This window comes from Myxine glutinosa, chromosome 8 (assembly GCF_964187855.1).
Source record: "Myxine glutinosa chromosome 8, kmMyxGlut1.1, whole genome shotgun sequence".
Classification (NCBI taxonomy): Eukaryota; Metazoa; Chordata; class Myxini; order Myxiniformes; family Myxinidae; genus Myxine; species Myxine glutinosa.
Genome location: NC_136268.1, coordinates 118691614 through 118979971, shown reverse-complemented (window position 1 = coordinate 118979971; position 288358 = coordinate 118691614). Strand labels below are relative to the sequence as shown.

General features: G+C 44.6%; 5 protein-coding genes across 5 annotated transcripts in view; all 5 read right to left on the bottom strand.

The window, feature by feature from the left end:
• Positions 1-57543: 57543 nt before the first annotated feature.
• LOC144893396 (uncharacterized) lies at positions 57544-74250 on the bottom strand. Its single transcript, XM_078783991.1, has 5 exons — positions 74085-74250; positions 73175-73606; positions 72895-73088; positions 72606-72803; positions 57544-57610 (listed from the first exon to the last, which is right to left on the bottom strand). The coding sequence occupies exons 1-5, from the start codon at positions 74199-74201 to the stop codon at positions 57544-57546; spliced, it is 1008 nt and encodes a 335-aa protein (XP_078640117.1). The 5' UTR covers positions 74202-74250.
• A 69102-nt stretch (positions 74251-143352) lies between these two features.
• LOC137412104 (indolethylamine N-methyltransferase-like) lies at positions 143353-152002 on the bottom strand. The gene is made up of 2 exons (XM_078783712.1): positions 151234-152002; positions 143353-144475 (listed from the first exon to the last, which is right to left on the bottom strand). Exons 1-2 carry the CDS (start codon positions 151375-151377, stop codon positions 143819-143821), a joined length of 801 nt encoding a protein of 266 aa, XP_078639838.1. The 5' UTR covers positions 151378-152002; the 3' UTR covers positions 143353-143818.
• Positions 152003-158744: 6742 nt separating this feature from the next.
• On the bottom strand, positions 158745-166819 carry LOC137412101 (indolethylamine N-methyltransferase). The gene is made up of 2 exons (XM_078783711.1): positions 166599-166819; positions 158745-159869 (listed from the first exon to the last, which is right to left on the bottom strand). The coding sequence occupies exons 1-2, from the start codon at positions 166740-166742 to the stop codon at positions 159213-159215; spliced, it is 801 nt and encodes a 266-aa protein (XP_078639837.1). The 5' UTR covers positions 166743-166819; the 3' UTR covers positions 158745-159212.
• A 12176-nt stretch (positions 166820-178995) lies between these two features.
• LOC137432122 (nicotinamide N-methyltransferase-like) lies at positions 178996-260909 on the bottom strand. The gene is made up of 2 exons (XM_068123843.2): positions 260710-260909; positions 178996-180120 (listed from the first exon to the last, which is right to left on the bottom strand). The coding sequence occupies exons 1-2, from the start codon at positions 260851-260853 to the stop codon at positions 179464-179466; spliced, it is 801 nt and encodes a 266-aa protein (XP_067979944.2). The 5' UTR covers positions 260854-260909; the 3' UTR covers positions 178996-179463.
• A 22781-nt stretch (positions 260910-283690) lies between these two features.
• LOC137433181 (indolethylamine N-methyltransferase-like) overlaps positions 283691-288358 on the bottom strand; it is a 5603-nt gene continuing 935 nt past the window's right edge. Inside the window, exon 2 of the mRNA XM_078783706.1 lies at positions 283691-284100. The gene's annotated coding sequence lies outside the window, so the exon portion shown is untranslated. The remainder of the gene's footprint in view (positions 284101-288358) is intronic.

The following is a 288358-nucleotide window of genomic DNA, read 5'->3' as shown; positions in this document are numbered from 1 at the left end:
TATCCCCGGCCTCCGCTCCAGCAGAGTGATGAAGGCCGGACTGAGATGAAGATTCGAAGCGGATTCGGGAGGTAGATTCATCCTCTATCATGTCTGACCTCACCATATTGTTGGAATCTTTTTTTTTTTGGTCAACCATAAACTAGCAAACCTTCAAACATAAGTGAACATCTAAACAGGAGGCCGTGTTGCTACCTGTAAGAATCAATCCATCTTCAACAAGGTGCAATAGTCAAATGAAACCAACTCTCGCATCAGCTCAATGATAGCCTCTTGCACTCAATTTTATTACACTCACATTGACGGTTCACATACTTTGCGGCAGTGACAGAAAATCCTTATTTGCATAATTTGACTGCTTGCTACCAATCTGGCCGTTATCAGGTTCTGGCTGTTTCGACATCTGATATTTCGAACAGCATGTGAATGAAATTGCCGAGGCCGAGAGGATGAGGCCAATGACACTGAGTAAATGGGATTCATCATGTTTTAAGAGAGTGAGGTTAGCTCAGGATATATACGATTCCTTCCTCGACCGATTGCATATTTAAGACCCAAGAAGAAATGAAGTGTCACGAAGAAACACTCTGCCAATTCACCCACATATTAGGGCAATTTTCAACACAATTTGTTTCATGACGCATATAGTCCTTGTTACAAATAAAACTAGAGAACGGTACTCGTTGGAGGGCAAACCTCTGCCAGGCGGAACATTTTACTTTTTCTTTCCCACTGATGGGCCGGATGTGGATCAGGACTTGAACCAAAATCTAATCGGCTTGTTCTTGTCATCTAACCAACTCATCCACCACGTTTATTCATAAGTCGTCCATAAGTTTTTGAAATATCATGTTATATATCGCTTTTGATGCAATCTCTCAATAGTGAATAATCTACTACAAATGGATGAGGTGTGTGTGTGTGTGTGTGTGTGTGTGTGTGTGTGTGTGTGTATATGTGTGTGTGTGTGTGTGTGTGTGTGTGAGAGCCATGCTTTTTGTGTCCAATAATTGCATATGTCCACTAATTAATTAAGTACCATTGAAATGTACCTTTTAACTCGAGGCTGCTGAAACCCATTTGACCTTTGCAGACCCTTTAAGATCCATAAGACCCCAAAGACCCCTTAATGTTCCAAAGACCCAGAGGACCCAAAAGTCCCTTTGGATCCAAAAGACCCAGATGACCCAAAATACTCCGAAGCCCCAAAAGAAACAGACGACCCGAAAGACCCAGAGGACCCCAAAAAACCCCAAATACCCCGAGAACTCAAAAGTCACAGAAAACCCAAAATACCCAGAGGATCCAAAAGACCTGAACGCCCAAAATACCTCAAAGTTCCCAAGGACCCAAAAGACAAAACACCCCAGACCCAAAAGCCCCAGAGTACCCAAAAGACCCAAAAGGACCCAAAAACCCAGTGGACTCAAAAGACCCAGAGGATCCAAAAGACCCTGACGACCCAAAATACGCCAAAGACCAAGACCCAGATGACACAAAAGACCCAGAGACACCAAAAAGAGTCAGATGATCCAAAAAAAAACAAAATACCCCAAGGATCCAAAAGTCCCAGAGTACCCAAAAGATCCAAAATACGACGAGGAACCAAAAGACAGAGAAGACCCAAAAGACGCCGAGAACCCAAAAGACCCATAAGGCCCCGAGGTCCCAAAATACCATGTCGACTCAAATGACCCTGAGGGCCCAAAAGACCCTGTAGACCCTGTAGACCAAGAGGACCCAAACGACCCCGAGGGTCCAAAAGACCCTATAGACCCTTTAAAACTACCATAAATTGATGAGGTGTGTGTGTTTGTGCACATCTGTGTGTGTTTTTTATGGAGCTATGCTGCAGCTTTCTGATGTGGAGTTTGATACACCAAATTGATCGTCATGGCCTCCTGAATTAATTAGGCTGATTAAACACAAAAAAATTTGAAGAATCCCCATGTTTTAAACGCATGCTATGTTAAGGTGTATAGATCAGCTTAATAAGTCCTTCCATGGCATGGCATTCTAATTACAAAATAGATATAAAAAATAATGATGACAATGTAACAAAGCACATATTAATTAATACTGATAATATTAACAACAATAATAATAGTAGCATAAATTGGAAAGAATAATAACGAATGTATTATGCCCACGTTGGCCTTAGCACATCTGGTATTGGTGAAAGGTAATCTCATGCTCCAGCAGTACTGCAGCCAGGTATGCTACAAGGCGGTGAAGACCAATGAAAATTTGCTGCAACGGACCCACTAGTCACTTAAAACATTTAAATATCCTCGTATCCGGATCCCCATTCGGATCTTAACCCAAATATAATAGATTTGTCCTTGTCACACACCCAGCCTGTCCACAAAGTTTCGTCCGAATCTGTCCATATTTTTTAAAGATATCGTGCTATATATCGATTTTTGCAGTCTTTCAATGGTGAAGAATCAATTTAAAAATTATTGGATGCAGATCCGGATCCAAATCTTCACCAAAATATAATCATTTCATCCTTGTCAAATATCCAGCATCTCCACCAAATTTCGTCCAAATCCTTCAACAATTTTTGAGATATCCTGTTCACAAACAAACAGACAGACAGAGGTGAACACGTAACCATCCTTCATCCACCTTCGGTGGCTTAGGTAAGTTTGGTAATGGTGCTTGGGGCCTGGCAAGACGCACACTCACCTCTGAACTGTCTAGCCTGGGTTCAAATATCTGCCCAGCTAGAAACTGTCATGCTGGTGTTTTTCATGCAGGATAATTCACCAATGTGCATGCCATCACTCCGATGGACGTTATCCTGGTTGTCCCTTCTGCTAGTACTAGTTGGTGGGCCTATAGATTATACAGTTTTCTTCGCAAAGAGGTGAGTTGATGCCGGCAGCCTGAGCAAATTACAAACGACATCGCTGAGTAACTGCTCTGATGGAATGGCAAACCACCCAGTACAACCCTTGCATCAAGAGACCTTTTCGGTAACAACAGTGCTTCATCAAGAACCTCCTCCCTGGTACATTGATAATGACAAATTATGTTTACTTCAAGAAACAGTTTTGTAAACCACGTGCGATGATAGTTTAGAAATCTTTGCATTTCTTTCCCCGCACATTTTTGACATAATTATATTAAACTAATTCTTTGGAGATATTCTGTTCACGCGCACACAGACAGACAAACAGACAGACAGACACAAAAGACCCTGAAGACCCAAAAGATTCCGAGGATCCAAAAGACCCAGATGGCCCCAAAAAATCACATCATTCACACATTCACATAATTATATGAAATATTCACATCATTATATGAAACTAACTCTTTTGAAATATTCTGTTCACACGCACACAGACAGACAGACACAAAAGACCCAGAATGCCCAAAAGACCCAGAGGACCCCAAAAATCACATCATTCACACATTCACATAATTATATGAAATATTCACATCATTATATGAAACTAACTCTTTTGAAATATTCTGTTCACACGCACACAGACAGACAGACACAAAAGACCCAGAATGCCCAAAAGACCCAGAGGACCCCAAAAATCACATCATTCACACATTCACATCATTATATGAAATATTCACATCATTATATGAAATATTCACATCATTATATGAAACTAACTCTTTTGAGATATTCTGTACATGCGCACACAGACAGACAGACACAAAAGACCCAGAATGCCCAAAAGACCCAGAGGACCCAAAAAATCGCATCATTCACATCATTATATGAAATATTCACATCATTGTATGAAATATTCACATCATTGTATGAAACTAACTTTTTTGAGATAACCTGTTCACATACAGATAAACAGACACAAACCTTAGAGTAAGGAACTCCTTTCATTAACACAATTCGTGCATATTGGTAAGCTCTTTGAAAAGTAACGCTTCACACGAACAACAAAGTGCCATTGGATGTAAGTGTGTTTCTCACGAGGAAACACTTTCAGGATTGAGCATCACCAATCCTGGAGAAAACATAAGTGGAAAAGCTTCTGAAATCTACCTACCACTACTACTACTTTATTGGTCCCTATCATTTCCACCTATGTCTTTAACTGACCTGATCCCACCTTTGTGTGGGGTCGGGCAGGGAAAGTTTTTAGGCCAACTCTTTCACAAACCAAATGGTCAGGCCTGAAGCTCGTATGAAGGCTATTTGGGTAGGAATTTGTAATTTGTTCAGCTTGCCAGTGATAGTTCGCCCAATTTTGTGAAAGCCAACATGGTATTTTTAACATCCACCAACAACCAGTGGAAGCAGAGGGTCCTAACAGCCAGTTTTGGAAAGCTCCAGAATCGCCGAGCTGCCAAGCAATTATTTTTTTGGAATTTTAATGATGGATATAGTTATTGAAGGGAAATGCAAGCTCACAATCTTGTTGCCACTGTTGGTTTGGACCAATTTTGTTTCTATGAGCACACTTTTTACGCATTTAGATGAGAATTGCCTGTCTTATACCTTATACTTCTTTGAATAAAACAAATATCGTTGGTTAGCAGAAGATGCATTAAAGGTATTCGTGAGATGGTGGTTGTGTGAATAGCAGTGGTTAAAAGAGCACAGTAAAGGTTTTAAAGCAAAATGAACAACTTAGAGTAAGAACAGAATGGCTTCATCAAATTGTCATATGTGACTCCTTCGTTAGCAGTTGGCATATTCGTGTCACCTTTAAACATGTAGTACACCCGCTCACGACAGGAGCGGCAGGAAGGGTCATGTTATTAACTCTTGTGTGGTACAGTATATAGATTACAGTCGATCTTTGCTCAGTTCCATAAGTAAAATTTGCCTCAGGGATGTCGGTATTCCTCTAAATTCCTTTCAGTTTAGTGTTAAACAGCAGTAGCCACTGTTTAAAGTGCTCCCACGAAAACGGCACAATAAGATATTTATAATATGATTTCATGATTCGTGCATGCGGCACGATAACATATAAAGGTTAACACGGTGTTTCTTTAAGGAGGAAACACACCCCATGGGGAGGGAGGGATATTATTAGTATTAGTTATCTCCACCATCGAAGATGGATGGAGGTTATGTTTTCTCCCCTGTCTGTCTGTCTGTTTGTCTGTCTGTCTGCTGTTTGTTGGGCAATCAACAATATATCTCAAAAGGTTGTGGACAGATTCCGACCGAATTTGGCAGAGGTAGTGTATGTGAGCAGGACGAAATGATTAGATTTTGGTGACGATCCGGATCCAGCTAGTAGAACTTTCTAAGTTATTCTTTACCATTGAGTGATCGGGCTAAAACCGATACATAGCACGATTTCTCAAACAGTTATGGACGGATTTGGACGAAACTTCGTGGACAAGTTGGGTATGTGACAAAGACTAATCAATTCGATTTTGGTAAAGATCTGAATATGGATTTGGATGTGAGAATTATTTAACTTTAAGTGATTCTTCACCATTGAGAGATCGGCCGAAAAGCGATATCTACATTATATTTAAAAATTTTGTGGAATAGTTATGACGAAACTTAAGGGAAGAGTTGGTTAGGCGACAAGAACAAGCCGATTAGATTTTGGTTCAGGTCCGAATCCAGATCCGGCCTATCATTGGGATACAAAACATAAGCCCGTTCAGCCTGGCGGAGGTATGCGCTCTACCGAGTGTCATTCTAGTTTTGTTTTGTAGTAACATTAATATTATGCTTTTATTATTGGAAGCATCTGGGGAAAACGCCATAATAAAGCTGTCTCAACATGGATATACACCTCAACACGCATCCCCATTGGCGAGGAAAACCCCCTTGGGGAGGGGGACAAGTGAAAGCGCTACAACGTTCATTGTCTGACCCTTAGTCCCCCTGTCAAGTTTGGTTGAAATTGGATAAGTAACGACCAAATGTATCACGGTCATAAATCGTCAGACAGACAGACACCAAATTCCATATTTTAGTATGATTTACTGCCTACATAATGTGAGTTGCTGATGCATAACTGTGCTTTCCCTTTTCCCTCCTTCCATGCAAGGACTGGCAATAGACAAGCAAGTAATTTGAAACTTAGTCAGACCACTGGCTCGAGGGCCTACTTTATTCAAGGAAATGGGAGAGGGTTAGAGGAAAAAGTGGAGGGGCTAAGCCAAAAGGAAAAATAAAACAATGCACCATATGTGTTCATTGAATCACCAATCACATAAGTTCATTCACTCTTGACTGGCAAATATACCCAAAGGCTCTTTATTAATAAAATCTTCACTTCCTCTGTTATTCCAGTCGTAACAATCCTATGAGAACTATGTTTATGATCTATCAAAATGCACTTGTGAAAACTTTGGAATGTAATTACCACCACCGGTGCCTCATTACTCTCCACTACCCCCCATCCCAGCACAGTTAATGGTAAAGAACTCGATATTGAAAGGGTTTGCATCATGCTGGGTAAAGTTTCTGGATGTGAAGGACTTGTTCATTAAATATGATTTCTGGTCTCTTTCTCTCTGCCTGCAGGAGTATCATTCCTAGTGCCAAGACATGCTAATCGGGGTGTCTTGAAATTCAGTAAGTGATGACTTTCTCAAAGCTTTGCAACACTGATGCTCAACAGCGAGGCTCAGTGAGCACACACAGGGATTGATTCGGCTTTGTCCCTGATAAATGATTCAAATCTTCATGATTCGTGCATGCGAATGAAAACTTCGACCATTAAAACTCTTACCTTAACAATACGCTGTTTACAAGGATGATGGATTATGGCTTTATGGCTGAGCATTGATTAAGGAGGGTTTTTTTTTAAACAGTTTTGGAGCAGAATGGTTTTGGAGTAAGTTGGGGTAATATCATCTGCATAATTTGACTCCACCCACCACTTTTATAACTTTTGATATACACATGGTAGAAACAAACTGTAAATGACACAAGAAAGCATAATTCATATAGTTTTGTTTATGTGAATGTTGTTATTAATGTTTTTTGTTATTGCTGTTGTTAAATCAACAATTTCCCTGAGTTTCTTGACGAGTTAGCACAGGATCTTCCAAGAATCCTTTTTTGTTCTCGCTCCATAGATTAGCCATCACAGCTGTGCCGAGGAAACGAAAAGCCACATTTTTTTTACATTTACACAAAGGCAGAGATTTGAGGAGACCTCAAAGATTGTTGCCCGTTCCTTGTACGTATCCGAGACAGTTTTATCAAAAGAAAGAAGAGAGGGGGAGGGCGATAAATTACTTTTATTTTCATCTTCCTCTTCGTGTGGTGTATATGATTCGCAATTCATCATCTAAAAGGCTGTGATGAATGTCCCATTAACAATCTCTGCCCCCCCCACCTCCATCACTCACTGTGTATATAACTAGGCTGGTATCTATATTCCGCCTAATTTTATTTTTTCCCCATCGACAACTGTTTTTTTTAGCAATTACACAAAGATTGGTATTCTGGTCAACGAAGCGAATGAACGAATTTATTGTAGTACAGTATACACTGAATACCATACCTTATATTGATAAAAAGTAATATACAAAATAATATGATATACCCTGATATGTTATAATATATGTTTATATATGTGTGTATGTACCAAAAATATTGGCACCCTTGCAGTTCCTTCAAATAACGCACAATTTTCCCTAAAAAGAAGTTGAAATTGACAAACGGATTTTTTCTTTGTTTGTATACAAGATCGAGGCTCGTGTAAGAGCTAACATCAATCACAAAAAACTAGATGGTATTCATAGAATACTTACTCTGCGCAGTCAACTTGGTGTGAGCCAACTCTTCTATTTTTGAACATTTCTTTTTTTTGATCCAATATGGCTGCCAGACCACGTGAGCGATGACGTCATAAATTTATATTCTCTAAATAATTGTTGCATAGATCATGCTCAATAAATTTCAAACTTATCAGACTAAGCGTTGTCCCTGTCGAATTATGACGTCATAATTATGGCACCAATGACGTCATCTTTAACAACACCTATTCCTCATATGGAGTTCTTTACAATGAGCAACGTTTCAATTTTTTAAATGCTGACACGGCACACACTTTACTTTACTGAAATGCAGACACAAATGTTATATTTCCGTCAAAAATCGTCGGAATTTTCCCAAATCTGTTTTGGTCATTTGGTTGTATACCTCATCAATTGACAAATCTGAAATCAGAATTTTATTTGACGTCAAAATGACCCCGTGAGGTCGCTCCATACTTTGCCTGCTCGTCATGTGAAGTGTGATAATTAATTCCATGCCCACTCCAGAAGACTTCTTCACGCAATAACAACTTCTAGCTTCCAGACCGTACATACAATCATCTTGAAATTTTGCACACTTGTTACACTTTATTACCTCTACTATAATATAAAGTTTCACGTCGATCAATGAAGCGGTTCAAGAGTTATAAATTTTTAATTATTTTCGTTTTATTATTTATATCTGCCAAACCACGTCACCTATCGCAAATTCCAAAAGGACGTTTTAGCAGACTGATATGCTGAACACATCTGTGAAGTTTCCCCTCGATAGGATCAAAAATGAGGGGGGAGCTCGGTTTTAAAAGTTTATGCTTAAAAACTTCATAACTCCGAAACCATGTGATGCATGACGTCATGCTCCCTGACGCGTTGTTCATCATGGATATGCGATTCCGCATGCAAAGTTTTGCCTCGATCTGTCCAGTCGTTTTGGAGAAAATTGGATTTTAGTGGTTTTCAGGCTATTCACTCAAAACAATATGGCGGCCGAACCACGTGACCTACGACGTCATTATGATTTTATTTCTGCATCAATTTATACCGATAAGATGCTCAAGAAATTTCATCCTGATCGGATAAGGTTTTTTACCTGTCAAATTATGACATCATAACGGCGGCACCTATGAGGTCATCATTCACATATGTTATTCCACATGGAGAGTTCTTTGCAATGAGACATGTCTCACTTGTTTCTGTGCAGCGGTTTTTGAGATATAGAAGTGCAGTTTTTTGGTTTTTCCAAGATGGCGCCCATACCATGTGACCATACCATGTGTCAAAATATTCACGAAAATATTCTACAGTAGGGGGCCCTCCTATAGTGAAAATTTCATGTCAATCGGACCAACGGTTGCCGAGAAAATTAATTTTTAAAATGCTAACAGGGCACATACTTTACTTTACTGAGAATGCAGACACGCACGTACGTACGTACATACCCGAATGCTTAACCCTGCCTTTCGCTTCACGAGCGCAGGGTAAAAATGGACGTACAAAACATACAATAAAGATAAAGAGAGCGGGAGACAAGATGGGGAGAGAGAGGGAAGCACACAAGCACAACAGCAGAGAACAGGGACATCGGAAGATCTGTGGGAGGGAGAGGGCTTGGGGGGAGGAGGCATGGGAACGTGGGGGAGAGGGGGTGGGAGAGGTATAAAACACATGGACACTGCTAGAACTTCCAGGAAAGAAGTCGGTATTTCAAAAAAAAGTGCACCTGGGGTGAATAAACGGGGGTAGAAGAGATCAAGGTTTTGGATGGGGGAAGATAAGAGATGATGGTGAACAGTTGTTTTAAAGACCTGGAGGGAGGAGTGGGATTGAAGAGAGTGAGGGAGTGTGTTCCAGAGGCGGCAGTAAAGAGGAATGAAGGAGTGAAGGTGAACAGAGAGTCTTGATTTTGGCAATTTCACCAGAAGAGGTTTGCTAGCAGATCTTGTGCGACCTGTAGGAATATTTGGGGGAGAGAACACAGATAGAGCTGGCGGAGCAAGGCCGGAGAGGAGTCGGTAGAAGACAGAAAGACCACTTACCTGCCTGCGGTGTGTGAGAGAAAGGCCGTCGGAGTTAGCTTCATCGAGGGAGATTCCAATGATTCTGAAAGCTTTGGTTTCAACAGCATGAAGACGAGCTATGTGTGAGGCACGAGCACCAACCCAGAGGGGAGAACATTATTCCATGAGCTGTGGATGAAAGCCTTGTGAGGAGCTGAGGTGTGCCAAGGAAGGACTTCGCACGACGGTGGATGCCCAGTCGGCGACTGCCTTTGGAGGCCAGCTTGGAAATGTGGTTTTCCCAGGAAAGATCATGGCAGATAGTGAGACCCAAAAGCTTGAGTGACAGAACTTATTGGAGAGGATTGTTCAGAAAGTAGATGGGAGGGTTGTCCAGTCGGTGTTTTCTGAGAGACATAATAAGAGAGTGAGATTTGTCAGGATTGAAAGACATGTTCCACTGGTTTGACCAGTCTGTGATTTTTTCCAGGTCTGCAGAGAGTGAGGAGGCTGCAGACTGCAGATCTGAGGGATGAGGAATGGATCAGCAGAGAGTAAAGTCATCAGCAAAGAGATAGAGAGGATTTTCAAGAGAGTCAGAGAGATCATTGATGAAGACCAGAAAAAGCACTGGGCCCAGAACACTGCCTTGGAGAACTCCAGCCTGAACAGGAACGGGAGATGAGAGAAAGCCATTCAGGGCCACACGTTGACTATGACCAGAGAGGAAGTCCGCAAGCCATGTGTGGAGATTTCCATGGATACCATAGGAGGAGAGTTTGGTGAGCAGAGCGGGGTGCCAGACCTTATCAAAGGCACGTGATATGTCAAGGGAGACAGCTCTAATTTCCTGTTTGACATTGAGGACCTCCATCCTTTGTTGAGACGGCAGAAGCAGCATGTCCAGAGTAGAGTGACCTCGTCTGAAACCAAATTGATGATCAGAGATCAAGCCATTGGAGAACAGGAAGGATTTGATGTCAGAAACGATGACTCATTCCATGACCTTGCTAATGATTTAGAGCAGGCTGATTGGTGTGTAGTTGCAAGGATCTGTTTTTGCACATTTTTTGTGTAAAGCGGTAATGTTTGCTGATTTCCAAGCAGATGGCAGATGACCTTGAGCAAAAGAGAGGGTGAAGAGAACAGAGAGAGAGGGTGAGATTGAGCGGCAGAGCAGGATTTTAGGACCCGTGGGCTGATGCCGTTTGGTCCACTTGCAGAATCAGGGTCGAGGATTGACAGAGACTTCTCCACCTTGTCAGGAGAGAAGGACACAGAGTCCAGGAGCAGTTGGGTTCGACTGGGTACGGTGGGTACAGAGAGGTACGGGTTTGGGACACAAGATTTTGAGGCAAACACAGAGTTGAGGCGTTCAGCTTTTTCACGTGCGGAGTCAGCTGTGTCGCCGTTTGAGGTAAGGAAGGGGATGGAGGGGGAACAAACACCAGAAAGAGATTTGACCAGACGCCACCAGGATTTGGAGGAGGGAGACAGGTTTGAGAGTTCAGTTTTGAGAGCAGAGAGATGTTGTTTCCTGGCTCTCCTGAGGGTAGACACATACTTGTTCCGAGCTTTGTGAAAGGAACTGAGATTACCTTCAGTTATATTAGCCTTCCAAGAGGTGAAGGCAAGTTGCTTCATGGCAACTGCCTCACCACAAGATTCAGTGTACCATGGACGGGAGGAAGGGTACGACACTACGACAACTGAAGACGAGATGGGATAAATCTGTGCATGAGAGAGAGCAGTTTACTTTGGAAGAATTCCCAGGAAGAGTTGATGTCAGAGGCAGTAGAGATGGGAGACCAGTCCAGATCATTGATGGCTGCTTGAAGGCCGTGCCAGACAGCCTGAGTGAAATTCCAGACTCGTCGGAGGCTCTCTGAGAATGCCCAGAGAGATGTCCACTTTAACAAGGAAATTATCAAAAGAACCGATTGGAGCAGAGGAAGAGCAGCAGACATTTGCAGGGAAGTTAGTCATAACCAAGTCTAGAAGGGAAGATACTCCATTGACTGAGATCCGGGTTGGGAAATTTACAGATTGTGTTCGTCCCAGTGAGTCGCAGAAGTCCTTTGCTGAGGTGCCATGGCTGGTATGAGAGGAACCCACACCCAGCCAGCTGGCATGTTGAGGTCACCTGGCATGTTGAGGACAGTTGAGGTCACCACATATGAGGAAGAGAGAGTTGGGTTGAGTGGATAGAAGTTGGTCCATGTTGTCAGACAGGGAGATGTATATGGAGTCATCACTGTTTGGAGGATGGTACAGAACACATATGAACAAAAGGTGGGAGCTTCGAGGAAGCCGTAGCCAGAGGTACTCCTGGGAGTGGGGTGGAGATAGGGCAGTGCAAGGAGAGTGAGGAAGAGAGTTTTTGATAAAGATAGCAACCCCACCACCAGGACGAGGCTCAGGTCTATCATACCGGAGGAAGGAGTAACCAGGAAGAGATATTGAGGAATCAGAGACATCTTGAAGGAGGAAAGTTTCTGTTAAGCAGATTACGTCTGTTTTGTCAGAAGAAACCTGAATGGAGAGATCAATCAGGTTTGAGCAAAGGCCCCGGTTGTTTGAGGTCCATACCGTTAAGGAAGAGGGAGGGGGAACACCGGGTACAGGATAGAGGAGGGTTGGGGTAGGGTAAGATGAGGGGGGAGAGGGGGATGTAGAGAGAGCTGTTGATAGTGTGTCGGAGATTGCAGAAGGGTTAGAAAGGGAAGGATGAGGACAAATGGTTTGATGGTGATGGGAAGAGGCACAGTGAGGTGTTGTTTGAGGAGGGGAGGGGGGCAAAGAAAAGTCGAATGTTTGAGGAGGTGGAGGTATGTGATGGAAGGGAGAGGAATTGGGGAGGCGGCAGCTTTGAGGATGAGGGGGAAGGGGGGAGAATTGGAGAAAAATAGTAGGGGGTGGGAGATTTGAAGGGGAGCGGTGAGGGGGTAGTTTTAAAGGGGAGGGGTGGCGGGAGTTTTGAAGGGGAGGGGTGAGGGGTAGTTTTGAAAGGGAGGGGTGAGGGGGAAGTTTAGAAGGGGAGGGGAGAGGGGGGAGTTTAGAAGGGGAGGGTGAGGGGGAGTTTAGGAGGGGGGGGGGGTTAGGGGGGAGTTTAGAAAGTGGATGATTTATGAAAAACGAACATTTATGACAAGCAGGGTTTATTGTGATTTTCCAAGTCAGAGATCCGTTTGAAAACGATAGAGGAGGGGTGGAATGAAGGTGAGTTTAGAGTACGTAGAAAGGAATGATTGTAGGAGATTGAATTATTTTTTGAAATGGAATGATTTGAAGAGGAAATTGAAAAAAGCCTTTTAAACAGGAAGAAAAACAGCGTGTTGTAATAAACCATTGAATAAAATACTGCAGGGGAAAGTTTAAACATATTTAAACAAGCCATGAAAAACAACCTGGGAAAAGTCCCTGAAGTAAGGGGGTGGATCAGAGAAAGGAGAAAGGGTTAAATGAGATGAAGGAAACTAGAATTGGAAGGGCGAGGTTCAGCTGGAGATAGAAGGAAGAGGTAGAAGATTAGGAGATAAAGGGGGCGGGGCGAGACAGCAGGAACACATGCCCGAGAGGATAGAAGGAAAAAAATATATATATATATATTTTTGTATTTAAAACGTTAGACAATGGGTAGATGATCGGGGAAGTTAGGGGGAGAAGAGAAAATCTAAGAAATAAGCAATACAGCGAAGGAAAGAAGTTAAATTCACAAAACCAATGGGGGGAGGGATGCCTAGAGAGACCAGGCCGCGCATTCGGTGCGAACAGAAAACGATTAATTACACACAAGTTTGCATGAATTGCAAATCAACACCAACTAGAGAACACACATTAACACATGCACAATAAAATAACGAGTGGAAATTTGACGAACACACGAATGGAAAAATCATTTAACTTTGCTGCCGTGCAGAGGTCGAAATCACTTCCTTGCTTGAGGGACCGGAAACGGAAGTCCAATTTAAAAGGATGTATTAAGTTCAGAATCAAAAACAAAGGTTCTGTCATTTTAACAGTGAAATAATGAATTGTGGAGACCAAATACTTTTGTCAATTTCAACTTATTTTTAGAGAACATTATGAGTTCTTTGAAAGAAGTGCATGGGTGGCAATATTTTTGGTTCGGTAACGACTGTATCAACTGCCAAACAGATTTGTTGTTTCAACTGCCAATCAGAAGCTTACAGAGTGTATAGTACTGTGCATATATGGCAATATAATTTCGAACATATAGTACACTGAATAATGCAATAGGTAATATACATTTTGGTTGGCTTCCACTACACCAGATGGAAGGGTCGTTGTTTGTTTCTCTGTTTACATTTGCATGGAATTTATCGCCATAAGGAGCCATCTATTTAGTCTGTACACAAGCTGTCTAAATGTTTACCCTTATTACTATGCGCCTTATCTTACTCCAATATCTCCTCCCCCAAGCTTCTCCCCTGATCTCTCCTTTCCCAGCCACACTCCCCTGCTATCCTCTCACTCTCCCACGATCCCTCCTTTCTACTCCTTTCTCATTATATATTTTCAATTGAGACCTCTGTGCACACCCTAAACCCACACATGCATTCATATCCAGCACATGGACTACCTACCGTTGCTGTGACTTGCTGAAGTTATCGTCATGAAATAATTATTTTACAAGATATTTTCTATGTACAGTATAACCATGGAAGCATTAAAGTGATGTTAGTTCATTAATAAAGGGTATCGATCCTCTCGTCTCTCGCAGGGAAAATGGCCTTAAAAAATCTTCTCGTCTCAGAGGAGGTAGGCCCAGCATCTATGATGTCATCAACTTTTTGTTTTGATGTCCAAGATGCCTGTCAAGAAAAATAGAAGAAACCAAAGTTTAGTCTCATGATGATAAGGTGGATGAAGAACCACTGGTACCAAGATATCTAAAATACTTGTATCAATCAGGAGCTTACAGAGGATATATTGTACTGCAAGTCCATGATATATGTCCTGGGGAATTGAATCACCGGTTTTCAATTCCCTCCACATCCGCAGCTCAGATTCCATGCTCAGGTGCATGACAAAGCAGCTGAGTTTGGGCTCCAGAGAGATGCCAGTCTCCACCTGCCCTCGGCCCCTTATGCTACATACCTGCACACACCATGTTGTGATGATTGTACAATAAAGTGCATGGCATCCTAAAGGATCCACAAATTACTGTGGCAGAGCAACAACGACAACAACTACTAGAAAATTCATAGAACACCTTACCCACACAGTCTTGAGAAAAAGGACATGGGAAGGGTCTTTTAACTCTTGCTTTCTGTTTTGCTTGGCACCACCATCTTTGTCTGAATGCTGAATCTCACAGTTACTCTGCTCTCAGAGCATGAGACGGTGTAAATAGTTTTCCAAGTACTTCTACGCAAGTTTTGAAAGTGCAAATAAGGTGGTTTGTGTTCGACAGTGTTCAAGTACAAAATTCAATTTTAATAAAATGAAGGTTTTAAAAGCCCGAACAGTGAAGATAGTCACATGTGACTTTCTTCACAAATGGTGTGTTCCGTTAGCAAGCAGCTTGCTTAGTGTGTTCCGTTAGCGAGCAGCTTGCTTGGTGTGTTCCGTTAGCGAGCACCTTGCTTGGTGTGTTCCGTTAGCGAGCAGCTTGCTTGGTGTGTTCCGTTAGCAAGCTGCTTGCTTGGTGTGTTCCGTTAGTAAGCAGCTTGTTATCGCTTGCCAAGCCAGACGTTCCATATCAACCGCTTTGCAAACTGCTCGTCCAGTCACTCGGCAAAGGAGCAAAGCAGCAAAGCAATTTCGTCCAGGCAAACTGAGGTTTGACTTCAAACAAATTGCAACAGAATTATGAAATAAAGAGTACAAACACAGGTACCACTATGGCTATTCAGTTTGTTTTGATGTGGATTGTTATTGCATTAATCAGCAAACATTACCGCATTACACAAAAAATGTGCAAAAACAGAACCTTGCAACTACAGACCAATCAGCCTGCTCCCAATTATCAGCAAAGTCATGGAATCCATCATTGCTTCGGATATCAAATCCTTACTCTTCTCCAATGCCTTGATCTCCGATCATCAATTTGGTTTCAGGCCAGATCATTCTACTCTGGACATGTTGCTCTTGCTGTCTCAACAATGGATGGAGGTCCTCAATGCCAAACAGCAAATCAGAGCTGTCTCCCTTGACATATCGTGTGCCTTCGATACGGTCTGGAACCCAGCTCTGCTCACCAAACTCTCCTCCTGTGGTATCCATGGAAACCTCCACGCATGGCTTGCGGACTTTCTCTCTGGTCGTGGTCAACGTGTGGGCCTGAATGGATTTCTCTCATCTCTCCTACCTGTTCTGGCTGGAGTTCCCCAAGGTAGTGTTCTGGGCCCTGTGATTTTTCTGGTCTTCATCAATGATCCCTCCGACTCTCTGGAAAATCCGTTCTATCTCTTTGCTGGTGACTCCACTCTCTACCGCATAAATATATATATATATATATATATATATATATATATATATATATATATATATATATATATATATATATATATATATATGTAATATATATATATATATATATATATAAATATATATATATATATATGTAATATATATATATACTGTATATATATATATATATATATATATATATATATATATATATATATATATATATATATATATATATATATATATATAATATATATATATATATATATATATATATATATATGTAATATATATATATATATATATATATATATATATATATATATATATATATATATTACATATATATATATATATATATATATATATATATATTACATATATATATATATATATATATATATATATTACATATATATATATATATATATATATATATATTACATATATATATATATATATATATATATATATATATATATATATATATATATATATTACATATATATATATATATATATATATATATATATATATAGTTATGAATTTTGGGGTAGTAATATATAGATTCAGGTAGATCTGTATAGGTAGATGCTCTGATGATCGGGGGTAGAAAGACCCATTTTGATGAACATAAGTCAGGGACCTGTTTAGCCCAGATGTCGGATTAAGCTTGTATATTTGTGGTCATACGAGGATGGCCCTGTTCTGATTATCATAGGGATTATATTAATTCCCCTGTGTGTGAGACCTTGTGATTTATCGTTTGTCCCTTATGGCACCACACATAGACACTAGGCAGGCCCAGAAGCACAACACACACTAATTAAATTCCCCCCCCCCCCCCCCCCACAATAAAACCTAACCGGAACCCAGATGACGCACTTGGGCTGACAACCCCGACTTGGCAGACACACATAGCACAGGCAGGCCGGGAGCCACACCCAGAAGGACTCGCCATTGAGCAGGAGTCGACCAACCAAAGGCCAAATTAAAGAGGGAGCTGTGACTGGTCGCTACAAAGCAAGAAGCTGCTCGCTGATTGGTGAAGTAAGAGCAAGGAAGGAAGTGACACACTGATTGGCCACTGACCGATGGCATGAAAGAGAAGCGACGCGGCCATTGGTGGGGAACTGGGCCAAGTGCGGGTGGCCTGCGGGGGTTGGTGAAAAGGACTGATGATGTCAGGACTCGGTCAATAAAATAACGCTCTTGACGGACATTTTTCCCTCTTGTCCTGGACTTGCTCTCTTGCATTCTCTCCCACGTGCCCCTCACGCCTTCCTCCACCATGGACTCTCTCCTCTTCGTTCCGGACTCTGGTGGAAGCCGGTTGAGCGAGGATGAAGAGTTGGGTTCTCTGTGCGAGCGACGAGCATACGAGCATGGCTGGCTGCTGGAGCGTGATGAGGCAGGGGCGAGCGAGACGTCCGGTGAGGCCTGGAAGCGCGCGAACGAGGCGGACTGAGGCCTACTTCGCGCCAACAACCGGGTGGTTCACGCCAATGCACCGGACAAGCCAACGAACTCCGACGAGACCCCGAGTGGTTGAGCGAAGCCCACACACACACACGACGCTTTATTTTCATTTAAATTCTCCCCTCGTGTGTGCTATAAATCTGGTGTGAGGGATCCCAATTTAGGAATTTAGTTTATCGCGTTTCCTTTGTCCTGGCATTCCATTGTAAATAAATCCTTTTATTATTTTCCCTGTATATTCCAAATCCGTTTCTGTGTGAGTTTATTTTTTGCAGGCTTTGAAGACTGCCCAGAGAGATCGCGTCAGGTAAAAGCTTCCAGCTTCTTCTTATTCTTTCTTCCCCCCGCGTATAGATATAAATCCACTATTGAACCGAACGCCTCGAAGTAACGCTTGATTAGTATTTGCGATTTTCCCGGTCTTCATCGAGGGGAACCACAGGACTGAAGGAACTGCGCTCCAACGCGAGTCGAAAGAATTGACGCGACCAAAGACGGAATTCGTCCGAGTTGCTTTATTGAAACAAAACAGCTCAGGTATTCTGACAAGCCCGTTTATCGGGCAACAATATATATACACATTTATGTCGGGAAGTTTGCCCGGCAAAAGCTATACCGGGCATGCCCGGGTATCAAGGGCGAGCCTTGGAAAGGCGAGTCTGGACCTGCCCGGGCGTGTTTGGCTGCGGCCTGGCAAGTCGAGGCTGGGCGTGCCCGGGCGCTCTGGGCGAACACTTGAAAGGCGATAGCGGGCATGCCCGGACGCTCTGGGCGAGCCTTGAAAAGGCGATAGCGGGCATGCCCGGACGCTCTGGGTGAGCCCTGGAAAGGCGATAGCGGGCATGCCCGGACGCTCTGGGCGAGCCCTGGAAAGGCGATAGCGGGCATGCCCGGACGCTCTGGGCGAGCCCTGGAAAGGCGAGAGCGGGCATGCCCGGGAAAGACGAGACCGGGCGTGCCCGGGAGGTTCGGGCGTGCCCGGGAACAGTGAGTCCGGGCATGCCCGGGAGAGGCGCGTCTGGCCGTGTTCTGGCCGGTGCAAGGCGATTATGTACATCCAGCGGTAACCGCTACACACGCCCCTCCAGAATCGACCTGCACCGGCAGGGTCAATTTAAGGGGGGTCCGGATGACCCGGCCGAAGCGACCCCTGGAGGGTCGTGGGGAGGGGTCTGACGTGGTGGTGGGTGGTCGAGCGGGGGGAACTGTGGACGGGGGGCGGCCTCGCCGCGGAGGAAGGGCCAACCGTGGTGGTCGGTCGACGTCCATGTGCGCCGGTTTGAGGCGGTCCACAGAAATCCGGTCCGGCCGGCCGCCGAAGTCGACGATGAAAGACTTGTCGCCCCGTCGCAAGACCCGGAAGGGCCCGTCGTACGGCGGCCGGAGTGGCCCCCGGTGCACGTCATGACGCACAAAGACGTACTCCGCTGTGCGAAGCGCCGGGGGGACGTAGGACTGGGGGCCACCGTGGCGGGACGTCGGCACGGGGGCAAATCGTCGGGCGGCCTCCTGGAGGTCCGAGCGCTGGCGAGCGGCGGACCAGGGACTGGTAGCGTCAGGCACGAATTCGCCCGGGACGCGGAGTGGCTGGCCGTAGACGAGCTCGGCGGCGGACACCTGGAGGTCTTCCTTGGGGGCCGTGCGAAGGCCCAAAAGGACCCACGGCAGCCGGTCGGCCCAACCGTCGTCCTGAAGGCCGGCCATGAGTGCGGCCTTCATGGAGCGGTGAAACCGCTCGCACAACCCATTGGCTTGGGGGTGGTAGGCCGTGGTGCGGTGCGGCGTGACCCCCAACGAACGGGCGACCGCGCCCCAAAGCTCAGACGTGAACTGTGGGCCGCGGTCGGACGAGATGTCCGCTGGTGCGCCGAAGCGCGCGACCCAGGTGGCGATGAACGCCTGCGCCACGTCGGCGGTGGTGGTGGAGGTGAGGGGCACGGCCTCCGGCCACCTGGTGGTCCTGTCCACCATGGTGAGCAGGTGGGTGAACCCCTGCGAGGGGGGCAGGGGACCCACCAGGTCCACGTGGACATGGTCGAAACGCCGTTCAGGCACGGCGAAAGGTGCCAGCGGGGCCTGGGTGTGGCGGTGGACCTTGGCTCGCTGGCAGGCCGTGCAGGCGTTGGCCCAGTCGCAGATGTTTCGTCGAAGGCCGTGCCAGACGAAACGCGCCGACACCAGCTTCTGAGAAGCTTTCCGGCCCGGGTGAGAAAGGCCGTGGATGGAGGCGAAGATGCGGCGCTGCCAGGAAACGGGCACGATGGGGCGAGGCTGGCCCTGGGAGACATCGCAGAGCAGGACGGTGCCCGCGAAGGGGATGTCGGCCAGGCGGAGGCCCGTGTCCGCCACGCGGAGTGCCTGCACCGAGGCGTCGGTGGTCTGGTCGGCCGCCATGAGCGTGAAGTCCACGCCGAGGTGGACCGCGTTCGCGCTGGCCCGCGAAAGGCAGTCGGCCACGGCGTTGTCTTTGCCGGCGACGTGCTGGATGTCCGTGGTGAACTCCGACACGGCGGAGAGGTGGCGCTGCTGGCGGGCCGACCACGGCTCCGTGACCTTAGCCATTGCGTAGACCAACGGCTTGTGGTCGACGAAAGCCGTGAACGGGCGGCCCTCCAGGAGGTGTCGGAAATGGCGAACGGCCAGGAATAGCCCGAGCAGCTCGCGGTCGAACGTGCTGTAGTTTAACTCGTTCGGCCGGAGTTGCCGGCTGAAAAAAGCGAGTGGCTGCCAAACCCCGTCCACCCATTGCTCATGGACGGCGCCCACCGCGTAGTTGGAGGCGTCCGTAGTGAGGGCGATGGGCGCGTTGAGCACCGGGTGAGCCAGCAGCGTTGCGTCGGCGGGGGTCCGTTTGGCACTGGCGAAGGCCGCGTCCATGGCCGCAGACCAAACAATGTCATGCTTGGCCGGCTTGCCCCGGAGGGCCTCGTAAAGGGGCCGCATGAGCTGAGCAGCGCGGGGCACGAATCGGTGATAAAAATTCACCATGCCGAGGAACTCTTGGAGGGCCTTGATGGAACGGGGACGCGGGAACGTGGTGATGGCCTCGACCTTAGTCGGCAGCGGCACGGCCCCGGTCTTGGTGATGCGGTGGCCCAAAAAGTCAACGGTCGTCGCGCCGAATTGGCATTTGACCGGGTTGACAATTAAGCCGTGCTCGCTGAGGCGACCGAACAGTGTTCGGAGGTGGAGGAGGTGCTCGGCGCGGGACGTGCTGGCGACGAGGATGTCGTCCAGATAGACGAAAAGAAATGGCAGGTCGCGCAGCACGCCGTCCATCAAGCGCTGGAACGCCTGGGCCGCGTTCTTGAGGCCAAACGGCATCCGCAAAAATTCGAACAGGCCGAACGGCGTGATGACGGCCGTCTTTGGGACGTCGGCCGCCCGGACAGGTACCTGGTGGTAGCCCCGTATCAGGTCAATTTTCGAAAAGATGACCCGTCTCGCCAAACGGGCGGAAAAGTCCTGAATATGCGGGATCGGGTACCTGTCGGGGGTGGTAGCGTCATTGAGACGGAGGTAGTCGCCACACGGGCGCCATCCACCCCCCGGCTTTGGCACGATGTGCAGTGGCGAGGCCCACGCGCTATCGGAGCGCCGCACGATGCCGAGGTGCTCCAACGCGTCGAATTCGGCCTTTGCCACGGCGAGCTTGGCTGGGTCGAGGCGGCGGGCCCTGGCATAGACCGGCGGGCCCGTAGTGGGTATGTGGTGCTCGATCCCGTGCCGCACCGTGACGGCCGAAAACGTCGGCCGCGTGAGGGCCGGGAATTCCACGAGCAGGCGAGCGAACTCGTTCGTTGCCGGGAGGGCGCACGCCAGTGCGGTCGGCGCGGAGCTGCTCATTGTGCACGCCAGGGAGCTGAAGGTCTCGGCGTGGACAAGGCGACGTCGTTTGACGTCGACCAGCAGCCCGTGCGCGCAGAGGAAGTCGGCGCCCAGCAAAGCCACGGGGACGCTGGCGGTAACAAAAGTCCATTGAAAGCACTGGCTGCCGAAGCAGAGGGTGACGACGCGTGGGCCGAAAGTGCGTATGGCCGAGCCATTAGCAGCGACCAAAGAGGGGCCACAAACTGCGTCCAGCCTGTCCTGCTCGGAGGCAGGTATGACGCTCAGTTGGGCGCCGGTGTCGCACAGGAAACGCCGTCCAGACGCTTTGTCCCGAATAAACAGCAAGTTGCCCGAGTGGCCGGCGCTCATGGCTGGGAATGAACGCCGGCCCGGCCGTTTCCCGACCTGCCGAAAGTACACGGGGGCCGGCACGTCCGAGCCTTGTGTCCGAACCTGGCGTGGTAATAACACCACGCCCGGTCAGGTGGAGGCCCCGGCCGTCGTGTCGGAAGCGGGCGGTGCGGCGTGGCGGCCGCCAGTTGCACCGGCAGTTCGGCCTCCAACCGCGCAGGGCGCTCGGGCGTCGTGGGCGTCGCCTCGGACGGCGGCGGGCTCCAGGTAACCGCGCCGATGTGCTGGCCCGCCGAGGAGATCTTATCGGCTTCCCTGGCGAGGGCGCGGGAATCCGTGATCAACGTGCCAGCCAGGGCGAGGCGTACCGGGTTAGGCAGCTGACGGAGGAACAGCTCCCGGAACAGGAATGCCGGAGAGTGCTCGCCGAGCAACGAGAGCATATAGTCCATGCGCTCGGACGGGCGCGTGTCGCCGAGCTCGGGCAGGTCAAGCAGGCGCCGTGCGCGTGCTGCCGGTGAGAGGGCGAAAGCGCCGAGGAGGAGCGTCTTCAGCGCGTCGTATTTGTCAGCAGCCGGCGGGTGCTGGAGGAGGCTCAAGGCGCGGGCCGCGGTGGCGGGACCGAGCGCCGCCACAACATGGTGGAAGCGGGTGTCGTCCGCGGTGATGCCTCGCAGGGCGAACTGGGAGTCCGCCTGGGCGAACCAAACAGCCGCGTGAGCCTCCCAGAAGGTAGGCAGTTTAAGCGTCACTGCCGTATCCATGTCGGTAGGTCACCAATGAAGGAACTGCGCTCCAACGCGAGTCGAAAGAATTGACGCGACCAAAGACGGAATTCGTCCGAGTTGCTTTATTGAAACAAAACAGCTCAGGTATTCTGACAAGCCCGTTTATCGGGCAACAATATATATACACATTTATGTCGGGAAGTTTGCCCGGCAAAAGCTATACCGGGCATGCCCGGGTATCAAGGGCGAGCCATGGAAAGGCGAGTCTGGACCTGCCCGGGCGTGTTTGGCTGCGGCCTGGCAAGTCGAGGCTGGGCGTGCCCGGGCGCTCTGGGCGAACACGTGAAAGGCGATAGCGGGCATGCCCGGACGCTCTGGGCGAGCCCTGAAAAGGCGATAGCGGGCATGCCCGGACGCTCTGGGCGAGCCCTGGAAAGGCGATAGCGGGCATGCCCGGACGCTCTGGGCGAGCCCTGGAAAGGCGATTGCGGGCATGCCCGGACGCTCTGGGCGAGCCCTGGAAAGGCGAGAGTGGGCATGCCCGGGAAAGACGAGACCGGGCGTGCCCGGGAGGTTCGGGCGTGCCCGGGAACAGTGAGTCCGGGCATGCCCGGGAGAGGCGCGTCTGGCCGTGTTCTGGCCGGTGCAAGGCGATTATGTACATCCAGCGGTAACCGCTACAGGACAATATATTGTGGTGTTTTGCATCGAAGGTACTACGCTAGAGGGGGCGTGGCCAATAGGCGGAGGAGTTCTGAGTGAAGGACGGAGCATGGGGAGTATGGGAACGCGACGTGCGTCCGATGTTGGATTGAATAAAACAGTTGGATCTTACTGAATTCTTCATTCTTGGAGTAATTTATGACACAACAAACTGGCGACAAGGATGGGATTGAACTTGAATCCACCGACACCCTTTCGGCAAAACCCGGGTGAGCCTTCAATGCCTGTTACGGCCTGGACTCGTGTCTTTGAAAACTACGTGCTGGTGATACAGGAGAATACACTTGCTGATGTGAGAAAGCGTGCACTTTTGATACATTGCTTAGGCACCGAAGGTCAGAGACTCTTCTATACATTAACAGTAGCTGATATAATAGCTGTGAGATTGCACTTGTGGCCTTGAGGATTTTTTTTGTCCCAATAGTAAATGTCGTGGCAAAACGATATAAATTTCGGCAACGTGGTCAGGAAAATGGCAAGTCTACGTCACAATACATTGCTTCATGAAGTGAGATGGTCGTCACATGTGAGTTTGGAGAGCTGGCAAACGAAATGATCCGGGACCAGCTGGTCGAGAAAAGTAATTCACCTCGCATTAGAGAGCAGTTACTGCTAGAAACGGGACTGACATTACAGAAAGCTATAACCATCGCCAGACAGACTGAGTCAGCAATGGCAGAGGCTAAGATCATAGGCCAAGGGGCTGCTAGCACCATACAGGTCATACACCCTGTGCAGACACAGGATCCGCAGAGCAGCAATAGACCCTTTAGACTCGCTGGGAGAGGTATTTCAGATCAGCGATCCCAACTGGCTCAAGGGAAGACGTGTTATAGATGCGGTTCTGTAAAACACACAGCTAATTATGATGGACGCCTAGCAAAGGACGCACAGTGCAACAGCTGCAAAAAGAGAGGACATTTTGCTAAAGTATGCCGGAGCTCAAAACACGTTCACGAAGTGACTGCCGGATGTGAATGTGTTGAGTGTCGACAATAGGGCTCAAGAAGCTGATAAGATAATGTGCACTGTACATGTTACTGCTGCCGGGGGAGAACACATGGGCATCGAACTAATGTTAGATACAGGCTCGGCAGTATCCATACTTCCTGAATCTGTCTACACGCAAGGTTTCAATAATGTGTCACTGACTGAGCCCAAACTTCACCTGGTTAACTACCTGAGAAACCCGATTCCTGTGTATGGTTGCCTGCATGCTGATGTGTCTTTCGAGAATCACTGTGCACCTGCTGGATTCTACCAAGTGCAGAGCGGCACTGCCATTCTGGGCAGAGACCTGATTGCTGCACTCGACATGCAATTGCTGAATGGTAGCATCACTTCTACCACCCAAAACAGGGCAAATCGAACTCCAGTCGCAAATGTTACAGGTGACAGCAAGGAGGACACCCTGGGTAGTGCAAAGGGGTTTATTCATCTCGTTAAAATACGACCCAATTGCGACGCCAGTTAAGCAAAAGCTGCGCCGCTTGCCTTTTTCTGTGAGAGATGCTGTTTCTCAGGAGTTGAAAAAGCTCGTAAATGAATGTAATTGAGCCAATTGAATCTTCATGAGTGGGTTTCACCAATTGTAGTGACAATGAAAAACGGAGGGATTCGCCTGTGTGTGGATTAAGAGAACCAAATAAATCGATGGTGATTGACGGATATCCTCTTCCGCATATGGAGGAGACGTTTGCCGAGCTGCGGGAAGCACACTTTCTCCACACTGGATCTGCAAAGTGCATACCACCAGGTTGTATTGCATGAGCACAGCAGGGACCTCACTGCCTTTATTACGCATGAGGGACTGTTTCGCTACAAAGAATCCCTTACGGGCTTGCTTCAGCACCCAGTTTGTTTCCAGAGGATGATGTCTACCATTTTAAAAAACCAGTCCGGAGCTCGGTGTTACCTCGAGTCCCTAGACGATGTAATCGCTTTTGGAGGGACCCCCGAAGCACATGATAAAAACCTCAGAGAGGTACTACACGTATCGATGCAGCTGGGCTGAAACTGAACCTTTCAAAATGCTACTTCAGACAGAAGGAGTTGTCATTTTAGGACATGTGATGTCACACGCAGGCCTGAAACCTGACCCTGCTCAAGTTGTTGTGGTGTCACAAGCACCCCCACCGAAAGATGTGCAGAGTTTGCACTCTTTTCTCAGACTCACGTCATGATATGTAAAATTCATCCCTAACTAGCATCATTCGTGGAACCTTTGAGAGAATTACTACGGGGACCATCCACCTTATCCTGGTCTAGTCAAGGCACAGCAAAGTTTGACTCAGTTAAAGAACTGATTGTCAGTAGTCCAGCTCTCACTCTTTTTGATCCAGAGCTATACACCCGAGGTGACCAAGAGTAAATGTCATGGCAAAACGATATAAATTCCAATGATTCTGAAAGCTTTGGTTTCAACAGCGTGAAGCCGAGCTAGGTGTGAGGAAGGAGCACCATCCCAGAGGGGAGAACAGTATTCCATTGAGCTGCAGATGAAAGCATTGTATGTGGTGAGGAGCTCAGGTGTGCCAAGGAAGCACTTCGCACGACGGAGGTTGGAGGCCAGCTTGGTAATGTAGTTTTCCCTGGAAAGATCATGGCAGGTAGTGAGACCCAACAAGCTTGAGTGATATATGATATACTACAGTAGTACCCCTGCGTTTGCCCCGGTTGAGGGGTGGTGAGGGGTGGGAGGGTGGAAGGGGTGAGGGGAGAGGGTAGAGGGGGAAGGGGGGGGGAGGGAGGGTAGAAGAGGGGAAGGGGGAGGAAAGAGGGGAAGGAGGGGGGGGAAGAGGATGGAGAGAAGTGGGGAGGGGGGGAGGGGAAAGATGGGGGAGGGGGAGGGGGGAGAGGGGTGGAGAGAGGAAGAGGAGGGGGGGAAGAGGGAAAGGAAGGGGGGAGGGAAGGGAGGAGGGGAGGGGAGGGGGAGAGAAGGGGGGGAGGGAGGGGGGAAGGGGGAGAGGGGAATGGGTTAGAAGGGATGGGGAGGGGGATAATTGGGGAGAAGGGGGGGAGGGGAAGGGAAATGAGGGGAAAGTGTGGAAGGGGAGGGTGAGGGGGGAAGAGGAGGAGGGGGAGGGAGGGGAAGGGGGGAGGCAGGAGAGGAAGGGGGTTCATATATATGCTGGTGGGTGAATGTGGCGTTCATCATGTTTCTGAGTTAAGTGTGATGTCGATCAGGAAGAAGAAGAATCCGTACTACCAAATTTGTACACTTCCGGAATTGTTTGATTTATTTGTATTCAAATGTCTGGTGATTGTTTTGTATTTATTTATGCGAATGTGTACTTGTATATAACTGTCATTAATTTAAAAAGGCTTCGGCACTATCGAGCGTTTTTTTTTAACTCCAAAAAAAAACGATCGTTTTTTGTTCATTTTTTTTTGGCCAAAAACACTCCCAGGCACTCACTGATGAACCTATGACCTCTGAAAGTTTGACGAAGATCCGTTCAGCCATCTCTGAGAAAAATGGCGACACACAGACAGACACACACAGACAGACATCTCTCTGATATCGTAGGTGTGTGTGTGTGTGTGTGTGTGTGTGTGTGTGTGTGTGTGTGTGTGTGTGTGTGTGTGTGTGTGTGTGTGTGTGTGTGCGTGCGTGCGCGCGCGTATCATTCGGTGAGGGCAGCTCATTTGGTACAGTCCCGTGAAAAAGTAAGTACACCCCATGTAAAGTTTTGACATTTTCAACATATTTCAACATACAGCTATTTGATCTTCATTTCAACAATATTGATACATAAAGGTGATATAATATAACAAATATCATGAAACATTTACATTTTGTAGTCCATTGTATAATTTAAATAAACATAAATGCAAATTTCACATGTGGAAAAAGTAAGTACACCCCTACATTTATCACTACTTCAAATACCTAAAATTAGAATCAGGTGCACCAGCTCAGGTGCAAATGATTAGAACCTTGTTAGAGAGGATCTTGGAGGAACCTGTCTTATTTAAACCTCAGACATTTAGTTTGGTTTGCTCTTTGTTGTTGAAGTGTGCGGCGTCACCATGCCTAGATCAAAAGAGCTCTCTGAGGCCTTCAGAAAGAAGGTTATAGATGCCGACGAGTCTGGGAAGGGATTTAAAAAGGTCTCCAAACAATTTGAAATCGATCATTCGACTGTCCGGAAGATCATCTACAAGTGGAGAAAATTCCAAACAACTGCCAACTTGTTCAGGCCAGGCCGCCCCAGCAAGTTCACCCCAAGAGCAGACCGCAAGATGCTGAAAGAAGTCTCTAAGAACCCCAGAATGTCATCACGGGACCTACAGGTAGCTCTTGCCACTGTTGATGTCAAAGTGCACGAGTCTACCATTAGAAAGAGGCTGCACAAATTTGATCTACATGGGATGTGTGGTGTGCCATGAGGAAACCTTTTCTGTCCAGAAAGAACATCAGGGCAAGACTAAAGTTTGCCAATTAACACCGAGGCAAAGACCAGCACTTCTGGAACAATGTGCTCTGGACAGATGAGTCAAATGTAGAGCTATTTGGCCACAGTACCAGAAGACATGTTTGGCGAAAACCAAAGACAGCATTTGACCACAAGAACCTGATACCAACTGTAAAGCATGGTGGTGGAAATATTATGGTTTGGGGCAGCTTTGCTGCATCAGAGCCTGGGCAGCTCACCATCATAGAATCCACTATGAGTTCTTTATTGTACCAGAGGGTGCTTGAGGATAATGTGAGGCCATCTGTTGAAAAGTTGAAGCTCAACTGAAAGTGGATCTTGCAACATGACAATGACCCTAAACATACCAGTAAATCCACCAAGGAATGGCTGAAAAGAAAGAAATGGAGGGTTCTGGAATGGCCAAGTCAAAGCCCGGATATAAATCCCATCGAGATGTTGTGGGGGGATTTGAAACGAGCTGTGCATGCAAGAAACCCCTCAAACATCGCACAGCTGAAAGAATTCTGCAAGGAGGAGTGGGCAAAAATTTCTCCCAGTCGATGTCAGAGACTGGTAGACAGTTATAAGAAACGCCTACTTGAGGTTGTTTCTGCCAAAGGGGGCAATACCACCTATTGGAGCCAAGGGTGTACTTACTTTTTCCACTTGCGAAATTTGCATTTATGTTTATTTAAATTATACAATGGACTACAAAATGTAAATGTTTCATGATATTTGTTGTATTATATCACCTTTATCTATCAATATTGTTGAAATGAAAATGAAATAGCTGTATGTTGAAATATGTTGAAAAAAGTCAAAACTTTACATGGGGTGTACTTACTTTTTCACGTGACTGTATATATTATTGAAATATATACATAGAAGCAATCGAACTCAAACCAAAAATTGCACACCCTTCGCCGATTTGTAATGAACAGGATAGAACTGAAGTTGTCTCAGGGAAGTGTGAGGCAACAATACGAAAAGTTTAAAATACAAAGTTTAAAAGTTTGAAGTTTTGAAGTTCAAGGTTATTGAAAGTTTTCGGCTGAGTTCCCGACACGATAAAATTCCTGCCAATTCATGTATCAAGTCATGGAGCATGTCGTGGGGATAAAATAATCATGCAATGAATGTTTGAGCATGCAACAAATAAATTGCATTTTGACTTATCTCAACCAGGAGTAGGAAATGTTTCAATCGCGGAATATGAATTATGCAAAATCGTTTTTTCGATTGTTATGAAATTTTATTTGTCTGGCTTCAAAAGTACAGTGCGTGAAGCGAGGAAAACTAATTTATATTTATTAGTACAGTTAAGATGCAGCAACTGTGCTGCAAAGAATCACTCATGTGCTAGCTACATTCCTATCACGGGGTCGAGCTCCACCTCGTGAGGATTCAGTTCAATCAGTGCTGTGTTTACTGATTTAAAGATGGACTAACAAAATTGCAGCTAAACTCACAAAAAGGTAACATTAAAAGTTGTAATGGAAAATCATTATCATTATGTATTTCTTTTTCAGCATAATTTGCATCCTTACAAAGGGTCTGCAGAAAGCCCATGACAATGAGGTGAAGAAACGAAATTAAAGGGTTAATCAGTACTAATGGCTGGCATATTAAAAGGTGGATGTTGAATTCTGAAAGACATTATAAAGTTTAAAAAATTAGGTCTATAGGAATGACTGTAGTAGAAAAGGTGATAGCCATAATATACCTGCAGTTATATTATGCAGACATACCTGCAGTTCTACCCGTATTAAATGGTCACAATAGTCTGGTTGAGGGACAAAATGGAGAGAGACTAAGAAGATAAGAGATGTTAGGAAAAATGAGGACTAGGGAAGAACAGAGACAGGAGGTGGACAAGAAGGATGCAGAAGCAAACTCTCAGGAAGGCAAAAGAGGAAAGTTGGAACGAGATGGGGTTGGGGAGAGTTAATGGCGGTATAAAAGATTATGGGTTTGGATTGGGGGGGGGGAGGGAGTGGATTTGATCTGAAATGGTGTTGAACAGCTGGCTTGAAAACTTGGAGGGAAGAATAATATTGAAGATAATGTGGAAGTTGATTCCACAGGTGAGATAAAATAGGAACGGATGCGGAGAGGTGAGAAATGATTCTGGATTTTACGAGTTTGGCCAGTAAGAGGTTGTTGCCAGGCCTTGTGCGCCCTGCAAAAACATTGGAGGGGAATGCGGGGGATTTTTTTTTGTATACAGAGTCAAGGCTCGTGTAAGAGCTAACACATTACACACGATAACATGCAGGGAGTGGGAGACAAGGGAGTGGGAGAGGGGAAAACATACAAGCACAACAACAGTGGAGAACAGAGAGATCAGTAGATCTGTGGAAGGGAGAGGGCTGGTGAGGGGGGTGTAAGTGGTACATGGTAGAAAGCAAATGAACACTACTAGGAATTTCAGTAAAGAAGTTGGAGATTGAAAGAGGTGGATATGGGGTGTTTCAAAAGGGGTACAAAAGATCAAGGTTTTGTATGGGGAAAATAAGAGATGGTGGTGAACAGCTGTTTTAAAGACCTGGAGGGTGGAGTTGCATGAAAAGAGTGAGGGAGTTTGTTCCAGAGGCGGGAAAAAAGAGGAATAAAAGAGTGAAGGTGAGCAGAGAATCTTTATTTTTTGCAGTTTCACGAGAAGAGGGTGGCTGGCAGATCTTGTGTGTCCTGAGAAGAGTCGGAGAGGAGTCAGTAGAAGACAGAAGAAGACAGAAAGCCCACATACCTGCCTGCGGTGTGTGTGTGTGAGAGAGAGAGAGAGACTGACCGAGACCGACGCTCAGAGTCAACTTCATCACGGGAGATTCCAATGATTCTGAAAGCTTTGGTTTCCACAGCGTGAAGACGAGCTAGGTGTGAGGCAGGAGCACCGGCCCAGAGGGGAGAGCAGTTTTCCATTGAGCTGCGTATGAAAGCCTTGTATGTGGTGAGGAGCTCAGGTGTGCCCAGAAAGGACTTCGCATGACGGAGGATGGCCAGATGGCGACTGGCTTTGGAGGCCAGCTTGGAAATTTGGTTTTCCCAGAAAAGAGAAAACTTTTCAGGGAAAACCACATGGAAAACCAGGTTAGCATGGAAAACGCAGAGGATGAAAAACCAGAGAGAATGTGGTAGAAGATAGAGACCACCGACCTGTCTGCAATGTGAAAGTGATTGGCCCATGCATACTCAACTTCAGCACAGATTATTCCAGTGATCTTGAAGGCCTTGGTTTCCATGGCATCAAGCTAAGGTGTGAGGCAGGGACACCAGCCTAAAGGGGAGAGCAGTACTCCATCAACCTATGGATGAAGGCCTTGTAGATGGATAAGAATTCAGGTGTGCCAAGGAAGGACCTTGCATGACGGATGTGTGGAAGTCTTTCAAGACTCCCAGCTGATGGTCAGATCTCATCTGGTATTATTTGTCAAGAGTAGGCGAGTTATCGCCAACCTTCTGACTGAAATTTGTAAAATAGTGTTTGAAGTCCTATGGAGGCAATGGCAACCCATTTAATGTAACCCTTCAGTAACTGTAAATAACACTGTTCCTTTCACATGGAGTATTTAACAATGAATACTGTGTGAATTGTGTTTGCAGTACTTAGTGGTGGGGATAAGGTTTACATTGAAATCTGTGCAAGAGTGAAATACTATATTTTGCAAGATCACCTTGTACCAGACATCTATCCGTCTTGGGAATGAATCTGTTCTGCAAAGGTCATTGACCGCAAATTAGCATTAGGGCAAATGTAAATTTCCCTTAAAGTTTGAAGTTATTGTACTATCTCCTGGAGCGTTTGTCTTGTGACAATATATGTTTAAATTGAGTTCAGCAGAGACTACAATGGCGCCAGAGAGGTGGAGGAGTTGTCTTTGTAATGGATAGACATCGACATACACTACATGGCCAAAAGTATGCAGACACCCCTTCTAATTAGTGGATTCGGCTGTTTCAGCCACACCCATTGCTGACAGGTATATATAATCAAGCACACAGCCATGCAATCTCCATAGACAAACATTGGCAGGCGAATGGGCCGTAGTGAAGAGCTCAGGGACTTTCAACGTGGCACCGTCATAGGATGCCACCTTTCCAACAAATCAGTTCATCAAATTTCTGCCCTGCTAGATCTTCCCCGGTCAACTGTAAGTGCTGTAATTGTGAAGTAGAAACGACTAGGAGCAATAACAGCTCAGCCACGAAGTGGTAGGCCACACAAGCTCACAGAACGGGACCGCCGAGTGCTGCAGCGCATAGCACGTAAATATTGTCTGTCCTCGGTTGCAACACTCACTACCGAGTTCCAACCTGCCTCTGGAAGCAACGTCAGCACAACAACTGTTCGTCATCAGTCTATGATTGAGGAACTACTTAATTTCAAGTGAATTGAATAATTTGAATATTGTAGAACATGAATTTGAACCTAAATCAGAATACGAACCTGCAGTTTAGTTTTGTGATTTGGCTGTAAAGGCTATTTTTGATCTCTTGATTAATCAATTAAACGATTAATTTTATTTAAGGATTCGATTAATGAGTAAAAAAAAATTTTTTAAGTTAGAGATTCGGATGAAATGGTGGTGGTTTATGTATTCTATTAGGCAATTGATTATTTTTTTTTTAATGATTATTATTTCTTTATTTTCATTATTAATCATTTCTTTATTTTCTTTCTTATCTGACCAATATCTCAGGCAACTTTTGAGCGAGGAAGCTGATATTTTGACATGACAATGACCAAGTGATTTGTCTGTAAAGGGTATTTTTGATTTATTGATTAATCAAGAAGTCGATTAATTATGAATTTGAACATGAATTTGAACCTAAATTAGTTAAGGAACATGAATGAATTTGAACCTAAATCAGAATACGAACCTGCAGTTTAGTTTAGTGATTTGGCTGTAAAGGCTATTTTTGATTTCTTTATTAATCAATTAATTATTTAATTATTGGATGAATGACTAAAAAATGTTTTTTAAGTTACAGATTCGGATGAAATGGTGGTGGTTTATGTATTATATTAGGCAATTGATTGATATTTTTAAATGATTATTATTTATTTATTTTCATTATTAATCTTTTTTCTTTTTTTTTTTCTTATCTGGCCAATATCGCAGGCAACTTTTGAGCGAGGAAGCTGGATTGACATGACAATGACAGAATTGGACATGACAACGAGCAAATGATTTGTCTGTAAAGGGTATTTTTGATTTATTGATTAATCAAGAAATCGATTAATTATTTATTAATTAATCGATAAATTCTTTAATTTTTCCGATTAATGACCTATTTAATTAATTTGCAAAAAGTTACAGCTTCGGATGAAGCACAGGTGGTTTAGGTATGCTATTGGCCAATTGATTAAGAAAATATTTTATGATCAGTATTTTTTTATTTTAATTATGCAATTAATCAATGAATTATTGTACACCTCTCCCTCCCAATACAGTCTCTATGCGCTGCATGGCGGTATTGTCGGGTGCCAAAGGCGCCCCGGCATTGTCGCGCTTGAGGATATTTAATTATTTGGCATGGGGGCAGTGTACTTTGAATGTATCTGTACTTGTTTTTGTTTATATATATATATATATATATATATATATATATATATATATATATATATATATATATATATATATATATATTGTTGCGGATATGAGGATTGTGTTTTTTTTTATTGTGCTGTATTGTATACCAATTGTTGTGAATATTGCTTTAGTCTGGACCCTCCTGCCTCCAGTGTTGTATAAAGGTCAAAGGGCGTTCCCGTAATTAGTCCATAAAGCATACACGTCAGCCAATCATAGATTTCCCCCTGGTTGATAGTTATATCTTTATTATGTGTATTAGGGTAAGGCCTTGTCTTCCATTAAGATGACACTCCATTGCACTGCATTAAATAAGAGTAGATCCCCTTCCTTTCACTTTCCCCTTTCATCATTGCCAAGCCTCGATTGCCAATTACATCCCCTCCAAAACCACCATTAAACATGTGCTCGGGTCGGGGAAGAAAGGCGGGTCCCCACCTCGTCATAGAGGGGAGGAGTGAGTCAGCCCCACTCAACCAACCACGAACAAGGGGTTGGACTTGGAGAGGGTGTGGAGAGAAACATCAAGGAGGTTCGCGAAGGTTGAGGGGCGGGGCCTATATAACCCGCCGCGGGACGCTCCCCAAGCAGATGAGCTTTGACAAGAGTACATTGATATCACCCAAGGAAGCTTTGTACACAGCAACGGCTGATCAAGTGGGCCGATGTTTGTTCCTGAGCTGGTGCTTTTCCGAGCAGAGTCCGAGGCTGGCATGTGAGCAAAAGAACATAGAGAACATTAAGGAGATCACCATCCAGGGAAGCACAAAGCCTGCTTTTCGTCGCCTTGCTCGCCAACAGCAGCAACAGCGGCGGCCACAGCAGCAACAACACTCAACAGCAGCTTGGGGCCTGGACGGCGGTTTTGAGCAGGGCCGCGAAGGAACTGCGTCTGCTAAACGCGCCGATCGTGCTGTAGGACCCCTTGGACCTTCCTCTCCCTCCAAGCCATCCACCTCCTGCCTTTCCATCCTTCTTGTGTACGTGAGTTTGTTCTGTTTGTTTTGTCCCTGGGTATTTAATTAAGCCTGTTTAGATAAGCTATTGATTTTCACTGTCTCTAATATCTTCTGTATATTATTTTCTTATCTTTCCTTCTCCTTGGTTATTTTTGGGTGTAAATAGTGTCAGGGAATTGGTTAGGGAGACTCAAGACTCCAATGACCGGACACAGGTTTTACAAAAGGTCTGGTTTATTAACTGGTTGTTCACTTTCATTCCAATACCAAATAACTACCGTTTAACTCAATAGACCAGGTTAACTCTATTCGCATGGTCCTTCTCGTTCGGCCGATGTTCCTCCGCCACTCCCGTCGGGCAGAGGGTCTGATGATGAGTGCTCGTCCGTTCCGTCGGTCAGAGCTCCTGGTGACAAGTCTCCTCGACTCAACGTTTGCACTGGTTTATATTGGACAAACTGGAGTTAATCCCCTGTCCGCTGAATGTTAATCCTTTCTCCGCTAATGCCCCGAGGTCATGCATGCACCGAGTCCTGGCATCAGCTCGCTCCCCTCCTGCTGTGAGTTCCATTTACACAGTAGGAGGGTGCTCTAGCCCAGGGCTGTACAGGAGGTGGACAATGGACTCCCAGCTTTAACAGAGTGAGATACATTTCTAACATTCTTACGACCACCTGCTCGTACCTTGGTTCGTTACTAGTTCCAACCAATGAGTTACACTGAGTTATACTTCCACAATAGAAATAAATTATATTCGTATTTCCAACCTTTTTGTCTTCTTCTTCTTCACATCCGTGTCGCCTTAGTCTTTTCCCTATTGAATATCTGTGGCGCGATCCGGCCAACGTTCGGGGATCGGGTTAATCGGGGTAACTGTTAGGCCGCGGTGCCATCCGCTTGGCAAACCAACATCCTTATCCGCGGGCAGTAACAATTGGTGTCGGGAGCGGGAACGGACCCGAAGCGCGCTTAACGCGCTCAAAATTACGAGCTACTGAAATTTGGTTTGTTTTAAAGAAAAACCCGAATTTTGAAATCGCGCCATGGCTAGTCAAGGCGATCGGATGCCGGTGGGGGAACTAGAGGAGGGGTTAGGAGTAACCCAGGATCAGAGGGAGGAGAACAATGAGGAGGTGGTTGAGGAGGTGTCAGGCACACAAAATGACGCTCTCGCGCACGTGGTTGAAGAGGCAAAAAATGGCGCCTCGCACATGGCGGCGAGAGCCGCGCCCTCTGTACCAACGGTTGAAGACATGCAATCATTTATGGCTGGAATGGAGGCCCTTATGGCCGAGATGAGGGAGCAATTCAAAAATGACTTGGGAAACCAAATTAAAGAAATAACTGAGGGACTGGCGAGGGACAGAGCCGCGCACGAGGTAAAGGAAGCAAAGAGGGACAGACCGCAGGTTGGGCGAGCAGGTCCCAAGGGTGCACGAGGAGGTAACGCGGGTCGAGAAGCGCTGGTTGAGCGAGGTGGAGAAAAGCGCGGGTACAATGACGGGTGTAGAAATCGCGACACGGGGTTTGGGGCAGCCGGCGACCGCTGAGGTAGAGGGGATTTTATTAAAGCCAGCGGTCGTCGAGGTGAACAAAGAAATTATGGGTATAGTTGAAATTGGAGAGACCGGGGACTTAAAAGAGCAACAATCGGAGGAAGGAATGGAAATTGTTCAAAGTCTAAATGCACATCCTGATGCCGTACTTGCTAATCCTTATAAAGATTTGCAGGTTTTGGTGCAGGGAGGAAGAAGAACCCCGAAGGTGAGACGGGCTGCATGTGGTGCCGGGAGATTTTGTAAGAGGATGTTTGGCGACAAAAGAATTTTCGCGCGCTTGAGATCGAGGAAGCATCCGGGCGTTGGGAAAGGGCGTTGTGAGTGGAAATGGCGCGCGTGTGGAAAAAAAGTGTGCGTCAAGGGGTGAGCGTGTTACGAAGCGCGAGTGTGAAACCGAGTGTGAGCGAGAATGCACGTCGGGGTGTACGGAGTGTGACACGGAGAGTGAGTTGGTGATGGCGCAGGTGCGAGAGGGCACATCGGAGCGCGAGTGTGAAACCGAGTGCGAGCGAGAATGCACGTCGGGGTGTACGGAGTGTGACACGGAGAGTGAGTTGGTGATGGCGCAGGTGCGAGAGGGCACATCGGAGCGCGAGTGTGAAACCGAGTGCGAGCGAGAATGCACGTCGGGGTGTACGGAGTGTGACACGGAGTGTGACACGGAGAGTAAGGTGGTGGTGGAACGTGTGCGAGGAAGCACACCTGAGTTGGTCGTGGCGCGGGTGTGGGAGAGCCCATCTGAGCGCGTTAGTGGGTGGATGCAAGGGTGCACACCCATGGTGAGTGGTACGGAGTACGTACCAAGGGACGGTGCACGAGGTGTGTTAAGGGAGTGTGCGAACGGCGAGTGTGCGCGAGAGGTGTGGTGTGTAACAGGGAGTGCGTTGGTGGAATGTACGGACGGCGTTGGAACGCCAGGTTTTGTTAGTGTGAAACGGGTCGCGTATGCAAGTGAAGCATCGACATTGAACGGGGCAGCGTTTAGGGTGACGGATAGCCGATGCGAGCACTCGGGGCGCGGTGTGCTTTGTTGGATGCCAGGCCCGGCGCGGATCGATGCTGCGTCGCTTCTCTTCGAAGCGTCGTTGCCGATTCGGGCTTGGCCCCGCCCCGCACGGTCGAGTCCGGGCCTTGTCGGGCGAGGCGACCGGTCCGGTTCAAGGGCGAGTGGGAGGAGGCGGAACGGTGCCCCCTCGTGGGGACGGGGTTCCGACCGGGCGAGCCTCAGCCATCGGGCCCGGGACCGCAAGGTTCCGAGCCGCGATGATGCGTGGAACCTCGGCCCGAGCATGCCTCCTCCCCAGAGTCGTGAATGCCGGACGGATCCAACTACAGGCGACCAAACCACCCGAATTCATTGCTCGGCTTTGCGAAGCCGAGTTTTAATGATGTGATGACGCACCGAGGCTAGGATATAGCGGACTGTGATGATGATGATACGGATAGTGTTTTTGATCCGAAATTTAGAAAAGTGAATAGAATTGGCAGTAATTGGAAATTTTTGATTGGTTGAAATTTGGACGAGCAAAATTTATAGTGGAAGATACCCGATGTGGTGGGATGGCAACTCTGCCATCTCTCACAGCGGGGGCAAAGGAGCACTAGGTTTATGGGGTTTATGGCAGTGTAAGCTCGCCGAGGGAGGGTTTGGATAATGTGTAGGGACCTAGAAGATGACCTTAGGTAACGTTAAGGTTAGGTAGTGACAATGATACCTGTAGTGGGGACGCAGGTAGATTAGTGTGGATGATAATGACGTGGTATGTGCTTAGTTCAAAGGGAAGACGGGGAGCACTAAGTTAGCAGAGCAACAGGTAGATTAGATGATGCCGTGTGAATGGTTTAAAAGGTGTGATTGCACAGGTGTGCAACTGGACAGGTGGATGGAGCAGTGTATGAGTGAGTGATGGTGATGTGTATTGTGCTGACCAAATGGTCCAGGAAGGAAGGAGGGTGCAGGTGGCACCAGGTGTGATTGCACAGGTGTGCAACAACAGGTGTATGGAGAATGGTCGTGTGAAATACATGGAGTGTGGAATACATGGAGTGTGGAATATATGGAGTATTGGAATGGATGGTCGTGGAGTGAGTATGGTGGAAACTATGGAGTGGAGTGGATGGTGCGAAGGTGTGAATGGGGGAAGGATGGACCCCCATCACGAATACCCGGGGCGGGTAGTATAAGTGTTAGGAAGAGGGTACAGGTAAATTGTGGTTGGATATTGGCATCTGTGGTGCGGGTGAAAGAATGGTATTTGGATGGGTGCATTAGTGTTGTGGAAATGGCTGGGCGTGTAGCCTGTTAGTGTGTGTAGTTGGTTTGGGCACTCCACCACTGTGAGGATGTCGGCCAGGTGAGGCCGCAGGTGGGCTCTGGGAGCCGGTAGAGTTGTTGTGGATGGGGCCCGAGGATCCGGAGGACGGACCCGGGTAGCCCAGTGCCAGAGGGCACCGAGGGGTGACAGAGCCAGGAGGGGCCTTCCCCAGTTAGATAGGTTAGGTAAGGAGCAGGTAAGCTCGGGTGGCAACTACAGTGGTGGAGGTGTGCAGGTGGGTAGACCTGCTGGACGAGCTACACGTCTCAGCCCAGAAATTGTGCAAGGGCACCGGGAGTTGAATCGGGGGAGTGAGACCCCAAATTGAGAAGCACCACAGTTTGGGCAATGGGAATTGGTTTTTAGAACCCATAGTGTAAGATGGCCAAGGGATTGGCAGGGAAAGACCCCGGGTAGTGTAAAGTGTATTAAAGTCATTTAGAAAGTAGTTAGGATTGAAGTCTCCTCGCACCATCTACATCCACTCACCTGTGGTGACGTAACTCCACACCATGCAATGTTTTATTATTTTTATTGTGCAGATGTTTGGATTGTGAGATGCATCATGACGTGGGTGTGACATTGTGCTTGATGTTCCATCTCTTCCTCCTTATGAGGATTGATGATGAATTGGGTGATGGCAAATTTTGGTTAGAGGGATTGTGGGGACGAATTTGGTATAGGGGGAAGATGTGACGGTAGCGACGGATTTGTAAATGTGTAGATTTTTGTAAATATGGGTTAAGGGCAAGGGTAGTGTAGGTGACGGGGGGGGGGGGGGGGGGGCGGGTGACGTACGGTAGGGACGAGCTTTCTCACTTCGCTCTCCGTACGCACTTCACCTTGCATTGCCTTATTGATGTGTACCCTTGTGACCTTAACCCTCGCTCATCTGTCTTCCCCCCTTTTGTCTCCCACATGAGGACCTGAGCGCCACTGGGCTCATGAGGCATGAGCGCATGAGGACCTGAGGGGAGCGTGCGTGAGTCCGCCATTGTGCGCCCGGAACTCCCAGAACCAGCTGTCTGCATCGATGCACCACATTATGGACCACATGTCTGTGGCCGAGCACCACTTATGGACCCCATGGGTTGGGGCATGGCCCCTCTGCTGGAACCGGCCATGAAGGCCCGAAATCTTGCTGGCGGACCTTGGCCACAGGGCACCGATGCCCCACAGGTGAACCATACATAGTCGGCCCCTGTGGGCCATAAATAAATACAAATGGACACGTTGGGTGCAAGTTTTATCACAAATAGGCCGCCAGCAAAGGAAGATGACACACCAGGAAAATAGTAATAGCCAACAGAGGGAGCCGAAGAGCAAGAGACCACCTGCAGGGTTAGGAGTTGTTGTTTTTATTTTTATTGATGAACAATGATGACTGTGCACCGATTGGTGCTTGAGGGTGTGTTGGTGCGTTTCTGTCTCCCCCCCCCCAGAAAGAACAATCACAGGTCCTGGGTTGCGTTTTGTAAATAAAATAGCGTCATTGTAAATAATGCTCCCCACCGTCAATGTATAGTTTGAAGACCATTCCGCAATTCGGTTAGCTGTGGGCGTGAGTCTGTTAGGTAGGGTGCAATGGAGCAGCGGGACATATTTATTTATGTTTTAAAACTGTCGCACTCAGGGTCAGGTTAAAAGTAGAGGGAACTACACCTACGTGTCACACTAAGTTAAAGTTATAGGCCCGGGACATGCCTAAGAGGAGGAGGGGGTGCAGTGTTGCGGATATGAGGATTGTGTTTTTTTTTATTGTGCTGTATTGTATACCAATTGTTGTGAATATTGCTTTAGTCTGGACCCTCCTGCCTCCAGTGTTGTATAAAGGTCAAAGGGCGTTCCCGTAATTAGTCCATAAAGCATACACGTCAGCCAATCATAGATTTCCCCCTGGTTGATAGTTATATCTTTATTATGTGTATTAGGGTAAGGCCTTGTCTTCCATTAAGATGACACTCCATTGCACTGCATTAAATAAGAGTAGATCCCCTTCCTTTCACTTTCCCCTTTCATCATTGCCAAGCCTCGATTGCCAATTACATCCCCTCCAAAACCACCATTAAGCATGTGCTCGGGTCGGGGAAGAAAGGCGAGTCCCCACCTCGTCATAGAGGGGAGGAGTGAGTCAGCCCCACTCAACCAACCACGAACAAGGGGTTGGACTTGGAGAGGGTGTGGAGAGAAACATCAAGGAGGTTCGCGAAGGTTGAGGGGCGGGGCCTATATAACCCGCCGCGGGACGCTCCCCAAGCAGATGAGTTTTGACAAGAGTACATTGAGATCACCCAAGGAAGCTTTGTACACAGCACTTGTGTTGGCAGGAGGTGGATGTTTGTGGCTGATCAAGTGGGCCGATGTTTGTTCCTGAGCTAGTGCTTTTCCGAGCAGAGTCCGAGGCTGGCATGTGAGCAAAAGAACATAGAGAACATTAAGGAGATCACCATCCAGGGAAGCACAAAGCCTGCTATTCGTCGCCTTGCTCGCCAGCAGCAGCAGACACAGCAGCAGCAGCGGCGGCCACAGCAGCAACAACACTCAACAGCAGCTTGCGGCCTGGATGGCGGTTTTGAGCAGGGCCGCGAAGGAACGGCGGCTGCTAAACGCGCCGATCGTGCTGCAGGACCCCTTGGACCTTCCTCTCCCTCCAAGCCATCCACCTCCTGCCTTTCCATCCTTCTTGTGTACGTGAGTTTGTTCTGTTTGTTTTGTCCCTGGGTATTTAATTAAGCCTGTTTAGATAAGCTAGCGATTTTCACTGTGTCTCTAATATCTTCTGTATATTATTTTCTTATCTTTCCTTCTCCTTGGTTATTTTTGGGTGTAAATAGAAATAAATTATATTCGTATTTCCAACCTTTTTGTCTTCTTCTTCTTCACATCCGTGTCGCCTTAGTCTTTTCCCTATTGAATATCTGTGGCGCAATCCGGCCAACGTTCGGGGATAGGGTTAATCGGGGTAACTGTTAGGCCGCGGTGCCATCCGCTCAGCAAACCAACATCCTTATCCGTGGGCCGTAACAATATATATATATATATATATATATATATATATATATATATATATATATATATATATATATATATATAGATATATATATAGATATATATATAGATATATATATAGATATATATATATATATATCCGCACCATGTGTTCAACCATTCTCAGCCAGAATTTCACCAATCTCCCTGTCAAGCTCATCTGCAAAGCAATCTCCTCCCTTTGTTCATCCATCCTCTTTCTATCCACCCTCTTCACTCCCACCGTTCTCCTGACTCAGTTGTTCTTGCTAACCTGCAGCCTCTGTTGTTGTTGTCTCTGTCAGTGCCACCGATCCAGCAGTATTAATACATGAAATTTAAATATTTGGTGTGACCACCTTTTTCATGCAAAACAACAGATATCGGTTTGGAATGCTTTCCTGAAATTTCTGGAGAAATTCCTTTGGTAAGCTTTCCATGCATTCGGCAATGTTTCCCATAATTCATCTTTTGATTTGGGTTATTTTTATGCCTCAGCCGACGAATTCGCCAGAGCATCATATTTTCGGATTGTCGGTCTGGCTGTCCTTCCATCCGTCTGTCCGTGATAGGTTTTCATTCCCATGATAACTTAATCTAAGGGATCTAATGTAAGATTAAGATCTAATCTTAATCTAAGGGTTTAATGCTGAAGGGATCTCAGTCAAACTTGATACAAATATGTATAATGATGCAAATATGAACTGATTAGGTTATGGTGTCAAGAGGTTAAAAGTCAGAGGTCCTTTTAGGTAAAATAAATCTTGTTACCGAGCCAACTTATGAACCAGTGATGGTATTTTGACCATCCTTGGTGTAAGTCTACAGTATGATGCAAATATGAACTGATTAGATTTCTGTTTCAAAGGTCAAAGGTCAGAGGTCATATCAGGTAAAAGTGATACTTGAGAACAGCTGAAGGAATTTAAATCAAACTTGGTACAAGTATTATAATGATGTAATAATGTGGGCGGAGGTATATCGATCGACATCACGACGTTGAAAAGTGTCGTTCTGGGCCATTTTAGTTCCTGTCCAAATAACCCTGAACAGCTAATGTGATAAGTCCAGGACTTTGAGGGTGGAATTATAAAATGAGTTCCTTTGTAAATTTGTTTGTAAATTTTGTTTTTGTTTGTAAATATGTCCTAACGACATTTGCAGTGTGTTTAGGGTCGTTGTCGTGCTGGAAAACAAAGTTGTCGCCAATGAGCCTCCTTCATGACGGCTACCATGGTGGATTAGGATCTGCTTGTACTTGCCAGCATTCACTGTTCCATCAGTTATCACCAATGCCAGCAGCAGAAATACATCCCCAAACCTGGACAGAACCTCGGCCATGCTTCCCAGTGAGATGTAGACACATATTTTTGTGCTTCTCACAATCTTCTTCTGATATACAAACTGCATTCTCATTGTTTAAAAAAAATCAAACTTTGACTCATCACTCCAAAGTACCTTTCCCCACTGATTAGCATCTCAACTGTGAGGTTATTACTAGATGATCTGATGGAGATGTTTCAAGATAAGAAAGGGTACAGAGGGAATAAGTGTGGAAAAGCTTTTCAGCAAAATGGACAGTGATAAGTCCAGTGACCATAGTTTGAGAGTAAAGAAGAGGAGAACTGGAACAGTGATATGGCAGGGGTATTTTACTCTGAGGGTAGCTAATGCTTGGAAGCATCTCCCAGTAGTAGTGCTGGCAGCTGAAATGGCGGAATGGTTTAAACTGGAGTTGGATAGATACATGGAAGCATTTAGGATGGAGGGGTACATGGATATTGGCAGAAATGTGTGGCATTAAGCACCTGATGGCCTCCCCGCCGCATCACCATGGCAAAATTCCTGCTTTAGTCAAGAGGGGGTATTGCATTAGCAACACAGCCATGCCATCAGCCAATTACGCTACCACGCAGCCTTGTGCAATTTAAGAAGAAGAAGAGGAAAAAGAAGACTTTGGCCGTGAAACATTGGGATAACAATTTTTAACTGGGCCGAGATTCAAAGTCAGGCTAAACAGCATATGGGCGAGTGTCCCTACCTCTTGGGTATCGAGGTCATCCTGCCAGTGCAATCAAGTATTGAATAACAAAAAAAAAAAATGGAAAAAATAAAGCAAAAGCAAGTACAGGTGCATTCAAAGTACACCACCCCCATGCCAAATAAATAAATAACATATCTTCCAGTGCATGGCACATAGAGAAGGTATTGGGAGGGACAGGTGTACAATAATTGATTGATTCATTGCATAAATTAAATAACGAAATAATAATCGTAAAATAATTTATTAATAAATTGGCGAAGAGCATACCCAAACCGCCACTGTTTCCACACCCTTAACAGCCAAAACACTTGGTCATTGTTGTGCCAAATATCAGCTTCCTCGCTCAAAAGGTACCTGACGTAATTGCCCAGATGAGAAAGAAAATAAATAAGTGATTAATAATGAAAATAATTAAGTAATAATCATAAAATGATTAATCAATTGGCTAATATCATATCTAAACCACCACCGTTTCATCCGAATCTGTAACTTTTTGAAAATTTATTGACCATGTAATTGATCGGAAAAAAAAAATTAATCGATTAATTGATTTATCAATAAATCAAAAATGAATCAAAAATCCCCCTTTGGTGCTCGGCAATGAAATCATGCAGTGCCTGGAGTTGGAATAGGAAAGGAGCGGTGGACAAAAGCAAAACAGCTTTGTAATGAAGATGAAAAACACAGGTGTTATATAACACTATCTAAAAATATTTGCTTAAATTTGGTATGAGGATGTTAAAGGGTGGGTGATGACAATCCTGCAATTTAATGAAGTTTGTGCAAATGCACTCCCTTGAAAATCGAGTGGGCACGAGGCAGATGTCCCTGCATTAATGAGAATGCAATACATTCCACACATGCAGCACAGAATAATGTCCTTCATGTGAAAAAAGCACCCGTAATAGCCCAACCCATTGAATTTCTTCAACCGTCCTACATAAGAGTGACGAGGGTGCATCGAAGGGGACTCGAGTGTACAGCACTTGAGTGCAAGCAGACAGAACCATGTCAGCCTGACAGGTGTTAAAACCCTGATGCTAACATCACTGAAAGTACACAAAAAGGTGGCAACAAATGTGAAGTGATTCGTGACCATGCCACAACGAACACCGCATGGCAAAGGTGGAACAGGGTCAGACAAGACAGTAAGTAAATAAAATAGTAAGTAATGGCTGTTGAATTGCCAAATTTCAAACCTGTATGATCCTCGACATTTTGTACCGATGATGCTTGACACAGTGTGAATGTCACGACATTACCAGGTGGGATAGGCCCCATCAATCATTTGCTCACTTCCTTTTTTATCATATTTGTTGACAGTGTGAATGGGGCTTGAATTTCAACTGTTGATGAAGGCCTTGAGGAGTATTGTTGGCTAGGCTTGTGGTAAGCCCAAAGTTTAAGCATTGAAGAAACTTGTTTTTGTACCTCATATTAAAAGTGCTAGATGGGCCTGCTAGTTTGATATCAATTCTTTCTTGTTGAAGTATGAGGAGGTATCATGGCAGATTATAACCAACCTGATTGATGGGTAACCAAGCAAAAAGGTATCATGGCTTAGGTTTATCTAACTGTTGTTTTCTGTCCAATTGACTTTTACTTTACTTGACTTAAGGGCCTTGCTGGGGACCCTGCATTGGTACTCCATTGTTGGTCTGACTCCATCCTGTCCAGTCTCTAATAAGGTGAGAGGGGGGGGGGGGGGGAAGATAACGCTGATGTTCACCATCTCCAAGTCATGTTTGAGTAGCCCTCTAATGACACCACACAATCAATTGTGTCAGAAATGGAAGCCTTTTAATATCCAATGGCATGGCTATACTTGAACATGTTTCATGGTGACATGACATCAACGGTATCTCGGTTTTGCTTAGGGCATGCAACTCAACTGTACATCTGATCGGTGTACCCAATACGGCTTTGTCCGGCTTCTAGGGAGCATTGACTGCATCTCGGTAGAACATCCACCTTTACTCCCGTTTTGCCATGTTCGTCGAGCGTAACGGAGACGGAGGATTGCCAGCAAGCGTCTAACCACCGTATGAAGAAATTCACACACACATAATTTCTACATGCTTTTACCTATTGGCGAGAAGTACAAACATTTGTGGTGGAATAATTAGTACTGTACAAATTTCATCCCAAATGACGTTTAAAAAACACACTTCATCATACTAAAACACGCCATTTGTATCTGTCTGTCTGTTGAGTTTTTGACGCCAATACATTCGGTCGTTACTTATCAAATCTCAACCATCCTTGACAGGATGACGAAGGGTTACACAATGAAAGTTGTAGCGCATTCATTTGCCCCCCTCCCCAAAGGGGTTTTCTCCCCCCGAGCGAGTTTCCCCGCTATTGCCGTCCATGGGGTTGCGTGTTGAGGTGCATATAAATGTTAAATTAGCTTTATCGTGGCATATTTCCAACGAAGATTTATTGCGGCGTTTTTCCAAAGACGCTTTTAATAACAAAATTAATGATAATCGCATAGTGTTAATGTTATTACAAAACAATATTAATACTAATAATGTCCCGCTTCCCCAAGGCGTTTTTCCTGCAGTGAAAACGTGTATAAATTACTTATAGTTATAATGGCGTCTCTGTGAGAGCAACGGCTTCTGCAGGAAGTAAAAATATTATACACCACAAACACGTATGCTTAGCTTTTTTAACTGTCGCTAATGCCCTTTACTAGTACCCGACTGCAAAGCCGCAATGAGCCGGCGAGGCCAATGCCTCTTGCCACTATTTTACCCATCACTATGGCATCAGTAGGTTAGGTAGTTGGTAGTAGGTAGGTGTAGTAGGTACCGTACCTAGTTCAAAATGACACCATTTGCATTCTGGATGAGATTAAAATTTATAAAATTTCCTTCTTGATTAATTCGGTGAATTCCATCTCAACTTCGGATATTTCCGGTCGTGAAAAACTATCCCCGACGGACGCGAGATTTCTAAAAAATAATTCTTCGTCAATTTTAGAATATTTGACCCGTTTTCAGCCTCCGAAACGCGGTAAAAAAGCTTTTATGAAATATTTTTTCAAATGCTCGAATCTCATTGGTTCCGATGTTTGGTGACGATTTTCGTTGAAGATAACCAGGCCCGTGCGGGCCGAGGTTGGTCTTAAAGTATTTTAATTACAAATTAGAGGTGCATAAGATTGTGAATCAAAATAAGACGGGTGAAATCAACTCCTATTGAACTTCTTTCAATTTGTTATGCATACTTCCGCATCCGCAAGATGGCGGCCTCCATTGAGCGATTTGGTGCGTCAAAGCTTCTAAATTCTCAAGGGATCCAGCAAAATCTGGCTTTTCAACATAATACGTACGCGTTCATTCATAACACCGGCTTCGCCGGCTATAACACTAAATGAAGAAATTTGGAGGAATCCCGACATCCGTGAAGTAAGGTTTACTTACAGAACTGAGCGAAGATCTACTGCACTCTATATAACCCACTAATGTTGGGTTAATAACATGGCCCTTTTCTGCCGCCACCGTGGCATTTTTCGTAGCGAACTTTTGAAACTCGCTCCTGCTGTTTCATACGAAACTGAAAGGGAGAAGCTTGGGTTGTGCTCTGTTACTAAGCAGCTAGCTAGCGCTTGCCAAGCCAGCCGTTCCTTAACGGTTTTGAATGGAGTGCTTGCTCAAATGCTTAAACCACTTGGCGATTTCTTCACAAGAAACTTGGTAAATGAACACACACCCAATGTTCTTGGGACCCGACCACAGATCGACTGAAATCGATAATACCCCAAAGAGGAATGACCCTTCCTGCCCTCCCGGAGTCTGCGGTTGTACTAGTATAACAGATTGGATAAAATTTGGACCGTGTATGTCCACCTCTAAGGAAGTTCAGTTTTGTGAATGCACCATGAATTTCATGATAGTTGCACTTGTTCAGGTCACAAATTAATATCATGGAAACAAACCCTCCAGTAAAGTTACCGATGTTGTCTCTTGAGTTCATTGATCGAAGTTTCATCCTGATTGGAAGACTCTGGCATATTTTAATCACGCTTTCCGTTCTATTCAATTTGCAACAAAATTCAAAGTTTAACCCTTTGAGTACGGATAGGATTTTTAGGTTCAGGTAATATTGTTGTTAAGATTTTTGTGTGAAATGGAGATGACTTTAGTAAAAGGTAAAAATAAATGTTTGTGAAGGAAAAAGGAAAACGCAGCAAAGATACCGGAAGAAGAGAGATCGATATGGGTAAAGAGAGGAGAAGAGAGAGCTGTGAGTTGCATCGAGGCTGCGAGCGGACTTGTTTTTATATATTGGTCGCGAATGAGTTGAGGCTTCCCGTGAAAGGGATTGCGCGACATCGTCATATATTGCGAGTGCAATTAAACCTGCATCTCAGGTTTTATCACAAAATGTGAGTCATCGTTGGGGAAATCAAGCGCCTCCATTACGGGCCTATACGCCATTTTGTCCTCGAAGAAGAAGAGGCTGTCCACTTGATGCATCTTGTTTTGCCGTTGGGATTTCCATATCGACCTCATCGTGTTGATTGCCGTTGGTTTACCTATCGGCTCAATTCCCATATCGACCTCTCACCCCTTAACTCCTCATCCACAGCCGCGCCAATACCTGCCTATTGTTTGCCGTTCTGCATGACCTCGACCTTCACCCCACGTGGAGATCCGTGCACGGACTTTGGGGAATGTTACATTCCACTCACGGTTGGCGTATCGTGAGTTCATTGCTTTGAGAGCATTGGGGAATGATGGTACCATCATATGTATTGTTCATTTGATGCAAGTGACATTTACATTGTACTTTCTTGAAGAGTGTTATTATTGTGTATGTGAGAGTTCTTAATACAACTACTTGTTTTGTTCTCCAATTGCATTGGTGTGGTTTTACCATGGTTTATTAGAACAAGCAAAATAACAAAACTTTCTGCCGTGTTCGCGCTCCAGACTCTGAGGTGCACCATAACCAGGGTTTGGGGAGGTAATACGTAACAGTACACTGCAGCTATTCTTGAGAAGTACGATGCATTTCTTGCACCATTAATATCGTTAAGAAGTCCTATCATACTATAAGTCTCCCAGGTAATTAAATATATGCTGTGTTATTATGAAGTCAAAATATGCAAGTCTCGAGCCCCAGTAGCGGATTCCCAGGCAGAATATATTAAAAGCAATCTCTCTCTCTCTCTCTCTCTCTCTCTCTCTCCCTCTCCCTCTCCCTCTCTCCCTCTCTCCCTCTCTCTCTCTCTCTCTCTCTCTCCCCCTCTCTCTCTCCCCCTCTCTCTCTCCCCCTCTCTCTCTCCCCCTCTCTCTCTCCCCCTCTCTCTCTCCCCCTCTCTCTCTCTCCCTCTCTCTCTCCCCCTCTCTCTCTCCCCCTCTCTCTCTCCCCCTCTCCCTCTGAGAATAAACGTTATAGCCATCTGCTAATATCGCATAAGGCATTTGATTAATTATTAGTGACAAGACAAAAGGAATGCTTATATGTACATTTCAAAGGATGTATTTCTTTGTTTATCGTGGGTTTTGAATTCATTTTCCCGTTGAACTTGTCCTGATCATGTGAATTGTTTTGCACCAGAAATGGCACCTTCGGGACAATACCTTCCGTAACCTTTACATCAGTGGCGCAACAAATGCGTGAGACTCGACTTCTCATCACAGGGCCACTGTGAGATCGCCATATGTTACGAATTGTTAAACTATTACACGACGCTCCACTTCTAACAATATGGATTCTCAAGGAGGGGAGATACGTCGGTCATGCACTGGGATTCATCTTGATGAGAAAAGACTGTAATGTTGCATTCAACCAAGGCAGGAATATTCTCCAGTGGGATCTTCAGTGGTTATATTGTCAAAAATATAGCCGGCATAAAATGTCCAATTCACTTTGTTTGTGAAATCTCTCTCTCTCTCTCTCTCTCCCTCCCTCTCCCTCTCCCTCTCCCTCTCTTCACACCACAGCCTCTCATCCATCGGACTTAACATCTGCATTGAGACAACAGTTTCATGAGACTGCTGCGATTCGAACCGAGACGAGGGGGCCAATGCAGTAGTGCTCCCTGCTGGCAGTCGTGCTCCAGTCGTCGGACGTAGACGGAGCCGCTTTCTTCAACGTATCGATTTATTGGACTTGAAAGAGCATCAAAAATCGTTCTGCAAAAAAACCCAGTTATTAAGTACTATAACATATTGTTTGATAACTGCGATGACAGTAACGATGAAGAATGGATCATTTTTGCTCATGATGTTTAGAAACCTAAGACAGTGAGATCCCTTTGTGACCTTCCTGTCATCATCGAATTTCAATGAGCTTGGAAAGTGACATCTCCACAGGCCGTGTAATGAAAGGAAGAGCAAATACTAGAGGACTTAGCTTAAGCAAAAATAAATGGGGTCAAGGCAATTTGCTTTCTGTAGACAGCTGACCTCATTGAGGCAACGAACAGATCTCTCCCAGCTCGGATTCCATCTGAGCTAACCTCAAGGCCATGTACTTGCCAAGTAGATTTACGTGTGCCCTTTCAAGCCAATGTGTTTTACCCAAAACTTTCTCGATCGTCCAGGCCTATATCACAGCTTTACCCATGGAGTATATCCATCCAAGAGAGTACTCTCTGAGGATTCTTAACAGGATCAAACTTCAAGCGCGTGTTCCCACGGTGCGGCGTATATCTCGAGGAAGGCCACCATCTTTTGATGAAACCAACAGTGAAGCAGCAAAAAAAAAAAAAATTCAAAATGCACTCGGAAATATTTTGCAACAGCAAGTGGATGCCAGCAAATGGAGCAATGCTACCCCACCACAAACTTAAGGGATGGCATACTCTATGATCGTCCTTTTGACATCCACAGTGACAATTTGTACTCGGATCCAATTGCGTTGGGAATCAAACCTCGGCTATGCTATTCAAAAGTGAGATTTGACCAAAATGTGATGATTAATTTGGCACTCTTATTGTATCGCTGAGGCTCATCTGTGCCGCTGATGCAGGACCCTGTGCATTGGAAAATTAAATTGTATTTGGCTATGGTCCCAGCACAAAATTGCCGACGATACGGCTTTACTATTGTGTTTCGAAACGTGCTCTGTGATGTGTACCCCTCCACAAGGGAATGATATCGAACAGATGGGACAACCCCCTTGAGACCCCCTAAAGGATGCAGGGTTGTTTTTGCAGCATTCTGCCTCGGGAAGCATCGGGATGACAATTTCTAATCATTCTTCGCTTTTTTGTGACTTCCAGGCACAGTGCTTTTGTTACTTGTTTGTGGGGTCTAACAGCAGCCAGGAAAGGTCACACGATGACTTGTCGTTTCAAAGGAGAATTCACTGGGTGGGAATTGGGAAGAGTGCACATCCACATGAAGAGTTGATTTGGCCACCTTTGCGCACTTTCAACTTCTGCTTTGGAAAATTTAACCATTCCGATTGGCTGCCACTTCCCAAGAAAGGCTTGCACTTTGACCCGGCAGTACTACTCCCGGAGCAGGTTTCAGCTCTCGGAGAAGTCATATCAAGCATCAGGTGTTCTAAGCCTTACAGCTCGAGGAGCCCGTAAAATATACTTGCTGTTCGTTGTACAGTTTATGGCATTCATTTCATTAGATCTATTTCAAGATGATGAGGATTTTATCCCTCGTCATAATTTATCAATGACGTAATGATGTTCCAATTTTATTGGTCGGTGGCTTTTATTGACCAGTTTAACAGAGCATCGCGATCGTTGTGCTATATTTTTTACTACTCGTGATTAGCTGTGCTAGTAAACACCAAAAATGGACATTAATGAAGAAATACGTCGCACGGTGAAGCCATGCCAACAATTTTTTTTTATCAGCCCTCTTTCATCTTCATTACGAGCTGGTTGCGTTTTGTTGAGGTAGCATTGAGAGGTTGATCTGTGGGAATTCATGGCAGTGGCGTTCTTTTACCTGGATAAATAAATGATTCTCAATTGAAACTCCGCTGCTATTGCGCTGGCAACCTGTCAGGCTCCTGTTATTGCGGCCGGGACAGCATCATCAATAGTGATTTGCAACGCGAATGAGGGGCGCAGGACAACTCTAAGGAATGCATCATCGGAATTGCCACAAACAGAGCTGGAGTAGATTATCTATTTGAGAATAGGCATCATACGTATTCTGGTGTAATGCGAAACCTCCATCTGAGCCGTGCAATGGATTGCGATCCGCGTGTGCAAAGCACAAGTTCAAAGTTCTGGGTTTGATTCAAACTTTCTGTTGAATTTCATTGCAAACGATGATTCTGGAACAACGGAGATTTATTTTGAAGAGACGTATGTTGATAGTGGGAAATATAAAAGTTACAGGTTTCGTGTCGCTGTGACCTGGAGCGCAATAGTAGGATTATGGACAGATACAGAGACGTGATTCCACAGATCGGAAAAAGAGGGACGGGGAAGGGAATGCTGGTGGAGCAAAAGTGAGTCAGTCCACACTTGAAGATGGACTTGAGCAGACAAGAGAGCAGCAGGTTAAAGCTCCGTGGGGCTCGGATTGGCGGTTGGTCGAGATAGTTGGACGCTCAAGTCCAGTTTTAAGCTGGAAGGGAAAACAATCAAAGTTTTTTTTTGCCCATTCATTTCCGTTGTCTTCTCGCTCTTGACCTCCGCCACCGAAGGAAGGTGCATGGTAGTTACATTTTCACCTCTGTCTGTTTGTCTGTCTGTCTGTTTCTTTGTCTGTTTGTCAACAGGGTATTTCAAAAGAAGAAGAAAAGAACCACCTTTAGGGGCCATTTTCCCCCTAAGAGCAGGGGTTGGCCTTTTTTGGGCACCATGCTCCCCTTTTTGAAGAAATGTTTTATGGCCGGATGCCCTTCCTGCCACCAACCCTGTTAGTCGCCTCTTGCGACACACAGGAATTACCAGTGAACTGGTACTCAATTTGCCGACCTCGGAAGGATGACAGGCTGAGTCAACCCCCCTGGTGTTCATTCAGTGATCGACCGGGATTCTAACCCAGGATCTTAGGATCCCAAGCCAGCACCCTAACTGCTAAGCCAACACCAGGTTCAATCTCAAATCTCAAAAGGTTGTGGACTAATTCGGACGAAATTTGGTGGAGTGGCAAGGACGAAATGATTAGATTTTCTTCAGTGGTTATACGACTGCTTCTGTAGCGTCAAAAATAAAAAGGTCAAATGATTAGATTTTTAAGTGATTCTTCACCATTGAGAGATCGGGTAAAAACAATATGTAGCACGATATCTCAAAAAGTTGTGGATGGATTCGGACAAAATTTGTTGGACAGGTTTGGTTTGTGACAAGTAATAACCGATTCAATTTTGGTGAAGATTCGAATCCAGATCTGCATCTGATAATTTTTTAAGTGATTCTTCACCAGTGAGTTTTAGGGCTAAAACGGGTATATCTCACGATATCTCAAAAAGTTATGGGCGGATTCGGACGAAACTTGGTGGACAGGTTGGGTGTGTGACGAGGACAAATTGATTACATTTTGATGAAGATCCGAATCTTGACCCAGATAGAATCTTTCTTTTTTTAAGTGATTCTTCACCATTGAGATCGGGCAAAAATGATATATAGCACGATATTTCAAAAAGTTATGGACGGATTCGGACGAAAGCTGGTGGACTGAATCCAGGTCTGTTCTATCAGTGGGATATAAAACGTAAACTGTTCAGCCTGGAGGAGGTGTGTGCTCCACAGAGTGTCGTTCTACTTCTCAATTGTTTTGCGCATTCCCCCCTTGCTGGAAGATGCATATGCAGTTACATCTTGAAAGTCGTCCTTAGATTGAGCTCACGGTTTAATTTGAGATCTGCACTTTTAAAATGTATCATTAAATTTACAAACAGCTCACTCACAATGGCGGTTGTGAAATGATCTTGCATTTAATTTGCAGATGTGACACGCTTCTCAAAACTAAAAGACAAGGCACCGCATCTCGCATTTATCGATCAATGCTCCCAACTCCATGAACTTTTCAGCCAATTTATCTGCGGTTATGACTACAGAGAAAGGTCTCCATACTGTATCTCATGCAAAAAGTTACATCGCGGCAGAAATAATTGCGCGGATTTAAAGCCTGTGATTGGCCCACTTGCACTGCGATCACGCAGTTGTGAATTATTTTGTCGTCAACAACGGGATAACTGTCACATTATGAAATATTGTGCGTATATATATATATATATATATGTATATATATATATATATATATAATAGCTTATCATCTGCACATATTTGTATTCCATGTAGGTCATGAGCTTAAAAATGCAACTTTGAGCATAAAAAAATCATTTGTTATTGGCTAATTACCTATGCTTAAGTACATCACGTGGTGTCCAATTGCCAAAAATCCAACTTGCAAACAAATAATGAATAGGGGATTAGGAAATCAAGTATGTTTTGTTACTCGATTTTTTAAGGTTAAATTCTGTGGCAACTAATCAATGTTTCTGCAATGTCTGGAAAAGGGATGGAGGTACAGCATGCTCTTCATTGGATCATTTTTGGAACAACTTGGAACATTGCTCATGGTTTCATTAACCATGCCATGAAGAATGTGCACTTTCTGAAATTGTCATTGCTGAAAATACTGAAGGAAATTGCCCATTAAGGAGTTTGAGAATGCCAGTGGCGTAACGATCTTCAATTCCATGAAGCGTGATGATCCAAAACCATCCATGGCAGTGTTCTGCGGAAAACACTGCATTTGTACATTCCGCCACCGAAGGTTATGTTTTCACCCCTGTCTGTTTGTTTGTCTGTGAGCAGGATATCTTACAAAGTCGTGGATTTATTCGCACGAAACTTGTTAGACAGGTTGGGTGTGTGACAAGAACGAATTGATTGGATTTTGGTGAAGATCTGGATCCGGATACAATTTTTCACCATTGAAAGATATGACCAAAACCGATATATAGCAGGTATTTCAAAAAGTTGTGGACAGATTCAGACAAAACTTGTTGGATGATTTGGGTAGGTGACAAGAACAATCCGATTACATTTTTGTTAAGGAACGGTTGAATATCCGGCCTATCAATGGGATACAAAATGTGAACTGTTCCGGCTGGCGGAGGTATGCCCTCTACCGAGTTCCGTTGTTGTTGTTCCTGAGATGAATTGCCGAAATAACCGATTGGTACACCACAGCCTCTCATCCATCGGACATGACATCTGCATTGCGACAACAGATTCATGAGACTGCTGCGATTCGAAACGAGACGATTTTTCTCAATTCCAAACAGATGTGGTAAACACCATTTTCACCATAATCCACAACGAATGCTTTTCCAGGTGCTCGTTTCTGCAGCAGAAATGTCTGCCACTTGAGCACGACTTTGAGAGGGCAGTGGAGCTGACACCAGTGCCCTCACTAACAGTCCAGAGCCATCGAGCAAATTGAAATTACAAAACTGCTTGAAGACAGATTGTCTGAACAACCATCTGTGACAGGAATATTTGTTTCCCCGAATCGAAGCGATTCACTCACGAGTTATATAAAGAGCGTTTGCGATAACCCTTTCGTTTCCGTTGTCTTCTTGCTCTTTCTCAGTATTTTTTTTTTTAAATGAAGGCTTGGGTTGGATGTACATCTCTCTTTATCCTGAAAAGCAGGTGTTATAGAATGATATTTGTCATGTATATTCATCGACCTGATGTCAGTCCTTCATCTCATTGGTGGCGCAATGTCTACATTGTCACTTTATCTTATTTTATGTTCAATGACAATCAATGAGGGTACGGTACCTAGGTTGTTCATGATTGTACACCGCTCCTTTCCTATGTCATCTCCAGGTGCCGCATGACGTCATTGCCGGGCACTGAAGGGGGCTCGGCAATGACGCACGCTGAAAAGGAGTACTCAGTTTTCACTCTGGTTGTTTGTTTTCTTGTTTTCTTGTTTGTTTTCTTGTTTGTCTGGGCGATATCTCAGCCATCATTTGACCTAGGAAGCTGAAATTTCGGCACAATAGTGAGTAAGTACTTTGTCAAAAACATTATTTTTTGTTTTTTGATTAATCAATTAATTGATGAGTTACTTAAGTATTATCGATTAATTAAGTACTTGTACATTTCCTTTCTCTTCTGGGCATTATCTCAGGCACCTTTTGAGTTAGGAAGATGATATTTGGACATGCCAATTACCAAGTGATTTGGCTACAAAGGCTATTTTAGATTTATTGATTCATCAATTAATCGATTAATTATTTAATTATTCGATTAATGACAAATTTTTTTTTTTAAGTTACAGATTCGGATGAAATGGTGGTGGTTTATGTGTTCTATTAGCCCATTCATTAATTATTTTTTTTTGGGGATTATTATTATTTTTCATTATTAATCATTTATTTATTTTCTTCCTCATCTGGGCAATATCTCAGGCACCTTTTGAGTTAGGAAGCTGATATTTGGACATGACAATGACCAAGTGATTTAGCTGTAAAGGGTATTTTTGATTTATTGATTAATTAATTGATCGATTAATTATTTAATTATTTGATGAATGACTTAATTAATTAATTTCCCCCAAGTTTCAGATTCGGATGAAATGGTAGTGGTTTATGTATTCTATTAACCAATTGATTAACTATTTAATTTTTTAATGATTATTCTTATTATTTTCATTATTAATCATTTATTTATTTTCTTTCTCATCTGGGCAATATCTCAGGCACCTTTTGAGTTAGGAAGCTGATATTTGGACATGACAATGACCAAGTGATTTGGCTGTAAAGGGTATTTTTGATTTATTGATTAATTAATTAATCGATTAATTATTTAATTATTCGATGAATGACTTAATTAATTAATTTTCCCCAAGTTTCAGATTCGGATGAAATGGTAGTGGTTTATGTATTCTATTAACCAATTGATTAACTATTTAATTTTTTAATGATTATTATTTATTTATTTTCATTATTAATCATTTATTTATTTTCTTTTTCATCTGGGCAATATCTCAGGCACCTTTTGAGTTAGGAAGCTGATATTTGGACATGCCAATGACCAAGTGATTTAGCTGTAAAGGCTATTTTAGATTTGTTGATTCATCAATTAATCGATTCATTATTTAATTATTTGATTAATGACTAAAAATTTTTTTTTTTAAGTTACACATTCGGATGAAATGGTGGTGGTTTATGAGTTCTATTAGCCCATTCATTAATTATTATTTTTTTGTGATTATTATTTATTTATTTTCATTATTAATCATTTATTTATTTTCTTTCTCATCTGGGAAATATCTCAGGCACCTTTTGAGCTAGGAAGCTGATATTTGGACATGACAATGGCCAAGTGATTTGGCTTTAAAGGGTATTTTTGATTAATTAATTAATCGATTAATTATTTAATTATTCGATGAATTACTTAATTAATTAATTTTTTCACAGTTACAGATTAGGATGAAATGGTGGTGGTTTATGTATTCTATTAGCCAATTGATTAACTATTTAATTTTTTTAATGATTATTATTTATTTATTTTCATTATTAATCATTTATTTATTTTCTTTCTCATCTGGGCAATATCTCAGGCACCTTTTGAGCTGGGAAGCTAATATTTGGACACTACAGTGACCAATTGATGTGGCTATAAAGGATATTTTTGATTTATTGATTAATCATTTAATCGATTAATTATTTATTGATTAATCAATTAATTATTTAATTTTTTATTAATGAATTATTTAATTAAATTTCTAAAAGATACATCTTCGGATGAATCACTAGTGGTTTAGTTATGCTATTAGCCAATTGATTTAAAAAATATTTTATGATAATCGTTTATTGATTTTAATTATGCAATTAATCAATTATTATTGTACACCTCTCCCTCCCAATGCAGTCTCTATGCGCTGCATGGCGGTGTTGCCACGCTAGATGATGTTATTTATTTATTTGCCATGGGGGTGGTGTACTCTGAATGTATCTGTACTTGTATATTATTTAATTAACATCAAAATTATAAAAGTTTCGGAGAAAAGACATTTGTACAAGTCTGAATGGGAAAGCAGGATGGAATTGAACAGGCAACTCAGTTTCTGTGTGTCGTTGCAATCACGTACCTCTAGGCAATCCATCATCCAGCTAATTCATTAGGCTTGTTATCCAACCAATCAATTTTGCCTTCCTGTCAGCTTCTCTCTGTCGAAGGCCTTGCTCCGTTTGGCTGTTTGCCCTTGAAGATATATCTGCCAATGAGTATTTTCCTAAATTGTGGCCTTGCGTGTAACGTAGTTATTTTATGAGCCTGCCAACTTCATAGTTGGCCGTTAGATGCATCCTATGGAGGCATTTTTAAAGTTTGAGGCTAAATTTCAATGTCTCATTCGATTTTGGTGTCATTTATATACTTCAGCGGTTGCGTTCTCATCTCTGAGCTGTCTGGTCTTGAGTTTGTGGGGAAAATGATATGTTACGTCGCCAATTGGGGGCACTGCATCACATAAAAGAGTGTGACGTCTTTCAGGTGTAATGAATGAATGAATGATCGTTTTTTTTTAAAAGGCCATTTTTCCCCGCTAGAGCAGGGGTTAGCCTTGCGGGCCCCATGACAATCATGGTTCCCTGTTTGAGACAATGTTTATACGGCCAGATGCCCTTCCTGACGCCAACCCTTGGTCGCCTCTTACTGATGCAGGGATACGGTGCACCTATTACTAAACCGGGGTACACACCGGGATCATTCATCCCAGCAAGCTGGTACTCAATTTGCCGACCTCGGAAGGATGACAGGCTGAGTCAACCCCCCTGGCGTTAATTCAGCGATCGACCGGGATTCCGAACCCAGGATCCTAGGTAGCCTATCCCAAGCCAGTAGGTGATAAATGTTGCTTCTGGGACACCTCCGTTTAACATGGGAAATCCCTATCTAATGTCATTTACCCCTTGTCTTTTTCAAAAATCATAAACACCTCTATTTCTCCCTCTATGAACCTATAATCCTTCTCACCTTATGAACCTATGATCCTTCTCGCCTTATGAACCTATGATTTTCTTCCTTTATGAACCTATAATCCTTCTAGCCTTATGAACCTATGATCATTCTCACTTCCATGTAATTTTTACCCTATTCCCCCCACTAGCCCCTTAATGTAGTTCCTTAGACCACTCTACTAATGAGCCTATAAATATATTATCTCTTTCTAACTTTTTTAAGAGTTCCATTCTCCTATAGAACTCATCCCCATCAAGTATATTTATAAAGTATACAGGTTCCTTAACCTTTTGTTGTGAAAGTATAAAGTGGTATGTTTCACGGAGGGTTCTTGTTTGACCTCCACCTCTCCCACATACCATTTTAAAATTATAATATTTATTATCCGATTGATAACCATTAATGTTCTCACTCCACTCTAATATATTTTTCTTCCCACCCTCCATTACCCCACTTAACAAATGAATACGTTTATCCGTCTTGAGAACCTTCTGACCAGTGATTCGCTCAACCTCTTGAATCTGATATTTTTCACATTCGTTATGTTTTCCATTTATATACCAAGGTTGATTACACCTCCACTCTTTAGTCTGGTTGATACTTGGTTCTATCATTTATATAATAGTAAAAAAGGTGGCGGTAGCCCGTTAAAATCCCTAACCCCCCCCCTTTTTAACTTATCACTTATATATATATCTTATCACTTATATATATCTTATCACTTATATATCTTATCACTTATATATCTTATCACTTATATCTTATCACTAATATATCTTATCACTTATATATCTTATCACTTATATACTTATATAACCATAAGGGAGACTATCAATTCCATTTTCTAAAATAAACCTCTTATCATCAAAAGCCCCCAATGCTTTCTTATTCACCTCTTCTGAATATAATTGATGTTTATAACTTCTTATTCCATTAATCTTTCTAAACTCTTCTTTCTTTGTTGTTAAACAGTTATAATAATCCTTAAAGTTTATTGTTTCTTTAATGACATTTTTCTTTACACCTTTTAACTTCTTATCAGTCTTTTCAACGTTATTCACAATGTATTTATAAGCATAAGCCTTCGACCTCAATCCCACAAATTCACTCATAACATTTCCCCCCAATTCATCCTTGAACTTTCCAATCACCTTTTTATTTTTAGAAGAGAACAACTCACTCTCTGGACTGTAATTACTTGTATCATAGATATTAATGTCCTTTTTCATGTCTGAATAAACATCATCAGTATTAATTTTCAAAATAAAACTATCAGTATCCATATACAACAATGACACATTATCCTTATACTTTTATTTTAGATTAATATAAAAGTAATCATACATTAATGACTTTGACAAGTCAAGAATTGATGTTCCAATGTAAATAGGTTTGTCCATTTCAATACTCTCTTTAACCAAATGGATCGCACAAAAGTTCTCAGTAAAGACCTCAGCTCTAGTAAAACTCGGTCTATTAATTAATTTTGATGCTTGTTCCCAAGATGTTGCTAGTTTGATATTTTGTCTTTTCCTCACATTCTCCATGGTCTTACCAAAGACCGCATTATTCATCAATTTATAAAAGTCTTTCTCAAAATCTGTTTTTGACTCTGTTCTTCTTTGTGTATTAAAATCAATGTACCCCTTTAACCAATGACTTTGATTGAACTTTAGAACCCTGTGGATCTTCTCTACTCTTAGACCTTTTGATAAATATTGTCGCAAATTTCTTTGGTGTAGTACATAATTTTTCTTGTTATATAATGTAGTAAGTAATTTTTCTGTTGATTCACCTATATCAAACGATCGTTGATAATCACTCAACCATTCTTTCTTTGGACTTTCTTTCTCACAAGCAAATGGAAGATCTTTATGTTTGATATGAAGTTCTTCAGGATATTTTAAATCAACCTCAAAATAATAACCAACCTTTGAATCATCCAATTCTTTTTGTGTAGAGATACATACATCTTGTAAAACCTTTGTGTAGTCTTTTTCCTTTACCCATCTTAGTTTCCCATAAGGAAGAGCTTGAGACATTGCCCAGCCATACAAGTTGTTTGCGTCATAGTACATCAAGTAAGAACTCTCTTTCGTTGAATCATAATTTGGAAGATATTTGTTATTTGCTTTTGCGTAGCTGCTCGAGCATACTTGTGAAATTCCACCTCTTTTTGCCTTTTCAATCATCAAAAGCATATCGACATCGGTTATCAAATCCAAATCTTGTTTTGTCATTTTCAACATCGCGCTCCAAGCCAATCCAGGTGCTGTGTAGTAGTGAGCAGGATCCAATCCATATCCAGTGCGACAAACAGATCTAAAGGCTTCAAATACATCAGCCAATAAAAGCACATCAGTTTTGAGATACAAATCGTGATACTCACCAAGATTCTTGATGTTATATTTTTCCCAAACATTTTGTGCGTGTACATAATCTTTATCAGATATATGACTGTTGTTTAATTTGTTATCGAAATTTTCTTTTAAAGGAAGTTGTGTTTCATTGAATCTCTCAAATGAGTCCATATAGTCATAGGGGTAAATTCCCTTTTGTGTTAGAAAATCTTTATCTGAAAAATACTCTGAAAGACATGGAAACTCTTTTAGATTTTGAACCAAGTTAGCCAATGGACTTGCCATGAATTTAAATGTATCAAGAAATCTGATATGAGTAATAGGAGATGTGTGAATTGTTTTTGTGAATGAAATGTATTTCTGATCTGTGTTAGGAATTGCTGAAATGTGTCCAGATGTCTTTGAAAGTTCATTAATAAATAGATGCGTATCATAATGAGCGTTGTTATGAAGAAAGACAGGAATGAAAGAGGGGAGTTGATAATTAATATTACAACTTTGATGAGCTGGACCTCTATATTTACCAGTGAGATGACAATGATCTCTAACCTTTAGACCTTCACCAATTTTTTCCTCACAAATATGACAAACATTGTTTTTTCTAAATTCCCTTTTCTGTTCACTCGTCAAGGACATTGGTTTATTAGTTTCTCTCATTATCTTGGTTAATCGGACACAGTCTTTTTCTAGTCGTTTCACAAACTCCTCTGGGGTATTTGAGCCTCTATACTCCTCTAACTTGTTATATTTATCACCAACGGATGATTTGATATAATAACAAAAACCGCAAGGAGTATGTTTTTGATATTTATTTGTGTATGAATCTTTTGGATCTGGAGAAGCAGTATCTATTTTTTCTAGAATACTTTCAAAATCAGCATATATAACAAATGGATGTTTGATCTTTTTATTTTCATCTTTGAATGTGATATTTGAGCCTTCTTTAGGCATATTGATTACCGTTGATTTATGTTCACCACAATAATTTGAATGTTTATCTAATCTTTCTTGTGTATGGAAGAAGTTAAGACAACGCAAACAAATATATATTTTATTTGTTCTTTTACATACTTGTGGTTTTATTAATTTAGCAATATCTTTAATGTATGTATAATGTGAATTTTCCTCTGAATTAAAATATAGAAGATTAATATGAGTTTGTTTACAATTGTCAGAAAGCTTTAAAACCTGAATGCTGTTTGTTTCTGTTAGACCATAAACATTAACTGATAAATTATTTATCTTTTCAAATTTAGGAATATCATTTAAAGCCATCGGAAACTTTAGATCTTTCGTATTTAATGTATTCTCATATTTTTTATAATGAGATACTCTTTCATCATGAAAATGTGGAGGATGTAAGTGTGCTAGAATAGACCAGAGAAAACATTTATTGTCTTTATTTTTGATATTGATAACTGCTTTTCTATTTTTGATAACACTGGGTAAATCAATGTAGGAAGAAGCTTTTAGAGGATCTGATTTAAGAATATGAATGTCTATGTAAATAATTTTTCCTATATTGAAGCCACTTCCTACGATTGAATTATCCACATCTTGCTCTTGTTTTATAAGTTCATCATAGACTCCTGATGTTTTAAAATCTTGATATGAAGATATAAAGTGTGGCTCAGTTCTCATGTATGGTGTATCTATAACTCCTTCGTCCTTTGTCATTTCTAATTTTACTCCCATATAAAATTTAAGTGGTTTCATTTCTTTTAGTGTTTTTTCAATCAACGTTTGAACAGCAGGTTTAACTATTTCTACAGCATCAACTATAGACTCTGGTTCAGGAGGTTTGAAGTTAAAGACTCTTATTTTAATATGTCCTTTGAATGCGCCATCAGAGTTTTTAGTTGTGATAAAATTTGATAAATGTAGAATTGTTTTAAGATGTATTTCGAAGCCTTTCTTGAGGATATTTTTATGACATGCAGAACAGTGTTTTGTTTCCTTCTGAATAGGAGATAGTAGGTGAAGTAGATTAAATGTGTGTTTGTTAGTTTTAAGGTGTCTTTTGTATTGTTTATATTCTTGTTCACAAACGTCGCAATACGTTGCTTTGATCATATTTATTTATATAGTAAAATTATACTTAAAACAAAGTGCCTTTTTTAGAGGCTTTTTTAAAGATGAAACTGTGCTTAAAGTAAAACATCTTTGAGCTTTTCAACTCGTTTTATGTATATAACTTTACTTAAAGTAAAACACCTTTGAGCTTTTCAACTCGTTTTATGTATATAACTTTACTTAAAGTAAAGCGTCTTTGTATTAGCCAGAAAGTTTAGATACTCTAGTTCATCAATTTCAATTTCACTATCTGAGTCATCAATAAAGCTACTCTCATAACTATCATTTGAACACAAACTATTAGTATCATAACTATCTTCAGATCCTAGACTCTCAGTATAATAACTCTCAGAGTATTGACTGTTAATATCACTCATTTACATACCATTAAACTTCCATCAATATCTATATATTTTTTTTCATTAGAACTAATAACCACAATATTTTTTACATTAAATGTTATTTTCAAATAATCTCTAATAATCAGAGTACGGAATGATAGTTCACCACTAATATTCATATTATTAATTTCACCCACATCTTTGGGTCTATTAAAGAATATACAAATGTTTCCTCTAGAATCGTTGATGGTCTTATCATTCATTTTCAAAGCTTCTTTATCAATGACCTTTTCAAGCTTTGAGTAAATTGTTAGTAGTAGTGGAGAAACTTTTGTCAAATTTACTTTAATAGAGTTATTAATTAACATAGCTTGTCCCGTAAATTTAATAAAAGGACACATGTTATTCTCCATTATGGGTTTAATCCAAAAATTTCCATATTTATCTTTGTTCAATTTAACATCTTTGACATATTTTTCTATATCTTCCACCGAAGTAGAGATTGATTGAAATTTGTCTTTTGTGTTTTGAAACATTGTATTTATTAGCTAATAAATTTGCGTTTAGTTTAAGTAAAGTTATATACATAAAACGAGTTGAAAAGCTCAAAGGTGTTTTACTTTAAGCACAGTTTCATCTTTAAAAAAGCCTCTAAAAAAGGCACTTTGTTTTAAGTATAATTTTACTTTATAAATATGATAAATTCTGAAGGATATTTAGAATTTCCAGACTCTCCATATGATAAATTAGAGAATTGTCCGGCTTGTGGTAGAGTGGGGCTTAATACAGAATCAGAAGCATATAAACAATGTATTTTCTGTGATTATCTTCTAATTAATGATAATAAAAAATATAGAAAAATATATAACTCTTTTAAATTAGAACCAAAAATGAATTACTTTACAAGATTAATAAGAGAGATGAATGTTAAGTATTATGGTGATAATACACCATTTCTTACAAGGGAAGAGACTATTTGTATTGAGGAAATGTATAAGGGTTTAATGATATTTATTATTCAAAATAATTTTAATGGAAATGTTAATACAAGATACTATATAAACAAAATAATGGATTATTTTGAAATTAAACCTGAACTCAGGATAAAATATAGAGTTTCTCAAAAAACTCAAAAAAAGTTAGATGACTTGTTTTCCAAATATATAAATGAATGATTTTTTACCTGTTTGGGAAAATAAGATAAAATTTAATAACCATAAAAATCTTCCAAATTCATTGAGATGTCTAATAGTCGGTTCAAGCGGATGTGGAAAAACCTGTTTACTTTTAAAGATGCTCCTTAGTCCTAATTTTTTAGATTATGATAATTTAATAATTTTTACAAAGTCAAGTTTTCAACCTGAGTATCAACTACTCTCACAGGGTTTTAATGCGGGTCTTAAAAAGGAAGACATTATCGGTTTATTTAAACTTCAAAACAAACTAAATGATTATAATATTGATGATATAATACAATTATTTTGTGATACACAGAAATCAAAATCAAAACCAAAACCCATAACTTGTATTCTCAGTGATAATACGGATGATATACCTTCACCTCAAGATTTAGATAAATCAAAAAAGAACCTCGTTATCTTTGATGATTGTGTTAATGAGAGAAACCAAACAGTAATGGATAGCTACTATACAAGAGGGAGACATTCTTCTTGTAATTGTATTTATCTTAGTCAGTCATATTTTCAACTCCCTCGGCGCTCAATAAGAAACAATGCTAATACTTTTATTTTATTTAAGTTAAATTCAATAGATACAAATAATTTTTGGAGAGATAATTGTTCTACATTACGTAGTAAGAAGGAATTTGAAAATAATATGAAACACACGATTGGAAAATATAAATATATTGTTGTGAAACAAGATGAGATACTAAATGATATTTTTCAAAAAAATAAATACAGAAAATGAATACCGAAGAAAGAGTAAGAAAGTTTAAAGAACATCAAGAGTTGGTTTCAAAAGTTGTAAAGCAACAGGAAGACATAAAGAAGAAAAGGAGACAGAAACTAACTGGTGAAGAAGCCTTTGAAAGAAAACAAGAGAAATTTTTTAAACCACTTTTAAAAACTCAACAAACGATTTCACCTACAGTTCCCACGGTAGAATTTACTCCAAAAAAATTTCAAATGCTCAAAGATTTTAGTCAAATGACAGAGCAAGAACTTGGAGAATTAGAATATGATGATGAAGGATTATTTCGGCATCTTGAGAAGGTAAATAAACTTTCCAATTATATTGTAGAAGCTCTTCAAAACAATGAATATTTGAAGGGTTCAAAAACCAGAGCAGGTCTCATTCCAACAGAAGAACCAGCACAGTTCCATCTTGTGAAAGAAAAGTTATTGATATTTAATGATAAATTGGTGTTCTTAAGTTCTGACCAACCAAATGTTGAATTAACCCCAAGATTAATGTTTCTTCTAACAAAAGATGGACATTCTAATTCACCTTATTTTGATGAACCGCTTGATATGGAAAGAGAGGAAGTTAGAGAGTATATTGAGTTGCTAAACGCACTTGATTATGGAGTTTCTGTTGCTGGTAAAAGTAAGAAGAATGAGAAGGAGAAACATATTATTGATGCTTTAAGTAAGCTTGGTTCGGGTGTTAGTTTTCTTCCAAATGACCCATCACAATTAGTTAATAGGTTATTATTGTTGTTAGGTAGTAAGAAGGCTGGAAACAACAATTGTTTTAATGAAGCATCCGCCATTTTAGATCAGTTGATGAATATGAAAATAATTAATAAATGTCAATACAAAGATATTTTATTAGATATTAAATAAGATGAGAAGCACAATTCTTAGTTTTAATTTCACAACGAGTGATTACACAGCTTCATTCCCTTACCCACTACAACTTGACCCCAAAAAAGAATATGAGGCTTCTTTGTTGTCAATGGAGACTTACAATACCCTTTTTAATATCACAGAGAAAAACAACAAGTTTAGTTATAATCCAGGAAGTGGATATAAAACTATAACCGTTTCACCCGGTGCTTACGAGATTTCTCAAATATCTTCAGAAGTCTCTCGCCTTATGAAAGAAAAAGGTGATGAACCAAAAAATATTGTAATAGATATTCAAAAACACACTTCAAAATCAACTATTAAACTTAAAAATAATTATAAAGTTGATTTCACGATTGAAAATTCGTTCAGAGAGCTATTGGGGTTCTCTTCTAAAAAGATTGAAACTAACGGGACGTCTTACAGTGATAATGTCATTCAAATATCCTCCGGTATAAATTCAGTATTAATTCATTGTGATTTGATTGATGGTGCTTATAACGATGGAATAAGAACAAATACAATATTTTCATTCAGCGCATACTCAACCCCGATTGGTTATAAATTTAATATAGAACCAAAAAATCTTGTCTATTTACCTGTGTCAGGAAAAACCATATACAGAGTAAATTTTAGGATAACCGACCAAGATAATCGTATGATATCCTTTAATGATGAAATTATATCCATCAGAATTCACCTACGTGAAGTTTTTCAATAAATAAATAATGGTTATTGTGAGAAAACACGAGTTGGGAAAATATAAAATAATTACAGGGGATGGGATGTTCCTTTCACCATACTATAAGGGTGAAGGTATGTTTCTTGGGAGAGGATACTATAAACCAAAGAGACAACGGGGTGTGGGACATCAATTTAGAAATAAAGGAGATGGGATAATTGATACTCTAATGGGTATTGGTTCAACCATCCTTAAACATAAAGACCTAATTGGTTCAACTGCTTCAGCCGTGGGCTCAGTTGCGGGTGCTATAAAGAGTATAAAAGATGCTCAAAAGGAGTCTCATAAATTACAAGCAATCAAAGAAATTAAAAAAGGTAAAACTCAACTATCTTCACAAGAACGACAAAAAATCATTAAAATACTTGGGTCAGGGTTTCAACGATTTTAATGCTATATAAATACAAGTATGGAAGCGATTGATAGTATCTATGATTTGGATGATACGATTATCATTTCAAACTCTACTAAAAAGGAAGACTTTTAAGGTAAATGCTATAACAGGAACAGACTGGAATTCAAACGGAACAAAAAGTTTTGAAATAAATAATCAACAAACTTACTTGAATATAGCTGATAGTTTCTTGCTGTGTAAATTTCAATTCACTAAGGCTGCGAATAATACTAATGCTACACTCGTAAATGATTTCTTCTGGAAAATGTTTGATAGTGTCCGCCTGTATATTGGAACACAAGAGGTTGAAGCGGTTGATTATGTCTCTGCTATATCTGAAATGATGAAATTTACACTATATTCGTTTAGTGATAGAATGGGTAAGGGAGCTGTTGAAGGTTTTATTCCTGATATGTCAACGGGAACAAATGCTGACCCTGGTTATAGTCAAAGGAAGTCAATGTATAATGATGATACAAAAGCAGAGAATAGTTTTACGGTAGCAGTACCTCTGAAAGGTATATTTGGATTTTGTGATTATGATAAAGTTTTGTATGGGCTTAAAATTAGATTTCAACTACAAAGGAATGATAATGTAAATAGGTTGCTTTTTGGGGATGAAAATGCTTTTGGAGAAAATAATAAATTTGTTATTAATGATTTGTGTTGGTATATCAGTGAATATACTCCTAATCTTAAAACGGAAGAGATGTTAAATAGAAGACTTAACTCAAAGAAACCGCTAAATGTATCATACCTTAAAAGAAGATGTCAACACGTTAAACTGGAACACACTACCTACACTTGGAATTTGGGTGTTCTTGAAGGAAAGCCACGATACCTCTGGCTCATTTTTAAAAAACCAGATGGAGAGGAGGGTACTAATAAGAATAATGCGCTGAGTGATAATGCTAAGGTGAAACAACTTCGGGTTTCTCTTGATGGAACATTTTATCCGCGAGATAGATTGGAAATTGATTGGGAAAAAAATGATTATGCGGAAGCCTACAAGTCCTACCAAAAGGTGTGTGAAAGTAATGGTAATAATGAACCTATTTTGGATATGGTTGCGTTTCAAAAACTTTATACAATCTACGCAATTGACCTGAGTTCTCAAAAGGAAACTATAAAGTCTAATAGAGTGGATACTTCTCTATACATTGAAAGAGGAGAGAATGAAGAAGTTGATGCTTATTGTTTGCTTTTGGAGGAAACAGAATTACAGATTAATACAGATAATGGTGTTATGATTAATATCACATAGGTTTTTTCTCATAAATAAATGGTAGGGGTATATGTTAATCAAATCAATCTTGATAAATTAACATCTTGTATTCAAAATCAAAAGCCTTGTATTATTAATGTTAATACATTTCAAAGAAAAGGAGCAGTAAGAATTGATGTTTTACTCACAAGAGAGCAGGTGAAAACACTAAATGATGCTGGATCACTTAAAATTAAAATGACAAAACCTATGTTAAAGAAATATTCAATAGACGAGTCAAGAGGAGGATTTCTCCCATTTCTAATTCCTTTATTTGCTGGTTTAAGTGCGGCGGGAGCATTGACTGGTGGTATTTCAGCAGCGATAAAAACTGCTAACGAAAGGAAGGCACAACTAAAAGCTCAAAAAGAATTGGAAAGACATAACAAGGAGTTGGAGAAACAAATTAGTGGAAGTGGTGTAATTGTAGATTTTGCTCAAAAACTTGAAAGTCTACCTGATAAAGCTAGATTGTTAGTTGGAGATATGCTTTCCTCTATCGCTCAAGCGGGTGTTAAACTAACTAAACGGGGTAATGGATTGTATCTTTCTCATAAATAAATGGATAAATGGTTTAAACAATTTGGAAAGAATACAACGTCAAATATAGAACTAGCTAAGTATTGTAAAACACTAAAAATTGATAATGTGGTTATTTGTATGAGAGATGAATTAATACATATAAATAAGAATACAAAGAATATTATTATGAATTTAGACACACAGAATGGTTCTCATTGGGTTTGTATTCATAATAGTCAGGATAAATATTATTTTGATAGTTATGGTATGCCACCACCTGTTGAAGTAATACAATTCTTACAGAATGGTGTTTATCAAACATTTCAAGTTCAAGAAATTAATTCTAAATGTTGTGGTCAATTATGTTTATATGTATTATTTCAACTCAACAATAATGAAAATTTTTATGATATCATTTTTAATCTAATATAAATGACTTATGTTGGAAAAGATGGTTCTATCTTTGGAAAATCCTCTCAGGATATTGATTTATCAAATTATTATACAAAGGCACAGGCTGAACGACAAAAATATAGTGTAAGTAAAAATATTAATATGAAGAATACTTATAAATTAATCAATTATCCAAACCCTACAGATGTGAATGACTTAATTAGATTAAGTGATTTATCACAATATATATTTTTAAAGAAAACAGCACGTTTTGTTAAACAAGTAAAATTTACAACCACAACACCTGGTTATACTGACCATACACCTTTCCTCATTGAATTTAACTACCTGCTTACAATTGAATTTTATAAAGAAGGACATTTAGTTAATATGCGAATTAATAAATGGGGGTATGATATGCCTGATTTAGGGTATAATTGGTCTTTTTCAATAAACATAGAAGACCTACATGATTTAAATCAGTCTCGTAAAGAAGAATATTATCCACTTGGTGAAGATAAGGATTTATGTGGAAGTACAATTAGTAAACAACAAATACGTGATTTTAAGAAAAGAAAAATATATGATAGTATAGCGATGGTTCGCATGACAAAGAAGGAAGGTAATGAGATAAGGATAGAAAGCCGAGGAATACAAACCGATTTGGTAGTGGGAAGATGGGGTGGTATTACCTGTCATAATATTAATCTCACATATATTTCTGATACATAAATGGCAGGAAGAAGACTACAAGAGAATTATAATTTTTGTATTCAAGGATACCTACAAGAAAAGGGTGCTCGGTATTACATACCTTATGATTTGGAGCATATACATGGGAATTTTGTCATTAAAAACTGGCCTTATACTGATATTGTTAAACCCACAAATAGAGACTTGTTTAAAATATTAAATAAAAATGAACTTCTCAAAGTTATGAAATATAAAACTCTTTTAGAAATCGTCAACAAATCTTATTGGTATCCTATTATGAGAAAAATAATTATAGATACAAGAATATCTCAAAATCCAGATGAGTATATGTATAATATTCTTTGGGGTTCAAACTCAAGGGTAGCAAGGGATGAGGAAGGAGTTGAAGAAGAGAAGGAGGAAAGAGAGAAAAAGGAGAAGGAGTAAAGGGAGAAAAAGGAGACGGAGGAAAGGGAGAAAAAGGAGAAGGAGGAGAGGGAGAAAAAGGAGAAGGATGAAAGGGAGAAAAAGGAGGAGGAGAAGGAGAAGGAGGAGAGGGAGGAAAGAGAGAGGGTGGAAAAATATAAAAATATGACCATTCCTGAGATTAATGAAAGATTGAAGGTATTACGGCAAATAAATAAATCTCAACGCACTGAAGAGGAAAATAAAGAATTAATGACTCTTACGAACATATTGGTTTTTAAATTTGCTATAATGAATTCAGAGCGCAGATATACAACATATAGTTGATGATGTTGGTGTTATTGACTTTAGTTAGTTTTATTTGTAAATAAATGGAGGAGAGAGTGAAGCCATTTCTAAGGATTCTTTATGTTTTAAAAATCAAGATAGAAATGTATATGTTGAAAACCAAAAAGGTTTTGGCACTATGTAGGACTTTTTCTCATAAATAAATATGAGTTATTGTCTCAAATGTAAAAAGAAAACTAAATCTAAAAATATCTCTTATGTTAAAGCTAAAAATAATAGAGTTTATCAAAAAGGAATATGTCAAGTGTGTGGCTCTAAAAAGTGTCAATTCATCTCTCCTAAAAGTGGAGGAGACATACAAAAGTTTTTGTCAGGTAGCAAATTTACAACAACTGGAATTCCAGGGGAATTACACCTTCCAGGGTATTCTTTCTGTGGCCCAGGAACAAACTTGGATAAAAGATTAGATGAGGCTGACAATCCTAAACTTTGGTCTAAACCTACAAATAGGGTTGATGAAGTGTGTATGAAGCATGATATTGCTTATGGGAAAACCACTACGTTGACTGAAAAACATAAAGCCGACAGAGAAATGTTGTATAATTTGTCTTTGATACAAAATCCAACGTTGAGAGAGAAAGTTGATAGGTTTATTGTGAGAAATTTGATAAATGCTAAATTGAAACTTGGCCTTGGTTATTCACCCTCAAAAAACTATTAGGCTCTCATGATGTCATCAAGACTGAGGAGCTTTTGGCTGATGAATTACATAAACCTATAATCACAAAGTTTAAAAGAAGGAAAGTTTATTCTAAATACACCGACCACATATGGTCCGCTGATTTAATTGAACTAAAAAATGATAAGGGATACAAGTATGCTTTAACCGTTATTGATTTGAGGAGTAGATTTGCTTGGGTTGTTCCTTTGAAAAACAAGAGAGGTTATACTCTGATGTTAGCCTTCCAACAGATATTTAATAAAAGTAAAAGAAAACCAAAGAAACTGTGGACCGATGAGGGAACAGAGTTCTATAACAAAATATTTATGAAATTTCTTAAGGGGGAGGGTATTAAATTATACAGCACCTTTAATGAAGGAAAAGCAGTTGTTATTGAGCGTTTTAATCGTACTTTGAAAGAGAGGCTATATAAAAAATTCACACAACTCGGTTCTCAAAAATGGGTGTATTTAATTCAGGGTATTGTAGATAATTACAATAATACCGTTCATTCATCAACAAAATCAAAACCATCAGAATCATTTACAAAATTAGAATATGAAAAGGAGATTAATTTGAGAAAACCGAAGTTCAAAGTTGGTGATATTGTAAGAATATACAGATGAAAAAGCCATTTTGAGAAAGGTTATACAAAAAAATGGACTAATGAATTATTTAAAATCGTTGATGTAATGGATACAGTCCCTTGGACCTACAAATTATATGATTTAAATGGAGAAGAAATCTTAGGGTCATTTTATTCACAGGAATTACAAAAAACAAAGCTGATAACCCTTGAAAATAATAAATAAATAAAAAAATGTAATGGGGATACGTTTTTAAATCTGTGAACCCCAAACACAGAATCCCACAACTTTTTAGTTGGGGCTTAACTTTTGTGTGTATAACAGGGATACGTTTTTAAATCTGTGAACCCCAAACACAGAATCCCACAACTTTTTAGTTGGGGCTTAACTTTTGTGTGTATCATGGGGATACGTTTTTAAATCTGTGAACCCCAAACACAGAATCCCACAACTTTTTAGTTGGGGCTTAACTTTTGTGTGTGTGTGAGTGGGTCATAATAATGTACAAACCCTAACCCAACCCCCACATTAAAACACCATATTTGTTAGTCAAAACAACTGAATCCATTACATCAACCATTAAAAAAAGTTCTTAACTCCATCTCTTTGTATGACCTTCCAATTCTATTTATCTTTTCCCAACTTTTTTAAAACAATTCAATGATAATATAAGATAAATGAGTCTGTGAGGTTTGACATTCATTCAAAAATTCACCTCACATCCAGAACGCTAACCCAACCCAATCCCTAACCCATCCCCATCCCTTACCCAACCCATCCCTAACCCTCACATTCAAAATCCCAACCCTAACCCAACCCATCCCTAACCCATTAACCCAACCCCATCCCTAACCCTCACATTCAAAATCCCAACCCTAACCCTAGCATAATCTTTTTTTCCTTTTCTTTTTTTAATACGTATTTCAATATTTTTTTTAAATGTTTTTTAATACGTATTTCAATATATATATTTTTCCTCTTCCTCCAATTCTGTCTTTCAAGGCTTTCAAGTTGGAAAAAGTAGAAATGGGAAGAAAGTATTTTCCAGCATCTTCTTCCCCGAACTTTCTTGATATTGCTGAAATACATGTAAAAAATAAATATATTACTTATCTAATATTGAATGAAATAACATATACTTTAATTGATTATTAATCAACTGAACTTACCTTAAATCAAACGTCATTAAAGAAAGAACATTGTTCATTGCTTTAGAATCCAAAGAGCCTCCAAGGTAAAACTCTTTCGTTGGATTATCAAGGTAAAACTCGTTCTCTTGGTCATGGTCTTTAAACAAATCGATCATTTCACCCCAGGTTGTGGCAAAAGTGGTATTTTCATTTTGAATCTCAGATACAATTTCCTGTGAGAGAAAATAACAACGTATTAATTAATTATTTTTTACATTTAATACACAATTATTATATGTATATTAAAATAAAATATTACCTTCATTGATGAGAAATTTGAATCGAGTTTATCAAGGTGAAGGTTTAGCTCCACACAGCTAGAGTCTCCAAAACGAAACCAGTTTTCAAAGTCTCCAAGGTAAAACTCTTTTCCTAATTTTATGAAATTTAGTGAGTCTCCAAGGTAGGCTCCACAGTTAGAACCATCTAGGCAGACCTCATAATTTGTTTTTCCCAAATTTAGTGAGTCTCCAAGGTAGGCTCCACAGTTAGAACCATCTAGGCAGACCTCATAATTTGTTTTTCCCAAATTTAGTGAGTCTCCACGGTATAACTCTTTGGCTGGGTCATCAAGGTAGAACTCGTTCTGTGGGTCTTGGTTGTTCAAAAGGTCTTCAAACAAATCAATCATCATTTCACCCCAGGTTGTGGCAAAAGTGGTATTTTCATTTTGTATCTCAGATACAATTTCCTGTGAGAGAAAATAACAACGTATTAATTTAATACAATATTATTATTTATATAAATCAAGCTCTATGAATATTAAAAGAAACTTTGCTGACTCTTGCACGAGTCTTATCTAAAAAAAAAAAAAAAAAAAAAAAAAAAAAAAATCCCCAAAAAAAAAAAAAAAAAAATACAAAAAAAAAAAATACAAAAAAAAAATACAAAAAAAATAAAATAAATAAATACAAAAAAAAAAAAAAAAAATACAAAAAAAAAATATACAAAAAAAAAACAAATTCCAAAAAAAAAAAAAAAAATCCAAAAAAATATATATATATACAAAAAAAAAAAATACAAAAAAAAAATCCAAAAAAAAAAAAAAAAAAATACAAAAAAAAATATACAAAAAAAAAAAAAAAAAAAAATCCAAAAAAATCCAAAAAAATACAAAAAAAAAAATACAAAAAAAATAAATAAATAAATTAATAAATAAATAAACTTACCTCCATTGATAAGAGGTTCGAGTCCAGTTCATCAATCTGAAGGTTGAGCTCCACACAGGTAGTAGGACTCCAAGGAATGTCAAAGTTATCCAACTCCTTTTCAGCATAGTAGTCCATTCTCAAGTGAAGCAGAAAGTGTGTTTGAAAAGGCCTGTGTGGTTAGTGCCTTTTATAAGAAAGACTGGGTGTGTCATTTCCTGTGGAAATTCCCTTGGGCAAGTGTGGGCAAGTCTGGGCAAGTCTGGGCATGTCTTAACTGGAAATGATGTAATGTCTCAACAGAAAATGATGTAATGTTTCAACAGAAAATGATGTAATGTTTCAACAGAAAATGATGTAATGTTTCAACAGAAAATGATGTAATGTTTCAACAGAAAATGATGTAATGTCTTAACTAAAAATAATGTAATGCTGGAGAGTTTATAAAGTGGGTGGGCTTTAGTAAAACGTGGGCGGGGCCTACCAAAACGGGGCGGGGATTAACAAAAAGTGGGCGGAGCTTAACAAAAAGTGTGCGGAGCTTAGCAAAAAGTGGCGCGGAGCTTAACAAAAAGTGGCGCGGAGCTTAACAAAAAGTGTGTGGCACAGGACCCGAACATAATCAATCATCAATGAACAACAATGATCATTGATAGTAAGAGAAAAAGGCCCATAAGACCAAGGGGGTCAGGAATAGAGGTGTTAAGGGGAAATGAAAAGTGATGGTGAGAGGGAAAATTACATGGAAGTGAGAATGATCATAGGTTCATAAGGCTAGAAGGATTATAGGTTCATAAAGGAAGAAAATCATAGGTTCATAAGGCGAGAAGGATCATAGGTTCATAAGGTGAGAAGGATTATAGGTTCATAGAGGGAGAAATAGAGGTGTTTATGATTTTTGAAAAAGACAAGGGGTAAATGACATTAGATAGGGATTTCCCATGTTAAACGGAGGTGTCCCAGAAGCAACATTTATCACCTACTCAAGCCGGCACCCTAACCGCCAAGCCAACACTAGGTTCAAGCTGTAATGTTTAATCAAAACCCCCTATCCACAATGTAAACGTTTGTCATTTCCATGATGTGTTTCACGAGGGCCTTTGGACCAGTTACCCACTACTCGGTCAGGTAAGTTCATATCGCAAGGCACTCTGGACAACTGACAAAGCTTACCATTTGCGGTGATGTTCCATGGCCTTATATTGAACATCGGAGTTGAACCAAATGCTTCCATGAAATGGAAATACGTTTTTGCAGAAAAAAACCCCATGTGATGTAATTTATGATGTTGTGGCGTACACGAAAGCCCACTGGCGTGGTGACATCATTCCGTGCACCAAGTGGGCGGCGGCCACGCCCCAGGGGTAGGCGTGGCCTCAGGATATACACCGGGCTCGCAGCCCGGAGCGCGCCAGTGCTACAGTGACCTCTTTGGAATAAAGAACTATAAACTTACCGCGTTGTCCGCTTCCTCCTTGGTAGCAAGTCACGCGCGTAGCACCACGTGCTTTATTGGTGACCTCCGACATTCGAGTCAGCCGTCGCTGACTACCCGAAACCGCCGCAACAATGGCTACCAACGCGGTCTCCATCAAGCTCCCCGAATTCTGGGAGTCACAAGCCGAAGTTTGGTTCCTGCAGGCGGAAGCCCAGTTCCGACTTCGAGGCATCACGGTGGACGAGACCATGTACTGCCACGTGGTCGCCGCCCTTGGGCCCGGCACGGCCACCCGCGTCGTATCGGTCCTAAGGGATCCACCTGCCGACGGCAAGTACGAGGCGGTCAAGCGTCTCCTCCTCGCCACGTTCGGCCTTACGGTGGACGCACGGGCCGATCGCCTCTTGGACCTCCCCGAGATCGGGGACACGCGACCGTCGGTCCGTATGGACCATATGCTGGCGCTCATGGGCGACGAAACCCCGAACGCTCTATTCCGGGCGTTGTTTTGACGCCAGCTGCCAGCACGAGTCCGCCTCGCTTTGGCTGGTTCCGCGTTAACGGAACCCCGTGCGCTCGCTGCTGAGGCCGACAAATACTACGCGGCTTTGGATGCGCAGGCGAGTCTTGGCGCGGTTGCCGCTCTCGAGGCTCCCGAGGCTTTCCCCGATGCACCGCACCTCGTGTCCGCCGTCACGCCCCGCCCACCACCATCGCCGCCGCCGCGAAGAAAACCGCGGCCTCCGACGCCGCAGCTGCCCGCCCGGTGTTTCTTCCACGCCAAGTTCGGCCACGAGGCTCAGCAGTGTCGCCCGCTGTGCTCATTCGGCAGGTCGGGAAACGGGCGAGCCGGCGCTCGGTGGCAACGGTGAGCGTCGGCAATTCAAACAGCCTTTTGTACATAACGGACACCTTGTCCGGGCGCCGTTACCTGTGCGATGCGGGAGCGCAGGTGAGTGTCGTTCCTGCCAGTACGTCCGACAAGCACACCACGGGCCGAGGTCCCGCGCTGCTTGCGGCCAATGGTACGTCTATACGCACGTACGGAAAACGCTGTCTCTCCCTGTGGTTCGGAGGTCAGGTTTTCCGTTGGTCGTTCGTTACGGCCGACGTGCCCATGGCACTGCTCGGCGCGGGCTTCTTATGTGCTAATGGATTACTGGTCGATGTAAAGCGCAGAAGGCTTGTCCAGGCTGAGACGTTCAGCTCGCTCGTGTGCGCGCTGCCCGCCTCGTTGAGCAGCTCACAGAGTGGCTCACCGAGCGGCTTGCTGAGCGGGTCCGTTCCGGCCAGGTTCATCTGTACGCTTCCGGCAGCGGACGAATTCGCCCGCCTCCTTGCGGGTTTCCCAGCCCTCACGCGGCCCACCTTCTCGGCGGGGACCGTCAAGCACGGGGTGGAACATCACATCCCCACCGCCGGGCCAACGGTCTACGCCCGGGCACGCCGCCTCGAGCTGACGAAGCTCGCCATAGCTAAAGCGGAGTTCGCTACGCTGGAGCGACTCGGCATCGTGCAGCGCTCCGAGAGCGCGTGGGCGTCCCCGCTCCACATCGTGCCCAAGCCCGGCGGGGGATGGCGACCGTGCGGGGACTACCGGCGCCTCAACGACGCCACCACCCCCGACCGCTACCCCGTCCCCCACATCCAGGACTTCTCCGCCCGGTTGGCGGGGATGTCCTTCTTTTCAAAAGTGGACCTCGTACGCGGCTACCATCAGGTCCCTGTCAGGCCGGAGGACATCCCGAAGACGGCTGTCATCACGCCGTTCGGGCTTTTCGAATTTCTTTGGATGCCCTTCGGTTTGAAAAATGCGGCTCAGGCGTTCCAGCGCCTCATGGACAGCGTCTTGCGCGGCTTGGATTTTTTGTACGTCTACCTGGACGACATCCTCGTCGCCAGCGCGTCCCGCGAAGAGCACCTTCGTCACCTCCGCATGCTCTTCGAACATCTGGGCCAGCACGGCCTGATCGTGAACCCCGCCAAGTGCCGGTTCGGTGTCGCTGAAATCGACTTTTTGGGGCACCGCGTCACCAGGCACAGGGCCGTCCCCCTACCGGCCAAGGTGGAGGCGGTGAAGGGGTTTCCGCGCCCCCGCACGATCAAGGGGCTCCATGAGTTCCTGGGCATGGTAAACTTTTACCATCGGTTCCTGCCCCGCATCGCCCAGCTCCTGCGCCCCTTGCACGAGGCCCTCCGGGGGAAGCCGGGCAAAGGTGACGTTACCTGGACCGAGCAGATGGACGCGGTGTTCTCGGGCGCGAAGCTCACCTTGGCCAACGCCACCATGCTCGCGCACCCGGCGCCCGATGCACCGATCGCACTCACCACCGACGCCTCGGACTACGCGGTGGGCGCGGTGCACGAGCAATGGGTGCATGGAGCTTGGCAACCGCTGGCGTTCTTCAGCCGGCAGCTTCGCCCGCCCGAACGCCGGTACAGTACCTTCGACCGCGAGTTGCTTGGGCTTCACCTGGCGGTCAGGCACTTCCGCCATCTGCTCGAGGGCCGTGCGTTCACGGCCTTCGTCGACCACAAGCCGCTGGTTTTCGCGATGGGCAAGGTCGCCGAGCCGTGGTCGGCCCGGGAACAGCTTCACCTCGCGGCCATGTCCGAGTACACGACGGACATCCGACACGTAACGGGAAAGGACAACTCGGTGGCCGACTGCCTTTGCCGGGCCGTCGCCCACGCAGTCCACCTTGGCATCGACTATGCCCGGATGGCGGTGGACCAGGCCACCGACCCCGGGGTCCAGGCCCTGCGGACCACCGTCATGGGCCTCCGCGTCACCGAGGTGCCCTTCGACGGCGCGGGCACGGCCCTCGTTTGCGACATCTCCCTCGGGCGGCCTCGCCCCATCGTGCCCGCAGGCTGGCAGCGCCAGGTTTTTTACGCCATCCACGGCCTGTCCCACCTGGGCGCGAAGGCCTCCCAGAGGTTGGTCGCCAACAAGTTTGTCTGGCATGGCCTCCGGAAGGCCGTCCGCGGCTGGACCAGGACGTGCCTCGCGTGCCAGCGTGCGAAGGTGCACCGGCACACCCAGGCCCCCTTGGCCCCGTTTACGGTGCCGGAACGTCGGTTCGACCACGTGCACGTGGACCTAGTGGGACCTCTGCCCCCCTCGCGGGGTTTCACCCATGTCCTTAACATGGTGGACCGCACCACCCGGTGGCCAGAGGCCATGCCTTTGGCGGCGGCAGACGTCGCGCAGGCATTCATCGCCACCTGGGTCGCCCGGTTCGGCGCCCCCTCGGACATCTCGTCCGACCGCGGCCCCCAGTTCACCTCGGAGCTCTGGGCCGCGGTCGCACGGGGGCTCGGGGTCCAGCTGCACCGAACCACGGCCTACCACTCGCAGGCCAACGGCCTGTGCGAGCGATTCCACCGCTCGTTGAAGGCCGCGCTCCGGGCCACCCTCCGCGACGGCGGCTGGGTCGACAGGCTCCCCTGGGTCCTGCTGGGCCTCCGGACGGCGCCCAAGGAGGACCTGCGCGCATCCGCGGCGGAGTTGGTCTTTGGACAACCGCTGCGGGTGCCGGGCGAGTTCCTCCCCGACCCCACGGCACCTTGGTCCGCGGCGCAGGAGCGTTCTGCGCTGCAGGAGACCGCCCGGAGGTTCGCCCCGGTGCCAACGGTGCACCACGGGCACCCTCCTACACACGTCGCCCCGGAGCTTCGCACCGCGGAGTACGTCTTCGTGCGGCACGACGCCCACCGGACACCACTGCGGCCCCCGTACGACGGGCCTTTCCGCGTGCTGGAGACCAGGGTGAAACATTTCACCCTGGACATCGGCAGCACTCCTGACCGGGTCTCCATAGACCGCCTCAAGCCGGCCCACCTCGACGTGAACCACTCACCGCCGGTGGCTTGGCCCCCGCGTCGGGGCCGCCCCCCTGCGGTTGGACCCCCGGCACCACCCAGCACCACAGGCACGCCGCCCCCCGGTCTGGCACCCATCCCGGGTACAGCCGGGGGCATCCCACCTGGCATCCCTGCACCCCGGACGCCGCCGGTCGCCAGAGGGCGCTTCGGCCGGGGCATCCGTTTGCCCCGCAAACTGGCCCTCCAGGTGCGCGGGAATTCTGGGGGGGCGCGTGTGGCATACACGAAAGCCCACTAGCGTGGTGACATCATTCCGCGCACCAAGTGGGCGGCGGCCACGTCCGAGGGGTAGGCGTGGCCTCCGGATATACATCGGGCGCGCAGCCCGGAGCGCGCCAGTGCTACAGTGACCTCTTTGGAATAAAGAACTATAAACTTACCGCGTTGTCCGCTTCCTCCTTGGTAGCAAGTCACGCGCGTAGCACCGCGTGCTTTAATGTCAAGAATAATTAATTACATATCCGGAGGCATTATTGCAGCTCAATGGACTTGTTACTGTTACCTTCACACCTTATAATGTCATGAATTGTTAGTACAGTCATATAAATTAAGTCATCCAGCCACTCACCATCTCCTGGAAGCTTGACGCTCTGATCCTGTCAGGTATATCCATTCATTAAAAAGAACGTTCGGCACCTGCTCCTTACCTGAGAATCTAGTGGACTCGTATATTAAATTTACCGGTGCTCGTCTTGGTCCGCTTCCATATTCATCAAACTCACAAAGTGAAATGAGATTATATTTGTGTCTAAATTTCTTATTTGTTTGCCATTCACCACACCTCCATCACATTTGCAATACATATGCTAAATGGTTTCTGAAATTAGAAAATAATATGCCAGAAAATAAGGTACCTTTGGCTAATAAGGCTGAGCATGGAATACTCACTCGTACTACATTTCATAGCTTAAAATATAATGAACGCAGATTTAAGCATCGAGCATGAATAATTCAATTTCTGGTTGTGAGAGAAACAACAGCACAATCTTTTTATCATCTCAAATCGTGTGTAATAATATGCTTATTCTGTTTGTTACTCGGCAAAATTTTATTTTTTATTTTGCAAGGATGTTGATCACTCCGGTTTGTGCGTGTGTTTGTTTGTGTGTGTCTGTCCGCTCACTTATACTTGCCTACAGGTCACATTTTCAAATCGATCTTCACGAAACTTTACTAAATGGTAGAGTTCGTGGTCCGACAAAATCCTATAGATTTTTGGGGTCAAAAGGTTAAAAGGTCAACATAGGCCAACGGTCAACCACTTTTTACCAATTTCTAAAATCCTCAATTTTAATCCGATTAAATTGAAATTTGAATACGATTTACATATCGGCTATCTGAATTCAACCACTAACTATTTTTGAGATCAGCGTAGGCCAAAAGGTCAACAATGGCCAAAGCTCAGCAACAATTTCACATTTCTAAAATCCTCAATTTTCATCCGATTGACTTGGAATTTGACTGTCCTTTTCATATCAGCTAACTGAATTCAACCAACAACTATTTTTGAGATCAGCATAGGCCAAAGGTCAAAATAGGCTAAAGGTCAACCACTTTATTCAAATTTCTAAAAGCCTCAATTTTCATCCGATTGACTTGAAATTTGAATAGGATTTCATTTCAGTAAACTGAATTCAACCAACAACTATTTTTGAGATCAGCATAGGCCAAAAGGTCAAAATAGGCCAAAGGTCAACCACTTTTTTCAAATTTCTAAAAGCCTCAATTTTCATCCGATTGACTTGAAATTTGAATTGGATTTTCATATCAGGTGACTGAATTCAACCACCAACTATTTGTGAGGTCAAAAGGATGCTCTACTGACTGCCATTCTGCTTTGTTCTCTTTTGCCAAGTGTCGCTCTATGAGTGATTTTTCATTTGTTTGTTTCTCTGTCTGTCTATCCGACGATTTACTCTTAAACTACTCGACGAGCGACCATATAACCCAATTCATTATGTCTTTAAAACCCTGACAAATCCCGTACACTTACCCTGTCTCTCCATAAGCACTGTCTGGCAAACCCTTGCATCTAGTTCCGACACAAACAACTTCAAGAGGTTACATTACTAAAACTTTTGGGTTTCACCATCAGCAATGATCTTTCTTGGGCTGACCATATTTCCAAGATTGCCTTCAAAGCCATCCACCGACTGGGCATTCTTTGTCATACAAGATCTTTCCATGGCCAATCTGAAACTTTACCAACCTACAAGGCCTTCGTTCGCAGCTTGATGAAGTACTGTTCTCCCGCTTCGGTTGACACCCCTGCCTCACACCTTTCCCCTATTGATGCCTTGGAAAGCAAGGCCCTCATTATCATTGTGATCTCTCACAACAACGTTGAGTTTCTAGTCCTGTTACTTTGACATCACAGGCAAGTTTACGGAATATTGTATTCCACCACCTATTTTGGTCTTGCCTCCTCTTGGCTCTGTCACAGTAACCCTCTTCTTGTAAACCTCCGAAATTCAATCTCACTGCTCACCTCCTCTCATTTGTTCCTCTTTTCTCTTGCCTGTGGAAATAACTTCCCCAATTTGTTCAGTCCCATTCTTCCCTCCAGGGATTCAAAACACCTGTTCACCACTATCACAGGTAGTTGGTAGTTGGTACCCTTATCCATACTCACAATCTCTTCCCCCACAAATGACCCCATTCCAAATCATTCATTATTTTGTATACAAAGTCAAGACTCATGCAGGAGATAGAATAAAGGGCAATCAGAACTCAGTAGAACAAAAGGAACAACAGAAAGAGATGTGGTAAACACCAACAACATGGCTGAAGGACAAAATAGACAGAGGTGGACAAATATTCAATCCATACTGTCTACCCTAAACACAATAATACTAATTACATGAAATACTTAATGACTTGCCTAAGAATCCCCAAATTGAATAAGTACAAGCATCACAGACAACGATGCAGCTGTAAGTTAACTCACAATTCTCGAGGTGGCAACTTATCTCAAGCAAACAGTTTGTACAATAAACACCAGCGGGTTATAAATGTGTGAACAGTTGTAAGTGAGCACGTTCAAAAGGATCTAGTCCAGAGGGTGTGTACAGGATGACGCTGACAGGCCAGTTGCCTCTTAAAAGTCCTTTGAAGTTGATAGCCTTGCATCACCAAAGTATGGAGAAGAACCCGAGTACACAGATCAAGTTGTGTGAGAGATGTGGAAGATGGGAACTCAAAGCTGTTGAGGACAATGTGCTACTTGAATAAGAGGAGAGATTGGAGGAACGGGCAAGCTGCCTTCTCAACAATGGCAGGTAAATCACTCTATGGCACCAGTGAGGGTATGCAGGTTTTGAAGTCGTCTCTGAGACAACAGCAGTGCAATGTCCAATAAGTAGATTTGACAAGTAGAGGGAGTTCAGCAAATGATACCTCACCGGGTATGATATAAGAAGTGAGGCTTAATATCCACTGACCAACGTACAGCTGGGTGAAGTTGGTCCATCGTGGTCAGGGAATAGGGGAGTTACTGAACCTTTCCAGTGGTGCATTCGGAAGACCCCCGATTCCTCCTTTACTGGGTTGGTCAGTTTTAATATGATTTGCACCACATGAGAATGAGCGCAACAGCTCAGGAGAATGTGTCGCCGTTTCCTTTCTCCCCCTTTGTCTCCTCCATTTCTTCTCCTTCCTTGTTTTTTTTCTTGACGCAAACTGTCGGTGTTTTATTTATCTTCCATAAACTGTCAGTGTTTTATTTATCTTCCATAAACTGTCCGTGTTTTTTTACATCTCGTGTTATTGTCATTGCCGAGGCCACTGAAGCCAGCGTAGGTGTCATTGCGACCCAACAGGACATTCAACAGCCTAAACAACCTTCACCAAAGCATTGTTAAATGAAAATACTGATTAAATGAATATACTGGTCCATAATAATCTTCAAAAAATGAAGGACACACAATTCCGTGAACCATGATTCCACACCAAACAAAGTCACATATAAACTGTGTAAAAGGACATCATGAATATTGCATGGATTAAGTCACTCAAAATCTTCAGCTCTGCTTATTAACATAGACACTTACAGTAAGTGGAAATGTGCTTCATCTGACATAAGGAGGTGTGTGACAATTACGTCATCTTGAAGTTGTTGATAACACCACTGTGAAAATTGAAATCGGTTTGCAGCATTTGTTGGTTGAAGTTGATGGGTAATTTGAACTTTATAGGGATAAAGTTGCAGTTCACATTTCAGAATTTGATGGGTTTGTCTTGTGCCGGTGCCGACTTCATGTGACAAACGACTAATCGCGACCCTCCAAGGACTTGCCTGAATTGCTTGGTGAATTTTGTTAACATTTTTCGGTGTCTGGCGGTTAGTGGCCTTCCTGTAGATTTATATTTATGCTGTATACTGCTTGTTTCACTGAAACTTGGCACTTGTCTGTTTATTACTTTTCTCGATGGTGCATCACAAACATGGAAAGGTGTTTTGAATTATCTTTGTGCCGAAATAGGAGAATATCTATGGAAGAAAAACTGCTCAACCACAATTGGGCCACAATTGTTCACGGGTCCAATTTGCCGTCCCCGAGGATTAATTATTTTTCTTTAATCTCAATTTCATATGATACAACCTAAAATGAAAAAAGCAACAATTTCCTTCATTATCATAGAATTATTCCATCCTGAAATCTGTCCCATTTTTGCCACATCTTGCACATGCTTGTCATTCCAAGAGTTGTCCCACCACACTTCTAATTTTTCAGAAAAAGGTGATTGCAAAATACCATGTGTAGTGTGTACTGTCTCATAATTAATATATCCATCTGGGAAGTATTTCGTTTCTCACACTATTTGTTTTGTTTCAAGTGTTTAGTGAATGAATCAAGTACCAATGATGCGGCTGTGGCAAAAAGCTTCAACACAGAGGATATTGAAACTCCTATTAAATCAATGGTGATACAGAAGAAAACTAGAATGGCACTCGTTACAATCAGGCAGAACAGTTTACAATTTGTATCCCGCTGATCGGCTGGATCTGGATCCGGACCTGGCACTCGTTACAATCAGGCAGAACAGTTTACAATTTGCATCCCGCTGATCGGCTGGATCTGGATCCGGACCTGAACCAAAATCGAATCGGCTTGTTTTTTTTACCTAACCAGCTCGTCTACTTTGTTTCGTCATAAGTCATCCACACTTTTTGAAATATCATGCTATATATTGTTTTTGGTCCCATCTCTCAACGCTGATCAAGAATCACTTTAACATTAACAATCCATCTCATATCCGCATCCAGTTTCGGATCTTCACCAAAATAGAACCAATTTTTCCTTGTCCCACACCCAACCTGTCCACCAGGTTTCGACCGAATCCGTCTACAACCTTTTGTGATATTCTGCTCACCGACAAAAAACAGACAGGGGTGAAAACACAACTCTGTCCTTCGGTGGTGGTGGTGGTGGTGGTGGTAAAGACATGCAGTACTACAGAGTTCATAGAACACGATACCACATGCAGTGTTTAAGTATGTACTTCAATCTTAATAAAATAATAATTTTTAACACGTTGACTGCCGACTGACTACGAGTATACTCGTAGTGCTGGGTGCACTAAATTTTGCTACTGTGAGTATTCTCATTGAAATGATTCCGCTATTGTATTGTAAACAGAATATGCTGTTGTGTCAGATAATGTGAATAATGATCTTTTGGCCATTTGGTTAGCATAAATCGATGTAATAATGATCTTCATTTTCAGTCTCCATCAGAAGTTTTGCCCCTTCATCTGCATTCATAAGTGCCATTTTGAAGGATAATGACGAGTAGCAAAAAAGAAAAAAACACGAAGTACTCTTCGTACCCTTCGTACCCTTCGAAACACGAAGTTTCCCCCCCCCCCCCCCTTCCCACGCCGCCTCCCCCCAAGCCCTCTCCCTCCCACACATCTCCCGATGTCCCTGCTCTCAAATGTTGTGTTTGTGTGCTTCCCCTTCTCGCCCCATCTTGTCTACCGCTCCCCTTTTTATATACTTTGTTTGTCTGTTTGATTTGTTTGTGTGATAAATGTTAGCTCTTTCACGGGCCTCGATTATGTATACAAAAAAAAAGAAAGAAAAGTACTCAGCACACGATCTACCATTAGCAATGACGTAATACTAACGTCAATTCTGTGTGAAAAATAGTCCTTTAAGATAGCTCGTACCTGGCATACGGATTTTAAAATCTTGGCCCACTGCCTCATAAATGAGGGGTTTCCTTCCCCAGCAATGGATACGAAATGAACTTAGATTTGTTCATAGAAGTGTAAAAATTTAAAAAAAATAAAGTACAGTATATGCACATGCATATACACTACTCACAATAAGTTAGGGATATTGTGGGAGTGAGTTTAGTTTTTTTTATAGGGGTCAGGGTTATGGTATTGAAATCAAGATTGCTGTGTTTTTTCACACTAATTAATAACCATAGAATTAGGACCAACAACTTTTTTCAACATAATTAATACACAAAGTCAACCACACCGAAGAACCTGCCAATATCCCTAACTTATTGTGAGTAGTGTACTTGGCTTGCAATGGGGAGTGGTGTGCACTATAAGAGTGGGCAGTCAATGTGTTAAAGATTGTTAAAAAAAAAAAATACGGAAGGTTAACGCTACAGAAGCAGTCTTATACATCACCTTATACACTGTAAAAATATGACATTGAGTCGTATTTTAGGAGATGTACATCGGCATTTTGCAGGTTCTTCTTCATCCCCGATACTGTGTTATCTCACGTGCCACACCCTCTAATGCTATATATCGGTATATTGCATGGTTCTTGGAAGTATTATGAAGGTGATTTGTGTTAAACAGTGTTCAAATATAAGAATTCAATTTATATGGAGGTTTAAAAAGATTTAAAGGCGTATAAATAAAATAATCTGGTTTCCACCACCAATTTCTCCAGCATTTATCACATCACCCGATGTAACATGTTGCATTAGTTATTTGTGCCTGTTGTTTGTGTCCATTATGACATTATTAAAAACAGTACGTTTCCCGTATGGAATGATTTTAAATTTTATTGGACTGCCAGACAGGCAGAGTACAAAAATCGCATTTGTGTCCAAAGGAAGCAGTTCAGTTTGGTATTTTTAATATGAAATAGACAAAGCCTAAAAACGAACCAACCCCGTTAGAATTACCCTTTAGAACAACTCAGATTCACCCTTTAGACCCCTTTAGATCCGCTTAGAATTATCCTTTAGAACCCATTAGAATTACGATTTATAACCCCTTAAAACCCATTATCTTACTATAATTCACCAAATGTCCGTCCGTCTGTCTGTCTGTCTGTTTGTCTGTTCTAAGGTACCGTAAACACTGCTGAACCGATCGCAACGATATTTTGGGTGGGTAATCCTGGGATCTCCAGGAGTAAAAGAGGCTCTTTAGTTTTCCCAATTTCAACTTTGGTCTCCAGCATTCTCAGGTTTGGACTCCCGCATAACATTCGCGTTCGCATAACGTTCATTTTGACGATGTTTTCATTGTGACGATGTTGTTTTCCCGGGTACCGCACAAACGGCTGCACCGATTGCTGCACAGCTGCACCGATCGGACTCTGTGACCTCGGACAAAGACCTTTTATAAGGACATGGACACTCATAATCCCTGCTTGAGAGAATTCCAACCCCCTCGCCGCCATCATGGCCGTCTCTCCAACTTACAATCCCACGAGATATGCAGAAAGGATGACCCAAAACCAGTATAAACATTATGAAACATCATTCGCATATAACCATCGAATGATGTTTTAATGTTTATTTTCTTTACCGATATGAAATATTTACCGATATTAACAGTGATGTGGCTTTTATTGAAATTCTACAAATACTGTTTAGATGTGATTTGATGATTCGCGTGTGATATGATATAACGGATGTTTATATGAATCGTTTAAAATAAAAAAGCCTTTAATTTCTGATATTTTGCCTTTTCATTTGGGCCTCCCAATTGAAGCCCCGCCCATAGGGCGGTACCGTTGCTAGTAATTATTAATTACCCTTTAGAACACCTTAGAATTAACCTTTCGAAGAACTTAGAATCACCCTTTAGAACCAATTAGAATGACCCTTTATAACCCCTTAAACCCCACTATAATTATTAATTACCCTTTAGAACCCCTTCGAATTACCCTTTAGAACCCCTTAGAATTATCCTTTAGAACCCATTAAAATTACCCTTTATAACCCCTTAAACCCCACTATAATTATTAATTACCCTTTAGAAACCCTTTACAATTACCCTTTAGAACCCCTTAGAATTACCCTTTCGAACTACCTTATATAGCCCATAACAATTACCCTGTAGAACATTCTAGAATTACACTGAGAACCCTGTCGAATTAAACACAGTGGATTCAAAAGGTTCTTCTTCTTCATTATTGACGAACGGAATGAAGGAAGGAAGGACATAGCCAAATATTGAAGCAGCTTCACCGTTTAAAAATTATCTCACTATCCCGTATGCGCAAGTGTGGAAAAACGAAAGACTTGTCTTTCTTTTCATGTTCAAAATATTATAACATTCAATTAAAATAAGCTATTTCTTCGATCATAAACTGACAAGACAGACGGACAAACATGATCCAATTGCTTAACCCCGTTTTCGCTTTGTGTGCGTGGGGTTAAACAATTTGTAGATCTTTTCTTTTTTTTAAAGTGATGACCAAATTTTGGTAAATATTCCTAACACTTGTCTGCATGCTTGAGAAGTGTTGAAGAATGAGGATTATTCTTTCTTGAATTAATAACGACTGTGCACAACAGATCACGTTCAGGCAGGCCTTCTACCCTGGACAGATGAGGACAATGATGAGATCGTTGACCACCTTTAGAGGCCATTTTTCCCCGCAGAGCGGGGGTTGGCCTTTTTCGGGCAGCATGGTCCCCTTTTTGAAGCAATGTTTTATGGCCGGATGCCCTTCCTGCCGCCAACCCTGTTAGTCACCTCTTGCGACGCACAGGGAATTACCAGTGAACTGGTACTCAATTTGCCGACTTCAGAAGGATGACAGGCTGAGTCAAGCCCCCTGGTGTTAATTCATCAATTGACTGGGATTCCTAACCCAGGATCCGAGGATCCCAAGCCAGCACCTTAACCGCTAAGCCAACACCAGGCTGATGAGGATATCGTTGCTGCTATATTAATGAACTCCTGCTCCATGATAATTATATTACAGGTCAAGAACTTGCGACAGAGTAGAGAATATGCAAGCCAATGACGGTACAATTTCACGATGAAACCGGGTACAATAATGAATGGTGAAATGGGTACCACACAACCTCGTGAAGGTCGGAAAGTCTCGTGAAGCAGATTTGAAACTTTAAGGACTAAACACCAACAAGAGAGCATCAAGGTTCTTAACATCTTACAACAAAATTTGAATCTTGTTAAATTGAGGAGTTTCCTAGAGTACAACACCAGACCGGCACTTATACCATATGGCGAGGCGTGATCATCTGAGATCTGCGGTGTCCATGAAGCATCCAGGTCTTCCGTACAATGCCACCCTCCATCAGACAGTCCTGCACCATATGTAAAACATGATTTTCCTGACCTGATAGAGGCATGTGAGGGAGGGGTAACTTTGCCTCACCCAGCATATTCATCAGACTGAAGTCCATGTGACTTTGACTTCTTCCATAAAAATAAAAACAAGGTTAGAGGATGTCGCTTTCCGATTGCTGAAGCACAGCCACATCCACTGCACCAAGGTTATTCCAGAAGGAAGACTTCTGTGCTGCAATCAAAAAGTTGGTTCACCACTGGATTAAGTGGATTGAAGAGGATGGAGATTATGTAGAATAATGTGACATGATTAAAGCTCGTCAATGGGGCTATTTGTATTCTGTGGAAGAAACGACATAACTTTTTGGATGACTCATAAACAACCTTAGACAGCATTTGAAAGGTTAATAAGGACAGGAGAGAAAGCCATAAGCATCTCATAATTAGCAATTCGATAGGGTATCGTCATGATTTGTGAACAACACTACCTTTCAAGGAATATGATCAGATGGTATTCCAAAAATGTGATTAGTACAAATTTATGCTGTAGTGTTTATTTTTCTGACTTTTATTTCTGCTTTGCTCTGGGATGTGTGTGTGTGTGTGTGTGTGTGTGTGTGTGTGTGTGTGTGTGTGTGTGTGTGTGTGTGTGTGTGTGTGTGTGTGTGTGTGCCATCTGTTGTTATCTCAATATGCGGGTTTCAGAAGGTATAAGGGAGTCCCATGAAGGTTCGAAGTATCCACCTCCATTTAGGTAAGGGATCATGATTCATGGATCAAGATGTGACGTTTTCTTGTTCTCAAGGTTTTGGTCCGAAGGCTCTTTTCACGATCGTCACTGAGCTCTGGTCTGCTTCCAACTCTAAGTTCGTTTGTAATAATATTCCCAGAGATGGTTTTTAAATTTTCCGCAAGGTTCTTCTTTATCATTTCCATTGCTCCAATTATCACTGGTACAATTTTGGCGATCTTCAGCTTCCAAGATATTTTGAGGTCATATTCTTGAATACCGCATTCTTTCTGCCAAAATCGCTGCATACTGACATCTCAATTTGATTTGATTATTTTGTTAAAATTTCAAAAACAAAAAATTCCACTTTGACATTATGGGGTTTTTGTCATCAATGACAAAAGCAATGGCAATGACATCAATGACATTTTGTCATCAATGACAAAAAATCTCAATTCAATCCATTTTAAATTCAGGCTGTAACACAACAAAATGTGAAAAAGTCAAGGGGTGTGAATACTTTCTGAAGACATTGTACATTCTGGAGATGCATTGATTTTGTCGAATATTTCGAGGATAGTGAGGAGATTTCTTTTTTGATGTCTAGTTTGTTAATTCCCGATTGTAGCCAGTTTACTATTCTGCAGCTGTATTGGAATACTGGTACTGCGTATTTTCTTTTTTTCTTGGAGGAGAGGAATGTTTTTAGGAACAGCCTCGTTCTACGTAGGCATTCGTTGGCAATTGTTTTGTGCATTTGTTTGTGACATTTGGTAGCCTTTTCTCCTCCTCGATATTTTAATGATGCTTCATTTTCTAGCTGCTGTATTGTTGTATTTAAGTCGATTTTTTATGGTGTCCGTTTTTTTTTATTACCTTGTACGGATTTTGCACCATCATCATCACCATTACCACCATATATATATATATATGTATATATATATATATATATATATATATATATATATATATATATATATACAGTTCCTATTGAAAGTCGACAACCCCTTTCAAAAATTTCACCTTTTGCTGCCTTACAGCCTGGAATTAAATTGCATTCAATCAGACTTTTTCCAACTTTATTTTCACATCATAAGCCATAACTTCCAAGTGAAAAACAAATTCTACAAACTTCAAAAAAATTAAAAACTAGAGCAATGCGACTGTGTCACCAATATGCCTCCACATAGTTCCACAACGGGTAGATTCCCTAGTTCACTGTCATAAAAATTAACTATTTTGATTTACATCCTTTCAGCTGTTTTCAAGTATCACATTTTCACCAGCCATGACAGTTTTCACATCAATTGGTGAAGCGGTTTCAGAGAAGGGATTGTTTTTTATATCAGCTTTCAAGCTAATATGGCTGCCATACCACGTGACATATGACCTTTAAAATGTACACTCTGCATATGTATGTGTAGGGGATCACGTTTGTGAAGTTTCGTGTTGATCGGATAAGGTTCGTTTTTCTATCCAGAATGGCTGCCAAACCACGTGACCAACGATATCATCATTTTCAAACTATATGCAACAGTGGTGTTAGATGATATTTGAAAAAATTCGCATTGATAAGGCAAGTGGTTTCTTTTTAAAATTCCAATAATTCCAAGAAAATATTAAATATAACTATTTAATATCCTTCAATCCAATATGGCTGCCACACCATGTGACCAATGATGTTTTCGTGACCATCTTTTAATCGCCATGCCTAGTCAATGACACAAATAAAGTTTCGAGTCAATCGATTTGGGAGAAGATGTTTTTTTAAGGTTTTAGGTTAAATCCAATATGGCTGCCAAACCATGTGACCTATGATGTCAGAAATTAAATATTTCAATACAAATAGGTCATAGATCATGTGCTGCAATTTCAGATTTTTAGGATAAGTAATTCGATTAAAACATTTTTGGCTGATATATCACTTCACCTATGATGTCATCATTATCATGCTTTTATTCCCCATTGGGAGTACTTGATAATGTGCCAAGTTTCATAATTTTCCATTCAGCGGTTTCCAAGAAATATATTTTTAATTATCTGCGTTTAATCCAATATGGCTGCCATACCACCTGACATATGACGTCACAATTATCATAAAAACATTCTGCTTGGGTGTCACTCCTACCCTGAAAGTTTCGTCTCATTTGGACATGTGGTTGCTGAGAAAACCGAGGTTTAGTCCATATGCAAGGACAACTTTAAGGGTCTTTGGGGGTCTTTTGTCTTTTCAGTCTTTTGGGTCTTCAAGGATCTTTGGGTTATTTAGTGTCTTTGGGATGTTTTGTGTCTGTGGGGTCTTTGGGGTGTTTTGTGTCTTCAGGGTCTTTTGGGTCCTCTGGATCCTTTGGGTTTTCGGGGTCTTTAAGGGTTTTCGGGGTCTTTTGGATCTTCAGGGTCTTTTGGTTCTTTTGAGTATTTGGGGTATTTAAGGGTCTTTGGGGTATTTTGGGTCTCCGGGGTATTTTGGATCTTTAAGGGTCTTTCAAGTATTTTGGGGTTTCAGGGTCTTTTGGGTTATCCGGGTCTTTTGGGTTATCTGGGTCTTTTAGGTCTTTGGTGTCTTTTAGGTCTTCATAAACTTTTAGGTATTTTGGGTCTTTAAGTGTCTTTGGGGTCTTTTGGGTCTTCAGGGTATTTTGGTTCTCTTGGGTCTTTAAGGGTTTTGGAGTATTTTGGGTCTTCAGGGACCTTTGGGTCCTCTGGGTCTTTTGGGTCTTCATGGTTTTTTGGTTCTCTTGGGTCTTCGAGGTATTTAAGGGTGTTCAGGGTCTTTTGGGCCATTGGGGTTGTTAAAGGTCTTTGGAATATTTTCAGTCTTTGGAGTCTTTTAGGTCTTCAGGGTCTTTTGGGTCTTTGGGGTATTTTGGGTCTTTGGGGTGCATCTGGGTCTTTAAAGTCTTTTAGGTCTTCGGGTCTTTTCTTTGGGGTATATTAGGTCTTTGGTGTCTTTTGTGTCTTTAGAGTATTTTGGGTCTTCAGGGTATTTTGGGTCCTCTGGGTCTTTTGGGTATTTTGGGTCTTCAGTGTCTTTTGGGTCTTCGGGGTCTTTTGGTTTTCTTGGGTCTTTGGGGTTGGTAAGGGTCTTTGGAATATTTTCAGTCTTTGGGGTATTTTAGGTCTTTGGGTCTTTTTGGGTGTTTGGGGTCAATTGGGTCTTTTCAGTCTTTTAGGTATTTGGGGTATTTTAGGTTTTTGGGGTCTTTAAGGGTCTTTGCAGTCTTTTGTGTCTTTGGGGTCCATTGGGTCTTCAGGGTGTTCTCAGTCTTTTTAGTCTTTGGGGTATTTTGGTTCATCTGGGTCCTTTGGGGCCTCAGAGTCTTTTGTGGTATTTAGAGTCCTTGGGGTATTTAGGGTCCTCGGGGTCTTTTGGGTCCTTGGGGTGTTGAGTGGGGTACTTTAGGTTAAGTATTTCAGGTTACATTTGTGGGTGGAGTCAGGTCAGCTGTCCAACCAATGGGTGAAGAGCAGACATACATTCAAGCACTTGCTGCATTATATATAGATTACGAATAATGTAGAAACAACTTTTCCAAATGAACTTTTTTTATTCATAACTGAGGAGGTAAAACCAAATACTGTTACAGGTTGAAGGAAGCTGACAAAAGTAAATTGTCTTTTCTGTCCAATCAAGGCCAAGGGAAAATAAGGAACATCATGGGTAGTTGTTTACAAGGGAAAATAAGGAACATCATGGGTAGTTGTTTACAAGGGAAAATAAGGAACATCATGGGTAGTTGTTTACAAGGGAAAATAAGGAACATCATGGGTAGTTGTTTACAAGGGAAAATAAGGAACATCATGGGTAGTTGTTTACAAGGGAAAATAAGGAACATCATGGGTAGTTGTTTACAAGGGAAAATAAGGAACATCATGGGTAGTTGTTTACAAGGGAAAATAAGGAACATCATGGGTAGTTGTTTACAAGGGAAAATAAGGAACATCATGGGTAGTTGTTTACAAGGGAAAATAAGGAACATCATGGGTAGTTGTTTACAAGGGAAAATAAGGAACATCATGGGTAGTTGTTTACAAGGGAAAATAAGGAACATCATGGGTAGTTGTTTACAAGGGAAAATAAGGAACATCATGGGTAGTTGTTTACAAGGGAAAAAGAATTGCATTCTGGGTTTGACAGCAGTTGTTATTGTAACTTGCTTGCTGGATTGTGGGCTTGTGGGTTATCATGTAACCTTGTAGCTGATTGGATGAAGATCAGTTTTGGGTCAGAGGTTTGCTGTGCTGCTGGGGAAGATTTGTATGGAGCTTATTGAAGTGGGGCTCACTGGAGTAGGGCAAATGGTGAATTTTTAGACTCTGTTTAAGTAAGGGCTGGGGGAGTCGTTTCTCGGAATTGTGGCCGCCACGTCGGCAGCTCACATCTCATGAGGGGAGTTAACATGCTGGGCTGTTCCTCTCGGCCATTTCCTTTCAATGTATAAATACCACTTGACTCGACGCTTGATTTTTCAGAGAACTGTAGGGGAACGTTGCATATACACATCTTATATGATTACTTTCTCTCCGTGTACGCGTACTTCAATAAATTTCCTTGTTACAGTCTGAAGCGGTTGGTGATGCATTTTGTGGTTTGGGTGGCTCCCACACAGGCAATGTTGTCTCCAAGCGGACTAGTTAACCCCTCCCAGTCCTTTTTGTTCTGTGAAGAGACAACCTTTTATATTTGTCTTGTTTCAATCCAAGGGGCTGATTGTTCTGCTTTTGTTTTCTTTGTGTAGTCCCCACCTCGAGTGGCCTTCTGACTTTGTGACAGGCATCTCATGAAAATATATCCCATTAAAATCCCATTTATCCCATCCCATCCCATCCATCCATATCCCATCCCATTTAAAAAAAAAAAATCTATATATATATATAGAAAGCACCTTCATGGATTGTGGTGAAAACATTGTCTTGAGAAATTCCAAGTTTATGGATATTTTGGCAACCTTAACATGGCAATCCTATGTGATTTAAACCTTGACCTGGGGAGTCGTTTGTGGATTGGTCACTTCTACTGCCTGTTCCAAACTGGGGTTTATCTTCAATGACTCGTATCCACACATAATATCAGCCACACATTTAAGCCCACCTGTACTTTAGTCCGGTGTGCTTTTGCGATTGAGCAGTGTCAGTAGGTAAGTTAGTGACGTGAGTGAGTGAATCTGTAAAAAAATTCAGTCATTATCGCTTGAACCAAACATACGGTTTTGGTGAAACTTGGGCACGAGCTTCATATCTGATGCCTAACGAAGGTGTATGACCGCATCAAAATCTACTTTCATTTAGGGGGACTATAGGGGGAGGAGAGGGTTACATCCTCCACCCTCCTCAAAGCATGTATTATTTGGTCTCTTCTCCCAAACTACACACATGACTTCGATGAAACATGACCACAACCTTCATCACCAGTGATGTAACAAAGTTTACTCATGGCATTAAATAAAAATTCAGGGTCTAAATGGGTTTACGGGGTGTTTGACTCCCCCAAAATAGGTATTCGCTGTCTTCTCTGTTACATCATTTGTGCATCATCCATACCTACCAGTGGTTCCCTGTTTTTACCATGTGAGGCCAAGGGCATTAGCCCTATTTTTCTACTAATTTGTATCTTCGTGTGTTAGTTGGATTGCATTGGAATTGGCCCTCCCCTCGCCGACTCCCTAAGGGGGTACCTTTTCACCGTGGACGAGCCCCTTGTTGGGTATTAAGACAGCTTATTGTGGCGTTTTTCCAAAGCCGCTTCTAATAATAAACGTAATAACAACACGAAAGATAATAGCATAATATTAATGTTATTACAAAACAATATGAATACTAATAATGTCCCCTTTTCACAAGTGGTTTCCTCCTTGGACAAACCATGTTAATCTATATAAAACAGCTTATCATGCCATGTCATGGAAAACGCTTACTGAAAGTAAAAGATATTAGAAACCACAAACGTGTATCATTACCTCTTGAAACAGTCGCTAATGCTGTTTAACACTAAACTTGAAAGAGAAGAAACCCACGGTGTGTTCAGTTACCAAGCACCTAGCTAGCGCTTGCCAAGCTAACTGCTCCTTCTCAACGGTTTTTAATGGAGTGCCTGGTTGAATGCTTAAGCCACTTAATGAGAGCTCTACGAGAAACTTGGTAACTGAACACACTCCTGACGTTCTTGAGGCCCGAGCTTAGATGTACTGTAATCTATATAACCCCAGAGAGGAATGACCCTTCCTGCCGCTCCCTTAGGGAAAAGGTGTACTAGTACAGATAAATACATGTTTATACTGAGGAAAGAAATCTGTGGCTCGATGGGTGCCAATGAATACTTCTTTGATATTTTTGAATGTTCCTCATATCAATCAAATGTTCCTGGGGAAGTGACAGTAGTGATGGCAGCTCCCCCAAGCTCAGTGACAGTGTTAAGTGTTTGTCTTGTCAGTATATCCGTGTGTGTGTGTGTGTGTGTGTGTGTGTGTGTATGTGTGTGTGTGTGTGTAAGTGTGTGTGTGTGTGTGTGTGTAAGTGTGTGTGTATGTGTGTGTATGTGTGTGTGTGTGTGTGTGTGTGTGTGTGTGTGTGTGTGTGTGTGTGTGTGCGCATGTGTGCTTGCGTGCATGTCAGATCTATGATGAACCTTACCCATGCATAAAGAAGTACACTTTTTTTGCTACTGTTTTATGGGCATGACTTCCCTGAAACTTCCCTGAAAATGTCTGCTGCTCTTCTTCTGCTCCAATCAGCTCATCTGATCATGTGCTTGTCAAAGTGGACATCTCTCTGACCATTCTCAGAAAGCCTCCTCAGCGTCGAAGAGTCTGGCATTTCACTCAGGCCAACTGGCACGGTCTTCAAGCAGCCATCAATCATCTGGACTGGTCTCCCATCTCGACCGCCTCTGACATCAACTCATCCTGGAAATTCTTCCAAAGTAAATTGCTCTCTCTCATGCACAGATTTATCCCATCTTGTCTTCAGTTGTCATACCCTTCCTACCGTCCGTGGTACACGGAATCTTGTGGTGAGGCTGTTCCAGAAACAACTTGCCTTCGTCTCCTGGAAAGCAAATCCAACGGAAGGAAATCTCATTTCCTTTCACAAAGCCCAAAACAAGTGTGTGTCCACCCTCAGGAGAGACAGGAAACAATATCTCTCCATTCTCAAGACCGAACTCTCTTATCTGTCTCCCTCTTCCAAATCCTGGTGGCGTCTGGTCAAATCTGTTTCTGGTGTTTGTTCCCCCTCCATCCCCTCCCTTACCTCAAACGGCTACACAGCTGACTCCGCACGTGAAAAAGCTGAATGCCTCGACTCTGTGTTTGCCACAAAATCTTGTGTCCCAAACCCATCCCTCTCTGCACCCACCGTACCCAGTCGTACCCAGCTGCTCCTGGACTCTGTGTCCTTTCCTCCTGACAAGGTGGAAAAGTTTCTGTCAACCCTCGACTCTGATTCTGCAACTGGACCTGACGGCATCAGCCCATGGGTCCTAAAATCCTGTTCTTCCACTCTTTCACTTCCTCTCTCTGTTCTCTTCACCCTCTCTTTTGCTCAAGGTCAACTGCCATCTGCTTGGAAAATAGCCAACATTACCGCTTTACACAAAAAGGTGCAAAAACAGATCCTTGCAAATACAGACCAATCAGCCTTCTCCTAATTATCAGCAAAGTCATGGAATACATCATTGCATCGGATATTAAATCTTTCCTCTGCTCCAATGGCTTGATCTCTGATCATCAATTTGGTTTCAGACCAGGTCACTCTACTCTGGACATGCTGCTTCTGCTGTCTCAACAATGGATGGAGGTCCTCAATGCCAAACAGGAAATTAGAGCTGTCTCCCTTGACATATCACGTGCCTTCGATACGGTGTGGCACCCCGCTCTGCTCACCAATCTCTCCTCCTTTGGTATCCATGAAAATCTCCACGCATGGCTGGCGGACTTCCTCTCTAGTCGCAGTCAATGTGTGGCCCTGAATGGGTTTCTCTCATCTCCTCTTCCTGTTCAGGCTGGAGTTCCCCAAGGCAGTGTTCTGGGCCCTGTGCTTTTTCTGGTCTTCATCAATGATCTCTCTGACTCTCTTGAAAATCCTCTCTATCTCTTTGCTGATGACTCCACTCTCTGCCGCTCCATTCCTCATCCCTCAGATCGGCAGTCTGCAGCCTCCTCACTCTCTGCAGACCTGGACAAAATCACAGACTGGGCAAACAAGTGGAACATGTCTTTCAATCCTGACAAATCTCACACTCTTACGATGTCTCTCCGAAAAGACCGACTGGACAACCCTCCCATCCACTTTCTGAATAATCCTCTCCAAGAATTTCTGTCACTCAAGCTTTTGGGTCTCACTATCTGCCATGATCTTTCCTGGGAAAACCACATTTCAAATCTGGCCTCCAAAGCCAGTCGCCGATTGGTTCGAATCCCATCACTGGTTCACAAGTTATCTCAGTAACAGGTTTTTCACCTAACATGACCTCTCACCTTTGGCCTTTGACCTCGTGACCCCAAAATCGAATCATTTCATCTTTACCTCATTACACATACCTGCACCAAGTTTGACTAAGATCCCTTCAGCCGTTCTCAAGTATCACGGTAACGAAAACCTATCACGGTCGGAAGGACGGATGGACAGCCGGACGGACAACCTGAAAACATAATGCCTCCGGTGACTTCGTCAACGGAGGCATAAAAATACAAAAATTTCAGCTTTTGAAAACAAGACATTTCAGCTTTTAATTTTTAATTAATTTGTAAAATTTCCTAAAAATACATTTTGAAGTGAATGTCAAGAAATCATAACTTTATTCCATCGAGGCATTTCTGCATTTGAGGCACCGCATTTTGTAGCTGTGAACCCAAATTTAAAATGTCCCTGTTATAATTCAAAGCTTCCCCTTATTTGATCTCTTTTCTGTGTTTAACATACATCCGAGGAATGGTGCACACAATGGTGATCCGCCCTGCATGAAACACACAAGGATGACAGTTTACACCCCCCCCCCCAAGCTACACAGCTCAGAGATTCAAACCCAAGCTAGACTAGACAACCTGAGTGTACATACGCACCTCGAGACTATCTGGGCAGCTCTGGAAGAGACCAGCGACTTCCAACGAACTACATGTGGATGTCTTTCCCGTTATATTCGATTCCCTGTTGGAGTAAGTGAAAGTAAAGCATTAGAGAAGCTTTAGAGACTCAATTCCATCTTCAGCATAACTATCGGCACTCTTCAGCTTTTGGGAGATGCTTCGCTCCACTCATGTTGCATCTCCTCTAAAAAATATTGGACCGAACTGATGAAAATTATAGTCGGTCATTTCATCCCTGTTACAACAAAAAAAGTTAGTGTATATTTTCATTCCTATCGTTTTAATTGACATTCTTAGTTTGCGTTAACTAGCAAATAAGCCCCTCTTATTGATGGTTAAATTCCCCCAGAATTATAGACTCTTTAATTCCCCCAGAATTACAGATATAGTTTAATTTCCCCAGAATTACAGATATAGTTTAATTTCCCCAGAAATACAGACTCGTTAATTCCCCCAGAATTACAGATATAGTTTAATTTCCCCAGAATTACAGATATAGTTTAATTTCCTCAGAAATACAGACTCGTTAATTCCCCCAGAATTATAGACTTTAATTGATCCAGAATTATAGACTCTTTAATTCCCCCAGAATTACAGATATAGTTTAATTTCCCCAGAATTACAGATATAGTTTAATTTCCCCAGAAATACAGACTCTTTAATTCCCCCAGAATTAGATATAGTTTAATTTCCCCAGAAATACAGACTTGTTAATTCTCCCAGAATTACAGATATAGTTTAATTTCACCAGAATTACAGATATAGTTTAATTTCCCCAGAAATACAGTCTCGTTAATTCCCCCAGAATTATGGACGTGGTAATTCCCCCAGAATTACAGATATAGTTTAATTTCCCCAGAAATACAGACTCGTTAATTCTCCCAGAATTACAGATATAGTTTAATTTCACCAGAATTACAGATATGGTTTAATTTCCCCAGAAATACAGACTCGTTAATTCTCCCAGAATTACAGATATAGTTTAATTTCACCAGAATTACAGATATAGTTTAATTTCCCCAGAATTACAGATATAGTTTAATTTCCCCAGAAATACAGACTCTTTAATTCCCCCAGAATTAGATATAGTTTAATTTCCCCAGAAATACAGACTTGTTAATTCTCCCAGAATTACAGATATAGTTTAATTTCACCAGAATTACAGATATAGTTTAATTTCCCCAGAAATACAGTCTCGTTAATTCCCCCAGAATTATGGACGTGGTAATTCCCCCAGAATTACAGATATAGTTTAATTTCCCCAGAAATACAGACTTGTTAATTCTCCCAGAATTACAGATATAGTTTAATTTCCCCAGAAATACAGACTTGTTAATTCTCCCAGAATTACAGATATAGTTTAATTTCACCAGAATTACAGATATGGTTTAATTTCCCCAGAAATACAGTCTCGTTAATTCCCCCAGAATTATGGACATGGTAATTCCCCCAGAATTAAAGGCTCTTTCATTCCCCCAGAATTACAGATAGAGTTTAATTTCCCCAGAATTACAGATATAGTTTAATTTCCCCAGAACTACAGACTCGTTAATTCCCCAGAATTATAGACGTGGTAATTCCGCCAGAATTACAGATGGAGTTTAATTTCCCCAGAATTACAGATGGAGTTTAATTTCCCCAGAATTACAGATATAGTTTAATTTCCCCAGAACTACAGACTCGTTAATTCCCCCAGAATTATAGACTTTAATTCCCCCAGAATTACAGATGGAGTTTAATTCCCCCAGAATTACAGATATAGTTTAATTTCCCCAGAACTACAGACTCGTTAATTCCCCCAGAATTATACTTTAATTCCCCCATAATTATAGACTCTTTAATTCCCCCAGAATTACAGATGTAGTTTAATTTCCCCAGAAATACAGACTCGTTAATTCCCCCAGAATTATGGACGTGGTAATTCCCTCAGAATTATCGATTCTTTAATTTCCCCAGAATTACAGATATAGTTTAATTTCCCCAGAAATACAGACTCGTTAATTCCCCCAGAATTATGGACGTGGTAATTCCCTCAGAATTATCGATTCTTTAATTCCCCCAGAATTACAGATATAATTTAATTCCCCCAGATTTACAGATATAGTTTAATTTCCCCAGAAATACTCCAACACGTCGAACTCGGCCTTTGCCACGGCAAGCTTGGCCGGGTCGAGGCGGCGGGCCCTGGCGTAGACCAGTAGGCCCGTAGTGGGTATGTGGTGCTCGATCCCATGCCGCACTGCGACGGCTGAAAACGTCGGCCGCGTGAGGGCCGGGAATTCTGCGAGCAGGCGTGCGAACTCGTTCGCCGTCGGGAGGGCGCACGCCAGTTCGGTTGGCGTGGAGCTGCTCATCGTGCACGCCAGGGAGCTGAAGGTCTCGGCGTTGACAAGGCGACGTCGTTTGACGTCGACCAGCAGCCCGTGCGCGCAGAGGAAGTCGGCGCCCAGCAAAGCCATGGGGACGCAGGCGGTCACAAAGGTCCAATGAAAGCGCTGGCTGCCGAAGCAGAGGGTGACGTCGCGCGGGCCGAAAGTGCGTATGGCCGAGCCATTAGCAGCGACCAAAGAGGGGCCGCAAACGGCGTCCCGCCTGTCCTGCTCCGAGGCGGGTATGACGCTCAGTTGGGCGCCGGTATCACAAAGGAAACGCCGCCCGGACGCTTTGTCCCGAATAAAAAGCAAGTTGCCCGAGTGGCCGGCGCTCATGGCTGGGAATGAACACCGGCCCGGCCTTTTCCCGACTTGCCGAAAGTGCACGGGGGTCGGCACGTCCGAGCCTTGTGTCCGAACCTGGCGTGGTAATAACACCACGCCTGGTCAGGTGGAGGCCCCGGCCATCGTGTCGGAAGCGGTCGGCGTGGCGTGGCAGCCGCCAGTTGCACCGGCAGTTCGGCCTCCAACCGCGCAGGGCGCTCGGGCGTCGTGGGCGTCGCCTCGGACGGCGGCAGGCTCCAGGTAGCCGCGCCGATGTGTTGGCCCGCCGAGGAGATCTTATCGGCTTCCCTGGTGAGGGCGCGGGGATCGGTGATCGACGTGCCAGCCAGGGCGAGGCGTACTGGGTGAGGCAGCTGGCGAAGGAACAGCTCGCGGAACAGAAAATCCGGAGAGTGCTCACCGAGCAACGAGCGCATATAGTCCATGCGCTCGGACGGGCGCGTGTCGCCGAGCTCGGGCAGGTCGAGCAGGCGCCGTGCGCGTGCCGCCGGTGAGAGGGTGAAAGCGTCGAGGAGGAGCGTCTTCAGCGCGTCATACTTGTCAGCAGTCGGCGGGTGCTCGAGGAGGCTCAGGGCGCGGGCCGCGGTGGCGGAACCGAGCGCTGCCACGACATGGTGGAAGCGGGTGTCGTCCGCGGTGATGCCTCGCAGGGCGAACTGGGAGTCTGCCTGGGCGAACCAAACAGCCGCATGAGCCTCCCAGAAGGTAGGCAGTTTAAGAGTCACTGCCGTGTCCATGTCGGTAGGTCACCAGTGAAGGAGCTGCGCTCCAACGCGAGTCGAAAGAATTGACGCGACCAAAGACGGAATTCTTCCGAGTTGCTTTATTGAAACAAAACAGCTCAGGTATTCTCACAAGCCCGTTTATCGGGCAGTAATATATATACACATTTATGCCCGGGCGTTTGCCCGGGAAAACCGAGACCGGGCATGCCCGGGTGTCAAGGGCGAGTCCTGGAAAGGCGAGTCTGGACATGCCCGGGCGTCCTGGACGCGGCCTGGCAAGTCGAGGCTGGGCGTGCCCAGGCGCTCTGGGCGAGCCCTGGAAAGGCGAGAGCGGGCATGCCCGGGAAAGACGAGACCGGGCGTGCCCGGGAGGTTCGGGCGTGCCCGGGAACAGCGAGTCCAGGCATGCCCAGGAGAGGCGCGTCTGGGCCCGTCCGGACGAGCCCGGCGTGGCGATCGCGCCCTGGCCGCGTTCTGGCAGGTGCAAGGCGATTGTGTACATTCAGCGGGAACCGCTACAATAGAGCTTTGATTCTAATGGCTAAACATACATTTTCAAGGGCCCCGAATCCAATGGTAACAAGTTCGATAAGCTAGACATGACCATAGAGCTCCTATGTGGCGGCCATCTTGGATTTTTCAACCTGGCCGCCGTAAAATTGATGTTTCTCAATATCTCAGCTTCTAAACAACATAAAGCTTTGATTCTAACGGCTAAACATACATTTTCAAGGGCCCCGAATCCAATGGTAACAAGTTCGTTAAGCTAGACATGACCATAGAGCTCCTATGTGGCGGCCATCTTGGATTTTTCAAACTGGCCACCGTAAAATTGATGTTTCTCAGGATCTCATCTTCTAAATAAGACGGAGCTTTGATTTTTCTAAATCCCAAAAACAATCCAACGAAATCTAAAATCTGGACATGCTGAACCTGACTGTGTTGACTGTAATGAGAAATACTATTCGGAGCATCACGGAATGCTGACCTGGTGCTTCACCTCCAAGCTGGAGAAGAACTGAGCAAGTTATTCTTTGCCATGGACCGGATCAAATACAAGCGGCTCTGGCCCCGATACATCGCAGACATGTATGACCTAAGAACCAATCACCCTAGGACCTGGGAAGAACTAGGAGCTGGCAATCTATCAGTAACCAAGAATGACATCCCGTTTGTATCCATTGGACCAGATCATGCATGTGAACATCTGAACAAGCTGATGAAGATTCACTCTGGACTGATTGGCATCTCTAACAATGCCAATGCTAGACAGAGATTCTTCATGGTTACACCAGAATTATCACGCCTGTCAAAAGACTTCAAGAGTCAGTTTGGCCTGGAAGGTGACAAGATCACAGAACATCATGACCTTGGTCCAAGTGCAGTCAAGAGGGAGCATGAAGCAATCAACAAGATCAAGGCTGCGATACTGAGTCACGGGAATCCATTTGACACTGAAGGTGACAAGCTGCACAATGTGATAACGAATGCTTACATCCCAGACGAGTATGTACCACAGATCTTGAACATTGATGTCACTGGTCAGAAGTTGTATGAAGACTACGTGTCGGAGCGCATCAATGGAGATGTTAGCCTCTGGGCACCAGTCAAGAAGGAGAACAACAAGATGTTCACGTCTGGGAGCAAGAGAACCACAGTGAAACTCAGAGACAGGACTGTGGATCTGAAGGAGACTAAGGAACTGTACGGAATGCTCATGGTCCTTGCCAAGTCAAACAGAGACGTCAACCAGAAATATGCCATCGGAAATTACGAGTTCACTGTGACACCAAGAGCACTGTTCGCTCAAGATGGGACAATTCTTCCATGCACTGACAAGTCGAAGTTAATTCATCTCCTCGACAAGTTAGCAAGAGCAGAAATTCACCCCGAAGATCAGCAGCAGACACCAGCTGCAAGTGTTCTACAAGAAGATCCAATGGACACAAGAACTATGGCATCCACATCTAGTAAACCTACAAGTCGGAAGATTGCACTGGTGGATGGGATGGTACTTGTGCATAAGCTGACAAAGAAACCAGCCACTGTAGTGAAAGTCAACGATCTGGGTGAATGCTTCAATGACAGACTCATGTCTCTAACAAAAGATTGTGATGAGATCATACTGGTCTTTGACACGTACAAAAACGATTCTCTGAAGAGTGCTACCAGGGCTAAAAGAAGGCAAGGAAAGGATGCAGTACAGTATCAAGTCAGAGATGACACCAACACCAAACACATCCCAATGAGCAGATTCCTTTCTCATGACAAAACAAAGGCTGATCTGACTGACTATCTGGCCGCGAAAACTCTAGAATACAACAGTCACTCATCCAAGTTGATCATCACGTCTGCTTCAGGGCGTACTAGGAGCAACAGTGACCTGCTCTTCAAGGACAACAACCATGAAGAAGCTGACACCCTGTTGATCCACCAGGCCGTGCTGGCATCCCAGCGAAACCCACATGATGCGCAGTTGGTGTTCTTCTCTCCCGACACAGATGTCCTGGTACTAGTCATAGCAAACTATGACCTACTGCTGAGGAATACATCCATTTCCATGGCCTCTGGAATACTTCAAATAGAGCCACTGTGGACAGCTCTAGGGGTCGAAAGAGCAAAGGCGTTGCCAGCCTTTCATGCTTTCACAGGGGCAGACAACACTGGGAGGTTCCCTCGAATAGGCAAAGCAACCTGGCTGCATGTCTACCTCAAAGCAAGTGAAGATGTCATAGACACCGTGCGAATGCTTTCAGATGCAACTGAAGTGACGGAGGACATGTTGTCCACACTAGCTAACTTTGTATGCGCTGCTTACTCTCCAAATGGCATCCACATCGACAGCATCCCCGAACTACGATGGTATCTCTTTTGCAAACACATGGCAGAAAGTGACAGGCTTCCTCCTACTCTTGGAGCTCTCAAGCAGCACATCCTTAGAGTCCATATCCAAGCCAGAGTGTGGGGTCAGGCAAGCATTGCTCAACAGGATCCTCAGCTGAATCCCCTGCAAAACGGCTTTTACAAAGACACGGATGGACAAGTGAAACCAACCACAACTGAGGAGCCTCCAGCCCCCAAGGCCATCATTCAAATGGTTAGATGTCAGTGCAAAACAGACTGTTCTTCATCTAGATGTTCCTGCAGAACAAACAACTTGGCTTGTACAGACCTTTGTCAGTGTGACATCCAGTGCCAAAATGATGAGGACTCTCAAGATGTGATGAACGAAGGCGATGATGAGGATGATGATGACTTTACCCAACGATGAATCAAAGCTCTGTGCTCTTTAGAAGGTGAGTTACATCAGTTTTACGGCGGCCAGTTTGAAAAATCCAAGATGGCCGCCACATAGGAGCTCTATGGTCATGTCTAGCTTATCGAACTTGTTACCATTGGATTCGGGGCCCTTGAAAATGTATGTTTAGCCGTTAGAATCAAAGCTTTATGTTGTTTAGAAGCTGAGATATTGAGAAACATCAAGTTTACGGCGGCCAGTTTGAAAAATCCAAGATGGCCGCCACATAGGAGCTCTATGGTCATGTCTAGCTTATCGAACTTGTTACCATTGGATTCGGGGCCCTTGAAAATGTATGTTTAGCCATTAAAATCAAAGCTTTATGTTGTTTAGAAGCTGAGATATTGAGAAACATCAAGTTTACGGCAGCCAGTTTGAAAAATCCAAGATGGCCGCCACATAGGAGCTCTATGGTCATGTCTAGCTTATCGAACTTGTTACCATTGGATTCGGGGCCCTTGAAAATGTATGTTTAGCCGTTAGAATCAAAGCTCTATGTTATTTAGAAGCTGAGATATTGAGAAAAATTAGTTCTACGGCGGCAATTTTGAAAATACAAGGTGGCCGCCATACAGTAGTCTGTGCAAATAGCATCATTGGTTTTCTGACTGACTATACAATATAGTTTCCAAAAATATATAGTTTTCCAAATCCCCCAAAAATTCCAATGAAATTACATAGTGAACCTGACTATTTCAAGCATAAAGAATTTGAATAAGCAAGCAGACACATCTTTAAACATCATGATCAATCTATAAGAATCTACGAAGTTCCTATGTTTCAAGTATAAAGAATCTGAATAGTGAATAAGCAAGCAGGTCAATCATGATCAATCATAAGAATCTAGTAAAGTACCTAATACCTATATTTACAGACCAGGCACTTTACAAGACTTGACCCTTGCAAAGTCTTGGATCAATTTGTCTAAGTCAATCTCTCTGAGAATGCCACATTCAATATTCATCAAGGCCAGGTGACTGAGCCTATCATGACACATTGTAGTACGGAGTCTGTTCTTGATGAACTTCATTTTCGTGAATGAACGTTCTCCAGAACAGTTTGTGACCATGAGCACCAAGTACATCCGTAGCATTATCTCGACATTTGGAAATGTATCCGCAACTTTTTTGTCCATCAACAGTTTGTAAAGGAAATGTTCTCTCCCTATCTTATCATCTTCGTATTCCAGTAAATGAGTGAGGAAGGCTGCAAACTGCACAAGTTCAACACCAAGTGTTTGATCTAGATCAGCATTATCCCTTTATCCAGCCTGAAAGATTAGCAGCATCAATAGGAACGCTTCCATTGTTACAAATACAGAAAAACTTCCTCCAACGCAGGGGATACATTCTGGGATAACCTCGTGTTGGAGGAATTCACGTTGGAGGAATCATTAAGCGTATGGGGAAATTGGGGATATGTTCCAGGCTCCCAAAAAACTGACCCTAAAACAGCCTTTCTTGCTTTTTTTTTTTTACATGTTTCTTTGTATGGAATGGTGCAGCATTATTAAATATACATTAAAATAAGTGTTAGTATCATAATAGTACTATATAATTGCAAAATAACACCTTATTGTGAGGTTGTTGTTGGAGGTTTTTGGTGATTATTTTCTGGTGGATGGTGTTGAAATGCTGGTGGAAGGGGTTGAAGTGCTGCTTGTAGCTATTGCGATGCTGCGATGGAGGCTCCTGTACGAACGCTGGAACGGATTTTATCTTCGGCCTTCCGTACCGTCCTAATGGTTGATTCATTCACTGCGATCGAACTCGATCTGCGATCGAACGATCTGCGATAAGGGGTGTGATCTGCGATATGCGACTCGAACTGCGATCGAAAATCGAACTGCGATCGCCGATGACGGCATGTGGCGACTCGTATCATCGTATGTATAAATTAAATATTAATTAACCCTTGTCCACACAAGGGGGGTCTTTTTAGCCTTGTATTTAGCCTAAGTACACCTGCCTTGTGTGTACAAGGGTTAAGTAAAGTACAGTACAGTAACAAGGAATAAGAATAATATAAATCTTTGGGAAAACACTAGCCACGATCGTGTAAATGCGAAACACGCCCTCGCGTTGTGGAGGTTTTGACGCATTTAATTCAGCGCGTAAATTGGAAACCGTGTTCGAGGAAGCCACGTTGGAGGAAGTTTTACTGTACATTTTTCCTAACAAAAATTTTTTTTCATGAAATATGTGGAGGCCTCCTGGTTGTGGAGGCCCCTGGGCAACTGCCCAGCTTGCCCATTCCTAAATCCGGCCCAGCGCAGCCGCCGTTCACAATGGTGAACGTGGCGGGAACTCCATGCATGGACTGGACCGCGCCTAACACAGCGGCGGCATTTAAGATGTTTAGGCAGCAATTGGAGCTGTACTTTGAAGTTAGAGGCATTACAGGGAACAACCAGGTGCCACTGATTTTGCTTCAAGTGGGAGAGGAAGGCCTCAAACGGTACAACACATGGACTTTGACAGACGAACAGCGGCAGCAACCCGCACATATTTTCAATTGCTTCCTGGTACTAATGGAACCCTCTGATAACTTCAGGATCTGTCGACTGGAGCTTCGTTACTACAGCCAGAATCTCGGCGAGTCGCTGGATGCCTTTATCAGCCGGTGCAAGCTTCTCTCCCAGAAGTGTGATTTCAGCTCCAAGCAAGAAGGAAGAGGACGACCGCTTGATAGAACAGATCATTGCAAGTACCCAAATGTCCGACTTTCAGAAGGAGCTTCTGACAAAACCTAAGACCTTCACTCTTAATGAGGCCTTGAAACTGGGGCGCACATACGAGGCGTCGGCCACATACATCAAACAGCTGCATACTTTGAGTGATTTTGCTAACAAAGCAACCGACAACGTAAACATCTCCACTGTTGGCCCGAGACTCAGTAAGTGCAAATACTGTGGAACCTCACACCCTCCAACACGTAACCAATGTCCTGCTCACAATGACACATGCAGATTATGTGCTAAACTAAGCCATTGGGCCAAGTTCTGTCTTACGTCCAAGTTTCAACAACCGCGACCCTACCTCTCATCGAATGCCTACAGACACCAAACATTGAGAAGCTTTGGACCTAACAACTATGATCCTACAGGTAATGCTCGCCGGAATGCTTGCTGGAACCCCTGGACATCACATGCTCGTGTTGCTCTTCACAGCACAGACCAAGAAGGTACACCAGACCCTCAAGTTCCAGGACAACACCCATGCGTAAGGTATTCGCGGTTTCCTAACACTTGCAGTGTTCACCATGCCAGTGCACAAGACGAAGCATTGTATGATGCACCTATAATGGAACAGCAACACAGGCGTCAGCACAACACCGATGGCCCTGATGACCTTGTGTCACAGTTTGATTCATTGACTTTTAATTAGATTGATACACCTGGTCAACGTAATAAGGTTTACACAACACTTCATGTCAGTCTATGCAACAGGCCGGGTATCATTTTCATAAGCTGAAGGTGGACACAGGTGCACAAGGAAACACATCGCCCATTCGCACTTTTCGACATATGTTTCCTGAAATGCTGAATTCAAATTATGAACCCTACATTGGATCTCTTCAGACAGCAGAGAGTGTCTTAACTGCATACAATGGAACCTACATCAAGTGTTTTGGCACTGTAGACGTGGCATGCAGTTACAAGGGATCACCGTGGACCAGCACACGTTTTTCTGTTGTGGATGTCAGTGGTCCTGCAGTTCTGGGCCTTCCATCGTGTGAGAATCTACGCGTTGTTACGTTGCATTGTTCAGTGAACACTGAACAGTAACCAACCACTGGTTTACAACAGTGTGAAGGATCTTATGGATGCATACCCACAACAATTTGACCGCATCGGTGAATTTCATACAATGCACAATCTTGTTGTGGACCCAAATATCCCACCGCTGCCACCATGTAAGGTTCTGATGTAGAATAGATCACGAGGCGATGTCAAAGAGAACAATCATTTATTGCAGCACCCGGAATCAGGTTCATGTCGACGACCCCGTACACACACTGCCTGCCCCCTGGCTGGAACTCCACCTTCATACTTCATACACCGCACTCACGAAGCGAACAGTGGGGTTAAGCAATTGCTTCACTTCTTTCTGTCCGTACAGACATCAGTTTATGATCAAGGAACAACTTAATTTCAATTGAATTTTACGTTTTAAACTTGAATCGGAAAACGAACCTGTCGTTTAGCGCAATACTTTGGTGGCTTTGAATTAGTCCAGGTGATGCATGTGCGGAGAGGAGTTAAATCTATTTTTTTACTCTGTCTGTCTGCCTGGTAGTGAAACAAAATTGAAAATCATTCCAAACAGGAAACTTACTGTTTTTAAGGAAATCATAAAGGACACAATCAACAGGCACAAATAACTAATGTAACATGTTAAATAAGGTGGTGTAGAAGACACTGGCATCTACAGCGGTAAACTTCCAGATTTTTTTTCAACAACCTTTAAATCATTATTTTATTTCAAATAAATTGTATATACAGTACTTGTACAATGTAGAACATGAATCACCCTTGACACTTTTAAAACACTTCTGTTTAGCAGTACATGGACATTTTAAATAAGGTGGTGTATAAGACGCCTCAAAGGCACTAAACTTCTGAAATATTTTTTATATGACGTTTAAATCATTATTAACCCCAGTTGGACTTAGGGGGCTTATGGATTTGGTCTCGTCCGTCCGTCCGTGCAACCATATCTCGGAGATGTATGGACCAATTTTGTTCATACTTGGCACAGAGATAACACATGACGGTGTACATGCGCACATAATTTTGTTTCGCAATGCGAGCAAAGATGGCTGACTGTCAGACTGGCGGCCATTTAAGTTGTAAAAAAAATCCGATATTGACCACGTCCTCAACCATTTCTCGGACATGCATTTACCGATCTTGTTCAAACTCTGTATACAGAAAATGAATGATGGGTTACATATGCACGTCATGGTTTTTTCGAGATCAGATCCAAGATGGCCGACTGGCGGCCATTTTGGTTACTTAAACATATCCCCATCCATTTCTCGGACATGCATCGACCGATTTTGTTCAAACTTAGCAAAGACTATACATGAGAGTATACATATGCAAAAAATTTTGTTTTGTCATCCGACCAACGATGGCCGACTGACAGCCTCAGCAAAAATCCTAAAACTATGGTGGGGCTATGACATTTTATGTCTTCTTCTTCTTGTTTTATTTAAATTGAATTATACACTTCAACACTGGGTGGGATAAGGTGTTCTATAAACCCTCTAGTTGCATTAACTTGTGCATTTGTGTCAATCAAGCAGTGTATCAAGTCATTTTTATAGCACAATCCCAAACATGAATAAATGTTATTAGTAAATACTCATCAATTAAAAACTATACACATGTGGTCCCTCGTTTTTCGGCCAGTTCAAAATTGTAATAAATAAAGCTTTCCTTTATATTTTTCCAGTTTCCTTTGCTGACCCAATATATAATGCGTTTGAGCACCCCTCTGGGTGTGCAGGCCCCTGGTTAGAAAGCATTGATCTGCACTTTTTAATTATTATTGCCCATAACCATGATCTATTTACAAAGCATAGTTTCTGTGGAAGCAGTTCCCTTGGCCTAGAACCAAGTCACCGCTTCGTCGCACCTTTTAATGCTCACAGTTATTTGGGAGAGTTTGAATAATGTCAACCAATGGAATTATCACAACACTGACAAATGTGGACAATTTGAAACCTTGCCTATGTTCAAACAAAGCTCTGTTGTTCAACAAATTTAAAACTGGAGAGAAATGTTTGTTATTCTGCCTTTCCTCGTTTGTCCATCCTCCACATAACCTTGTGAACTTGCTTGTTTGTGAACCTGCTGCCCTTTGTAGTTCATCTCCTCCATGACCCTAGACCATTGTGTATAAAACTTTCCAGTGGATTTCCACTCAGATAAGTGGTGCTGGTTCGTGTCCGGCCTGTGGCTGCTTGGCTGCATCATTTCTGGGGGTGCGGCTATTCCGCTGATGCGATGCCCCCATTGCCAGTCAGCTGGTACTCATTATGCCGACCTCGGAAAGATGACAGCCTTAGTCAACCCACCTGGTGTTAATTCAATGGCACAAAAAAAAAGAAAAAGATCAGAGGTCATGTCAGGTAAAAATGTGATAACTTGAGAACAGCTGAATGGATTTAAAGTAAACTTGGTACAAGTATTATAATGATGTAATAATGTGGGCGGAGGCATATCTACGTCGTATCATAGAGGTCTACGTCGTGACGTCCAGGCGTATCGTTATAGTTTGTTTATTGAGTTGAAGTGGATGTGAAATTTCTATATTTTATAACATGGACAATAAATTATCTGGAATCTTATTCTTGAATAATAATAATAATAATAATAATAATAATAATAATAATAATAATAAAGCATCTTTGGATTGGAATTGCATGATTGTCAAAAATGTAAAAATATATATTTTTGTACTTTTGTTATTTTTAGCCCATCCACTACACAACAATATATGGGGTTTTGCACTCACTTCTGTGTGTGTATGTGTGTGTGTGTGTGTGTGTGTGTGTCTGTGTGTGGGTGTGTCTGGCTGTGTGTGTGTGTTTGTGTGTGTGTGTGTGTGTGTGTCTGTCTGTCTGTCTGGGTCTGTCTGTGTGTGGGTGTGTGTCTGTGTCTGGCTGTGTGTCTGGCTGTGTGTGTGTGTGTCTGTCTGGGCCGTAACTTTATTACCATTTCAGCTGTTGTCATCCAATGTTCACCAAAGTTTTATAATGATAATCTATCTATAATTCCAGTAATCTCTGTACGTTTGTTTGTCTGTGACCGCTGTTTCTCGACAACCACGGGTCCGATATACTTTTAACTTGCCAGGTATATTGCTGGGGACCTGAGGATGTGCCTTTTCAAGGTTTCATATTAATCGGACAATTACTTACCGAGCTATGTCCAAAAAACGATTCAACCAATCAGAGAGCAGCGAACTATCGCGTGTGCCGAACGTGGCGGACACACTCTGCCTCGGATGGCACATTTGAGAGCGTATTCATTTATTTCACGTTTGCAAACTATGTTGGCGTTAAACTATGTTTTAAAACTAATAAAAACGAATTTGCGATTCATTCGCTTTCCTGCGCGTTTGTGCACGCGATGGCGATTTCTTTACCAAACTCCGGAAGCCGTTCGCTTTGGACCAAACCATTTCATGTAAATAGAGGGGTAAGGATATAATTTTAGATATAGATATAGTACGGGCAATGCCCTAGTACGGAGAAAGCAAATAAAATTTTTTGTCAAAAGGTTAAAAGTCAGCGTCACATAAAATCATCAATTTACATCCAGCTTACCTGAAATTTCAATTTACCATTTGAGTTTTGTCATCAAATTTTCAACAAAGCTTTATTATGATAATATTGAGAAGGCAAATTAATAATTTGGTCAAAATATAGAGGGCAGCGTCACATAAAATGGTCAATTTTCATCCAATTGACCTGAAATTTAAAGAATTTGCATATTGGGTCACAGAATTGGTTCACCAATCAAAGGCCAGAAGCTGATTCTTTTTTTTAGATGTAAAGCTCGAAGGTCAAAGCTGCATAAAATCATCAATTTTCATTTTGTATTTTTTAATAAACCGTTTTCGTTATTTTGAGCATATGGAAGAAGAAGAAGACGTCTAATTACAAATGGACGCGGATGGGCTTTGCCTTTTCGGATGCTTTCCATTTTTTTGTTTTGTCTTGGAAAGGCTAGAGCAGAATGGAATGTAAAGGGGGAAACACCAACAGCAGAGTAGAAGTGAGAGTGAAAGTGAGATCAGTGGGAGGGGGAGAAGGACACAGCTGGATGAACAAGCTGCACACAAGGTGAATGAGACAAAGAAAGAAGATGAATGGGAAAGCGGGGATGAAACAGAAATGAAACAAACCATCCGACAACTATCAAAAAGGAGAGAGGGTGAGGATGGGTCATAATAACCTGTTTGGGAATGGGGTCATTTGAGGTAGAAGACATGATGAGTATGGATGGGGGATGGTGTGAGGTAGTCGTGAACAGTTGTCTTTAATCCCTGGAGGGAAGAATGGGACTGAACACACTGTGGAAGTTGGTTCCACATGTCAGAGAAAAGAGAGACAAATGCGTGGAGGTGAGCAGTGAGCCTGGATTTTGGGACTTTAACAAGAATGGGGATGCTGGCAGACCGTCTGCACCCTGCAGAAATGTTCTATCATGTCTGAGGCTCATGGATGCTTGTACAAATAATCACAAGCAGGACATCGTACAGTTTACTGGATTTGAACCAATAATCCCAGCATTATGAGTTGTGTGCTCAGATGGGAGTGCTAAGCAAGCCTGCTCAAAAGAATTAAAACAAAACAATTTTGTTTTGACTTGATTGGTAATGTATTTGGATGGGTCCTCATAGTGAGATGCCTCCAAGTTGGGATTTGAGGACAGCAGGCAGTTCAAATTTGCTGAGCCTCATAAACAGAGTCATTACAGTTGGGGAAGCGGTAGACCACACACACACAAACAACACATTTCTATGGAGATGGACAGAGATATCGAGATATTCATCAGTGATTTTGGAGTAGGTGTACAGGAAATAGCAGGGACTATGGGGAAGGGATAGACCCTAACGGTGTTACCAGCACAACCAATGCATCTGTCAAAGCAATACAAAGTAAAACCAGTGGTGAAAAGTTGGGATATTGTTTACTTTCACTGCACCAGCATTATGGAACTTTGCAGTAAATAAGCTTATATTGTTTCCAAGAAGGGAGAAGGACAAACTGGGAGTGAACATGGAAGGGAATTGGTAACGGGTCGGAGGGGGGTTGAGTCGATGAAGGGACAAATAAACAGTAATTGGTCCACTCCAACTTGTTTGAAGAGACAGAATGACCACACCGATCACATGTATAAGAGAGTGTAAGAGGGGAGAATGGAAGAGATTCATCAATGGAAGGATGTAAAAGGTTTGTTTATATGGATAGGCAGAATGGAGAGGGGATGACGAAAGTATGCAACAGAGACAGGAACAAGAAAGGTGAAGGGAAGAGGAAACAACATCTCTCCAAACTTGAGAATTAACTTTCAAACTTGTCTCCCACTCTCTAGAACCTGGTGGCACCTTGTTAAACCTGTTTCTGGTATATGCTCTCCCTCCATTTATTTCACTCACTTAAAATGGCACCACAGCTGACTCCAAAAGTGAGAAGGCCAGATGCCTCAATTCTGTGTTTGCTTCTATATCCCATGACCCCAACCCCTCACTCTCGATACCCATCCTTCCCAGTCATACTCAATTAATCCTGGACTGTCTTTTGCACCTGAGAAATCCCATACACTGACTCTCTCTCTGAAAGGACCATTCCGCAAACACTTCTATCCACGTTTTCAACAACCCTCTCAAAGAAGTTCAGTCACTCAAACTCTTGTGTCTCTCTCTCTGCTATGATCTCTCTTGGGCAAGCCACATTACAAAGTGCGCCTCTAAAGCCAGATGCCAACTGGGTATATTCCATCGTGCAAAGTCCTTCCTTGGCACAGCTGAGCTCCTATCCACCTACAAGGCTTTCAACCGCAGCTTGATGGAGTACTGCTTTCCCCTCCGGGCTGGTGCCCCTGCCTCATGACTTGCTCAGCTTCATGACGTGGGAACCTATTTTTAAGGGGAACCTATCTAAGGCTTTTAATGTCATTGGAATCTCTTGTGATGAATCTGACTCTATGGGCCTATCACGTCGCAATTGCCAACAGGTCAGTGGTCTCTGTCTTCTACTGCCTCTGCCCTCTCCATGCTTCCCACCCTATCCCCCCCTCCCCCAGGTATCTGCAGGACGCATGCGGTGTCAAACCCCTCCTCGTGAAACTGCCTAAATCCAGAACCACTGCTTATGTCACTCATTTTTTAAAATTCTTTTTCCCCACATGTGGAACAAACTTCCCCACTCCCTCCACTCTCGTTCTTCACTACAGGTCTTCAAGACAGCTGATCACCACCATCTCATATCATCCCCAATCCAAACCCATCATCTTTTTTACACCCATTAAGCCACCCACCACACCTCCCAAATGTTGTTTCTGGATCCATCTTGTCCACCCATTGCATTCCCCCCTAACTGTCATTGTTACCTGCATCCCTTATTTTTCTGTCTCCATCGAGTTTCCCCTTCTCCTGCTGTTCCTTTTGTTGTGTTGCATCCTGATCCATTCTATGTTCTAGTTCTTCCACAATTCCCCACTATGTACACAAAAAAAGAACACCTCAGGACAATGATCATGGAACTAATGTGCTTGAGGCAAACGAGATTGTTAATTGGAACTAGAGAGTTCATAGAACACCTTACCCCGTGCTGTCTTGAGAAACGAGGACCTCGATGGGATCTGCAAGCAGAACATTTGATTGGTTGAGATGATGTAAAATGCAGTAATATTTTGTCCAAGTACTGATCAACGGAAGGATTTTGAAAATGGCAAAAGGCGATTTTGTTCACAGTGTTCTAGTATATAATTCAATTGAAATAAATATAAATTTTAAAGATTGTTGAAAAAAACAATTCTGAAGTTTAATACATTTGATACTCCACCTTATTTAACATGTTCCATTGGTTACTCATGCCTGTTGTTTGTGTACCTTGTAACGTCGTTAAAAACACCAAGTTTCCTGTTTGGAATGATTTTTTATTTTGTTTGACTGCAAGACCGGTAGACAGAGTAAAAAATATTATTTCACCCCTCTCTGCGTTTGTGCGATCGGGATGAATTCAGAGCCAAAGTACTGCTAAACTACAGATTCATTTTCCGATTCGTGTTCCAATTTGTGTTAAAAGTATAACATTCAATTGAAATTAAGTTGGCATTCGTAATGATCATAAACATCCACGATCATAAAGTTGACATCCTCGATCATAAACTGACATTCGGAGACAGAAGGACAGACAGATAGACAGAAGTGAACCGATTGCTTAACCCCACTTTGCGCTTTGCATACGCGGGGTAATAAAGGGAAGCAAGAGAAATGTATTTGAGGGAGGGAGTAGAGAGCGGAAAGATGAAGAGTGAGTGTGAGCAGAACAAAGAGCAGCAGAGCAGGTCCCGTGTCCTCCTCTATCGTCCTAATAAACACAAAAACATATCTACAAAGAGATTTCGGACATTGAGTTAGTGATGGGCACAGGATTGTTTTCCAGCTATTTAACGAGCAGAAGAAACATACAGGCACAACTTTTCTGATCGGCAGAACTTCAATTATAGAGGAGTGAAGTGTACATCTTCCACTTGATTGGGACCGGACAAACACCACTCGTTTTGAATTGAACAGATGGAATCTTCTCCCTCAAGGATGGAATGCACCTTTTAGAGACCTCCAAGAGGTGATTTTTATCTCACCTGGAACGAAGTTCAGGGGAGCTTAAGCGATGGCGCGTTGTCCGTCAGTCAGTCAGTCCGTCCGTCAGTCCTTAAACACTTGAAACTTCTTCTCCAAAACAGCTGATGGGATTGCGACCAAATTTGGCACAAATTATATTTGTTGTGTTGTGACTAAAGTTTGTTCACAGCATTAAAATAATCTGGGTCTAAGGGGGTTTACCGGGGTCAAAGTGGATCCAGGTTTGACTCCTTAAAATAGGAATTTCCTTTTTCCTTTGAAACTACACACACTACTTCGATGAAACGTGAGCACAACCATCACCACCCGTGATGTACCAAAGAATATCCACGGCATAAAAAAAAAATCTGCCCCTTTAGGGCCCTACGCAGGGTTGCCCCCCAAAATAGGTATTTGCTTTCTTCTCAGAAACTACACATGTAATTTCGATGAAACTCCACCACAACCTTCACCACCCATGATGTACCAATGTATGTTCAATGCATTCGAAAAATTGTGGTCTTATGAGGTATATGGGTTTGGGGGAGGGAGGGTTTCCCCCCAAAATAGGTATTTTTTTGTTTGTTTGTTTAAAGTCGTATGATTATGTTCGTATGATTCTACATGCTGCCCTGTCTTCTAGCAACCACTGAAATTGGTTTAAAATACCCTTAGTCGGTGCAGTATACTGTTTATTCTACCAGGTGAGCGCCCAGAGGTATTGCCTCTATGTTTCATCGTTATCTCAGGACAAATAACATCTCGAGTTGTGCACACGTACAAAGGTCGCCTATTTTATCACCTAGACCTGGAAAACCGTCGTTCATTGTGACAGATTTTGCTCGCAAGTTAAAACTTTTGTCTATATTGTATTTTCTTTTTGTGTGCAGCCTGGGGCTGCCTGGCTGCATCATTTTTGGGGGCATGGCTGTGCCACTGATGCAATGCCCCCTTCCCAAGTAGCTGCTACTCTTTTTGTTGCCCTTGGAAGGATGACAGGCTGAGTCGCCTAGGCTGGTTTTAATTAGACGGCACGAAGAGGGGATTGAACTCAAGACCCTTGGATCATAAGGCAGCCACCTTAACCGTTAAGGCAACACCAGCCTATTTGTTTCGATAACAATATGTCATTGGTGCTCATCTGTAGAAAAACATGTGCACCCCCAGATCCCCCAGTTATCCAACTTACACATCCTGAAAATACACAAATCCATTTCTGGAAAGTTCAATGTTTTGAGTGCAGCTTTATATTCTCACACAAACGCCGAGATAATCGATGGATCTGATAAGAAGGAATGACTGTTTGAGGGATTATAGAGATATCAGATGCTTTATTTGGCAGGCATTCATCTCTCCATTTTCTCGCGTTAATTTGTTTTTGGAAACACCCCTCTGACCATGCATTTGCTACGGGATAAAGTGTTATCAAAGCAAATCAAAACCTTTTGGTGGTTTCCCATTTTTCATTGCCATTTAATCTCCAAAATCACTTCGCATTCTTTTCCAGAAACTATCTTGTACCAACAATGACATTGATGCAGTTAGCTGTATCCAGCATTTAAGGTCGATGTTAAATGATCTGGCATACAGTAGACTCCATTTTGATAGGAAGCAAAATTCTTGTGGTCCACATCCACAATGCTTTTGTGCTCCCACATTCACAAAACAGAAAAGCCCTCTCCTTATTCAGCGATGCCTTCATATCATGATCGCTCTTTTGTACATCTTTATTGCCAAGCCGGTATTCCTTCAACATTCTATGGTGCAGCCCAGATGTCAAATCGAAGTGAATCTATACGTGACGAATTTTTTTTATCCATCTCATCAGTCTTTTCTTGTTGGATCAAGCCCCTTGTTGAATTTAACTACATTCGCTTGAGCAGGGTTGAGCATATCTAACCTTGTGGTCCTAACAAAGCATGCTCACGACCTCCACTAAACATGTTTCCTATATGTTTATTGGACGTTTAATGGATACGCGATATTTCGAAAACTGTTGAACATTTAGCTTTCATATTGCAGATGACTGTTCCTCATGACCTTATGTCAACCTGATTAGCTCACGGCTGTGATTGGCTGAATTATGTTGCCATGGCAACCATCTGGCAACTTGACTTGTGTGTGCGATATTTAAAAAACCGTTCAAGATTTAGCTTTCACATTACAGATTCCTCAAAGCACCCAAAAGGTAGGGACCGAGAGTATTAGCTCCTTGTTGTAATACGGTTTCTATTTGGGTTGTTTGTTCGTTGCACTCTTTATTTTTCACTGCACTCTTTATTTTGCTTCAAATGCTTGTCATTCAAGCAAACCAATTTATGGTGACCAGATTTTGACAGAGCTGTGTGTTTTTTCGTCTGTCTCTAACTGTTTGTACCCAGAAATGGTTCACTTGGTGATGACTGTTACATGTTCCTCCCCAAACCCCGGTTACGGTGCACCTCAGAGTCTCGAGAGGGAACGCGGCAGAAAGATTTGTTATTTTGAGTGTTCTAATAAACCATGGTAAAACCACACCAAAGCAATTGTAGAACAAAACAAGTAATTGTATTAAGAACTCTCACATACACAATAATAACACTATTGGGCTTCCTGAAAAGTGCTATATAAAATAAATGCATTATTATTATTATTAAAGAAAGTACAATGAAAATATCACTTGCATCAAATGAACAACACATATGATGGTACGATCATTCCCCCAATGGTCTCAAAGCAATAAACTCACGATAAGCCAACATGAGTGGAATGTAACATTCTCCAAAGTCTGTGCACGGATCCCCACGCTGGTTGAAGGTGGAGGTCGTGCAGAACGGAAAAACAACAGGCGGGTATTGGTGCGACTATGGATGAGGAGTTACGAGGTGAGAGGTTGATATGGGAATTGAGCCGCTATGTAAACCAACGGCAATCCACACGATGATGTCGATATGGGAATCCCAATGACAAAACAAGATGCATGAAGCGGACAGGCTCTTCCAGGACAAAATGGCGTATAGTCCTGTAATGGAGGCTTTTGCTCCCTCCAATAATAACTCACACTTGGTGATAAAACCTGAGACGCAGGTTTAATTGCAATCGCAATATAGGACGATGTCGCGGGCATTCCCTTTCACGGGAAGCCTCAACTCATTCGCGATCAATATCAAAAAAGTCCGCTCACAGCCTTGATGCGACTCTATGGCTGTATTTCTCGCTTGGCCATCTCGTCCTCTCTCTGCCCATCTCGATCTCTCTCCTCTTCCGGTTCCTTTGCCGCGTTTTTTCTTTTTCCTCCACAAACATTTATTTTTACCTTTCACTATAGTCATCTCCATTTCACACAAAAATCTTAACAACAATATTACCTGAAACTAAAAATCCTAACAGTATATAATAACAAAGGCGGAAGTGACGGATCCGTAACATGACTTTCCCATCATTTGCTCTTTACTCCCATCACTAATATCCTGAAAAGGTCTAATAATCTGGCTTTTTACTGTTGCATCTGTTTGACACACTCAAAAGTGTGTTTCTGTGCTGTTTATTACAGCTTTATCTAACCATTTTATAGAAATGTCTCAACAAATTGCCATGATGTTGGCTAGAGAGCCAAAAGCACAAACACGAAATACCACGGTGCTCCCATGAAGTGCCTATTCATAATATACAATGGGGATGGTAATTGGAAATCCATGAGATATTTTTCCACGAGATATTTATATTAAGGATTGTTACAGCCATCATATGCCATACCATGTGACCAACCTAATTTTCATGTCAACTTCAGGAAAATAAATATAATTGGATTGACAGGTCTTAAAAAGTGTCCTAACAGTGATTGTCATATGCAATCGTATGACTGATATATGCTGCAGATGGAGAATATTTATAGGAAATTTAAATAATTATGGCTTTGATAGACACAAAATGTAAATTGAATGTTTCTCTATTGTGTCAATTGTGAAAAAAGTACTTTGGATCACAATGCCATTGACTCTGAATGTAGTATCCTCTTGCAGATGGTCATGTCAATAGACAGCCCAGTTGTGGCCAACTCCCAAATCTACTATTGCTTTTGTTCTTACATGAACCAATCAGTGGGAGTAATGTTATCACTATGACAATGAGAGTATTGGGTACCGTATGTAAAGGTGACCTTTCATTACTGTCTAGCACCAAGCCTTACTTTCAAAGCTGTCTGCTAATGGTATTCATGGGCCCCTCCATGAATGGGTATCAAATTTCCTCTGCAAGCAGAAACAAATGGTGTCACTTGATGGGGATTTTGTCTCAGGATCTCAAATTTAGGACCAACCTTATTCTTGGACTACATCTATGCAGAGGCTGGGTATGCGGGTGTCTTCTGATACCTCAGGGAGATGGATGCCCCTGCCTTGCATAATCCCAGGTGACCTGTGGGCAAGGTGCAGTACCTGTCAGCCCCCCTTATCAGGGTAACGGTCCGCAGCCATGCGGTTTAAATGGAAGATGTCTCTGCACATCTGGTGGATGAGAGTCCAGTCCACTCCAACAGCACGGACAGAAGAGGGTGAATTCCCCAACGGCCAGCAGAGAAACGGAGAGGAGTGGCAACCCCCAGTCTATACCACACACTTACCCGTGTGTACCAGCCATATAAAGGCAATGCCATCATTGCCCGAGGAGACTCGACATCATCATGCAGAGGCGGATTAACATTTTTCGGGGCCTTGCGCACAAAAATATTTAGACCCAAAACATCCCCCAAAAACACGAATACATGAAAATGTATTAATACATAGACTCCATTCAATGTTGCAGTGAGTTAATAAAGGATACACTAGGACTCGGTACATCTACTAAGAATAGGACTAGCTGAATGGTAATGAACACACCTCAGCACTTTCATTGATGTGTTAACCAAATTTTTATTACTTGCAAAATCGAAGATTTTTCAAGTATATTGGTGGATGTGCGTTATTCTGTCTGTCTGTTTATCTGTTTGTATTTCAATTGCCTACAGGTCACAATTTCAAACCAATCTTTATGAAACCTCACCAAATCTTAGAGTTGGCCATAAGGAAAAAAAGCCTATTGATTTTGAGGTCAAAAGGTCAGGATAGGCCAACGGTCAACAATTTTGTCGAATTTCTAAAATACTAAATTTTCATCCAATTCACTTGAAATTTGAAGAGGATTTGCATATCAGGGCAATTAATGCAGCCACCAATTATTTTTGACGTCAACATCGGCCAAAAGGTCAACATCGGCCAAAGGACAACAACTTTTTTTTTGCGATTTCGCAAGTGTCGTTCAATGCACGACAGGGAGGGAGTTTGGAGGTTTATTTTTCAAGTATTGTGCTCTGCATGACGTCATTCTTATTTTTTTTACTTGTTTTTTGTATACATAGGCGTGGCTCGTGGAAGAACAAAATGTTTATTGTAGAGCACTCAAGCAAGCACTTCAACAAAACCGTCTAAAAATATGTTAAAATGAGTTTCGGCCACATACAAGTATTGCAGTTCACACTGGAAAACTTGTATGTGGCCGAAACTCGTTTTTACACTTAAAACGAGTGATAACTGGCACATGGCATCTCCCAGGTCAGTCAAACTCGCATGTGTCCGAAGCTCATTTTTACCTTCAGAACGAGTGATAACTGGCACATAGCGTCTCCCAGGAAGGGCAAGCTCGTATGTGGTTGAAACCCTTTTTCTCTAAGAACGAGTGATAACTGGCACATGGCATCTCCCAGGAAGGGCAAACTCGTATATGTCCAAAACTCGTTTTTGCACTGAGAACGAGTGAAAATTAGCACATGACGTCTCCCATGACCAGAAAACATAGTCACTTGAAAAAGTAAGGACACCCCATGTAAAGTTTTGACTTTTTCAACATATTTCAACATACAGCTATTTGATCTTAATTTCAACAAGATTGAGAGAAAAGGTGATATAATATAACAAATATCATGAAACATTTACATTTTGTAGTCCATTGTATAATTTAAATAAACATAAATGCAAATTTCGCATGTGGAAAAAGTAAGTACACCCCAACATTTATCACTACTTCAAATACCTAAAATTAGAATCAGGTGCACCAGCTCAGGTGCAAATGATTAGAACATCGTTAGAGAGGATCTTGGAGGAACCTGTCTTATTTAAACCTCAGAAATGTAGTTTGGTTTGCTCTTTGTTGTTGAAGTGTGCGGCGTCACCATGCCTAGATCATAAGAGCTCTCTGAGGCCTTCAGAAAGAAGGTTATAGATGCCTACGAGTCTGGGAAGGGATTTAAAAAGATCTCCAAACAATTTGAAATCAATCATTCGACTGTCCGGAAGATCATCTACAAGTGGAGAAGATTCCAAACAACTGCCAACTTGTTCAGGCCAGGCCGCCCCAGCAAGTTCAGCCCAAGAGCAGACCGCAAGATGCTGAAAGAAGTCTCTAAGAACCCCAGAATGTCATCAAGGGACCTACAGGTAGCTCTTGCCACTGTTGATGTCAAAGTGCACGAGTCTACCATTAGAAAGAGGCTGCACAAATTTGATCTACATGGGAGGTGTGCCAGGAGGAAACCTTTGCTGTCCAGAAAGAACATCAGGGCAAGACTAAAGTTTGCCAATGAACACCTCCGCAAAGACCAGCACTTCTGGAACAATGTGCTCTGGACAGATGAGTCAAATGTAGAGCTATTTGGCCACAGTACCAGAAGACATGTTTGGCGAAAACCAAAGACAGCATTTGACCACAATAACCTGATACCAACTGTAAAACATGGTGGTGGAAATATTATGGTTTGGGGCAGCTTTGCTGCATCAGGGCTTGGGCAGCTCACCATCATAGAAGCCACTATGAATTCTTCATTGTACCAGAGGGTGCTTGAGGATAATGTGAGGCCATCTGTCGGAAAGTTGAAGCTCAACCGAAGGTGAACCTTGCAACATGACAACGACTCTAAACATACCAGTAAATCCACCAAGGAATGGCTGAAAAGAAATAAATGGAGGGTTCTGGAATGGCCAAGTCAAAGCCCGGACCTAAATTCCATCGAGATGTTGTGGGGGGATTTGAAACGAGCTGTGCATGCAAGAAACCCCTCAAACGTCGCACAGCTGAAAGAATTCTGCATGGAGGAGTGGGAAAAAATTTCTCCCAGTCGATGTCAGAGACTGGTAGATAGTTATAAGAAACGCCTACTTGAGGTTGTTTCTGCCAAAGGGGGCAATACCACCTATTAGAGCCAAGGGTGTACTTACTTTTTCCACACGTGAAATTTGCATTTATGTTTATTTAAATTATTCAATGGACTACAAAATGTAAATGTTTCATGATATTTGTTATATTATATCACTTTTATCTGTCAATATTGTTGAAATGAAGATCAAATAGCTATATGTTGAAATATGTTGAAAAAGTCAAAACTTTACACGGGGTGTACTTACTTTTTCACGTGACTGTATATGCGCCCAAACTCGTATCTGCACTGTGAACCACTGATACCTAGCACATGGCATCTTCCAGGACAGGCAAACTCATATGTGGCCGAAACAGTGTTTTACACTGAGAACGAGTGATAACTGGCACATGGCGTCTTCCAGGATAGGCAAACTTGTATGTGGCGGAAACTCGTTTTTGCACTTAGAAAGAGTGATAACTCGCATATGGCGACCTAATCCCAGGACAGGCAAACTCGTATGTGGTCGAAGCTCGTTTTCACCCTTCAGCCCAAATTGGGCTAAAGGGTATTGTCGTCACGGGCGTCGTCCAGGCGGGCGTCCGGGCGTCCCGGCGTCCGTCAACTTTTGGTTTCCGTCAATTTCAAGGAGAACGGCTAGTCCAATTAAATCCATTTTTGCAGTGTGTTTTGGGGTTGAGTAGAGGAAGGTTCGTTTCGAAAATGGGCGCGCTGCGATTTTCAATATGGCCGCCACGGCAGCCATCTGGGCGTCCATCAACTTTTAGTTTCCGTCAATTTCGAACAGAAAGGCTTGTCCGATTAAATCCATTTTTGCAGTGTGTGTTGGGGTTGAGTCTAGGAAGGTTCCTCTCTAAAATGGGCGCGCTGCGTTTTCCAATATGGCCGCCACGGCAGCCATCTTGAAATTGGTTTCCATCAATTTCGAGCAGAATGGCTTGTCCGATTAAATTCATTTTTGCAGTGTGTGTTGGGTTTGGGTAGGGGAAGGTTTCTTTCGAAAATGGGCGCGCTGCGATTTTCAATATGGCCGCCACGGTAGCCATCTTGAAATTGGTTTCCATCAATTTCGAGCAGAATGGCTTGTCCGATTAAATCCATGTTTGCAGTGTTTGTTGGGTTTGAGTAGAGGATGGGGCCTTTCGAAAATGGGTGTTCAGCGATTTTCAATATGGCCACCACGGCAGCCATCTTGAAATTGGTTTCCGCCAATTTCAAGCAAAACGGCTTGTCATATTAAATCCATTTGTGCAGTGTGTGTTGGGGTTGAGTAGAGGAAGGTTCCTTTCAAAAATGGGCGCTGCGATTTTCAATATGGCCGCCACGGTAGCCATCTTGAAATTGGTTTCCGTCAATTTCAAGCAGAACGGCTTGTCCAATTAAATCCATGTTTGCAGTGTGTATTGGGGTTGAGTGGAGGAAGATTCCTTTCAAAATTGGGCGTGCTGCGATTTTCAATATGGCCGCCACAGCAGCCATCTTGATATTGGTTTCCACCATGCACGGGCTGAGGGGTTACGCCCGCTTTGCGGTGCAATTTATTTCACTTAGAAATAGTGAAAACTGGCACATTGCGTACTCCAGGATAGGCAAACTCATATTTGGCTGAAATACGTTTTTGCACTTACAACAAGTAATAACTTGCGCAATAGCATATCATGGGACGGGCAAACTCGTATGCGACTGAAACTCGTTTTTGCACTGAGAAAGAGTGATAACTGGCACATGGCAACCGAATCCAAGGACAGGAAAGTTCTTCTGTGGCCAAAAGTCGTTTTGTGCTTAGGACAAGGAATAACTGGCACATGGCGTATCACAGGACGGGCAAACTCATAAGTGGTGGAAAATCGTTTTTGCACTTAAAAAGAGTAAAAACTGGACACATGCCCTTTTCCAGTACGGCCAAACTAGTATGCAGCCGAAACTCGTTTTTCCACTTTGAACGATTGATAACTGGTGCATGTCGTCTCCCAGGACGGGCAAACTCGTATATGGCCGAAACTAGTTTTTGCCCGAAGAACGAGTGATAACTGGCACATGGCGTCTCCAAGCATCTATGACCTCTACACTTCCCTGCATCATTCTTTGTACAATTTTGCTGATGACTACTTGTGCATAACAGTGTACCACACTTTTCATTCAGGCTGCAACATCCATTTATGCAAATCTGAAAGAAAAAAAATTAGTGGTCCACTATCTGGAACTTGGCTTTCAACGCAGTCAAAAATCATTATCTTACTCATTTACCTCTGCAACGATTGACTTTCCAACCACCCTCCCTCCAACTCTACCCCACTCTTTCAACCTCCTCCCCTCCCACCTTTCCCAAGTTTACTTCTCTGGCCAAATCTTGGAAGAGTTGAAGTACCTGGAGCGCTGCAGCCCCAATCTTTACCTCCACCACCGAAGGTGGACGGAGGTTGTGTTTTTACTCTTGTTTGTCTGTGATCTGGATATCTCAAAAAGTTATGGACGGATTTGGTTGTTATGGATGGAAACTTGGTGGACAGGTTGGGTCTATGACAAGGACAAATTGGTTCGACTTTGGTGAAGATCTGGATCAGAATCTGGATATGAGGATTTTTTAAGTGATTCTTCACCATTGAGAGATATGGAGAAAACTATCTGCAGTGCCTTCAGAAAGCCCCCCTTGACTCCATCTCGGAGTTCTATGGACAGTTTATTGGACTTTATGGTAGAGTTTCTGTTCTGACATGCACTGTCAGCTGTGGGACCTTATATTGATTGCTTCCGGGTCATTCGCCTAGCAGGCTGAGCTGAGTCGGTCGTCCTGTGTATTTGATCGATTCTGTTGGATTTAGCGTGTGCTGTCTTGTTGTGCTTTGTGTGAATGATTGTGATGGATCCCTGTTTCGTTTCCTGGCTTATGGCGGCATGTGTCTGCCCGTGAGATTTGCAGTACTTTGGTTTTTACTCACCACCAAGTTGAAAATTTCGAACTGTAAATACCCGCCATGTTTTTTCGTTGAGCCTCACGCAGCCCCAGTGTGCGCCTCTCAACAAGACAGTCCTTTTCCACGTCTCGCCCCATCGCCTGCCCCATCGCTCGTCCCACCGCTCGTCCCATCGCCCGGCCCATCGCCCGGCCCATCGCCCGTCCCACCGCTCGTCCCATCGCCCGGCCCATCGCCCGGCACATCGCCCGGCCCATCGCACGCCCTACCTCTGCACGCACCGCTGCATGTACCGAGCTCGACTATTCGCTCTAACTCCTCTATCCCGAGGCCTATTCGCTCCACTCGGCAAAAACTTTTGTCTTTAAACAACACCAGTCGATTGACTCCTGGACTCGTGTCAGGCCTCAGAGAACTTGAAATCGGCGTTGGTCTCCCGAGAAAACGCGCAAAGCGAGGCAGGAGGAGAAAGCAGAGAAAAATACCGATTGTGATTTCTCTTCGTGGCCAGCGACGGCCCGGCCCACATTTTAATAATTCCTGCGAAAAAGTGTCCCCTGTCAACTTCAATAACCTCATCTATCCCTGTAGAACATACACAGCACCAAAACAACACCGTTCTGACCTGTATCTCGCCTTATTCAACGCTCAGTCTGTAAGTAGTCCTGAAAAGCGAACCGAAATTACCTCTTTTATTCAAGATAACGATATCGACGTGTTTTTTCTAACCGAAACTTGGCTCCGACCCAGTGGCGACGAAGCGAGATGTGCTGATCTCACCCCACCTGGATACACTCTGCAGTCATTTCCTCGCTCCTCCAGGGGTGGGGGCATGGCTGTTATTTACAGAGACAACTTCTCTCCCTTTGTCTCCTTCACCACGACTTTTTCGTTCGACCATTCATCCTACGAGCTAGCCCATGTCACCTTCACTCTGTCAGAAAACACTCTTCATTTCTTCCTTCTCTACCGACCTCCACCTAACCGGAAAAACAAGCTTACTGACTCTATGTTCGTGACCCAGCTTCCTAATGTGCTCGACCACTGCAATACTCTTCCTGGCTTTGTCTTGATTCTTGGAGATTTCAACGTCCACTACGACCAACCACAACATCCTCTCACTTCAAAGATCATTGACCTCTTTTCTACTTTTAGTCTGTCTCAGTCTGTCTCCCAACCTACACAGTACACACGTTAAAGGACACATCCTGGATTGGTTAGTGCACAGATGCGATGATCAGTTGGTGCAGTCCACGTCAGTGACCTGTGCTATCACCTCGGACCACTTCTGTGTCACCAGCCACCTGAGTATTGCTGTTCCTCGTCTTCAGCCCGCCTTCATCACTGCCCGCAACATTCGTGCCGTCGACCGTTCCGCCTTTAAAGAGGACCTTCACACCCGTCTCTCTGGCCGTTCCTATGTCACTGCAGAAGACCTCGACTGTTGCCTCCGCACAGCGTTGGACTGTCATGCTCCAGCGACACGGCGCGCCGTTCCCAGACGCAGGAGTACTCCGTGGTTCAGCACAGTCAGTGACGAAGTCAGGGCTGCCAAAAAGGAACGACGACGTGCCGAGAGACAGTGGCTGAAGACTGGCCTCACAGTCCATAAACAGTTGTATAACATAGCTAAAAGACTCGTCATAAAAATCATTCTGAAAGCAAAAACGTCATATATTTCTGATCGGATTACTAGGAGCTCCTCCTGCAAGCAACTGTTCAGCATTACCAACTGCCTGTTTGCCACCAAAAAAAAATCCGTTCTTCCCACTGTATTTCCTCAAAACGAACTACCCCAACGCTTCCTGCATTTCTTTCACAATAAAATTCAGTCAATAAGAAACAATCTTGACAAGCAGTCACTCCTTTCCTTCGATGATGCTGAACACTGCTTTCACGGACGACCTCTTAGTTCATTTACTCCTGTTACTGAGGAAATTGTCAAATGTACAATCCTCAAGTCAAACACAAAAACATGTGATCTTGACCCCCTTCCCACCGATTTGTTTATTGAGTGTTTCGACACCCTCCTCCCATTTATTACTGCAGTTATCAATGATTCTCTGACTACGGGTTCATTTCCGCTTCTCTTTAAACAAGCTCTTGTTAAACCACTTCTTAAAAAGCCCACCCTTGACCTTAATGACATGAAAAATTACCGTCCTATCTCCAACCTGTCTTTCCTGTCAAAGATCACAGAAAGAATTGTGCTATCATAGATGAATGACCATCTAGTTTCAAATAATCTTTTCAATTCTCGCCAGTCAGCATATAGACCAGGCCATAGCACCGAGACCGCTCTCCTAAGAATAAGCAATGATCTTCTGACCTCTCTTGACTGTGGTAAGGTTTCCGTTCTTGCTCTTTTGGACTTGTCTGCCGCCTTTGACACGATTGACCATAGTGTCTTAATTCGTCGTCTTGAAATCACATTTGGTATAACTGGTACTCCCCTTTCTTGGCTGATGTCCTATCTTACTGATAGAGTGCAAACAGTTGTTGTCAATGGCCAGAAATCAGCCCCTTCTCCGCTTTCCTTTGGTGTTCCCCAGGGCTCAGTCCTGGGACCTATCCTCTTTCTTTTGTACACTCAGCCTCTATTTGATCTTGTTGCCAGACATTCAGTTGATCACCACGCCTTTGCGGACGACAATCAGCTGTGCAAAGGAAGCACGATTCAACAAATCGTGCCCACTGTTGAAGTGTTAGAAGGCTGTATTGCCGACGTGAAGGCGTGGATGACCCAAAACAAACTTCAGCTGAACGATGCTAAAACAGAATCTATGATTTTCTATGAGGATTACAAGCTGTAATAACCTTTCTTGGGCTGAAGAATACCAAACTATAACATGGTGTGCCTAACGGTTATGGGGGCTTGCTTAATATCCTTGAGTTCAAGGCCCTGAAAGGCCGTTTAATGAACACCAGGTGGGTAAACTCAGTCTGTCATTCTTCTGAGGTTGGCAAAATGAGTACCAACTAGCTAATAAGGGGGTATTGCATAAGCGGCACAACTGCACCCCCAGAAAATGATGGAGACCAAGCAGCCACTGGCTGCATATGAATAAATAAATAACTACCAAACTGGCTTGCTTCAATATTCTCCACAAAGCTAGGTCCATTTTGAGTCCCTCAGAGCTCATTGCATTTTATAAGGCATTCATCCAATTATCATTGATTGTGGATCCCACAATTTGCAACTGCAATATCATGGACTTTTGTTGCAACTGCTTCCCTCCTTGCTCTCCGGATACTCGAATCCAAGACTCCATGTTATCGTCATCTCTCGGAAGGAAGCTCTCGCCAGGTCTGCTTCTCACCCACCGTACGCAGGCAGGAGTCTCAGTTTTCTATTGTGTCTTTTCTGGCCTTCCTCTCAACCTTCTGGCCTTCCTCTCAACCAGCTCAAGCTTTTGGGTCTCACTATCTGCCATGATCTTTCTTGGGAAAACCACATTTCCAAGCTGGCCTGCAAAGCCAGTCGCTGACTGGGCATCCTCCGTCGTGCGAAGTCCTTCCTAGGCACACCTGAGCTCCTCACCACATACAAGGCTTTCATCCGCAGCTCAATGGAATACTGTTCTCCCCTATGGGCCGGTGCTCCTGCCTCACACCTAGCTCGGCTTCACGCTGTTGAAACCAAAGCTTTCAGAATCATTGGAATCTCCCGCGATGAAGCTATCTCTGAGGGCCTTTCACTCACTCACCGCAGGCAGGTAGGTGGTCTTTCTGTCTTCTACCGACTCCTTTCCGGCCTTGCTCCCCCAGCTCTCTCTGTGCTCTGTCCCCCAAATATTCCTACAGGTCGCACAAGATCTGCCAGCAAGCCTCTGATGGTTAAACTGCCGAAATCTCGGCTCTCTGCTCACCTTCACTCCTTCATTCCTCTTTTCTCCCACCTCTGGAACAAACTCCCACACTCCCTTCAATCCCACTCCTCCCTCCAGGTCTTTAAAACAGCTGTTCACCACCATCTCTTATCTTCCCCCATCCAAAACCTTGATCTTTTCTACCCCCACTAATTCACCCCAGATCCAAAAAAAAAAAAAAAACCCTCTGTCCTCCCATAGTCTGCCTAAGTCCCACGTATTCTCCCAGAAACTCACAATTGGTTACCTCCTCCCCTCCCCCAACTTTAAGCTGAACATTCACCTCCATTCCTTCATTCCTCTCTTCTATTTTCTGTGGAACCAACTCCCCATGTCTGTCTCATCCTCCTCCATCACGTCCTTCAAGAGTGCTGCCCATAATGACCTCTTGCTTTCTCCCATAGCCATTCCTGCTCTCTTATACCCTCTTTTATCCTGCCTTTTTCCTTTCTGCCTCTCATCCACTCTTGTGTGATGTCTTTGTCTCTTTGTTACCCTTTGACCCTCCATCAGTCTGTGAACCTGATGCATTCAGTTGTTTTGCTCTTCCATTCACGTATATTTCTGTATAAGAATTTGTATTTTCATCAAGTCCTCAAACAAAATCAGGGTTGCACTTCAGGCAGAATGCTTAATGTCAATTTATGTTGACAAAATAATTTTGGTTACAGGATAATGCTTCTGGCTCATGAATTTAATATAATTGCTTCCTTTCAATCTTGAGGCAATGAATTTGTGATGAATTCCTTTGTCCAAATTTTCCTGTATAACAAGCTGCTGTATGTTTGAGGTCTTTTTATGGCATAGGCCATAGGGAAAAGCCATCTAGACCAGTGTGTGTATGTATGTATGTATGTATGTATGTATGTATGTATGTATGTACTGTATGTCCCCTCAAACGTATACCAATCAGAGCTGAGGATCTGGTCACATGACAGGGTGATGTGGTTACGTCTAATGTCATTATGGCGGCACGGCGGCTGACTCTCTAAAAACCACCATTTTGATTTATATGCCGTTCATGCCGAACATATCGACGAACCTGTCATATAGCACAATCGCCATGCGTTCCGTGTGATACACAAACAACCCGAATGTTAAAATGATCATCAAATATCGAAAGCATCGCGTTACGTCTCTTCCAACAAAACGTTACGTCTCTTCCAACAAAACGTTACGTACCTAACCATTGTGGTACTATTGCGGTACTATATATAGATTGCAGTAGATCTTCCCTCAGTTCTGTAAGTAAAACTTACCTTATGGATGTCGGGATTCCTCCAAATTTCTTTGTTTTTATGTTATAAACAGCATTAGCGACTGTTTAAAACGCTACACATGTTTGTTTGTGGTTTATAATATTTTGCAAGCCCAGCTATGCTGTTGTTAGACTTCCAGTCTTGTTTTCTAAATTATGCATGTCAAGCAGACTAGATCATTAAATGTCGGTACTGTGTGATACAGGATGTGAAATACCATTGCATGTTGAAGATGCTGGAAACGTTGCTCAATACAATACTTTCAGAGTTTTAGCACATTATAAGGCAAAATGGCTTTTTGTTCTTTGTTATGGTGAATGTATTAGTCGTGATTGAGCAACGTTATAACATTAACATTTTCCATGGAAGGGACTTCAACGCAGAGGAAGAGGCCATAAGGACATCAAAGCATGTGCTAGTGTTACCAACATATGGTTATTTCTGCGTCCTCTATACTTTTGAAAATGCTGAGAGTCAATCAACAAAACAGCACATACAGTCTTCAGAAAGTATTCACACCCCTTTAATTTTTCACATTTTGTTGTGCTACAGCCTGAGTTTAAAATGGGTTAAATTGAGATTTATTTTTTTGTCACCGATGTACACATAATAAATACCACATAATGTCAAAGTGGCATTTCTTTTTTTGAATTTTTTACATATCAAGAAAAATGAAAAGGCTGAAATGTCTCTCGAGTCAATAAGTATCCAACCCCTTTGCCATGACACTCTAAATTGAGCTCAGGTGCATCCAATTTCCTCTGATCATCCTTAAGATGTCTCTATAACTTGATTGGAGTCCAACTGTGGCCAATTCAATTGATTGGACATGATTTAGAAAGAAACACACCTTTCTATATAAGGTCCCACAGTTGACAGTGCATGTCAGAGCAGAAACTCTACCATTAAGTCCAAGGAACTTTCTATAGAACTCCGAGATTGAATCGTGAGGAGGAATAGATCTGGGGAAGGACATAAAACAATTTCTAGAGTGTTGAAAGTTCCCAAGAGCACAGTAAGCTCTGTCATTAGGAAATGGAAAGAATATGGAAATACCCAGACATTTCCTCAAGCTGGCCATCCGACCAAACTGAGCAACCTCGCAAGAAGGACATTGGTCAGGGAGGTGACCAAGAACACAATGACCACTGACAGAACTACAGACTTCCTTGATTGAGATTGGAGAACCTGCCGGAAGGACAACAGTCTCTGCAGCAGTTCACAAATCTAGGCTTTATGGGAGAGTGACCAGACAGAAGCCACTCCTGAGAAAAGGGCACATGACAGAATGCCTCGAGTTTGCAAAAAGGCACGTGAAAGGCTGAGAGCATGAGGGAAAAAATTCCATGGTCTGATGAGACAAAAATGTAACTCTTGAATAAAAAGCGCAACGGCTGGCGAAATCGAGCACAGCTCATCACCCATCTATAACCATCCATACCGTGAAGCATGGTGTTGGCAGCATCATGCTATGGGGATGCTTTTCAGTGCTAGGGACTGGGAGATTTGCAAGGATAGAGAAACATTGAATAGAACCAAATAGAGGCAAATCCTTGAGGAAAATCTGCTTCAGTGTACAAAAAAAATCTTATGCTGCAGCGAAGATTTACGTTCCAACAGGACAATAACCCCAAGCATACAGCTAAATAAACACTGGAATGGCTTCGGAACAAGAATGTGAAAGTCCTTCAGCGGCCCAGCCAAAGCCCAGACTTGAATCCCATTGAGAATCTGTGGAAAGACTTGAACATTGCTGTTCATCGATGCTCCCCATTCAACTTGACAGAGCTTGAGCAAATCTGCTAGGAAGAATGGGAGAAACTCCTCAAATCCAGATGTGCAAAGCTGATACAGACATACCAAGAAGACTCGAAGCTGTAATCACTGTCAAAGTTGCTTCTATGAAGTATTGACTCAAGGAGTTGAACACTATTGTAAATTAGATATATATTTTTCATTTTCAATAAAGTTGTAAAAGTTTCTAAAAACATGTTATCACTTTGTCATTGTGTTGTATGTTGTGTAGATCGGTGTCAAAGTCAAAACGGAATTTAATCTATTTTAAATTCAGGCCACAACAAAATGTGGAAAAGGTAAGGGGTGTGATTATTTTCCGAAGGCACTGTACCATTTATCAAGTCTTTGGCATGGGTTGTTCAACCAGGGTTTGAACTACCAACCTTCCAGACTCAAAGATGACACTCTTAAACCATTACTCCACAGAGTCTGGTTTTTTTGTGGTTTGTTACTCCATTTTGTTATCACTTCGCTGAAATGGCAAATTGGACACGACAAGAATGCCTGTTTGGTGAATACACCACGTGTGAATGCCTAGCCAAAAGGTTACTTGTGTTGAAGTTTAACAACAGGTGCTTGCTTACCTGTTTCAAAGGAGAACGGTAAATAGTCATTGGAGATTAATCTTTGCTCCAATATGCCATTGAGTCAAAGCAAGGGTCATTACATTATAAGTTCTAATTACATTATCTTACTATAATTCACTAAATATCCGTCCATCTGTCTGTCTGTCCGTCCGTTCAAAAGGTACCGCAAAAATTGCTGAACCGATCGTAACGATATTTTTGGGTGGGTAATCCTGGGATCTCCTGGAGTAAAACAGGGTATATTGTTTTTCCAATTTCAGCTTTGGCCGCCAGCATTTTCAGGTTTGGACTCCCGCATAACATTATTTCCCCGGGTGCCGCACAAACGGCTGCACCGAACGCTGCACAGCTGCGCTGCACAACTGCACAGCTGCACATCTGCGCTGCACAGCTGCACCAATCGCTGCACAGCTGCGCTGCATGGCTGCACTGATCGCTGCACAGCTGTGCTGCATGGCTGCACCGATCGCTGCACAGCTGCACCGATCGGACTCGGTGACCTCGGACAAAGACCTTTTATAAGGACATGGGTTGAATCCCTGCTTGAGAGAATGCCAACCCCCTCCCCGCCATCACGGTCGTCTCTCCAACTCACAATCCCACGAGATATGCGGAAAGGACGACCGAAAACCAATTATTTTCTTTTTGATTCATATATATATACATCATTAAAAGTAAATAATGACCTCGGACAAAGTTCAAACGACGTGAGTTTAATCTCTACATGAGAGAATTCCACATAGCTATTTGGGCGGTGTATAAGCTAACAGATCGCTGTCTCCATCGATCTTGCCAAAGCCGTAACACCTATCGGCTCAAAATCCTTTTAACTGTTGACTTGGTAATTTTTACAATGAAGGCAACATTAACAATGTTGTTAAAAGTTTATTTTGTGATTAATTTGTGATTGGAGCTATGTTGTTTGGAATGAAAAAAAGAGAAATCGAATTCAAGTAAATGAGGACATGCCGTGATGGTTTCTACTTTCTAAAAGTGAATTTCGCGGATCGCCATATGCAGATTCGCCACGGACCCACGATCGATGTTTCTATACGTGTGCGTACCCGTTTGTTTGTGAACGGGTACGTTTTTCATGGAAGTCCTTCACAGACTTGCTGCCCATGTCTGACATGCGACTGAGGGTGCTACAGGAATGTGGAATTTATTGGTTTCATGCTTTAGCATTCGCCGTATCTGCATTGCCTGTTTGCTTCTGGCCTCCCACCTGTGCGTAGCACGGGTATCTCACTAGCAATTATAATTACAATTACATTGTAATACATTATAATTAAGTCACACATTACATTATAATAAATGGGGGTTACGGGGTCAATGACTGTAGCAGAGCTCATAGGGATGGGCATGGTAAACACCATGAAGTGACAATGGGTAGTATTCTTGAAAGACTAAAAGGAGAAGCATTGGACTGCAGACATGGGGGAATTGGTTCCACACACAATAACGCAGTAGGATGAAAGTGAGCATGCAGTTGTGACTTATGTAGGGTATCCAAGTGTGGTTTCCGAGAAGAACAGGTGCGATCTGGGGTGAGTGGGTGAAAACGGTGGGGCTGTGGATGGATGGAGGATAGAGGTGTGGAGCGAGAACAAGAAGCGTTGTTAGAATTTGTTCGGTGGAGCTTGTTATGAAATGATTCAAAGGAAAAGAGATTTCCTTTTGGAAAACAAATCAAAGATTGTTCAAATTGAATGGAATGCTCGATTTATGATATTCCGTTGCACTGTTACTGCTGAAATGAATTGCGAAACACACAAAGTATTGCATTTTCTTGAAGTAGCTTACATTGTCACCATGTATAGAAATACAGATACAAGTTATCACTTACAGTTCATCTTGTCATTTGATTTTCTCTGTCACTTTACTGTCCTTCCAGAGGCAACGTGCTTGGTGCACACAGAGGAATTGTTGATTCAGAGAGGATTCCAAGCTCCAAATGCATCCTCAAGCGCGAGAGTTCAAAGGTATGTTTTGCTTTTCTGACCACTGAAAGCCAAGTAGCTGCATTACGGTCTGCTATAAACTATTTCCAGCCATGTGTATCAGTTTTACTATTATGGCCCTAATTTCAGCATTCAATAAATGTGACCTTCCCACAATCAAACATTTACTTTTATCTCCGCTTCACGCAAAGTAGCATTTAACAACGCAAAATTGCACGCAAATTGCTAATGCGCACATGTTTTGCTTTCGTCGAAGTGTGTGACGCCTAATTAAGCATTGCAGAAAATTGTACACTCACACTTAGTTTATATTTGATGTACAACTCAAGGTTATATTATTTGCAGGAGTTGTTAAAGACAATGACAGTGAAGCAACCTTTTTTTTCTTTTTCTTTTTCTGATGACATTATGAAAAGTTTTACACGATTATGAATTGAGCCTCCAGCATGAACGATGTGTAGGCATTACACTAACATGCACTGGGCAATGAATGTCATGACTATTTTGAATTACATTTGGAGCCTCGTCTGTGCATTTCTTCTCTTAGGTGTTGAAATGCCATTCAGTCCCAGGGTTACTGTTAGGGTTAGGACGGTTAGAGGTAAGTCCAAAAGGTTAGGACGGCACACCTGAGTTATTGGGTGCGTTTGCAGAAATTTTTCTGTTTGATCTGTTTGATCTGATCTGATTTGATTTTCTTTCGTCTGTTTGATAAGCCATTGATTTCATTTTCTCTTCTGATTGACAGAGGGGAGACCAATGTACTCACACAATAATTCATTCTCAAGAGTGTTGCTTACCGATCTTTCCGATCTTCAACATGTTACTAGTGGACCTTTTCATTTCTTACCTTACGCCATAATACATACACACACACACACACACACACACACACACACACACACACACACACACACACACACACACACACACACACACACACACACACACACACACACACACGTGTGATTCCTGTCACAGGTTTACAGTACACTCTAGAATATTTCTGGTGCTATGTTTTGGGGCCATCTATGTGTAAAGTATGCAAATTGTTAAACTTTTATATGTGACCCCCTTCCTGCTTTCACCTTTCATGAAGTTTGCTCCTTTCCTCCCTTATTATCTTCCTTCCCCTTCTCTCTCCACCCCTCCTCCCACTCCCCAACTCCATAACAATCACATCCTTTCACTTTATTCTGGAACTTTCCCAATCCTTGCGCGTTGACAATTTCTTTTTCTCAATTATATTTTTCCTCTTCACCCCCCCCCCCCCCTCCCCACCTTCCCCACTCTTTCTTTATAAATAAGATGTAAACAGCACCTTTTCAATCTAATTGTGATGCTTGTGAAGGAGGTGCATAATCTGTCACAACTTAAAATAAATAGTCTGCAAAAAATTTTTTTGGTATCAACCAGGTCATCGGGGGTCTGAAATGGTCTTCGGGTTATAGAGGGTTTAAGAGTCTTAGGGGTCTCAAAGGGTCTTGTGGTTCTAAAGGCTCTAAAGTGTTTTCGGTGGCTTGGGAGGTCTTAGGGGTCCTAATAGTTTCAAGGGTTTTAGGGTCATTGTGGGTGTTCATGGTCCTGAGGGTCTTCATGGTCTTAATTGGTTTCAGGGTTATAAGGTGCAGAAGAGTCTTAGGGTCGTAAATGTCTTAGGGTCCTAAAGGGTCCAATGTAATTAATACACATTCTCACGTTTTGTGCAGACAAACAAGCAAACAAGCAAGTGGACCCAAATGCAATACTCTCACCAGAGGTGAGAGTAAACATTGTATTCCATAGTTCGTCCACATATTCAATCTATTACATACAAAGTTTTTGGAAGTATTGCTTGATTATATATAGTACTGTAGTTGGAAAAGTTAACTCACCTTAAATAAACTCTTTATATATACCCCAGGAATATGAACAATATAATTAGACTTCAGTTTTCAGTTTCTAAGAAACTTTAATGTCAATCATATAAGGAAACGCATCATTTGCTTGGAAAGATGAATGTAAACCCTTTTTTTTTGTTAAAATTTGTCACGGCCGACACATCCTTGAGGATCCAAACGACGCGAAATTTTTATGCATTGATAAAATAAAAACCCGAGACCCCACACTCGTCTATCCAAATATCCACACATACCTCAACTCAAGTAACCACAGCACTGATGAAGGAAACTTGTCAAGGTTCATATACACCAAAAGCCTGTGAGGCCTTTGAGGCCTATGGTGTACATCACACGGAGCAAACAAAATGGCGGCAATTTGATTTGAAGCCCCGACGGGATTGACAGACAGAAAGACAGAAGGGTGCACAGACTGGCAGAAAATATATAGAAAGATACACAAGCAGGTAACCGCAGAACATCCGCACAATGTAAAATGTGACTTCAAGTCCTCTACTCAACTCACCCCCCTCAACAAACCACAAGTGATCAACCCTCCTCAACAAACCACAAGTGATCCAGCACCCCTCCCATATCCCAGGTCCTCGACCTCCCTCTTCCAACCTGAAGGCTTCAAACCCCTCCTCACTCCAAGACCTCAACCCCCTCACCATGACAACCCTCGCCTTAAATAACCATTGGTGTCCATAAATTGATCGATACATAATATCGCGTCACCACAATCACGAGCATGAAGTTGTCTTACTTGGAACCTCCTTATCATTACTCATCACAAACGACTATCTTGGTATTATGTTGCATTTTGTTTAATTACAGTGCTTTAACCACTTTTGGTAAAAGGAAGTATATAAAAGAAAACCCGCTTTTGATTCTTACCGACCTATGTATGTTTATTTACTTCACATAACATATGAATACATGTTCATGCACATGTTAAATACAGTTTGTTGATAAATTACTGTATTTGCACATTATTCGGCCTTGAAAACTCCGGTGAAAAGCAAAAGTTTTTTTTTACTAAAGACCATTATTTTCCTTTCACTGCATTATCAAAACATACCTTCTTTTGGCGGTGTATAATAGACGTGTATAATAGGTGGGTTTTTGAGTAATGGCTTCCTTCTTGCCACCTCACTGTAAAGTCCAGACTTGTGGAGCGCTTGCGATAATGTTGTCACATGCACACAGTGACCCGTCTTTGCGATAAAGGCCTGTAGCTCTTCCAAAGTTGCCATTGGTCATTTGGTGGCCTCTCTAATCAGTCTCCTCCTTCCTTGGTCATCCAGTTTGGAGGGACGGCCTGATCTAGGCAAGGTCTTGCCGGTACCATACGCATTCCACTTCTTAATGATCATCTTGACTGTGCTCCAAGGAATATTCAAGGCCTTTGAAATATTTTTATACCCATCCGCAGATCTGTGCCTTTCCACAACTTTATCCAGGAGGTATTTGAAAGCGCCTTGGTGCTCATGGTTGAGTCTTTGATGTGAAATGCACTAAGCAGCAGAGGAAACCGCCAGGAACAGCTGATTTTATTCTCAAATAATCAGAATCACTATAATTTAACAAAGGTGGAGGCCAATTAATTTGATGTGTGATTTTGAAGGTGAATGGTTACACCTGAGCTAATTTACAATTGCTATTATAAGGGAGGTAGAAACTTATCCAACCAAGATATTCTAGTTTTGTATTTTTAATTAATTTTCTGAAATTTGTAGAATTTGTTTTTCACTTGGAAGTTGTGGGTTACGATGTGTAAATAAAGGTGAAACATATCTGATTTAATGCAATTTAATTCCACGCTAAAAGGCAACAAAAGGTGAAAAATTTGAAAGGGGTGTAGAAATCCTAGTATGTAGTTAGTTTGTCCTCGGAACTAATATTGTTTTGCCAGACTGTGAACGCCGCTCGTTTACGATATATTTGCTGCTTGACGACATTATTATTTTCAATCAGAGCAATCTGGATTTTTCTTATTCATGAAACCAATCGATTCTTCACAAGCCTCCAAAATATTGCTTTTCAAGGCGTGACATTGTTCATGCACCGATCCAGTGGTATTTGGGATATTGCGGAGTTTCTCTCCAAGAGCAGTTCTCAGAAATAAAATATTTTTTTCATCTTTAGGTTTTTCAGTTTTTATTTTCATTCTTGACGTCTTTTGATTTTGCTGTTTAGAGGCAATCTGCATCTGTAATATGGATCTTATTAAATGGTGATCCGTGCAACTGTCATCCGCACCTCACATGACCCTGGTTATCAGGACATGCTGACAGTCTCTGGCTTTGATGATTACATAGTCAATGAGATGGCGATAAATTTGAACGAGGGTGCATCCAGGATGTATTTAATTTACTATTTTGTCTAAATAATGTGTTGGTAATAATAAGTCCATGTTCCACACATTTTGTGAAGAAGAAGTAGACTATCGTCATTTCCTTTTCCTACTCCTTTTCCGATTACGCTCCTCCACAGGGCGCTGTCTTTTCCAATGGTGGCATTAAATTTGGTGGAGAATACACACACATCCATCTCCAAGTCCATCTACCTCCCTCTTTCTCACTTTCTCCTTCTCCTTCCACCTTCTCATTTATATTATCTTCTCTCTTTCTTTCAACAACGGTTGTACCTTTGAATAACCATGCATCTTGGTTATTAGCCGCCATTGGTCTTTGTCTGAAAAGGGAGCTTATGGATTTGGGTCTCGTCCGTCCATCCATCTGTGCGTCCATGCATCTGCAAACATATCTCGGAGATTATGGAGCGATTTTGTTCCTACTTGGCAAAAAGACAATAAATGAAGGTTTACATATGCACATCATTTTGTTTCTCAATGCGATCAAAGGTGTTCGACTGGTGGCCATTTTAGTTGTAAAAAAAACCCGATGTTGAACGTGTCCTCAACCATTTCTCAGACATGCATTTACCGATGTTCAGAACTTTGCACACAGATAGCGAATGATGTCTTACATATGCACGTCATTTATTTTCGAGATCAGATCCAAGATGGCCGACTGGCAGCCATTTTGTTACTTAAAAGTGTCCCCAACCATTTATTGAACATGCATAGTCTGATTTTGTTCAAACTTGGCACAAGCAGAGTACATGATGGCATACACATGCATCTCACATTATTTTGTGATCTGAACAAAGATGGGCGACTAGTAAACTGGCGGCCATATTAGTTGTAAAATAAACCCGATATTTACCATGTCCTCAACCATTTCTCGGACATGCATGACACACGGAAAATGAATGATGGGTTACATATGGACGTCATTGTTATTTGAGATCAGATCCAAGATGGCCGCCTGGTGGCATTTTGTCACTTGTGTCCCCAACATTTTCTCGACATGCATGGACCGATTTTGTTCAAACTTGGCACAAAGATAATACATGAGAGTATACATTTGCAGAAGATTTTGTTTTGTAATGTGACTAAAGATGGCCGACTGACGGTCTTTAACTCGGTCCAGCAAAATTACTAAAACCATGCGGACGATGACATTTTATGGCTCTTTCTTCTTGTTGGATGAGGGTATGTGATAGTCACTTTTGTCATGATAGTATGATGCCATTATTTGACAACATACATGAAGTGCCACAAAAATATGACAAGTAAGATTCTATTAAGTATTTAAATTGTCACATTTTTATTAGCCACTCCAGACATTAGGCTTTGAATTAAATCTAGTGTGTTCAAACTTGTAAACCAAATTTGATTATTTCTTTAACATTTTTTAAAAATAGAAAAGTGTGCTTGCATTGAGAATCAATGACGTAGAAAGCTGTTGTTGTGATAAACCTGTACAAGTTCACGTGACATTACACACTTGCCCTTTATAGTTGTGGTTCCTGATAATGCCCTGTGGAGACGTCCATTGCCTGCATTTGTATGAAATGTCGACATGAGAGCCTTCTTATCACAATAATACCCGGGGCAAGCTAAGGAAAGAGGTTTTAATCTATTTAGCTTTGTGAGGGAGATGTTTTTGAATGTTAGCTATTCCGTGGATTTGTGGTGCCATCAAGTGGCACAAAACCAAGCCACATGTTCACCAGGAAAATACAAAACATGGATAACATGACATTTCGCTCCCGGTTGTAGTTAATTGAGCGATCTTATTTTTAAACGGCATTCTGCTTTTTCCAAATTACAGGAAGGCTTGCAGCAAACAAACTTGGGATCTTCTGCTTATTAATGAGAAATTAATTCCTTTTAATTTGTGTGGTTTTCACACAGCTTCACCGATATTTCGGAACTTTAAGTTTATCGATACCGGGAAAGCTTTGCGAAAACCAAAGGAATTAATAGGAGTTAATTTCTCATTAATAAGCAGAAGATGCTAAGTTTGAACTGCATTTACAATCTATTTGATGGTGAAAAGAAAAGTTGCACTGGAATAAGGCAAGGTTTTTCAAACAACTTTTGGAATGAAAAACACCACTAGGGCCTGTAAAAACTTGTGAAAGACAAAACATTGGTAGTCGATAGCTGCAGGCAAGGTAATAGCGGTGAAGCGTGTATGGATATTTGGTTTTGCACATGTGATATAATTGTACATACACTATACTTGCCACTTTCAGTGAAAAACATAAAATGAAACACAAAATTTTGAATTGTTCTTTTGTCATGCGAAAGACTTAAGTGTGTCAATGATGTGTCTTGATGCTTGGACAATGAATTTTGATGGAATTCAACATTCTTCCAAGAAATGTGGGCATGTGCCCGCTTGTTAGCATCTTCACAATTTCATTTAAAAAAGAATATAATGCATCACTTGAAACGGAAATAAGCTTTAAATATTGACACAGGGACAATGTGAATTAGTACTCCCCAAGTTGCATATTTAGGACTCACATGTTGGAGGTGATGTGTGGAATCGTCTTCCCCAAAGTAAACGACAATGTGCTGTTCGTGAGATTATGATGTATGATCTATGTCGATGGAGTATTTGCACAACACAAGCCTTGCCTTATGTTCGGTCCCCTTCTCGGTTCCGCTCACCATTTCCTTGGTGCTATTTCATGAAGACTCACTTACACAAACGAGACAGATAAATGAATTGATTTCCTTTACTTTCTCTCCTCCTTTATTTTGAAGAACTCATTTCCTATGATGAAGTTTTCTTTTATCACTTTCAGATATTTAACAAGAAAACAGGATTCCGTGCTAGAAATTTCCACGAAAGATCATCGTCCAATAAGTAGGTTTACACACAAACTGCATGAAGTCAATCAATAATCATTTAGCTGAAGGGTGAAATCATGGTAAAGCAAACGAATGTTTAAGTGGCGAAGCTGCTTCAATATCTAGCTATGACTGTCCGTCCATCAAAAATGCAGAAGAAGAACCTTTCGACCACATTGCGTTTAATTCTAAAGGGTTGTAAAGTGTAATTATAGGGGGTTCTAAAGGGTAATTCTAATGAGTTTCGTTCATTTCTAGGCTTGCCCATTTCATATTAGAAAAGCCAAGCTGAACTGCTTCCTTTGACACAGGTGCGATTTTTTTTAAAGCAACAGAAAAAAACCTATTGTTGCTTGAGGGGATTTTTCTGAGCAACAACAAGTAACATTGCAGTGAAATTTGCATAAGCATCTGCAAGCTCAGACCTGCAACACTTTTCATCAACTGTGATGGAGAGACCAGCCTTAATTAATGCTTCCTGCACTGTGGACTCACTGAGCTCCAAACACCAGAAACGCTCGTTTCCAACCTGGTAAAATGTCTTCTCTAAGGTGACTAACATTACCAAATGGCCACCAGCCTTCAGGAGCCCAGCAAGGCGACCCACAGCTTGATGATACATTTCAATATCCAAGCAAGCAGCCTCTAGGCAAAAGGTAGTCAGGATGCAGTCGAATGGAGGATCTATTCCGCACACTGGAGGATCTTGGTTGACGTCACAAGAAAGGACCGATTTAACTTTCCTCCGCAGCCGCTCGGACTTTGACTCACACGTGTCTCCGTTTCCCTCCAGGTCACACACGTACTGAATTATTGGGCTCCAGTTGAAAGCTTCAGGCGAGTCTGCCAGCCAAAGGTGCAACTCATTCCTGTTAACCTCCGTGAAGTCCGACAAGTAGATGTCATCAAAAGCCTCACTTGCAGAGAGTATTTGGTAGATGGTTGGTCCAGACCCCACATCCAGCAAGCGATGGCCGTGCAGATCTGAGTGGCTAAAAACCTGATGCATATAATAAAGACAAGAGACATAAAAGACATGCATTTGCTGTATTGTTGATTTTCAATTAGCATTTGTCACAACCTTTCTTGTCATAAAATTCTTCCAACTGATTCACATGGATGTTCCTTTCATGGAAATAATTTATTTAAATCAGTAGAAAAAAAATTGTTTAATACCAAATCAAGGCTAATGGAAGATTGAGATGACAGGGGAATTAAAGACGATGTAGTTACATCACCCAAAAGTAGCAGCCACTGTACAGTTCCAAACAAAAATATGTGAAGACCACATCAACCACCGTTCTGTCGCATCTGTACAATCCTCATGTCGCATCTGTACAATCCTTTGTGCATTAATGACCATTCACGAGTATATTGGTTGTTTTGGTCTGTTATAAACTGTCTGACCCTTTAGACCTTTTATAACCAATGGCCCTCAAGACTCTAAAACTTCTATGACCCTCAGGAACTTGAAGACACTTTCGGAACCTGAAGACCATATATACCCCCATTAGAACCCTTAGTCCCCCAAGACCACATCGACCTGTTAGACCTTCTGATGAGGGCCTTCTGTAATAATACTTGAAGGTCACTAGTCATAATCAAAACGCCCCTCATTGGTAAACCACCTCAATGCCAATGTTACGTGGTCCCCTCGGTGAATACCTGGTCTCGGTGACCCCCGGACCGTGAGAGGAACTTCGCCAGAAAGTTGTATTATATATGCGCTTTCGCCACGCAATCCATATGAATTCCATCCAAGAGAAAACTGATGTTCAAGGATATATTTCAATGGTAATGACACCATACAATTTCAATGATACAACCACGGAGATTTTCCCCGAGCAATCAATAGCAAACAACCATCCACAATTCCCAATCCACAATCAATCCCCTATATGATTAAGATGGCCATCTTATATATGTGTGTTCACTTCGGTACTCACGACCCCCTTTTGGTCTCTGCTCCTCACAATGTCTCTGGGCCCCTCCTGACCAAGATACTGGTCGGCGTCGCCGCCCTCGGGCGGTTGAACGAACCCCGGGTGGACGTTTTTCCACCGGGCAGGTATCGTACCAGGCACCGTGGCTGCAGCCCCTCGTGGCCACGCGAAGCGGGTACGGTAGAGCAAGCCAAAAGCCCCACGCCGCTTGCAAGGCGCGTTAGGCCCCAACGTGCGACCCGCACGCGTCTGTTTAGACGGGGCCGCGAACGGTGCCAGACGCGGGGTCGATGCACGGCCCCACGTCAACTTGACGTCTCCACCGGGCAGGTACACGTCCCGGTAATTCCTCGCGCCAGACGGGCTTCGGAACGCCGCTTTTCCACGCAGCGCAAGGTCGATCCCACCTTTCGTCGGAGCGGGGCGAGGAAGAAGAATACTCGTCGCTTTTCTTCCTCGTGTCTTTTCTTCTTCCGTTTCCAGTCACTTCCGTTTCCGGACACTTTTTCAGAAGGGCTCCTGACCCTCCAACCACAACAACCCTTAATCTACTACACAGTAATAAGCAACCCTGAATAGTAATTCACATACATTCCCCTAAATATGTAACACTCCCCCCCTTCAAGAAAGAAAGTTTGAACCCAGCGAAAACTTTCTTTGCCGGCCACTTGGATAAACAAACCAGGTAACTCAACCCCCAAATCATCAGTTCCCCTGGGCAACAATTATCACAACTCAAAAATAAAGCCACAAAATTCACAAAACCCCCAGAGATTTTCAAAGGTAATTCACTCGGGACAAAGCACCAGCAACGACATTGTCCCTGCCCTTTACATGTTCAATTTCCCGGTGGACTCCTGCCAAGCCAAACTCCATCTCATGACCCTCTGACTTTGACTGTCAGTTTCTTGTGAATGAAGGTTAAGGGGTTGATCAAAGATCCAAAGTTAAGCAACTCGATAGCACTTTTTCCGGGAGGCCAAGCCGAGTATTCACTACATGGATGCCTTTAGGAACGTGGAGTTCACGGTTAGTCCGTGCATGAAAGTTCACTACATGGACGCCTTTAGGAACGGCGTTCACGGTTAATCCGTGTAGGAATCTTGGCTCGGCGGCTCCGCCGCATTCAGTGCTTCGACTTCTCTAATAATTATGGTGGGAACGCTTGTCCCTGTAGTCCCATGAATAGCGGTCTCCTTCTCGGCCACTACTTTGACAATCCTTCCTTCGGGAGCTGCCGTAACTCAGGGAGCCTCCATAATAATATTGATTGCGGCCACCACCAAAACTACCGCCCAGTTGTACTCTCCTGTAGACCTCTCGACGCCTACGAAATGCCTTCCCTACTGTTATGGTCCGACCCTCCAAATCCTTGCCATTCCAATTCTTCTCTGCCTCTCTGGCGTCTTTTGTGCTTGCAAACGTGACAAAGCCGAACCCTCTTGACTGTTGCATTTCCCTGTCTCTTACCAACTGCACTCCACCAGCGGCCCATATCTGTTGAAGACAGAGGTCAGAACTTCTTCCTCTGTTTTGAAGTTCAGTCCCCCTACAAATAACTTGGCACTTTTGTCGCCATCCCGAGCTGGTGTGGTGTTATTTTCCCTGCTGGGCTCTTTACCAACCCTCAGGTTACCATAAACTTGACCCCCGGCCAAATCATTCCCGATAACCACAGAGACACCCTCTACAGGAAGCGTGGCTTGTAAACCGACGGTGACCGGTCCTGACACCAAATCGGACTCCAAATGGATGACATGAAGTGGAGCACTAACACCACCCCCGATCCCCTGTAAACGAACACTATTCCCCGTTGCCGTCTCCTCGGACCATGGCAAAATGCCTTCAAGCATTAAAGATTGATGTGCCCCTGTGTCCCTCAATATCCTAACTGGTCTCCGGTTAGTCGAGGCTCCATCCCGTGACACAAACCCCTCTGAAATAAATGGTTGGTAACCCTATTGATGGCGATTTCGCACAATGGCCATTGCATTTGGAGTCGTAATAGTCGGACTCCGCTCTGGGTCTTCCCTGTTCATGCGGTAACAACTGGACATCAAGTGTCCCGGTTTCTTGCAAAAAGCGCAAGTAGGCCCAGAGGAAAAACTCGTGGTCTGCCTCGGGCCCCCCGAACTTTAAGTTTGTCTTGGGCCCGCATCCCTCTGATTTCGAACAGGTGGGGTATCATAGTTGTCCCCATAGTCATCTCGAGGCCGCCGCCATGTAAGGTCGTTCTCCGCACCGGGTGTTCCATAACTCCCCTGCTGAAGTCTAGGCGAGGAGTTAGGTTTGTGGACCCCTATTCGGTGGGTTAAGGCATATAATCATCTGCCATGGTGGCTGCGTCCCACAACTTTGGTACTTTCTTTTCCTGCAGGTACACTTTGATGTCCTCGTGGACACACTGCTGGAATTCCTCCACCAGGATCAAGTCACGCAATGTTTCGAAGTCTTTCCCGACTCCTTTTGACTCACACCACCGATCAAACATGTTTTCTTTCACCCTGGCAAACTCCACATGGGTCTCACTCTCCCTCTTCCTGGCATTCCTGAATTTTTGCCTGTAAGCTTCCGGAACCAACTCATAGGCCTTGAGGATGTGCTTCTTCAGTACCTCATAATCTGCACATTGGTCCATTGGTAGCGCCGAATAAATCTCTTGAGCTTTCCCCACCAGCACACTTTGCACGAGTATGGTCCAGGCCTCCTCCGGCCAGTTTAATTGTCGAGCCACTTTCTCAAAGTGTGGAAAAAATTTCGCGACTTCCTTTTCACTGAACGGTGGAACCAGCCTCACATGTCTGCCCACATCCCAGGTTTTCTGGTTAGGTGTCGACCCCGTCAGCCAGGGTGGTGCCTCTCCCCGTTCTCTCATTAACTCCAGCTCCTTGAATTTAATTTCTTGCTGAAGCTCCATGTCACGTTCCTTTAATTCCCTTTCCGCTTTTCTCTCCTCTGCTTCGAGTTCCCTTGCAGCTCTCCTCTCCTCTGCTTCTGCTTTCCTTTCCTCTGTTTTCATCCTTTCTAACCTTTCCTGGAGTTCTCGTTCCACTCTCCTTTCTTCTTCTGCTCTTTCCTTTTCTGCTTTCCTTTTTTCTTCTGCTAACCTTTCCTGGAGTTCTCGTTCCACTCTCCTTTCCTCTGCTTGTTTCTCTTCTCTCCTCTCTTCTGCTTTCCTTTCTTCTTCTTTGATCCGTTCCTGGCTCCGTAATTGCAACTCCAGTTTCCGGAGCTCAACGTCTTCTGGTTCTTCGGGTAGCCACTCCCAGGCTAACTCGTCCCATGTTCCTAATCCCACCATAGATTGTATCACCGTGGCCTGCAACTCTGCCTTCCTCAAATTAGTTCGGACCTCCAAGTTAAAATGTTTGGCCAATTTCAAGAGGTCCGACTTTAGTAACGCTCGGAACTGTGCCTCACTCGGTGTTACCGCAAAGTTCTGTGCCACAAACGCCATGGTGACTATCGTTAACACCTGTTAACCTTCACCCAAGACTTTACCCCAATTTCCCCAAAAATTTTCCAATTAATACTTAATTAATACATTTTAATTAATAAAAATATTATTTTATTATTTTATACAATTTTAGATCCCGGACGAGCCCCCAATTCTGTTACGTGGTCCCCTCGGTGAATACCTGGTCTCGGTGACCCCCGGACCGTGAGAGGAACTTCGCCAGAAAGTTGTATTATATATGCGCTTTCTCCACGCAATCCATATGAATTCCACCCAAGAGAAAACTGATGTTCAAGGATATATTTCAATGGTAATGACACCATACAATTTCAATGATACAACCACGGAGATTTTCCCCGAGCAATCAATAGCAAACAACCATCCACAATTCCCAATCCACAATCAATCCCCTATATGATTAAGATGGCCATCTTATATATGTGTGTTCACTTCGGTACTCACGACCCCCTTTTGGTCTCTGCTCCTCACAATGTCTCTGGGCCCCTCCTGACCAAGATACTGGTCGGCGTCGCCGCCCTCGGGCGGTTGAACGAACCCCGGGTGGACGTTTTTCCACCAGGCAGGTATCGTACCAGGCACCGTGGCTGCAGCCCCTCGTGGCCATGCGAAGCGGGTACGGTAGAGCAAGCCAAAAGCCCCACGCCGCTTGCAAGGCGCGTTAGGCCCCAACGTGCGACCCGCACGCGTCTGTTTAGACGGGGCCGCAAACGGTGCCAGACGCGGGGTCGATGCACGGCCCCACGTCAACTTGATGTCTCCACCGGGCAGGTACACGTCCCGGTAATTCCTCGCGCCAGACGGGCTTCGGAACGCCGCTTTTCCACGCAGCGCAAGGTCGATCCCACCTTTCGTCGGAGCGGGGCGAGGAAGAAGAATACTCGTCGCTTTTCTTCCTCGTGTCTTTTCTTCTTCCGTTTCCGGTCACTTCCGTTTCCGGACACTTTTTCAGAAGGGCTCCTGACCCTCCAACCACAACAACCCTTAATCTACTACACAGTAATAAGCAACCCTGAATAGTAATTCACATACATTCCCCTAAATATGTAACACCAAGCAAAGAGTGAGCAAAGCAGAATTAAATCATTAAATGTATCTTGCTTTTTCAGATCCTGCTCATCATGGATCGTGGCACAGGGAAAACCCCATGTGGCATAGAAAAAGTCCCACATGGCATAGAAAAAGTCCCACATGGCATAGAAAAAGTCCCACATTGCATACAAAAAGTCCCACATGGCATAGAAAAAGTCCCACATGGCATAGAAAAAGTCCCACATGGCATAGAAAAAGTCCCATGTGGCATATAAAAAGTCCCACGTAGCATAGACAAAGTCCCACATGGCATCGAAAAATTCCCACATAGCATATAAAAAGTCCCATGTGGCATATAAAAAGTCCCACGTGCCATAGAAAAAGTCCTATATGGCATAGAAAAAGTCCCACATGGCATAGAAAAAGTCCCACATTGCATACAAAAACTCCCACATGGCATACAAAAAGTCCCACATGGCATAGAAAAAGTCCCACATGGCATAGAAAAAGGCCCACATGGCATAGAAAAAGTCCCATGTGGCATATAAAAAGTCCCACGTAGCATAGACAAAGTCCCACATGGCATCGAAAAATTCCCACACAGCATCGAAAAAGTCCCATGTGGCATATAAAAAGTCCCACGTGCCATAGAGAAAGTCCCACATGGCATCGAAAAAGTCCCACATGGCATAGAAAAAGTCCCATGTGGCATATAAAAAGTCCCACGTGCCATAGAAAAAGTCCCATATGGCAGAGAAAAGTTCCACGTGGCATAGAAAAAAGCAAGTACAAGCAGTGACAAGAACGAGCCGATTAGATTTTGGATCAGGTCCAAATCCAGATCCAGCCTATCAGTGGGATACAAAACGTAAACTTTTCAGCTTGGCTGACGTCATGTGTGTGCTCTACCGAGTGTAGTTGTAGTTGCAGATGTTCAGGTCGATTATGTTAATGCTTAGATTGGGGGTGTCCTGCTCATCATGAGCAGCATATAAGTCAATGGGGTGGTTAATGAACTGGCATTATGAGTCAAATGTCCTAATATATAAGTTTCCATGTACATTTAGTTCACTCTTGGAACAAAACTGACATTTTAAAAGTTGTAAAACCTTAACTTTTTATAAATTGCGAAATAAATCTGAACCAACTCATAGTCAACAAATAGCACGCACACACACACACACACACACACACACACACACACACACACACACACACACACACACACACACACACACACACACACACACACACATATATGTATATATATATATATATATATGCATTCATTGTGTTCAACAAACTCACCTGATGCAGCTTCTTCAGCGCCCAAGGTAGGTAGTTGCCCTCCTGCGGTCTCTCTAGATCTCCAAGATTATTCCTCAAGTATTCCCGAGGTTGGAAGTGCGACTTGTAATCCCCACCTGAAAATGTGCCGCTTTCTTTGGCCATGGTGCTGCCGGGCGCCTCGTAACGTATGCCCGACCTGTCGGATTTGGAACAATTCTTCTTGTTCTTCTTTTTATCTTCAGCTTGTTGTTGTTGTTGCTGTTGCTGATGGTTTCTCCGCCCTATTAATTCTCATGCTGCTGCATTATTTTGCGGTTTGAAACTATCACATTTGTTACGGTCAAATAACTTGACTGTCCTTTAAAACTTTACGATTTATATCTGAGATAAATAATGCTGTAATATTAAATATGCTTAGACAGAAGCAACAACCTAATATACACAGGTCGAGCTACTTTGTACATTAATGACCTGTAGAAGAAGTACCTGTACATTGTACAATAAGTTGCATTTGGCAAATGATTACACCTTACATAAATATAACAAAACAGGTAAAAGTGGACACGTTCAGACGTATCCGAATGATTAGAAAAATACAGAAAAGTTAATAAGTGATCTTTCATTTTGGATACACTTAATGACCTTTGCAATCCTATTTTTTAGCTCACCTGGAACATATAGTTCTTGGGCCCTTATCCGATGGCGAGTAGTCAGTCCGTAAACACTTAATTGCAACTTCTCCGAAACCGCTGATGGGACTGTGACCAAATTTGGCACAAACGATATTTGTTGTGTTGTGACTAAAGCTTGTTCATGGCATTAAAAAAAATCGAGGTCTAAGGGGGTTTACCAGGGGTCAAAGTGGATCCAGGGGTTGCCCCCCAAAATAGGTATTTGCTTTCTTCTCAGAAACTACACAGGTAATTTCGATGAAACTTTACCACAACCTTCCTCACCCCTGATGTATCAATGTTTGTTCACGCTATTAGAAAAATTGGGGTCTAAGGAGGTATACGGGGTTGGGGGTGGGGGGAGGAGGATGTTGCCAAACAAAATTGATTTTTTGTTTGTTTGTTTGTTTAAAGTCTCATGATTATGTTATTCTGATTCTACATGCTGTCCTGTCTTCTAGCAGCCATTAAAATTGGTTTAAAATACCTTGAGTCAGTGCACTATACTGATTATTCTACCAGGTGAGCACCAGGGGTATTGCCCCTCTGCTTAAAATCGCCCTCATGTCTGAAAGAAGCAGTTTGTGTGCAATCCATGCAAGTTATAGCACTTCCAGATGCTAACAACTTTAGAATCCTTCATAATTACCCTTTAGAATCACCCTTTAGAATCACCCTTTAGAATCACCCTTTAGAATTACCCTTTAGAATCACCCTTTAGAATCACCCTTTAGAATCACCCTTTATAATCACCCTTTAGAATCACCCTTTAGAATCACCGTTTAGAATCACCCTTTATAATCACCCTTTATAATCACCCTTTAGAATCACCCTTTAGAATCACCGTTTAGAATCACCCTTTATAATCAGCGTTTAGAATCACCCTTTATAATCACCCTTTATAATCACCCTTTAGAACCACCCTTTATAATCACCCTTTAGAATCACCCTTTAGAATCACACTTTAGAATCACCCTTTATAATCACCCTTTAGAATCACCCTTTATAATCACCCTTTATAATCACCCTTTAGAATTACCCTTTAGAATCACGCTTTATAATCAGCGTTTAGAATCACCCTTTATAATCACCCTTTAGAATCACCCTTTAGAATCACCCTTTAGAATCACCCTTCATAATCATGCTTTAGAATCACCCTTTAGAATCACCTTTTAGAATCACCCTTTAGAATCACCCTTCATAATCATGCTTTAGAATCACCCTTTAGAATCACCTTTTAGAATCACCCTTTAGAATCACCCTTTTGGATCACCCTTTAGAATCACCCTTTATAATCACCCTTTGGAATCACCTGTTGGAATCACCCTTTATAATCACCCTGTAGAATCACCCTTTAGAATCACCCTTCAGAATCACCCTTTATAATCACCCTTTATAATCACCCTTTATAATCACCCTTTAGAATCACCCTTTATAATCACCCTTTAGAATCACCCTTTAGAATCACCCTTTATAATCACCCTTTAGAATCACCCTTTATAATCACCCTGTAGAATCACCCTTTAGAATCACCCTTTAGAATCACCCTTTATAATCACCCTTTATAATCACCCTTTAGAATCACCCTTTAGAATCACCCTTTATAATCACCCTTTAGAATCACCCTTTATAATCACCCTTTAGAATCACCCTTAATAATCACCCTTTAGAATCACCCTTTATAATCACCGTTTAGAATCACCCTTTAGAATCACCCTTTAGAATCACCCTTTAGAATCACCCTTTATAATCACCCTTTAGAATCACCCTTTAGAATCACCCTTTAGAATCACCCTTTAGAATCACCGTTTAGAATCACGTTTTATAATCACACTTTATAATCACCCTTTAGAATCCCCCTTTATAATCACCCTTTATAATCACCCTTTATAATCACCCTTTAGAATCACCCCTTATAATCACCGTTTAGAATCACCCTTTATAATCACCCTTTAGAATCACCGTTTAGAATCACCCTTTATAATCACCGTTTAGAATCACCCTTTATAATCACCCTTTATAATCACCCTTTAGAATCACCGTTTAGAATCACCCTTTATAATCATCCTTTAGAATCACCCTTTAGAATCCCTGTTTAGAATCCCCCTTTATAATCACCCTTCATAATCACCCCTTAGAATCACCCTTTATAAACACCCTTTTGAATCACCCTTTATAATCACCGTTTAGAATCACCCTTTATAATCATGCTTTAGAATCACCCTTCAGAATCACATTTTAGAATCACCCTTTATAATCACCCTTTAGAATCACCCTTTATAATCACCCGTTAGAATCACCCTTTAGAATCACCCTTTAGAATCACCCTTTAGAATCACCCTTTATAATCACCATTTAGAATCACCCTTTATAATCACCCTTTATAATCATGCTTTAGAATCACTCTTTATAATCACCCTTTAGAATCACCCTTTATAATCACCCTTTCTAATCACCCTTTATAATTACCCTTTATACAGACTTGGCATTTAATATGGAATTTTTTTTTTGTGGGGGTGAACTTACTTTTCAAAATGTCTTAGAACCAAAAGTTCATTGGAATTATGATGAAATTATTCTAGATTTTGTTCATGTGACCTTGAAAAGAAACAAAAACCACATTTGACATTTCGAAACAAATAAATTGATCCTTGAAAGTGATGTAAACTGATATCGAACTCAATTCATGGACAGTACTGTGTTAAACCTCTGTACGTTTTCCAGAAGTATCTCTTTATTTTGCACATTAGCCAAAAAATTTTTAAACAAAAACAAAAGTTAAATTACGACTGGGATTACGGACAGTAAAATTACAGTTCAGTACTTCCTGTAACCCCCACGAGCATTCAGGAGAGCACGTACACGTTGAGGCATGCTGTTCACGAGATTTGCCAAGGTTTGGACAGGAATCGCTTGTCATGCAGTTACAATAGCCTGCTGCAATTCACGCACAGAGGTCGGCTGCTGGTCCAAGTGGTCGATTTGACGCGTTAATTCTGCCCACAAGTTCTCTATCGGATTCATATCTGGGGACATGGCAGGCCACTCCATATGCTCGACACCACGGTCAGCAAGAAAGTGTTGGATCATGCGAGCACGATGAGGCCGTGCATTGTCATCTTGGAAGACAAAGTTTCCTCGAAAGGCTGCATGAGCAAATGGAAGCAATGTTTCTTCCAGAATGGCCCTGTACTTGAACTGGTTCAGGTTTCCATTCAGAACAACCAGGTCAGTTTTTCCCCCTGCATGAAAAGCAGCCCAAACGGTCACCCCACCACCTCCAGCTTGGACTCTTGGCACTATACAATCTTTGTTGTAGGCTTCATGCACTTGGCTGCGCACTCGACGCAGCCATCTTGACGATAGACCAGAAATCTAGACTCGTCACTAAAGATCACGTGATTCCATTGTCCTGGCTGCCATTGACGGTGCTCTCTGGCCCACTGCAAACGGCGCTGGCGATGTTGTCTGGTCAGGCGTGGCTTTCTCAGGGGACGCCTGGCACGATAGCCTGCTTGAACCAGTCGTTGGTTGACTAGCCTTCTGGATACAGGCACATTTGTCAGTTGCTGCCACTCAGCCCTAAGCCGATTAGCTGACTTGGTACGGCCATTGCAGACTAACTGGTGCAGCTGGCGATCATCCCTCCTTGTGGTTCTGCGGGGACGTCCTGGCCTCGGTATTGGAGTAGGGACACCCCTCTGAGCATTTCGTTTCAGGATCTTTGACACATGACCTTGAGTGATGCCATACTGCACGCTGTTTCATGCCATAATTTCGTAAAGCCACCACTCCATGACAAACAGCATTGTCGAGTTGACGGACCATCTCCAGAGGAAGCTGCAATAACCTTTGGAGACGTGCAGCAGTTGTTTTCCACGAATACAGAACGCAACAACCCTTGTTTACCCGACTGTGAAGCCAATCATCAAATGCACCTGTCCGTACATTTTGCCACGCCACCTGTGATATAATCCTGTTGTTGACTTCTTGCTGCGACAGACAATCAGTGACATGGTTCTTTTCACAAATAAATCACCAAAGTGTAAAATAAACTCACCAGATTGATATACTGAGTTAAGAAAGTAAACCCAAGTCAAGAAAAAAAAAATATTCCATATTAAATGCCAAGTCTGTATTTAATTCATTATTTTGTCTAAATAATGTGTTGGTAATAATAAGTCCATGTTCCACACATTTTGCGAAGAAGAAGTAGACTATCGTCATTTCCTTTTCCTACTCCTTTTCCGATTACGCTCCTCCACAGGGCGCTGTCTTTTCCAATGGTGGCATTAAAATTGGTGGAGAATACACACACATCCATCTCCAAGTCCATCTACCTCCCTCTTTCTCACTTTCTCCTTCTCCTTCCACCTTCTCATTTATATTATCTTCTCTCTTTCTTTCAACAACGGTTGTACCTTTGAATAACCATGCATCTTGGTTATTAGCCCCCATTGGTCTTAGTCTGAAAAGGGAGCTTATGGATTTGGGTCTCGTCCGTCCATCCATCTGTGCGTCAATGCATCTGCAAACATATCTCGGAGATTATGGAGCGATTTTGTTCCTACTTGGCAAAAAGACAATAAATGAAGGTTTACATATGCACATCATTTTGTTTCTCAATGCGATCAAAGGTGTTCCACTGGTGGCCATTTTAGTTGTAAAAAAAACCCCGATGTTGAACGCGTCCTCAACCATTTCTCAGACATGCATTTACCGATGTTCAAACTTTGCACACAGATAACGAATGATGTCTTACATATGCACGTCATTTATTTTCGAGATCAGATCCAAGATGGCCGACTGGCAGCCATTTTGTTACTTAAAAGTGTCCCCAACCATTTATTGAACATGCATAGTCTGATTTTGTTGAAACTTGGCACAAGCAGAGTACATGATGGCATACACATGCATCTCACATTATTTTGTGATCTGAACAAAGATGGGCGACGAGTAAACTGGCGGCCATATTAGTTGTAAAATAAACCCGATATTTACCATGTCCTCAACCATTTCTCGGACATGCATGACACACGGAAAATGAATGATGGGTTACATATGGACGTCATTGTTATTTGAGATCAGATCCAAGATGGCCGCCTGGTGGCATTTTGTCACTTGTGTCCCCAACATTTTCTCGATATGCATGGACCGATTTTGTTCAAACTTGGCACAAAGATAATACATGAGAGTATACATTTGCAGAAGATTTTGTTTTGTAATGTGACTAAAGATGGCCGACTGACGGTCTTTAACTCGGTACAGCAAAATTACTAAAACCATGCGGACGATGACATTTTATGTCTCTTTCTTCTTGTTGGATGAGGGTATGTGATAGTCACTTTTGTCATGATAGTATGATGCCATTATTTGACAACATACATGAAGTGCCACAAAAATATGACAAGTAAGATTCTATTAAGTATTTAAATTGTCACATTTTTATTAGCCAGTCCAGACATTAGGCTTTGAATTAAATCTAGTGTGTTCAAACTTGCAAACCAAATTTGATTATTTCTTTAACATTTTTTAAAAATAGAAAAGTGTGCTTGCATTGAGAATCAATGACGTAGAAAGCTGTTGTTGTGATAAACCTGTACAAGTTCACGTGACATTACACACTTGCCCTTTATAGTTGTGGTTCCTGATAATGCCCTGTGGAGACGTCCATTGCCTGCATTTGTATGAAATGTCGACATGAGAGCCTTCTTATCACAATAATACCCGGGGCAAGCTAAGGAAAGAGGTTTTAATCTATTTAGCTTTGTGAGGGAGATGTTTTTGAATGTTAGCTATTCCGTGGATTTGTGGTGCCATCAAGTGGCACAAAACCAAACCACATGTTCACCAGGAAAATACAAAACATGGATAACATGACATTTCGCTCCCGGTTGTAGTTAATTGAGCGATCTTATTTTTAAACGGCATTCTGCTTTTTCCAAATTACAGGAAGGCTTGCAGCAAACAAACTTGGGATCTTCTGCTTATTAATGAGAAATTAATTCCTTTTAATTTGTGTGGTTTTCACACAGCTTCACCGATATTTCGGAACTTTAAGTTTATCGATACCGGGAAAGCTTTGCGAAAACCAAAGGAATTAATAGGAGTTAATTTCTCATTAATAAGCAGAAGATGCTAAGTTTGAACTGCATTTACAATCTATTTGATGGTGAAAAGAAAAGTTGCACTGGAATAAGGCAAGGTTTTTCAAACAACTTTTGGAATGAAAAACACCACTAGGGCCTGTAAAAACTTGTGAAAGACAAAACATTGGTAGTCGATAGCTGCAGGCAAGGTAATAGCGGTGAAGCGTGTATGGATATTTGGTTTTGCACATGTGATATAATTGTACATACACTATACTTGCCACTTTCAGTGAAAAACATAAAATGAAACACAAAATTTGGAATTGTTCTTTTGTCATGCGAAAGACTTAAGTGTGTCAATGATGTGTCTTGATGCTTGGACAATGAATTTTGATGGAATTCAACATTCTTCCAAGAAATGTGGGCATGTGCCCGCTTGTTAGCATCTTCACAATTTCATTTAAAAAAGAATATAATGCATCACTTGAAACGGAAATAAGCTTTAAATATTGACACAGGGACAATGTGAATTAGTACTCCCCAAGTTGCATATTTAGGACTCACATGTTGGAGGTGATGTGTGGAATCGTCTTCCCCAAAGTAAACGACAATGTGCTGTTCGTGAGATTATGATGTATGATCTATGTCGATGCAATATTTGCACAACACAAGCCTTGCCTTATGTTCGGTCCCCTTCTCGGTTCCGCTCACCATTTCCTTGGTGCTATTTCATGAAGACTCACTTACACAAACGAGACAGATAAATGAATTGATTTCCTTTACTTTCTCTCCTCCTTTATTTTGAAGAACTCATTTCCTATGATGAAGTTTTCTTTTATCACTTTCAGATATTTAACAAGAAAACAGGATTCCGTGCTAGAAATTTCCACGAAAGATCATCGTCCAATAAGTAGGTTTACACACAAACTGCATGAAGTCAAGCAATAATCATTTAGCTGAAGGGTGAAATCATGGTAAAGCAAACGAATGTTTAAGTGGTGAAGCTGCTTCAATATCTGGCTATGTCTGTCCGTCCATCAAAAATGCAGAAGAAGAACCTTTCGACCACACTGCGTTTAATTCTAAAGGGTTGTAAAGTGTAATTATAGGGGGTTCTAAAGGGTAATTCTAATGAGTTTCGTTCATTTCTAGGCTTGCCCATTTCATATTAGAAAAGCCAAGCTGAACTGCTTCCTTTGACACAGGTGCGATTTTTTTTAAAGCAACAGAAAAAAACCTATTGTTGCTTGAGGGGATTTTTCTGAGCAACAACAAGTAACATTGCAGTGAAATTTGCATAAGCATCTGCAAGCTCAGACCTGCAACACTTTTCATAAACTGTGATGGAGAGACCAGCCTTAATTAATGCTTCCTGCACTGTGGACTCACTGAGCTCCAAACACCAGAAACGCTCGTTTCCAACCTGGTAAAATGTCTTCTCTAAGGTGACTAACATTACCAAATGGCCACCAGCCTTCAGGAGCCCAGCAAGGCGACCCACAGCTTGATTATACATTTCAATATCCAAGCAAGCAGCCTCTAGGCAAAAGGTTGTCAGGATGCAGTCGAATGGAGGATCTATTCCGCACACTGGAGGATCTTGGTTGACGTCACAAAAAAGGACCGATTTAACTTTCCTCCGCAGCCGCTCGGACTTTGACTCACACGTGTCTCCGTTTCCCTCCAGGTCACACACGTACTGAATTATTGGGCTCCAGTTGAAAGCTTCAGGCGAGTCTGCCAGCCAAAGGTGCAACTCATTCCTGTTAACCTCTGTGAAGTCCGACAAGTACATGTCATCAAAAGCCTCACTTGCAGAGAGTATTTGGTAGATGGTTGGTCCAGACCCCACATCCAGCAAGCGATGGCCGTGCAGATCTGAGTGGCTAAAAACCTGATGCATATAATAAAGACAAGAGACATAAAAGACATGCATTTGCTGTATTGTTGATTTTCAATTAGCATTTGTCACAACCTTTCTTGTCATAAAATTCTTCCAACTGATTCACATGGATGTTCCTTTCATGGAAATAATTTTTTTAAATCAGTAGAAAAAAAATTGTTTAATACCAAATCAAGGCTATACTAATGGAAGATTGAGATGACAGGGGAATTAAAGACGATGTAGTTACATCACCCAAAAGTAGCAGCCACTGTACAGTTCCAAACAAAAATATGTGAAGACCACATCAACCACCGTTCTGTCGCATCTGTACAATCCTCATGTCGCATCTGTACAATCCTTTGTGCATTAATGACCATTCACGAGTATATTGGTTGTTTTGGTCTGTTATAAACTGTCTGACCCTTTAGACCTTTTATAACCAATGGCCCTCAAGACTCTAAAACTTCTATGACCCTCAGGAACTTGAAGACACTTTCGGAACCTGAAGACCATATATACCCCCATTAGAACCCTTAGTCCCCCAAGACCACATCGACCTGTTAGACCTTCTGATGAGGGCCTTCTGTAATAATACTTGAAGGTCACTAGTCATAATCAAAACGCCCCTCATTGGTAAACCACCTCAATGCCAATGTTACGTGGTCCCCTCAGTGAATACCTGGTCTCGGTGACCCCCGGACCGTGAGAGGAACTTCGCCAGAAAGTTGTATTATATATGCGCTTTCGCCACGCAATCCATATGAATTCCACCCAAGAGAAAACTGATGTTCAAGGATATATTTCAATGGTAATGACACCATACAATTTCAATGATACAACCACGGAGATTTTCCCCGAGCAATCAATAGCAAACAACCATCCACAATTCCCAATCCACAATCAATCCCCTATATGATTAAGATGGCCATCTTATATATGTGTGTTCACTTCGGTACTCACGACCCCCTTTTGGTCTCTGCTCCTCACAATGTCTCTGGGCCCCTCCTGACCAAGATACTGGTCGGCGTCGCCGCACTCGGGCGGTTGAACGAACCCCGGGTGGACGTTTTTCCACCGGGCAGGTATCGTACCAGGCACCGTGGCTGCAGCCCCTCGTGGCCACGCGAAGCGGGTACGGTAGAGCAAGCCAAAAGCCCCACGCCGCTTGCAAGGCGCGTTAGGCCCCAACGTGCGACCCGCACGCGTCTGTTTAGACGGGGCCGCGAACGGTGCCAGACGCGGGGTCGATGCACGGCCCCACGTCAACTTGACGTCTCCACCGGGCAGGTACACGTCCCGGTAATTCCTCACGCCAGACGGGCTTCGGAACGCCGCTTTTCCACGCAGCGCAAGGTCGATCCCACCTTTCGTCGGAGCGGGGCGAGGAAGAAGAATACTCGTCGCTTTTCTTCCTCGTGTCTTTTCTTCTTCCGTTTCCGGTCACTTCCGTTTCCGGACACTTTTTCAGAAGGGCTCCTGACCCTCCAACCACAACAACCCTTAATCTACTACACAGTAATAAGCAACCCTGAATAGTAATTCACATACATTCCCCTAAATATGTAACACTCCCCCCCTTCAAGAAAGAAAGTTTGAACCCAGCGAAAACTTTCTTTGCCGGCCACTTGGATAAACAAACCAGGTAACTCAACCCCCAAATCATCAGTTCCCCTGGGCAACAATTATCACAACTCAAAAATAAAGCCACAAAATTCACAAAACCCCCAGAGATTTTCAAAGGTAATTCACTCGGGACAAAGCACCAGCAACGACATTGTCCCTGCCCTTTACATGTTCAATTTCCCGGTGGACTCCTGCCAAGCCAAACTCCATCTCATGACCCTCTGACTTTGACTGTCAGTTTCTTGTGAATGAAGGTTAAGGGGTTGATCAAAGATCCAAAGTTAAGCAACTCGATAGCACTTTTTCCGGGAGGCCAAGCCGAGTATTCACTACATGGATGCCTTTAGGAACGTGGAGTTCACGGTTAGTCCGTGCATGAAAGTTCACTACATGGACGCCTTTAGGAACGGCGTTCACGGTTAATCCGTGTAGGAATCTTGGCTCGGCGGCTCCGCCGCATTCAGTGCTTCGACTTCTCTAATAATTATGGTGGGAACGCTTGTCCCTGTAGTCCCATGAATAGCGGTCTCCTTCTCGGCCACTACTTTGACAATCCTTCCTTCGGGAGCTGCCGTAACTCAGGGAGCCTCCATAATAATATTGATTGCGGCCACCACCAAAACTACCGCCCAGTTGTACTCTCCTGTAGACCTCTCGACGCCTACGAAATGCCTTCCCTACTGTTATGGTCCGACCCTCCAAATCCTTGCCATTCCAATTCTTCTCTGCCTCTCTGGCGTCTTTTGTGCTTGCAAACGTGACAAAGCCGAACCCTCTTGACTGTTGCATTTCCCTGTCTCTTACCAACTGCACTTCCACCAGCGGCCCATATCTGTTGAAGACAGAGGTCAGAACTTCTTCCTCTGTTTTGAAGTTCAGTCCCCCTACAAATAACTTGGCACTTTTGTCGCCATCCCGAGCTGGTGTGGTGTTATTTTCCCTGCTGGGCTCTTTACCAACCCTCAGGTTACCATAAACTTGACCCCCGGCCAAATCATTCCCGATAACCACAGAGACACCCTCTACAGGAAGCGTGGCTTGTAAACCGACGGTGACCGGTCCTGACACCAAATCGGACTCCAAATGGATGACATGAAGTGGAGCACTAACACCACCCCCGATCCCCTGTAAACGAACACTATTCCCCGTTGCCGTCTCCTCGGACCATGGCAAAATGCCTTCAAGCATTAAAGATTGATGTGCCCCTGTGTCCCTCAATATCCTAACTGGTCTCCGGTTAGTCGAGGCTCCATCCCGTGACACAAACCCCTCTGAAATAAATGGTTGGTAACCCTATTGATGGCGATTTCGCACAATGGCCATTGCATTTGGAGTCGTAATAGTCGGACTCCGCTCTGGGTCTTCCCTGTTCATGCGGTAACAACTGGACATCAAGTGTCCCGGTTTCTTGCAAAAAGCGCAAGTAGGCCCGGAGGAAAAACTCGTGGTCTGCCTCGCGCCCCCCGAACTATAAGTTTGTCTTGGGCCCGCATCCCTCTGATTTCGAACAGGTGGGGTATCATAGTTGTCCCCATAGTCATCTCGAGGCCGCCGCCATGTAAGGTCGTTCTCCGCACCGGGTGTTCCATAACTCCCCTGCTGAAGTCTAGGCGAGGAGTTAGGTTTGTGGACCCCTATTCGGTGGGTTAAGGCATAATCATCTGCCATGGTGGCTGCGTCCCACAACTTTGGTACTTTCTTTTCCTGCAGGTACACTTTGATGTCCTCGTGGACACACTGCTGGAATTCCTCCACCAGGATCAAGTCACGCAATGTTTCGAAGTCTTTCCCGACTCCTTTTGACTCACACCACCGATCAAACATGTTTTCTTTCACCCTGGCAAACTCCACATGGGTCTCACTCTCCTTCTTCCTGGCATTCCTGAATTTTTGCCTGTAAGCTTCCGGAACCAACTCATAGGCCTTGAGGATGTGCTTCTTCAGTACCTCATAATCTGCACATTGGTCCATTGGTAGCGCCGAATAAATCTCTTGAGCTTTCCCCACCAGCACACTTTGCACGAGTATGGTCCAGGCCTCCTCCGGCCAGTTTAATTGTCGAGCCACTTTCTCAAAGTGTGGAAAAAATTTCGCGACTTCCTTTTCACTGAACGGTGGAACCAGCCTCACATGTCTGCCCACATCCCAGGTTTTCTGGTTAGGTGTCGACCCCGTCAGCCAGGGTGGTGCCTCTCCCCGTTCTCTCATTAACTCCAGCTCCTTGAATTTAATTTCTTGCTGAAGCTCCATGTCACGTTCCTTTAATTCCCTTTCCGCTTTTCTCTCCTCTGCTTCGAGTTCCCTTGCAGCTCTCCTCTCCTCTGCTTCTGCTTTCCTTTCCTCTGTTTTCATCCTTTCTAACCTTTCCTGGAGTTCTCGTTCCACTCTCCTTTCTTCTTCTGCTCTTTCCTTTTCTGCTTTCCTTTTTTCTTCTGCTAACCTTTCCTGGAGTTCTCGTTCCACTCTCCTTTCCTCTGCTTGTTTCTCTTCTCTCCTCTCTTCTGCTTTCCTTTCTTCTTCTTTGATCCGTTCCTGGCTCCGTAATTGCAACTCCAGTTTCCGGAGCTCAACGTCTTCTGGTTCTTCGGGTAGCCACTCCCAGGCTAACTCGTCCCATGTTCCTAATCCCACCATAGATTGTATCACCGTGGCCTGCAACTCTGCCTTCCTCAAATTAGTTCGGACCTCCAAGTTAAAATGTTTGGCCAATTTCAAGAGGTCCGACTTTAGTAACGCTCGGAACTGTGCCTCACTCGGTGTTACCGCAAAGTTCTGTGCCACAAACGCCATGGTGACTATCGTTAACACCTGTTAACCTTCACCCAAGACTTTACCCCAATTTCCCCAAAAAGTTTCCAATTAATACTTAATTAATACATTTTAATTAATAAAAATATTATTTTATTATTTTATACAATTTTAGATCCCGGACGAGCCCCCAATTCTGTTACGTGGTCCCCTCGGTGAATACCTGGTCTCGGTGACCCCCGGACCGTGAGAGGAACTTCGCCAGAAAGTTGTATTATATATGCGCTTTCGCCACGCAATCCATATGAATTCCACCCAAGAGAAAACTGATGTTCAAGGATATATTTCAATGGTAATGACACCATACAATTTCAATGATACAACCACGGAGATTTTCCCCGAGCAATCAATAGCAAACAACCATCCACAATTCCCAATCCACAATCAATCCCCTATATGATTAAGATGGCCATCTTATATATGTGTGTTCACTTCGGTACTCACGACCCCCTTTTGGTCTCTGCTCCTCACAATGTCTCTGGGCCCCTCCTGACCAAGATACTGGTCGGCGTCGCCGCCCTCGGGCGGTTGAACGAACCCTGGGTGGACGTTTTTCCACCGGGCAGGTATCGTACCAGGCACCGTGGCTGCAGCCCCTCGTGGCCACGTGAAGCGGGTACGGTAGAGCAAGCCAAAAGCCCCACGCCGCTTGCAAGGCGCGTTAGGCCCCAACGTGCGACCCGCACGCGTCTGTTTAGACGGGGCCGCAAACGGTGCCAGACGCGGGGTCGATGCACGGCCCCACGTCAACTTGATGTCTCCACCGGGCAGGTACACGTCCCGGTAATTCCTCGCGCCAGACGGGCTTCGGAACGCCGCTTTTCCACGCAGCGCAAGGTCGATCCCACCTTTCGTCGGAGCGGGGCGAGGAAGAAGAATACTCGTCGCTTTTCTTCCTCGTGTCTTTTCTTCTTCCGTTTCCGGTCACTTCCGTTTCCGGACACTTTTTCAGAAGGTCTCCTGACCCTCCAACCACAACAACCCTTAATCTACTACACAGTAATAAGCAACCCTGAATAGTAATTCACATACATTCCCCTAAATATGTAACACCAAGCAAAGAGTGAGCAAAGCAGAATTAAATCATTAAATGTATCTTGCTTTTTCAGATCCTGCTCATCATGGATCGTGGCACAGGGAAAACCCCATGTGGCATAGAAAAAGTCCCACATGGCATAGAAAAAGTCCCACATGGCATAGAAAAAGTCCCACATTGCATACAAAAAGTCCCACATGGCATAGAAAAAGTCCCACATGGCATAGAAAAAGTCCCACATGGCATAGAAAAAGTCCCATGTGGCATATAAAAAGTCCCACGTAGCATAGACAAAGTCCCACATGGCATCGAAAAATTCCCACATAGCATAGAAAAAGTCCCATGTGGCATATAAAAAGTCCCACGTGCCATAGAAAAAGTCCCATATGGCATAGAAAAAGTCCCACATGGCATAGAAAAAGTCCCACATTGCATACAAAAAGTCCCACATGGCATACAAAAAGTCCCACATGGCATAGAAAAAGTCCCACATGGCATAGAAAAAGGCCCACATGGCATAGAAAAAGTCCCATGTGGCATATAAAAAGTCCCACGTAGCATAGACAAAGTCCCACATGGCATCGAAAAATTCCCACACAGCATCGAAAAAGTCCCATGTGGCATATAAAAAGTCCCACGTGCCATAGAGAAAGTCCCACATGGCATCGAAAAAGTCCCACATGGCATAGAAAAAGTCCCATGTGGCATATAAAAAGTCCCACGTGCCATAGAAAAAGTCCCATATGGCAGAGAAAAGTTCCACGTGGCATAGAAAAAAAGCAAGTACAAGCAGTGACAAGAACGAGCCGATTAGATTTTGGATCAGGTCCAAATCCAGATCCAGCCTATCAGTGGGATACAAAACGTAAACTTTTCAGCTTGGCTGACGTCATGTGTGTGCTCTACCGAGTGTAGTTGTAGTTGCAGATGTTCAGGTCGATTATGTTAATGCTTAGATTGGGGGTGTCCTGCTCATCATGAGCAGCATATAAGTCAATGGGGTGGTTAATGAACTGGCATTATGAGTCAAATGTCCTAATATATGTTTCCATGTACATTTAGTTCACTCTTGGAACAAAACTGACATTTTAAAAGTTGTAAAACCTTAACTTTTTATAAATTGCGAAATAAATCTGAACCAACTCATAGTCAACAAATAGCACGCACACACACACACACACACACACACACACACACACACACACACACACGCACACATATATGTATATATATATATATATATATGCATTCATTGTGTTCAACAAACTCACCTGATGCAGCTTCTTCAGCGCCCAAGGTAGGTAGTTGCCCTCCTGCGGTCTCTCTAGATCTCCAAGATTATTCCTCAAGTATTCCCGAGGTTGGAAGTGCGACTTGTAATCCCCACCTGAAAATGTGCCGCTTTCTTTGGCCATGGTGCTGCCGGGCGCCTCGTAACGTATGCCCGACCTGTCGGATTTGGAACAATTCTTCTTGTTCTTCTTTTTATCTTCAGCTTGTTGTTGTTGTTGCTGTTGCTGATGGTTTCTCCGCCCTATTAATTCTCATGCTGCTGCATTATTTTGCGGTTTGAAACTATCACATTTGTTACGGTCAAATAACTTGACTGTCCTTTAAAACTTTACGATTTATATCTGAGATAAATAATGCTGTAATATTAAATATGCTTAGACAGAAGCAACAACCTAATATACACAGGTCGAGCTACTTTGTACATTAATGACCTGTAGAAGAAGTACCTGTACATTGTACAATAAGTTGCATTTGGCAAATGATTACACTTTAAATATATGTTACAAAACAGGTAAAAGTGGACACGTTCAGACGTATCCGAATGATTAGAAAAATACAGAAAAGTTAATAAATGATCTTTCATTTTGGATACACTTAATGACCTTTGCAATCCTATTTTTTAGCTCACCTGGAACATATAGTTCTTGGGCCCTTATCCGATGGCGAGTAGTCAGTCCGTAAACACTTAATTGCAACTTCTCCGAAACCGCTGATGGGACTGTGACCAAATTTGGCACAAACGATATTTGTTGTGTTGTGACTAAAGCTTGTTCATGGCATTAAAAAAAATCGAGGTCTAAGGGGGTTTACCAGGGGTCAAAGTGGATCCAGGGGTTGCCCCCCAAAATAGGTATTTGCTTTCTTCTCAGAAACTACACAGGTAATTTCGATGAAACTTTACCACAACCTTCCTCACCCCTGATGTATCAATGTTTGTTCACGCTATTAGAAAAATTGGGGTCTAAGGAGGTATACGGGGTTGGGGGTGGGGGGAGGAGGATGTTGCCAAACAAAATTGATTTTTTGTTTGTTTGTTTGTTTAAAGTCTCATGATTATGTTATTCTGATTCTACATGCTGTCCTGTCTTCTAGCAGCCATTAAAATTGGTTTAAAATACCTTGAGTCAGTGCACTATACTGATTATTCTACCAGGTGAGCACCAGGGGTATTGCCCCTATGCTTAAAATCGCCCTCATGTCTGAAAGAAGCAGTTTGTGTGCAATCCATGCAAGTTATAGCACTTCCAGATGCTAACAACTTTAGAATCCTTCATAATTACCCTTTAGAATCACCCTTTAGAATCACCCTTTAGAATCACCCTTTAGAATCACCCTTTAGAATCACCCTTTAGAATCACCCTTTAGAATCACCCTTTATAATCACCCTTTAGAATCACCCTTTAGAATCACCGTTTAGAATCACCCTTTATAATCACCCTTTATAATCACCCTTTATAATCACCCTTTAGAATCACCCTTTAGAATCACCGTTTAGAATCACCCTTTATAATCAGCGTTTAGAATCACCCTTTATAATCACCCTTTATAATCACCCTTTAGAACCACCCTTTATAATCACCCTTTAGAATCACCCTTTAGAATCACACTTTAGAATCACCCTTTATAATCACCCTTTAGAATCACCCTTTAGAATCACCCTTTATAATCACCCTTTAGAATCACCCTTTAGAATCACCCTTTAGAATCACCCTTTAGAATCACCCTTTATAATCACCCTTTATAATCACCCTTTAGAATTACCCTTTAGAATCACCCTTTATAATCAGCGTTTAGAATCACCCTTTATAATCACCCTTTAGAATCACCCTTTAGAATCACCCTTTAGAATCACCCTTCATAATCATGCTTTAGAATCACCCTTTAGAATCACCTTTTAGAATCACCCTTTAGAATCACCCTTCATAATCATGCTTTAGAATCACCCTTTAGAATCACCTTTTAGAATCACCCTTTAGAATCACCCTTTAGAATCACCCTTTATAATCACCCTTTGGAATCACCTGTTGGAATCACCCTTTATAATCACCCTGTAGAATCACCCTTTAGAATCACCCTTCAGAATCACCCTTTATAATCACCCTTTAGAATCACCCTTTATAATCACCCTTTAGAATCACCCTTTATAATCACCCTTTAGAATCACCCTTTAGAATCACCCTTTATAATCACCCTTTAGAATCACCCTTTATAATCACCCTGTAGAATCACCCTTTAGAATCACCCTTTAGAATCACCCTTTATAATCACCCTTTATAATCACCCTTTAGAATCACCCTTTAGAATCACCCTTTATAATCACCCTTTAGAATCACCCTTTATAATCACCCTTTAGAATCACCCTTAATAATCACCCTTTAGAATCACCCTTTATAATCACCGTTTAGAATCACCCTTTAGAATCACCCTTTAGAATCACCCTTTAGAATCACCCTTTATAATCACCCTTTAGAATCACCCTTTAGAATCACCCTTTAGAATCACCCTTTAGAATCACCGTTTAGAATCACCTTTTATAATCACACTTTATAATCACCCTTTAGAATCCCCCTTTATAATCACCCTTTATAATCACCCTTTATAATCACCCTTTAGAATCACCCCTTATAATCACCGTTTAGAGTCACCCTTTATAATCACCCTTTAGAATCACCGTTTAGAATCACCCTTTATAATCACCCTTTAGAATCACCGTTTAGAATCACCCTTTATAATCATCCTTTAGAATCACCCTTTAGAATCCCTGTTTAGAATCCCCCTTTATAATCACCCTTCATAATCACCCTTTAGAATCACCCCTTAGAATCACCCTTTATAATCACCCTTTTGAATCACCCTTTATAATCACCGTTTAGAATCACCCTTTATAATCATGCTTTAGAATCACCCTTCAGAATCACATTTTAGAATCACCCTTTATAATCACCCTTTAGAATCACCCTTTATAATCACCCGTTAGAATCACCCTTTAGAATCACCCTTTATAATCACCCTTTATGATCACCCTTTAGAATCACCCTTTAGAATCACCCTTTATAATCACCATTTAGAATCACCCTTTATAATCACCCTTTAGAATCACCCTTTATAATCACCCTTTCTAATCACCCTTTATAATTACCCTTTATGCAGACTTGGCATTTAATATGGAATTTTTTTTTTGTGGGGGTGAACTTACTTTTCAAAATGTCTTAGAACCAAAAGTTCATTGGAATTATGATGAAATTATTCTAGATTTTGTTCATGTGACCTTGAAAAGAAACAAAAACCACATTTGACATTTCGAAACAAATAAATTGATCCTTGAAAGTGATGTAAACTGATATCGAACTCAATTCATGGACAGTACTGTGTTAAACCTCTGTACGTTTTCCAGAAGTATCTCTTTATTTTGCACATTAGCCAAAAAATTTTTAAACAAAAACAAAAGTTAAATTACGACTGGGATTACGGACAGTAAAATTACAGTTCAGTACTTCCTGTAACCCCCACGAGCATTCAGGAGAGCACGTACACGTTGAGGCATGCTGTTCATGAGATTTGCCAAGGTTTGGACAGGAATCGCTTGTCATGCAGTTACAATAGCCTGCTGCAATTCACGCACAGAGGTCGGCTGCTGGTCCAAGTGGTCGATTTGACGCGTTAATTCTGCCCACAAGTTCTCTATCGGATTCATATCTGGGGACATGGCAGGCCACTCCATATGCTCGACACCACGGTCAGCAAGAAAGTGTTGGATCATGCGAGCACGATGAGGCCGTGCATTGTCATCTTGGAAGACAAAGTTTCCTCGAAAGGCTGCACGAGCAAATGGAAGCAATGTTTCTTCCAGAATGGCCCTGTACTTGAACTGGTTCAGGTTTCCATTCAGAACAACCAGGTCAGTTTTTCCCCCTGCATGAAAAGCAGCCCAAACGGTCACCCCACCACCTCCAGCTTGGACTCTTGGCACTATACAATCTTTGTTGTAGGCTTCATGCACTTGGCTGCGCACTCGACGCAGCCATCTTGACGATAGACCAGAAATCTAGACTCGTCACTAAAGATCACGTGATTCCATTGTCCTGGCTGCCATTGACGGTGCTCTCTGGCCCACTGCAAACGGCGCTGGCGATGTTGTCTGGTCAGGCGTGGCTTTCTCAGGGGACGCCTGGCACGATAGCCTGCTTGAACCAGTCGTTGGTTGACTAGCCTTCTGGATACAGGCACATTTGTCAGTTGCTGCCACTCAGCCCTAAGCCGATTAGCTGACTTGGTACGGCCATTGCAGACTAACTGGTGCAGCTGGCGATCATCCCTCCTTGTGGTTCTGCGGGGACGTCCTGGCCTCGGTATTGGAGTAGGGACACCCCTCTGAGCATTTCGTTTCAGGATCTTTGACACATGACCTTGAGTGATGCCATACTGCACGCTGTTTCATGCCATAATTTCGTAAAGCCACCACTCCATGACAAACAGCATTGTCGAGTTGACGGACCATCTCCAGAGGAAGCTGCAATAACCTTTGGAGACGTGCAGCAGTTGTTTTCCACGAATACAGAACGCAACAACCCTTGTTTACCCGACTGTGAAGCCAATCATCAAATGCACCTGTCCGTACATTTTGCCACGCCACCTGTGATATAATCCTGTTGTTGACTTCTTGCTGCGACAGACAATCAGTGACATGGTTCTTTTCACAAATAAATCACCAAAGTGTAAAATAAACTCACCAGATTGATACACTGAGTTAAGAAAGTAAACCCAAGTCAAGAAAAAAAATATATTCCATATTAAATGCCAAGTCTGTATTTAATTTATTATTTTGTCTAAATAATGTGTTGGTAATAATAAGTCCATGTTCCACACATTTTGCGAAGAAGAAGTAGACTATCGTCAATTCCTTTTCCTACTCCTTTTCCGATTACGCTCCTCCACAGGGCGCTGTCTTTTCCAATGGTGGCATTAAAATTGGTGGAGAATACACACACATCCATCTCCAAGTCCATCTACCTCCCTCTTTCTCACTTTCTCCTTCTCCTTCCACCTTCTCATTTATATTATCTTCTCTCTTTCTTTCAACAACGGTTGTACCTTTGAATAACCATGCATCTTGGTTATTAGCCCCCATTGGTCTTAGTCTGAAAAGGGAGCTTATGGATTTGGGTCTCGTCCGTCCATCCATCTGTGCGTCAATGCATCTGCAAACATATCTCGGAGATTATGGAGCGATTTTGTTCCTACTTGGCAAAAAGACAATAAATGAAGGTTTACATATGCACATCATTTTGTTTCTCAATGCGATCAAAGGTGTTCGACTGGTGGCCATTTTAGTTGTAAAAAAAACCCCGATGTTGAACGCGTCCTCAACCATTTCTCAGACATGCATTTACCGATGTTCAAACTTTGCACACAGATAGCGAATGATGTCTTACATATGCACGTCATTTATTTTCCAGATCAGATCCAAGATGGCCGACTGGCAGCCATTTTGTCACTTAAAAGTGTCCCCAACCATTTATTGAACATGCATAGTCTGATTTTGTTCAAACTTGGCACAAGCAGAGTACATGATGGCATACACATGCATCTAACATTATTTTGTGATCTGAACAAAGATGGGCGACTAGTAAACTGGCGGCCATATTAGTTGTAAAATAAACCCGATATTTACCATGTCCTCAACCATTTCTCGGACATGCATGACACACGGAAAATGAATGATGGGTTACATATGGACGTCATTGTTATTTGAGATCAGATCCAAGATGGCCGCCTGGTGGCATTTTGTCACTTGTGTCCCCAACATTTTCTCGACATGCATGGACCGATTTTGTTCAAACTTGTGTTACATATTTAGGTGAATGTATGTAAATTACCATTCAGGTTGCTTATCCGTGTGTATTATATTAAGGGTTGTTGTGATGGGAGGGTCAGGAGCCCTTCGGAACCAGTGGCCGGAAACGGAAGTGGCCGGAAACGGAAGAGGAAAAGACACGAGGAGAGAAAAGGACGGTGCTTCTTCTTCCTCGCCCCGCGACGACGAGAAGGTGGAATCGACCTTACGCTGCGCGGAAAACGCGCCGTTGCGAAACGTCTGGCGAGAGGAGTTACCTGGGCGGTAAATACCTTTTGACACGTCCAGTCACCGTGAGTTCGTGCACGAAACCAAGCGTCCGGGACAGTTTGCCCCGTCTACAAAGACGCGTACGGGTCCGCACGTTGGGCCTCGCTCGCGTCGGAAGCCGCGCTGGGTTTTGCCCCGTCTACAAAGACGCGTACGGGTCCGCACGTTGGGCCTCGCTCGCGTCGGACGCCGCGCTGGGTTTGCCCCGTGGCTTGGCAAGGAGGTGCGCTGCAGCCGCGGCCCCAGTCCGAGACGGCACGTTTAGAGCACGTCCGCCCGGGGCTCGTTCAACCGCCCGTGTGCGGAGAGGAGAGACATTGACCACGGAGGGAGTCAGGAGTGGGGCTCACGTGAGGAATGTATAAGATTAAGATGGCCATCTTAGAGTTTGTGTAGATGAGTTCACCTGGTTGTAATATTGATTGTGCATTGTTGATGGTTGTTGATTGCTCAGTGAATATATTATTGATTATTCCGGATCCTTGGTGTGGGGTTTCTTCTTGACCGGAATTCATATTGATTGCGTTACGAAAGCGTATAAACCATATATCTTTCTGGCGGGGTCCCTCCCACGGTCCGGGGGTCACCAAGACCAGGTAGTTACCGGGAGGACCACGTAACAGAATTGGGGGCTCGTCCAAATTACGATTTGCGGTGTCGCAATTGGGTCTACGTCCGGGATCTAAAAGTGTATAAAATAATAAAATAATAATATTTTTGGTAATTAAAATTTATTAATTAATTATTAATTGGTAATTTTTTTTTTGAGAAATTGGGGAAAGTCTTGGGGTGAAGGTTAACAGGTGTTAACGATAGGCACCATGGCGTTTGTGGCACAGAACTTTGGGGTAACCCCGAGTGAGGCACAGTTCCGAGCATTGCTAAAGTCGGATCTCTTGAAATTGGCCAAACATTTTAACTTGGAGGTCCGAACTAATTTGAGGAAGGCAGAGTTGCAGGCCACGGTGATACAATCTATGGTGGGATTAGGAACATGGGACGAGTTAGCCTGGGAGTGGCTACCCGAAGAACCAGAAGACGTGGAGCTCCGGAAACTGGAGTTGCAATTACGGAGCCAGGAACGGATCAAAGAAGAAGAAAGGAAAGCAGAAAAGGAAAGAGCAGAAGAAGAAAGGAAAGCAGAAAAGGAAAGAGCAGAAGAAGAAAGGAAAGCAGAAAAGGAAAGAGCAGAAGAAGAAAGGAAAGCAGAAAAGGAAAGAGCAGAAGAAGAAAGGAAAGCAGAAAAGGAAAGAGCAGAAGAAGAAAGGAAAGCAGAGGAGAGGAGAGAAGAGAAACAAGCAGAGGAAAGGAGAGTGGAAAGAGAACTCCAGGAAAGAAGAGAAAAGGAACAAGCAGAGGAAAGGAGAGCTGCAAGGGACCTCGAAGCAGAGGAGAGAAAAGCGGAAAGGGAATTAAAGGAACGTGACATGCAGCTTCAGCAAGAAATCAAATTCAAGGAGCTGGAGTTAATGAGAGAACGGGGAGAGGCACCACCCTTGCTGACGGGGTCGACACCTAACCAGAAAACCTGGGATGTGGGCAGACATGTGAGGCTGGTTCCACCGTTCAGTGAAAAAGAAGTCGCGAAATTTTTTCCACACTTTGAGAAAGTGGCTCGACAATTAAACTGGCCGGAGGAGGCATGGACCATACTCGTGCAAAGTGTGCTGGTGGGGAAAGCTCAGGAAATTTATTCGGCGCTACCAATGGACCAATGTGCAGATTATGAGGTACTGAAGAAGCACATCCTCAAAGCCTATGAGTTGGTTCCGGAAGCTTACAGGCAAAAATTCAGGAATGCCAGGAAGAGGGAGAGTGAGACCCATGTGGAGTTTGCCAGAGTGAAAGAAAACATGTTTGATCGGTGGTGTGAGTCAAAAGGAGTCGGGAAAGACTTCGAGACATTGCGGGACTTGATCCTGGTGGAGGAATTCCAGCAGTGTGTCCACGAGGACATCAAAGTGTACCTGCAGGAAAAGAAGGTACCAAAGTTGTGGGACGCAGCCACCATGGCAGATGATTATGCCTTAACCCACCGAATAGGGGTCCACGAACCTAACTCCTCGCCTAGATCTCCGCAGGGGAGGTGGGGAACAGCAGGTGCGGAGAACGACCATACATGGCGGCGGCCTCGAGATGATTATGGGGACAACTATGATACCCCACCGGTTCGAAATCAGAGGGATGCGGGCCCAAGACAAACTTATAGTTCGGGGGGCCCGAGGCAGAGACCGAGTTTTTCCTCCGGGCCTACTTGCGCGTTTTGCAAAAAACCTGGACACTTGATGTCCAGTTGTTACCTCATGAAAAGGGACAACCCAGAGCGGAGTCCGACTATTACAACTCCGAATGCGATGGCTAGCGTAAGAAATCGCCATCAAGAGGGTTACCAACCATTTATTTCCGAGGGGTTTGTGTCACTGGATGGAGCCTCGACTAACCGGAGACCGGTTAGGATATTGAGAGACACAGGGGCCCATCAATCTTTAATGCTTGAAGGCATTTTGCCATGGTCCGAGGAGACGGCAACGGGGGATAGTGTTCGTTTACAGGGGATCGGGGGCGGTGTGAGTGCTCCCCTTCAGGTCATCCAGTTGGAGTCCGATTTGGTGTCAGGACCGGTCACCGTCGGTTTACAAGCCACGTTTCCTGTAGAGGGTGTATCTGTGGTTCTCGGGAATGATTTGGCCGGGGGTCAAGTTTATGGTAACCTGAGGGTTGATAAAGAGCCCAGCAGGGAAAATAACACCACACCAGCTCGGGATGGTGACAAAAGTGCCAAGTTATTTGTAGGGGGACTGAACTTCAAAACAGAGGAAGAAGTTCTGACCTCTGTCTTCAACAGATATGGGCCGCTGGTGGAAGTGCGGTTGGTAAGAGACTGGGAAACGCAACAGTCAAGAGGGTTCGGCTTTGTCACGTTTGCCAGCACAAAAGACGCCAGAGAGGCAGAGAAGAATTGGAATGGCAAGGATTTGGAGGGTCGGACCATAACAGTAGGGAAGGCATTTCGTAGGCGTCGAGAGGTCTACAGGAGAGGACAACTGGGCGGTAGTTTTGGTGGTGGCCGCAGTCAATATTATTATGGAGGCTCCCTGAGTTACGGCCGCTCCCGAAGGAAGAATGGGCAAAGTAGTGGCCGAGAAGAAGACCGGTATTCAGGGGACTACAGGGACCAGTGGTCCCACCCTAATTATTAGGGACGTTCTGAGAAGTTGAAGCACTGAAGGCGGCGGAGCCGCCGAGCCAAGATTCCTACACGCATTAACCGTGAACGCCGTTCCTAAAGGCGTCCATGTAGTGAACTTTCCTGCACGGACTAACCGTGAACTCCACGTTCCTCAAGGCGCCCATGTAGAGAACTTTCCTGCACGGACTAACCGTGAACTCCACGTTCCTCAAGGCGCCCATGTAGAGAACTTTCCTGCACGGACTAACCGTGAACTCCGCGTTCCTAAAGGCATCCATGTAGTGAATACTCGGCTTGGCCTCCCGGAAAAGTGCTATCGAGTGGCTTAACTGGCTTTATTTTTAAGTGATAACTGTGCCCGGGGGGAACTGATAATGTGGGGGGGTTGAGTGATCTGGTTTGTTTCTCCAAATTGGCCGGCAAAGAAAGTTTTCGCTGGGTTCAAACTTTCTTTCTTGAAGGGGGGGAGTGTTACATATTTAGGTGAATGTATGTAAATTACCATTCAGGTTGCTTATCCGTGTGTATTATATTAAGGGTTGTTGTGATGGGAGGGTCAGGAGCCCTTCGGAACCAGTGGCCGGAAACGGAAGTGGCCGGAAACGGAAGAGGAAAAGACACGAGGAGAGAAAAGGACGGTGCTTCTTCTTCCTCGCCCCGCGACGACGAGAAGGTGGAATCGACCTTACGCTGCGCGGAAAACGCGCCGTTGCGAAACGTCTGGCGAGAGGAGTTACCTGGGCGGTAAATACCTTTTGACACGTCCAGTCACCGTGAGTTCGTGCACGAAACCAAGCGTCCGGGACAGTTTGCCCCGTCTACAAAGACGCGTACGGGTCCGCACGTTGGGCCTCGCTCGCGTCGGAAGCCGCGCTGGGTTTTGCCCCGTCTACAAAGACGCGTACGGGTCCGCACGTTGGGCCTCGCTCGCGTCGGACGCCGCGCTGGGTTTGCCCCGTGGCTTGGCAAGGAGGTGCGCTGCAGCCGCGGCCCCAGTCCGAGACGGCACGTTTAGAGCACGTCCGCCCGGGGCTCGTTCAACCGCCCGTGTGCGGAGAGGAGAGACATTGACCACGGAGGGAGTCAGGAGTGGGGCTCACGTGAGGAATGTATAAGATTAAGATGGCCATCTTAGAGTTTGTGTAGATGAGTTCACCTGGTTGTAATATTGATTGTGCATTGTTGATGGTTGTTGATTGCTCAGTGAATATATTATTGATTATTCCGGATCCTTGGTGTGGGGTTTCTTCTTGACCGGAATTCATATTGATTGCGTTACGAAAGCGTATAAACCATATATCTTTCTGGCGGGGTCCCTCCCACGGTCCGGGGGTCACCAAGACCAGGTAGTTACCGGGAGGACCACGTAACACTTGGCACAAAGATAATACATGAGAGTATACATTTGCAGAAGATTTTGTTTTGTAATGTGACTAAAGATGGCCGACTGACGGTCTTTAACTCGGTCCAGCAAAATTACTAAAACCATGCGGACGATGACATTTTTTGTCTCTTTCTTCTTGTTGGATGAGGGTATGTGATAGTCACTTTTGTCATGATAGTATGATGCCATTATTTGACAATATACATGAAGTGCCACAAAAATATGACAAGTAAGATTCTATTAAGTATTTAAATTGTCACATTTTTATTAGCCAGTCCAGACATTAGGCTTTGAATTAAATCTAGTGTGTTCAAACTTGTAAACCAAATTTGATTATTTCTTTAACATTTTTAAAAAATAGAAAAGTGTGCTTGCATTGAGAAACAATGACGTAGAAAGCTGTTGTTGTGATAAACCTGTACAAGTTCACGTGACATTACACACTTGCCCTTTATAGTTGTGGTTCCTGATAATGCCCTGTGGAGACGTCCATTGCCTGCATTTGTATGAAATGTCGACATGAGAGCCTTCTTATCACAATAATACCCGGGGCAAGCTAAGGAAAGAGGTTTTAATCTATTTAGCTTTGTGAGGGAGATGTTTTTGAATGTTAGCTATTCCGTGGATTTGTGGTGCCATCAAGTGGCACAAAACCAAACCACATGTTCACCAGGAAAATACAAAACATGGATAACATGACATTTCGCTCCCGGTTGTAGTTAATTGAGCGATCTTATTTTTAAACGGCATTCTGCTTTTTCCAAATTACAGGAAGGCTTGCAGCAAACAAACTTGGGATCTTCTGCTTATTAATGAGAAATTAATTCCTTTTAATTTGTGTGGTTTTCACACAGCTTCACCGATATTTCGGAACTTTAAGTTTATCGATACCGGGAAAGCTTTGCGAAAACCAAAGGAATTAATAGGAGTTAATTTCTCATTAATAAGCAGAAGATGCTAAGTTTGAACTGCATTTACAATCTATTTGATGGTGAAAAGAAAAGTTGCACTGGAATAAGGCAAGGTTTTTCAAACAACTTTTGGAATGAAAAACACCACTAGGGCCTGTAAAAACTTGTGAAAGACAAAACATTGGTAGTCGATAGCTGCAGGCAAGGTAATAGCGGTGAAGCGTGTATGGATATTTGGTTTTGCACATGTGATATAATTGTACATACACTATACTTGCCACTTTCAGTGAAAAACATAAAATGAAACACAAAATTTGGAATTGTTCTTTTGTCATGCGAAAGACTTAAGTGTGTCAATGATGTGTCTTGATGCTTGGACAATGAATTTTGATGGAATTCAACATTCTTCCAAGAAATGTGGGCATGTGCCCGCTTGTTAGCATCTTCACAATTTCATTTAAAAAAGAATATAATGCATCACTTGAAACGGAAATAAGCTTTAAATATTGACACAGGGACAATGTGAATTAGTACTCCCCAAGTTGCATATTTAGGACTCACATGTTGGAGGTGATGTGTGGAATCGTCTTCCCCAAAGTAAACGACAATGTGCTGTTCGTGAGATTATGATGTATGATCTATGTCGATGCAATATTTGCACAACACAAGCCTTGCCTTATGTTCGGTCCCCTTCTCGGTTCCGCTCACCATTTCCTTGGTGCTATTTCATGAAGACTCACTTACACAAACGAGACAGATAAATGAATTGATTTCCTTTACTTTCTCTCCTCCTTTATTTTGAAGAACTCATTTCCTATGATGAAGTTTTCTTTTATCACTTTCAGATATTTAACAAGAAAACAGGATTCCGTGCCAGAAATTTCCACGAAAGATCATCGTCCAATAAGTAGGTTTACACACAAACTGCATGAAGTCAAGCAATAATCATTTAGCTGAAGGGTGAAATCATGGTTAAGCAAACGAATGTTTAAGTGGCGAAGCTGCTTCAATATCTAGCTATGACTGTCCGTCCATCAAAAATGCAGAAGAAGAACCTTTCGACCACATTGCGTTTAATTCTAAAGGGTTGTAAAGTGTAATTATAGGGGGTTCTAAAGGGTAATTCTAATGAGTTTCGTTCATTTCTAGGTTTGCCCATTTCGTATTAGAAAAGCCAAACTGAACTGCTTCCTTTGACACAGGTGCGATTTTTTTTAATGCAACAGAAAAAACACTATTGTTGCTTGAGGGGATTTTTCTGAGCAACAACAAGTAACATTGCAGTGAAATTTGAAGGAGCATCTGCAAACTCTGACCTGCAACACTTTTCATAAACTGTGATGGAGAGACCAGCCTTAATTAATGCTTCCTGCACTGTGGCCTCACTGAGTGCCAAAGAACAGAAACGTTTGTTTCCAACCTGGTAAAATGTCTTCTCTAAGCTGACTAACATTACCAAATGGCCACCAGCCTTCATGAGCCCAGCAAGGCGACCCACAGCTTGATTATACATTTCAATATCCAAGCAAGCAACCTCTAGGCAAAAGGTTGTCAGGATGCAGTCGAATGGAGGATCTATTCCGCACACTGGAGGATCTTGGTTGACGTCACAAGAAAGGACCGATTTAACTTTCCTCCGCAGCCGCTCGGACTTTGACTCACACGTGTCTCCGTTTCCCTCCATGTCACACACGTACTGAATTATTGGGCTCCAGTTGAAAGCTTCAGGCGAGTCTTCCAGCCAAAGGTGCAACTCATTCCTGTTAACCTCCGTGAAGTCCGACAAGTAGATGTCATCAAAAGCCTCACTTGCAGAGAGTATTTGGTAGATGCTTGGTCCAGACCCCACATCCAGCAAGCGATGGCCGTGCAGATCCGAGTGGCTAAAAACCTGATGCATATAATAAAGACAAGAGACATAAAAGACATGCATTTGCTGTATCCTTGATTTTCAATTAGCATTTGTCACAACCTTTCTTGTCATTAAATTCCTCCAACTGATTCACATGGATGTTTCTTTCATGGAAATTATTTTTTATAAATCAGTCGTAAAAAAAAATGTTTAATACCAAATCAAGGCTAATAGAAGATTGAGATGACAGGGGAATTAAAGACGATGTAGTTACATCAGCCAAAAGTAGCAGCCACTGTACAGTTACAAACAAAAATATGTGAAGACCACATCAACCACCCTTCTGTCGCATCTGTACAATCCTCATGTCGCATCTGTACAATCCTCATGTCGCATCTGTACAATCCTTTGCACATTAATGACCATTCACTAGTATATTGGTTGTTTTGGTCTGTTATAAACTTTCAGACCCTTTAGACCTTTTATAACCCTAAGGCCCTCAAGACTCTAAAACTTCTAAGACCCTCAGGAACTTAAAGACACTTTAGGAACCAAAATAACATATTGTTGCTGTTTTGAGAATAAAGGATGACCCCCCCCCGCCCCCCCTCGTAGGTAGACGCACCACAACATGTAGCCTCGCTGTGGCATAGTTATTTCTTAGTAAATGTAAGGTAGTCTCCTTTCCTGTGTTAGTTTTGCGTTGAGTAGGCCAGTGAGTAGGCCTCAATTATGCTAAAATACCATGTGCTTCGGCCTGAACAATTCTGGCAAGGCCGAAGGGAGGAGCTGCAGGAGGGAGTGGCCGGTAAGCAACGAGCCACCAATCAGAGCTCAAGGGAAGTGGCTCACAACGGCAGCGAGAGGCGGGGCTTGGAACATTCGTGTGACGGGCCATATAAGGGCCTGCCCAAGCCCCCCACGGCAGAACGCACGAGAGGTGAGAATGGGTGAGAGCAAGAACGAGAACGCATCAGAAGGAGAGATGAGGAGTGAAAGTCGCCCAGCCCCTGAACAGGTCAAAGCGCTTGAATTGAACTGTTGTTATAGCCTCGTTGTACACGAATCCCCCGTGCCCTGTGCCCTGTGCTCTGCGGCTGTATAACTCGCGCTTGTGAAGATGACCCGTTCCGGGCCACAGATGCATGATTTCCTCCTGCCTGCATTTTCTCTGCATACGTGCCGTGACCGCCAGAGGGCTATGCTGGGCGAGCTGTCCCGGAGCGACCGACGGCAAGGCGCGTTTGGTGCGTGAACCTGTTCTTCTTCTATTTCCTCGTGGGAGTGAGTGGGCCCTTTGTCTGGGCTTTAAGTTAACATTGTTTAAGTGCCTGCTCTGTGTCTCTGCGGATCATTGTAAATAAATTGTGTTAATCCTTTTATTTGATCGTTCCGTCCTTTCTATCTATTGGCCTAGCATCGTATGAATACAACCGCTCAATCGGGTTCAATAAAAGGTAATGGCACAAGTCACGTGATACGCACATCGCTCGGGCGTACTCGATTAGCGTGGCTTGTGCGAGGTCCGGTTCCCTGTTTACTTAGCAGCGTGGGTCAAAGGTACGTGCGGTGTCGACCCGATACCCTTTTTCACGCTTGCTGTGGAAGTGGCGATTCGGCCTCGTGGACACGAAGACCCAAGGGGAAAAAGGGGTTAAAATCCCCCTTTGTAATGTGGACGGGCTTCGGGAGATCCGCAATAAATTGGTGTCTGGGAGTGGGATAATTGGACCTAGAGTGCGCTTCACGCACTCAAAATTACGAGCGTACAAAATTTAGTTTTAAAATCAAATTTAAATTCGTACGATGGCTGGCCAAAGCGATCAAATGCCGGTGGGAATAATAGATGAAGAACTAACGGCCCAGGACCGGCAGGGACAGTTGGTAGTGGAGGAAGCTGAACAGGGTGCGGCAGTTGGTAAAGAAAATGGCGGCGCCTCGCACGTGGTGGCGGAAGCCGAGCCCGCTGTGCAATCCGGGTTTTACATTGGGATGTCCTCGACTGAATGGAAAGCATACTTTGAGGCGCAAATGAAAGAATTGAGGTGTGGAAACCTGACTGCGAAATCCACCAGGGAAATAAACATATTATGTAGTCCGGCAGCTAAGCTAAATATAGCATAACAATTGTGCATTTTGTGAGGAAAGCACCAAATTTGGCACACTACTAGACCATCATATTATGAAAAGATCTGGATATTGGGCCATCTCAGATTCAGAGATTTGATTTTTGCAAGATTTTTTTTTTCTTTTTTTTGTATACTGAATCGAGGCTCGTGAAAGAGCTGACATTCCAGAACCCCCCATGACATTTACTTCACAAACAAATCAACCAGACAAACAAAATATATAAAAAGAGGGAGCGGAAGACAAGAGAATGGAAAGCACCCAAACACTTGAGAGCACACAACATTTGAGAGCAGGGAGATGTGTGGGAGGGAGAGGGCTCGGGGGGAGGAGGCGTGGGAAGGGGTGGGGGGTTGGGGGGTGGGAGAAATATAAAACACAAGGACACCAAGGACTTCCAGGTCAGAAGTTGGTATTCAAAAAGTGGAATTGGGGTGAAATTATCGGGGATAGAAAAGATCAAGGTTTTGGATGGGGGAAGATAAGAGATGGTGGTGAACAGCTGTTTTAAAGACCTGGAGGGTGGAGTGGGATTGAAGAGAGTGAGGGAGTTTGTTCCAGAGGCGGGAGAAAAGAGGCATGAAGGAGTGGAGGTGAGCAGACAGTCTTGATTTTGGCAGTTTAACCATAAGAGGGTTGCAGGCAGATCTTGTGCGACCTGTAGGAATATTTGCGGGACCGAGCCCAGAGAGAGGTGGGGGGGGGGGGCAAGGCCAGAGAGAGTCGGTAGAAGACGGAAAGACCACCAACCTGCCTGCGGTGAGTGAGCGAAAGGCCCTTGGAGTTAGCTTCATCGCGGGAGATTCCAATGATTCTGAATGCTTTGCTTTCAACAGCGTGAAGACGAGCTAGGTGTGAGGCAGGAGCACCAGCTCAGAGGGGAGAGCAGTATTCCATTGAGCTGCGGATGAAAGCCTTGTATGTGGTGAGGAGCTCAGGTGTGCCAAGGAAGGACTTCGCACGACGGAGGATGCCCAGTCGGCGACTGGCTTTGGAGGCCAGATTTGAAATGTGGTTTTCCCAGGAAAGATCATGGCAGATAGTGAGACCTAAAAGTTTGAGTGACAGAACTTCTTGGAGAGGATTATTCAGAAAGTAGATGGGAGGGTTGTCCAGTCGGTCTTTTCGGAGAGACATTGTAAGAGTGTGAGATTTGTCAGGATTGAAAGACATGTTCCACTTGTTTGCCCAGTCTGTGATTTTGTCCAGGTCTGCAGAGAGTGAGGAGGCTGCAGACTGTCGATCTGAGGGATGAAGAATGGAGCGACAGAGAGTAGAGTCATCAGCAAAGAGATAGAGAGGATTATCAAGAGAGTCGGGGAGATCATTGATGAAGACCAGAAAAAGCACAGGGCCCAGAACACTGCCTTGGGGAACTCCAGCCTGAACAGGAAGAGGAGATGAGAGAAACCCATTCAGCGCCACACGTTGACTACGACTAGAGAGGAAGTCCGCCAGCCATGCGTGGATATTTCCATGGATACCAACAGAGGAGAGTTTGGTGAGCAGGGCGGGGTGCCAGACCGTATCGAAGGTACGTGATATGTCAAGGGAGACAGCTCGAATTTCCTGTTTGGCATTGAGGACCTCCATCCATTGCTGAGAAAGCAGAAGCAGCATGTCGCTGTGCCAGATTTGCCGATTTTGCAGATATGCAAGCTGAGATTGCAACGCCAGGGACGGCCGACTCCTTCCTGCGAGCTGCCCACATCACCCACACAAGAAGAGCTCATCAAATCACTGCAGCGGCACTGCACATCCTGCAACACTGTGCGTATGAACGCCACTGTATGACATATGCTGATGATGCAGAAGACCTGCCTGAGTTCGAAGACTGGTGTCAGCAGAGAGGAGAAGACGTTCCCAAATTTCTGTACTGGGCAACTGTGCTGGAACTAGAGATGTTGGTACTGGTCTACGTGCGTTCTCTTCGGCAGGCTTCATTCACGATGTACCTTGATGCCCTGACGGAACTGGTCCCATGGTTCCATGCCTTAGACCACACACACTATGCCAGGTGAGTCCCTGTTCACCTGAGGGTCATGCTTGCACTCCCAATGAAGCACCCAGATGTAGCCAGATAATTCAGGGCTGGCAACTTCACTGTACAGAAGACGAAGAAGGTGTTCTCTTCGATCCCAATCGAATCGAAATCTTGCAAAAATCAAATCTCTGAATCTGAGATGGCCCAATATCCAGATCTTTTCATAATATGATAGTCTACTAGTGTGTCAAATCTGGTGCTTTCCTCACAAAATGCACAATTGTTATGCTAGGTTGCCCCACTAATGGGCCAAATCTCAAATGAGAAAGGACATGAAAAAGCTGAGGGACGACATCAGGCTCAGGTTGAGCGGGAAGGTCGCGGCGGTACGCGACGAGGTGACCCGGTGTGGGGAATGCATGGGGAGCGAGGTAGAGCAGAGGACATCCAAATTGACGGGGCTATGGGAATAGTGACGCGGTGTGTAGAGGAGCCGACGACCGTCGAATTTGAAAAGAAAATTTTGGGGGCGCCGGTGAAGGTTGGACTGGAAAAAGAAATTTTAAGGGCGCCGACGATCATCGAGGAAAAAGAAATAATTGGAATTAGAAAGATGGTGGTTGAAGAGATGGGAGAAACAGAAAATAAATCACGGGAGAAGGTAATGGAACACGTGCAAAGTTCATGTTTGCATCGTGATGCCATGCTTGCTAACCCCAATAAAAGTTTACAGGTGCTGGCGAAGAAGCCGGGGAAGGAGGTCCCCGAGGTGAGAAATAATGGCGCGAATGTGTTTGGCGTGAACTGGTTCTTGGCGCGCTTGGGAGAGAAGCGAGACCCGGGCGTTCGTGAAGGGGCCATTGTGCGGTGTACGAGGGAGAGTGGTACGGAGTGCGAGGAGCGAGAGTGCGTACCAGAATGCATGGAGAAAGAGTGTGTTAGGGAGTGTGTTACGGAGTGTGTAACGGAAGAGTGTACAATGGAGTGTGCAATGGCCGAGTGTGCACCGGAGTGTGCGAGGGCTGAGTTTGAGAAAGAAAAGTGTGCACCGGAGTGTGTGGAGGAATGCGCACTGGAGTGTGCGAAAGAAGAGTGTGCACCGGAGTGCGAGAGAGTGCACACCGGAGTGTGTGTGGGAGGAGTGTGCACCGGAGTGCGAAGAAGAGTGCACAACGGAGTATGTGGAGGGCACGTGTGTGCCTGGTTGTGTGGTAATGGAGTGTGTGAGGGGCGCGTTTGTGCCTGGGTGTGCATCGACACCAACCGGGGGGGGGGGGGGGAAGAGCTTAGTGGGACGGGTAACGTACGTGAGCCCCCTGTGAGTTGTGTGCTGCAGGGACCAGAGGAGATCCATGCTGCGTCGGCCTCACAGGGACCAGCGTGCACGATTCGTGCCTCCGGCCCCCGCACGGTATGGTTGGTGCCATATGGCGGCAAGGCCGATCGGCCGGGTTCAAGGGGAGGTAGGAGATTTCGGAGCCACGCACCCTATCGGGTGAGGTGCCCGGATGGTGGCCGACTGGGTCACCGTGCGTGGGACCGCGAGGCCCCGTGCAGGGATGGAGTCCTGAACTTGGGCTCATCCATCCCCCCCCCCCCCTTCGATCGAAAATGCCAGACGGACACCACCTACAGGCGACCAACCAACTGCATGGATCGCTCGGCCCTTCGAGGCCAAGCTGTGACAACGAACCTCCTTGAATGGGGGCTCGGAGTGTAGCGAACTGGTGAGAGTAGTGTACCCCACGTGGGGGAATGGTAGTGTGACCATTCTTCACACATGGGGGGCCCATGGGCACTAGTTTAGGGGGATGGCAGTGATAGGCACATGGGGGTGTCAGCAATGGTTGCCTCCATGGGGCACCGAAGCTAGCCGAGGGAGGGCTAGGATAATGTTAGGGAACTAGAAGACCTTAGGGACATGAGATTTAAGTAGTGGCACCTGAACTATAGAGGGGACGTAGAGAGTTTAGGTGGTTGTTAAGAAAAAGGGAGTACATAGTGTAAAGGGAAGACGGGGAAGCACGAGTTTTAGGGGAAAGTAGTTAGGTAGATGATGCTGTGTGTTTGTGGAATTGTGTAGAGATAAATGGAATTGTGTGTGAGAAAAATGGTGTGCCAGATATTTGGTGTGTGAAAGTAGTGGTGTGTGAAATAATTGTTGTGAGAAAAATGGTGTGTGAGATAAAAGGTGTGTAATGATTGGTGAGGAGTGCATGGTGGGAAGGACTGAATGGGGGGGGGGGGGGGGGGGGAGAGTGGAACCCATTCACGAAAGCCCGGGGGGGTAGTGTAAAGCCAGGTAGAGGGCATAGGTAAATTACATGGATATTGACACCTGTGGTGCGGGTAGTAGCACGAAGTGTTTTGGAGGGTGCAGTAGTCAGTGAATGGCTGGACGTGTGGCTTAATTGGTGAGTATAGTTATTGAGGCACTCTGGCACTGGTAGTTTTTCATCCAGGTGAGGCCGTAGGTAGGCTCTGGGAGCCGGTTAGGTTAGAGTTGTGAGTGGGGCCTGAGGATCCCTGGAGAGGACCCAGGTTGCTCAATGCCAAGGTGGGCATCAGGGGGTAAGTGCCAGGGAGGGCCTTCCCCAGTTAGGTAGTCGCGAGGAGCAGGTAAGCTCGGGTGGCGGCTTCAGTGGCGGAGGTGCGCAGGTAGGTAGACCTGCTGGTAGAGCCACACGACCCAGCCCCGAAATTGTGTGAGGGCACAGATTGAAAATCCGTAGGAGTGAGACCCAAATTCAGAGGGCACCACAGTGTGGGCAATGGGGATTCGGGTTCTTAGAACCACATAGTTTAAAGAGGCCGATTGGCAGGGTACAACCCCGGCAGTTTAAATGAGTAAATGTTAGTTGTGTAGTTAGGGTGAGAGATCCCTTCGCACCATCAACCGCCAGACACCGAGGAGGACGAACTCCACACCGAGGCTCTGTAAGCTGTTTGAGCAGTAAGACGCATCATGACGTAAGAGTGACATTGTGTTTGTTCCATCCCTTCCTTATTGGGAGGGATTCGGGGACGAATTTGGTATAGAGGGGGATATGGGAGACAAGACGTAGAGACGGATTGTGAATACAAGGGGGGCTAAGGTAGTGTAGTCAACGGTGGGGGTTACGGACGGGGGGTACGGACGGCTAGGGACGAGTTTGCTCTGCTCACTCTACCACGTCCCTCGCACCGCACCAGGCATGGTGGTGCCTGGTCACCTTGTTTTTCATGTGCCACTGTGTCTTTTTCACTTGCTTGTGCTTTGTCTCTCCTCCCCGTCCCAGGACCATTTTGGAGGCCGAACTGTGCAGCACTTTGCTGCCATGTCCTTTTGCTGCACCTTTGTTCCACCTGTCCAGCCGACCTGTGCAGCATCCCTTCTGCACCTTGATGCCATGTCCTTTTGCTGCACCCTTCTGCACCTTTTGCTGCACCATCTGTGCAGCTGACCTGTGCAGCACTCTTGCTGCCTGGCCTTTTGCTGCACCATTGTCACTTATGGACCACAAGCCTTGTGGCCTTGCGCCTCTGCTGTGCAGCATCTTGCTGCAAAATCATCTTGCACTTCGGACCACTTGTTTGAGTGGCATTAATGCCACGTAGTTGGACCACGTGGGAGTGGCTCTGCCGGCCAAATAAAGGAAATTGTGCGCAATTTTGTTATCGTGTGCTAGGGATAAAGAAGATATGTAAGTTTAGATGGCCCTGATACTTCAAATGGCCTGTATGCCGGTCAGGGCCAGCCGGTTTTGATATATGCACACAGAAGAAGCAAGAAGCAAGATGCAAGATGCAAGCAGCAAGTGCCATTTATGAGTGTTTTGTTGTTTCTCTCCCCTCCAATCTTCTCTTCCAAAAAAGTACAGGTCCTGGGTCATATAATTGTAAATATACGTGATTGTAAATATAAGAATGTGCCCACCGGCTATGTGTCTAGTTTGAAATTCCGAAAATACTCGGGTAGTTGTGGGTGTGAAACTGTTAGGTAGCTGCTCAACGCAATAGGAGGGACATATTTAGTGTTAAAACTGTCGCACACATGGGTCAGAGTAAATACTAGGGCGGACCACACCTATGTGTCACATTTAAACGCAATGGTAATTTTGCATGCCAGGCTCTACCGGTCTTTCCATTGGTGGAGTCGACTCGGGACGAGTCTGGTGAGAGAGGGGTGTAGTGTTGCGGTTTTGAGAATAAAGGATGACCCCCCTCGTAGGTAGATGCACCACATGTAGCCTCGCTGTAGTATAGTTATTTCTTCGTAAATGTAAGGTAGTCTCCTTTCCTGTGTTAGTTTTGCATTGAGTAGGCCAGTGAGTAGGCCTCAATTATGCTGGAATACCATGTGCTTCGGCCTGAACAATTCTGGCAAGGCCGAAGGGAGGAGCTGCAGGAGGGAGTGGCCGGTAAGCAACGAGCCGCCAATCAGAGCTTGAGGGAAGCGGCTCACAACGGCAGCGAGAGGCGGGGCTTGGAACATTAGGGTAAGATCGGGGAGGGGCCATATAAGGTCCTGCCCGAGCCCCCCGCGGCAGAACGCGCGAAAGGTGAGAATGGGTGAGAGCAAGAATGAGAACGCGTCAGAACGAGAGGCGAGGAGTGAAAGTCACCCAGCCCCTGAACAAGTCAAAGCACTTGAATTGAACTGTTGTTATAGCCTCGTTGTACACGAATCCCCCGTGCCTGTGCCCTGCGCTCTGCGGCTGTATAAATCGCGCTTGTGAAGATGACCCGTTCTGGGCCACAGATGCGCGATTTCCTCCTGCCTGCATTTTCCCTGCATATGTGCCGTGACCGCCAGAGGGCTACGCCGGGCGAGCTGTCCCGGAGCGACTGACGGCAAGGCGCGTTTGGCATGCGAACCTGTTCTTCTTCTATTTCCCTGTGTGAGTGAGTGGGCCCTTTGTCTGAGAATAGGTTAACATTGTTTAAGTGCCTGCTCTGTGTCTCTGCGGATCATTGTAAATAAATTGTGTTATTCCTTTTATTTGATCGTACCGTCCTTTCTATCTATTGGCCTAGCATCGTACGAATAGAACCGCTAAATCAGGTTCAATTAAAGGTAACGGCACAAGTCACATGATACGCACACCGCTCGGGCATACTCGATTAGCATGGCTTGTGCGAGGTCCGGTCCCCGTTTTCGTAGCAGCGTGGGTCAAAGGTACGTGTGGCGTCGACCCGATACCGTTTTTCATGCTTGCTGCGGAAGTGGCGATTCAGCCTCGTTGACACGAAGACCCAAGGGGAAAAAGGGGTTTAATCCCCCCTTTGTAACGTGGACGGGCTTCGGGAGATCCGTAACAATATATACCCCATTAGAACCCTTAGTCCCCCAAGACCACATAGACCCTGTTAGGCCTTCTGTATGAGGGCCTTATGTAATAATACTTTTAGATCACTAATCATAATCAAAACGCCCCTCATTGGTAAACCACCTCAATACCAAGCGAAGAGTGTATAAAGCAGAATTAAATCATTAAATGTATCTTGCTTTTTTCAGATCCTGCTCATCATGGATAGTGGCACAGGGAAAACCCCATGTGGCATGGGGAAAAGCTCCACGTGGCATAGAAAACGTCCAACATGGCATAGAAAAAGTCCCACCTGGCATAGACAAAGTTCCACATGGCAGAGAAAAAGTCCCATGTGGCATAGAAAAATACCCATGTAGCATTGAAAAAGTCCCACAGGGCAGAGAAAAAGTACCATGTGGCATAGAAAAAGTCCCACATGGCAGAGAAAAAGTCCCATGTGGCATAGAAAAAGTCCCACGTAGCATAGACAAAGTCCCACATGGCAGAGAAAAGTTCCACGTGGCAGAGAAAACTCCCATATGGCATAGAAAAAGTCCCACATGGCAGAGAAAAAGTCCCATGTGGCAAAGAAAAATACCCATGTAGCATTGAAAAAGTCCCACATGGCATTGAAAAAGTCCCACGTAGCATAGACAAAGTCCCACATGGCAGAGAAAAGTGCCATGTTGCATAGAAAAAGTCCCACATGGCATAGAAAAAGTCCCACATGGCAGAGAAAAGTCCCATGTGGCATAGAAAAAGTCCCACATGGCAGAGAAAAAGTCCCATGTGGCAAAGAAAAAGTCCCACGTAGCATAGACAAAGTCCCACATGGCAGAGAGAAGTCCCATGTGGCATAGAAAAAGTCCCACAAGGCATAGACAAAGTCCCACATGGCATAGACAAAAGTCCCACATGGCAGAGAAAAGTTCCACGTGGCATAGAAAAAGTCTCACATGGCATCGAAAAAGTCTCACATGGCAGAGAAAGGTTCCACGTGAGTGGAAGGAAAATGTTGTCCCTGGACCACCCCTATTTCTCCATGCACTTACATGTAAATTTTTCGCTTACCCTCATATTCCTTCGTTTTCTCTTATCACCTCTATTCCTACCCTTTTGGTCTTTAATGACCTTTTAAACTTTTGGTTCAACTTTTTTAGCAGACCCGTATAATCATAGCAAAAGAAATATCTTCTTTTAAATTCTCTACCAAAACTTTATCTTTTGACTTTAATAAAAGATAATAATAACCTTCTTTACTCCAACCAACATTTAACTATTAATAAACTTAAACAACGATCCTACATATATTTGTTTATGCGTATTGAAATTATTGAAAATATTTGAAATAATTTAATTCTCTTACAACTCTTATCACCATCTAATATATTAACAAAGAAGATGTTTGAGTTTGGTTCTTCATCAAGATATTTTAACTGAGCTAAGATAAAATGGTAAACCTCCCTCAATGTTCTTGTTTGAAACCCCCCAGTGCCACCCACTTTTTGGTAGGCTCTGCCCACTTTTTTGTTAAGCCACGCCCACTTTTTGTTAAGCTCCACCCACTTTTTGGTAAGCCCCACCGACGTTTTGTTAAGCCACGCCCACTTTCGGCTAAGCCCCGCCCATTTTTGGCTAAGCTCCGCTCACTTTTGCTAGGCCCCACCCACTTTGTTAAGTCCCACCCACTTTATAAACTCTCCAGCATTGTATCATTTTCAGTTAAGACATTGCATCATTTCCAGTTAAGACATGCCCAGGGAATTTCCACAGGAAATGACACACACCCAGTCCTTCTTTTAAAAGGCACCTACCACACAGGCTTTTTAAAACACGCTTTCTGTTTCTCTTGAGAATGGACTACTGTGTCGAAATGGAATGGGATAACTTTGCTATTCCTTGGTGTCCTACTACCTGTGTAGAGCTCAACCTTCAGATTGATGAACTGGACTCGAACCTCTTATCAATGGAGGTAAGTTTGTTTATTTATTTATTTAATTTTTTTTTTTTTTTTTTTTTTTTTTTTAGATAAGACTCGTGTAAGAGTTAGCAAAGTTTCTTTTAATATTCATAGAGCTTGATTTATACAAATAAAAATATTGTATTAAATCAATACATTGTTATTTTCTCTCAGGAAATTGTATCTGAGATATGAAATGAAAATACTGCTTTTAACACAACTTGGAATGAAGTTATTTTTTTGTTTGAAGACATTTTGAACAACCAAGACCCACAGAACGAGTTCTACCTTGATGACCCAGCCAAAGAGTTATACCTTGGAGATCCACAAAATCCTGAAAAAGAGTTCTACCATGATGATACTTATTGTGAGATATCAAAACAAAACCCACTGAACAAGTTCTACCTTGATGAGCCAGAATACAAGTTATACATTGGAGACCCAGAAATTTATGAAAATTGGGAATGGGGAGTTCTCCCTGATGGTTCGCAGTTATACTATGTGAGACTTATCACGGAAACCCTAAAAATTGGGAAACTGGAGTTCTCCCTGATGGTCCGCAGTTATATTATGTGAGACTCATCACAGAAACTCTAAAAAATTGGGAAAGGGGAGTTCTCCCTGATGGTCCGCAGTTATACTATGTGAGACTCATCACAGAAACCCCCAAAAATTGGGAAAGGGGAGTTGTCCCTGATGGTCCGCAGTTATACTATGTGAGACTCATCACAGAAACCCCAAAAAATTGGGAAAGGGTAGTTCTCCCTGATGGTCCGCAGTTATACTATGTGAGACTTATCATGGAAACCCCCAATATTTCTGAAAATTGTGGTTCTACCTTGGAGACTTGGAAAGATGATTATATTTTTGGAGACTCGGAATGGGGGTTTTGTTTTGATGACTCACAATGTGATACCTATCTTGGAGGCTCAAGAGGAATGTGATTATACCTTGAGAACTTGGAAAGTTGGTATTATTTTGGAGACTCTACCTGTGGGGTCCATTTTGGAGACTCTTTGGATTCTAAAGCAATGAGCAATGTTCTTTGTTTAATGATGCTTGATTTAAGCAATATCAAGAAAGTTCGAGGAAGAAAATGCTGGAAAATTCTTTCTTCCCATTTCTACTTCTTCAAACTTAAAAGCCTTGAAAGACAGAATTGGAGGGAAGAGGAAAAAAAAAAAAGAAATACGTATTTAAAAAAAGAAAAGGAAAAAAAGATTATTTTAGGATTAGGATTTTGAATGTGAGGGTTAGGGTTGACGTTGGGTTGGGTTGGGGTTGGGGTTGGGTTAGGGTTGGGATTTTGAATGTGAGGGTTAGGGATGGGTTGGGTTAGGGATGGGGTTGGGTTAGGGATGGGGTTGGGTTAGGGATGGGTTGGGTTAGGGTTGGGTTTGGGTTGGGATTTTGAATGTGAGGGTTAGGGATGGGTTGGGTTAGGGTTAGGGTTGGGTTAGGGATGGGGTTGGGGTAGGGTTAGGGTTGGGTTAGGGTTGGGATTTTGAATGTGAGGGTTAGGGATTGGTTGGGTTAGGGTTGGGATTTTGAATGTGAGTGTTAGGGATGGGTTAGGTTAGGGATGGGGTTGAATTAGAGTTTGTATATTATTATGACTCATTCACACACACACACCAACAAACAAAATTGTGTGCAGAAGTTAAGCCCCAACTGAAAAGTTGAGGGATTCTTTGTTTGTGGTTCACAGATCTCAAGAACGTATCCCCATTGCACACATACACAAAAGTTAAGCCCCAACTGAAAAGTTGAGGGATTCTGTGTTTGGGGTTCACAGATCTCAAGAACGTATCCCCATTACACACACTCACAAAAGTTAAGCCCCAACTGAAAAGTTGAGGGATTCTGTGTTTGGGATTCACAGATCTCAAGAAGGTATCCCCATTACTCACACAAACAAAAGTTAAGCCCCAACTGAAAAGTTGAGGGATTCTGTGTTTGGGGTTCACAGATCTTAAGAACGTATCCCCATTACATTTTATTATTTATTTATTATTTTTAATACCACACGCTGGTGTATTGTTTTCATGGGTATTATCTGCTTACTTGTGTTTTTTATAATTCTTGTGAGTAAAATGAACCCAAGATTTCTTCCCCATTCATATCATATAATTTGTTAGTGCAAGGGACTGTATCCATTACATCAACGATTTTAAATAATTCATTAGTCCATCTCTTTGTATAACCTTTCTCAAAATGGCTTTTCCATCTGTATATTCTTACAATATCACAAACTTTGAACTTGGGTTTTCTCAAATTAATCCCCTTTTCATATTCTTATTTTGTAAATGATTCTGACGGTGATTTTGTTGATGATTGAACTGTATTATTGTAATTATCTACAAAATTCTGAATTAAATACACCCACTGTTGAGAACCGAGTTGTGTGAATTTTTTTATAGCCTCTCATTCAAAGTGCGATTAAAACGCTCAATAACAACTGCCTTTCCTTCATTAAAGTGCTGTATAATTTAATACCATCCCCCTTAAGAAATTTCATAAATATTTTGTTATAGATCTCTGTTCCCTCATCAGTCCATAACTTCTTTGGTTTCCTTTTATCCCTATCAAATATGAGCTTAAAGGCTAACATTAAAGTACCATCCTTTTTATTTTTTAAAGGAACAACCAAGGCAAATATACTCCTCAAATCAATAACGGTTAAAGCATATTTGTATCCCCTACCATTATTCAATTCAATTAAATCAGTGGACCAGATGTGGTCGGTGTCTTTGGAATAAACTTTCCTTCTTTTAAACTTTGTGATTATAGGTTTATGCAATTCATCAGCCAAAAGCACCTCAGTCTTGTTGACATCATTAGAGCCGAAAAGTTTTTTGAGGGTGAATAACCAAGACCAAGTTTCAATTTAGCACATGTCATAGTTTTCACAATAAACCTATCAACTTTCTCTCTCAACGTAGGATTTCGTATCAAAGACAAATTATACAACATTTCTCTGTCTGCTTCATGTTTTTCATCCAATGTAGTGGTATTTCCATAAGCAATATCATGCTTCATACACACTTCATCAACCCTATTTGGAGGTTTAGACCAAGGTTTAGGATTGTCAGCCTCATCTAATCTTTTATCCAAGTTTGTTCCTGGACCACAGAAAGAATTCTTAATTACAGAACAGAAAGAACTTAAAGTTACTTAAAGTTACTTAAAAGTTACTTAAAGAACAGAAAGACCATCTTAATTTTTAAAACATAAAGAATCCTTCGGAATGCCTTCACTCTCTCCTCCTTTTATTTACAAATAAAACTAACGAAAGCGAATAACACCAACATCATCAGACATTGACGTCGTTATTATTGATACTAATATTGCCATTATTCTTTTCATTTCTTTATTTTCCTCCTCAGTGCGTTGAGTTTGATTTATTTGCTGTAATACCTTCAATCCTTCATTAATCTCACTGATTTCCATATTTATGTATTTTTCCTCCCTCTCTCTTTCCTCCCTCTCCTCCTCCTCCTTTTTCTCTCTTTCTTCCCTCTACTTTTTCTCTCTTTCTTCCCTCTCCTCCTTCTCCTTTTTCTCCCTTTCCTCCTTCTCCTTTTTCTCCCTTTCCTCCTTCTCCTTTTTCTCCCTTTCCTCCTTCTCCTTTTTCTCCCTTTCCTCCTTCTCCTCCCTCTCTCTCTCTTTCCTCGCTCTCCTTTTTCTCACTCTCTTCCTTCTCTCTTTTCTCTCTTTCCTCCCTCTCTTCTTCAACTCCTTCCTCACCCCTTGCTACCCTTGAGTTTGAGCCCCAAAGAATATTATACATATATTCATCTGGATTTTGAGATATCCTTGCATCTGTAATTATTTTTCTCATAATAGGATACCAATAAGATTTGTTGATGATTTCTAAAAGAGTTTTATATTTCATTACTTTGAGAAGTTAATTTTTATTTAATATCTTAATCAAGTCTCTATTTGTGGGTTTAGCAATATCAGTATAAGGCCAGTTTTTAATTACAAAATTCCCATGTATATGCTCCAAATCATAAGGTATGTAAAACCGAGCACCCTTTTCTTGTAGGTATCCCTGAATACAAAAATTATAATAGCGACAAAAATTATAATTCTCTTGTAGTCTTCTTCCTGCCATTTATGTATCAGAAATATATATGAGATTAATATTATGACAGGTAATACCACCCCATCTTCCCACTACCAAATCGCTTTGTATTCCTCGGCTTTCTATCTTTATCTCATTACCTTCTTTCTTTGTCATGCAAACCGTCGCTATGCTATCATATATATTTTTTTATTTCCAAACTCATGTATTTGTTGTTTGCTAATTGTACTTCCACATAACTCCTTATCCTCACCAAGCAGATAATATTCTTCTTTACGAGACTGATTAAAATCATGTAGGTCTTCTAAGTTTATTGAAAAAAACCAATTATATCCTAAATCAGGCATATCATACCCCCACTTATCTATTCGCATATTAACTATATCTCCTTCTTTATAAAATTCAATTGTAAGCAGATAGTTAAATTTAATGAGGAAAGGTGTATGGTCTGTATAACCAGGTGTTGTGGTTGTAAATTTTACTTGTTCAACAAAACGTGCTTTTTTCTTTTGAAATATATATTGCGATAAATCACTTAATCTCACCAAGTCATTCACGTCAGTAGGACCTGGATAATTGATTAATTTATAAGTATTCTTCATATTAATATTTTTACTTATACTTTTTTTTTGTTGTTCAGCCTGTGCCTTTATATAATAATTTGATAAATCAATATCCTGAGGGGAATCTCCAAGGATAGAACCATCTTTTCCAACATAAGTCATTTATATTAGATTAAAAATGACATCATAAGATTTTTTTATTATTGTTGAGTTGAAATAATACATAAAAAAAATAATTGACCACAACATTTAGAATTAATTTCTTGAACTTGAAATGTTTGATAAACACCATTCTGTAAGAATATTGTATTACACTTCAACAGGTGGTGGCATACAATAACTATCAAAATAATATTTATCCTGACTATTATGAATACAAACCGAATGAGAACCATTCTGTGTGTCTAAATTCATAATAATATTCTTTGTATTCTTGGACAACTTTGTTAATTCATCTCTCATACAAATAACCACATTATCAATTTTTAGTTTTTTACAATATGTAGCAAGTTCGACATTTGATGTTGTATTCTTTCCAAATTGTTTAAACCATTTATCCATTTATTTATGAGAGATACAATCCATTACCCCGTTTAGTTAGTTTAACACCCGCTTGAGCGATAGAGGAAATCATATCTTCAACGAATGATCTCGCTTTATCAGGTAGGCTTTCAAGCTTTTCCGCAAAATCTACAATTACACCACTTCCACTAATTTGTTTCTCCAACTCCTTGTTATGTCTTTCCAATTCTTTTTGACCTTTTAGTTGTGCCTTCCTTTTGTTCGCAGTTTTTACCGCTGCTGAAATACCACCAGTCAATGCTCCCGCCGCACTTAAACCAGCAAATAAAGGAATTAGAAAGGGGAGAAATCCTCCACTCGTTTCCCTTGTTGAATATTTCTTCAACATAGGTTTTGTCATTTTAATTTTAAGTGATCCAGCATCATTTAGTGTTTTCACCTGCTCTCTTGTGAGTAAAACATCAATTCTTACTGCTCCTTTTCTTTGAATTGTATTAACATTAATAATACAGGGCTTTTGATTTTGAATACAAGATGTTAATTTATTAAGATTGATTTGATTAACATATACCCCAGTTGGTTCTTTCCTACTCATTTATTTATGAGGAAAATTCGATGTGATATTAATCACAACACCATTATCTGTATTAATCTGCAATTCTGTTTCTTCCAAAAGCAAACAATATGCATCAACTTCTTCATTCTCTCCTCTTTCAATGTATAGAGAAGTATCCACTCTATTAGACTTTATAGTTTCCTTTTGAGAACTCAAGTCAATTGCGTAGATTGTATAAAGTTTTTGAAACGCAACCATATCCAAAATAGGATCATTATTACCATTGCTTTCACACACCTTTTGGTAAGACTTGTAGGCTTCCGCATAATCATTTTTTTCCCAATCAATTTCCAATCTATCTCGTGGATAAAATGTGCCATCAAGAGAAATCCGAAGTTGTTTCACCTTAGCATTATCACTCAACGCATTTTTCTTATCAGTACCTTCATCTCCATCTGGTTTCTTAAAAATGAGTGATAGGTATCGTGGCTTTCCTTGAAGAACACCTAAATTCCAAGTGTCAGTAGTGTGTTCCAGTTTAACGTGTTGACATCTTCTTTTAAGGTATGATACATTTAGCGGTTTCTTTGAGTTAAGTCTTCTATTTAACATCTCTTCCGTTTTAAGATTAGGAGTATATTCACTAATATACCAACACAAATCATTAATAACAAATTTATTATTGTCGCCAAAAGCATTTTCAGCCCCAAAAAGCAATCTATTTACATTATCATTCGTTTGTAGTTGGAATCTAATTTTAAGACCATACAAAACTTTGTCATAATCACAAAATCCAAATATACCTTTCAGAGGTACTGCTACAGTAAAACTATTCTCTGCTTTTGTTTCATCATTATACATTGCCTTCCTATGACTATAACCAGGGTCTGCATTTGTTCCCGTTGACATATCAGGAATAAAACCTTCAACAGCTCCCTTACCCATTCTATCACTAAACGAATATAGTGTAAATTTTATCATTTCAGATGTAGCAGAGACATAATCTACCGCTTCAACCTCTTGTGTTCCAATATACAGGCAGACACTATCAAACATTTTCCAGAAGAAATCATTTACGAGTGTAGCATTAGTATTATTCGCAGCCTTAGTGAATTTAAATTTACACAGCAAGAAACTATCAGCTATATTCAAGTAAGTTTGTTGATCATTTATTTCAAAACTTTTTGTTCCGTTTGAATTCCAGTCTGTTCCTGTTATAGCATTTACCTTAAAATAGTCTTCCTTTTTAGTGGAGTTTGAAATGATAATTGTATCATCCAAATCATAGATACTATCAATCGCTTCCATACTTGTATTTATATAGCATTAAAATCATTGAAACCCAGACCCAAGTATTTTAATGATTTTTTGTCGTTCTTGTGAAGATAGTTGAGTTTTGCCTTTTTTATTTCTTTGATTGCTTGTAATTTACAAGACTCCTTTTGAGCATCTTTTATACTCTTTATAGCACCCGCTACATTTCACACGGCAGAAGCAGTTGAACCAATTAGGTCTTTATATTTAAGAATGGCCATCATGGCCATCATGGCCATCATGACCTGGCCATCATGCTGCGACGACCAACATGGAAGGCGATGGAAAACGGTATCAACCAAGACATGGGCACCTTGGTAGCCTACCTCCGGAGGTGGCATTTGCAGCTCAGCATTGGTAAGACAGTGTCAGTGGCATACCATCTTAACAACAGAGAAGCAAAAAGGGAACTGGACGTGTTCATTGACAACAAACGCCTGGAGTCTCAGCAAGCCCCAAAGTACCTCGGTGTATGCCTAGATCGGATAAGGTCCTTCAAGCAACATCTAGAAGAAGTTAAGGCCAAGGTGACATCAAGGGTCTCGCTTATCCGACGTCTCGCTGGTACGACCTGGGGAGCCTCTGCCAAGACCCTATGAATATCCACGCAAGCCCTGGTCTTCTCTGCAGCCGAATACTGCGCGCCAGCCTGGAGCAGAAGCCGACACGTGAGAAAGGTTGATGTTGCCATTAACAATGCCCTCCGCATTGTAGCTGGTTGCTTGAAGCCCACCCCAGCATTCCACCTGCCAGTCCTAGCGGGAATCGCCCCGGCCAGCCTCAGACGGGAAGCTGCTACCCTCGCCCTGGCAAGGAATGCCCAGAAACACGACTGGCACATCCTGCACAACACCACAACAATAGTGGCACCTCCAAGCAGACTCAAGTCCAGCCATCCCTACAACAAGGCGGCACAAGAGATGCTCAGTTCTATCCCTGAGGACCTGTCTAGAAGCGCATGGCTGGCGGCATCTTGGAAGCAGGTGTGGGAAACGGCCGGGCCCACACGCATCCACCGCTACATCTGGGACCCAGGAGGTGGTGTCGTAGGAGAAGACCTACCACGCCTGCAATGGACCTTGCTGAACCATCTACGTACGGGGGTCGGCCGCTTCAAATCATCACTGAAGATGTGGGGCCTGGCAGACAGCGCCGCGTGCGAGTGCGGCGAGCCTGTGCAGACTGCCGAACACATAATTACTACAAGCCCCCTATACAGACTACCTTCAGAAGCCGGCCTCTTTGACGTAGGACCAGAGACGAGGGCATGGCTGCACGACATTGAGCTGGCCATCTGATGATACACGAAAGAAGAAGAATACCCATTAAAGTATCAATTATCCCATATCCTTTATTTCTAAATTGATGACCTACACCCTGTTGTCTCTTAGGTTTATAGTATCCTCTACCAAGAAACATACCTTCACCCTTATAGTATGGTGAAAGGAACATCCCATCCCCTGTAATTATTTTATATTTTCCCAACTCGTGTTTTCTCACAATAACCATTATTTATAAATATAAAAAACTTAACGCAGGTGAATTCTGATGGATAAAATTTCATCATTGAAAGAAATCATCCGATTATCTTGATCGGTTATCCTAAAATTTACTCTGTATATGATTTTTCCTGACACAGGTAAATAGACAAGATTTTTTAGTTCCATATTAAATTTATAACCAATCGGGGTTGAGTATGCGCTGAATGAAAATATTGTATTTGTTCTTATTCCATCGTTATAAGCACCATCAATTAAATCACCATTAATTAATACCAAATTTATACCAGAGGATATTTGAATGACATTATCACTGTAAAACGTCCCGTTAGTTTCAATCTTTTTTGAAGAGAAACCCAATAGCTCTCTGAACGAATTTTCAATCGTGAAATCAACTTTATAATTATTTTGAAGTTTAATAGTTGATTTTGAAGTGTATTTTTGAATATCTATTACAATATTTTTTGGTTCATCACCTTGTTCTTTCATAAGGCGAGAGACTTCAGAAGATATTTGAGCAATCTCATAAGCCCCAGGTGGAACTGTAATGGTTTTGTATCCACTCCCTGGATTATAGCTAAACTTGTTGTTTTTATCTGTAATATTAAAAAGGGTATTGTAAGTTTCCATAGACAATAGCGATGCCTCATATTCTTTTGAAAGGCCAAGTTGTAGAGGGTAGGGGAATGAAGCCGTGTGGTCACTCGTTGTGAAATTAAAACTCAGGATTGTGCTTCTCATTCTTATTTAACATGTAATAAAATATCTTTGTATTGGCATTTATTAATTGAAGGATGAAGGATGAAGTTTGATGTTTGAAGTTTGATGAATTTTGATTCATCATTTTGAAGGATGAAGTGGGACAAATCTTTGTGGACCCAGATGGAATTAAAGGAAGATGGAAAAGATATATGGAAATGCTGTTGAATGCAGAGAATGAATGGGATGGCAACATAGAGAGTAACCCAGTTTTAGGACCGGCAGAGAAGATAACTGAGAAGGAAGTTGAGGAAGCGATAAAAGCAATGAAGAGTAGAAAAGCGGGAGGGCCGACGGGAGTTGTGGGAGATATGTTGAAGGCAGCAGGAAGTTGGGGTGTGAAGAGAATGACAGAGATCTGTAATCTGGTGGTGAAAGAAGACTGCATTCCAGTGGATTGGGAACTGCGTGCCCTCGTCCCTCTATACAAGGGGAAAGGCGACCCTCTGGAGTGTGGCTCGTACCGAGCGATAAAGTTATTGGAGCATGGAATGAAGGTATTGGAAAGGGTGTTGGAGAGGAGGATAAGGAAGAAGGTGAAGATCGACGAAATGCAGTTTGGATTTATGCCAAGAAGAGGAACGACAGACGCGCTCTTTATTGTGAGGCAGTTGCAGGAGATGTACATGGAGAAGAGGAAGAAGTTGTTTCTTGGGTTCGTTGATCTGGAGAAAGCATTCGATTGGGTTCCACGTGAAGTATTGACCTGGGCATTGAGGAAGTTAGGAGTGGAGGAATGGTTGATCAGAGTAGTGATGGCAATGTACAAAAGAGTGCGCACTGCTGTAAGGACGAAGGACGGGAACAGTGGTGAGTTTGAGGTGAAGGTGGGAGTGCATCAGGGGTCGGTACTAAGTCCACTACTATTTTTAGCTGTGATGGAGGTGCTGGCTCAGAACGTAAAGGAGGGTTTACCGTGGGAGTTGTTGTATGCAGATGATCTGGTGTTGATTGCGGAAAGTATGGATGGACTGAAGGAAAAGATGAACAAGTGGAAGGAATGTATGGAGACAAAAGGTCTGAAGGTGAATATATGAAAGACGAATGTGATGGCAAGTGGTAAAGCATGTGGTGAGGTGGAAAGAACTGGGAAGTGGCCATGTGCTGTGCGCAGGAAGGATGTCGGAGTGAACTCCATTCAATGTACAATGTGCGCTGAGTGGGTTCATCAAAAATGTAGTTGTCTGAGAGGGTCATTAACCAGTGTGGCAGCTACATTCAAATGTAAGGTGTGCACAGAGGGAGCTGCAGATGGAGGAAATGTTGAGTTGGATCTTGGAGACGGCGTGAAGCTGGAAGGTGTGAAAACATTTTGCAACCTCGGAGACATGCTCAATGGAGAAGGTGGACTCGGCAACGGTTGCAAGAGTGAGTTGTGCATGGAAGAAGTTTCGGGAACTGAGTGGCATGCTGATGAGGAGGGGAGTGTCGTTGAAGCTGAAGGGAAAGGTGTATGCTGCATGTGTGAGAAGTGTTATGATTTATGGGAGCGAGACATGGGTAATGAACGTAGAGCAGCAACGAAGGCTGGAAAGGGTGGAAATGCGAATGGTTCGGTGGATGTGCGGAGTATCGTTGAGAGAGCGGAAGACAAATGATGAATTGCGAAAGATGATGGGAATAGAGCCTGTGATTGATGCTGTTAAGAGGAACAAGTTGAGATGGTTTGGTCATGTGTTGAGGAAGGATGAAAGTGACTGGTTGAGAAGAGCGATGGAAATGAATGTAGATGGAAGTAGAGGACGGGGAAGACCGAGAAAGACTTGGCTGAAGATGGTGGAAGAAGAAATGCGGGCAAGGGGGTTAACAAGGAGAGATGCAGAAAATAGGGCAAAATGGAGAAGATTGTCATGGGGACCACAAGGCTAACCCCCGCTCTAGCAGGGAAAATGGCCTTAAAATGCATGTTGTTGTTGTTGTTTGGCATTTATTAATTATTTTCATATTCATCAACTGATCTAAAATGGCGGATGCTTCATTAAAACAATTGTTGTTTCCAGTCTTCTTACTACCTAACAACAATAATAGCCTATTAACTAATTGTGATGGGTCATTTGGAAGAAAGCTAACACCCAAACCAAGCTTACTTAAATCATCAATAATATGTTTCTCCTTCTCATTTTTCTTACATTTACTAGCAACGGAAGCTCCATAATCAAGTGAGTTTAGTAAATCAATATGTACCTTATCTTCTGCATTTTCCATATCAAGCGGTTCCTAAAAATATTTTGAATTAGTATATCCATCTTTTGTGAGAAGAAATATTAATCTTGGAGTTAATTCAAAATTTGGTTGAGTTAAACTCAAAAACATGAATTCATCATTATGTATCAATACCTTTTCTACAACAAGAATGAATACGGCTTGTTCTTCTGTTGGAATGAGACCTGCTATCGTTTTTGAATTCGTTAAATATTCATTATTTTGAAGAGCCTTCATAACATAATTAGGGGGTTGATTTACCTCCTCAAGTTGCCGAAATAATCCTTCATCATCACATTCTAATTCTCCAAGTTCTTGCTCTGTCATTTGACTAAAATCTTTGAGCATTTGAAGTTTTTTCGGAGTAAATTATATCGTGGGAACTGCAGGTGAAATCATTTGTTGAATTTTTAAAAGTGGTGAAAAAAATTTCTCTTGTTTTCTTTCAAACCTCACTCACTCTTCCCCCTCCTCAAATAACACCTCACTGCGCCTCACCCAATGACCATCAAACCTTTTGTTCGCCCCATTCTTCCCTTTCTCCAAGCTGTTCTGAAATCTCTGACACACCTTCAACAGCTCTCCCTACCTCTTCCTCCTCTTCCACATCATACCCTACGGCTCCCCCCCCCCCCTGTTCTGTATCCGATGCTCCCCCTTCCTCTTCTTTAACGGTATGGACCTCAAACATCCGGGGCCTTCGCTCAAACTTGACTGATCTCTCCATACAGGTTGCTTCTGACAAACCAGACGTGATCTGCTTAACAGAAACTTTCCTCCTTCATGATGTCTCTGATTCCTTGGTATCTCTCCCAGGTTACTCCCTCCTCCGGTATGATAGACCTGAGCCTCGTCCTGGAGGGGGGGGGGGGGGGGGGGGGGTTGCTATCTTTATAAAAAAAACTCTCTTCCTCACTCGCCCTGCACTGCCCTCTCTCCACCTCACCCCCAGGAATACCTTTGGCTACGGCTTCCCCTTCGCTCCCACCTTTTGTTCATATGTGTGTTGTACCGTCCACCAAACAGTGATGACTCCATCTACATCTCGCTGTCTGATAACATGGACCAACTTCTATCTACCCATCCCAACTCTCTCTTCCTCATATGTGGTGATTACAATTGTCACCATGCCAGTTGGCTGGGTGTGGGTACCGCTCTCACCAGCCATGGCTCTTCAGCAAAGGACTTCTGTGACTCACTGGGACTGACACAATCTGTCAATTTCCCGACCCAGATCTCAATCAACGGAGCATCTTCTCTTCTGGACTTGGTTATGACTAACTTCCCTGAAAATGTCTGCTGCTCTTTTTCTGCTCCAATCGGCTCATCTGATCATGTGCTTGTTAAAGTGGACATCTCTCTGACCATTCTCAGAGAGCCTCCTCAGCGTCGACGAGTCTGGCATTTCACTCAGGCCAACTGGCATGGTCTTCAAGCAGCCATCAATCATCTGGACTGGTCTCCCATCTCTACCGCCTCTGACATCAACTCATCCTGGGAATTCTTCCAAAGAAAACTGCTCTCTCTCATGCACAGATTTATCCCATCTCATCTTCAGTTGTCATACCCTTCCTCCCATCCATGGTACACGGAATCTTGTGGTGAGGCTATTGCCCAGAAACAACTTGCTTTCGTCTCCTGGAAAGCAAATCCAATGGAAGGAAATCTCATTTCCTTTCACAAAGCCCGAAACAAGTGTGTGTCCACCCTCAGGAGAGCCAGGAAACAATATCTCTCCGTTCTCAGGACAGAACTCTCTTATCTGTCTCCCTCTTCCAAATCCTGGTGGCATCTGGTCAAATCGGTTTCTGGTGTTTGTTCCCCCTCCATCCCCTCCCTCACCTCAAACGGCTTAACGGCTGACTCCGCACGTGAAAAAGCTGAATGCCTCAACTCTGTGTTTGCCTCTAAATCTTGTGTCCCAAACCCATCCCTCTCTGTACCCATCGTACCCAGTCGTACCCAGCTGCTCCTGGACTCTGTGTCCTTTCCTCCTGACAAGGTGGAAAAGTTTCTGTCAACCCTCGACTCTGATTCTGCAACTGGACCTGACGGCATCAGCCCACGGGTCCTAAAATCTTGTTCTTCCGCTCTTTCACTCCCTCTCTCTGTTCTCTTCACACTCTCTTTTGCTCAAGGTCATCTGCCACCTGCTTGGAAATCTGCCAACATCACCGCTTTGCACAAAAAAGGTGCAAAAACAGATCCCAGCAACTACAGACCAATCAGCCTTCTCTCAATTATCAGTAAAGTCATGGAATCCATCATTGCTTCAGATATGAAATCTTTCCTCTTCTCCAATGGCTTGATCTCTGATCATCAATTTGGTTTCAGACCTGGTCACTCTACTCTGGACATGCTGCTACTGCTTTCTCAGCAATGGATATAGGTCCTCAATGCCAAACAGGAAATTAGAGCTGTCTCCCTTGACATATCACGTGCCTTCGATACGGTCTGGCACCCCGCTCTGCTCACCAAACTCTCCTCTGTTGGTATCCATGGAAATCTCCACGCATGGCTGGCAGACTTCCTCTCTAGTCATAGTCAACGTGTGGCCCTGAATGGGTTTCTCTCATCTCCTCTTCCTGTTGAGGCTGGAGTTCCCCAAGGCAGTGTTCTGGGCCCTGTGCTTTTTCTGGTCTTCATCAATGATCTCTCCGACTTTCTTGAAAATCCTCTCTATCTCTTTGCTGATGACTCTACTCTCTGTCGCTCCATTCTTCATCCCTCAGATCGGCAGTCTGCAGCCTCCTCACTCTCTGCAGACCTGGACAAAATCACAGACTGGGCAGTGGAACATGTTGTTCAATCCTGACAAATCTCACACTCTTACGATGTCTCTCCGAAAAGACCGACTGGACAACCCTCCCATCTACTTTCTGAATAATCCTCTCCAAGAAGTTCTGTCACTCAAACTTTTGGGTCTCACTATCTGCCATGATCTTTCCTGGGAAAACCACATTTCAAATCTGGCCGCCAAAGCCAGTCGCCGACTGGGCATCCTCCGTCGTGCGAAGTCCTTCCTTGGCACACCTGAGCTCCTCACCACGTACAAGGCTTTCATCCGCAGCTCAATGGAATACTGCTCTCCCCTCTGGGCTGGTGCTCCTGCCTCACACCTAGCTCGTCTTCCCGCTGTTGAAAGCAAAGCAGTCAGAATCATTTGGAATCTCCCGCGATGAAGCTAACTCCAAGAGCCTCTCACTCACTCACCGCAGGCAGGTTGGTGGTCTTTCCGTCTTCTACCGACTCCTCTCTGGCCTTGCCCCCCCAGCTCTCTCTGGGCTCTGTCCCGCAAATATTCCTACAGGTCGCACAAGATCTGCCTGCAACCCTCTTATGGTTAAACTGCAAAAATCAAGACTCTCTGCTCACCTTCACTCCTTCATTCCTCTTTTCTCCCGCCTCTGGAACAAACTCCCTCACTCTCTTCAATCCCACTCCACCCTCCAGGTCTTTAAAACAGCTGTTCACCACCATCTCTTATCTTCCCCCATCCAAAATATTGATCTTTTCTATCCCCAATAATTTCACCCCAATTCCACTTTTTGAAATACCAACTTCTGTCCTGGAAGTCCTTGGTGTCCTTGTGTTTTATACTTCTCCCACCCCCCCCCCCCACCCCCCGCCTCCTCCCCACAAGCCCTCTCCCTCCCACACATCTCCCTGCTCTTAAATGTTGTGTGCTCTCAAGTGTTTGTGTGCTTCCCATTCTCTTGTCTTGTGCTCCCTCTTTTTATATATTTTTGTTTGTCTGGTTGATTTGTTTGTGAAGTAAATGTCAGCTCTTTCACGAGCCTCGATTCAGTATACAAAAAACAAAACAAAAAACAAACAAAAAAAACGCTTCTTCACCCATCAGTTTCTGTCTCCTTTTCTTCTTTATGTCTTCCTGTTGCTTTACAAACTTTTGAAACCAACTCTTGATGTTCCCTAAACCGTCTTGCACGTTCTTCGCATCCATTTATTTATTGGAAAATATCATTTAATGAATTGTAAAGGTCAATGGGAAAATTTACCTTTCTTCCGTCATTATAGTAAATGTGTTGAAATAAATCATTTTCTTTAAATATTTCATCAAATTCTTTATTGGTATTAATACGAGTTGTTATTTCTTCTTCACTAATACTTGTATCTCTGCTTTTCATACGTTTGCGTTGAGTCTCCTCATCGATATCAAAACCAAATGATAAAATCTTAACTCCATCACCACACAAATGTTTAATAATTTGTCTCATTCCTTCAGGATTAGTTTCTAAAATCCCAAGACCGTTAGATTTTACTTTATTTAACTCACTCTTACAATGTGAATATTTTGTAGAACCAAGAGAGACCTCCTCAAATATTTGACCTTCGTTCCTCAATCGCATATGTTCCTCCATTGAAATGTAGTAATAATTTTTCCCTTCTACTTCTCCTGGTCGCTTTGCTCTGGTTGTAGTACCTACAAAACTAATCATAGGGTGTTTTAAAAAAAGACTTACAATCTTTTCATTTTCACTATTCAAGAGTTTAGATTTATGAAAGTTCTTTCCTGAAGCAGATTTATCCACAAGAATAATAATAATAGTTGTCATTTATGTGTGTAAAATATCAGTTAGTATCTCATCTTGTTTCACAACAATATATTTATATCTTCCAGTGGTATGCTTCATATAATACTAGGGCATGCCCGTACTATATATATATCTAAAATTATATCCCCCCCTCTATTTACATGAAATGGTTTGGTCCATTCGCAAAACCAAAGCGGACGGCTTGCGAGTACGGTGACAACCCCCCCCCCCTCTATTTACATGAAATGGTTTGGTCCAAAGCGAACGGCTTGCGAGTACGGTGACAATCCCCCCCCCCCCTCTATTTACATGGAATGGTTTGGTCCAAAGCGAACGGCTTGCGAGTACGATGACAATCCCCCCCCCCCCCCCCTCTATTTACATGAAATGGTTTGGTCCAAAGCGAACGGCTTGCGGAGTTTGGTAAAGAAATCGCCATAGCTCGGTAACTACTTGTCCGATTAATTTAAAACCTTGAAAAGGCACATCCTCGGGTCCCCAGCAATATACCTGGCAAGTTTCAAGTATATCGGACCGGTAGTTGTCGAGAAACAGCGGTCGCATACACACACACAGACACACACACACACAGAGATTACTGGAATTATAGATAGATTCAAATTCCTTCTTACTACATAATGTAGAACAATTATCTCTCCAAAAATTATTTACATCTATTGAATTTAACTTAAATAAAATAAAAGTATTTGCATTGTTTCTTATTGAGCGACGAGGGAGTTTAAAATATGACTGACTAAGATAAATACAATTACAAGAAGAATGTCTCCCTCTTGTATAGTAGCTATCCATTACTGTTTGGTTTCTCTCAATAACACAATCATCAAAGATAACAAGATTCTTTTTTGATTTATCTAAATCTTGGGGTGAAGGTATATCATCTGTATTATCACTGAGAATACAAGTTATGGGTTTTGGTTTCGGTTTTGATTTCTGTCTATCACAAAATAGTTGTATTACATCTTCAATGTTGAACACATTTAGTTCGTGTTGAAGTTTAAATAACCCGATTATATCTTCTTTTTGAAGACCTGCATTAAAACCCTGTGAGAGTAGTTGATACTCTGGTTGATAACTTGACTTTGTGAAAATTATTAAATTATTATAATCTTAAAAGTTGGGGGTAAGGAGCATCTTTAAAGCAAACAGGTTGTTCCATATCCGCTTGAACCAACTATGAGACATCTAAATGAATTTGGAAGATTTTTATGGTTGTTAAATTTTATCTTGTTTTCCCAAACGGGTAAAAAATCATTCATTTATATATTTGGAAAACAAGTCATCTAACTTTTTTTGAGCTATTTTAGAAACTCTATATTTTATCCTGAGTTCAGGTTTAATTTCAAAATAATTCATTATTTTATTTATATAGTATCTTGTATTAACATTTCCATTAAAATTATTTTGAATAATAAATATTGTTACGGTTTTTAGAACCTTCACATGTAAATTTAGTAGTAAATTCCCTTATAGATAACCTCTGTGTACATTTCCCCTTAATTGGCTGTTAATTAAAGATTGCACCTTAGTTAGTCCATGTACAACACGTAGGACACCATAGGACCTCTCAATAGTTATGTCATTAGTATGTGTTTCAGGTAAGGCTGTGTTTCCAATAGTTGACTCGACGTTGCATCAAACAAATAAGATAGTTCCCCTTTCAATTTTCCCCAATCGCCTCTGCCAAGTGCCAGTGACAGTTGGGCTGTTTCGTTGGCATTACACCACCAAAACTCCAATGCCCACGAGGCCAGGATCGGAGAAGAAGGGCGTGGCCCCACCTCGTCACCAAAGGTGGAGCCAGAGAGCCCCCAACGACCAACCAGGAATCGGTGGGCATGGCTTGATAGGGCGTGGAAAGAAACATCTAGAGGGTTCGAGAGAGTTCCAAGGGCGTGGCAAGAAATGTCTGGTGAGTTTGAGAAAGTTCCACGGGCGTGGTTATAAAACCCTTGGCGCGAGCCCCCCACGAGAGAGATGTGGGAGGAGGTGAGAGAGACGCGGGAGGAGATTCAAGAGCCATGGTGAGAGGCGGATGAGAAAGGAGCACCGGAGAGAGACGCGATACCAACCAGCACTGACGACCGGGTTTTCGCCACTGCACCGGAGCGTGACGCTCACGTGGGCCACCAATGGCGTGCCGCGATTCCCGAACCTCCCTGCCCACCAGTTCTATGGACCGTCTGCCCTTCTCATCCTTCCCGCCATTCCTGCCTGAAAAACCCATTAGTGTACATGAGTTTGTTCTGTTTGTCTTGTCCCTGGGTATAAGTAAGCTTGTATAAGGATTTGCGCTGTGTCTTCTTCTTCTTCTGTAAATTGCTTTCGTTTCTCCTTTGGTTTCTTTGGTTTTGTATAGTAGTTAATAAATACCTGTTCCTCCTTATTCTTTGGTTTTCATTCTCGTCCGATCGTCTTCGTGTTTTCCCTATTGAATATCTGTGGCACGATTTTGGCAGAACCACTTTTGAATCGGGTTAGTCCTTTGCTAACGGCTCGGATTCCGGATTGATAAACCACTCGGCAAACTCCATCTTGTCCGGGATTCGAGCAGTGCTTGTCTCCCTGTTTTGCGGAGGGATTGATAAAGGTATTCGGGCTAATACCTGGACCAATAACCCTGATCAATCCCACCCCGCAAAGGAGCGTTACAAGTACCAGGACCGGTCGGACGGCCAGCTTAACAAGACAAGGGGGATTAACCCCACCCTTGCTAACGGGAGTGCCGTCCCCCAGATCCGTAACAATATCATTAAACCCTTATACATTTCCTCAATACAAATAGTCTCTTCCCTTGTAAGAAATGGTGTATTATCATCATAATGCTTAACATTCATCTCTGTTATTAGTCCCCTAACGGTGTACACCGGAGGGGACTATAGGTTTTCACGCAGTCCCTCCATCCGTTAGTCCGTTAGTCCGTCAGTCCGTCAGTCTGTCAGTCTGTCAGTCCGTCAGTCCGTCAGTCCGTCAGTCTGTCACGCAAAGAACAGTTTTCCGGGCTTTTTTTCTAAACGCTTAATGCTAATGATTTCAAACTTGGTACATTGTTTCCTCATGATAAGTTACAGGTCAAGTTCGAACTTCACGACGTTTCGATCATTTTAAACAAAGTTATGGCACTTTGAACTTTGGTAATTCTGATAATTCTGATGATCCTTAACTCAGTGCCATTTTAAGTTTTAATTTCCTTTAAAACCAATTTCTCTGCAATAATAGGACTGATTGAGATAAAATTTTCACCATATGATGGACTCGGTCTGTAGAATATTTTAATGGTAATTATGACGTCACAGGTCACGTGGTTCGGCCGCCATATTGTTTTTCGTGAAAACACGAAAAACCCCTTTTTCTCTGCAACGGCTGAACAGATCGAGGCCAAGCTTTGCAGGCAGAATCGCATACCCATGACGAACAAAAAACTCAACGATCATGACGTCATGCGTCATATGGTTTCAGAGTTATGACGTTTTTAAGCATGAACCTTTAAAACCGAGCTCCTCCCTCATTTTTGATCCAATCGAGGGGAAACTTCACAGATCTGTTCAGCACTAAAATGTCCTTTTGGAATTTGTGATAGGGCACGTGGTTTGGCAGATATCGAGCTTTAAACGAAAATATATTTTTAAAATGGATATCTCTTGTTTATTCTCAAGTTCTCCTCAAGCCGCACTCCGCGTCCTCAGCCTCGTCTCGCGAACGTCAACAGCGCGACACAGCGCGTGCTTTCGGGAGGGGCGGAGCCAAGCCGAGCAACATATATATACACATCGATCATTGATCGTGAACCGAAAAATATAATAAATTACTGATGGTTTCAGAGTTATGACGTTTTTAAGCATGAACCTTTAAAACCGAGCCCCTCCCTCATTTTTGATCCAATCGAGGGAAAACTTTACAAATCTGTTCAGCATATCAGTCTACTAAAATGTCCTTTTGGAATTTGCGATAGGGCACGTGGTTTGGCAGATATCGTTAATTAAACGAAAATATTTGAAAAAATGGATATCTCTTGAATCGCTGGTACCTTAGACCGTGAGTTGGTAATAATTTATATAATTCACACAGTGCAATACGTGCAGGCCGCTCCATGGAACGACCTTGCGGGCTTATCAACGAGGCGAGGCGTGACACACGTTTCTCAGCATACCTCAGATCAAGTTTGAAAACCAGCATCAACCGTGCATAAATTTGCATATTCGATCATTTTTGACAAAGTTATGGCACTTTGAACTTTGGTGGGGGACATGTATTGCAGCGCAATACTCAGAATGCTTGTTAATCTTGTAAAGTAATTCATTTTTGGTTCTAATTTAAAAGAGTTATATATTTTAAAATAATTTTTATTATCATTAACTAAAAGATAATCACAGAATAAACATTGTTTATGCGCTTTTGACTCTGTATTTAATCCCACTCCATCACAAGCCGGACAATTCTCTAATTTATCATATGGAGAGTCTGGAAATTCTAAATATCATTCAGAACTTATCATATTTATATCGTAAAACTTTACTTAAACTAAACGCAAGTTTATTAGCTAATAAATAGAAATGTTTCAAAACACAAAAGCAAAATTTCAATCAATCTCCTCATCAAAAAAGTAAAATGAAGAATATTGCACTAGTGTAAAATTGAATAAAGATAAATATAAAAATTTATGGATGAAACCTATTATGAAAGATAATATGAGTTCACTTATCTCATTTGAAGGTAGAGCATTTTCTCTCATTGAAAATCAATCAGTTTGTGTTATTATTACAAAAGTTTCACCGATGTTTATGGAGATCTATAGTAAACTTGAAGAAGTAATGAAAGATGAAAAAAATCTTTGATACTCTTACGGAAAAAGAAGATAAACTATTAGTCTTTAACAAGGTGAAATCTCTATATTCTTTAATAACATAAAAAATATGGATCTCATTAAAATGAGAAATGCAAATGTTATAGGTGAATTCTCATTTAGATCTATTGTAGTTAATAAAAATTTTAAAAATTACTTTTAAGTTAGAAAGTATTACAGTAGTACCTACCAGTGAAAAAAGGTATATAGATATAGATGGTAATATTAAGGTTTGTACACAAGTGTTCTTGTCGATCTGGAGAAAGCATTCGATAGGGTTCCACGCAAAGTATTGACATGGGCATTGAGGAAGTTAGGAGTGGAGGAATGGTTGATCAGAGTAGTGATGGCAATGTACAAAAGAGCACGCACAGCTGTAAGGACGAAGGACGGGAACAGTGGTGAGTTTGAGGTGAAGGTGGGAGTGCATCAGGGGTCGGTACTAAGTCCACTACTATTTGTAGCTGTGATGGAGATGCTGGCTCAGACCGTAAAGGAGGGTTTACCATGGGAGTTGTTGTATGCAGATGATCTGGTGTTGATTGCGGAAAGTATGGATGGACTGAAGGAAAAGATGAACAAGTGGAAGGAATGTATGGAGACAAAAGGTCTGAAGGTGAATATCGGAAAGACAAAGGTGATGGCAAGTGGTAAAGCATGTGGTGAGGTGGAAAGAACTGGGAAGTGGCTGTGTGCTGTGTGCAGGAAGGGTGTCGGAGTGAACTCCATTCAATGTACAATGTGGGCTGAGTGGGTTCATCAAAAATGTAGTGGTCTGAGAGGGTCATTAACCAGTGTGGCAGCTACATTCAAATGTAAGGTGTGCACAGAGGGAGCTGCAGATGGAGGAAATGTTGAGTTGGATCTTGGAGACGGCGTGAATCTGGAAGGTGTGAAAACATTTTGCTACCTCGGAGACATGCTGAATGGAGAAGGTGGATCAGACTCGGCAACGGTTGCTCGAGTGAGATGTGCATGGAAGAAGTTTCGGGAACTGAGTGGCGTGCTGATGAGGAGGAGAGTGTCGCTGAAGCTGAAGGGAAAGGTGTATGCTGCATGTGTGAGAAGTGTTATGATTTATGGGAGCGAGACATGGGTAATGAACGTAGAGCAGCAACGAAGGCTGGAAAGGGTGGAAATGCGAATGGTTCGATGGATGTGCGGAGTATCGTTGAGAGAGAGGAAGACAAATGATGAATTGCAAAAGATGATGGGAATATTGCCTGTGATTGATGCTGTGAAGAGGAACAGTTTGAGGTGGTTTGGTCATGTATTGAGGAAGGATGAAAGTGACTGGTTGAGAAGAGTGATGGAAGTTAATGTAGAACGGGGAAGACCGAGAAAGACGGGGAAGACCGAGAAAGACTTGGCTAAAGATGGTGGAAGAAGAAATGCGGGCAAGGGGGTTAACAAGGAGAGATGCAGAAAATAGGGCAAAATGGAGAAGATTGTCATGGGGACCGCAAGGCTAACCCCCGCTCTAGCAGGGAACATGGCCTTAAAATGCATGTTGTTGTTGTGTTGTACACAAGTGTAAAAGCACTTTATTTTATGAGCCTGTAAAAAAATAAAAAAATAAAAGGCACATTACTTAAAGCAGAGAAACAAGTATAAAAGAGCCTGTAAAAAGGCATTTTATTTTAAACACAGTTTCATCTTTAAAAAGCCTGTAAAAAAGGCACTTTGTTTTAAGCACAGAAACAAGTATAAAAAAGCACTTTGTTTTAAGCACAGAAACAAGTATAAAAAAGGCACTTTGTTTTAAGCACAGAAACAAGTATAAAAAAGGCACTTTGTTTTAAGCACAGAAACAAGTATAAAAAAGGCACTTTGTTTAAGCGCAGAAATATCTTTAAATTGTTGCTATATAAATATGGTTTATTGCAACGTTTGTGAACGAGAATATAAACAGTACAAAAACATTTAGAAACTAATAAGCATACATTTAATCTACTTAACCTACTAGCTCCTATGCAGAAGGAAACAAAACACTGTGAAGTCTGTAATACAAATATCCTTAAGAAAAGCTTTGAAAGACATCTTAAAACAAATCAACATTATCAAATTTTATCACAACTAAAAACTGTGATGGTGCATTCAAAGGACATATTAAAATAAGAGTCTTTGACTTCAAACCTCCTGAACCAAAGTCTATAGTTGATGCAGTAGAAATAGTTAAACCTGCTGTTCAAACGTTGATTGAAAAAACACTAAAAGAAATGAAACCACTTAAATTTTATATGGGGGTAAAATTAGAAATGTCAAAAGATGGAGGAGTTATAGATACACCATACATGAGAACTGAGCCATAATTTATATCATCATATCAAGATTTTAAAGCAACGGGAGTCCATGATGAACTTATTAAACAAGAGCTAGATATGGATAATTCAATCGTAGAAAGTGGATTCAATATTGGAAAAATTATTTTCATAGACATTCATATTCTTAAATCAGATCCTCTAAAAGCTTCTCCTTACATTGATTTACCCAGTGTTATCAAAAATAGAAAAGCAGTTATCAATATCAAAAATAAAGACAATAAATGTTTTCTCTGGTCTATTCTAGCACATCTACATCCACAAGATAGTCATGTTGAAAGAGTATCTCATTATAAAAAATATGAGAATACGGTGAATACGTTGAAGACTGTGCTTTGTCCCCCCAATATTCCTTCAGGCCGCACAAGATCTGCCTGCAACCCTCTTATGGTTAAACTGCCAAAATCTAGGCTCTCTGCTCACGTTCACTCTTTCATTCCCCTTTTCTCCTGCCTCTGGACAAACTTCCCCACTCCCTTCAATCCCATTCCTCCCTCCAGGTCTTTAAAACAGCTGTTCACCACCATCTCTTATCTTCCCCCATCCAAAACCTTGATCTTTTCTACCCCCGCTAATTCACACCAGATACTCTTTTTTTTTTTATTCCAACTTCTTTCCTGGAAGTCCTTGCAGTGTTCATATGTTTTATACCTCTCCCACCTCCCCCCAAGCCCTCCCCCTCCCACATTTCTCCCGATGTCCCTGCTCTCAAATGTTGTGTTTGTGTCCTTCCCCCTCTCTCCCCATCTTGTCTGCCGCTCCCCTTATTTTTTGTGTTTTGTGTGTCGGTTTGACTTTTTGTGTGATTAATGTTAGCTCTTTCACGAGCCTCGATCTTGTATACAAAAAACAAAACAAAAAAAAAACGCTTTGGTTTCAACAGCGTGAAGACGAGCTAGGTGTGAGGCAGGAGCACTAGCCCAGAGGGAAGAGCAGTATTCCATTGAGCTGCGGCTGAAAGCCTTGTATGTGGTGAGGAGCTCAGGTGTGCCAAGGAAGGACTTCGCACGACGGAGGATGCCCAGTCGGCGACTGACTTTGGAGGCCAGATTTGAAATGTGGTTTTCCCAGGAAAGATCATGGCAGATAGTGAGACCCAAAAGCTTGAGTTACAGAACTTCTTTGAGAGGATTATTCAGAAAGTGGATGGGAGGGTTGTCCAGTCGGTCTTTTCGGAGAGACATCGTAAGAGTGTGAGATTTGTCAGGATTGAAAGACATGTTCCACTTGTTTGCCCAGTCTGTGATTTTGTCCAGGTCTGCAGAGAGTGAGGAGGATGCAGACTGCCGATCTGAGGGACGAGGAATGGAGCGACAGAGAGTAGAGGCATCAGCAAAGAGATAGAGAGGATTTTCAAGAGAGTCAGTTAGATCATTGATGAAGACCAGAAAAACCACAGGGCCCAGAACACTGCCTTGGGGAACTCCAGCCTGAACAGGAAGAGTAGATGAGAGAAAACCATTCAGGGCCACACGTTGACTACGACTAGAGAGGAAGTCTGCCAGCCATGCGTAGAGACTTCCATGGATACCAAAGGAGGAGAGTTTGGTGAGCAGAGCGGGGTGCCAGACCGTATCGAAGGCACGTGATATGTCAAGGGAGACAGCTCTAATTTCCTGTTTGGCATTGAGGACCTCCACCCATTGTTGAGAAAGCAGAAGCAGCATGTCCAGAGTAGAGTGACCAGGTCTGAAACCAAATTGATGATCAGAGATCAAGCCATTGGAGAAGAGGAAAGATTTCATATCCGAAGCAATGATGGATTCCATGACTTTGCTGATAAATGGGAGAAGGCTGATTGGTCTGTAGTTGCTAGGATCTGTTTTTGCACATTTTTTGTGCAAAGCGGTGATGTTAGCTGATTTCCAAGCAGATGGCAGATGACCTTGAGCAAAAGAGAGGGTGAAGAGAACAGAGAGAGGGAGTGAAAGAGCGGAAGAACAGGATTTTAGGACCCGTGGGCTGATGCCCTCAGGGCCAGTTGCAGAATCAGAGTCGAGGGTTGACAGAAACTTTTCCACCTTGTCAGGAGGAAAGGACACAGAGTCCAGGAGCAGCTGGGTATGACTGCATACAGTGGGTACAGAGAGGGATGGGTTTGGGACACAAGATGGGCAACAAGACAAGAGCAACACATTAGAGGCAAACACAGAGTTGAGGCATTCAGCTTTTTCACGTGCGGAGTCAGCTGTGTAGCCGTTTGAGGTGAGGGAGGGGATGGAGGGGGAACAAACACCAGAAACAGATTTGACCAGACACCACTAGGATTTGGAAGAGGGAGACAGATAAGAGAGTTCGGTCTTGAGAATGGAGAGATATTGTTTCCTGGCTCTCCTGAGGGTGGACACACACTTGTTTCGGCTTTGTGAAAGGAAATAAGATTTCCTTCCATTGGATTTGCTTTCCAGGAAACGAAGGCTAGTTGTTTCTGGGAAACAGCCTCACCACAAGATTCCGTGTACCATGGATGGGAGGAAGGGTATGACAACTGAAGAAGAGATGGGATAAATCTGTGCATGAGAGAGAGCAATGTACTTTGGAAGAATTCCCAGGATGAGTTGATGTCAGAGGCGGTAGAGATGGGAGACCAGTCCAGATGTTTGATGGCTGCTTGAAGACCGTGCAAGTTGGCCTGAGTGAAATGCCAGACTCGTCGACGCTGAGGAGGCTCTCTGAGAATGGTCCGAGAGATGTCCACTTTAACAAGCACATGATCAGATGAGCCGATTGGAGCAGAAGAAGAGCAGCAGAAATTTTCAGGGAAGTTAGTCATAACCAAGTCCAGAAGTGATGATGCTCCATTGACTGAGATCCGGGTTGGGAAATTGACAGGTTGTGTCAGTCCCATTGAGTCACAGAAGTCCTTTGCTGAGGAGCAATGGCTGATGAGAGAGGTACCCACACCCAGCCAACTGGCATGGTGACAATTGAAATCACCACATATGAGGAAGAGAGAGTTGGGATGGGTCGATAGAAGTTGGTCCATATTATCAGACAGCGTGATGTAGATGGAGTCATCACTGTTTGGTGGATGGTACAACACACATATGAACAAAAGGTGGGAGCGAAGGGGAAGCCGTAGCCAGAGATATTCCTGGGGGTGAGGTGGAGAGAGGGCAGTGCAGGGCGAGTGAGGAAGAGAGTTTTTTTTATAAAGACAGCAACCCCACCTCCAGGATGAGGCTCAGGTCTATCATACCAGAGGAGGGAGTAACCTGGGAGAGATACCAAGGAATCAGAAACATCATGAAGGAGGAAAGTTTCTGTTAAGCAGATCACGTCTGGTTTGTCAGAAGCAACCTGTATGTAGAGATCAGTCAAGTTTGAGTGAAGGCCCTGGATGTTTGAGGTCCATACCATTAATAAAGAGCAAGGGGGAGCATCGGATACAGAACGGGGGGGGGGGGGGGGGAGGAGGGAGGGGTAGGGTAAGATGTGGAAGAGGAGGAAGTGGTAGGGAGAGCTGTTGAAGGTGTGTCAGAGATTTCAGAATAGCTTGGAGAAAGGGAAGGATGGGGCGGGCAAAAGGTTTGATGGTGATTGGGTGAGGCACAGTGAGGTGTTATTTGAGGAGGGGAAGAGCGAGGCAGAAGGTTGGGGGGAGATGAAGGTGAAAGTTGGAAGGGGGAAGAAGTGGGGAGGACACTTTAAGGAGGAGGGGTGAGAGGGGAGTCTAGGAAGGGAGGAGCGAGGGAGAGTCTCGGAGGAGAGGGGTGTGGTGGGAGTTTAGGTGGGAAGGGGCAAGGGGGGAGATTTGAAAGGGATGGGTGATGGGAAGGATTTGGAGGGGAGGGGCAAGGAGGAATATTTGAAAGGGATGGGTGATGGGGAAGATTTGGAGGGGAGCGGCAAGGGGGAAGATTTGAAAGAGATGGGTGATGGGGAAGATTTGGAGGGGAGCGGTGATGGGGAAGTTTTGGAGGGGAGGGGTGATGGGGAAGTTTTTGAGGGGAGGGGTGATGGGGAAAATTTGGAGGGGAGAGGTGAGATTGGATTTTAGAAAGTGTACGATTAATGGGAAACGAAGATTTATTGCAAAATGAGTTTCTTGTGACCTTCGAGTTAAAAATACGTTTGAGGACGCTGGAGGAGGGGTGGAGTGCAGGATAGTTTCGGGAATGTCGAAAAGAGGAACTGTAAGAGAGGGATTTTTTTTTTGGAATGAATAGATTTGGTGAGCAAGTCGAAAGCATCCTTTTATAGAAGAAGAAGAAAAAGGTGTTATAATATATGACAGAATACAGTTCTTCAGGGGAAAGTTTAAACATTTTTAAATTGAGCAGTGAAAACTATCTGGGGAAATGGAAAATGGAAATGGGGGTGAAACACGTGATCGAATAACGAACAAACAAACAAGAACAACGAATAAATGAATAAGAACAACGAATAAGAACAGAGAAGGAAATATTTTTTGGGGTTTTTTTTTTTTTTTTTGAGTTGAGATTTTAAACAAGGAAGTATGGGGTGAAAGACTGGGACAAAAACAGAGAATGAAAATAATTGCAGCACAATCGATGGACCGCTGAGAGAAAAACAAAGCCTCAAGTTAGGACACGGTAGCCTACTCGGCCTCAAAATACGCGACACTAATTAACCGACGATTTTGTATACAGGTATGAAAATTAACACCGAGAATCTTACTAAGGACACACTATAGGTACACACACCGAAAGATAGATGCAGTTTCGACAAAAATACAATTGTGAAAAATTACTTAACTTCGAAAGCGTGAGCGCATGGACAGCTTCGAAAAGACGTGACCTCGCCGACAAAGATCTCTCGAGATCTCGAGATACGAGTTGTTCTCTTCTAAAAATAAAAAGGTGATTGGAAAGTTCAAGGATGAATTAGGAGGAAATGTTATGAGTGAATTTGTGGGATTGAGGTCTAAGGCTTATGCTTTTAAATATATTTATAATAATATTGAAAAGAGTGATAAAAAGTTTAAAGGAATAAAGAAAAATGTTATTAAAGAAACAATAAACGTTGAAAATTATTATAATTGTTTAACTTTAAAGAAAGAAGAGTTTAGAAAAATGAATACGATAAGAAGTTATAAACATCAATTAATATTCAGAAGAGGTGAATAAGAAAACTCTTGGAGCTTTTGATGATAAGAGGTTTATTTTAGAAAATGGAATTGATAGTCTCCCTTATGGTTATAAGTGTTAAAATATATATAAGTGATACGATAAAAAGGGGGGTGATGGATTTTAACGGGCTACTGCCACCTTTTTTATGAATATATAAATGATAGAACCAAGTATCAACCAAACTAAAGAGTGGAGGTGTAATCAACCTTGGTATATAAATGGAAAACATAATGAATGTGAAAAATATCAAATAAGACTTATTGAAAAGGCAACTGGTAAAAAAAAGTTCACAAAACAAATAAGAGAATTAATTTAAATACCGGTGAGTTGGATGAAAAAGATGGAAATATTTTTGAGTGGACGGAAAACTTTGATGGTTGTCAGGAAAATATATACTTTATTTTTAAAATGGTGTGTGGCACTGGAGGTGCTCAAACAAGAACATTGAGGGAGGTTTACCATTTTATCTTAGCTCAGTTAAAATATCTTGATAAAGAACCAAACTCAAACATCTTCTTTGTTAATATATTAGATGGTGATGAGAGTTGTAAGAGAATTAAATTATTTCCTATGCATAAACAAAATATTTGTCGGATCGTTGTTTAAGTTTATTAATAGTTAAATGTTGGTTGGAGTAAAGAAGGTTATTATTACCTTATATTTAAGTCAAAAGATAAAGTTTTGGTAGAGAATTTAAAAGCAGATTTTTATTTTGGTATGACTATACGGGTCTGCTAAAAAAGTTTACCAAAAATTTTAAAAAGTCATTAAAGACCAAAAGGGTAGGGATAGAGGTGATAAGAGAAAACGAAGGAATATGAGGGTAAGCGAAAAATATACATGTAAGTGCATGCAGAAATAGGGGTGGTCCAGGAACAACATGTTCCTTCTACTCACGTGGCATAGAAAAAGTCGCACGTGGCATAGAAAAAAAAAAAGTACAAGCAGTGACAAGAACGAGCCGATTAGATTTTGGTTCAGGTCCAAATCCAGATTCAGCCTATCAGTAGGATACAAAACGTAAACTTTTCAGCTTTTCAGCGTCATGTGTGTGCTCTACCGAGTGTAGTTGTAGTTGCAGATGTTAAGGTCGATTAGGTTAATGCTTAGAATGGGGGTGTCCTGCTCATCATGAGCAGCATATAAGTCAATGGGGTGGTTAATGAACTGGCATTATGAGTCAAATGTCCTCACATTTATAAGTTTCCATGTACATTTAGTTCACTCTTGGCACAAAACTGACATTATAAAAGTTGTAAAACCTTAACTTTTTATAAATTGCTAAATAAATCTGAACCAACTCATAGTCAACAAAGAGCACACACACACACACACACACACACACACACGCACACACATATATATATATATTGTTGCGGATCCGGGGGTCGTGCTCCCCTTACCAAGGGGGGGGGGGGGGGTTAATCCCCTTGTCTTTTAAGCTGGCCGTTCCCCCAACCCTAGAAGTTATAACGCTCCTTCCGGTCGGGAGTAGCCAGGGTGATTGGTCAATGAAGTCCCAAATACCTGAGTGCTACCCCTGGCCGTGAAGCAGGGAGATAACTCCTGCTCGGACCGTGGACAAGATGGAAATTGCCGAGCGGTTTAGCAATCCGAAACCCGAGCCATTAGCAGGAAGACTAACCCGATTCTGCGCGGTTCTAATCGTGCCACATATACTCAATTGAGAAAAGACGAAAGCGATCGAATAAGAGGAAACCAAAAGGTAGGAAGAACAAATATGATTTATTACAACACTAATAAAAGAGGAAACAAAAGAAGGGCATGTACAAGAAGAAGAGCAAAAGGACACAGGGCAAGCTTATACAGTGTTAATTAACACGCCCAGGACAAACAGACAGACTTACACGGGAGGGTAGTTGTAGGAGGAGAAGGTCCAGGCAGATGGCAGGGGAGGAAGGTCCGGGCAGATGGTTCAGGCATTGAGGTCCGGCTCCAGGTATCAACGCGTACCGTGGCGAGAACCCGGGCAGCAGCGAGCGCGAACCGTTGGCGCGTGCTCAGACCTTATATATGGCCGGGGGGGGGGGGGGGGGGGTAGTCGTTTGCAAGGCCATATGCGCAGTTCAATACAATCGATCGCGCCTTGCGCAGTCCTCCCAGTAACGTGACAATCACTTGAGCTCTTCCCCCGCAGTCCATTATGATGCAATCCGCTCGCTCGCCCGACCTCCGCGCAGTCCGTGATGATGCAATCGACAGTCCCCTCTCTCTCTTCTGTGTAAAGGCGCCACGCTCGTGCTTATATAGTGCGCTTTGAAATCAAGCCGTGCCACGCCCATCAGGGAGCTCACCTCAGCCCTGGTTGGTTCATTGACAGGGCCACGCCTCTCCCTTGGTGCTCCGCCACCTTCTTCTCCAGCTTGACCACGTGGTTAATGGCGTTTGGAGCGAGCGCTGCGGCAGCGTAGGCTCGATGCAGCGAACGCTGCTGGCAAAGGCGCGCAATACAATTTGGAGGGAGTAAAGCCACAAAATGAATGGGTTTGAACAAGGGGCCTAGGTTATTTGATTAATGCAACGCAGAGTCAAACTATTTGGAACAGAGCCTTACCTGAAACACATACTAATGAAATAACTGAAGAAGGTTCCTATGGTGTCCTACGTGTTGCAATATGGACTAACTAGGGTGCGACCTTTGAGCTTTACCAAATGGGAATATTTACAGGGAATTATTTACAAGGCTTATTATTTTACAAAGTGAAGGTTCTAAAAACCATAACACAGCACCCTCCCTTTCTCCAGGCCCTCCCCGGGCCGTTTCACAAGGGATATCTTTTACCATTATATGTGACACTTAGGTGTGGTTACCCTCTACTTTTAACCTCACCCTGAGTGCGACATGTTTAAAACTAGATATGTCTCACCTGCTGCGTTGTATTCTACCTAACTGACTCACGCCCACAGAATAACCGAATTCGGAATTAATTTTCAAACTAAACATTTACGGTGGGGAGCATTATTTACAAAGAACACTACTATTTTGATTATTTACAAACTACACCCAGGACCTGTCTTTTTGGGAAACAAAAGCAGAACTTCTGAAAAGAGGAAAGGTCATGCCATGCACTGCACTGATACATCATACCATAAGCACCAATCAACAAAATGCACCAAAAGCACCATAAAGCACCAATAAGCACCATGACCCAAAAAATGCACCAAGCATGAACATGCACAGTCAACACTTTAAAAAAAAATTAATGAGGTGTCTGATGTCTTCTCCGCTGGGCCGCTGGTTCTGGCTGCCTTCTTGCTTGTCACTTGCTGCCTATTTAATAATAAAAGGGCACAAACCGCGTCCACTTTTTTAAAAATTACGGCCAGCAGGGGCCAACTAAGGGTTGTCCACCTGCCTGGCTTAGGTGCCACCTCAACCGTGGTCCGCAAGCAGATGCCGCTGGCCACAATGGCCGGTCCCCAGCAGAGGTGCCAGGCCCCAAAACATGGGGTCCATATGTGGTGCTATGCCACAGAACGTGTGGTCCATACGGTGCATCAGTGCAGGCCGGAAGCAGCGGAGGTGCGGGCACACAACTGCGGACACCTGCGCACTCCCCCCGGGCCCAAAATAAACAAATCCGTGAGTGGGGGAAGGAGGACAAGCAAAGCAGCGGGGCAAGATCGCAAGGGTACACATCAATCCAAGGTAATGCAAGGTGAGGTGCGCAGGACAGCGAGCCGAGAAAGCTCGTCCCTACCGTACGTCCCCCCTGTCACCTAATCTACCCTTGCCCCTACCCCGTATTTACACAATTTACATCTTTACAGATTTCATCTCTAATGTCTTGTCCATCCCATATCTCTCATAATACCAGATTCGTCATCAATCCCAATTTCTCATCACTCCCACCTAAACCAAATTTATCATCAATCCCTCCTAAGGAGGAAGAGATGGAATATAAACAATGTCACCCCACGTCGTGATGCGTCTCAGCATTCCAAACATTTGCACAAAATTCTGGTGGAGTCTAGTTCACCTTGGGTGAGTGGATGCAGAGGGTGCGAAGAGATTTTCAATCCTAAACTACCTTCTAAATGACATTAACACACTTTACACTACCCGGGGTCTTTCCCTGCCAATCCATTGGCCATCTTTACTCAATGTGGTTCTAAGAACGGAACTCCCATTGAACATACTGTGGCGCTCACCAATTTGGGGTCTCACTCCCCCGATTCTTCACCCTGTGCCCTCGCACAATTTCGAGGCTGGGTCGTGTGGCTCTCCCAGTAGGTCTGCTCACCTGCACACCTCCGCCACTGTAGTTGCCTCCCGAGCTTACCTGCTCCTCACCCTAACCTACCTGGGGAAGGCCCTCTGGCTCCCTTACCCCACTCGGTGCCCTCTCTGGCACTGGGCTACCCGGGTCCATCCTCCGGATCCTCGGGCCCCATTGAACACTAACTGGCTCCCAGAGCCTACCTGCGGCCTCACCTGGCCGACAGACTAACAGTGGCCGAGTGCCCATTTAACCACACGTACTAACAGGCCACATGCCCAGCCATTTCATTTCACTTACGCACCAATCACACCAGTACTCTGCTACTCTCGCACCACAGATGTCAATATCCAACCACAATTTACCTACTCCCTCTACCTACTTTTAAACTACCCTACCCGGGTACTCGTGAAGGGGGTCCATCCTTTCCCCACTCACCATTTCGCACCATCCACTCCACACTACTCATTCCACACTCCACTCACTCCACACACCATCCATTCCAGACCATTTATTCCAGACCATCTTTTCCATCCAACCATTCTCACTTGCCACCATGCAAGTCAATCACCCAATGCACAATCACACCTATTCTCAATACTCTGCTCAAGACACTTTCTACACACACAAACAGCATTCATGAGCATTGCCTCTCAATTCCTCATTTCATCCAAAACTTAAAGCTCATACACACACATACAGCATCGTCTAAACTAACGACTGCCCTTCTAAGACTCGTGCTTCCCAGTCACCCCTTCTACTATTGCACATCCCACGTCGTTAACATCCATCTAACCTATTCTACGTCCCCTCTACCGGTATCAATGTCACTACTTAAATCTAAAGTTACCTATGGTCGTTTTCTAGATTCCTATACATTAACCTAACCCTCCCGGGCTAGTTTGCACAGCCATAACCCCATAAACCTATAGCTCATGTGCCCCAACAAGATGTGAGGGATGGTAAATTTACCATCCCTCTACATCGGACATTTCCCTCTATCACCCCCAGTCCTCTGGCACTATTAGCCCCCCTCATAAGAGGTACTGGGTCCTGCCTCGGCATCTACAGCCGAGGCGATCCACGAGGGCGCCTGCTCGCCGGTGTAAGGTCTTATTCGGTCGGCATGGACGTTCCGAGGGAGGGCTCGTGGCCCCATTTTGATCTTAACGACCACGTCACAGATTTGCGACAGGATGACCCCCGGGCCTTGCCAGGGAGAGGTGAGTTTTGCGCACCTACACTTCCGCCTCTGGGGATTGAAGAACCAAATCTTCATCACCGGAGCGTACTGACTCCCCTGGCTCCGGTGGTCGTACCTGCGCTTCATTTTTGCCCCCGCCAGCTGGAGCTGGCGGCGGGCGAAGGCATGGACCCTCTCCATGCCTTCTTCCAGGTGACGTGCATATACCCTCCCTTGGCGGGATATCTGTGGTCTCTGGCACGGGACCGCATAGCAAGTCGGCGGGACCCCGCAACTCCCGCCCATACATGAGTAACGCTGGACTTCATGCAGTGGCCCCATGCTGGCTAGTTCGGTAGGCCATTAACAAATACGGGAGATGTTCGTCCCAGTCATCCTGATGGGTGGTGGTGAACAAGGCCAGTTGTTGGACCAATGTTCGATTGAACCGTTCCACCATCCCGTCAGATGGCGGCCGCAAGGCCGTTGTCTGTGTCTTCCGAATTGACAGGAGTCTGCACACATCTTTTAGCAATTGACTCTCAAAATTTCGACCCTGATCAGTGTGCATCTCCTGTGGAATCCCATGCCGACATACAAATCCTTCCATAAAGGCCTGGGCTACCACCCCTGCTTCTTGGTTAGGGAGGGCGTAGGCCTCCGGCCACTTGGTAAAATAGTCCATTACAACGAGGATGTATTTATTACCTTGGTGGGTGCGGGGTAGTTGTCCAAGAATATCCATGGCCACCCGCTCAAGGGGGGCCCCCACCTGGTGTAATTGAAGGGGGGCCCTCATCCTCCGTGCTGGTCCCTTTGTAGCAGTACAGGCGTCGCATCTCCGACACCAGTCCTGTATATCGCGCCCCATATTAACCCAATAGAACCTCCGGCGGACCCAGGATGTTGTCTTTGTCCTGCCCAAATGGCCGCCCGAGTGGGTACCATGCACCTGTTGTAATATTGTGTTCTTAAATTTATCAGGGACTATTACCAACCATGAAGTTCTCTCAGAGGGAACCTCCACCCACTTGCTATACAAGATGTTGTCTTTCAATTCCAGGGTCTGCCACTGAGCCCAATATGCCTTTGTTGGCACCCCGAGGGGGGTGACCTCTTCCCCATTAGGTCTTTGTCCTAATCGAACCCAATCGTACACCGGTCCCAGGACGGGATCCTCCCGCTGGGCCGTGCTCCAAGCCAAACTTCCAAATTCCTCGTCTGCGGTTAGTGGCAAAATTGGCCCTCTCACCCGGGTTGCACGGGCCACGAGGGTAGGGGCAGAATTGCCCAATTGCACCCTCTCCTCGTGTCTCGCACAAAATTTGCAGTTTTCCCCCAAACAAGGACGCCGAGAGAGCACATCGGCATTCCCATGGGCCTTCTCGGCCCTATGGGTCACACTAAAATCATACTGCTGCAACTTTTCCAACCACCTTGCAATTTGGCCCTCCGGTTCCTTGAACCGAAGGAGCCATTGCAAGGAGGAATGGTCAGTTCGAACCAAAAATTTCCGCCCGTACAAGTACGGGTGGAAATGGTTCATGGCAGCCCGCATAGCCAATAGTTCCTTGCGAGTGACGCAATAATTTCGTTCGGGCCTACTCATGGCCCTACTATAATACACGATCACACTCTCCACGCCCTCCTGTGTCTGAGACAAAACTGCGCCCAATCCTTCCTGGCTTGCATCCGTGTCCAGGGTAAATGTCCCATCACTAGTGGGGTACGCTAGAATGGGTGCGGATGTCAAACACCCCTTCAATGCTAGGAAGGCCTCTTGGCACTCCCTTGTCCAATTAAATCTCATCCCCTTCTCCGTAAGCCGGTGAAGGCGCCGGGCCAACTCTGCAAATTTTGCCACAAAACGCCGGTAATAGGAGCAGAGTCCCAAAAATCCCCGCACCTCCTTGATGGTACGTGGTGCGGGCCACTCCTCTACCGCTGTAATTTTGCCTGGGTCTGTTTTTACCCCCTCACGACCGATAACGTGACCTAAATAGGCCACCTCTCTTGCGAACAAAGTACATTTACTCGGACTCAATTTCAGCCCTGCCTGTCTGAGGCACCCAAACACCTGGTCCAAATTAGCTATTGCCAGGGGGAATGTCTTCGCATGTACTAGGACGTCATCCAGGTACACCAGGCATGATTGCCATGGCATGCCGCCTAGTACATGCTCCATTAGTCTTTCAAAGGTGGCGGGGGCGTTACACAAACCAAACGGCATCACAGTGAACTGATACAGCCCCTTACCTGTGGAAAATGCCGTTTTCTCCTTCCCTGCCATATCCATCTCCACCTGCCAATACCCACTCTTGAGGTCCAAGGTTGAGAACCAATTTGAGCCCGCAACGGCATCGAGGGTGTCGTCAATTCTTGGCAGGGGATATGAGTCTTTGAGTGTCACGTTGTTCAGCTGGCGATAGTCCACGCAGAAACGCGTGGTCCCATCTTTCTTTTTGACCAGCACAACAGGTGACATCCAAGGACACCCCGAGGGCTCAATGATACCTGCATTGAGCATCTTGTCTACCTGTTCATCAGCTTCCTCCCTCTTGCTCCAAGGGAGCCGTCGGGCGGGCTGACGAATAGGCCGGGCCTCACCGGTGTGGATCTGATGTTTCACCAGGCCCGTACGTCCAATATCCTCGGAGGACAAGGAGAGGATATCCAAATGGGATTCAATTAATTTATGTAAGGCCTCCCCCTGGGTACCTCCCAACTCTACGCTACTTCGATTTACCATCTCACAAATGGGATTGGGCCAATTCCTATTACTTTTTGAAGACTCCCTCTGGGGCCGGCTCGGCTGGATGTTCTTGCCCCCCACTGCCGCAACTTCCTTAACTGGGGTGCAGCTGGCTACCTTCGTGCCCCTTACTATAGTGCGTGGTTCTGCACTTATATTAATTACGCGGACGGCCACCACCGGCCCGTCCATTTTTATAAGGGTGCGGCCCATGATTAAGCCTGGGATGGACTGCGCTGCCACCGGTTAGACCAGGCCGCAGGACTCCTGGCATGTTGGGCGAGCTGACCATCGGGCCGGCACTATGGCCTCGGCCCTCGGAGGGATGGTCACGGCCTCGGAAGCATCCAGCTCCCTCCTCTCGGCCATGCTCACCCCCTCCAATGGTAGCTCCTCTACACCCACTTGCAGGGTCCCCCAGCACAAATCGATTTTACAACCGCTGGCAGTCAACAAATCCAACCCTATTAAGCATGGGTCGCACACCTCCGCCACCCAAACTTCTATTTCCCTCTTTACCGACCCCAACTTGAGGGTTACAAAACCACGCCCTATGATGGGGGCCGTTACCCCAGTAGCCAGCTGCAAACTATGATTTTCCAGACGCTGGATTTTATCTCAGCCGTCTGCACTCGAATTGAGGATCACAGGGCTGATGATCGTGGCGCTTGCTCCTGTGTCCACTACGGCGTCTACCCCCACGCCAGCAATTTTGCACCGAATTGTCAAACTACCAGTACCAATTTGGCTACAATGAATGACCTGTCACGTCAATGAGGGCGCTTCACCATCCCCTACTACCGAACATGGCCCTGTATGTCCGGCACCTTCTAGTTTCCTGGGCCCTGGCGGGCGGGGGGGGGGGGGGTCTGGGGTCGGCTAACCCGACCCGTACGGGGCGGAGTTGTCGATCGCGGCTGCCCGGGTGCGTCCTGGCGCGGAGCTCTACACTCTCGTGCCCGGTGACCCAGCCGACTACAATTATAGCACCTCACCTCGTAAGGTGCTTGCCTCCGGAATTCCAAATTCCCCCCCTTGAAAGTCCGAATTGGGGCATTTGATCGTGGCCCAACGTGAGCCACCTCCGGGGCCACCTGCCATGGTCCCGGTCCCGCCAGACGCTGGTTCACCAGCCTCCGGACCATGCTGTCCAGGTCATGGCCCCCTTCAAGGGGCGGACCCCCCCGGGGGGCCGCCACCCATCACGGGCCCGACCTGGCGCACCGCCACGGCGTGGCGCTCGCTTCCCCGGGCCAGGGGCCTCGCTGCCTCCCAACGGGCCGTAGCGTCAGCCGCCTGGCTCAAGGTCTGCGGGCGCCACATGGGGAGCTGTTGTCGGAGCTCCGGATCCGGGAAGGCCTGGATAAAATGATCCAGCGCCAGGCTTTCTTGGGAACTCGCTGCCATGTCCGCATGTGCAATCCCTACTGCGTGGCGAATGTCATGGGCAAGTTCCCCGGTGGTCTCCTGGGGCTTGCGTTTTCGCTGCGCAAGCTGAGCTTTAACAAGCACGCTCTGCTGTTCAATGCCGAATCGGTTAATTAAGGCCACGCGGAGGGCTGGCAGGGTGAGAGCACCCGGCGGTAATGCCGTCAGCACCTCCGCCGCCATGCCGCACAGTGCCCACACAAGGTGTACTCCACCTTCGTCCGGATTCCAACCGTTCCCCTACACACATACTCGAACTGCGCCAGGTACGCCCTTAGATCACTCTTACCATCATACGGCGCGAGTGGGACCTTTTGGGTGCCCGAAGACCGGACCCCGTGCGTCGCTCCTTGCGGGTTTAGCGCGGGGCTGAACCGTTCGGGCCCCCACAGTACACTATTCTCGGGGGGGGGGGGGGAGGCTCGCGTGCATCCCCAGTCCCTCTAAAGACTACCCCTGTCAGTGTCGATGCTTGGGTTGCCCCTCCGCAACCCGCTACCCACTCCATACTCGTACACCCTCACCAATACCTCACCAATACCGGCTCACCAATACCTCTCGCACTCCCCATGGTCAGACATCCTTGCACACACTCTCTTTCCACACACTCCGGACCTGTCGCACATCTCACCATTGGCCTCTCACGAATGCCCGGGTCTATACCAACACCCAAGCTCGCTGAACCTCCCCTCACACCATAATACATTTCCAAGCATATCGCCACTCACCTCGGTGCCTCGTCTTCTTCGCTCCTCCTCCGCCACCTGCAAAGTCTTTATTTGGTCAGTAAGTACATCATCACCCTGTGAGCACAGACCTTGCACCAATTCCATCACCTCCTCCTTTATTTCCTTCTTAGTCTCCCTCTGTCTCTTTTTAATTTCACTCACTCCTTCTTCCACCTCCTCTAAATTTTGTTTCACCTCCTCTATCTCCCGGTGCACCCCCACAATTTCTTCTTCTAAACCCACCACGGGTCGTCACTATATGCTGCCTAACTTCCCATTCTCTCGCCCCCAATGTCTCTACCACCTCATCCAACTTCTTCGTCAGCCCATCATGTACCATCTGACATTCCTTCTTTGTCGCCATCAGTTCCTTCTTTATTTCCCTCTGTGCTGCTTTCAACCCCCCTATCACGTCCGTGTTCCTACTTACTTGGTCCCCTAACTCCTTTTGTCCCACTGTCAGCTGCTCTACTCCCCGCGTCAAATCCTCTATGCCCCCTTGTAACCTGGCCGTACTCTTTCTCACCTCTTTCTCCATGCGCTCCTCGCCCCGCTTTACCTCGTCGCGCACCCTTTCTACCTCTTTGCTCACCCCGCGCCTTCTATCCTCCCCCATCTCTCCTATTTCCTTGGTAGATGCCGCCCTCATCTGTTCTAGCTCCCCCTTGTGGGTGTCCAATTTGTTTTCTAGCCCAATTTTAACCTCCTCTATCTGTTCCCCCATTCGTTTGATTTCCCGGGTGGATTGCTCCCCCATTTCCCTCAATTTGCCTCCCATCTTGTTTTCTAACCCCGTTAACCCATTCTTCACCCCTTCCATTTGGTTCTCCTGGGTGGCCATTCTATTTTCCAATCCCGTTAACCCGTCCTTCATTTCCCAAATTTGGCTACCCACGTCCTCCAATTGGCCCCCTAATCCTCCCAATTTACTTTCTAGCCCCCCAATTTTGCTATCTACTCCCCCCAATTTGACTTATAGGCCCCCAATTTGGCTTCCCAATTGCTCACCCATTCTATTTTCCATTCCCTCACTAGCGGCCCTCATTTCTCCCATCTCTTTCCTTAATCCCCCAATTTGGTTCTCTAGGCCCCCAATTTGGTCTCCCATATCATTCCTCAATTCATTTCTCAATCCCATGTTCCCCATTTGTATGGCTGCATGAATCTGCGCCATGAGGTCCTGCACATTCATCCCCACGATTTGCGCAGCGGGCGCGGCCCTCGTTGCCATGTGCGAGGCGCCGCCATTTTGTGTGCCTGCAACCCCTACTGCTGCATCCTCATTGATCTCCTTACCTCCTCCATTACTCCCACTTCCTCCCTGGGGTCCTGGGTTGACTCTAACTCCTCATTTTCCCCCACCGGCATCCGATCGCCTTGGGTATCCATGGCACGACTATAATTTGGATGTTAATACTAAATTTTGGCCGCTCGAAATTTTGACCAAATTTTTCCACATATAAAAAAAATTTGGTTCCTGTCCCAGATCCCACTCCCGGACACCAATTGTTGTGGATCCGGGGGTCGGCGCTCCCCTTACCAAGGGGGAGTTAATCCCCATGTCTTTTAAGCTGGCCGTTCCCCCAACCCTAGAAGTTATAACGTTCCTTCCGGTCGGGAGTAGCCAGGGTGATTGGTCAATAAAGTCCCAAATACCTGAGTGCTACCCCTGGCCGTGAAGCAGGGAGATAACTCCTGCTCGGACCGCGGAAAAGATGGAAATTGCCGAGCGGTTTAGCAATCCGAAGCCCGAGCCATTAGCAGGAAGACTAACCCGATTCTGCGCGGTTCTAATCGTGCCACATATACTCAATTGAGAAAAGACGAAAGCGATCGAATAAGAGGAAACCAAAAGGTAGGAAGAACAAATATGATTTATTACTATACTAATAAATGAGGAAACGAAAGAAGGGCATGTACAAGAAGAAGAGCAAAAGGACACAGGGCAAGCTTATACAGTCTTAATTAACACGCCCAGGACAAACAGACAGACTTACACGGGAGGGTAGTGGTAGGAGGAGAAGGTCCAGGCAGATTGCAGGGGAGGAAGGTCCAGGCAGATGGTTCAGGCATTGAGGTCCGGCTCCAGGTGTCAACGCGTACCGTGGCGAGAACCTGGGCAGCAGCGAGCGTGAACCGTTGGCGTGCGCTCGGACCTTATATATGGCGAGGGGTTGGGGGGGAGGGGTAGTCCTTCACAAGGCCGTATGCGCAGTTCAATACAATCGATCGCGACTTGCGCAGTCCTCCCAGTAACGTGACAATCACTCGAGCTCTCCCCCCGCAGTCCGTTATGATGCAATCCGCTCACTCGACCGACCTCCGCGCAGTCCATGATGATGCAATCGACGGTCCCCTCTCTCTCTTCTGTGTAAAGGCGCCGCGCTCGCGCTTATATAGTGCGCTTTGAAATCAAGCCGCGCCACGCCCACCAGGGAGCTCACCTCAGCCCTGGTTGGTTCGTTGACAGGGCCACACCTCGCTCTTGGCACTCCGCTCCCTTCTTCTCCAGGTTGACCACGTGGTTAATGGCGTTTGGAGCGAGCGCTGCGGCAGCGAAGGCTCGATGCAGCGAACGCTGCTGGCAAAGGCGGGCAATACTATTTGGAGGGAGTAAAGCCGCAAAATGAATGGGATTGAACAAGGGGCCTAGGTTATTTGATTAATGCAACGCAGAGTCAAACTATTGGGAACAGAGCCTTACCAGAAACACATACTAATGAACTAACTGAAGAAGGTTCCTATGGTGTCCTACATGTTGCAATATGCAAAGGTGGGCGGTCCGCTTCGAAAGTCCGCTTATCCGCTTATCCGCTGCAGCGGACTAACGTTTTCGAAGCGGATAAGCGAATCGGAACAACCCCCGGAAACCGAAGCGGATAAGCGTAAGCGGACTACCGAAAAATTAAAGCGCATCGCGATTCGCCAAATCAGCTGTTAGCCTGAGCCGTTACTCTAGAATTGTGAATATTTATTTAAGTGAATAATAAGTGAAACCCTAACAACTCGGCTCTTGCGACATAACGCATTATATCATAACGTTATGTTCACGTCATGGTTTACGACATGGTTGTAACATAACGCATTACATCATGACGTTATGTTCACGTCATGGTTTACGGCATGTTCACGACACCATTGTAGTGAAATCGTATCCGTACTGAACCCGGGTGGGGATGCTCGCTGCTCGCTGTCATTGTTGTCCCCACTAGAGGCGTGACTATAAGACCCGTTGCTGTGTCAGTGCTCCGAGACTTCTCCCTTGTGACATGTTACATCGGTAGCCTCGTTAATGGTACGCCTTTATATAATATCTAGCTTGCTTGCATTGACTGATATGGATGGCTTTATGAGATGTCGCATCGTATGCTTATTGTGTATTTCTACTTACAGGAATGATCTGATGATCTAAATGCAATTAAACCAAACCGTTGGACTAAAGTTGTGCGGACCTGAATGGTTTTCCACGACACTTAATTGCATTTAAGATCTGCTGACATGGCTGGCAACAAGACGTTGACGGTGTCCATTTTCAGCGCCGACCCACAAGCCACGGACGGAGGCTTGCAACTCAAGCACTGGCTCCGACAACTGGAGCATCTCTTTGATGAGCCTGAGACCGCTCCGACGCCTGCCGCGAAGCTGGCAATATTACACTCAAAAATCGACTACCGGGTCTACCACGCGGTCGCTCAATGCACGACGTATGATCTTACCATCGCGGAGCTCAAGCGGCTTTATATAAAAGAAAAAAGCCCTGTGTATGCGCGTTATTTGCTGCAGACGCGACGGCAGCAGCCCAACGAGCCTATGGATCATTACGCCCAGGAGCTCCGGCAGCTCATGCTGGACAGCGCCAAGGAGCCACGGACTCCCGAGCAGGCTAAAGATGATCGACTTTTAGATGCCTTCATAGCAGGGGTCTCCTCCCAGGAACTACGTCTCAAACTCTTGGAGAAGACCGACCTGACCTTCGCTACGGTGGTTGAGCAAGCGACGGTGTATACCGAAGCGCGGATGCAATCGAACGCCTATGATCGCACGCGCCTTTTGGCGGGCACCTCACTACACGCCCGGCCGGAGAGTACCACTGACGAGGACGTGGATCCGCCTGCTGAACTCCGGGATGCTCCGGAGGATGACCCTACCCTGACAGCTGCCGTTACGACCAGCAGACCCAAGGCCTTGCGCGGGGCCGCATGTTTTTTTTGTGGAGGGCCTCGTCATGCCCGAGTCGTGTGTCCGGCACGTGACGCCATTGTGTTCAGGCCTTGGTGGACACCGGATCTACGGATAGTTTTATCGACCAGCGACTTGTGCTCAGGCATGGATGGCGGATCGGGCGGTCTACGAGACGGATCTTCATGGCTTCCCAGGGACTCCGGCTTAGCACAAAAGGGGAATGCCGATTGAAACTAGTGCTAAAGGGACGGGTTTTCCCTGATGTACACCTTATGGTTTTACCCGCATTATGTGCTGATATTCTGCTAGGACACGATTTTCTTAAGCTGCATGGACGTCTGGTAATGGAGTTCGGTGGGCCTGACACTCTTGTTGTGGGGGCGGACGACGCGCTAACGGTGTGCGCCCTAGCGCAAATGGACGTCCGTCCGCTTTCGCTGTTCCCCAATCTAACCTCCGACTGTACCCCTGTCGCGGTAAAATCGAGACGCTACTCTCGCGCGGACATGCAATTCATTGCGGACGAAACGACTCAGCTCTTGAAAGACGGCATCATAGAACCTAGTAGGTCGCCGTGGCGTGCCCAGGTCTTAGTGGTGCGCAGTGAGGCCCATCGCAAACGCATGGTGATCGACTATTCCCAAACGATTAACCGCTTTACACAGCTGGATGCCTACCCCCTTCCGGGGATGGACGCGCTAGTGCAACAGGTGTCCCAGTATTCGGTCTATAGTACTCTCGATCTCCGTAGTGCGTACCACCAGATCCCTATCTCTAGGGCGGATCGTATCTATACCGCTTTCGAGTCGGGGCAGCGGTTGTACCAATTTACACGATTGCCCTTTGGGGTGACGAACGGGGTCGCTTGTTTCCAGAGGGCCATGGATGACCTCGTTGCGCGGGAGCACTTAACCGATGTTTTCGTCTACCTCGATAACCTTACGGTTTGTGGATATGACCAAGGGCACCATGACGCTAATCTGAAGCGCTTCCTTGAGGTCGCGCAACGGTATCACTTAACTATGAACGAGGATAAGTGCCGATACTCCCTACGCACCATAGATCTTCTGGGGTACACCGTGACCCATGGCTCTGTCTCTCCGGATAAGGAACGTCTGCGACCTTTGCTCGACATGGCCCCTCCCTGCGATCGGGCGTCCCTGAAACGCGCCCTTGGGCTGTTCGCCCATTACTCCAAATGGGTGCAAAATTTCTCCGCGAAACTTCGCCCCCTTGTGGCCTGCGACACTTTTCCCCTGAGTTCGGCCGCATTGACGGCCTTTGAAGGTCTTAAGACCGACATCGCCCGAGCCGCCGTAGCAACCATCGACGAGAGCGGCTCGTTCGTCCTCGAAAGTGACGCCTCGGATCAGGCCATCGCGGCGACCCTCTCCCAAGGGGGACGTCCCGTGGCTTTCTTTTCACGGACTCTTACCTCCGCTGAGCGGCGGCACTCGTCCGTTGAAAAGGAAGCGTATGCGATCGTCGAGTCTATTCGGCGATGGCGCCCGTACCTACTCGGGCGGAGCTTCCAAATCATCACGGACCAGCAAAGCGTTGCGTTCATGTACGACACCTTACACGCCCAGCGCATTAAGAACGAGAAAATCACTCGCTGGCGTATCGAACTCGCCGACTTCTGTTACACCATCAAATATCGCCCAGGGAAGGATAACCAGGCCGCCGATGCCTTATCGCGCCCCACTACATGTGCTGGTATCACCTCGTTGGAGGGCCTACGGGTGCTGCATGCTACTGCGGGCCATCCCGGCGTAACGCGTTTCGCTCATTTCGTGCGGAGTGGGAATCTCCCTTACTCGATTGACGATATCCGCCGTATCTGTCGCGACTGCGCTATCTGCGCGGAAATCAAACCGCGTTTCTATAACCCCCCTATGGGGACTCTGGTGAAGGCTACACGCCCGTGGGAACGCTTGGCGATGGATTTCAAGGGCCCTTTGCCGGTGTCGAGCGGCTCTCGCTCCCTGCTCACTATCGTTGATGAGTACTCACGATTCCCCTTTGCTTATATGTGCGCGGACATGACTGCTGCCACGGTGATGCGTTGCTTACAGAACTTGTTCTCAATGTTCGGTTACCCGGCCTATGTCCATACCGACCGGGGTGCAGTCTTCTTGTCTCAGGAGGTGCGCGGCTATCTGCTCCAAAACAACGTTGCGTCTAGTTACACCACGCCGTATAGACCCCAGGCTAATGGGCAGATCGAACGCTTCAACGGGATTATCTGGAGGGCCGTCATGCTCCATCTCCGGACCCACGGCCGGGGCCTCGATAAATGGGCTTGGTCGCTACCTGCGGCGTTGAACTCAATCCGGGCACTCCTGAGTACGGCAACTAACCAAACTCCCCACGAGCGTCTTTTCCACCACCCCAGGAGCTCGGGGTGTATACGGTCTTTGCCCAGTTGGCTCGCTGGGCCCGGGCCGGCCTACCTTAAACGGGCAGTTCGCGCGAGCAAGTACGACCCCCTTGTGGACAAAGTGCAGATTCTCCAGGCTAATCCTGAGCATGCTCGTGTGATGACGTCTGATGGTCGTGAGACTACTGTCTCCGTTCGTCATCTTGCCCCTTGCGGGGTCGACGACCTTAGTAGGGAATCGGACGAACCGGTCGAACCCATCTATGAGACTATGACCTCTCCCGACGCTCCCATCGCCGATAGTCCACCGACCCTCCCCCCGTCGAGACTGCCCGGGTCCGACGACTTGGCTTTACCCCCTTCATCACCCGACCCTGTTGACGCCTCTGACACCGGGGATACAGGGTTACGAGACGCCGTACCCGGGGAATTTCGAACGCGTGCTGGCAGAGAAATTCGCCGCCCGGCCCGCTACGGTTGGGCCGACTGATACTCCGCGCCCATGCTGACGCTCACTCGCTTTTAGCCACGCGGCCGTATAATTCTGACGGGGGGTGAATGTAGTGAAATCGTATCCGTACTGAACCCGGGTGGGGATGCTCGCTGCTCGCTGTCATTGTTGTCCCCACTAGAGGCGTGACTATAAGACCCGTTGCTGTGTCAGTGCTCCGAGACTTCTCCCTTGTGACATGTTACATCGGTAGCCTCGTTAATGGTACGCCTTTATATAATATCTAGCTTGCTTGCATTGACTGATATGGATGGCTTTATGAGATGTCGCATCGTATGCTTATTGTGTATTTCTACTTACAGGAATGATCTGATGATCTAAATGCAATTAAACCAAACCGTTGGACTAAAGTTGTGCGGACCTGAATGGTTTTCCACGACAACCATGACGAATAAACGGCAGTCTGTTGGCCCGCCATCTTGTTGACTTGTTTGTGTCTGAATAACCAAACGTTACAGCTCTCGCCCAATCTCTTCCCGCTCGAGTTCCGTGATGCTTGGGTAACTCTGTTTCTCAGGCATAACACGCCGCTCCCGAGCTCTGCCTCGGTCGAGCGCGTGTTCAGCTACGGGTCGGACATCCTCAGGCCTAAGAGGTCGGCCCTGGCTGCACCGAACTTCGAGGCCCTCGTCTTCATGAAGGGCAACCTCCAAATCCTCAAGAAGGCCCACGAGGTGGAGGAGGAAGACGAGGACTAGTCAACAGACTGCTAGTGCTAGTCTGTTGATTAGTAGACTCTCTTGTCAAAGAAAGGACGGGCAAATTGATTTTTCTTTAATGTAACTTGCATATATTAAAATTATATTTAAATTAACTGTAGAGTAGAGTAGAGTCGAGTGGAAAACTTTATTTCAATACATTTTGAATAAATTTTATTTAAATAAAAATGTATATTTTTGATCTTAAAAGCTTTGTTTGTCTTTGTAGTAGTTAGAAATGGCTATTTAGGCTTAAAAAGCATTAAATTCCCTTTAGAAACGTCAAAAATCGCTTTAAAAACGTCGAAGCGCTTTTAAAAAATCGAATCGAAGCGGATAAGCGGATAAGTGGTAAGCGGACTAAGATTTTCGGCCGCTGAAGCGGATAAGCGAATCGGACTACACGGGCTGGCGGAGCGGATAAGCGGTAAGCGGACTTAAAATTTTCCGAATCGCGCCCACCTTTAGCAATATGGACTAATTAGGGTGCGATCTTTGAGCTTTACCAAATGGGAATACTTACAGCGAATTATTTACAAGGCGTATTATTTTACAAAGTGAAGGTTCTAAAAACCATAACAATATATATATATGTATATATATATATATATATATATATATATATATATCTATCTATAATTCCAGTAATCTCTGTGTGTTTGTTTGTTTGTACGTTTGTACGTTTGTCTGTGACCGCTGTTTCTCGACAACCACGGGTCCGATATACTTTAAACTTGCCAGGTATATTGCTGGGGACCCGAGGATGTGCCTTTTCAAGGTTTCATATTAATCGGACAATTACTTACCGAGCTATGTCCAAAAAACGATTCAACCAATCAGAGAGCAGCGAGCTATCGCGTGTGCCGAATCTATCTATAATTCCAGTAATCTCTGTGTGTTTGTTTGTTTGTACGTTTGTACGTTTGTCTGTGACCGCTGTTTCTCGACAACCACGGGTCCGATATACTTTAAACTTGCCAGGTATATTGCTGGGGACCCGAGGATGTGCCTTTTCAAGGTTTCATATTAATCGGACAATTACTTACCGAGCTATGTCCAAAAAACGATTCAACCAATCAGAGAGCAGCGAGCTATCGCGTGTGCCGAACGTGGCGGACACACTCTGCCTCGGATGGCACATTTGAGAGCGTATTCATTTATTTCACGTTTGCAAACTATGTTGGCGCTATGTTGGCGTTAAACTATGTTTTAAAACTAATAAAAACCCCGGTGGGATTGTCACTGTACTCGCAAGCCGTTCGCCGTTCGCTTTGGCGTTGCGAATGGACCAAAACATTTCATGCACCAAACCATTTCATGTAAAGCGTTCGCCGTTCGCTTTGGCGTTGCGAATGGACCAAAACATTTCATGGACCAAACCATTTCATGTAAATAGAGGGGGGGATATAATTTTAGATATAGATATAGTACGGGCATGCCCTAGTATATTATAATAATAATAATTCATTTATTTTGTATAGCGCTTTTCATGAAGCCCAAAGGCGCTTTGACAGAGTGCAAAACATAATGCATAACAAAACATGAAAACAACAATTGCAAAAAGACAAGAATCAATAGGGAAATATTTAAAGCAAAAGGAGGGAGAAGGAGAAGTGATAGTCAGGGGTTAAATGCTGTGGGTTGAATGTTGAATGCAGTGCTGAACAGGTGGGTCTTGAGTGATGTTTTGAATGTGGTGAGTGAGGAGGAGTCTCTGATGGTGTGAGGTAGTGAGTTCCAGAGGGTGGGAGCAGCGATGGAGAAGGCCCTGTCCCCCCAGGATCTGAATTTGGTCCGGATGGGGGGGGGGGGGTCAGGAGGTTGGTACCGGCAGAGCGGAGGTTGCGGGTGGGAGTGTGTCTGGAGAGGAGGTCAGTCAGGTAGGATGGGCCAGGTTATGGAGGGCTTTGTAGGTCAAGAGGAGGATTTTGTACTGGATTCTCTGGGAGATGGGGAGCCAGTGAAGCTTGTAAAGGACGGGGGTGATGTGGTCACGGGTCCGGGAATGGGTGAGTAGACGGGCAGCGGAGTTCTGAATGTATTGGAGTTTATTGGTGATTGTTGAGGGTGAACCATAGAGGAGGCTATTGCAGTAGTCCAGACGGGAGGTGATGAAGGCGTGGATGAGGGCTTCTGCAGCCGTGGAGGAGGGGGATGAGCGGAGACGGGCGATGTTTTTCAGGTGAAAGAAGGCTGTCTTTGTGATCTGTTTAGTGTATTTGTCGAAGGAGAGGGTTTGGTCAAAGATGACGCCAAGATTCCGGATGAGAGGGGAGGTGGATACTGGGATACCGTCGATGTTGAGGGCAAAGTTATGGGTGGATTTTGTGAGCGTTTTTGGGCCAATGATGATTATTTCAGATTTATCACAGTTAAGTTTGAGGAAGTTGATTTGAAGCCAGGATTTTATTTCAGAGATGCAGTTTGTCAGGATAGAGTGGGTGTCGGTGGAGATGGACTTGGTGGAGATGAAAAGCTGGATGTCATCGGCGAAGCAGTGGAATTGGAGACCATGACGGCGGATTAAGTGACCGAGGGGGGACAGGTAAAGGATGAAGAGGAGGGGGCCAAGAACTGAACCTTGGGGGACACCTTGGGGGAGGGGAGCAGTGGGGGATTTGCAGTTATTGATGGAGATGAACTGGCGTCTGTCAGAGAGGTATGATTTAATCCAAGAGAGGGCAGTGCCGGTAACGTTAAAGGTGGATTCAAGTCGGGTATATATATATATATATATATATGTATATATATATATATATATGTATATACAGTGAACCCTCGTTTATCGCGGGGGTTACGTTCCAGAACCCCCCGCGATAAACGAAAATCCGCGAAGTAGCGACCATATTTTTTTATTTTTTTTTATATATATTTTAAAGCATTATGAACTCCCCACACTCTTATTAACCTTTCCCATACTCTTATAAACACTTCCTATACTCTTAAACACTTTTTACGCTCTTAAACATACGTAATTTTAACAACATATAAAATTCTAATGGGTACTCACCATTGAAGATACTGTAGCTACCCATGGGTTCCCCAAGCAAGACCAGCATCAGAATCTCCTTGCTCCAGCCGGTGACGTCACTGGCGGGGATCCCCGGCGCGAGAGTGGCTGGTCACGTGACCACCGAAGCACGCCACGCTTGAGAGGCGTGGCTTTCGGTTTCTGGTTGTGCTTTATAATGCAGCCCGATAAATGGGCTTTTCAGTGTTCCCGAGTTGGTTTTGAGAATAAATATCTTCTCGGACGAGTTTGTGTCTTGCCCGTCATTTCGTCCATATCAAGCAAGAGCCCCGGCTCTTCAATACTACAACTTGCGTGATGAAGATGATGATGAATTAGCTGTGCAGTACTGATGACCATGAAGGTGATGACGATGATGAATGTACTGCACAGCCAGAAAGAGCATTACAGTTACCCATTACGTGGGTAACTAGCGCAAATGGAAGCTGCCGCATCTGCGTTTTCCATACGCACGACTCTTTGTCTACCCTTCTACTGTACACTATGTACAGTATTTTATTTCTTGTAATATGTTTTAATTACTGTATTTTTCTTATTTTTTTACGTTTTTTAATTTTTTAGGCTAGAAAATGCTTATTTTACCACAAAAATATTTAAAATAATAGTATATAAAAATACATTTATACCGCAAAATCCCGCGATATAGCGAAAAATCCGCGATATAATTTTACATATACTAGCGAGAAAAAACCACGATGTACCGAATCCGCGAAAAGTGAACCGCGATATAGCGAGGGATGACTGTATATATATATATATATATATATATATATATATATATATATATATATATATATATATATATATATAAATATATATATATATATATATATATATATATATATATATGTATATATATATATATGTATATATATGTATATTGTATATATATGTCCACCATATATATATATATATTGTTATGAATTTGGTAGAGCAACATCTAGAGCTAGGTAGATCTGAATAGGTAGGTATTCGGCTGTCGTGACAGGGACTCTACATGTAATAAGTTCTTGATGTTTAGGCGTTTGTCGGGGTAAGATGTATGATTGTGGACCTACCTGGAGGTTCGAGTGTTAAATAGTGAGGGATTAAAGGTAACGCCCCCGTGAGTCTCACCTAGTAGTCAAACCTTTGTCCATTATGGCACTGCAAACCACATAAACATTAGTTAGGTCCTTAGCGCAGCATTAAATAATTCCTTTCCCTGACAATGACTTCGTAATAAATGGACAGGAAACCAGGCCAAAAACACCGCCACAATACACCGCCACCGTCTACACCTCCAAGGCCTACAAACCTCGCCTGGCACGTGTTACACAAGGACCGCGGGGTCGCGGACGGGAGATGTCAGGAGTAGCATGCCGCAGAGGGCGTGACCTGGGCGAGCCGGCGAGTTGGGAGGCTTTGATTGGCTGAGGAGTGCGCCAATGTGACGTCATCGGCCAGGGATATTAGCGACGGTCGGACGCCATTTGGGGAGTTGAGGCAGTTCGTTGAACAGTGGCACACCGAGCACACAGGGCACACAGGACTCAGCAGAGGCAGCATTTCGTGGGAGCAGTTCGTTGAACAGTTGGCACTGAACAGTTGGCACTTGGCTGCCAGCACTCCCGCAGAGAGTCGAGTCGAGTGGCTATCAAAGGAGTCCTTCCTGTCCCTGGTCAAGTGGAGTTTGTGCCCGCGTTGGAGGTCGTCGACGCATGGTGCTTTTTGGTGCGTGGTGCTCGGCCTTGTGGGACTTGGAGCGAGGGACCTCGTGGTGTGCGATCGGGCCGAAAGGAGCGGTGTTGGACGGCCGCCACAAAGACGACGAAAGACAGATAAGCCGCATCCGCGTACTTTTTGAACGACGTGACGTATTCTTTTCGTAATTCATCTCCCTCGTTTTGTATTTGCTGTCAGTCGTGTGGGGACGTCCCGATCTAGGATATTAGATTTACCGGCGGGCTTTTTCACTGGCTTTACTTTTCCATAATAAATCCTTATATTATTTTCTGTATATATCTGAACGCAGTTTCCTGGGTGTTTGATTTTAATAGATAAGGCGGCGGAGGGGGAGCTTCGCCGTGTCCGCCATTCCGCGCGTTTAACTTTGTGTTGAGTTTGGAATCCGCCATTGAGTTTTCGCCTCGGGAGTTAAAGTCTCGCAAATCGGCCATCCGTAACTGTGGTGTTAATCACAGTTGCGTAACAAGTGGTGTCAGGAGTGGGATCCGAATCCGTCGGACAAATTTTTTTTGTCCGCGGCGAGACATCGACACGGTCGGGCGTACATTGCGCCCGACGTTCGAACGCAAAATTTGTATAGGCGAGGCGGAGAAATTTAATAATCAATTGGGCAAACGGAGCGCGATATCGCGTCTTCGTCAAATTTAAATTGTGTTTTTGGAATTGAAATAAATACGCGCGCGGGGAACGACCTTCCGAAAAGCAGATGTCGGAGGTCGACGAATTGGAGGTACGCAGTGAGGCCTCCGTCAGCGTCGGGAGTGAGCCGGAAATGGGGGATATGGAGGATAGCGTTGGAACTTTCCCCGCCGCTGGGACGGCCCCGATAGATCTCCAGACCATAGTAAATTTAATAAATGCTCAGAGGGCCGATAGTGAGCGATTGGGAAAGCAGATGGGAGACATGAACGCACAGAGTGAGCGAGCCAGTCGGGGAATAAATGAAAAAATTGACGGGATGGAAAATAAAATGGAGTCGCAGGGGAAGGAATGGAGGGAAGGACTGAAGGATATGAGTGACCAAATTAATGGATTGAAAGGGGAAATGAATGCTCAGAACGAGCAATTGGAGAACAGAATTAATGCCCAAACAAAAAACATGGAGGGGCAAATGGATAGATTGAAGGAGGGTTTGAAAGAACAGATCGAAGGGATGGACAGCAAAATTGAGGGATTGGAGGGAAAAGTGAATGAACGAATGAATGAACAAATGAAAGAGAGGAATGAAGAATTGGAAGGAAAAATTGGGGAAATGGCACAGCAGCTGGGGGAACGAATTGATGGCATAGAAGGGAGAGTGCAAAACCAAATTACGGACAGACTGGGGAAATTTGAGGGTAAAGTAGAAACTCAAATGGGGGAGATGGAAAAAGCCATAGGGGTGGAAATTGAATTGAAACGGGAAGAATTGATGTCAAAAATAGAGGAGGGCGTGACCCAGGCTGTCCAAATGGGGGAAAAGTTGGAGGGTCAGATTGGTGCCACAAATGCTCGAATTGATAAAGCAAATGGGGGCCTGGTTGTTTATCGGGACCGTGTGGATGTCACAACACCCCAACCGGGGGATGAATTTGGAATTGTGCAGCACCAGGGCGGTGGTGCGGAGCAAGAGGGGGTAGAGTTTTTGGGGGTCCATGCAATGGAGCCGGACCAGGTATTTATTGGGGATATTGATCAAAGCCTGGCGGGGCCAGGAATGATTTGTAATGATGATGATGATGAGGATGATTTGATCCAGCGGCTGGAGACCTGTGACAGTCCCATGGAGGTAGAGCTGGTTCAGGCCCAAAGGAGCCTGGGTGATGAGGTGAGTTGGTCCGAGGAGGTGGTTGGAATGACCGAGGGGACGCTCACTGTACACTGCTATTTGGAAACAGAGGCTCCAAAATTGGACAACCAGTTGGGGGAGTGTGTTGGCTCCGGGCTGGATTTGGATCTTGGAGGATCGGGAGATAGAGCTTCTGGAGATTTGGTCCCTGTAGGGAATTTGGATCAACTGCAGGGAGGGGCAGAACAACCGGTGGTAGAGGTTGTTCCCTGCAGCTGCGGTTTGGCAGTGGGAATGAAAATTTGTAAAATAAAATTTAAAATAAAATTACAATGGGAACTTGATTTGGAGCAGCCATGGTTGGGATTGGTTCCCGGGCTGCGGGATCTGGACATGGAGAGGTCATGGGTGATGGCCTCGGGCAAAAGTTGCCCCTTTCAAAATTTGGGTATGCCAGCCAGCTGGGGGGCTGTGATGGCGAGATTTGGACGTGGGGTCCAGCCTTGGGTGTCGAGGTACGACCTGGGTCCCACGGGGGGTCTGGTTGAGTGTGGCGTCCCTTGTCCGTCGGGGCGCCGTCCGAGCCGGCGACTCGGGCCGGCAGGGTCACCGGACCCTGGTGGGGGTTAAGACCTCCAGGGAGGTCCGAGGTGGTTTCTCAAGCCTGTGATGGCAAATATTGAGGACCACTAGGGGGAGGTGTTGTGGGTCGCGCTTTGGTGGTGGCACTGCGGACGGCCAACTTGGGACTGATGTGGTGACCACCCGGGCATGCGGCCTGGCACTCTCCTCCAGGGACTCTGGGACAACCAGCATGTGGTGACCTGGCATGGTGGTTGGTCTATGGACGCGGGTCAAACCGAATGGACAGGGATGGAGATAGCCTGCCGGACAACCATTGGGGCATCTGTGGAACGTGATGGTGTGAGTGACCTTCCACAGATGCTCCGTTATGATTTATGGACTCTCGGGTTGGGAAGAGAGCCATGGGGATGTGAATCGGGAGATGTGTAACGAGCCGAGCATATGGGCCATGCTCGGCTGGCATGTGTATGGCAAAGCATCCTTCTTTGGTGAGGTTAGTGAAATGTGACAAATGGTTGGCATGGGTAATCTGTGGGTTAGATGGAAATTTAAGGGTGGATTTTGAAATGCCATGGTGGACACTGTACAGTGACGCCATTATTGATCCAGGTGTGTAGACCAAAGTGTTGGAGGCTGTGATGAAATTAATAGGGTAGCAAGGCACAGCTTTCAACTGGTTGCGGGGGCAACTGTGCTGATATTTGGGACGCGGGATGATGGGGATGTAGTTGTGTAGCCTGAGGGTCAACGTGGTGCTGTGCGTGTCCGAGGTGTGTGGACCATGTCTTCTGGGTGGGTCTCCTGGTGGAGCATGGCTGTTGACTGGACCTTGGTGTGGTCAAGTGTGGGTGAGCACTGGGGGGGCTGCAGTTCTGTAGTCGGACTGGGGGATGATGGGGAGGTGCAGGGGACGTGGCTGTAGGGATGCCACGCACTGCGACCGTGCCCCCCAGGGCCGAGGTTGTGTGTGCGGTAGTGTGTGTTGTGGCAACAAGTGCTCACCACATTGGCCAGCTGGGGCTGCTGCAGCTGTGTTCCTCGCAGGGGGGCCGAAGGATGGATGGTGGGTCGCACCCTTATGGACACTCATGGGCCATGTTGGCGTTTTGACTGCTCACCTTGTCCCGGTGACCCTTGCACGGTAGAGGTGCAGAGCTGTCGTGGCCATAGGTAGTTGTGTAGTGATGATCACCGTTGGATGCGGATCCACATACCTGCCAGTGTAGTGGGGACAAAAGAGAAATTTGGAAGGATTTGGTAGGCCCAATGTGAAATTTTGGGAATTGTATGGGTGGATTGCACTTTGAACCTGACCAACCTGCAACTACCTGCACTTGAGGTGAGTGTTTTGAGGAGTACTGTCCCAGGCTTCAGGACTTGCTTTGGAAATTGGGGACATGTAATTTGGAGTTGGGAGGCGGGTGAGAGTGATGACATGGCCGGTGAGGGGATGGAATGGGAGCCACAGTGTCTTGTGGGTGGCGTATGTTTTTGTATTGTGGTTAGGTGTTTTGATGTGGTCGTGAGAGTGGAACCTGGAGAGTGAGTGATGATTATTGGAGATAATGAGGGGCGATACTTGTGCTTTTGGAAATGTGCTTTTGGGAAGATGTGATGGTTTAAATGTGAACTGGGGGGGATTTCACATGTGGCAGGCCATGGCAAGCCTTGTAACACCTTTTACACCAAGAATTGTACTGAATTGTGCTGAGTTGTGTGGAGAATTGAATGGCAGTGGGGGAGGAAGTGTGTTTTGGGGTCTTGTGGGTGGGGAAGGTGTGTGTGTCCGCAGGTACAGAGCAAGCTCTGAGGAGCGATGCCTGCGGGCCCCCCCTCTGCGGCAATTACCCCTGGCAGCCGGTGGTAACTGGAAATTGGAGCTCGTCGGTGGAGGGTCTGGTTGGGCGCCGCGGGGTGAGGAAGTCCCCCGGTGACCCGTGTTGCTGCGCGAAAGCAGGAGGCAAAGGAGCCTGGTGTGTGTGGAGACCCTCACCGGCGAGGTAACGGCAGAAAGGGGCTGTTGGGCTGTCACGGGGCCAAGAGGTAAAGGGGGGGGGGCAATGAACTTGTAAGTCGGTTGACTTGTTTTTGGGACTGCGGGCACCACAGCCTGATGCGCCCCCACCATCTTTTTGTGCGGTACCTCCCCGCTGCCTAGTTGAGGAATGCACACACACGTGAATGACATCAATGCCATGGTCCTGCAGGGGGTGTATTGAAATAAGTGCTTTGTTGATTTTTGAAATGCCTTGATGACCTATGGAATGAGAATGAGTGGTTAAGGGGTCTGTGTTGCATGAATGTGGGCGAAATCCACCGAGCCGTGTCACTCACCTGTAACATCTGGACAGGGCCCATGGAAATTTAGGGGGATGCATTGGGGATGGCCCCGCAGGTAAGGTTGAGTCTTGTGGCATCCACCGGGGGACGCGGTCTGTAGACCGGGGTATGTACAAAGGTTAGAGTTTTGAGTTTTGGAAAGATGGTTAAGTTTTGTGGTTAAGTTAGTGTTGGGTGTTGTTGTTTCCTCCCTCCACAGGAACAACGAAGACAATGTACATACTTGCATGATGGTTAAGGGGTTCAGCATGTTAAGGAAGTGTAGGTAGGTAGTCCGAATCACTTCCCACAGCCCTTCCTGATTTATTTCATAGGTTAATTAAGTGTGTGACAGTAAGTGTTAAGGCTGGAATGGTAGCGCCTGCGGTGAACCTTGCAGGAGCTACGGTTCCAGGGGGGGGGGGGGGCTGTGTTATGAATTTGGTAGAGCAACATCTAGAGCTAGGTAGATCTGAATAGGTAGGTATTCGGCTGTCGTGACAGGGACTCTACATGTAATAAGTTCTTGATGTTTAGGCGTTTGTCGGGGTAAGATGTATGATTGTGGACCTACCTGGAGGTTCGAGTGTTAAATAGTGAGGGATTAAAGGTAACGCCCCCGTGAGTCTCACCTAGTAGTCAAACCTTTGTCCATTATGGCACCGCAAACCACATAAACATTAGTTAGGTCCTTAGCGCAGCATTAAATAATTCCTTTCCCTGACAATGACTTCGTAATAAATGGACAGGAAACCAGGCCAAAAACACCACCACAATACACCACCACCGTCTACACCTCCAAGGCCTACAAACCTCGCCTGGCACGTGTTACACAAGGACCGCGGGGTCGCGGACGGGAGATGTCAGGAGTAGCATGCCGCAGAGGGCGTGACCTGGGCGAGCCGGCGAGTTGGGAGGCTTTGATTGGCTGAGGAGTGCGCCAATGTGACGTCATCGGCCAGGGATATTAGCGACGGTCGGACGCCATTTGGGGAGTTGAGGCAGTTCGTTGAACAGTGGCACACCGAGCACACAGGGCACACAGGACTCAGCAGAGGCAGCATTTCGTGGGAGCAGTTCGTTGAACAGTTGGCACTGAACAGTTGGCACTTGGCTGCCAGCACTCCCGCAGAGAGTCGAGTCGAGTGGCTATCAAAGGAGTCCTTCCTGTCCCTGGTCAAGTGGAGTTTGTGCCCGCGTTGGAGGTCGTCGACGCATGGTGCTTTTTGGTGCGTGGTGCTCGGCCTTGTGGGACTTGGAGCGAGGGACCTCGTGGTGTGCGATCGGGCCGAAAGGAGCGGTGTTGGACGGCCGCCACAAAGACGATGAAAGACAGATAAGCCGCATCCGCGTACTTTTTGAACGACGTGACGTATTCTTTTCGTAATTCATCTCCCTCGTTTTGTGTTTGCTGTCAGTCGTGTGGGGACGTCCCAATCTAGGATATTAGATTTACCGGCGGGCTTTTTCACTGGCTTTACTTTTCCATAATAAATCCTTATATTATTTTCTGTATATATCTGAACGCAGTTTCCTGGGTGTTTGATTTTAATAGATAAGGCGGCGGAGGGGGAGCTTCGCCGTGTCCGCCATTCCGCGCGTTTAACTTTGTGTTGAGTTTGGAATCCGCCATTGAGTTTTCGCCTCGGGAGTTAAAGTCTCGCAAATCGGCCATCCGTAACTGTGGTGTTAATCACAGTTGCGTAACAATATATAAGCAAAGATTTGCGGTTGGGAGTATATCCAAATGACTCCATGGTAAGATCTCCAACCTTTAATTGAACAAACAATGACTCAACGTTTCGATTAACAACATGTGAAGTCACACGCCTCCGTTAATCTTTCTCAAGAGTGATAAAATCATCTCAACATCCCCTTATATGCACAGTGGGCGGGGTATATGCAAAGTGGGGTGGGCAATGCTGGACAGCCAATGAAACCGTATCACACCGCTCTCGTGAACGGAGACGTTACCGACCAAATTCAAAAATCAACCGCATATCAACAGCTCAAAATAATCCTGTAAGCAATGCTGGATTATAACTCAAGTGTTGACAAAATCCGGAACAATCATTACATTTAATTAAAAGTTAAACTTGCAAACAATTAAATTGTAAATTAAATTAAAACTGTAAATATATTAAAGCCAAAAATTTTTTTTAAGACAAAATAAAATTGTCACATTATCAAGATCATCACATGTGGCCCTATGCGGTAAAGGTGAATGCGGGAAGGAGGTTGGTTTTAGGGGGGATAAAATGGGGGGGGGGGGGAACCAGAGGGGGTTGGAAGAAAGAAAGAAACTGTTACCTCGATCACACAAGAGGTAGTTGACTTACCGGTAGCTTTTGACCCACTCTTGTGTAAACGAAGCAGGCATTCCGTACTTTGAACAACGAGTCCACATAATATATCACACAAGGTTTTTATTCGGACAATTTGCCCCCTCCCACCTCCAATCCCTCCAAACCACCCCTCTCCCAAACCCCCCCCCCCTCCGCCTCCAACCCCCTCCGGTTCCCCCCCCCCATTTTATCCCCCCTAAAACCAACCTCCTTCCCGCATTCACCTTTACCGCATAGGGCCACATGTGATGATCTTGATAATGTGACAATTTTATTTTGTCTTAAAAAAAATTTTTGGCTTTAATATATTGTTACAGATCGCGGTTTAGATGTTATGATGACCGAGCGGTGGTGTATTTAACCACGACCTAACAGGATCCCCGACTCACCCGATTCCACCCAAACGTTGGCCGGATCGCACCGCAGCTAGTCAATGAGGAAAAAGACGAAAACGACGCAATGCAAAGAGGAAAACGAAGGCAAAGAAAGGTTTGGAAATACTACTAAATTTATTGACTATTTACACACAAGCAAAAAGAAAGCAGTCACGTTTATTTACAAGCACATAAGACGCAGGTGACACAGGGAAAATACTAGCTTACCTACAGACTTAATTAAATACCCAGGGACAGAACAAACAAAACAACTCACGTACACAAGAAGGGTGGAAAGGCAGGTGGTGGATGGCTGGAGGGAGAGGAAAGGTCCAAGGGGGTCTTGCAGCTCAACCGGCGCGTTTAGCAGCCGCCGTTCCTTTACGGTCCTGCTCCAAACCGCCGTTCAGGCCCACCTTTGGCTGTTGGTTGTTCTTGCTGCTGCGGCCTCCACTGCGTTCCCAGGACTTGTCTGACTCGTTGGTCCACACCCTCAGCTCTTTCTTGGTCCCTCACTCCTTACCACCGACTCCTCACCACAACCAACGCAACCACTTGACCACCACCTCCACTGACTGACTCTTCACCACTCTCCACTTGACGACCGACTCTCAACCAGCTCAGACCAACTCACGACTCACTTCCGTTTGCGCCTTTTATAGCGCCTCCAGCGATTCAGCCACCGGCGTTTTGGACACGCCCATCGGGGTGCTCACCTCGGCCCTGGTTGGTCGCGCGACCCTCGGGCTCCGCCCTCGATGACGACGGGCGGGTACGCCCCTCCTCCCCTCTATGACGAGGTGGAGTCACGCCCTTCTTCTCCGACCCTGCCTCGTGGTCAATGGCGGTTATTGGAGGGGAGGTGATTGAGAATCGAGGGCTCAGTAATGACGAGAGGGGATGTAATATGGGCAATCGAGGCTCGGCAATGACGAAAGGGGATGTGATAGGAAATGGAGGTTTTTTGGGGATGGGAATGAAAGGGGATCTATTCTCTTTCACTGGTGCAATGGAGTACTTCAATTAATGGGAGACACAGCCTTACCCTAAAACACAGAATAAGAGATAACTATCAACAGGGGTATTCTATTACTTGGCTGATGTGTATGCTTGTGGACTAATTATGGGATGCCCTTTCACCTTTACACAGCTCCGGAGGTAGGGGGGTGCAGAATAAACAATAATAATAATAATAGTACAGCACACAATCAAAAAAATATACAGTCCTCATCTCCGCAACACTGCACCCTCCTCCTCTTAGGCACGTCCCGGGCCTACAACTTTTATTTTTAGTGTGACACGTAGGTGTAGTTCCCTCTACTTTTAACCTGACCCTGAGTGCGACAGTTTTAAAACATAAATAAATGTGTCCCGCTGCTCCATTGCACCCTGCCTAACAGACTTACGCCCACAGTTAACCGAATTGCGGAATGGTCTTCAAACTACACACTGACGGTGGGAAGCATTATTTACACTTGACGCTACTTTTATTTACAAGACTAACCCAGGACCTGTAATTGTTCTTTCTGGGGGGGAGACAGTCTGCTCTGCATCGACGCACCATGAAAGCACCCAAAAACGCACCAATACAAGCACCCAAGCACCAATCGGTGCAGTCATCACTGTTCAAGTGTTCAATGCATGTTCAATAAAAATAAAATCAACAACCCCTAACCCTGCAGGTGATCTCTTGCTCTTTGGCTCCCTCTGCTGGTTATTATTATTTGGTCTTCCAGATGTTGTCATTCTTTTGCTTTGCTTACTGGCGGCCTATTTGTATTAAAACTTGCACCCAATGTGTCCTTTTTATTTATTTTATTTATGGCCCACAGGGCCGACTAGTGTGGTTCACCTGTGGGGCATCAGTGCCCTGTGGCCAAGGTCCGCCAGCAAGATTTCGGGCCCTCATGGCCGGTTCCAGCAGAGGGGCCATGCCCCAACCCATGGGGTCCATAAGTGGTGCTCGGCCACAGGCATGTGGTCCATAATGTGGTGCATCGATGCAGACAGCTGGTTCTGGGAATTTCGGGCGCACAATGGCCGACCCACGCACGCTCCCCTCGGCACCCAATGGCGCACAGGTCATGTGGGAGACAAAAGGGGAAAGACAATTGAGCGAGGGGTAAGGTCACAAGGGTACACATCAATAAGGCAATGCAAGGCGAAATGCGTACGGAGGGCGAAGTGAGAAAGCTCGTCCCTACCGTACGTCACCCCCCTGTCACCTACCCTACCCTTGCCCTTACCCCATATGTACAAAAAATCTACACATTTACAAATTCGTCACTACTGTCACGTCTTCCCCATATTTCCCCTATACCAAATTCGTCTCCACAATCCCTCTACTTCAAAATTTGCCATCACCAAATTCATCATCAATCCTCATAAGGAGGAAGAGATGGAACAACAAAGCACAATGTCACACCCACGTCATGATGCGTCTCACAATCCAAACATTTGCATCATAAAAAATAATCAAAACATGGCATGGTGTGGAGTAGCTGTCACCTCAGGTGAGTGGATGCAGATGGTGCGAGGAGACTTCATCCTAACTACTTTCTAAATGACATTAACACACTTTACACTACCCGGGGTCTTTCCCTGCCAATCCATTGGCCAACTTACACTATGGGTTCTAAAAACCAATTCCCATTGACCAAACTGTGGTGCTTCTCAATTTGGGGTCTCACTCCCCCGATTCATCTCCCGGTGCCCTCGCACAATTTCTGGGCTGTGACGTGTAGCTCTCCCAGCAGGTCTACCCACCTGCACACCTCCACCACTGTAGTTGCCACCCGAGCTTACCTGCTCCTCACCCTATCCTATCTAACTGGGGAAGGCCCTCTCCTGGCTCTGTCACCCCTTGGTGCCCTCTGGCACTGGGCTACCCAGGTCCGTCCTCCGGATCCTCGGGCCCCATCCACAACTACCGGCTCCCAGAGCCCACCTGCGGCCTCACCTGGCCGACATCCTCACAGTGGTGGAGTGCCCAAACCAACTACACACACTAACAGGCTACACGCCCAGCCATTTCCACAACACTAATGCACCCATCCAAATACCATTCTTTCACCTCGCACCACAGATGCCAATATCCAACCACAATTTACCTATACCCTCTACCTAACACTTACACTACCCGCCCCGGGTATCCGTGATGGGGGTCCACTCTTCCCCCATTCACACCTTCGCACCATCCACTCCACTCCACAATTTCCACCATACTCACTCCACGACCATCCATTCCAATACTCCATTTATTCCATACAGCCACATACACCTGTTGTTGCACACCTGTGCAATCACCTGGTGCCACCTGCACCCTCCTCCTCTTCCTGGACCAGTTGGTCAACACAACACACAATCACCACTACTCCCTCATACACTGCTCCACACACCTGTTCAGTTGCACACCTGTGCAATCACACCTGTTCAATCACACCTGTTCAATCCTCACACACACGGCATCATCTCAGCTAACTACTCCCCTCTGAAACTTGCGCTTCCCAGTCGTCCCTTTAAACTATTGCGCTCCCACGTCATTATCATCCACACTAAACTACCTGCGTCCCCACTACAGGTATCAGTCACTAACTAATCTTAACGTTACCTAATGTCATCTTCGCTAGATCCCTATCAATATCCTAACCCACCCGGGCTAGTTTTCACTGCCATACACCCCATAAGCTATAGCGCATTTGCCCCACTCTTCTGTGAGGGATGGTGGATTTGCCATCCCACCACATCGGGGGTCTCTCACTATAAATTTTGTTCGTCCAAATCCAACAAATCAAAAATTTTCCATTTACTGCCAATTCTACTCACTTTTCTAAATTTCGTATCAAATCACTATCACTATCACCATCACCCGTCTACTTATTAGGTCCTCTCGGTGCGCCAATTCACATCGACAGCCCGGCTTCATACAGCCGAGCAATGAACGCGGGTTCTTTTGTGCCAGCGGCTGGATGCGTCCGGCACTCGGTGCAGGGACGGGGGCTTACCCGGGCCGAGATCCCACGCACCACCTCGGCGTGGAGCCATCCAATGTCCCAATCTCGACCTGCCGGCACGTCTCAATAGAAAGTGGTCGCCATGACGACCCTTCCTATCGGCCTGCCCGCTCCGCCTAGTGGAGCCCGGACGCGGCCGTTCCAAGTGAGGCACAGCGTGGATCGCGTACGGCGGTTCTTTCGAAACCGCCGTGGTTCAGATCCCCGCTGGTCCTCGCGGCACGCGAAGCTGCCCGACGCGCACCGAGGGCCCGATTCGGCTATAAGTCGTTCTAACTTCTAACCCGGTTACCGTCGATGCTTCACCTGCATGCTTATACGCATAAGCTACCCCTTTCTTGCTCATACATGCAGCCGTTTCCATGCTCCTCGTCGTACCTCTTCTTACACACCTCGGTACACTCATTCCGCTCACCGACTTGGTCACACACCTGACCACCGAACACCTTGGCAAACATTCGTCGCTCGCACACCTCACCAACACACCTCTTCGCGCCCTCTCCTCTGTCACCTCCTCTGTGACAATCACAGGTGTGCTCTCACCCGCACACCCAACCACGTGCCTCACGACCAAGTCAAGTGTGCATTCCCACACACGCTCTACCATTCCAGGTGTGCATCCTTCCATTCCAGGTGTACATCCCCGCTCACCTGTCATAACCAACTCACGCTCCGTGTCACTCTCACTACTCTCACCACCACTCTTGACAACACGCTCACCCTTACTCTCGACAGCGCACTCTTTCCTCATGCACCCGTCCGTTACACACCTTTCTCTCGCACACTCTTTCGTTACATCCTCTGTAACTCTCACCACAGGCATGCATTCTCCTTCACTCTTGACAGCGCACTCTTTCCCCATGCACCCGTCCGTTACACACCTTTCTCGCGCATCCTCTTGTGCACACTTTTTCGTTACTTCCTCCGTAACACTCACCACACCGCGCTTCCCTGTGCTCCCTCGCACACGCGCTTCGACCAACTCGCTCCTGACGGCACACTCACTCCTCGGCGTGCACTTTTTCCTCACACACCCCATGGTCGGACATTCTCGCACACCTCTTTTTTCGCACACCAGACCTGTCGCACACTTCACCAACGGCCTCTCACGAACACCCGGATCCAAACCAATCCCCAAGCCGACTGAAGCTTTCCTCACATCATATACATTGCCACTCACCTCCGTACCTCGTCTCCGCACCTCCTTTGCCACCTGCAAACTCTTTATTTGGTTGGTGAGCATCACATTATGAGTTGAGCACCGACCTTGCACATATTCCATTACCTCCTCCTTGATTTCTCTCTTAGTTTCTGTCCGTCTCTTCTTAATTTCACTCACCTCTTCTTCCACTTCCTCTAATTTTTGTTTAACCTCTTTTATTTCTCGGTGCGTCTCCTCAAGTTCGTCCTCTAAGGCTACCGTGACCGTCTCTATGTGCGTCCTCACCTGCCGGTCCTTTGTCTCCATTATCTCTGTCACCTCGTCCACCCTCATTGTCAGTTCCTCACGTACCATCTGACATTGCCTCTGTGTCGCTATCAAGTCATTTTTAATTTCTTTTTGTGTCGCCTTTAACCCTCCGAGCACTGCAGTGTTCCTTTGAACCTGCTCCACTAACTTCGTTTGTCCCTCTGTCAGCTGTTCCACCTCCTCCGTCAGATCTTCTATTCCCCCTTGTAACTTAGCCGTATTATTCCTCACTTCTTTCTCCATACGCTTCTCACCTTGCTTTACCTCCTCGCCTAGCCCCGAGACCTCCTCACCCACACCTCGTCGTATCTCCTCCTTCATCTCCTCCCTTTCTTTTGTAGATGCCGCCCTCATCTGTCCCAATTCATCCCTCTGAGCATCCAGTTTGGTTTCTACCCCGATTTTTACCTCCTCTATCTGCTCTCCCATTTGTTTAATTTCTCGGGCGGATTGCTCCCCTATCTCCCGCAATTTGTCCTCCATCCTATTTTCTAACCCCATTAACCCATTTTTCACCTCTTTTATCCCGTTGTCTAACCCCTCAAAATTTTTGTCTAACTTCCCAAATTTCTTGTCTAACCCCTCACCGGTACCCCTCGCTTCGTCCCTCATTACCCCCATTTGGCCCTCCAATCGCTCACCCTGAGCATCCATTTTTGCCATCATTTGAATCATAAAGACTCGCATGTACTCTGGCATCTCTGGCTCGGCTGCCGCGACCATGGGCGTGGCTAAATTTGGTGCCGCTGTAACCACGTGCGCGAGAGCGCCATTTTGTGCACCTGATACCCCCTCAACCACACCTTCTTTACTCTCCTCCACCCTTTCCTCCACATACATTTCCCCGAGGTCCTGGGTCGATTCTACCCCGTCTATCTCTCCCACCGGCATCCCGTCGCCTTGACCAGCCATGGCGCGATTTCAAAATTCGGGTTTTGCTTTAAAACAAAACAAATTTCGTCCGCTCCAAATTTTGACCAAATTTTTTCTAGATTTTTTTAACAATTTGATTCGGGCCCCGAATCTCACTCCCAGACACCAATTGTTACTCTAATAGTACAATTGGTGTTCCAAAATTTGGGCCTAACAAATTTAGTCCCAGGTCCGAATCCAACTCCTGACAACCAATTGTTACAGATCGCGGTTTAGATGTTATGATGACCGAGCGGTGGTGTATTTAACCGCGACCTAACAGGATCCCCGACTCACCCGATTCCACCCAAACGTTGGCCGGATCGCACCACAGCTAGTCAATGAGGGAAAAGACGAAAACGACACAATGCAAAGAGGAAAACGAAGGCAAAGAAAGGTTTGGAAATACTACTAAATTTATTGACTATTTACACACAAGCAAAAAGAAAGCAGTCACGTTTATTTACAAGCACATAAGACGCAGGTGACACAGGGAAAATACTAGCTTACCTACAGACTTAATTAAATACCCAGGGACAGAACAAACAAAACAACTCACGTACACAAGAAGGGTGGAAAGGCAGGAGGTGGGTGGCTGGAGGGAGAGGAAAGGTCCAAGAGCGTCTTGCAGCTCAACCGGCGCGTTTAGCAGCCGCCGTTCCTTTACGGTCCTGCTCCAAACCGCCGTTCAGGCCCCCCTTTGGCTGTTAGGTGTTCTTGCTGCTGCGGCCTCCGCTGCGTTCCCAGGACTTGTCTGACTCGTTGGTCCACACCCTCAACTCTTTCTTGGTCCCTCACTCCTTACCACCGACTCCTCACCGCAACCAACGCAACCACTTGACCACCACCTCTACTGACTGACTCTTCACCACTCTCCACTTGACGACCGACTCTCAACCAGCTCAGACCAACTCACGACTCACTTCCGTCTGCGCCTTTTATAGCGCCTCCAGCGATTCAGCCGCCGGCGTTTTGGACACGCCCATCGGGGTGCTCACCTCGGCCCTGGTTGGTCGCGCGACCCTCGGGCTCCGCCCTCGATGACGACGGGCGGGTACGCCCCTCCTCCCCTCTATGACGAGGTGGAGTCACGCCCTTCTTCTCCGACCCTGCCTCCTGGTCAATGGCGGTTATTGGAGGGGAGGTGATTAGGAATCGAGGGCTCAGCAATGACGAGAGGGGATGTAATATGGGCAATCGAGGCTCGGCAATGACGAAAGGGGATGTGATAGGAAATGGAGGTTTTTTGGGGATGGGAATGAAAGGGGATCTATTCTCTTTCACTGGTGCAATGGAGTACTTCAATTAATGGGAGACACAGCCTTACCCTAAAACACAGAATAAGAGATAACTATCAACAGGGGTATTCTATTACTTGGCTGATGTGTATGCTTGTGGACTAATTATGGGATGCCCTTTCACCTTTACACAGCTCCGGAGGTAGGGGGGCGCAGAATAAACAATAATAATAATAGTACAGCACACAATCAAAAAAATATACAGTCCTCATCTCCGCAACAATATTTACAGTTTTAATTTAATTTACAATTTAATTGTTTGCAAGTTTAACTTTTAATTAAATGTAATGATTGTTCCAGATTTTCTCAACACTTGAGTTATAATCCAGCATTGCTTACAGGATTATTTTGACCTGTTAATATGCGGTTGATTTTTGAATTTGGTCGGTAACGTCTCCGTTCACGAGAGCGGTGTGATACGGTTTCATTGGCTGTCCAGCATTGCCCACCCCACTTTGCATATACCCTGCCCACTGTGCATATAAGGGGATGTTGAGATGATTTTATCACTCTTGAGGAAGATTAACGGAGGCGTGTGACTTCACATGTTGTTAATCGAAACGTTGAGTCATTGTTTGTTCAATTAAAGGTTGGAGATCTTACCATGGAGTCATTTATATATACTGGATATATTGTTACGGACCGCGGATAAGGTGTTGATTAGCCGAGCGGATGGCGGCCGCGGCCCAAACGATTAACAATTACCAAGACGCGATTCCTTAAATGTGGGCCAAATCGTGCCACAGGTTTTCAATGGGGAAAAGACAAAGGCGACACGGATGTGAAGAAGAGGAAGACAGAAGTAGGAAATACGAATATAATTTATTACTATTTACAGGACCAAAATAACCAAGGAAGAAGGAAAGATAATAAAATAAAGACAGAAGGAATCAAGGAGACACAGTGCAATGCTAGCTTACCTACAGTCTTAATTAACCCAGGACAGAACAAACAAAAGACAGACTCACACGGGGAATTGCAGAGTGGATTGGCTGGAAGGAGGCATGGGAAGGCACAGGCCACTACAGGCATCGAGGTCCCGCTCCAGGAGTCCACCAACGTTCTTGGCGAGAAAGCCTTGGTGTGCAGCGGCGCGTATCGTTCACCGCGAGCGGATGGGCATGTCGCGCTGGACCCCGGGCTCTTCAGCTCCACTTTAATGCCACTTAACGCCACACTCAACTCGTCCTCCTCCAACGCCACTCTCTTTCTTCCTCAACCCTTCCTCCTTCAGCAGCAACGGTACTTTCAGCCACCAACCACCAACCCCTCTCTCAAAAAGCTTGCTGTCTCTTCTTTCAGCCACCAACAACCAACTACTAACCACCATCCTGACGCATGCGCACGCACTTTATATCGCCCCCCGGCGATCAAGCCGCCAGCCGCTAGGACACGCCCATCGGTGAGCTCGCCTCGGCCCTGATTGGTCGCGAGGGCTCACCGACCCCGCCCTTAGAGGGGGCGTTGGCTAGACCACACCGTGTCCCCGGCGCTGGGCCGACTCCTCCCACCTTTGGCTCCGAGCCGACCTCGTGGCTAATGGAGTCTTGGAGCGAAAACAACAACCCACAGCTGCAGCAGAATTCAGGAACCGCTCAATGCAGTTGGCAATTGAGGAAAGGGGAATGTGCAGGGAATCTACCTTGTCTGAATTCGGTGCAATGGAGTATTAATTAATGGAAGACAAATCCTTAGCCTAATACACAGAATAGGGAAATAACTACCAACAAGGAGGAAATCTATGATTGGCTAAACGTGATTGTTTATGACCTAATTACGGGACGCACTTTGACCTTTATACACAACTGGAGGAAGGAGGGCGATATTTTTACAATGTACTATACAATAAAAACACAATAAAAAAAACACCATTCTCATATCCACAATATATATATATATGTATATATATGTATATATATATATATATATATATATATATATATATATATATATATATATATATATATAAATATATATAAATATATATAAATATATATATGTATATATATATATATATATATATATATATATATATATATATATATATATATACCGTAAATTTCGGACCATTGAGCGCATCGTTATATAAACCGCATCCCCTAAATTTTAAAAAAAATCTGGAATTTAAACACACACAAGCCGCACTGGTTTATAGCCGCAAATGTTGCACAAAAAACCCAAGCGCAAAAACGTCCGAAAATTAACCACAAAAAGTGAGAAACTCGACAGACACAGAAACTTGTCAGACGCGCGCAAAGCACAAATTCAATCACAAATTCAGTGACAAAGCAACACAAAAATAAAAATACAGCTACACCAAAGATACACAATAATACACACAATCAAAAAATACCGGTAGTCACATTTATTCGTCGTCGTCATCATTTCCACTGAAGCCACTGAAAGCTTCGTCTTCAGTGTCGGAGTTGAACAACAGAAGCACAGCTTCTTCTGCTATGGCTGCATCGCTGACCCGGCCTCTTTTTCACTGTCGGATGAATCCGAGTCTTGCTGGCTGGAGCTGGTGGCTTCTCTGTCGTCTGCGACATACAAGAGTTCAGCTTTGCGAAAGCTGTTGACGATCGTAGATTGTTTTACTTTTCCCCACGCTGTCAAATCCATTGACAGACCTCCGCGAAGCTTGCTCGTCGCATACGTCCAGTTTTGGTAAAAGATTTTTTGGCCACTGGTCATCCATGTTTCCCATTCGACACGCAGTGCTACTTTGAAATTAACACTGATATCAAGAGGTTGAAGATATTTGGTCGTGCCGCCTGGGATCACTGCTGGGATGGAGTTAGTCGATCTGATTGCTTATTTTACGGTATCAGTAATGTGGGCCCTCATTCCATAAACCATTCCATAAAATTCCATGAACAAGCCGCATCGTTATTTTAGCCGCAGAGGTCGAAGTTGAGGGAAAAAGTTGCGGCAAATAGTCCGAATTTTACGGTATATATATATTCATTGTGTTCAACAAACTCACCTTATGCAGCTTCTTCAGCGGCCAAGGTAGGAAGTTGCCCTCCTGCGGTCTCTGTGGACCTCCAAGGTTATTCCTGAAGTATTCCCGAGGTTGGAAGTGCGACCGGTAATCCTCACCTGAATATGCGCCGCTTTCTTTGGCCATGGTGCTGCCGGCTGCCACGTAACCTGTTGGATTTGGAATAATTCATATTCTTCTTCTTCTCTTTTTACCTTCAGCTTGTTGTTGTTGTTACTGTTGCTGATGGTTTCTCCACCCTATTATTGCTCATGCTGTGCATTCTTTTGCGTTTTGAAACTACTAGGGCATTGCCCGTACTATATCTATATCTAAAATTATATCCCCCCCCTCTATTTACATGAAATGGTTTGGTCCAAAGCGAACGGCTTGCGAGTACGGTGACAATCCCCCCCCTCTATTTACATGCAATGGTTTGGTCCAAAGCGAACGGCTTGCGAGTACGGTGACAATCCCCCCCCTCTATTTACATGAAATGGTTTGGTCCAAAGCGAATAACATTTGTCAAATAACTTGACTGTCCTTTAAAACTTTACGATTTATATCTGAGATAAATAATGCTGTTAAAGCGCGACGTTACGCGCGCTGCTTGTGAGCAAGGAGGAAGCGGACAAGCGGTAACATATAAACGTCTTTATTGTAAGAGCACACTGTAACACTGAACTGCTCCGGGCTGGTCGCCCGGTGTATATCATGAGGCCACGCCTACCCCTCGGGCGTGGCCACCGCCCACTTGGTGCGTGGAATGATGTCACCACGCCAGTGGGCTTTTGTGTCCGCCACACGCGCCCCCCCAGAATTCCCGCGCACCTGGAGGGCCAGTTTGCGGGGCAGACGAATGACCCGGCCGAAGCGCCCCCTGGCGATCGGCGGTGTCCGGGGTGCAGGGATGCCAGGTGGGATGCCCCTGGCTGCCCCTGGGATGGGTGCAGGACCGGGGGGCGGCGTGGCGGTGGGGCTGGGCGGTGCCGGGGGTCCGCCCGCAGGAGGGCGGCCCTGACGTGGGGGTCGGGCCACTGGCGGTGGATGGTCCACATCGAGGTGGGCCGGCTTGAGGCGGTCTACCGAAACGCGGTCAGGAGTACCGCCGATGTCCAGGGTGAAGTGCTTCGCCCCGGTCTCCAGCACGCGGAAAGGCCCGTCGTACGGGGGCCGCAGTGGTGTCTGATGGGCATCGTGGCGGACGAAGACGTACTCCGCCGTGCGAAGCTCCGGGGCGACGTGTGTCGGTGGGTGCCCGTGGCATGCCGTTGGCACCGGGGCAAACCTCTGGGCGGTCTCTTGCAGAGCGGAGCGCTGCTGTGCCGCGGACCATGGTGCCGTGGAGTCGGGGAGGAACTCGCCCGGCACCCGCAGCGGTTGCCCGAAGACCAACTCCACCGCGGATGCACGCAGGTCCTCCTTGGGCGCTGTCCGGAGGCCCAGCAGGACCCAGGGGGGCCTGTCGACCCAGCCGCCGTCGCGGACGGTGGCCCGGAGCGCGGCCTTCAATGAGCGGTGAAATCGCTCACACAGGCCGTTAGCCTGGGGGTGGTAGGCCGTGGTTCGGTGCAGCCGGACCCCGAGCCCCTGCGCAACCGCCCCCCAGAGCTCCGAGGTGAACTGGGGGCCGCGGTCAGATGAGATGTCTGAGGGGGCGCCGAACCGGGCGACCCAGGTGGCGATGAAAGCCTGCGCGACATCGGCCGCCGTTGTCGACGCCAAGGGCACGGCCTCCGACCAAAGGGTGGTGCGGTCCACCATGGTGAGGACATAGGTGAAACCCCGCGAGGGGGGCAGAGGTCCCACCAGGTCCACGTGGACGTGGTCAAACCGGCGTTCCGGCACCGTGAACGGGGCCAACGGGGCCTGGGTGTGCTGGTGCACCTTGGCGCGCTGGCACGCGAGGCACGTCCTGGCCCAGCCGCGGACGGCCTTCCGGAGGCCATGCCAGATGAACTTGTCGGCGATCAGCCTTTGGGAGGCCCTCGTGCCCGGGTGGAACAGGCCGTGGATGGCGTCAAACACCTGGCGCTGCCAGCCCGCAGGCACGATGGGGCGAGGACGCCCGAGGGAGACGTCGCACAAGAGGGCCGCACCCGCGCCGTCGAACGGCACCTCGGTGATGCGGAGGCCCGTGACGGCGGTCCGCAAGGCCTGGACGTTGGGGTCAGCGGCCTGGTCTGCTGCCATCCGGGCATAGTCGATGCCGAGGTGGACTGCGTGGGCGACGGCCCAGGAAAGGCAATCCGCCACCGGGTTGTCCTTCACCGCGACGTGCTGGATGTCCGTCGTGTACTCGGACACGGCCGAGAGGTGACACTGCTCGGTGACACTGCTCGGCCGACCACGGCTCGGTGACCTTGCCCATCGCAAAGATCAGCGGCTTGTGGTCGACGAAGGCAGTGAACGCCCGGCCCTCGAGCAGATGGCGGAAGTGCCTGACCGCCAAGTGAAGTCCGAGCAACTCGCGGTCGAAGGTACTGTAACGGCGTTCGGGCGGGCGAAGCTGCCGGCTAAAGAATGCCAGCGGTTGCCAAACTCCACGCACCCATTGTTCGTGCACCGCGCCCACCGCGTAGTCCGAGGCATCGGTGGTGAGGGCGATCGGTGCATCGGGCGCCGGGTGCGCGAGCATGGTGGCGTTAGCCAAGGCGAGCTTCACGCCCGTGAACGCCGTGTCCATCTGCTCGGTCCAGGTAACGTCGCCTTTGCCCAGCTTACCTCGGAGAGCTTCGTGCAGGGGGCGCAGGAGCTGGGCGATACGGGGCAGGAACCGATGGTAAAAGTTCACCATGCCCAGGAACTCCTGCAGCCCTCTGATCGTGCGGGGGCGCGGAAACCCCTTCACCGCCTCCACCTTGGCCGGCAGGGGGACGGCTCCGTGCCTGGTGACACCGTGCCCCAGAAAATCGATTGTGGCGGCGCCGAACCGGCACTTTGCGGGGTTCACAATCAGGCCATGCTGGCCCAGGCGTTCGAAGAGCGTGCGGAGGTGGCGTAGGTGCTCTTCGCGGGATGCGCTGGGGACGAGGATATCGTCCAGGTAGACGTAGACAAAATCCAAGTCGCGCAGGACGCTGTCCATCAGTCGCTGGAACGCCTGAGCCGCATTCTTCAGACCGAAGGGCATGCGCAGGAACTCGAAGAGTCCGAATGGCGTGATGACCGCCGTCTTCGGGACGTCCTCCGGCCTGACGGGGACCTGATGGTAGCCGCGTATGAGGTCCACCTTCGAGAAGAAGGACCTGCCCGCCAAACGGGCAGAAAAGTCCTGAATGTGGGGGACGGGGTAGCGGTCGGGAGTCGTGGCGTCATTGAGACGGCGATAGTCCCCGCACGGTCGCCATCCCCCGCCGGGCTTCGGCACGATGTGCAGCGGCGACGCCCAAGAGCTCTCTGAGCACCGAACGATGCCGAGTCGCTCCAGGGTACCGAACGCCGCTTTTGCCACTGCCAGCTTCGTCGGCTCGAGGCGGCGTGCCCGGGCGTAGACCGGTGGCCCGACGGTGGGGATGTGATGGGCCACCCCGTGCTTGACGGCCCCCGCCGAGAAGGTGGGCCGCGTGAGTGCCGGGAAGCCGGCGAGGAGGCGGGTGAATGCGTCCGCTGCCGGAAGCGTACAGACCAACGTGGCCGGAACCGAATCGTTCGGCAAGCCACTTGGCAAGCCGCTCGTTGAGCTGGGCAATGCACAAGCGAGCGAGCTCAACGTCTCGGCCTGGACAAGCCATCTGCGCTTGATGTCGACCAGGAGCCCATTAGCGCACAGGAAGTCCACGCCAAGCAGTGCCATGGGCACGTCGGCGGTGACGAACGTCCATCGGAAAACCTGCCCTCCAAACCGCAGAGAGAGGCAGCGTTTTCCGTACGTACGGATGGGCGTCCCGTTCGCGGCAAGCAGCGCGGGGCCCCCACCCGCGGCGTGCTTGTCTGACGTGCCGGCGGGAATGACACTCACCTGCGCTCCCGTGTCGCACAGGTAACGGCGCCCGGAGAAGGTGTCCGTTATGAACAGCAGGCTGCTCGAACGGCCGGCGCTCATCGCCACTATTGAGCGCCGGCCCGGGCGTTTCCCGACCCGTTGAAGGAGCACGGCGGATGACACCGCCGAGCTTCGTGGCCGAACTTGGCGTGGAACCAGCACCAGGTGGTGGAGCTGGAGGAGCGCGGCTGGCTCTGCCAGGCCGGTGGAGTTGGCGGGTTTCCCCGCAGTGGCGGTTTTCGCCGCGGCGGTGGGCGGGGCGTGGCGGCGTTCACGAGGTGCGTATCAGCATGCTGCTGAACATCAGCGTGCTGTAGAGGCTGATGCTGTGGAACATGCTGCTGAACATCAGCGTCGAGGGCCGTGACGGCCACGCCGACGCTCGCCTGCGTGTCCGAAGCGGCGAAGTACCTGTCCGCCTCGGCTGCCAATGCTCGGGGTTCCGTTAGCTCGGTCCCGGCCAACGCGAGGCGAACCTGCGCTGGAAGTTGGCGCCGGAAAAGCACCCGGAATAGCGAACCGGGGGCTTCGTCGCCCAACAGTGACAGCATATGGTCCATTCGGACCGACGGGCGCGTCTCACCGAGCTCGGGGAGATCCAGGAGGCGGTCGGCCCGTGCGTCGTCCGTGAGGCCGAACGTGGCTAGGAGTAGCCGCTTGAGTGCCTCGTACTTGTGGCCGTCCGGTGGGTGGCGAAGGACGGACACAACTCGAGCGGCCGTGCCGGGCCCGAGGGAGGCGACGACATGGCAGTAGCGCAGGTCGTCGTTGGTGAGGCGCCGAAGCTGAAATTGGGCTTTGGCTTGAACGAACCAGACTTCGGCCTGGGCCTCCCAAAATTCGGGAAGTTTAATCGCCATTGCCTTGTCGTTGGCCATTGCAATGGCGTCGTGTTCGGAAGGATCGCTACGGCAGATCCAACGTCGAGGGTCACCAGTAAAGCGCGGCGTTACGCGCGCTGCTTGTGAGCAAGGAGGAAGCGGACAAGCGGTAACATATAAACGTCTTTATTGTAAGAGCACACTGTAACACTGAACTGCTCCGGGCTGGTCGCCCGGTGTATATCATGAGGCCACGCCTACCCCTCGGGCGTGGCCACCGCCCACTTGGTGCGTGGAATGATGTCACCACGCCAGTGGGCTTTTGTGTCCGCCACACTGTAATATTAAATATGCTTAGACAGAAGCAACAACCTAATATACACAGGTCGAGCTACTTTGTACATTAATGACCTGTACAAGAAGTACCTGTACAAGAAGTTGCATTTGGCAAATGATTACACTTTAAATATATGTAACAAAACAGGTAAAAGTGGACACGGAGAGACGTATCCTAATGATTAGAAAAATACAGAAAAGTTACGAAGTGATCTTTCATTTTGGATACACTTAATGATGTGGGAGCTGATGATTGCTTTATCAAACCTTTCCTCATTAGTCTGCTGAAGATGCATATGTCATGCTCTGTGATCTTTTTCTCTTGCATTTGTTGTTGTGACCACAAAGCTGGTCTGTGTTTCTCTCTGCTTATCTGAAGATTTTAAAACACATTGTGGGTTTTTCAGGAGAACAGGCCGTTTCGTGTTGGAATCTGACCTTCAAGATTGTATGCGTAGCACTGTGGGTGCGTGGCATAACTCTTGGAGTGAAACACTTACAATGTTGTTCTTGCCTGCTTATAAAATGAAGCTCACTGGGAAATATATTTCGAGAAAGGACGGCCAGTTTCGTGCCCTCCTATCTCCCGCACGTGTTGTGACGGCTCCGTAATAAAAGCGGCTCATATTCTCAAGGCGTTTGTCCTAAGTTCTTATTGAACAGCGGACAACGAACCCCGACATTTTGGTGCCGTGACTCGGATCAACCAAGGCTGTGGACAAGGGAACAGACGACGTCTTGAGGTGGCAGCAATTGTCTCAAGGTACCCGCAACTTAGCAAAAGGTGAGAGTCCTTTTAATTTCTCAAAGAGAAACGTGCTGTCATCTCCAGGCAAACTAGAAACCTTTCCATAGTTTTGCGTGGATCTGAACCGGGATTGAGCCGTTTTATGAGGAGCAGGACAAATTTTGAGGAACTAAGATAGGATCTTAGGTATCAAGGTGTAAAAGGAAATCAAGGTGGGACCTTGAAGAAAAGAGAAACCTGTGACTTCGGACTACAGTGAATAAGGGAGGTGCGACCTCAGGTGTAAAAAAAGAAATCAAGGTGGGACCTTGAAGGAAAGAGAAAACCTGTGACTAAGGACTACAGTAAATATTCTGTAGTGACCTCACTAAAAGAGAAATAAGGATAAAAAAAAAGAAGGGAAACCAGAATGGGCGACCGGGGATACCTGGTCGTTCATCTTCAGATACTCCGGTGGGATATATGTTGGACACTTTTGGGGAAGGTTGTGTACAATACGTACATGAGTGGGTCAGACTGACCGTGGGACAAAGGGCCGTGTTTTCCCACTGAAGGGACATTCCAAAGATCACGGTTGACTAATCTAAGGCAAGCTCTAAAAAAGAGGGACGAAAGGAAAAAGCATAAAGGGAATGACTGGGAGGCTTGCAGCCAATGGCTGGAAGAATGTGCCAAACGAGAGATGGACTCAAAATGCGCAGGTTTTAAAGGCGAACTCGAGACGACTAAAGAACAGATATCTGTGTTACAGAAACAAATGATAGTGACGCAGGAAAACAATAAGGTGACAGAGCCTGGGGAAGAGAGCGGGGCCCCCTCTCAACCTTAAGCTGTGTACAGACCAGATCCCCAAGCGGGATTGTATGCTCAATTGATAGGGACAAGACCGAAAACAGACCATAGGCCACAAATTATAGCCCCGATGATCATGACGGAAGCAGGCCGTGCAGTGACGGCACAACGAGGAGAGCTACCTCCCAGATACATACACCGGCCGGCCATGGAACAAAGTACCGAGACTTACAATCCCTGTCAGCCATTCTTCGGGGATGCCTCGATGACCCAGATAGGTTAAGACAACACCTGTACGAATTCGTGCTCACTCATCAACCGACACATTGGGATGTGGTCATTATGATGGACCGTATCCTCCCAGAAAAGATATGGAGAAAGGTAAAGGCAACTGTAGCATGGCAGATGGCCCCACGAAGCACCGAGACAGAAGGAGACTACGCAGCTCGCTTGGGTCGGCTGATAGACGCCATCCATGAAGAAGTCCGACCGAATTATGTAGACTGGGGAAAAATCAGGCATTGTGAACAAAAGGCTGGAGAACAAGCAAGATAAATTTTTGACTCGACTTAAAACGATAATGAGCACATATGGGGGGCTCCTTGGAATCGAGGGCCCCCCAGATCAATTACTCAATAACTTTTTTGTAGAAGGACTTCGCCCAGGAATTAAGAAACGACTGAAAGCTCCTATTTTAGGATGGGCGGTGCAAACCACGGCACAGAATCTGGCTTCGGCCATGCAATGCCACCAATCGTGCGCCTCGGCCATGCAATGCCACCAATCGTGCGCCTCGGCCATGCAATGCCACCAATCGTGTGCTTCGGCCATGCAATGCCACCAATCGTGCGCTTCGGCCATGCAATGCCACCAATCATGCGCTTCGGCCATGCAATGCCACCAATCGTGCGCTTCGGCCATGCAATGCCACCAATCGTGCGCTTCAGCCATGCAATGCCACCAATCGTGCGCTTCGGCCATGCAATGCCACCAATCGTGCGCTTCGGCCATGCAATGCCACCAATGGTGCGCTTCGGCCATGCAATGCCACCAATCGTGCGCTTCGGCCATGCAATGTCAAGTATCGTGCGCTTCGGCCAGGCAATGCCACCAATCGTGCGCTTCAGCCATGCAATGCCACCAATCGTGCACTTCGGCCATACAATGCCACCAATCGTGCGCTTCGGCCATGCAATGCCACCAATCGTGCGCTTCGGCCATGCAATGCCAACAATCGTGCGCTTTGGCCATGCAATGCCACCAATCGTGTGCTTCGGCCATGCAATGCCACCAATCGTGCACTTCGGCCATGCAATGCCACCAATCGTGCGCTTCGGCCATGCAATGCCACCAATCGTGCGCTTCGGCCATGCAATGCCACCAATCGTGCGCTTCGGCCATGCAATGCCACCAATCGTGCGCTTCGGCCATGCAATGCCACCAATCGTGCGCTTCGGCCATACAATGCCACCAATCGTGCGCTGTGGATGCAGAAGCTGTGGAAGAGATTAAACAGGAGGCTTATCAAATGTTAGTTGGGGGAGCGATCTGTCGGCATCAACAAGACGATTTTCCTGGATATTGGAAATAGTCCGGCAGCTGAGCTACATATAGCATAACAATTGTGCATTTTGTGAGGAAAGCACCAAATTTGGCACACTAGTAGACTATCATATTATGAAAAGATCTGGATATTGGGCCATCTCAGATTCAGAGATTTGATTTTTGCAAGATTTGCAGATTTTGCAGATTTGCAAGCTGAGATTGCAACGCCAGGGACGGCCGACTCCTTCCTGCGAGCTGCCCACGTCACCCGCACAAGAAGAGCTCATCAAATCACTGCAGCGGCACTGCACATCCTGCAACACCGTGCGTATGAACGCCACTGTATGACATATGCTGATGATGCAGAAGACCTGCCTGAGTTCGAAGACTGGTGTCACCAGAGAGGAGAAGACATTCCCAACTTTCAGTACTGGGCAACTGTGCTGGAACTAGAGATGTTGGTACTGGTCTACATGCGTTCTCTGCGGCAGGCTTCATTCACGATGTACCTTGATGCCCTGACGGAACTGGTCCCATGGTTCCATGCCTTAGACCACACACACTATGCCAGGTGGGTCCCTGTTCACCTGAGGGACATGGTTGCACTCCCAATGAAGCACCCAGATGTAGCTAGAGAATGCAGGGCTGGCGACTTCACTGTACAGAAGACGAAGAAGGTGTTCTCTTCGATCCCAATCGAATCGAAATCTTGCAAAAATCAAATCTCTGAATCTGAGATGGCCCAATATCCAGATCTTTTCATAATATGATCGTCTACTAGTGTGCCAAATTTGGTGCTTTCCTCACAAAATGCACAATTGTTATGCTAATTTGCCCCACTAAAAGGGGCCAGTGCCCCAGTACGCGAGTTGGAACCTAACCAGGGTTGGGCAAGGCCCCCACCCAATGTGGAGAATCAGCGCTCTTCAGGTGGATCGGAGGATGAGAAAGATGCGGACAACGACCGCCCAGGTAAGGCTGTTAATTCATTGCATTTCAATGTTAATGAAATTATTGTTTTCATTGTTCATGGATGACGTTATTCTGCCCAGCAAGCCGAACTACGCGCGCATGTGAATTGGCTGCGAGACGCTCCGCCACAATTTACACGGACTCCGCCTACGCCTGGGGCGTCGCACACGACTCAGGTAAAATATGGGAAATGAGAGGGTTTCTCACCTCAGGGGGTTCACCTGTAAAACACGGCAACCTGATCGCAGCCTTACTTCAAGCAATACAGGAACCTAGTGCGCTCGCAATTGTAGCTACAATGCAATTCACACTCACGCGAACAGGGGTCGCTAATCTCCCAAGGTAATGACCGTGCGGACCGAGCGGCCAAGAGAGCCACGTACGAACAAAATGCCCGGGTTCGCCCGCTCCACCTCGTCCCGCTCATAACAAAAACAGTAACTCCCCCTTATGTGCAGTGCAGGGCATGTTGCGATTCAGAGTACGTGGAACGGAGCGAGCATCGAGTTGGCAGTGTGACGGGCGCGACCAAAATTGTAAATGAAGTTAAATACATTTACGTAAATTCGTAGTGTTAGATTACAGAGTTTGAAGTTGTACTATTAACAAAGTTAATGGGTTCTCACGTGAGGCAGAGATGCAAATTAACTCAGACAAAGATCAGTGGAGTATAGAATGTGGACTGTTAATCAGATGAGCGGAGGTTCGGACGACAATGTGCAGCTGTGCCGATGATTCAGTGCCCCTTTCATGTGGAAGCCGGGGGTGCCGGCGATAGCTCGCTTGCCAGGAACACCGTGGGACCTTTAACGACCACCGACCAATTCCGGCAGAATTAGTGTGTCTAACGTCTATCCGAGGGATGGCTCACACATTATTGAGTCGCCCTGCCTGGGAAACATCGGGATCACAGGTTGGAATGGGCTTAAGATTCGAATCCAAGCTCGACCCTCTGCCTGACTGTTTGTTTGGCTGTCTGTCTATCTGTGGGCATGACGCCTCAGGAAAGTTGTGGACAGATTCGGACGAAATTTGGCGGAGAGGTAGTGCATGTGACAAGGACCAAATGATTCGATTTTGGTGAAGATTCGGATCCGGCTAGTATAATTCTTAAAGTGATTCTTCACAATTGGGAGATCGGGCCAAAAGAGATATATTAAAATGGTATTTAAAAAAAAGTTGTGGACGAGTTGGTTAGGTGACAGGAACAGGCCGATCAGATTTTGTTTCAGGTCCGAATCCAGATCTGGCCTATCAGTGGGATACAAATCATAAACTGTTCAGCCTGGCGGAGGTGTGCGCTCTGCCAAGTGCAGTTCTAATTTATTTTCTGCCGTGATGCCCTCCAGGTTACCAGTGCACTAGCTGCTGTGCCCTGTGGGCGTGATGTAACAGTATGTGTACAGTAGCATGAAGTGAAGTTTTCTTGTTCTTAAACTTTTTTCCGAGGGCTCTTTTCAGGATTGTCATAGAACCCCAGAGAGCTTCTAACTGTAGTTGAATGTAGTTATAATCCCAGGGATGGTCTTTAAGATCTCTGTGAGGTTCTTCTTTTTCATTCCCGTTGCTCGAACTATCATTGGAATAACTTTGACGCTCTGCAGCTTCCAATATATTTTACTTAATTTTTGAGATCTTGATATTTGGTCATTTTATTGATTTCCGTGTTGTTTAGGCCAAAATCGCTGTGTACTGACACCTCAATTAGAAATGTCCTCGCTCCTTCATGTCTGATGAGGGGCATCATGTCTGAGGAGTGCTCACTGAAGGCTCATATGCTCTTCATGTGGTTCATGTGGTTCATGGTTCATGTGGTGTGCATAAGGTGTGAAATACAAGTGTGCCTGCAGGAGATGGCGACACTCTGCGGTTTGGTTCTCACATATTGTTAGGAGGTGTACTCTGATTTGATCAAGCAGTTGTTCTTTAGACGTTGGAGCGTGGTGTCATGAGCTGTTTGACAGGACGACCAAACCTCCCCACCCTTGACAAGACATTTTGAGACGGTTGGAGATTTCTACTCTGTAAGATCAGACAACACGTGCCGGTGTAACGTCAGTATCTGAGATGTCGGTCTGTGACCGGTGGTTTGACACCTGGAGTGTGGTATCTGAGACTGACAATGTCTGACAAGGTCTGTAGTCTGTGGTCTGTGGTCTGACTGACAAGGTCGGGGGTCTGAAAAAGCTTTAGTCACCACACGTCATCTCACAGGGATAGGCATCTTTGACCATTTCGGTGTATTTTTGGGGTTACTGAAAAATAATTTGGGGTCTCAGGGTCTCTTCGGTCTTCAGGGCGTTTTGAGTATTCAGGGCCTTTTGGATATTGGGGGTCTTTTGTATCTTCACGGTATTTTGCGTCTTCAGGGTCTTTTGGGTCTTTAAGGATATTTTGGTGCATTCAGGGGTTTTGGTAGTCTTCAGGGGTCTTGGGGGAATAAAAGGGTCATCAAAGATCTGAGGGGTTTCAGCAGTTTAATTAAGAGGGTAAAATCAGAGGGCATGAGATTTCTTTCAAATCATATGATTTCTCCACTTCGGACAATGTTTGTTTGTGGAGATAAAGCTTACCCATATTTTATTTGATAACTAGAAGGGGGGATCTGGGTATAAGAAATTGGCTTTCTAGATGGTTTGGTAGCCTTGGGTACACCATATTGTCTTGGATTTTATGGGGGCTTACGATAATCGTAAGCCTTGTCTTTGCTGTGTTTATAATGAAATATTTTCTTCGCATGTGTCTTGAGAGATTTTTTCCGAGCTCTAAGTCTCTGTTGGCTCAACTCCATGTGAAAGAGGAAGAGGACAAAAACGACGACGAGGAACCGCCATGTCCACCTGTTACTCCGGATCCCTCTGAGCGCACGTCCATGGATGACTTTGACACAAAGGAAGTCTCTGTCTCTTTCTTAAATTGCGATGATCTGCACTCTAAACAGGAGCAGATGATACAGGAGATTGATGATATTATGTATTGCCCAGAACAACAACATTTGCGGGCTCTAATGCGCATGGACCTAAATTAACCTCGAATATCTGCAAGGACCGCATTTGTGCGAGATGGAGGGAGCCAGTTCCACAGGGGAGTTGGGGGCCCTCTAGTGGAGCACATCTACATCGAACCAGACGTCTTCATTGCAGACCTGAAATGTTAATGGAATTCCATGTTCTATGATATTAAAAAAAGAAAAAAATTATTATTTAATATCTGAACAGGAGAAAGGAATGTGGGAGCTGATGATTGCTTTATCAAACCTTTCCTCATTAGTCTGCTGAAGATGCATATGTCATGCTCTGTGATCTTTTTCTCTTGCATTTGTTGTTGTGACCACAAAGCTGGTCTGTGTTTCTCTCTGCTTATCTGAAGATTTTAAAACACATTGTGGGTTTTTCAGGAGAACAGGAAGTTTCATGTTGGAATCTGACCTTCAAGATTGTATGCGTGGCACTGTGGATGCGTGGCATAACTCTTGGAGTGAAACACTTACAATGTTGTTCTTGCCTGCTTATAAAATGAAGCTCACTGGGAAATATATTTCGAGAAAGGACGGCCAGTTTCGTGCCCTCCTATCTCCCACACGTGTTGTGACGGCTCCGTAATAAAAGCGGCTCATATTCTCAAGGCATTTGTCCTACGTTCTGATTGAACAGCGGACAACGAACCCCGACAATGACCTTTGCAATCCTATTTTTTAGCTTACCTGGAACATATAGTTCTGGGGACCTTATCCGATGGCGAGTCGTCAGTCCGTAAACACTTAATTGCAACTTCTCCGAAACCGCTGATGGGATTGTGACCAAATTTGGCACAAATGATATTTGTTGTGTTGTGACTAAAGTTTGTTCATGGCATTAAAAAAAATCGAGGTCTAAGGGGGTTTACCACGGGTCAAAGTGGATCCAGGTGTTGCCCCCAAAATAGGTATTTGCTTTCTTCTCAGAAACGACACAGGTAATTTCGATGAAACTTTACCACAACCTTCCTCAACCCATGATGTATCAATGTTTGTTCACGCTATTAGAAAAATTGGGGTCTAAGGAGGTATACGGGGTTGGGGGTGGGGGGAGGAGGAGGTTGCCAAACAAAATTGATATTTTTCTGTTTGTTTGTTTAAAGTCTCATGAATATGTTAGTATGAGTCTACATGCTGTCCTGTCTTCTAGCAGGCATTAAAATTGGTTTAAAATACCTTGAGTCAGTGCACTGTACTGTATATTCCACCAGGTGAGCACCAGGGGTATTGCCCCTATGTTTAAAATCGCCCTCATGTCTGAAAGAAGCAGTTTGTGTGCAATCTATGCAAGTTACAGCACTTCCAGATGCTGACAACTTTAGAACCCTTCATAATTACCCTTTAGAATCACCCTTAAGAATTTCCCTTCATAATTTCCATTCATAGTTACCCTTTACAACCCTTTAGAATTACCCTTTAGAACCCTTTAGAATTACCCTTTTGAACCCTTTATAATTGCCCTTTCTAATTACCCTTTGGAATCGCCCTTTACAATTACACTTTAGAACCCTTTCTAATTACCCTTTATAATCACCCTTTATAATTACCCTTTGGAATCACCCTTTAGAATCACCCTTTAGAATCACCCTTTAGAATTTCCCTTCATAATTTCCATTCATAGTTACCCTTTACAACCCTTTAGAATTACCCTTTAGAACCCCTTAGAATTACCCTTTGGAACCCTTTATAATTGCCCTTTCTAATTACCCTTTGGAATCACCCTTTACAATTACACTTTAGAACCCTTTCTAATTACCCTTTATAATCACCCTTTAGAATCACCCTTTAGAATCACCCTTTGGAATCACCCTTTAGAATCACTCTTTATAATCACCCTTTAGAATCACCCTTCATAATTACCTTTTACTGGCAATGGTACCCGTCCTATGGGCGGGGCTTCAATTGAGAGGCCCAAATGAAAAGGCAAAATAATCAGAAATTGAAGGCTTTTTTATTTTAAACGATTTATATAAACATCCGTTAAATCATACCACGCGTTTGGATCAAAATCCAAACAGTATTTGTTGAATTTCAATAAATGCCACATCATTGTTCATATCGGTAAATATTATTTCGTCGTGTTTCAAATCGTGATATCAACTGTATGCTTTTCTTCAGGAAAAAAAATGGAATGATTTTGAACCTCTTTTTCAGCTTTGAACTTCAGGATAGACGACATTGCTGATAAAAGTTCTTTTTCTCTCTTTGAAGTTCTTGGCAAACATTTTTATATTGCCGTTGCTGCCAACGCGACTCATGGCAACATAAAGCTGTCCATGGCTGAATAAATCTGTCTTTAGGTAGATGCCTACCTTTTCCAATGTCTGACCTTGAGCCTTGTTACTGGTCATTGCAAAGCAGAGTCGGACAGGGAATTTGATTATTTGCGTGTGATATTTAACGGATATTTATATAAATCACGCCTCCCAACTGAAGCCCCACCCTTAGGGCGGGTACCGTTGCGAGTTATATGTAATGGCGATACAACAATTTTTACCGCTTTGCGTTGAAGAACGGGAATGAAGGGGGAGGAGCGTGCTAATATGTCTGGGTGGGGGAGCTTGAAGCCAGATTATAATCTTACAGCCACCACACCATGTTGGTGCTCGCCGTCAATGCAATGCAAAGAGAAAGATGCCTCAGAGCTGTCACATTCATAATCGCTATGTTGTATGTACTCCCGCTACGTGTTTCCTTCATTGGAAAAACTACCAAGTCAACAGTTAATAGGATTTTGAGCCGATAGGTGTTACGCCCTTGGCATGATCGATGGAGACAGCGATCTGTTAGCTTATACACTGCCCAAATAGCTATGTGGAATTCTCTCATGAAGAGATTAAACCTACGTCGTTTGAACTTTGGCCGAGGTCAATATTTACTTTTAATGATGTTTAGATACTAATCTAAAAGAAGATAAGTGGTTTTGGGGTGTCCTTTCTGCATATCTCGTTGGATTGTGAGTTGGAGAGACGACCGTGATGGCAGGGAGGGGGTTGGCATTCTCTCAAGCAGGGATTCAACCCATGTCCTTATAAAAATGTCTTTGTTTGAGGTCACTGAGTCCGATCAGTGCAGCTGTGCAGCGATCGGTGCAGCCGTTTGTGCGGCGCACGGGAAAATAACATTATGCGGGAGTCCAAACCTGAAAATGCTGGAGGCCAAAGCTGAAATTGGAAAAACAATACACCCTATTTTACTCCAGGAGATCCCAGGATTACCCACCCAAAATATCGTTGCGATCGGTTCAGCCGTTTTTGCGGTACCTTCGAACGGACGGACAGACAGACAGACGGACAGACAGACGACAGACATTTGGTGAATTATAGTAAGACAATTAGCCTTTGGAATTACCCTTTAGAGTTACGCTGTGGAATTACGCTTTCGACTTACCTCTTAGAATCACCCTGTAGAATTACCCTTTATAATTAGCCTTTATAATTACCCTTTAGAATTCTACGCTTTATAATTACCCTTTAGAATTACTTCTTAGAATTACCCTTTAGAATTGCCCTTTCAAATTACGCATTACAACTACACTTTAGAATTACACTTTGGAATTGCACTTTAGAATTACCCTTTAGAACCCTTTAGAATTACCCTTTGGAACCCTTTAGAATTACCCTTCATAATTACCCTTTATAATTACCCTTTACCATTTTCCTTTGGAGTTACCCTTTTGAATTACCCTTTATAATTACCCTTTATAATTACCCTTTATAATTACCCTTTATAATTGCCCTTTAGAATTAACCTTTAGTTATTCTTTGGAATTGCCCTTTCGGATTAGACTTTAAAATTAGCCTTTAGAATTAGCCTTTATAATTACCCTTCAGAATTACCCTTTATAATCAGCCTTTAGAATTACCCCTTGTAATTAGCCTTTAGAATTACCTCTTTATAATTAGCCTTTAGAATTACTTCTTAGAATTAACCTTTGGAATTACCCTTTAGAATCACTGTTTAGAACCCTTTGAAAGAATCCTTTCGGATTACCCTTTGGTACCCTTTAGAATAATCCTTTAGGATTACCCTTTAGAATTACCCATTAGAACCACTGAATGGATCAGGACGCAACAGGACAATGGAGAGTGTGAGCGGTGAAACACCAACAGCAACGTTGAAGGCCAAGATATAGATAGACTTGGACAAACAATGAGTGTAGGGAGGTATGAGAGGCAGGACATGATGCATGTGGTTGAAAAGATGGATACAGAAGGAAAACTGGAGATTTGGAAGGATGATGGATTGGTGTGGAATGGTGTGGAAGGGTGTGGGGAGGGGAGAGGGAGGGGTTAACAAGGAAAGAAAGGGTAATGGTTTTGGAGCGGCAGTACGATTTGAGATGGTGTTGAACAGCTGTCTTGAAGACCGCGAGGGAAGAATGAAATAGAATAGAATGTGGAAGTTGGTTCCACATGTGGAAAAAAGAGGAAGAAATGAGTGAAGGTGAGCAGTGGCCCTGGATTTATCTACCGTAGTTTCACCAGAAGGGGGTTGATGGTAAGACCATACATCACCCGCACAAACCTGAGGGGTGGGGGAAAGGACAGAGAACGTAAAGAGCAGAGGGTGTGTAACGTATCTCGACAAACTACGATTGATTGTAGCACACGTTTATTGACTGCCGATACAGGCCCGATTAACTGCAGCGCCATCCGAGCTGGGGCATAGGGATACAATGCGGTCACGGTGTAGGGATACAACGGTGAATATTTGCAGCTTCATACATGACATCCTCCCCTTTAAGTCCAAAATTTCCAAGAGCAATACGTGCTAGATTTCCAGAATTGACATTTCAAAAGCAACATTTCCAAAACATGTGAAAATATGTGTGCAAACGAATATGAAAATAATGAAAATAAGTGAAAATAGAACATGTGTCAACGTGAAAAAAAACATCTTCAAAGATTCAACCGGTCGGGTGCTTTTCTCTCACGCATTGAGCGTCGCAGTGTACCAGTGGAAACAGAGTCCGAGGTGATCCCTTTGGGTGGCGGTGTACCAGTGGATACAGAGTCTGAGGTGATTCATTTGGGTGGCGGTGTACCAGTGGATACAGAGTCTGAGGTGATTCATTTGGGTGGCGGTGTACCAGTGGATACAGAGTCCGAGGTGATCCCTTTGGGTGGCGGTGTACCAGTGGATACAGAGTCCGTGGTGATTCCTTTGGTCTCCACGAAGGGTGTAGTGTTCGCAGAGGTTTTCGGGGCATCCGAGCCAGCTGGAGCGGCCACGACGATCTCCGGCAGTGGCGGTTCGAACTGTTGTTTTGACTGACGATGCTGCAGGCTCTATCTACTCACAGTGACGGTAGGTTATGTGGTCCTGATGTCGACGAATTTCGCGGCCGTCCTGCAGGCGAATCACGCAGGACAGTGGACCTGGCTTCTCGATGATTTCCCCCGGTAGCCACGTCGCACCTGCACCAAAATTTCAGGCAAACACTGGATCTCCAATGTTGATACATCGACTGTTGGACGTCTTATCGTGCACCAACTTTTGATTAAGCTGGCTCTGATAAACGTTTGATGATATGTCTGGTTTGAGATTGTCAAGTGTCGATCTCCAGTGTCGTTTCATCAATAACTCAGATGGAGCTGCACCGGTTGTTGATTGTGGCGTGATGCGGTATTTGAACAGGAGACGAGAAAGCTTTGTTTCCAGGGTTCCCTCCTGAAGTTTCTGCAATCCGGATTTGATGATTCCCATGGATCGTTCGGCCAAGCCATTTGAAGCCTGGTGATGTGGGCTGACAAACTTATGTTTGATGCCATTCGGACGTGTGAACTCGGCAAACTCGGACTGGAAAAACACATACCGTTATCACTCACGATCATCCTGGGCAGACCATGAGTGGCGAAACAGCGTCTGAGTCTTTCGATGACAATGGCTGACGCAGTACCACGCATCACATAGGCATCAATCAATTTTGTGTGCGCGTCCGTAATTATTAGAATCATGCTGCCGTTAATAGGCCGGTATACTCGAGATGTAGGTGATGCCATGGTTCGCTGGGCCATTCCCAGGGATGCAGTGGCGCTTTCGCAGGTGTATTCCGGGTGCTCTGGCAGGAGTAACAATGTCGAACATGATGTTCGATATCAGCATCAGGATTCGGCCACCACACATAGTTTCTAGCGAGTGACTTCATCTTCACAATCCCGGGGTGACAGTCATGGATTTCATCCATGACCCTGGAATGCAGATTTTTCGGGATCACGACACGACATCCCCAGAGTAGGCAACCATTTTCCACGCTGAATTCGTTTTTACGTGCTTTGAAAGCCGCAAAAGCTGGGTCACCCTCAGGTAGCAAATGCCATCCAAGCTGCACAGCCTGGAAAGTTCTGGACAGAACGGGGTCTCATCGAGTATGTGTGCGGATCTGGCCGGAATCGACAGCACAATCTTCCAGATGATCCATCAGTGCGATAATGGATCCTGGTGTAGGCGAATCATCAACAGATTCTGGAAGGGGTAACCGACTCATGGCATCTGCATTTGTGATAGACGAACCGGGCTTATAACATATGGTGTAGTCATAAGCAGCGAGAAACAGGGACCAGCGGATAATCCTGGGTGGTAGTGTGTCAGATGTCGCCTTAGTTGGACCAAACAGACTGATCAGCGGCTTGTGATCAGTGCGAATCGTGAAATGATGTCCAAGAAGGTACTGGCAAAATTTGCTGACGCTGAAAACGATTCCCAATCCTTCCTTGTCAAGTTGGGAATAGTTCTTCTCTGCCGGGGACAACGTTCTGGATGCAAATGCAACAGGTCTTTCCGTACCATCAGGCATCACGTGTGATAATACACTTCCCACTCCATACCGACAGGCATCGCATGTCAGCACAAGATCCTTCTCTGGATCAAAATGAACGAGAACATTGGACGATTTGAGCAGATCCTTAGAGGTCTGGAATGCTGATTGTTCAGTGGATCCCCAGTTCCAGGAGACTCCTTTCCTCAAAAGCCGATAGAGGGGGCCCAAAACGTCGGTCACATTCGGGATGTAACGACCATAGAACTGAAGCAAACCGAGGTATGACTTCAATTCCGTCACGTCTCGTGGAGCAGGAGCATCCTTGATAGCTCAGACTTTCTCATCTGTCGGGTGTAGACCCTCGGCATCAATCGTATGACCCATGTACGTGACTGATGGCACCATAAACTTGCACTTATCTCGACGCAAACATAGGCCGGAGTCCGAAATTTTCTTCAGAACTCTATCCAGGTTTTGTAGATGTTCCGCATCCGTACGACCAGCATCCAGAATATCATCCTGGTAACAAACGACGTTGCATTCGGCGGCAAACAAACTGTCCATGACACGCTGATAAATTCCAGGTGCATATTTCACTCCAAAACTGAGTCGGTGGTACCTGTACAACCCACGATGTGTGTTGATTGTAAGATACTGTTTCGAATTCTCGTTCAAGCGGAGCTGTAGATAGGCGGATTTTAGATCGAGTTTCGTAAAAGTCTTGCCTCCCGTGAGACGAGCATAGAGGTCTTCGATCCTCGGGATTGGATATTTATCCAATGAAGAACACTTGTTCATGGTCATTTTATAATCTCCACATATGCGGATGGACTGGTCCGATTTTATGACCGGAACGATGGGTGCCGCCCATTCAGCATACTGGATTTGCTCAATGATGCCCAGATTTTCAAGATGATCCAGTTCCTTGTCAATCCGCTCCCGCAGGGCGAAAGGAACTGGGCGAGCTTTGCAAAATATAGGATTGGCATCCCAGTCAACAGTGAGTTTAGCCGTATGTCCTTTCAAGGTTCCAAGCTCATCCCTGAAGACACCCGGGTACGTATCCAGCACATTTTTGAGTGTGTATGCTGCGGTAGGAGAAACGTTGGCTGCCCGGAGTTGATGAATGCTTTTCCACTTCAGTCGAATTATGCTCAACCAGTTCCTGCCGAGTAAGGAAGGCCCTTTCCAGGAATGACGATCAGGGGTAGGTGAAACTCACGGTTATCGTAGCCCACCGTGACGTCACATGTACCGCAGGGAACAATCTTCTCACCTGTATAGGTGGAGAGTCCATAGGTAGTAGGTCTCAGATGGGGTCGGTCAGCATCACTCCACAGGTTTGTGAAAACAGCATGGCTGATGAGCGAGACGGCCGCACCAGTGTCAACCTCCATTTGCAATGGTCGATTGTTGACGACAACAGTGGCAAGAAGAGGGTCCTGCTTATGGTGAGAGTCAATATGAAACAGGTCACACAATTCTGAGTTGTCAGAAACAGCTTACCTGGTCAAACTCAGGTTCCTCTGAACCGATAAACTGATGAATCTTCTTGTCAGCAGCTTTTCCTTTTCCCGATTTGCGAGTGATGCAAGCTGGAGCAATATGGCCAGTTTTCGAACAGAAATGGCAGGTTGCATCTTTGAACCAACACGACTCTGGAGGGTGCTTTCTGTTGCACCGAAAACATTTGTTGTGTGTTCGAGACTGCACTGACTTCTGACGAGGAGCCTTGTTCCAACGTTTTGGCTGAACATGATCCAACCGATTCACAGCAGGGCTGGTACCAGACGAACGAGTGGCACCGATGCTTGTAGCGTTGCGTTCAGCAATTTCCATGGAAATTGCGGTGTCTCTGGCATTTTGGAACGTCAGTCTTCTCTCAGCAAGCAGGCATCTACGAGTGCGGTCATCGGCCATGCCAACCACCAGCAAATCACGGAGCATGTCGTCAATCGTGTCCCCAAACTCAGACAGATGTGACATTTTTTTGAGGTGTGCAATGAAGTCTGCGATCGACTGACCTTGCTGTTGTCTGCACATGTAAAAAATAAACCAACTACTCGGAATCAAAGCAGCCTTGAGCTCTGCATAAGTGAGCTCCTGGATTGTCCGAGGACGAATCAGGTTTTTAACGAGTGTGAACGTCTCACCCCCGCAAACGGACAGGAAGACGGCCTTCATCCGGGCTTCGGTCGCGATGTCGTTCGCCACGAAGTAAAAAGACAGCCGCTCAGAATACGTGTCAAAATCCTCCTTATGAGGGTCGAATTCATCGATATGGCCGAAAGACGTCATGATCTAGAATCTCGATGTTTATCCTCGTCGCCATGTAAGGTATCTCGACAAACTATGATTGATTGTAACATACGTTTATTGACTCTGCTGATACAGGCCCGATTAACTGCAGCGCCATCCTAGCTGGGGCGTAGGGATACAATGCGGTCGCGGTGTAGGGATACAACGGTGAATATTTGCAGCTTCATACATGACAGGGTGCAAGACCAGAAAGGAGGCGGTAGAAGACAGAGAGACCATTGACCTGTCTGCGATGGCGAAGCGATGGGCCCGTACACTCACATTCAGCATGGGAGATTCTAATGATCTTGAAGGCCTTGGTTTCCATCGTGTCAAGCTGAGCAAGATGTGAGGCAGGTGATCCAGCCCAAAGGGTAGAGCACTACTCCATAAGCTATGGATGAAGGCCATTTGGTGGATCGGAGTTCATGTGTGCAAAGGAAGGACTTTATACGACGGAGGATGCCCAGTTGGTGGCTGACTTTGGAGGCCAATTTTGAAATGTGGTTTGCCCAACAAAGATCATGGCTGATCGTGAGACCCAGGAGGATAAATGACTGAGCCTCCTCCAGAGGGTTATTAAAGGGGAAACCAAATACTCAGCCTTCGCCAACGCGAATCTATGCCTTGATACACTACCAAATAGATATGATGTGTCTTTTTCGATTTGTAATTTAGAAAGGGGGTAATTTTGCAATTAAAGGTCGAAATCTTCATTCTTCTTCATCTTCACGATGAGCTGTGACGTCACACCATGAAGCCAAGCACCACTTCTGCATTTTTTATGTGTTACATCGCGGTACGATTGAACTCAAACTTCGAATAATTTTCGAATATCTACAAATATGCCTCGTCAATGCGTCCTTGGTGGTTGTAGTAATCCAATGGCCAAAAGATCCAAGGGTTGCCAGAAATTGTACCAGGTGTGTCCTAAATACCCAAGTGTGGATCCGGACTACAAAATATTTTTCTTACGTTTTTTTACGTTTTTACGTTTGGGACATTTTACAGAGAACTGTTATGAAACATCAGAGATGGCTAGATCTTGTGGTTTTCCATCAAGATTGAAAGAGGTTGCCATCCCCATGATTAAGCAGTAGAATCAGCAGTCGTTCGGAACTATAGCACTATCTCTGCCGAGCTACCAGCATATGGGCACGGGCAATTTCAGTGGTGAGTCAAACACTTGTGTTTGTTGCCGGCGACTGATCTCACCTTTCCACCACCCCTCCTTCCCCCCTCCACTGTTTTGGGACATTGACAGAGCACGGACATGAAACAACCGTCATTCAAAACTGGAAGACCATCTCTTCCGAGCTGCCAGCTTTGCAGAATCGCAGCAGGACACGGGCAATTTGAGTGGTGAATCAAACACCTGTGTTGGTCTGTGACCGATCTCACCTTGCTGGATTTTTTGGCTAACATCGCCGCCACGTTGCCCTATGCATTTGAAGAGCTCAAAAACCCCAGCTAACTATACCCATGACGACCCCACACCTCACCCCCCATTTCACCATCACCCTACATTCCCAAATCACCCACAAAATACCCATCACCATCCCACACGAACACCTGGACAAACTTGATCTGTAAATTCAATTTCATTTTGAAGGAGAAGAGATGTAATGTAAGAGATGTAATTTTGAAGGAGATTTCCTTGTTGCTATATAATGAAGACTCACTTGCACAAACGAGACAGATAACTGAATTGATTTCCTTTACTTTCTCTCGACCTTTATTTTGAAGAACTTATTTCCTATGATGAAGTTTTCTTTTATCACTTTCAGATATTTAACAAGAAAACAGGATTACGTGCTAGAAATTTCCACGAAAGATCATCGTACAATAAGTAGGTTTTCACACAAACTGCATGAAGTCAATCAATAATAATTTAGCTGAAGGGTGAAATCATGGTAAAGCAAACGAATGTTTAAGTGGCGAAGCTGCTTCAATATCTAGCTATGTCTGTCCATCCATCAAAAATGCAGAAGAAGAACCTTTCTACCACACTGCGTTTAATTCTAAAGAATTGTAAAGTGTAATTATAGCGCGTTCTTAAGGGCAATTCTAATGAGTTTCGTTCATTTCTAGGCTTGCCCTTTTCGTATTAGAAAAGCTCTCTTTGGTTATCTCTCCCAGGTTACTCCCTCCTCCGGTATGATAAACCTGAGCCTCGTCCTGGAGGTGGGGTTGCTATCTTTATAAAAAAACTCTCTTCCTCACTCGCCCTGCAATGCCCTCTCTCCACCTCACCCCCAGGAATACCTTTGGCTACGGCTGCCCCTTCACTCCCACCTTTTGTTCATATGTGTGTTGTACCGTCCACCAAACATTGATGACTCCATCTACATCTCGCTGTCTGATAATATGGACCAACTTCTATCTACCCATCCCAACTCTCTCTTCCTCAGATGTGGTGATTTCAATTGTCACCATGCCAGTTGGCTGGGTGTGGGTACCTCTCTCACCAGCCATGGCTCTTCAGCAAAGGACAACGGCGACTCACTGGGACTGACACAATCTGTCAATTTCCCGACCCGGATCTCAGTCAACGGAGCATCTTCTCTTCTGGACTTGGTTATGACTAACTTCCCTGAAAATGTCTGCTGCTCTTCTTCTGCTCCAATCGGCTCATCTGATCATGTGCTTGTTAAAGTGGACATCTCTCTGACCATTCTCAGAGAGCCTCCTCAGCGTCGACGAGTCTGGCATTTCACTCAGGGCAACTGGCATGGTCTTCAAGCAGCCATCAATCACTGGGACTTGTCTCCCATCTCTACCGCCGCTGACATCAACTCATCCTGGGAATTCTTCCAGAGTAAATTGCTCTCTCTCATGCACAGATTTATCCCATCTCGTCTTCAGTTGTCATACCCTTCCTCCCATCCATGGTACACGGAATCTTGTGGTGAGGCTGTTGCCCAGAAACTACTTGCTTTCGTCTCCTGGAAAGCAAATCCAACGGAAGGAAATCTCATTTCCTTTCACAAAGCCCGAAACAAGTGTGTGTCAACATTCAGGAGAGCCAGGAAACAATATCTCTCTGTTCTCAAGACCGAACTCTCTTATCTGTCTCCCTCTTCCAAATCCTGGTGGTGTCTGGTCAAATCTGTTTCTGGTGTTTATTCCCCCTCCATCCCCTCCCTCACCTCAAATGGCTACACGGCTGATTCCGCACGTGAAAAAGCTGAATGCCTCAACTCTGTGTTTGCCTCTAAATCTTGTGTCCCAAACCCATCCCTCTCTGTACCCACCGTACCCAGTCGTACCAGCTGCTCCTGGACTCTGTGTCCTTTCCTCCTGACAAGGTGGAAAAGTTTCTGTCAACCCTCGACTCTGATTCTGCAAATGGACCTGACGGCATCAGCCCACGGGTCCTAAATTCCTGTTCTTCCGCTCTTTCACTGCCTCTCTCTGTTCTCTTAACCCTCTCTTTTGCTCAAGGTCATCTGCCATCTGCTTGGAAATCAGCCAACATCACCGCTTTGCACAAAAAAGGTGCAAAAACAGATGCTAGCAACTACAGACCAATCAGCCTTCTCCCAATTATCAGCAAAGTCATGGAATCCATCATTGCTTCAGATATGTAAATCTTTCCTCTTCTCCAATGGCTTGATCTCTGATCATCAATTTGGTTTCAGACCTGGTCACTCTACTCTGGACATGCTGCTTCTGCTTTCTCAACAATGGATGGAGGTCCTCAATGCCAAACAGGAAATTAGAGCTGTCTCCCTTGACATATCACGTGCCTTCGATACGGTCTGGCACCCCGCTCTGCTCACCAAACGCTTCTCCTTTGGTATCCATGGAAATCTCCACACTTGGCTGGCGGACATCCTCTCTAGTCGTAGTCAACGTGTGGCCCTGAATGGGTTTCTCTCATCTCCTCTTCCTGTTCAGGCTGGAGTTCCCCAAGGCAGTGTTCTGGGCCCTGTGCTTTTTCTGGTCTTCATCAATGATCTCTCTGACTCTCTTGAAAATCGTCTCTATCTCTTTGCTGATGACTCTACTCTCTGTCGCTCCATTCCTCATCCCTCAGATCGGCAGTCTGCAGCCTCCTCACTCTCTGCAGACCTGGACAAAATCACAGACTGGGCAAACAAGTGGAACATGTCTTTCAATCCTGACAAATCTCACACTCTTACGATGTCTATCCGAAAAGACCGACTGGACAACCCTCTGTTAGGGATATTTTCCAACAGTAGTATGTAATAGATGAACCAAAAAATTCAATGTCAGAAGAGAGTCACAAATTTTAATTCCCGAGGAAGACAACACTTTCTGTCTTCAAGAAATACACAGCAAGAAAACAATGACCCTTATCAAACCAAGTAGAGCATGGTAAAATTCACAAAAACACACAAGGAAGATTTACAACCAATCCTCGATCAAAGTCCAGAGTGAAAATCCTGGTACAGTAGGGATGCACAAAGAAATATCATACTAATCACCAGCATGCACAGTATGCAGTTAACATACAGAATCAACCAGCCAAGTGAAGTATCCTGGCTATTTGGTCATTCGTTCTGATTTTTTATACAGTTTCAAGTGGGAGGAGCAAGTGGAGGGGGGAGGAGCGAAGAGAGGGGAGGAGAGCAATAGGATTGGTTGGGCAAAGTTTGGGTGGGAGGGAGTAGGTGTCGAGGATGAGGTTTCCTCCCGCTGATAGCAGGTTTGCATCCCAAATTCTTTAATGCGGTTTTCTGCTTTTCCATTGTCTCCTGCAAAACACCTCGGAGCCCCATCTCCCTAATCCCTTCAAGAACATCTGAAGGTCATTCTCAGTGAAGTGGATATATCTTTTACTCATTTTTGACACGACAAGAACAAAGACCACTTACTTATTTCAAAGCACATTTTTTTTAACAATATTATTCTTAGTCACAACCAAATATTAACATGGGTTTTGATAAGTCATGTTAAAACTTCAAAATAAAACAGTCACTTCAATAGCTATGGCAATCCCCATCCTTTTCCAATCTATAGGATTTTTCATATTTCAGACTAACCCTTATCAAATACTAATAAGCTATTTTGATCAGTTTTTAATTATCGTTCTTGTTGAGAGATTTTCCTGAGAACGCTGGCAATTTCATAAAACTTTTATTAAATAACTCCAAGTAAGAAAGAAAAAGCATCCGCTGAACTGTCGTTACAACGTTCAGCGCAAAGCGATTTATCCGCTTTCATTGTTCGACTTTGCAATAATTACCAAGTACTTTACATTTACTTATCTAGTTCAGACTCCATGCTGAGTCGATTAATCACAGTCACAATGGAATCTTGCTCACCGAGCACATTGGTAGGCAAACCTTGATGATCTAGTTAGACATTGTGGCACCAGTTGTATTATTTAATTATTTACCAAGAAAACAATATCTTTTCTCCAACTTGCTTATATAATTCAATAAGACACTCGATCCAACATCACATTATTTTCCAAAAACACATCCCATCTGTATTACATATTCCCCTATTGTAATAATGTTCCATCAGTCATTGGTGACAATTTACTCTTCTTGAGCCACGATTCTGGGCAGTGCCGGAGATAACTTGCCAACTGCAGGGGGATCGCAAATTTGCATGGAAACCACAAAAAGACACCTGCAGACTATGAAAGGAGGGTTGAGGCTCATAGAAATTGCTTGCTTCATAAATTTACACTTCCACACCTCCCATCCACTTTCTGAATAATCCTCTCCAAGAAGTTCTGTCACTCAAGCTTTTGGGTCTCACTATCTGCCATGATCGTTCCTGGGAAAACCACATTTCAAATCTGGCCTCCAAAGCCAGTCGCTGACTGGGCATCCTCCGTCGTGCGAAGTCCTTCCTTGGCACACCTGAGCTCCTCACCACATACAAGGCTTTCATCCGCAGCTCAATGGAATACTGCTCTCCCCTCTGGGCTGGTGCTCCTGCCTCACACCTAGCTCGTCTTCACGTTGTTGAAACCAAAGCGTTCAGAATCATTGGAATCTCCCGCGATGAAGCTAACTCCAAGGGCCTTTCACTCATTCACTCACCGCAGGCAGGTTGGTGGTCTTTCCGTCTTCTACCGACTCCTCTCCGGCCTTGCCCCTCCCCCCCCCCCAGCTCTCTCTGGGCTCTGTCCCCCAAATATTCCTACAGGTCACACAAGATATGCCTGCAACCCTCTTATGGTTAAACTGCCAAAATCAAGACTCTCTGCTCACCTTCACTCCTTCATTCCTCTTTTCTCCCACCTCTGGAACAAACTCCCTCACTCTCTTCAATCCCCCCCCCCTTCCCACGCCTCCTCCCCCCCCACACATCTCCCTGCTCTCAAATGTTATGTTTGTGTGCTTCCCCTTCTCTCCCCATCTTGTCTTCCACTCCCTCTTTTTATATATTTTGT

What these genes read in the sequence shown, in the direction of transcription:
- LOC144893396 (XM_078783991.1), bottom strand. Translation starts at nt 74,201, where the DNA reads ATGGACTACTATGCTGAAAAGGAGTTGGATAACTTTGACATTCCTTGG. An exon ending in CGAACCTCTTATCAATGGAG is followed by an intron (nt 73,607 to 74,084) that starts GTAAGTTTATTT and finishes TTTCTCTCACAG; the next exon opens with GAAATTGTATCTGAGATACA. An exon ending in TTAATGACGTTTGATTTAAG is followed by an intron (nt 72,804 to 72,894) that starts GTAAGTTCAGTT and finishes CATGTATTTCAG; the next exon opens with CAATATCAAGAAAGTTCGGG.
- LOC137412104 (XM_078783712.1), bottom strand. Translation starts at nt 151,377, where the DNA reads ATGGCCAAAGAAAGCGGCACATTTTCAGGTGGGGATTACAAGTCGCAC. An exon ending in CGCTGAAGAAGCTGCATCAG is followed by an intron (nt 144,476 to 151,233) that starts GTGAGTTTGTTG and finishes TATATGCATCAG; the next exon opens with GTTTTTAGCCACTCAGATCT.
- LOC137412101 (XM_078783711.1), bottom strand. Translation starts at nt 166,742, where the DNA reads ATGGCCAAAGAAAGCGGCACATTTTCAGGTGGGGATTACAAGTCGCAC. An exon ending in CGCTGAAGAAGCTGCATCAG is followed by an intron (nt 159,870 to 166,598) that starts GTGAGTTTGTTG and finishes TATATGCATCAG; the next exon opens with GTTTTTAGCCACTCAGATCT.
- LOC137432122 (XM_068123843.2), bottom strand. Translation starts at nt 260,853, where the DNA reads ATGGCCAAAGAAAGCGGCGCATATTCAGGTGAGGATTACCGGTCGCAC. An exon ending in CGCTGAAGAAGCTGCATAAG is followed by an intron (nt 180,121 to 260,709) that starts GTGAGTTTGTTG and finishes TATATGCATCAG; the next exon opens with GTTTTTAGCCACTCGGATCT.